Raw genomic sequence first — 288358 nt, forward strand, 5'->3', positions numbered from 1 at the left:
CCCTCGAGCATAGTCCACGTTTCATGCTCGTAGAGGATTACCGGTCTCTGGAGTGAAGAACTAGCCGTAACTTCGTATTTCACGGCTAACGTGGTTGTCCGCCGTCAGCAAGGATCCGAGGTAACTGCATTCATCTACCACTTCGAAGGTATCCCCGTGAATCGTAACACTGGTTCATAGGCGAGCCCTGTTACATTCGGCTCCACCCTCCAGCATGTACTTTGGTTTTCGATGCATTCACCTTCAGTCCTACTTTTGTTGCCTTACGTCCATGTCATCAGCGAAGTAAACAAATTGACCGAATCTAGTGAAAAACGTACCTCAGCTTTTACATCTGGCCCTTCGCATGACACTTTTCTACGCAGTTCTGCAAACCGTTCATCATGGCTCTAATCAGTTTTGTGAGCTTCCGGAGAAAGCTGTTCTCGTCCATGATCCTCTATAGCTCTATGCGATCGATACCGTCATATGCCGCTTTTAAATCGATGAACCGATGACGTGTAAGGATTTGACGCTCCAGGCTTTTTTGGAGGATTTGCCGTATTGTAAAGATCTGGTCCGTCGTCGAGCGGCCGTCTACGAAGCCGGCTTGATAACTTCCAGCGAACTCGATGGAAGGTGATCTGGGAAAATACCTTGTAGACGGCATAGTAAGAAATAGTGAGCACTCGATAGTTCTCACATTCCAGCTTGTCGTCTTTTTCGTAGATAGATCATAAAACTCCATGCATCCACTCCTCCCACATTTTGACTATTAGCCGATACAGACAAGCGATCAACTTCTCTGGACCCATCTTAATTTGCCTCTCCGATTTCACCCTTCTCAGCTGCCTCGTTAGGCACGAAATATCATCTGGAGTGTTCACCCGTGATCTTTACGCAGTTCTGCATATTGTTCATCGTCGCTTAAATGAGTCTTGTGAGCTTCCCTGTAAAGCCTGTCCACGTTAAATTTCGGACACCCAAAAAATGGCAGCAAAAAAAAGTTACTCATAATTCAACAAAAACAATTGTTTATTTCAGAATAAAAGAGTTATATCTACAAAATAAACAGTTGACAAGGATGTTAATCCTTCTTTCTGTAAAATTCTCGAACTTTCTGTGGTACACCCGCCATCCGTGTCCGAAATTTATCGTGGACAGGCTTTAAATCAGTTTTCCTCTTTGATTCTCCATTCTCTATGCGGTCGATACTGTCGTATGTCGCTTTAAAATCAGGGGAATGAACAGGGGATGCGTAAAAACCTTACATTGCCGGCATTTTTAGAAGCTTTGTATTTGAACGACATTTCTGTGCTTCTCTCAATCTGTCAACTGGTTGGTTCTATTGTCCAAAGTAGTTATTTCTCTCACATCTTTAAACCTCCATGTCTGTGCTATCAGCGCCATTCAAATGTTTGTTGTAGTGCTGATTCAACCTTTCGATCACCTCCGACAAAATTCAACCATCCCTGCACATTACGGGCTTGCGACACGAAACCTCTGCTGGATGCGTTGAGTTTTTAAACTTTCGCGTTTCTTGAATGCCGTATAGCCGCTCCGTTTCTTTACATTCCGTTTCCTTCAGGCAGCACTTTTACTTTTGGAACAAACGGGTCTGCTGCTTCCGCTTCTGTCTATAACGTTCCACATTATGCCAAATACCTTGCTGGGACATCACTGCCCACGCTGCGTCCTTCTCCTCCAGAATCATTCTACACTCCTCGGTGAATGAACCATTTAGTCAACAGACAATAGACTAATAGTGATGTGCAGTAGTTGAAATGGGGAATAATCATCGCCACGATGATGAATGACGGTGTACTACAGAATACATTCCGATTTTTCGGATAGGTTTCCTGATCGTTTTTTTTTTAGCTGGTTCAACGTTCCTCACAGCCACACCTGCATTGCGATGTTTCTCCAATTCACTCGTTTCAACAAGCCACCGGGGTGCATAATGCCGCACCATATCAATGTAAGAACATGTTTCATGTTGAGACCACAAACACTACATCATAATGGCAATACTACTCACCTGTGATAATTTCCATTCCTTCATTCATAAGTCAAATCTAAAAGCAAACAATAATAAGAATCAAAACTTAAAAAAAACTTCATATCAGCTCACCATTCGAACTTTCCAGATCGTCAACACCGATTGTTTATTAACAATCCTGTCTTTCAATTGTCTGACAGTTTCATAATATTCAATCCATCAATTGTATAACAGTTACCTTTCAACACAAGCTTGTTTGCAACAATACCGTGCCAGAACAATCCTTATTACATATATCGATAGAGTAGAGCGGAATACAAATAGGGGTGTAGTTTGTAGTAAACAATAGTTAGAAAACTGACTCTTCTCCCGTGATACTTGATTACTTACTTTCTTTTTGATGGTGTAACGTCCTTTCAGACATGATCAGCGCTACAATGTTACACCAACAAACTCTTAGAGTTGAATGAAGGAACAACCGGCTTAGTTGGTGGTCTAACGATAACCGACAATACATTTCAAATTAATTTATACACTAATTATTTCATGGCATGCTGAATATCGCACTTGCCCACTTCAAGGACGATGCTCAGCAGCCCGATCTTTCCCTCATCTTGAAAACAATTTACACCGTCTTCAGCACATTTGGCTGCACAGACTGAACAATCACTAACATTAAGTAACGGACAACACGAAACATCCAGTAGCCCAACGATGAATTTTTCGTTTGACGAAAAATGTCCACCGACTGGAGCGGGAATCGAACCCACACCTCGTGGCACAATACGCCTAGACGACTGACGCCGCTAACCGCAATAATCTGAATTTCCAAGCCAGGTCCTCGAATAAGCTTCATTAATCACAACAACACTTTTCTAGCTTCGAAGAGTGCGAAATATTTCGCTTCTGTGGATGACACACTCCTGCTTTCGCGCTGTCCAACTAATGGTTACTTCCCCAAGCTTCAACAAAAATCCGGAATTGGACTTCCGGTCGGCACGGTCGCCTGCCCAATTGGTGTCCGCATTCCCTCGAGATCACCGCTTCCTCCTAACTTCAACTTCTGTTTGGTAGTACCCAACCGCAACGCTCGCTTTTGCTTCCGTCCAATCGCTTTCCATCAGTTTGCTGGCTTCACGCCCAAGATTGGACACCGTTATTGTCAGATCAGGCCGCATGCAAACCCCAGGCTCTGGTACGTTTCGGTGGTGGTCATTATCTTCCCTACTTTTGCTTTGCGGTGACGTATCCTGTATCCATCGGAATCGGTGATGGCTTCACTGGCTCCATTTCGAATTTCGAAAGCATTTTTTCGATATAGCTTTCTTCTGAGAAGGAAACTTCCATCCTCTTACCGTTCGGTGTGGATGCCGAGGTAATTCTTCACATTACCCAGAAAACTAATTTTGAAAGTTCTTTCCATGTACTTCCTTACCCGCTTGTACTCCCTGTCGTCTTTGTTGACGATAAGCATGTCATTCACCTAGAGTAGGATGAACGATGATCCATCGGTCTTCGTGAAAAGGCAGTTGTCGGCTTCTGTGCTTCATATACCAACTCCTTCAAAAAGTCGGTGATAGTCCGGTTCCAGACTTTTCCGGCTTGCTTCAAGTAATACAAGCTCCTCCTGAAATGACATACCTCGTCGGGATTTCCGGATTCGTATCCGGGCGGTTGACACATGTAAACGGTCTCCGAAAGATTGCCATTCAAATATGCCGTCTTGATGTCGACATGCTTCACCTGCATCTTCTGGCACGCTGCTACCGTCCAAAGTGCCCGCAACGTGATGTGTTGGGCAACCGGCGCATAGACCTCGTCGTAGTCGGTTCCTTTTTTTTGGCTGCATCTTAGGGTAACTAATCGGATCTTGTATCTTGCTACATTCCCGTACTCGTCGGGCATCTTCTGAAACACCCACCGGCAGCCTATTGGTTTAGGGTTAGCAGGGAGACGAATAATATTCATTGTTTCCGCTCTGCGCCAGCGAAAACTTCTACTAACGCCCTCGGCTGTATCGTCTGCTGACTTGCTAGGCATCATAATATCATGCTTTACCAACTGCTCGGAAACGGAACAGTGATACTTCTTGATATGCACGGCTTGACACACTAATCGGCGTACTCGTAGACAAAGTTCCTCTCGGAGCGTTGAGAGGACGTTTATCGGCCTCGGTGAGTGTCGTGTCTTCATGCGAATCCATCGATGAATCATTTCGATCTCTGTCTCCGAAATACGTGGTTCGATCGTCGATCCGACGCAAGCAACTCCTTCTCCTCGTCATCTGCTGGAATAACCGACGGAAGTCATATTCTGCGCAGCGGCTTCCAACTTCGCTCAGTTTTGCTTCGGAATCCACAATCCGTCTTTTCTCTCCCACCACGCTTCGTTTGATGTGACATCCAGTGGTTAGAAGTACTTCGTCAGTAATCCTGCATCCAGAAGCATGCACCGCACCATTTCATTCAGCGTGCGGTTTTTGCGTTCTGCGATTCCATTTTGCTGAGGGGTGTGTGATGTAGTGAACTACTGTCTGATGCCTTCCTTCCGTAGTCGGAGCGAATGACCTTCGGAAGCCTGCCAAACGTGGCCTCCACCTCCGTCACAAAATGTTTCAGCTTCTCTACAACATCTGATTTTTCACGCAGGAAAAACACGATTGTGTAACGAGAGGTAGTCGTCGATGACTGTGAGGTAATACTGACATCCTCCTAACGTGACATTTTTCATCGGACCGGACACATCCACATGAAGTAGATCCAACGGTTGGTCGATCAGTTTCGTTTTTACTTGTTCAGCTCGTCGTCCGTTTTCGAAAGACTACTCAGCACCAGCACAACCAGTAGCTGCTCGTCAAGTGCCAGTCATACCGCGGAGAGACAGTCTAAGACTTTTTACATTTCGTTCACGAGCTTTTCCATGTCGTCGCCTTCACAGTACCGGTTGGCAATCAAATTCCGCAGATACGATACCTTGGATGTCAGCGTCGGCTTCTCGAAATGGTCCTTCAATCGATCCCATGCTTCACAAGGCAGTGCTGGTTGCTCTTCATCAAGAGACCGATCGTCGCTCGAGCACGTTGATCTCCGGAATCCCAAGCTTCGACAGCAGCAGCATTCTACGGAGCGTTTACGTCGCAGCTAGCTACTTCTTCCGGTCGGGGCTTGGTGACAAATTTCCAGAGGTCTTCCTGGATCAGCAGCAACTCGGTGCTGAACTTCCAGCTGCTATAATTCCGAATTTAGTACTATACCATTTAATTCCACTAGAGTTTGTATCCTTTGACAGATACGCGTATTTCGACCTCAACTGTAAGGCCGTCTAAATGGTATAGTACTAAATTCGGTTTTTTCATCTACTTATAGGTATTCTACTAAACAGCTCGAAGATTTATTATCATGCTATAATTCGATACAATGAGCTTCGGGACTTTGGATAACCGACAATATTGCTGTTTGCATTTGAGATGCAAATCTTGACTAATCGTCCTCCAAATGCGGTAACACAAAACAACCTAAGGACACCTACCAACGATTATAAAAATTACCGCCATCCTAGCAAGAAAAATCTATCTTTGACATCGCATTTCTTGTAAAAAATCTTACCGCATTTGGTGTTCCCGCATTTGATAATTGCATTTCAAACGCACACAGCAATATATTTCAATTTGACTTATACACTTATTTCATGACATGCTGAGGCTGTGAACCGTTTCACCTGTTCGTTTAACTATTAGTTAAAATTTGACACTTCGATAGTTATTTTCCCCTCAAATGGTTAAATTGAACTTCGCAGTCGACCCATTCGAGCTTTGAAAGTCGAGTAGTTATTTTAGAATAAAGTTGACAGATGGTTAGTTATTCTCAAATTCACGGGAGCAGAAAATAACTTTCGCAATGTCAAGTTTAACCATGCTCCAGAGCAGGGATATTTCTAACCGGAGGGGAAATAACTATCGAGCTGTCAAATTTTAACTAAAAGTTAAACGAACCGGTGAAACGGTTCACAGCCTTAATATCGCACTTACACATGCGCCTTGACATGCGCCTACTTCTACACAAAGTCGGTCCTTGGTTGCTTGCCTCCAGTCAAACAATCTAGCAATCGACGTGAATATCATTCTTGCGCGATTGTTGACCAGCAGTCTCACAACGTGTCCTGCCCATCGTACCCTTCCAGCTTTGGCGACTTTCTGGATACTGAGTTCACCGTTCAAAATTCTAGCACTAACAGGTTCTTTTCGAGCATTGTCCGTTCATGTCTCATGTCCATAGTGGACTACTGTTCTTATCAGCGTCTTATACATGATAGATTTAGTACGAAGGTGACGTTTATACCAGACCACAAGGTCTTGTGAAATCCGTGGTAAGCAAGACTTTTAACAATCACTTCTTCTTCTTCTTTCTGGCGTTACGTCCCAACTGGGACAAAGCCTGCTTCTCAGATTAGTGTTCTTATGAGCACTTCCACAGTTATTAACTGAGAGCTTTCTTTGCCGATTGACCATTTTTTTTGCATGTGTATATCGTGTGGCAGGTACGAAGATACTCTATGCCCTGGGAATCGAGAAAATTTCCTTTACGAAAAGATCCTCGACCAGCGGGATTCGAACCTACGACCCTCAGCATGGTCATGCTGAATAGCTGCGCGTTTACCGCTACGGCTATCTGGGCCCCTGACAATCACACGTCTTCGAATTTCTCTTCTGCAGTTCTTATCCGACGTTCCCAATGATCCGAGATACACAATATTTATCCACCAGCTCGAACTTATCTCTGTCAATGTAAGCTCTATCGCGATCGATTCCTCCTGCCAACCCAACCTTTTCTGCTTCACGTTTCAGGAATATCCTTCAAAGATTGTTCCAGGTTATTATATATTTATTTATTTGGTATTACATCAATCACGTTTCTCTATCCTTCGACCCACGCTCTCCAGGTCTTGGTGCACCTAATCAATACCCCTTAGCCTTCTTGTTTCGACCGGATTCGAAGCGAGCACCATCTTTACAGGGCTGTTGTACGACGTTCCTGCAACATGCTCTGCCAGCGTATCCTTTCAGCCTTGGCAACCTTCTGGATACTGGGTTCTTCATAGAGTTCGGCGAGCTCATGGTTCATACTTCGCCTCAACACACCGTTCTCCTGCACGCCGCTGAAAATCGTCCTAAGCACCCCAAGAGCTTGCAGGTCATCCTCGAGCATAGTCCACGTTTCATGTCAGTATAGGACTACTGCTCTTATGAGTGTTTCGTACATCGTGCACTTGGTGCGGGAGTGTAGACACGACTTCTATAGATAATACACCTTCGTATTTCACGATTAACGTTATTGTCGGCCTGTTAGCAATGATCCGAGGTAGACGAACTCGTCAACCACCTCGGAAAAATCCCCGTCCATCGTGACACCAAAGACGAAATATTCGAGATGTCTCTGGTAACACGCAATATTGAACAGCAGGCACGAAAGTCCATCACCTTGTCGTAGTCCCTGGCGGGATTCGAACGAACTGGAGTATTCGCCCGAGATCTTCACGCAGTTTTGCACACCATCAATCGTTGATTTAATCTATCTTGTGAGCTTCCCGAGAAAGCTGTTCTCGTCCATGATCTTCCATAGCTCTACACGACCAATACTGTCGTAAACCGCTTTGAAATCGATAAACAGATGGTGCATACTGACCAGGCACTCTCGGCATTTCTGGAGGATTTGCCGCACAGAAAAGATCTGGTCCGTTGTTGAATGACTCGACCGTCGATGAAACATTCTTTATAACTTCCCACGAACTCGTTTGCTATAGGTGATAGACGACGGAAGATAATCTGTGATAGCACTTTGTAGGTGTTTAGGACAGTGATTGCACGATAGTTTTCACACTCCAGCTTGTCGCTTTTTTGTAGATGGGGCATATAATGCTTTGCTTCCACTCCTCCGGTAGCTGTTCCCTCTCCCAGAATCTGACTATCAGCCGATGCGGACTAGCGGCCAACCTCTCCGGGCCCATCTTGATGAGTTCAGCTTCGATACCATCCTTGCCAGCGGCCTTGTTGTTCTTGAGCTGTTAAATGGCATCCTTAACTTCCCCCACCGTGGGAGTTGATTGGTTTCCACTGTTCGCTGTGCATCGAGTTTCTGATAGAAATTCCACGTTTCATAAGCACGGTACAACAGCTCCATATCTTGGCATTCCACCTCTTCCAGGCTGTACTTTTTATCCCGGAATAGGCGGGAATTGTTCCAGGTTATTCAACTCAACAAATTTTTCCACTATATTCTTCTATTGTTTTATAAATGTTTGTATAAATTTCCTCTATTTTTTTCAGAATGATTTCCAAGATTCCTGAAACTAAGGCAGCTAAAATTTATAAATCCTAAGAGATTCTTTCACGTTCTAAATACATTACCACTTCGTCTATTCTATCCCATGTAAAATTGGCCTAACATGATCACAACGGACGAGGCGGGTTCATGAATCACTCCACATTAGTTCTTCCGAAAAAGCTTGAAGTAACTCTTTTAAGTATTTCTCTAAAAGCTTTCGTAAATATTCCTTCAAGGATTCTTCGTATAGAAGTCTTGAATCCCGCCATCGATGTCTTCTGGAATTTCTCCAGAGATTCTTTCAAGAATCACTCTAGGAATTCCTAAAGTAGTAGCGTCATTTAGTGTCCTTAAAATAGAATCTTCTTACTCAACTAGGGTTGTCATGTCTATTACGGCTTAAACCAGCCAACGGTGTTTTAAAAATACCTGAAGGCCGTAGACACAAAAGTCAATTTGGACAAATTGAGATGTAAAATTGTGAAAAATAATAGAATCGTTCTGGTGGGCTTCGATCCCACGACTCCCAATACGCTAGACTGAGCGCGTTAACCAACTAACCATCTAACCATCTCGTTGAGCCAACGTTGGCTTATGAGTGGTGTGGTACAAAATAGGCAACAGTGCGACGCTAAAAATAAAATCTCTCACTGTTGTTCGTAGGCACGCTTAGGAGAGTCGAATTGGGCATCCCAGAGAGCCGAAGGAGGTGTAGGGTTGTGAAGGAGAATATGGGGTCGTGAAGGACTTTGGTTTCATGTTGGCCAATTGCGCTGCGAATCATTACCCGTTCTGTGGCGTAGTTGGTTAACGCGCCCAGTCTAGCCTATTGGAAGTCGTGGGATCGAAGCCCACCAGAACGATTCTATTATTTTTTACAATTTTACATCTCAATTTGTCCACCAGATTTGAGAAAAAAATGGCCAAAAAAATACTTCCGACTCTCGAAAAAGTGGCTAAAAGTGAATTGAAAATATAACCGTAATCACTTTTTTTTCTAATTCTAAATATCCAATATGATAGAGAACATTCAACATGATCTACTGAATGTAGTAAGTCAAGTTGAGCACCATATTTAAAAATTTTAATTGTACTTCCACATTTTTTTCAAACAGAAAAATCAATTTCAGTTTGCAAACAGAAAAATTATTATAATTTTACCAAACAGGAAATTTTTTAGCAGATTTTTAATCTTTTCAAAATTTTGTGGGTGATATAAAACCCAAGTATTTTATTTTTTAAATTTTAATAAGAATTTGGACCATTTGTGAAATCAAAACTAGATGAAGATTACGAAAAATGTAATACTTGGGCATTAATCACTATTTCGGAATAGAAATGATGATAGAAGATCAAATATAATTGAAATACTGCTTATTGGTTTTAAGCATAGACACGTCTTTCGAACGCCGACTAAGAGAGAACAAATTATTGACATAAGCCCTGAGTGACATTGAAATTTTCCATCAAGTTTAATGGGAGGTACGTTTAGCCGAATGGACATTTAGTATACAGACAATGATTCTATCCCATTACCCCGAATGCCATTTCCCCGATTGCCATCACCCCGAATTCCATTACCCCGAATGTACCATTACCCCGAATTCCATCACCCCGAATGCAATTTCCCCGAATTTACAATTATCATGACATGATGATATTGATGACATTTCCCCGCGATATTGGAATTCGGGGTAATGTCATTCGGGGTGATGGAACGTTCGGGGTTTTGGAATTCGGGGTAATGGCGTTCAGGTTAACGGCATTCGGGGTAATGGGATTCGGGGTAATGGGGTAGAATCACAGACAATAGGTTTAAAAGGTGTTCTTCTGAGATATGATTTCAAAGTAGCACTAAGCCTCTATTAATCAAAATTACTTGGACACTTTCATGATTCACTTGACATCGGAGGTTATAGTCGGTAAAATTGTAATAAACTATGCAATAAAATATACTTTAAAACAGCGTTTAGTGTAAAATACCTGTATTATAGATTTGGAAAAAAAATTAAAGCGCCTTTGTGCTTTATACCAGGATGGTTTGATTAATAAAACGAATTTCGGAAGACAAAGGGAATAATTATAATGCATATTTTAAAACGTAGTGTTCGACAATAGAGGATCTAATTATAACCCACAAGATATAAAAAATCTATTAAAAGAGAAAGCACGAGCTATTCAAAAAGAATACTAAAAATTTAAACTTTTAGTTTAAAACAATTAATTTACACCATACTAATAATACCTTAGATACTATTACAGACTACGTGGAACTCAATTAAAGATTAACTTTTTCCAAGCTTTTTTCACAAGAAAACCATGAACCAATATTTTGAGACTGATACGAAGTTGTTCTGGTGATGACCTAATTTTAAATTTAACCTAAATTAAATTTAGGCCGATTCATAATTTTCTCCCAAAAATTTTGCTCAAAATAGTTGAAAAAAGTGACTTTTTGACGAAAAAAGTGACTTTAGTTGAAATGGCTTCAAAAAAGAGACTTTAACTCGTATAGGCCTGAGTGAAAGCAAACATACTGAAACCCTCACCGCTCAGGGAATTCTTTACGGATTCAAATTATTTTTTGTCAGTTCACTGGCCCACATATCTAGTTTCTAGAAGTGGCCAGAGGAACTCGGAAATATTCCTGTGGCCGGAGTTATTCCGGTGGGTTACTGGGTCAAGTCGGGTAAAAAAGGGCTATTTTTTGGGACATGACAAGTTACCTTTATTTATTTGCAATGACAATCATTTTAATTTGCATAAATGATGACCGGGTCTACCACAAAAGGCCGAATCACAAAAGGCCGAATCACATAAGGCCGAATCACAAAAGGCCGAAAGCACAGAAGGCCGAAACATACAAAAGGCCGAATCACAAAAGGCCGAATCACAGAAGGCCGAATCACAAAAGGCCGAATCACAAAAGGCCGAATCACAAAAGGCCGAATCACAAAAGGCCGAATCACAAAAGGCCGAATCACAAAAGGCCGAATCACAAAAGGCCGAATCACAGAAGGCCGAATCACAGAAGGCCGAATCACAGAAGGCCGAATCACGGAAGGCCGAAATTTTAAAATAAATTTTAGTGAAAGCCACAAACATTCAGCACATTTTTCTACAATATTATGGACATTTTTACAGTAGGGTTAGCAGGACAAGACGCACAAGTAACATTACTAGCTGAATAAGAGTGTATGGTTAGTGTTTTTTGGGTGTGTCAACTGGTCTATTCTTAGCTGACACACCCAAAATAAATTCTATAATTGAAGCTTAAGTAGGCGCGCAACAATAAGTGTAAAAACCTCGCGAAAACTGGAAGGGTATACAGTGCCTGTTCGATTTTGGCAACATGTCAAAAATTTTCATGTTGCCAAAATTGAACCGTTCCAAAATTTAATAATTGTTTTTATTAAAACTTGTATCACCGTAATAATGATCACAAATTAAATTTCTTCTTCTTCTTCTTGGCATTACGTCCTCACAGGGACAAAGCCTGCTTCTCAGCTTAGTGTTCAATGAGCAATTCCACAGTTGTTAACTGAGAGCTTTCTTTGCCAAAGTTTCCATTTTCGCATTCGTATATCGTGTGGCAGGTACGATGATACTTTATGCCCAGGGAAGTCAAGGAAATTTCCATTACGAAAAGATCCTGGACCGACCGGGAATTGAACCCAGACACCTTCAGCATGGCTTTGCTTTGTAGCCGCGGACTCTAACCACTCGGCTAAGGAAGGCCCCACAAATTAAATTTACCTATTTTGAATATGGTAAGCCTTAAGAAGGCCCACAGAAACATTGAGATTGACATGATTTGTGACTGACCATGATCCATTTTTGTGTACATGGATTTCCGTGTTGCCAAATTCAAACCGAGTCAAAATCGAACGGCACTGTACGGTTAAAAGTATTCTTTGTAAACTTAGTATTCTTATGATCACTTAAACACTTGTTATACCCTATCTCAGCAATCATTCTCCTACTTGTTGCGTAAAAGACTATGTTGGCATTATACCGGGCAAACGCTTGCTGTCCGAACTCGCTGTCGCTCGTCGGACCTAAAAATGGAAAAACATCCTCTGTTTGCATTATACCGGGCAAACGCCTGGATTTGCTATTTGCATGACACCGAATAGATGCTATACACAACCATCGGATATCGGAGACTTCGGCGGCCTTCTGCCGCCTCAGTTCCTCTATCCTCAATGTGGCTTCGCCGCATGTAAGTTTTGCACTGTTTACTGACATGACTGCATTTAACAAAGCATGGATTTGTTCTTTTCATATCCAAGCTTTATTTTGTGATTTGGCTTTTTGTGATTCGGCCTTGTGTGATTCGGCCTTTTGTGATTCGGCCTTTTGTGATTCGGCCTTTTGTGATTCGGCCTTTTGTGATTCGGCCTTTTGTGATTCGGCCTTTTGTGATTCGGCCTTTTGTGATTCGGCCTTCTGTGATTCGGCCTTCTGTGATTCGGCCTTCTGTGATTCGGCCTTTTGTGATTCGGCCTTTTGTGATTCGGCCTTTTGTGATTCGGCCTTCTGTGCATTCGGCCTTTTGTGGTAGGCTAGAAGGTATTCGGCCTTTTGTGATTCGGCCTTCTGTGATTCGGCCTTCTGTGATAATCCCATGATGACCTGACATTCAACATTAAAAATGAAGAGTTTTGCACCATTTAAGATATACCGGATGTGGTCATTTGGACGTAATGCCCGGAAGAACCGGCTATAGATTTGTTGGATACTAATCCGTTTCAATTCTCGAAAAGTAGAAATCGAACATAATTGTGCACTAAAATGCCTTCCCATAAGCTTGGTACAGATGTTCAGATACAAATTGTCCACTTTATCGTAAGTTTGAGGGGTCCCGGGACCTGAAAATGTTCAATTGTAGGATTAATGAAATGCAATACTCATAGTTATCCAATTCAATCGTTTCTCAAAAGGTTTACACTTATGCAATTTTCTTAAAATTCCGTCATGTAGTGGCCACATTATAACCGATTCCAGAAATTATCTGTGACTTGAACTTTGCCTACCTCCAGGGGCACAAACGCACGGTACCCTTCTCACCCGACCTGACCCAGAGATCCACCGTAATAACTCCGACCACAGGAATATTTCCGCGTTCCTCTGTCCACTTCTAGAAACTAGATATGTGTGCCAGTATACTGACAAAAAATTATTTGAATCCATCAAGAATTCGCTGAGCGGTGAGGGTTTTAGAATGTTTGCATTCACTCAGGCCTATACGGGTTAAAGTGACTGGCTTAAAAAAAAAGTGACCAAGTCACTAAAAAGTGACTCGCTACCAGCCTTGCGCATGTGACTGTTGAAGTTCAGTCGATCGTCTAGCATTACGCTCAGGTGTTTCAGCTTTCGCTGTGATTCTATGGCATGCCCCCCGACAGTGATCTAACCGTGCATGAAGTAGCTCTTCGAAATCTGGCACAAATTGTCGGAAACCGCATTCTGTGCAGCGCTGTGACAATGGCCTGGAGCTGTGTATATGTATCGTGTGGCATGTACGAAGATACTGTATAACTTGGAAAGTCGAGAAAATTTCCAACTCGAAAAGAACTCGACGAGTGGGATTCGAACCCACGACTCTCAGTTTGGTCTTGCTCAATAGCTGCTCATATATGGACTCCTTTAAACAGAAGCTGAATGGTTCCAATCGTCCACTAAAATGAAAAAGACATTTTTCTTTCGCTGTATTGACCCTCACTGCCTGCGCTCTCAGTGACATTCAGGTGATCTTCGAAGGGCTACTTTCACCTTTCAATCGCATGTATCTCTGGAAACATTATTGACGTTTCATTTCTTGCCATTACTATTATTCTTGGACTTCGTAGAACCGCTGATTAGTAGACACCTAGTTCCGCATCTCGAAGTTAAACCTTCGATGGAACCGCATACCCCTTCATAGACGTCCACTTAAAGGAATTCGGACAAATGACGCTTCAATCCCCGAATGATTTCAATAGTTTGATATATTAAATATTGCATGCTCTTCAGATAACAACTAACAGAATGTATCATCCCTTATCAATATATCTTACTCGGCCTCAATCTTACCTTCAAGCGCCTCCTCCACAGATGCTTCCTCCGCACTTACCTCAACCGCCTCGGAACCTGCCTCGATTTGAACCACCGTATTGGCTCCACTATCGAAGCTTACCTTCTTCTCAATCGGCGGCTTGACCGAAGCACCTCCATTGCCTCCCATTGAGGAAGCACTGATCTTACGCTGAATTCCGCCGAAAGGCTCAGCCCCGACAGTGCCACTCAGATTGACGCTCGACAGCAGCACCGAAATCTGCTCCGCCGAGGGGCAACTGACGACCGTTAGATCATCTTTGCTGTACGAATTGGTGGTCAGCAGTTGTTCCAGCTTGACAAACGACCCGATAATGTTGTTCCGGATCGGGCGGAACAAAATGAATTCGGTGTCCTTGTTGGCCAGATAGAGTTGCATGGATCGCTGCAGTGCACCCAGTTTGGTTTTTATGTTGCGAATGCTTTCCTGAATGATGGAACTGATCTGCTGTGGGGCAGCAAACGCTGCCATTCGCAGAGCGAGGCCTTGCTGCTGTTGCTGCTTTGCACCGGGTTGGCTTGATCCGGATGCTGCACTTTGCTTCACGTGGTTCTGGGCGGTGTCGATAAAGTTCAGAATGGGTCCCACCAGTTGCCGGGTCGCGTCTTTGATGAACATCTCGCAAACCATTTTCAGCTGACGGTCGACGTCTTTGCGGGAATCCAACAGTTGCTCTTTGACCTGAATTGGTAAATTTAGAATTAGAATGTTGCACATTGCGCCAGGTTGTAGAATCATATTGACAGCTACTGGAAAAATCGGGGGAAAACAGGAATTGGTGGAATGATCTCTGAAAGATATCCTGGATATTTTGGAGATTGTTCAGAGTAATTCCTGTGGAAATTCGAGATACCATTTCAAAATCAAAGCAGAATTTACTGCAAGGAGAAATAAAATAGTGACTTTAGAGACCATTTTAGTTTGAAAGGAAGGTCTCTATTCCATAAAAAACACAAACTTTTTAGAGACACGCATTAAAATAGAGACCAAGTTCTGTATCTTTTAGTGAAAATATTTGTTGTGTCATAATTTTGCAGTCTGGAAGGCCCAATGAGTATTGGCGTTGAGCGATTTTCAAAAAAAGGATCCATACCTGAGGTGTTCCGTCCAGCAAAAACTCCAACAAAGCGTTATTGGACCCCAGCGCGAACAACTGCTTCCTCTTCTGCAGCAGCTCGAAGGCAGCCGTTTTCACCTTGCTGAAATCCAGACTGGTCTCCTTGACGGTGAAGTCGACTCGGAAGGGCGCAATTTGCTCCCGCAGAATCAGCAGATGCTTGATCTCGAACAGTTCTCCATCGATGCTGGTTTTCTTCTGGCTGATCTGCGCTGCTGCGTTTGAAACGCTTTGGATGCAATAGGCCAGCGCCTGTTGGGACAAGCTCTGGAAGATGGCCCGATCTATGCAACGGTAGAGCCTCGAAAGGCAGACCAATGTCCGACGCACCGTTGGGTACCACATGCCGTGCAGGTCGGCCGGCGAGTTGCTGGCTCGGGACTTCGAAGCCTGTTCGGCCTGCTGGTTGATGCTTTCCACTTCCTGCGATGCCAGCGAAGTCATGGACACGATGGAGCTGCGGGAATCCGCGCGGCGGAGATAGTTCTCCTGCAGGGACAGGGCTATGCTTTCCATCATTTCCAGCTTCTCCGGATAGGCAAGATCGCCGGCGGACGGGCGATAGTTAAGGATGTCTGATTCCAGGTAGTTCTGCGCTCGGAAACCGATCCGCTCCTGGACGTCCTGCAGCAGTTGGTAGACGATTTTGGCGAAAGCTTCCAGCGATTCGGCTGCGGAATAATTTAAAATCTTTATTAGTGTCATTCTAAATAAGAACTTCTCTAGGAATTCCTACAGGGGTTCTTCCTGGATTGTCTTCATAATTCCTCCAGGAATTTTTCTAGGGATTTCTCCAGAAATTTCTTCAGGGATTCCTCCAGGAATTCCTTCGGGGATTGCTCGAGCAATTCCTCCATGAATTCTTTCAGGAACTTTTCTAGAAATTTCACCAAGAATTCCTTCAGGGATTCTTCCTAGAATTTCTAAGGGATTTCTCCTGGAATTCTTTCAGGGATTCCTCCAGGATTGTCTTCAGGGATTCCTCCATGATTGCTCTGGAATTCCTCCAGAAATTCCTAAGGAGATTCCTCAAGGAATTCCTAAGGGGATTCCTCCAGGAGTTCCTCCAGGAATTCCATTAGGGATTCCTGCAGGAATTCCTCTAGGCATTACTCCAAGAACTCCCTCAGCAATTCCTGATGAAATTCCTTCAAGAATTCCACCAGGAATATGTAAAGGGATTCCTCTGCAAATACCTACTGATTTCCCAGGATTTCTTTCAGGGATTCCTCCAAGAATCCCGACAGAGATACCTCCAGCAATTCCTTCAGAGATTCCTCCAGAATTGTCTTCAGGGATTCCTCCATGATCGCTCTGGGATTCCTCCAGGAATTTCTAAGGGTATTCCTCCAGGAATTCCTAAGGAGATTTCTCCAGGAATTCCTAAGGGATTCCTCCAAGAATTCCTTTAGGGATTCCTCCAGGATTGACTACAGAGATTCCTCCAGGAATTCCTTCAAGGATGCCTCCAGGAATTCCTTCAGGGATTGCTCGAGGAATTCCTTCATGAATTCTTTCAGGAACTTCTCTAGAAATTTCTCCAAGAATTCCTTCAGGGATTCTTCCTAGAATTTCTAAGGGATTCCTCCTGGAATTCTTTCAGGGATTCCTCCAGTAATTCCTCCAGGATTGTCTTCAGGGATTCCTCCATGATTGCTCTGGAATTCCTCTAGGAATTCCTAAGGGGATTCCTCAAAGAATTCCTAAGGGGATTCCTCCAGGAATTCCTAAGGGGATTCCTCCAGGAATTCCATCAGGGATTCCTCCAGGAATTCTATCAGGGATTCCTGCAGGAATTCCTCTAGGAATTACTCCAAGAACTCCCTCAGCAATTCCTGATGAAATTCCTTCCAAGATTCCTCTGCAAATACCTACTGATTTTCCAGAATTTCTTTCAGGGATTCCTCCAAGAATCCCGACAGAGATACCTCCAGCAATTCCTTCAGAGATTCCTCCAGAATTGTCTTCAGGGATTCCTCCATGATCGCTCTGGGATTCCACCAGGAATTTCTAAGGGTATTCCTCCAGGAATTCCTAAGGAGATTTCTCCAGGAATTCCTCCAAGAATTCCTTTAGGGATTCCTCCAGGATTGACTACAGAGATTCCTCCAGGAATTCCTTCAAGGATGCCTCCAGGAATTCCTTCAGGGATTGCTCGAGGAATTCCTTCATGAATTCTTTCAGGAACTTCTCTAGAAATTTCTCCAAGAATTCCTTCAGGGATTCTTCCTAGAATTTCTAAGGGATTCCTCCTGGAATTCTTTCAGGGATTCCTCCAGTAATTCCTCCAGGATTGTCTTCAGGGATTCCTCCATGATTGCAGGACTCCAGGAATTCCATCAGGGATTCCTCCAGGAATTCTATCAGGGATTCCTGCAGGAATTCGTCTAGGAATTACTCCAAGAACTCCCTCAGCAATTCCTGATGAAATTCCTTCAAGAGTTCCACCAGGAATATGTAAAGGGATTCCTCTGCAAATACCTACTGATTTTCCAGAATTTCTTTCAGGGATTCCTCCAAGAATCCCGACAGAGATACCTCCAGCAATTCCTTCAGAGATTCCTCCAGAATTGTCTTCAGGGATTCCTCCATGATCGCTCTGGGATTGCTCCAGGAATTCCTAAGGGATTCCTCCAAGAATTCCTTTAGGGATTCCTCCAGGATTGACTATAGAGATTCCTCCAGGAATTCCTTCAAGGATGCCTCCAGGAATTCCTTCAGGGATTGCTCGAGGAATTCCTTCATGAATTCTTTCAGGAACTTCTCTAGAAATTTCTCCAAGAATTCCTTCAGGGATTCTTCCTAGAATTTCTAAGGGATTCCTCCTGGAATTCTTTCAGGGATTCCTCCAGGATTGTCTTCAGGGATTCCTCCATGATTGCTCTGGAATTCATCTAGGAATTCCTAAGGGGATTCCTCAAGGAATTCCTAAGGGGATTCCTCCAGGAATTCCTAAGGGGATTCCTCCAGGAATTCCTAAGGGGATTCCTCCAGGAATTCCTAAGGGGATTCCTCCAGGAATTCCTAAGGGGATTCCTCCAGGAATTCCTAAGGGGATTCCTCCAGGAATTCTATCAGGGATTCCTGCAGGAATTCCTCTAGGAATTACTCCAAGAACTCCCTCAGCAATTCCTGATGAAATTCCTTCAAGAGTTCCACCCGGAATATGTAAAGGGATTCCTCTGCAAATACCTACTGATTTTCCAGAATTTCTTTCAGGGATTCCTCCAAGAATCCCGACAGAGATACCTCCAGCAATTCCTTCAGAGATTCCTCCAGAATTGTCATCAGGGATTCCTCCATGATCGCTTTGAGATTCCTCCAGGAATTTCTAAGGGTATTCCTCCAGGAATTCCTAAGGAGATTTCTCCAGGAATTCCTAAGGGGATTCCTCCAGGAATTCTATCAGGGATTCCTGCAGGAATTCCTCTAGGAATTACTCCAAGAACTCCCTCAGCAATTCCTGATGAAATTCCTTCAAGAGTTCCACCCGGAATATGTAAAGGGATTCCTCTGCAAATACCTACTGATTTTCCAGAATTTCTTTCAGGGATTCCTCCAAGAATCCCGACAGAGATACCTCCAGCAATTCCTTCAGAGATTCCTCCAGAATTGTCTTCAGGGATTCCTCCATGATCGCTTTGAGATTCCTCCAGGAATTTCTAAGGGTATTCCTCCAGGAATTCCTAAGGAGATTTCTCCAGGAATTCCTAAGGGATTCCTCCAGGATTGACTATAGAGATTGCTCCAGGAATTCCTCCAGGAGATGATTCCTTCAGGGATTTCTCCAGAAATTCCTTCAGTATTATCTCCAGGATTGACTACAGAGATTCCACTAGGAATTCCTTCAAGGATTCCTTAAGAGATTTCTCCATGAATTCCTTCAGGGATTCCTTCAAGGATGCCTCCAGGAATTCCTTCAAGGATGCTAGTAATTTTTTCAGGGATTCTTCCAGGAGAGGATTCCTTCAGAAATTCCTTCAAGAATGCCTCCAGGAATTCCTCAAAGAATTCCTTCAGGGATTCTTTCAAGAGAGGATTCCTTCAGAGATTCCTCTAGGAATTCCTTCAGGGATATCTCCAGGATTTAGTACAGAGATTTCTCCATGAATTCCTCCAGGAATTCCTTCAATGATGCCTCCAGGAATTTAATTCCTTCAGGGATTCCTCCAGGATTGACTACAGAGATTCCTTCAGGGATTTCTCCAGGAATTCCTTCAAGAATGCCTCCAGGAATTCCGTCAGGGATTCCTCAAGGAATTCCTTCAGGGATTCTTTCAGGAGAGGATTCCTTCAGAGATTCCTTCAGGAATATCTCCAGGATTTAGTACAGAGATTACTCTAGCAATTCCTTCAGGGATTCCTCCAGGAATTCCTACAGTTTCCTCCAGGATTTACTTCAGGGATTCTTCCAGGAATTCCTACAAGGATTTCTCCAGGAATTTCTATAGGGATTTCTGCAGAAGTTTTTACATGGATCCTTCCAGGAATGCCTACAGTAATTCCTTCAGGATTATCTTCAGAGATAAATCCAGGATTGTCTCTAGGGGTTCCACCACGAATTCTTACAAGGGTTCTTCCAGGAATTCCTCCAGGGATTCTACCATGAATTTCTCCAGGAATGCCTACAGGGATTCCTCCAGGAATTTCTACAAGGATTCATCCAAAAATTCCTACAGTGATTCTTCCAGGATTGTCTTTAGGGATCCTCCAGGTTTGTTTCTAGGGATTCCTCCAGGAATTAATTCCTTCAGGGATTCCTCCAACAATTCTTTCAAGGACTAGTTTAGTAAGAGTATTACGGAAAAGGCATGCTTACGGTTATAGGTAACGTGTTCATCGAGCATTTCAACCCGAAGAATGCTGCAAATTTCGGCCAACGTCTCCAAATGATCGATCCTGATGATAAATGGCCTAAGCGTGTCATATAAAATAGTGCACAACCCTTCCATATATGCCCTAGAAATATTCCGAAAATGATGTTTTATATAATCAAATGGGAATTTTTAGAAAACTTACGTCAGTTGGGGACTTGAATTGGTGAAGAACTGGAAGAACAACCGGTGCTCATCCTGGCAGACATGCACCATGAAGGCACATGCCGATCGCACCAGTGCACAGTGGTCTCCCTTGTGCTTCTTACTGAGATCACGGATCGCTTGCTCCACTCCTGAGCTCATAATCTACAAATGATATCATGAATTCAGATTTTCAAATCAATCCCACATCCCAGCTTACCGTTGCCCTATTAGCCAGGAACTGCTGATGCAAGGCGGCCAGCAACTGTTCGTATTCCACGCTTCGATCCAGCCGTCCCTCAATCATCCCTGTAATTCTCTTTACCCTGGGTGCCGAAGCCTGGAACTTCCCGTAGTACAAAGCGAACGCCGCTTCCGATCCCTGCTCCATCCCTGTTTCACTTCGCTGTGGCCCCAGAATCTGTGCCGTGGCATTCGTCAGGATGTTGCTCACGTAGTTTCGCATCATCTGCGTTGCTTTGGACAAACAGTTCCGATACTTCACCCCGTAAGCGAAGGCCTCACTGAACCCGGGATTAACCCTCATGTATTCCAAGCATTCGTCGATCGTGTTCAGGATTTCCACAAACGTATCGTTCGAAACCGAAAACGTCGGATTCTGCAACCTCTGGTAGATGCTCTCCGCCTGGCTGAAGTACTTCAGACGTCTCCTAATCTCCTCACCGATTTCGTTCAACTTGGTCTGATCCTGAAGCAGATTCTCGCTCGCCTGATGCAACGAAGACGTCTTCTCCGACACGAACTTGTACTCATTTGTCAGCTTCTGCAGCGATTCCAGCGAAACGTCGATCTCCTCCAGCAGCTTGTCGCACTCGACCGACCGTTGCTTTAATTGGCCGTAGTAATCCAGATACACGTCGTCATAGTGCTCCAGGATTTCCGAATCGATCGAGTTGTACCAGGAAAGGAAGTCCTGCGTGGAATCGATTACGCTACCGGAGTTCTTGAAATCCACCAAAGTCGTTTTGCTTTCCAGGCTCAGCTCTTGACTTTCCATCAATGGATTCTAAAAAATTTCGAAAATAATAAAATTTATACAGTTATAATACAAGAAATTTGCACTGAGGAAAGGTATGGATTTTATCAGAGCTACGTAAACTGTAGTAATACTAGTAATAAAAATAATAATACTAAAAAGTGACTCATTACCAGCCCTGTTGTTTGGAATCTATCCAGTATAATTTAGAGGTGCTATTTTCGCAAATGAAGATTGCTGGACCGAAAATCAAACCCGGGCGCTCTTAACTCGTCCGCCGTGGGTATGCCACTGAAATGAAACCAAACTTACCGTGCCAGGGGAAGTCGCACCGGTCAAACTGTCGGCCAGCCGATTGATGAACTCATTCTGGGCACTGCTGAGCGGCGCCAGAGGATTGTCCTTCTGCTCCCACTGGAGCAGTCGCGATTGGATCTTCCGTAGGTTTGCGTTTTCACTTTTCATCGTTGCGACGTCGTCCATCGTTGTAGAACTAGAGTTGAACAAGCACTAACTAATTTGTTTGACGAAAAACACGAAATTTGGTGGAAAAATCACCGATCGCGACGAGAAAATCAAATTCGTGGCGATCCGCGGTGCAGCTTGTTTTGTTTATGCGAAGCAAGAAATCACCGAAATGCAGTGCATATGTGGATTCGTCCACCATGGTCGAATCTGAAAGTGGTTCGAAAAAATCAAGCAGTTGTGATACACTGAAGGCAAAAGCAATGATAGAGTAACTGGGGTAAGTGATCCATTAGTTGCGGGTGTTCCTATACACAGCAAAAAATAATGTAATATGCATCGACGTAACTCATGCCGATGTATTGAAAATCCGATGTAATCATTAATTTCAGGTGTATTATAACATATATTCGATGTTACATTACATCGCCCCAAAATTACACGGAAACATCATTACCAATTATCATCACATTGCTGTTGTGTAATATCCACATCTGAAAATGTTGAATATTACACAGAACCAGCTGCAACCAAGTCATTCCAACTTACATTAGTGATGTTACACAAATTCGATGTAATTTCACATTCGGCATCTAATATTATTCTCACAGTTGAAAACCGGGATTATCGACACTCGAAAAACGGATTTTCTGCAAGTCCATGCGTCGGAGCTACGTCGGACAAGGTGCGCTGTTTAGTACACCAGATCCGCTGTCCAGCGCACTATGCCCGACGTTAGGTTCGACGTACAGATTTAGAGAAAAATCGGTTTTCGCGTGTCGATGGTTCCGGATTTCAACTGGAGACGCGATACATCTCGCAACACTGCTCAGACTTTGTTTTGATCGGCGGTTGGTGGCCGCCATCAGTGCGCGATCGCGTTTCATTTTTTGGATTTGCGGAGTTTCCGACGTGAAAAACGTGAAAAACTCCTGAAATTAGTGAAATTAGAAAGAGGTGGCTAGAGAGCCAATCAACGAAGGAGGAAAAAAACGGCTCTGGAGGAACTGTTGCTCTCTTGTGATTCTTCCCGTCATAACCAGCGCAACCGGTAAGCAAAGTCGGGAGAATTCTACCGTTGTCGACGTTTGTTGTCCAGCATGGAACCATGGAACCAGCCACACCTAAAGATGTCTGGTGGCTCATTGCCCATGGTCATCCATGCCCATGGATAGACTTGGGAGTAAGCTGGATGCGGCATCCCGTTCATCTGCCATTTATTTTGATGTTCAGCAACTGGCGCGCGATATGATGATGATGAACCTTAATGGAGTCTCAGCTCCGGAACATCTACGGTAAAACAGGTAACTATATGTCAACGGCCACAAATAATTAATTATTGAATGTTGAAAATTGTTTTTGGCGGTTTTAGGGTTGATTAGGGTATTGGAGAATGATTGAGAATTATTGTTTAATTTCGTTGCAATTCACACAATTTTGAAGGCTTCGTGGCCGAGCGGCTAGTGTTGTCGATCAGTAAACTGCATCGTGTCACGGGGTGTTACCTGTAGGCGAATTCCGGCGCGTATTTTCTTCGAGAACAGAAAATTTTCTTGCTGGTGAGTAATGAAAGAAAATTTCTTCTCTCCGAAGAAATTGTTCGCCGGAATTCACCTACTGGTCCATTGAAACTTTTCATAAGGAATGTTTGTCGACTGTGTCATTGGAGCATGCATGTTCGTTGTGTTACACTTTTTCTTAAGGTTTGTTCACAAATTTCATAACGCTGAAAATGGCCATTTTCGATACCCACCCACCCCCTCGTAACGCATTTTGTATGAATATTGTGCAAATTTTGTACGAGCCGTAACAGCCTTACGACACCCACCCACCCCCTCTAGCGTTATGAAATTTGTGAATGGGCCCTTAATCGAGATTTCAACAATAAAACAATCAATTCTATCTCGAGAACTTTGACCTCTTGTCATGTAGTTTTTAATTCAATTAAAAATTAAACTTTACCTTTGGTCTTTAACGGCCTACAAATATAACTTATTTGATCTTATTATTTTTCTGTTCAATTTATCCCTCCCCTTTGGTTATGCGACCTTGCCGCGATGGGAGGGCATAATCCATTAGCCCATATGATGGAAACCAAAGGCGTAACCTGTAGTGGTGGTATCACATTTTGGCATTTTTTGCTTAAAGCCGCGTCATAATTTATATGGCATAGACGCAATAATATCTCGGATGTGATCCAACGGAAATTCTGCGTCATTGATAGAATTGATGCCCATTTCAAATAATTAATCTATTCGAAGTGGAAATTAATACTATTGGTGACGATCAGTTTGCCTTTTGCTAACCTGAATGATCCATAGCCACTCTTACTATTAGCTAGCTAGACACATCGTTATCATATTCGACGTAGGGAATATAACTCTGAGGAAAATGATTAGTAGATTCACTGAGTAGAAATAAGTGGCGACAATCTTATTTTAATATGGTTTTTACACTGCCATAATAAGAAATACCTCTTTTGTAACAACGCACATGGGCCGAATCGACAATTTAGCCGGAAAAAAGTGTTTTCTCTGTTCTCGTCGATTTTAGACGTTCGATGTCTTCAGAGAAGTTATTCGTAATTGAGTTTTGCATCTTTTGAGAAAAAAGTTGAATAGGGTGGCCCTTATGTAAGTTAAATTTTGACTCAAACTTTTTTGTTAGATGAAATTTGTGGCTGCGCTCTTCTGCAAACTTTTATAAAATGTTATTCTGAACAACTTTGTCGAAGACATTTTCGATCTAACTCTTCATTTGAGCTAAGTAAATTGATTTTGAAAATTTTAACTTAGGATGGACTCAAAAAATCAGTTATTTTGGTCTAACTTTTTTATTTTCAGTTTTACGTGAATGTGGTCTTCAGAAGAGTTGCAGAGGAAGTTAAGATACATATTTTTGCTGTGCATCGCAAGTTTGTAATTCTTGTGATTTTGAAGTTATAAGCAAATTTAAGTGAAAAACTATGAGATCTTTAGATGCCAATAACTTATGGAGTTGGTTCGATCAAATTTTTCTTTTAGTGACATTAGAAAGGGCATTCAATAGGCAACTTTTTCTGCAAAAACTGTGAGAACGTAGTTTTTGTAAATTGAGAAAATTGAATTCAAAATTACACTTAAAAAACTCAAAATTCACCTGTAACTCACAAGTTTTTAAAGCCTTCAGCAAAGTTGTAGGTTTTGACCAGATCTACATTTTTTTCATATCGAACCTTTTGGAGAATGTGAAACAAAAAAATATAGAACTTATAATACATTTTACTATTAATTAATACAAAATTATTCAAGTAGTAGCAATATAATTGTACTTTTAATCTACCAATAATTTTCCAAACCTGCACACTTTTTGATAACCTTGGCTTCTTCAATAATGTTAGATTATTCCACCATTTCCATAGTTCTGTACCCCAGGCCACTATTGTCCTGTCAGTCACAATAATAGCAGTCACAATAACGAGCCATTTAAAGTTTCTTAAGTTCCATTGGCACCATTTTACATTTTGAATTATTTGTGAATTATACCACTGAGTACTAATAAAATAATAATAAAATCATAATACCATACAAAATTTACAACAGCAAGTATATGAAAGCGACTAATTTAATGTTTTATAGTAATAAATATAAGGTGACCTACATCTGAATCGTATTATCATTTATTTATATTTTGTTTCACATTTCTCTAAAAAGTTGTGTATGGAAAAGTTGTAAATCTAGTTAAATTCTACAACTTCGCTGAAGACAGCTTGCCGTTAACTTCAAAATCTTGTGAGTTACATGCGAATTTCGAGTTTTTTAAGTGTATTTTTGAAGTGAATTTTCTCCATTTGTAAAAATTGCGTTCTCACAGTGTTTGCAGCAAAAGTTGCCTATTGAATGCCCTTTCTAATGTCACTAAAAGAAAAATTTTATCGAACCAACTCCATAAGTTATTGGCATCTAAAGATTTCATAGTTTTTCACTTAAATTTGCTTATAACTTCAAAATTACAAGAATTACAAACTTGCTATGTTTAGCAAAAATGTGTATCTTCACTTCCTCTGCAACTCTTCTGAAGACCACATTCACGTAGAACTGAAAATAAAAAAGTTAGACCAAAATAACTGATTTTTTGGGTCCACCCTAAGTTAAAACTTTTAAAGTCAATTTACTTAGCTCAAATGAAGAGTTAGATCAAAAGCGTCTTCAACAAAGTTGTTCAGAATAACATTTTATAAAAGTTTGCAGAAGAGCGCAGCCACAAATTTCATCAAACAAAAGAGATTGAGTCAAAATTTTAACTTAAATAAAGGCCCAAACGCAATGATAGCGGAACGGCAACGGAAAGCGGAACCGGTCCGCTAGGATGAACTATAACATGCTAGTCGACACAGTGTTGGTTCACTTTCATTCGTTGACAGCTCAGTCGAGATGATGTGATTCATGCTGGCGAACCGGTTCCGCATTCCGTTGCCGTTCCGCTATCATTGCGTTTGGGCCTTAAGGGCCACCCTATTCAACTTTTTTCTTAAAAGATGCAAAACTCAATTACGAATAACTTCTCTGAAGACATCGAACGTCTAAAATCGATGAGAAAAGAGAAAACACTTTTTTACGGCTAAATTGTCGATTCGGTCCATTGTGCATTGGAAGATATGTTGAAAACTGAACTCAACTCAATTTTTACGAAAATTCAGATGGCACTGACTTGCGATTCACGGCAGTTGAGAAACGGATGTTTTGCTATTTTCAAGGAATTTTGCCTACAGCAGCGATGGGCCCGAATATCACTGGCTTCGCTGACTGTGATTTGCTTTGCTTGGCTACTGTAGAGTGAATTTCAAGATTATTCTCAACCCTTATTGTTAGGTTGCCAAACCCAACTAACATTCACTCATTTAACAAACACCATTATGGCAGTTTTATCCAGCATCACGTTTTATAACATTTTAATAATTTCCATGGCCAACCTTTGTTCAACCATTGTTCACACAAATTTGGAGAAACTTTAAAGCATGTCGTTGAATACCAACTTTATTTTTCAGCTTTAAAAACGTTTTACAAGCATTTAGTTCAGCTTTTATACGGCTGGTCCAAAAATAATTAAAAACTAATAAAAACAAAATAAGATTTTTCTAGGCACTTTATAAATATAGTGTGCACAATTATTATGATAGTATAACAGTTTTATTTAAAAATCGCCTGGATACTGGATACGAACTCGAGGTCTTCCAATCGTCAGCGGTATGCCTTGCCATCTGCGCCATCCTAGAATTGATGATTGTACAGTCCAGTGCAAAATATAAACTTCTCATAGCTGAATATTGACCATGTTTGAGCTTCTATTCGACAACGTCTAATCAACACATGGCACGCTGATCTACAACTGAACAAGCATATTATTCAGCTGCTGTTTAGTGCTGATCCAAGCTGAGTTCATTCGGCTATTTTTAGCGCACAGTGAGAAAATTTATGTCGATGTTGGTCAAAATAATGTTTATTTACACAAAGTAAAATCAGTCTGAACTGATTAATCTAATTTCATCATAAGTTTTAGTTTGTTCAAAACTGATTCATTAACTTAAATAATTTTATGAATTATAGTTTGATAATTTTTTTATTTGTATTTTTCATAAACCTATTACATATGCATTGAAGAAAAAGTTCTCTGTATGAATATATTTGAATCATTTGAAGGGTTAGTCCTCAGAACCCACCTGAATAGAAAAATATTCGAATATCTTGATGCGCGGGATTTTTATTTTCAGAAATGGCCAAATAAATCGTTTTTCTTAGATCGCAGTATTTATTCAGTTGTGAAGAAATCTCATTTCAAATGTAGCTCGCTATAGAAATTTATTTAATTAATTCTGTCAAATAAATTTCCACTTTTCTTGTACGGAAAAACATCCCGAGCAGGCGAAAAAAGCTTAGCAATAGAAAATATAATATGGATAGCTAAAAGTGATATTAACTTGATAGATATATGATATAAAATAACTGGAAATGATATCTAAAATAAACTACTAGAACAAAATTGGCATGTCATATTTAGATTCTGCAAGATTTTACCAATAGCTGCGAGCTATTCATTAGATCTGCGTACATCAAATTTTTCATAGGTTTATAAGTTCCAGAAACAAAATTTTGATATTGTCTTCAGATATTCAATCAAGTCAAGATCACGCTTTGTTTGTCAGTACTTTGCTCCTACTCGGAACACTTAGCTTAAATGTTTATTTTTGTTTTTCACAATAATTCTGCATTTTTGGAGACTGACCATGTTTATTTTCTGAACAGCTATTTCAAAAGTTTTAAAAAAGCATAATTTATGAGCTTTGAAATGCATTCGGAACTCAACACGAATTTCGGATATTTTGTCCATTTTATGAAATTTAGCTATAGTGTGATCGCTTTTACAAGGCTTATTTATTGCTGAACAATGTGTTAGCTAATCGTCATTTTGGCCTCTATTGGATCAACTGTTCTTATAATATATTGAAGCTGAATTAGGATTGTAGAAGATACTCATTCAGCTCTTATTCATGCTTATGTTAAACATGTGGGATTAGCTGAAGTGCGACGCAAGTAAAACGTTAGTTCGTCTTCTGAATATCCTATTATACATATACATTTGTTTAGTGGAATATTGGCTTTTTAATTGGGGGAAACATGTCTTGTTCAGCTCATTTGAAGAACAATCTTGACTAGTCGAATGAGAATCTTTGGAAACGTTTAATAAGTGGCGATTCAACTTTTGTTCATTCTAATGCATAACGTTGAACATTGATCTAAGTTTGTGTTAAAAAAGCACCTTCTCAGCTCTTTATACAGCAATTTTTTTTATTCAGCTGCCATTACCATTATTGAACAATAATTAAACATGCATGCTTGTTTGTGGCTCTGAATTGTTAGTTGGGAAGGGCCCATTCACATATTTCATAACGCTGAAAGGGGTGGGAGGGTGTCATTAAGATGTTACAGCTCATACAAAATTTGTAGAACTCATATACAAAAAGTGTTACGAGGGGGTGGGTGGGTATCAAAAATTACCATTTTCGGCGTTATGAAATTTGTGAATAAACCCAAAGTTGAAAATCTTACTTACGCCGTTCCGTAAATCCTAAAAGTAAACGTACTAAAAGTGAACAAATGGGTTGGTTTAGAGCGGAAGGTGCATAGCCGTGTAGTTCCGGCGTATAGAATAGAACTACGGACGACCTGTTCCGGTGGTAAGAGTCCACCAAACGGGGTAACCCCAATTCAAGGTGTGATGCGAAAAACCGTGCTGAGGAATGAATGGTCGAAGGGGTGAAAAAGATGTTCGGCCGTTAACGGAGCCTGTGGGGCACCTGGGCACCCCTCACAGTATTTTGTCCCTTACCGCGTTAATGCAGGGCTCTGGCGTGGTGGACCTCTTTTCCCGTGCTACTCGTGGGATCCAATCATGAATACAAATTTAAACCAAAATCAAAATAATAGTAGTAGTGCAGGTAGTAGCAGTAGTAGGGAAGCGAACCCCTTCGCAAGAAGTGGGTTAGCTAGGTCTCCGTTGAGGAGAGCGGAAGCAGGAGGAGGCAGCAGTGCACGTAGTGCCAGTGCTGGAAACCATATTTCATCCCCGGCTAACGCATCGGGTGAGGTTATGGATGGAGCGTGGTTGATGAGGGCCATAAATAAAAGTAGAGATGGGCTCTCTGCGATGGAAGTGGCTGCACAGCAGCTCGACTCCATAATTGACTTTGCGTCCTCGAAGTCTAACATCAGCAAGGACCTCAAGCAGGCCCTGTTCAGACTTCGTAAGTCGATGTTCGCGGCCAAGCAGAACCATGCTGAACCCATGGCGACTGTGGCTGCGGCAGAACCCGTGAAATTGAAGGTGCCGAAGTCTACCCAGACGGAGCCCTTCGTCTTCGCGGGTAGCCCCAAAAGTGCGGAAGCGAATGCTTACAACAAGCAATCGCAGAAGCGCGCGAGGCAGCCGTCAGGGGAGGAGCTACCCGGCGGCGCTCGCAAGGCCAGGCGGATATTAACCCCGAAAACCGGCAGAAGTGCCGGAAAATCGGACCCCAGCCAGGCGTCCCGGAAAGCCGAGAAGGGTGGGCCCGAAAAGGCTGGCCCCTCACGGAGTGATGGGAACAGGGGGTTGCGACCTTTGAGAGGTCCTCAATCACCACAGGTTAGGGCGGATCAGGGGGGGGACGCCCCCTGGACAACCGTAGTGAGAAAGAAGAAGAAGGAGAAGCAGGAAGTTCAGGAGCGCAGGGATACCAGGCCTAAGAAAAGTAGGAGGGTAGGTGCCAAGCGCGAAAAGGGTGATGCGATCATCATCAAGACGGAAGAGTCCAAGTACTCGGAAGTCCTGAAGGCGATGCGCAGTGACGCGAAGCTCGCAGATCTTGGAGCCGACGTACGCAGTGTCAGACGCACTCGTACAGGTGAAATGATTCTCGAGCTTAAGCGCGACAAGGAGCGCAAGGGCGCCGCCTACAAAAGTTTGGCGGAAGAGGTCCTTGGCGAGGGTGTCGAAGTGAGGGCTCTGACGCAGTCAGTGACTCTGAAGGTGATGAACCTTGACGAGATCACCAACGCAGAAGAGCTCGTCACAGCACTGCGGCAACAGTGCGAGATTCAGGTGCCCACCGCTGCCGTTCAGCTACGGAAAGGTCCGGCAGGTACTCAGGTGGCCTTAGTACACCTACCTGTGGCGGACGCAAATAAGTCCGCTAAGGTAGGCAAGATCAAGGTTGGTTGGTCAGTATGCTCACTGAACATACATGAGCAACCGGTGATCTGCTTTAGGTGTAGGGAACCAGGACACAAGTCCTGGGGCTGTAAAGGCCCTGATAGGACCAAGTTGTGTAGGCGTTGTGGTGAGGAAGGTCATAAGGCACTAGGCTGCAAGAACCCTCCCAAGTGCTTGATTTGTTCCGGCAAGTCCGTGAACAACAATCATCCAACGGGAGGCTCAAGGTGCCCGACCTTCAAACGAGCCATTAACGAAAAGTCACAGTGCAGGTAACGCAGCTGAACCTGAACCACTGTGACGCAGCTCAGCAACTGCTGTACCAGGCAGTTGCTGAGTGGGGGACGGACATCGCCATCATATCGGACCCATACCGAGTACCCGCCGGCAACGGCAACTGGGTCGTGGATGGATCCGGAAAAATGGCGGCGATATGGACGACGGGTAAATACCCCGTCCAGGAGTTGGTGTCTACTACCTACGAGGGCTTCGTGATCGCCAAGGTAAACGGGGTCCTCTTTTGTAGCTGCTATGCGCCTCCGAGTTGGTCGACCGAGCGGTTCACGCAGATGCTGGACTGCATGACGACCGTGTTGACAGGGCGAAGGCCAGTAGTAATAGCGGGTGACTTCAATGCCTGGGCCGTGGAATGGGGAAGCCGCATCACGAACCAGCGAGGTCAAATCCTGCTAGAGGCACTGGCCATGCTAGATGTCGATCTGGCTAATGTTGGTACCAAAAGTACCTTCAGCCGAAACGGAGCGGAGTCGATTATCGACGTTACTTTTTGTAGTCCTGGCCTAACGAGTAGTTCGAACTGGAGGGTAGACAATGCCTACACTCACAGCGACCACCTGGCGGTTCGCTACAGTATCGACTACAACAACAGCAGGCAGCGCGTAGAGGAAGCGGCTAGGTCACGGCCAAGCCCTCGTAGGTGGAAGACATCGTACTTCAATGACGAAGTACTTAGGGAGGCGCTCCGTCGTGAGCGTAACCTACTCGGCCTAAGCGGGGACGAACTGGTAGCGGTGCTTTCGCGTGCGTGCGATGCGACCATGCCTAGGAAAGTCCACCCTAGAAATGGGAGACCACCGACGTACTGGTGGACTCAAGCAATTGCGAACCTGCGCCGTGCCTGCCTACGGGCCAGGAGGCGGATGCAGCGAGCACGTACCGAGCAGGAGCGTGAAGAACGACGGGCGGTGTTCACCGCTGCCAAAGTCGCGCTGAAGTCCGAGATAAGGGCAAGCAAAAAGGCCTGCTTTGAGAGACTCTGTCAGAGTGCCAACGTGAACCCGTGGGGTGATGCCTACAGGATCGTTATGGCGAAGACAAGAGGTGCAATTGCTCCTACGGAGCAATCTCCACAGATGCTGGAGGGGATCATCGAGGGGCTCTTTCCGCGCCACAACCCTAGCCCATGGCCTCCTTTTGTAGGACAGCCGGGGATTGGGGCTGGCGATGAGGATAGAGTAACCGATGAGGAACTTGTAGGGATTGCAAAATCCCTAAGCATGGGGAAGGCACCAGGTCCGGACGGAGTTCCAAACCTGGCCCTCAAAGTCGCAATCTTGGAGGCTCCCGGTATGTTCAGATCTGCTATGCAGATATGCCTGGACGAGGGAGTATTTCCAGATGCGTGGAAGAGGCAGAGCCTGGTACTATTGCCAAAGGCGGGGAAACCACCTGGTGACCCGTCGGCGTATAGACCAATATGCTTGATTGACACGGCGGGGAAGGTGCTCGAGAAGATCATCCTCAACAGACTGTTGAGGTACACTGAGAGTGTAAATGGTCTCTCAAGCAACCAGTTCGGCTTCCGGAAAGGGAAGTCCACCGTAGACGCTATTCTGACGGTTAAGAAAACCGCTGAGATAGCACTCCAGCGTAAGAGGAGGGGGATTCGCTACTGCGCAGTAGTGACTCTGGATGTAAGGAACGCATTTAATAGTGCCAGTTGGGCGGCTATTGCCGATGCGCTCCTGCGTCTGAGGATACCCGAGTACCTGTACAAGATTCTCGGAAGTTACTTCCAGAATCGGGTATTAGTCTATGACACAGAGGTGGGTCGGAAGTGCTTTCACATAACCTCAGGAGTCCCGCAAGGTTCCATCCTGGGCCCGGTGTTATGGAATGTCATGTACGACGAGGTGTTGAGATTAAAATTCCCGGCGGGTGTGGTCATCGTTGGCTTTGCCGACGATATTACGCTGGAGGTCTACGGTGAATCGATCGAAGAAGTGGAATTGACTGCAGCCCACTCGATCGCAATTGTGGAGGAGTGGATGAGCTCCAGGAAACTGGAATTGGCTCACCACAAAACTGAGGCGGTTGTTGTCAACAACCGAAAGTCGGTGCAGCAAGCGGTGATCAGTGTAGGCGACTGCACGATCACTTCGAAGCGCTCCGTCAAACACTTGGGGGTGATGATCGACGATAAGCTTACCTTCGGTAGCCACGTCGATTATGCCTGCAAGAGAGCCTCCACAGCTATTGTGGCACTGTCCCGGATGATGTCCAATAGCTCTGCGGTGTACGCCAGCAAGCGAAAGCTTCTGGCCAGTGTCGCCTCGTCCATACTGAGGTATGGTGGCCCGGCTTGGGGCACGGCCTTAAGTACCAAGAGCTACCGTAGCAAGCTAGAGAGTACTTATAGGCTAATGTGCTTGAGGGTTGCGAGCGCGTACCGTACCGTGTCACACGATGCACTCTGCGTCATCACCGGTATGGTGCCTATTGGTATCCTTATCATGGAAGACATAGAGTGCTTCGAAATGCGCGGCACAAGAGGCATACGCAGGACTGCCAGACTGGCCTCCATGGTCAAATGGCAGCGTGCGTGGGACAGTTCCACCAAGGGAGTGTGGACTCACAGGTTGATTCCGAGGTTAGATATCTGGGTCAATAGGCGCCATGGGGAACTAACATTCCACCTGACACAGGTCCTTTCGGGCCATGGTTGCTTTAGACAGTATCTACACCGTTTCGGTCATGCGGGTTCTCCCGAATGTCCAGTTTGTGCAGGTTTAGAGGAAACGGCGGAACACGTTTTGTTCGTGTGCCCGCGTTTCCGCACAATGCGTGACCGCATGTTAGCCACATGCGGTCGGGACACGACTCCGGACAATTTGGTCCAGAGGATGTGTGAAGACGAGTTTGGCTGGAATGCCGTTTCATCGGCTATCACCCACATCGTCTCGGAACTGCAAAGGAGGTGGCGAGTGGACTCGAGGAGTGGCTAGTGCAGACGCTAAACAACAGGTGGTCCAAGGGTTCGCAGTCGGCTACGTAGGTCATACCGGTGCCCTACGGTCGAAATCGACCCTTACAGCGATTAAGTGGCCGCGGGGAGAACATCCTGGTAGCGCTGCTGTCGTGGCGCCGGCCTACTGGGTGGATACGAGCCTCTGGTTGTTCGGGGCAGGTGGAGGCCCCTTCGTCAGCAATCCCAGCTGGTGCTAGCTGATAGGACCTGAGCCTTCAGTAGGTCAAATTGCGAAGCCCGCAGTATCAGTTCTTGATACCTGCGGTGCAGCTGGGCGCGGGCGTAGTGGTCGACCCTGCCCGCTTTCAGCGGACAACGGGAGGTGAGGACCACCTGGGAAGCTGGCAAAGCGCCAGCATGCTACCTTGGTGGACCCCCCTAAGCGTGTCATCGATGTTCGTTGCTGCATGGCTACGCAGCTAACCTGGAGGATGCGATGTGCAATAGCCCCTCTCCGAAGCAATGCCTTCTTGGTGGTCCCGGAGAGACGAAGGGTTTGGCGGCAATGGAAATGGTTTAGTGGGTCGGGGGTGTAGTCCTGTTTACTGCTTGCATGTAGTAAATGGTCCCTAACCCCACACGGCGTCTGTTGAGCAGATTATCCCCCCATTGCTTAGAAGAAAAAAAAAAAAAAAGAGCGGAAGGTGCAGAATTTCGTCTGCAAAACACGTAGGATTGAGAAAGTAAGTTTATTTACTTCTCTGCTTGAGTCTGTTTGAATGAGTTTTCGTGATTTATATTTTTACTGTGGTGTTTTGATTCAGTGCAGAGTGCTGGGTTTTTCTCGAAAGCAGTCGACCTTCACAGCCAACACCGGTCATCATTGGTTGTCAATTGACGGTTGAATAATTTTCGAGCACTCGTTTCCCGTTTTTGTTTTGCTTCTACTTTTCGTGACACGAATTTCACAACACCGGCCAATGCTCTAACGAAACCGGAAATTTTGTTTTGCTTCTTAGCTCGCGCGTGAAAACTTATCAATAGACGCAATAAACTCGTCGCCGTACCGTATTCTGGTTACATCACACGTTCGGAACGTTCGGTCGTGCATTTTTGTATCTAACTAAATCAATGCAATGAACGACATCCGCCGACTGAAGGAGCAACAGAAGGATAAACATCCCGCATTCGGTTCCTACCTGGAGTGTATGACCCGGGCCCTGTTCACCGGATTGGCCACCTTCACGCTTGGTAAGTTTCGTTTTTGTGGTAGAAGGGGCCTTCATTAGCCGAGTGGTTAGAGTCCGCGGCTACAAAGCAAAGTCGTGCTGAAGATGTGTGGGTTCGATTCCAGGTCGGTCTCGGTCCAGAATCTTTTCGTAATAGAAATTTCCTTGACTTCCCTGGGCATAAAGTATCATCGTATCTGCCACACGATATACGCTGCTTCGTACGCCGACTTTTTCAGTTATTTCTGCAGCCATTTTCATATGAATTTCTTCGTAAATTCTACGGTTTATCTAAACAAATGTTCTATCTAATCTAATCTAAACAATTATTCCAGGGACTTTTCCTGGCAATCAGTGAAGAACTCTTTTATGAATTCCTCACTAAATTCGACCAGTGATTCAGCATTAGGTTCCTTCATAAATTCGCCTACATTCATTTAATTGTTCTTGCAGATCTTCCAAACTATTAACGAGTAACTTTTCAAGAAAAATATATCTACGTTATATTTTTTCAGGATTTTCCTCGATATATTTTCTGCAGAAGCTGGTGGCGAAGCGCCTACCCTATCCGCAGAAATCGGCCATCCTGGTGTCGACGGTGATTGGGACAGTCGCTTCCTACAAGGTGACCGCAGACCGGACCAAATCCTGCCAGGCTGGTTGGATGGCAGCAGAGGACAAATTTACTGCCCTGTCGGATAACCAATTGTTGGAACCGGAGGAAGAGGGTGAACGTGTGCTGTAGGAGCAGGGTGGCAATGGCCACTAGCCTGATGAGGCGATGCTTCCGCGGGGCTTTGATCCGGGGAGCATTAATGGGCAGGACGACTGTTAAGTTAGGAAGCATTTCTGCTAGTTTTAGATGTAAATATACGGACGCGAATAAGTTTAAAGGTTTTAAGGGAAAGCACAAGCCGATGGTTTTCGTAGATGATGGGGAAGTGGACCGAGGCAACGGATCGGAACGATTCGACTTGGAGGACGCTGAGTACGATGCCGTGGTGAACAGTGCCATGCATGTCCAGAAAAGGCTGCAAAATGAGCAACACGTTTTGGTGATTCAACCCTATGTCAAATGGGGTCCAAAGAAGTCGGGAAGTCAGCCCGAGCATCAGCTGCAGGAAGCAGAAGCTTTGGTGAGGTCTCTACCCAAGTGGAGAGTTGAATATAGTCTGAAGGTTCCTTTGGAGTCTTTGGAAAAGAAGCAACTTTTTGGAGCAGGAAAACTGGAAGAGATCAAAGCGATTCTGAGCGATTTGCAGACATCGGGTAAGTTGATCACCTGTGTCTTCATCAGCAAAGGTACGTTAACCCTTGGACAGAAGCAGCTGTTGGAGCAACACTTCAAACTTCCCGTAATGGATCGTTACTCGGTGGTAATTCAGATCCTTCGTTTGCACGCCATCAGCACTGAAGCCAAGTTGCAGGTCGCGATGGCCGAGATTCCTTACATTTGGTCACAGATGAAAGACCAGGATGCTTCCAAAGGACGAGTCTATTTCACCGAATCCCAGAAGCAAATGTTACGTTTAAGAGAGCGCAAATTGAAGAACGAACTGGCCACCATTCGCTCGCACCGAGAGCTTCTACGGAACAAGCGGAAACAGAAAGCTTATCCCATCGTCGCAGTCGTTGGCTATACAAACGCTGGGAAGACCTCCTTGATCAAAGCCCTTACAGAGGAGAAATCCCTGGAACCGAAGGATCAGTTGTTTGCCACATTGGACGTCACGGCCCACGCGGGACTTTTGCCCTGCAAACTGGAGGTACTGTTCATGGATACCGTTGGCTTCATGGCGGACATTCCCACCGGATTGATTGAATGTTTCGTGGCTACCCTAGAAGACGCCATGCTGGCCGACGTGATCGTCCACGTCCAGGACGTTTCCCACGAGAACTTCCTGGAGCAGAAGAAACACGTCGAAACGACACTCAGCTCATTGCTCAAAACGACCGGAGTGGCCTCGAGTCATCCGAAGCTCGATAACGTTATAAACGTGGGAAACAAGGTCGATCTTCTCCCGACCACCGAAAAACCCACCGACATGCATCTGGTGTCTTCGAAGACGTTACATGGCATTAACGAACTGCTGCAGGAGATCGAGCGGCAAATTCTGCAAGTCACTGGCCGCCAGAAGATCATCATCCGGGTTCCGATGGGTGGCTCCGAAGTGGCTTGGCTGTACAAGAACGCGGCCGTTACGGAGACGGCAGCCGATCCGAAAGATAGCCAAAGAATGCTGGTTAGTGCGGTCATTACGGAGGCGAAGCTGCAACAATTTAGGCATCAGTTTGTTAGGAATGGGGCTAGGTGATCGATGAATAAACTAAGTTTATTTATTTATTTATTTAGGAGAAGGGAAAAGCCCGTTTGAGTAGAGCTATCATTTTAGCTCTCTCTCAAATGGGCGCAAAACCTTCTCATTTTTTCTCATCAACAGAATAATACAATCCAAATGATGAATTAAAACTAACATAAATTCTTAAATTAAGCTCACTCTACCTTAAATAAACCTACTATGTTCGAAAAATCTCACTAAAACTTCTCTTTACCGCTGAACGAGACAAATTAAAATCGAAAACATGGTAACATTTATTGAACAAACGAGACATATTGGCAATAGGTTCATTGTGTCCATAATTAGTACGTGAGGTTGGTAGACGAAGAAACTGATACGAACGTAGAGTACGACGGTGAATATCAATGTTCAATGAATTCAAGACACAAGGACAATCAATACGGGACTGTAACACATCAGCAATAAAACATGCTTTGGAGATGTTACGCCTGTTTTCCAATAAAGGAAGATCGATCAGTGAACACCGATCTTCATATCTAGGAAGATTGAATGGGTCATTCCAGGGTAAATGACGGAGTGCAAAACGAATGAATTTGTGTTGAATCCTTTCAATTCTTTGAACGCTGTTGTTATAATAAGGAGCCCATACTACGACTGCGTATTCGAGGGTGGAACGCACTAACGAGCAGTATAACGTTTTTAGACAGTGAACATCTGTAAAACGTTTGGCCGCACGAAAGATGAACCCTAGACTCTTTGATGCTTTAGCTGTTATATAGCTTATGTGATCCTTAAAGTTGAGGTTACTATCAAGAATAACACCCAGATCTTTGATCGAAGTTACTCTATTTAAAGTCTCCCCAGCAATAGAGTAATCAAAGCAGATTAGAGAGCGCTTTCTTCCAAAAGAGATGGCCGAGCATTTAGAAGGGTTCAGAGACATGCGATTCAAGGTGCACCAATAAGTGAAGATATCCAGATCGTTTTGTAAGAAAACGGCATCTTGATGACACACTACTTCATAAAACAGCTTGAAATCATCTGCATAGGACAATTTGAAACATTTGAGTAGTGAATTGACGTCGTTTAGATAGAGCAGGAATAAGAAGGGTCCGATGTGGCTACCCTGGGGTACACCGGAAGTGACACGGAATGCAGAAGACGTAGTATCGCCTATCTTAACGGACATAGTTCGATCGAGTAAATAAGATTGAAGCCAGGCTAGGAGACTTCCGCATATTCCCAGACGATTCAGTTTAGCTATCATGATCTGGTGGTTGATTTTATCAAATGCGGCCGAGAAGTCGGTGTATATGGAATCAACCTGTTTACGTGCTTCCATTGATTTTATAATAAAGGACGTGTAGGCTACAAGGTTAGTCGATGTCGAACGTTTTTCAATAAAACCGTGTTGGGTCTCCGAGACGAGTTTTAAGCAATTATGTTTGAGAAAGTCTAGAACAATTAACTCGAACAGTTTCGACGTAGCACACAAAGCAGCGATTCCGCGGTAGTTGATGACATCAGTCTTCTTACCTTTTTTATAAATAGGAAAAACAAATGATTTCTTCCAAGGAGTAGGGAAGCATCCGGAATTAACAGAGCGGTTGAAGATAACGGCCAATGGAAAGGCAAGCGATGTGCAACATTTCTTTAGGATAACGGCCGGTATTCCATCAGGACCCGGGTTTGAGGAAGACTTCAGTTGTTTACAAGCAGTTTCAATGGTTGTGACCGTAATTTCAGGATGGGGACCGATAGTTGGATAAAAAGGAACATTTGAGGCGGCTTCGGCGACTTGCTGTGGACTCAGGTTCTCGTTTACGAAGACAGCAGAGAATTGTTGACGGAAAATATCACAAATGTCGGGTATAGTAGACACCTGTCTCTCACCTAGGTTCATGGTTGATGGAAGACCACTTTCTTTCCGTTGGTCATCGATGTAGGACCAAAACTTTTTTTATTTTAAGTTGTTTCTATTTGAAGATACTGATTTTTTTCTGAACTGGATGTTGAGAAATTACCGTTAAGTGTAAATGCAAAAATGGACTCGAGGGGGCTGGTAGTAAAACACTGCATGCTGGGCTGATTGTTGAATTTCTAAAAAGAAGCTGGAGATCGTTGGTAAATGGTCCAACGTGCTGAAACTTTTTTCGCTGGATGTCTTCAACAATTCTGCAAGTATTTTTAGTGATTCTGACAAGATTTCTTTTAAAATATCTTCACATTGTACACTAAATGCCACACAATATAAGTAGAAATTAGATCTAATAATTTTCCAGGAATCAACCAAGGATCACTTTCAATTTCGAAGACAATTCAGCCCAAAACTACAAAGTGTCCTCGGCCATCGCCGACAGCACCACGCACGTGTTGCATATAACAAGCGAGCTTTGTTCAAGATGCGTATACTCAGTACACTTTGCGAACGATCTTGCCCATTAATCGATCTAACGATTCTTCAGAAATCTCCTAACAGTTTTCCTTCCATAGATATTTCAGATAGTCGTCAAGTTAAATTTCGAGGAAATTATTATTCAAGAATAGCTATACTGCCGTGAATCGCAAGTCAGTCCCATCTGTAAAAAGTAGGCATTGAGAAAATGGGCTGTGAAGTTTCTAAACTCGTTTTCCATACGAATATTCAAAAAATTCCAGAGAATTGGAACGTGTTCAAATCTTCATGAAATTTTCACAATTTGCTTTTCACTAGCATATCTTTGAGAAAAATATGAAGAAGATTAAAATACGGTTCAGTTTTTTGTTTGGTTACTTCCAGTGAATCAATTGTCACCCAACACGCGGCAACAAAGACATTGTCATCTCCTATTCCTGTTGCAACAATTTTATTCCGCAACATCAGTTTATCATCACTTGAACAGAATATGACAAAGATCGATCACCTCGTGCGCAGCGATTTTGTGGGCTTCGCATTGCAATTTTTGAGAACTTTCTTCATGTTGGTAAACATTGACACACTATCGAACAGCATCCATAAAAGAAATTTGGTTTTGTGTTTAAAACAACTGATTAATCGCGAGTTGAAAAGGTTGCAACAATGTTGCGCCCTGTGATTGTCATGACAATTTTGCTTTGGATTGTGCCCTTATCCGCAACAGTTGCAACAAACGGTTGTGTGCGAGCTTGCTTTGTTGTTTATTTTTCGTCTATTTTGATGACAATTTGATTCACTGGTTACTTCCCATTTTGACTTGCTGTTTTTTTCTTATTTTTTTCGAACAAACAATATTATCCCATTAGTGCAGCTGAAAGGGCTATGGAAGATATGTTGAAAACTGAACTCAACTCAATTTTGACGAAAATGCAGATGGGACTGAATTGCGATTCGCGGCAGTATAAAATTGGCTGGGGAAATTCTATAGGAATGATGTCACTTCTTGTCCTACGTAGGGGAAGGGGTGGTAAAATGAACACCTTAAGGAAATCATCTTGTTTCTAATAGAAAAACGAGGAATTTGTGTAGTTCTATCGCACAACATCAAAAATAGGGAAGTAATCTATAGCAGCGACATGGATTCAGACTAAAATAGCTAAATTTTCACCTATTTTCATAGCTATCAAAGAGCGATGCAAATGTTCATTTTACCTGCACTATGTGGGTAAAATGAACAGCGGTTGGTGGTAAAATGAACACCACGCCAAAAACGTGAGCAAAACAAATAATTCTGAAAATTTTCATTGCCCCACCGAAAATACATTCATTAATGGTTGTAACCCATTGAAAAAGAATTCTAAAGGTATCAGATTTGACATCATATCACAACGATATTCACCTCACTGAAATACCTCAAGTCTTCCGAGCTTAAAGTTACGTCAGTTCTAATTTTCAAATGAGGTTTTCGAAAATCTTAGTTTTCGTTGATATTTTCACTTCAGTTGTCCTCCGTATCAACTCGAACGCTTAGATTTATGCTCTAAATCGCCTGTGCGTGATAAGAATTCATCGAAATTTGTTTTTTCTCGGTAAAAGGAACGGTGTTCATTTTACCACCACTTCCCCTACTAGTCGCGTCACTAGAAATTCATGAACAAGGTTTCGTCCGTTTTTTCCTCTTCATACAACTGTTAGGACCGTACGAATTTGAGATTTATTCTAAAAAGATATTTCAATCCTTCAACTTGATGATAGCCGTACAACTTGATCTAGGGATGAAACGATACAAAAGATACACTACCCGTCATAAATACGGACTCACTCAAATAAGTATTGCAACACACAGCTGAATATTGAATCACCCTGAAAAGTTTAGCATCACCTCAAAACAGGTAATTTCACATTGCTATATCTCGAGATCCTTACGACTTACAAACAAGCGATCTTCAGCAAAGTTGTTCAGGGCGTTCAGGGGATCAAGGACATCCGGAAAGGGAACAGTTTAGTTCGCGATTTTGCCCCTAGGTGGCGCTAGTGAGCATGTAAAACTGAGCATTTCAAACTACTTCTAGCTTGTGATCCATAAGAGATAGAATGTTCGGGTCTTCGGCAAAGTTGCTCAGGGGTTCAAGGACATCCGGAAAGCGATCAGTTTAGTTCGCGATTTTGCCGCTAGGTGGCGCTAGTGAGTATTTCAAACTAGTTCTAGCTTGTGATCCATAAGAGATAGAAAGTTCGGGTCTTCGGCAACGTTGCTCAGGGGTTCAAGGACATCCGGAAAGCAAACAGTTTAATTCGCGATGATGCCGCTAGGTGGCGCAAGTGAGCATGTAAAATTGAGCATTTCAAACTAGGTACTTTCAGACCTGCAGCACTTGAATATAAAGCGAATCAAACCTGAATCTCTTGAATATGAAGCGAATCAAACATAAATCACTGGAAATAAATCCTAAATCTCTTGCATAAGAAATCAATCAGACCTGAATCACTTGTACATAAAGTGAATCAAACTTGAAACATTTGAAAATGAAGTGAATCACTTGAAATCATTTGAACAGCAATGAATTAAACCTAAACCAGTCGAATATGAGTGAATCAGATAAGAATCAGTAGGATATGGAACAAACTGAATCACTTGAAAATGAAATGAATCAATTCTGAATTACTTAATAATAAAATGAATCTGACGTGAAACACTTGCGGGTATGGAGAGAACTAAACTTGAATCTATTGAATATAAAATGAATCAATCCTGAGTCACTTGAACATGGAGTGAATTTGACATGATTTTTGTTTACTCCATATTCAAGTCAAACCAGAATTTCTTGAATTTACATTCGACTCTCCACAACTTGATATTCTATAACTCGATATACTCTATAACTCGATCGATTTTTCCGTCCCCTCAAATTTCCATATATCGTGCTCTCCATAAATCGATATTTCTATGACTAGATATCTCAATTAGTGGATGTCACGTGAGAGGAAAATTTCCCTCCATAAGTCGATATCCATTTTAAAATCCTTCTTATACTGGGAAACTTAAACTTATTCTGGAAGTGAATAAATACTTGCAAGTTGTAATAAATGTTTAAAACATTGAAATAAAAAAAAATAACGTAAGGAAAAAATGGGATATTTGTTTGTAAAATAATATCAACAAAATATTATTGCTTTCTTACAGAAGTAATCATATATGTATTGGAAATACTGAAATTTGTTTCTTCGATTTTGGGATTTTTTGCGTTGGTATATTCTATAACTCGATAATTCTTTAAGTCGATGGTCCCTTGAATATCGAGTTATGGAGAGTCGACTGTAGAGTGAATCAAACCCGAAAGACATAAATATAAAGAGAATAAGACATCAATCACTTGAATACGAAGTCAATCAAACTTGAACCATGAAGAGATTCTGACTTGAATAATTTGAATTTGATGAATAAAGCCTGTCCACGTTAAATTTCGGACACCCAAATAATGGCAGCAAAAAAAAGTTACTCATAATTCAACAAAAACAATTGTTTATTTCAGAATAAAAGAGTTATATCTACAAAATAAACAGTTGACAAGGATGTTAATCCTTCTTTCTGTAAAATTCTCGAACTTTCTGTGGTACATCCGCCATCCGTGTCCGAAATTTATCGTGGACAGGCTTTATGAATGAGTCCTGACTGAGTCACTCGCACATGGAGTAAGTCATACCAGAATCACTAGCATATGAATCAGATATGATACACTTGAATATACATTTGATCAGACCTGAATCACTTTAATTTAATATGATTCCATCCCTAATCACTTCAACTTCCAAATGTCAAAGAATATCTGAACAGCATTCAGGAAATTCTATCTTATCAAATTCATAATGTTGAGGTACAGTCATCCCTTCAAGAGTAAACTGTTTCCTGGATGCCCTTGACTTTCCGAACAACTTTGCCAAAGATTCAAACTTCCTATCTCATCTGGCTCGAAAAATCGAATTTGTTTCATATATTTAATTAAATATGCGTACTAGTGCAACCTAGTGGCAAAATGAGGAACCAAAAAATTTGATATTTGGATGTCCTTTACTTTATTTCTGTTCTTTACTTACCGAAGGCTCGAACTTTCTATCTCTTGTGGATCGCAAGCTAGAACTAGATCAAAATGCTCAATTTTAGATGCTCACTAGCGCCACCTAGCGGCAAAATCTCGAACCAAACTATCTGTCTTCCGGATGTCCTTGACTTTCTGAACAACTTTGCCGAAGACTCGAACTTTCTATCTCATGTGGATCACAAGCTAGAACTAGTTTGAAATGCTCAATTTTACATGCTCACTATCGCCACCTAGCGGCGAAATCTACAACCTAACTGTTTGTCTTCCGGATGTACTTGTCCTTCTTAACAACTTCGCCGAAGTCTCGAACTTTCTATCTCTTATGGATCACAAGCTAGAACTAGTTCAAAATGCTCAATTTTCCATGCTCACTAGCGCCACCTAACGGCAAAATCACAAACTAAACTGATTGCTTTCCGGATGTCCTTGACTTTCTGAGCAACTTTGCCAAAGACCCGAACTTTCTATCTCTTATGGATCACAAGCTAGAACTAATTTGAAATGCTCAATTTTACATGCTCACTAGCGCCACCTAGTGGCAAAATCGCGATCGCTTTCCGGATGTCCTTGAACCCCTGAGCAACTTTGCCGAAGACCCGAACATTCTATCTCTTATGGATCACAAGCTAGAAGTAGTTTGAAATGCTCAGTTTTACATGCTCACTTGTCCTTGATCCCCTGAACAACTTCGCTGAAGATCGCTTTTTTGCAAGTCGTAAGGATCTCGAGATATAGCAATGTGAATTAACCTGTTTTGAGGTGATGCTAAACTTTTCGGGGGTGATTTATTATTCAGCTGAGTGTTGCAATCAGGGAGTACGTTAATTAAGACAAAAAAAGAGTACCCCAGTATCCCCTAAATTTGATTGTAAAAATCCCCTAAAAATGTTTTGCTGTTGTTAATAGTCTTTTGGGTTGAATAGGCAAACATCCCAGAGGCTTAGGTTTATTTTTTGTTGATTTTCCTGATTTTATATATCAGAGTTATGAGAAAGTATAAACTCATAATTAAAAAAGTACCCCATTACCACCTAAATTTTATTTTTAAAATATCATAAAAAATGTTTTGCGGTAGTTAATAGTGTTTTGGATTGAATAGGCATACATCTCAGAGGATAAGATTTAATTTCAGTTGATTTTCCTGACTTTACATGTCAGAGTTATGAGAAAGTACAAACTAATCCCAAGAAACATTTGCCTATTTTATAATCATTTATTAAGCAATTTTTCACAACTACATACTGAATAGTTGCTTTATTATATTACTTTGCAGCTGCTACGCACACATTGTTCAACCAAATCTGGCGAAATTATTAAGCTTCTTATCATTTAGTGACTGTAATCATATATTGTAATGATGTTTATTCAGGTTTAACTTAGCTTAATAAGGATTGATGATTTAACAACGCTAGTTTAACAAACTACATTATTGCAGTTTAATTCAGCATCATGTTTAACAACATTTTAATTATTTCCAAGTGAAGCCTTTGTTCAGGCGTTGTTCACACAAATTTGGAGAAGTTATAAAGCGTGTCGTTGTATATTGACTTTATTCTACAACTTCAAAATCGCTTTATAAGCATTCATCTCAGCTTTTATTCAACTGCCACAAAATTGATTGAAAACAAATAAATGACTAAAAATAGCTAACACTGTATACATCAAATGCAGTGTATACCTTTACCATGAATCAATAACCACACTTTTAATAATTACCTGAATACTGGATTCAAACTCGAGACCTTCCCATGGTCAGCGGTATACCTTGCCATCTGCGCCATCCTTGAATTCATATATCAGCCTTCCAGTGCCCAATATAAACCTCTTGTTGCTTATTATTATTATATTATTGATCATGCTTGAGCTTCTATTCAACAATAACTAATCAACACGTGCTATGCTGATCAACAACTGAATAAGCGCATTACTTCTGCTGCTGTTCAGTACTGATGCGAGCTGAACTCAGAGGGCTATTTATAGCGCACAGTGAGAAAATTTGTTTCAATGCTGGTCAAAAATAAAGTTTATTCACAAAGTAAAAAGTCTGAAATAATTAATCGAATTTCATAATAAGTTTTAACTTGTTAAAATTGTTCATCTAACTATACTAAAATTCATTTATTAAATGTATAATATTTCTACTAGGTTAATATTTTAATTAATTGTCGCACTTTTTCCACCTCTCAACATTATACAAATATAAAATATATTTCAATCAATAATCCTATGTCAGAAGACTGATTTAAAATATTTTCTAAACATATTTGAATATTGTATTGAGAAAGCATCAGTTATTATTGTATCTAACATGTTTTTATATATTAGTAAGTTAGTGACGAATTCGCCAAAGGCGAAAAGCCACTCAAATAAAGATAAATAATAATAATATTTGTAAGTTGAACATTGCAATACATTAGGAATACAACGCAGTTTTTAGATATTTTGTCCATTTTTCAAAAATTTGGCTATGGTGTGAGCTATTTTGTAAGGCTTCTTTGTTGCTGAACAATGTGTTTAGTAATCGTTATTTTGGACTTCTTTGGATGACCTGCTCGGATGATATATGTTGTATTAGGATTTTATAAAATACCTATTCAGCTTTTAATCATGTTCATGTTAAACATGGAAACAGCTGAAGTGCGAAGCAACCAAAACGTTAGTTCGTCTCCTGTACATCTGTTTACACAATTATATTTGTTTGGTGGAATGTTGGCTCTTCAATAGAAGGAGAAATGACTTGTTCAACTCATTAGTAAAACAATCTTGACAAGTCGGCAGAGATTCTTTGGAGAAGTTTAATAAGTGTTGATTCTACTATTATTCATTCCAATGAAAAATGTTGAACATTGACTTAAATTTGGATCTAAATACCATCTTCTCAGCTCTTTGTAGGGCATTTTTTCAGCTGTCACCATTATTCAACAATAATTAACTATGTATATGTTTATTTGTGACACTGGACTGTAAGTTGGGTAACCACCTTCATGTAACTATTGTTAAATTATTATTTATACTTCGATTATCATTAAAAATGTTATGATTAGTAACTTTTTCCGATATCAATAACGTCGCAGATGATGGTCACTACATTTGGAAAAATTAAATTTTGATATTTTTAATCCAATGTGATTCGAACTTTACCCTCGTTGATCCATTACGTCGCCATTACGTCCATTACGTTTATCCATCCATCGCATACACGTCTTGGATTTGATTTGAAAAACATTTGAAACATTTGAAAATAACATGAAAAGACATAATACGTTTTGCTTGAATAACAGCATACACATATACTGTTATTCACATTGTTTATAAGTTTTACTAATCATGCTGGTCAACATTTTAAGTATTAGACACTGAAACTTTTGTACGATTTGTTGTTAATCAAATGTTCAATATTCTACTAAAATGATGGCTACAAGCTATAGAAGCTTTTAATCAGTCAATTGTTAAACTTCTTATGTGTCGTAGAACAAAAGTTACTAAATTTGCATTTTCGGAGGTTTATTCAGCTCTTATTCAAAACAAACTGCAAGTGGAATAACAGCTTTTTTATAAGCGGAAATTAATGTTATTCAATTAATGATTCAACTAAAAATTTGTTCAGCAATGGTTGCTGCTATGCAGCTTGTATTAAGCACGTAAGTATCTTAAAAGCTACCAATTGTTCCTTGGGATAATTAAAATAGTACCCCAGTATCCCCTAAATTTGATTGTAAAAATCTCATAAAAATGTTCTGCTGTAATTAATAGTGTTTTTGGTGAAATAGGCAAACATCCCAGCGGATTAGATTGAATTTCAGTTGATTTTCCTGACTACATATCGGAGTGATGAGAAAGTACAAACTAATAATTAAAAGCTAATTATTTTTATTAGAATAAGTATCCCCTAAATTTGATTTTAAAAATTCCCTAAAAATGATTTGCGGTGGTTAATAGTGTTTTTGGTTGAATAGGCAAACATTCCATAGGCTTAGTTTTATTTTTTGTTGATTTTGATGGTAGTGATAGTGACCATTGGCGAGCGGGACTGGTTTCACCACGGCACCGTTGGTCCCACATAGAGCTCCCTCCTCCAGTGCGAGTAGCGAGGTGGCGGTGGCAACTCGAGTGCGTAGTGGCAGGGTGGGTGATCAGTTTATGTTATTCAGGTTTGTACGAAGGATCTAATGGAATTGTTAACAGAACTCTTTTCTCCCAGTCGCTCACAGCCCTAAGAACTCCTAGAAGCGATTCTGGAGTTGAAAGGTGATTAATTTGGGCCATGTAATTTGATAAGTCTTGCTTTTCAGTCGCTTACAGCCCTAAGAACTCCTAGAAGCGATTCTGGAGTCGAAGGCTGACCAATTTGGTCTATGTGATTCAGGTTTGTACGAAGAAAACAATAATAATTTTATAACTAATATAATATATGATAATAATAACCTGAATTATTCAGGTTTGTACGAAGAAACTCGACAATTGTCGACTCACACGCCGCGCAGAATAAGCCTGAGTTATATTCGGCGGGATCCTACGAAACGCGGTAAGGCCTGAATTCGGAGGGAGTCGGCACTCTCCGCGTGCATGTGATTGTTCAGGATTCGAAGGTTTCGCTTGCCAATCGCGCCAAGAATTTGAATGTGGTTTCGAAGATCCAGACGGTGTTCTTCGCGGTGGCGGGAGTCCGCGAGCCTTCTCGGCAGGTTTCTGGTTCTCCAGGCCATTATGTCCACGGTCCACAAGGAATTCAGGCCTAGTGCAGCGACACGGAGCGTATCCTCGTACTCCGGAGGGTGCGGAATTATAATGTTAAATAAAATTTCAATTACAATCTGCTGCACGAACGGACATCATCGCAAAGGCAAACTGGAGGGGTCGAAATAAACAAACGGAATGACAGTTCTCTCTAAACACAGCTGTTAGTTTGCTGGCAGAATGTGCTGGCAAACTTGCTGTCGGTTGGTAAGTACTAGATATCTGTTCTAGTACTTGAGGTTTACACTTGACACTTGAAGTGTGAATGTACACTGTGAATTTTACTAGACTTATCAGAAGTTGTATGAGATGGAAAACACGAAAAAATTGCAGGTGCTCCCTCCTTAAGATTCCTCCATGCTTTTCACGGCATTCTAGATTACCTCATGAGCCATAAAATTTTGGGCAACTGCAAGGGACATGGGGGTCTTTAATTTGTCTTTGGTGGGAATGTTACTTAAATGAATGGATTTAACAAATTATGAACAGTTCGTCACTGTTAGTGTCGACATAGACTCCTGTACATAACTTCAAAAGCCCCATACATTTCCTTTTACCTGATTTTTTATCATTATAAAAAATAAACTTTGAATGGTTCGACGCTAAAAGTGTTGACTTACCGTATGTTCACGTTGTCTTTAGAGTACTGATAAATGATTTTTTGAACTGAGGTTGTATGAATTGCATCGCTTATTAAGGTGAATCCTGATCATGCAGCTATGATCCATCCCCACTAACAAAACTCCTTCCCGTGACAACCATGGAAATACAGAGGTGATCAAGGTCTCTAGGAACAATGGCTGTCACACCATCATTTCTTCCTTTTCCCTTACGGTCGGCCGGCGCCGTTATTGACTTTTCAATGTTTGCACTCAAAATAATCCAAATTTCGGTACTACGTGAAAAATCACGTAGATCCTAAATAGTGAACTTTTTCTGACTTTACCTGACTATGGTAACAGTGACCGAGCCATAGATAAACACAATGTGTTGCTCTGGTCATTTTAACAGTATCATCCTATCGCTCTTACGTGAAAACAGTTTCATTTCGACCGTGTTCACTTCATGATTCATTTTGTGTTGTGATCAATTCAAAGATGGCGTCGGTTGTAAATAAACTTTAAGAGTTGGTAGATTGATTTTGTTCGTTTATCTGCTAAATTCAAAAGTATATTTTTATTAGGTTTTTCTCATACTAATTTGAATTCTATTATCAAATCAATCATTGGACTATTTTTCTGGAAGGCGTCAAACGGGACATCACATAGAGTTTGCAATGTGAATCAGATTTGCGCACGGTTCCGGAAGAGACGGTGCTGTTCAAATTGTTCTTCTTTTAGTGAAAATTGAGCGTAAGTAAACTTGTTATATGGTGTAATGGTGAAAAAATAGTCATATTTGTGACATTCTCCCTCTGGTACAGGAGCATCGTCTGCGACCACTTGGCGGAAGATTCGAGCCCGAATTCTATTAGAACCATGCGATTTCATTAACAACTTAAATTAAACTGTGTCGGTATCTAATGTTGAATAAATACAATAAATACAGGTTGAACAAAAGTAATTATTTATTTTGTACCATTAAATTGATGTTTAAGAACACCAAAAGTAACAAGCAAAATTATTTGCAGCTACCGAATCCTAGTAAAATTCATTGGAAATGCACCTTGAGTTCCATCAAGCTATTTGATGAAATATACGAAAAAAACACTTAGTTGTTACACGGTTCTCCGATGACGTGAAACAAGTTCTTTGGTTCATTCATTCATTCACGATTCATTCATCGTCACCTACGATACCCTACCCGTAAAAGCTACGTGGAAAGTGCGATGGAAAAAAAACCACGTATGTTTCCCCTTAACAATGACGTTTGGATTATTTTGAGTGTGGAGTTCTCGAAAGTTTACAGTGGTCACACTATTATGGGTCTCCCACTATTATGGGTCATTTGCATTTGAATTGCATGTCTTGATCTTGTGCGTTAGAACTACACAGATTCCTAGTTTTTCTATCAGAAACAAAAAGATATCCTTAAGGTGTTCATTTTACCACCCCTTTCCCTATTGTTTTTACTTGCTAAGAAAAAATGAGTCTCATGCTGTTAAAATGCTGAACAACAATAATCTTTATTTAAACGTGTAATTAGTTTCGGCTTCAAGAGGTTGGAATTACTCATTCATTTTGCTATTCTATCACTTATTATTTAATTATTTACGACGTTTTTGTACCAGTTCAAGATTGACTTAAGTAGTGGTGTGGTTTGATTCGTGGTTAACTCACTTTGTCTCTCCATATAACAGAGCAGTGAAAGTAGTTGTTAGATCGCGAAATTTGTCAATCTTACTTACGTCGTTTTGTAATTTCGAAAATTAAATGCTATATGGCGAATACAGACAAACAGACGTCACACCCTCATCAATGTCCTTCGACCACATTTTCAACGATCGATTCAAATATGGGTAGATGGTCAATCCACCACCCGTAGCGCTCGCATCGTTTTTGTTCGTGTTTGACGTTTACACACTAACGCCTCCTGTAGGTCCATCGATCAAACAGAATGAATTTAGCATTGGGCGTACATGCTCTCGCGACTATTATTTTGATCCGGTAAGTACAAGAAGGTATCATCAAGGGTGGTACTGGCGGCTCTTTATTGCTACCCCAACGTGTCGCTGGTTCTAAAATGTAAACAACCATACAAAATACCGACCAAACAATGGTGAAGGCGTAATCAATTTTCTCGCAAACATGTATTTTGGGAATTTAGAAGAATTTTCTTATGAAGTTGCCAACAGCGCACTGCAAGAGCACGTAGCAAATAACTGCTTGCAAACACTTTCTTTCAAGCGCATTGATTACCTGTAATTTTGCGAAGAATGATTTTTACTTTTCCGCGTTAAGCCTTAAAACTGGTTCTGGACTTAGGTTGGCGGCTTTTCAATTTTACTCCCAGTTGACAGCCGCCCTCCACCCTTGGGTATCATTTTTTTACAAATATTGTCACGGTGCACGATTTAAACAAAAATCGGGCGCCATGTTACAATAAATCAGAGGCGACTAGTAACCTCACTTTTTACCTGTTCTACGCATCTAAAAATTCCTTTTTCGACAAATTGAGATCATAAAGCAAATAGCAAATAATTGTAAACTTCCTTTCTAGCAAATCTTCACTTGATAGATGCAAATTGGTTACATAAAATCAAAAATTTCTATTCGTGGAACAGGTAGATTTGAGGTTAGTGAATCGCCACTGCAATAAATGAATAAAAAAGATACACTGACACGTTAATGCTTCCAGTTGACGATTTGCCCTTTGAAGGAAGCACCACACTAGACGACGGACTAGCACCCAACGCCCAGTGGTACAGCCGGAGAACTTTCTGAACGAAAAGTTTTCCGGATTGAAGCGAGAATCGAACCCACATCCCTTGACTCGATGACTAAATGCTTGGTAGCACTCACCGCACGGCCTCGAAGCCCACGATAAATAAATCAACTAAGACAAATTTACAAGTTAACAATATACAAAACGTTCACTTTACCTCTTGATTAAGAAACCTAACCTAATTAAAATTCCTACGGGATGACGAAATTTAATATTAAATGTTTGGGTCCACAAGTCAATCTCGTAAATACTTGTATTTTAGCTTGATTTTAGTCGACAGCTCATTTTTTTTATAGCTAATGTTTGATTAAGGATTCCAACTCCTACAGGGCACCTTTATAATGAATCGATCCTTTCTAATTAAACATTTTGATGTCTGGGGTCAAAAAGCATTAAAACGCACGGAAATATATTGGCAGAATTTATTTGAATTGATTCCCTAATTTTACGCAACTACACCACGTGCTTAACTCTTTGGTTTATTGGACTGTGAAGTTTTTAAATTCGTTTTCCATACGAATATTTAAAAAATTCCAGAGGATTGGAAGATGTTCCAATCTTAATGAACCTTTCACAACTTGCTTTTCATTAATATATCTTTCCGAGAAAAATATAAAGATGATCAAAACAAGTTACATTTTTGTGTTCCACGGTACGAAAGTCTGTAGTGGGACTGATATGCGATTACTTTTCATTATGGGACAATTTGACTTGCTATTTTTTCCTAATGTTTCCAAACAAATTATATTATTTCATTAGTGTAGCTGAAAGAGCATAGGAAGAGATGTTGAAAACTGAACTCAACTCAATTTTGACGAAAATGCAGATGGGACTGACTTGCGATTCACGGCAGTATAGGACAGTTCATAAAAGAGAATTTTCAGGTTTCATATCATTGCCCTAAGGGAAATTAATGTATTATTTGGTCGGACCTGGTGTAGTGGTTAGAACACACGCCTCTCACGCCGAAGACCTGGGATCGAATCCCATCCCCGAGATAGTCATTAAAAATTTCAGTGACGACTTCCTTCGGAAGGGAAGTAAAAGCCGTTGGTCCCGAGATGAACTAGCCCAGGGCTAAAAATCTCGTTAATAAAGATAGAAAAAAAAAACTTATTTCACATATGTAAACACAATCAGTATGGAATGAATGGGTGGATAGTAGTCTACTACTCCGAGACACTGGTCAACGACGAAGACGAAACGACTGGTTCGATGAAGAGCTTCAGAGAGTGACGGACGTAACTCCTGGTGGCAAGTCGTATACTGTTGGCCGGTATCTGGCTGAACAATTCAACGAATTCAACACAGAAAGAAAAAAGCAGCACAAAGGAAGTGGAGTAGCTAAAGCACAAGATAGGATGAACTGCAATGAATGAAAAGCGGCGACTGCCAGGTGGATGGATTGGATGGCACTATCTGTAAGGCTGCTGGGAAGATCGAGATACCGGTCGAGATTCTCGGAACGGAAGTTATCAGCTTTATCTTCCTAGCATCGTCCTGATCTTGGCGAGAGTTAAACGATTAATGAACTGTCATGATTGGGCTGTAGTGTTCGCTAGGGTTACCGACCTACCAGACACCAGGGCTTTCTCAACCTTCTATTGACCAACACACTTCCGTCGATTGCTCAACCCATGTAAAATGCTGACTGAATTTATTCGACCTTGATTTCCACTTAACTTAACGGTCAGTCCATTCCACGAAGCTAGAATTGTCTAGGTATTCGAGCTACAAACCCATCCCAACGAGGAATCCCTGCTAATACTCAACTGGCGTGAAGCAAGCTTTAACATTTCATTCACACATAAATACTAAACACATCTCTTTGCGATGTTCGACAATGATTTTCCTAGATATATGTTGCATATACGCAAGATTTTTTTTTGGTTGCTAGTAGGATTACGGAATCCAAGTGCTATGGGCTTAGTAACGATTTGGTTTTGCAAATCCAAGATTCAAACTGTACGGAATGACTCGATTAGAACAACGCTTTGCCATTTTGCTATTATATCTGCCTTAAAGTATGAAACGTAAAATGGATAACCGTCACTGCTTACCCCTCCGATGTCCCAGCAGGAAGCTTCCTAATACGACCCCTGGAAGGCGGCTTTCACGGCTTCAAATACATCGTCCGGAGCGGGGGCAGCGTCGATGGGTTTCACCAGATCCTGCTTCCGGTAGTGCTCGATGATGGGCATCGTGTCGTTGATGTAGGTGTTGAAGCGCTTCTTCAGGCTCTCCAGGTTGTCGTCCGAGCGGCCACTGCTCTCGCCCCGCTTCAGGCACCGCTGCACGCACTGATCCTCGGAGCACTCGAAGAACAGCACGAACAGCAGCTGGACCTTGTCGGCCATCTTGCGGTTCCAGCCCTGCAGGTTGTCCTCGTTCCGGGGGAAACCGTCGATCAGGAACTTGTCGTTGCCGGTGGCCTGTGGAACGAAGAGAGTTCGTTAATAATGATTCATGTGATTGGGGTCTGTGAGCCTACAGAATATGATTGAGATATACATAGCATAGCATAGCATAGACTGACTGTACATGTCAATGGTTGCTACTCCGTGATTGATCGGAACTGGTAATAATTGCACTGCGATCCAAATGAATAAGGGATGGGAGTTTCCGCTTACTCTCGGAGTGCAATTTTAGCAGATCTAATATTATTGATCAATAACGGCGCCGGCCAAGTCCTTACAGTCAGTTGGGATAGGGAAGGAATGTTAGGGTGTAATGATTGTTGCTTCTAGAGACCGAGAATACCTCTGCATCTCCACAATCACCACGGGAAGGGTGTTTATTAGTGGAGAAGGAAAATATCTGGGAGTCACCTTTGGTCGGTGATGCGATCCATGTATAAGGAAGAAAAATACGATTTATACTTAAAGCTAGTTTTTAGATTTGTCTCAAAAAGTTTTTGGTAGAAGATTTAAAATAAACGTCAACATCTATAATGTCAAACCATTCAAAAGAAGTTTTTATTAATGGCGAAAAGAGAAAAATATATGCGTATATCTTAAATTATATGAAACTAAATAATGCCGACACTTATAGTGACGAACCATACAAAGTTTGATTGAATATTACAAAAAAAGTAACGCTTCCATGAAAAAATGTGTTATCATAAGCATGAAACGAGCTCAGCAGTTGGTAATCCATCCTCGACTGAACACGAATATCTTTTCGCACTCACACAGCGCAAAACTTCTCGACGCCGAAAACGAACTGTCTTGTTTGGACTTTCCAAAACACTGCCCAGCAAAACACGCGAATCGAAAACCAAACTCCCGGCGTCCCAAAAACGAAGCGTCTTGCTTGGGCTTTTCAAAACACTGCCCAGCAAAACACGCGAACCGAAAACCAAACTCCTGGCGTCCCAAAAACGAAGCGTCTTGCTTGGGCTTTCCAAAACACTGCCCAGCACAACACGCGAACTGAAAACCAAACTCCCGGCCATTCAAGAGGAATCCCAACGAGATGTGGCAAAGAAACTGAAGCTATCCAAAACTTTCGTGCAAGATGCGAAAAAAACGTGAAGGACTATATACGAACAAAGTTCAAGAGGCGCCTAATCGTGATGAACGGCAGAATACGGTCCCTACAGAACATGATTGAGATATACAGTTGAAAAAGTTGGTATTTCAGCAAGAGCAGGAGCATTGATGATCGTACAATTCGTAGTTGTTACTCCGTGATAAATTAGAATAATCAAAATTGCTCAAGGAACCAATAGACGGGGCTAGGGAGTGGCTTACTATCTTTAGTGTACAATTTCGGGAATTCCAAAAATTATATATATCCAGCTTTTTACGCTAGCTATAAAATAACAGAGGGTGATTCGATTTTGACATTTGTTGCCTATAGGTTTTATAGCTAAGTCTTAGTAGGCGCTGATTTGAATTTGTTGATTGAACTGTCAAAAATTTTCACCAGATTTGTTGTTCATTACGTAGTATTCATATTATTTTACATTTACCAAATTTATTTCATAAACTTTAATACTTTTCTACGATTCTAGGTGTTCGACTTGAAGTAAATTAAATAAGCATTTGTTTCGGAAATCCACGGAATAAAAAAAAACTGTTGTATGTAACCGATGAGCATCGATTTATATTCAAACCCTTCACTGTGTAGCCGTTGCTTCATGCCAGACCAATGGAGAAGATTCACTTGAGAATTGTTGTCTAAGCAGCGTTAGAAGAATATTTGCGTTCTGGTTTTACTTTTAGTCAATGTGCATTTAATTATGGATGTATTGATTAAGATAATGGCAGATTTGACACTATCCACCGATTGGAAAACATCCAAGGGACTGTCTATTTGACACTCATTATTCACCTTGTGTAGGGTAAGCTACGGGGTAAGCAGCATTTAATAAGACAAATTCCAAAGCCAATCAAGAGTTTGGCAAACCTTTTACCAATCCATGTGGAGTTATTACTTAGGTTTCAAACCAATTAGAATTGAACCGACATCAAAATATTACCGTAATAATGCCTGGAGAACCTGGGGTGTTTGACCTGTGATTACTTCAAATACAACAATAAACCAAAACCATATTTGAAATCGGATTTTGGGAACATTTTCTACAGAGGACACTTAATAAAAGATTTATAGACACCACATTTATAGTGAACCATTCACATTTTGAGTAGGATCATGAATTTGAAAATCACAATTTGGCATAACTATTTTCTGCAACAAGCATGAGTGTTGAGCGGTGTTTGACGTGCTACTTCCAAGTGGTAGTTTTTTGTTCAAAATTATTCCAGTCAAAAAGTATCTCAGAATGTTACTACTATAATTATCTATGAGCTCTTATGCAGCGCAGCTTGTTCACCTAAAAAGATAGAATAAGTATTAAAAAGATGAGAAATCGTATTGTAAATTTGATTCCCTGTGAACCAAGAGTGAAAAGTTGTGACACAACTTTGTCAACATTGAAAAATTGTTTCAACAAATAGCTTGCTTTGATTGAACTATAAACAATTATAGTATAGGCAAGAAATGTCAAAAAGGGGTGATTCAAAATTTATGGCAAGCTAGCGTAAAAAGCTGGATACAATAATGGCGACGGCCACGTGCCTACGATCATCTGGAAAGGATCTTATAGTGACATCCATCGTTACTAAAGACCGAGTATACCTCTGCATCTTCATGGCTGTGAGTGGGAAATATTCAAAAGCCATACAATCTGAATTCACCTTGGTAAGTGATGCGATCCGTGTAACCTCCACATAGTCTTCTTCTATTCAATTCTCCTGAACGAAAAATATGTCGACACCTCTGGTGACGAGCCATTCAAAGCCATTGCGTTTGGTAAGTGATACGATTCATTGAACATGAATCGAAATAGTCTTCTACCAGTCTATGAAAATAACGTCGATACTTCTTGAAAATAGATGCATGAAACGAGCTCACCATTTGATAATCCATCGTTGAAAGGGCAACTCCAAATTACTTCAATTTCAACGCGCTGGCGCCTAACGCAAATGGGCTAAATGACAAACGAGCCGGCTTGCTTTGGGCTTCACGAAGCACTCTGTTGGAATTGTTGCTTTTTTCAGATGTACAAACTTATGATAAGCATTCACTTATATCAATTTAATCTTATGTAAGATTATAAAATATATGATGGGAAAAACTGGAACGTTATATGTCATCCGAACTGTCCGGATTTTCCGAAGCTGTTTGAAAGACCTGTAACATTTCAAATATTTCGAACGCAGGCTATTCAAGAGTGAGAGTTCAACAGTTTTGTTTTTAACGTGTTAAATACAGGATTCAAATGAGATTTTTTTTCAAATTTCATAAAGATGATTCCTACTTGGGTTACCCTTTTGTCATGGCTTTGATCGACTCATTGCATCTCGTGATTCTGAAAATTCCTCTGAATGCATTACTCTGTAAGCTCTTAAACTTCAATATGCAAACTGATGTCATCCAAATTGACTACGTCCCACGAAGCACATGGAACCTACTACAGAATGACAGTGGCTTGTGGTTCTTCAAATTATTATAATTAATACAAAGGTTGTAACTAAGGTCATTCACATCTGAGGTTCTTCAAATGATCTCGAATGCATCACCTTCAAAAGTCTTGAAGTTTGATACCCATATTGATATGGGACATCTTGCAAATTGACCGAGGCATCTGGAACCTAAAAGAAAATGTGGGTGAGTGGGTGATGGGCGCATGCGTCGAATCTCATGCCGTTCGATAACACACTACGCGTGACACAAACTGTGGAAAAATTTGTTTCACAACAAAATTACCGATACATATTAGTTAGCTAAAAATAATTCAGAAAGCAAATCTAAGCTGATGCCCACATGCTCGAAAGCAGAGTAGAACTAGACTGGTGGAAACAAATCACCAGCAGAAAATCAGCTTCGGAAATGTCGAACTCAATTTTCGCTACCAATTAGAAAGCAGGCTTGCATTAATGTGCTTCTGATAGCTTATCATGAATGCCAAGGACAGGTAGCGTCCCAATCTGTCCGTCACCGTTTCCATTATGTAAGGAACGACAGACACCTTCTTTAGCGCCATTCGATTCAACGTGATTAAAGTGCAAAAACTCAGCAATTATCTCCCCACTCGCACAGTGGTTTGAAACGTAAAAAAACATTATCATCAGTTTTTCGTTGTCAAAGAGTGAAAATATTGATATACTATGTTCAGCAAAGTTACTGCATGTGTTAAGCGGCAACGTTTGACTCTCAGTAGTTTTTAATGAATTTACTAATTAGTGAGTTGTACATTTATCCAACGAGGCTCGCCGAGTTGGATAAATTCGACGAGTGCTGAAAAAATTGAGTTTTGCAACGAGTTGCATACAAAAATTTTTGCAATTACGAAAAAATACCGTTTCATTGATTGATTCTACGATCACAAACATGCTTCAAGAAAACCCACGTGGACTCAATATTTTCCAATCAGGTAGGCTGTGATTCATGCATTCTTCATGACTGTCACAAATTTTCCAAAAATGACCAACACTTATTGTTCGAGAGAAGCCAGGTAAGATACCGGATGAATTATGAAGTTATTCTTAATTTGTCAAATTGCATACACCTACCTATATCCTGAACCGTGTAGACCCACGCTTCCCAAACTCGGTTTTCGCGGCACGAAACAGCGATCCTGCGAACGGCTGGTGCGCCGCGAAAACCGTGTTTGGGAAGCCTTGGTGTAGACCTGGGAGGGAGAAACCGATATAAAATTTCTGTACGTCATGGTGAGCCCAAATTCTGCTGTCACGAACTGTCACTGTGAGCCGGGATCTTAAACAATGGACAAACATGATAAAAGCGCGTAATTGATCAAAACATGTTTTTTTCATTTTATCAAAAGTGACAAAAGTCGAATGAGAACCAATTCATGTACATTCAAAAGTATTGTCACGAAAGCGTTTTTAATTCTGTTTAAATAAAATGCAATGAAATACGCATCATTTCACTTTTTCAAATAAAAATGAAAATTGAATGCATAGAAAACTGTGGCCCTTTTAAAATGTTTGTCCAGAAACGTCGGAGCTGCACAACAAACGAAAAGTAGCGATTTTCACCAAGTTGGAGTTATCTTGCAGTTTGGATATAAGTTGTTCGATTTTTCGTGTGTAGTATTTGTGCCTCCCTCCCAGGTTTAGACGCATTAAGCGTCGGACTTTTTGGGGGTAAAATAGCTTAATTTATTGCTTCATCTTCTTTTGCTAGACGATCCTATTCCGAATCAGAAACGCTCACCTGAGTCGGGTTTGGATCGATCAACGAATGAAAAATAAAATGTCAATCATTGAAAAAACCAGAGCAATTCGATGAATGGTTTTCACTGACACTTTGATATTACTTAGTTGAGGATTACCAAATCAGTACTGAAAAGTGCTACTTTTCAGCATCGTTAACAGTGCTGAAAAGTAGCACTTTTCAGCACCTTTTCTTTGATTGAGAAAAGTAGGCTGTTATGTAGACTATCTTCTTGATGAAAAGTAGGCCAATATATAACGGAATTGCAAAATAGTAGTTTACGGAACAAGTTGCAGAATGATTGTTTTTACAGCACGAGTAGTAAATTTATCCTACGAGGCTTGCCGAGTAGGATAATTACGTCGAGTGCTGTAAAAATCGAGTTCTGCAACGAGCTCCGTACAACATTTTTTGCAATTTCGTAGAAGACCACTTGAGGGTATCAGACATTATATCAGAATGCATTCACCATCATTTTACAATTTCTGAAAAATGGTTATGTAATGATTCAGTACGCAACTCAAAACAGTTGCGTAATGAGAAAGCGTTGCGTAATGAATCATTATAGCACTGGTTTCAGGTGCGTAATGACTATTCCCGCACTGCATACTTCAGTGCAGGAAAGTAGGCCGTTTCATGACAGATTGGCGTGATGAAAATCAGCCCATTACGATGAGAAATTGCAAATCGCAGTACGCTTCAAAGGGGACCCTTTGTAGGAAATTTCTTGACCCATTCAGTCAAGGAATTTCTTTACTTTTCTTTAGCGAAACAGCATACTTAGCTCATATGATTAATCGATACGCAATACTATGAAAATGTTGTTCTTTTTATAATTTTGTTACAGATATTTCTATTTAATGCACTTGAGCGACAGTCGTTATTGAAGCAATAAGCAAATTGTTAAGTATTTTTTTTCATTCTGTTGACATTTTCTGATTTCCTACCATTATTGTTAGAAAAAAAGTATCTATCGCGACTGGATAAATCACTATGCTTTAAAAAATCAAATATTCAACTAGTCTTTACGGATAAAGCCTGATTTGCTGCTAAACAGGAATCGCTAAAGAAATTTCCCGCCGATTCCTTGCAGAAATTTTCTACAGCAACTCCCGTTTGAACTGACATTTCTTTTCAGCTGCGTACTGCGATCAGAAAAAAAAGATTTCTTCATCGATTCCTTGCAGAAATTTCCCATGCATCAAGATAGGCCGAGAAATTACTTGTCAGCAGCGAATTGGGCTTAAGGAGCAATTGCTTTCAGCAAAGCACATGAGCTCCACTATCTTGGTCATATAATAACTTCAAAGCTAAGTCTAAGTTACTTGCTTTATATTTAAATGTTACCGATATTGACAACAGTTTGGAAGAACTATGTATACTTCACTTAGACAACTTGCAGATGATGCTCTAGTATCTGTAAATAGAGATCGAAAATCCGGTATAAACCATAGCAAAATTACCTCGATAAATAATAAATTCTAAACTCTTAGTAGAAATTATAACATTCAAACAATTTATATAAATTTGGATCAACATTGTAGTAAATTCTAAGCTCTTAGTAAAATTTGCTTTATTACAACAAAACCATGAAAATTTAAGTATAAATTTATTTAAATCTGGCACAAGTGTGTTAGATAGAATAGTAGCTTCAGTATCGTGATAGTAAAATCAAGAAAATCTATTAGTATCTTCGTTTATTAAAGATTAGTCCAGGACAAAGAGCACTATAATTTTGGCAGTATCTTTCCAAAAAGTTGTGAAAATTTGCTATTATTGACCCGTGAAAAGTTTTAAATTTTTTGATATAAGCTTGATGATTTTCATTAGCGAATAGAAGGATTTTCAATGGAACTGGAAAATTGAGACAAACATTGTATTGAATTGGCTATTCACTCTAAAAAACCATAATCTCATGTCATAATATCTCTCTCTGGTTTTGCATTGAACAAAAAGGGTTATTAGTTATATGAGTTTCATCAGGAGTTTTTTTTTTCGTAAATTTCAATTTGATTTATTCAACCACCCCAAACATAGAGTGACCGCGAATAGTGAGTTACTATGTTCTTATTTTTTTATTATATACTCACAAAATTACAATCTGAACAATATATAGTGAAACCTCCATGAGTCGATATTGAAGGGACCATCGACTCATGGAAATATCGAGTCATGGAACAGCAATCCTTTGGAAAGCTGTTTGAAGGGACCATCATAGTAACCATGAAATTGTGTTTCCAGTATGGTTCCATGAGTCGATATCGAGTCATGGAACATCGACTCATGGAGGGATCACTGTAGTTTACAGCTTATGCTTATTTGTTTACGTACGTTGCTTTATAAAATTTATTCTCTTGTTTTTTAATTATTAAACCTATTTTTTATTTTCTTGTTTTTTTTCTTCTTTTGTTCCATCGCTTTGAATAACTATAGAATTATATTATATATTATATAAGTGAATAACTACGAAATTTGATGCTCGTATCCACTGCTGATGGCCGTGACCGATTCGATTTCGCACAATTCGGAAGCATTTTAAACAAAATCTTCTCTGTTGTACATATCGTCAGCTGAAAGTGGAGGATTTCCAGATGAACTTGACGAGTCTTTAGCAGTGATGTGCCTCAACTGAAGCTCAGGCGAGCTGCGCTCGAGAGTTTTCTCGTTTGTCTATTAGTATTTCAAGCTGCAGGTTGCTTAGGGGCTGTCCCTTAATGGACGGACCCTTACTTTCCACTGAATCCATGGAAAGCATCGATAAGTTCGGGAGATGTATCGATCTCGGGTGTTTATTTTTTTGAATTGCCGCCAGTACGGATATTCCATAATTGAACGCTTTTTGCTAGGCAACTGGAGCTTGAATCATTGTCCATCAACTGGGAAGCCAACCATTGCGTTATCAATTATCCAAGTTTACAGTAAAAGTCTCCTCCTGCGTCAATACAGTGAGTTTTCCGAGATTTTTCAATGCACACCTTGCCTTCAGCTTCATACAAAAGGTACTTTCAGGAATATTACATGTAGCCACTGCCTTATGGATTGAGTGACCATTCCTGATAAGATCGACAGCTTTTGTCATTTGCAAGGACGTACATGTATTTACATGCCATTCCAAATTGCTAGAAGTGCGCAAAAATTAAGACCCTCTTGTAAAAAATGGGTTCTAACATTGCGCATCGCTTTTTTCAACGACATATTAAATGGAAAATTAATAGAATTACTAGAATATTACCTTTTTTTTGCAAAAACACCGCAAATATACTTTTCACAACACAGTTTTGTTCAGAAAAATGTTCATTTTTGGCAGAGTTAGCGCTTGTGCTAAGACGGTGTAAAAGTTGACGTTTTATAAGGTTTTTTGTTTATTTACTAACATTAACGAGGGTTTTTTAGTAAACAAATGCAAATACTTATTTCACATAAACGAACATGTTGCTGAAACTGAATTGTTAAAAAAATCAATGATCCATTATCATTTTTTCATGCTTCTTAAAAATGCGCAAAGTTTGGAGCTGGGCAAAGTTAGGTGCGTACACGGTATCAGAATTGTATTTTAAATTTAAAATCATTATTGTAAAAATAATTCAATGAATAGTGAAAATTTTTTTCACTTCTCGGGGGGAGGGGTCCTTAATCGGGGGCCCGGGGCATTTGCCCCCTCGGCATCCCCCCAAATCCGGGCCTAAACACAGTAAAGGAACACGGCACTATGAAGGACCTTGTTGGCTCTTTGGAGTCGGAGTTAACAAGGAAGGATAAAGAAGTCGCTATCATCCGTGAAATTTATCTATGTCCCCAAAATGCTGGTAACATTGGAAACAAAATTACCAAGTCCGACGCTTCGAACGGGCTTGATACCGGACACGATGACTCCCATTCTCCAAACGCCAATCAGCCCGAATCTTCGCACGTCAAGAAAACAGGCACGAAGAAGAAAGCCATCAAACCAACAGTTATGAACGGCTCAACAAACGTACCAAAAACCGTCTTACACCAAATACGACTCCAGAATGTAACAGTCGCACCGGACACCTCACCTGCTGACATCGAAATTTCTTCAGGTGATGAACCAATGATGAATGCATCTGAGTACATATCCGACACCTAAACATCAGATCGCCTATCTAGTGTCCTCCTAGACCTACACTGCCCATAAACGCATGTCAGTCCCATGTTTGCTGGATTTCCTATTCACATGGGACAATTATGCGTTTATGGGCAGTACAGTTGTGTTCAGAATAATAGTAGCAGGGCTGTTAGAAAAATCTTAAAATCGTATCCGCGAAAATCGCGACTTCAGAAATTCGATCCGCGCCTAGGAACTCCAATCCGCGCCTAAAAAAATTTGTTTCATTAACATATTTACTACTCATTATAAAAAATGCGTAAAAGTGCTTGATCAAAAACTAGTTTTTAATGACACTAAGTGATTATTTTCGCCTCATCTTAAAGTATCTACAATTGAGGGAGCCGGATCCTATTTTTGGAACTTTTGATTCACTTTAACAGTGTTTTTTTTGAAAGCTACAGATCTCATATTTGACCACAATATGCGTCGCGAAGCCCTTCTTATTGCAAAGTTTCAGACAATTTGGCCGAGACAAAACCTCATGCCAAAGTGAATCCAAGTGTCCAAGTGGTTCTGTACCCTATACGGATTTCTGTCAACACTAAGGGTAGAGTTAAATTATGAATTGTATTTAATTTATTCCAGTTGCGCCACTAGGCAGATGGTTGTGATAACTTAATATTGTTAACAAATTTTTGTTTTTAAGAATGTAAAATTTTTTTTCAGTGCTATTCGTTAGTCATTGGTAGTACATTAGACTACGCATTCAAAACTCTCTCGTCGTTTGACAAAAAATGTCCAACTCAACAGGGCAGATCCGAGCCACCTATAAATCAATTTTGATGAAATTTTAATACAAAAATAAATTCAAAATTTTATGCGAAGCTTACCATTTACACAAAAGTATTGAAAATGTAATGTACATACAGTTGTGTTCAGAATAATAGTAGTGAAAGCCGATGTTCATACAAAATTCTTAACTTTGGTATGCTGTAACTTTGTTTTCCTATTGGCAAAACGCATGAAATTTCGTCAGAAAACTCTAAATATCTCTTCAATTTCATTATCATAAAATTCGTCATAGTACTGCACACTTAGAAACAACTAATATTACGTACGTAACGTAAATTTGATGAAATTAAAACTTAAAAATACGTCATTCTTGTAAAATTAATTTCAATGTGACGGAAAAAAATTTATGATTCGAATAATATTCAGTCCATTTTGACGGAAAATTACGTCATTTGTGACTTGGATTGACGTCCTTTTACTTGCTACATATGACGTAAATTTCAAAGATTTGTTCTAAGCGTTTAGTTGAAAAGGTGAAATCGCTCAAAATAATAGTAGTTTTGATATCAGCTGTATTTTGCGTTTTTTTTTTAACTTTTCTTCACTCATCGTTGTTCAATAGTTTTCTCCAAAGTTACAAATTTATAAATGATCCATTTTTTTATAACAAGCAAAACTACTATTATTTTGAGCGATTTCACTAGGTGCTAACTTTTTAACCGGTGTGTTGTGATGGTGATTCAATCGTTGCACTGGTTTTCAAAGCAACGCGTAAAACGGTTTTATGGTGATCTGCTTAAACTTTTAACTTTTTAGGTTTTATTTAATTATATTTACATTAAATATTGCATTAATTATGCATATATTTTTTAGTGCTGCTTTCCATTAACTTCAAGTAATTTATATCTTCTAGATTTACAACACTTATTCTTCACTGACAAAACTTTTAATTTGACTGCGGAGCTATCTATTATTTTGCCCTTTTCTATCGATCCCAAGATTTCATAGGGTAACCCACCATGACTATAGCGCCAACACTCAGCCATAGTGTCAGCATATTATCCGTACAAACTTTGAAGGCGTGCATTTATGTAATCAAGCTGAACAAATTGAGCAATCATACACGGTTTTGACATATTATATTCATGACCAGTATATTTGACACATATCTGATTTCAAATATTTTGAAGCCAAGCCAAATGTGCTGTGTGGTCTTAATGAGCACCATTTTCTAAGATTTTTAACGGAAGAGGAATGTCCGAGAGAAATCCGCGAGAATCGCGAAATTCGCGCCTGTTGTAACAGCCCTGTAGTAGTGAAAGCCGATTTTCATACAAAATGCTCAACTTTGGTGACAAGATGCGGATTTGTCATATTTTTTCACGACGCAGGACGCAGGACTACATCGCTGCCTAGCGTCCTGAAGTGAAAAAATGCTAACAAACCCGCTTCTTGTCATATTTATTAACAGAAGAGAAGATCGATGAAAATAAATCAATCATGCGACTTACGCCCTTATTCTAGCACATGCTTGATATTCACTCTAACATCTAGCTATAATTATCGCGTTTTGAACCACTGTGCACTCCACCGGTGGTCTTCGTGTCTTACCTCCTTGGTCTTGATCATGGCGTTCTCGAGCAGGGCACAGGTAATCTCCACCGGAACGATCCGCCCGTTCTTGATGTTGTCCTCGATGAGGGCCCCGTACTCGGACCCCTCCCGTTTCCGTTCCTCCCGCAGCAGATCCCCAGCGGACAGATGCGTGAAGCCGAACGTTTCCACGATCTTTTCGCACTGGGTTCCCTTGCCAGCGCCGGGTGCCCCCAGCACGAACACAATCTTTGGTTTGTCGGAACTCGTCATCGTTCGCTTGCCGATTATTGCCACCGGAAGTATTCGTCGATTGATTGAGGGCGCACTTGACCTGCTGCTGACCGAAGCCCAAGACGAAGATGTTCGCGCACCGAAAGCACTCCCGAAACTGCTGTCGACTTTGACGTTTGACGGAACGGCCTTCAAATGACGACGAGGGCAAAATTCGCGAATCAACGACACTGGCGACGATGACGATGATGATGACCTAGATATGCCGCCAATCGATGTCGTCAGTGTTCGGCGGAACAAATTGAGGGAATTCATAGACGCACCACCAAGTGGTGGCAAGTTTCACTCGCGGGTGGGAATTTGATTCGAAACGGTGACACACTTTGGGAAGGACAAACGAACGCGACGAAACGCCGTGCCGATTTACGTAAAATCGGAAACTGATGATGGAATCATCTGATTGAAGATGATAACGAGACGAGCATGCATGATGATTACCTATGTCAGTTGACGGGTTGCTTTTTCGACCGTCGAGAGAAATCCGTTTCTCGTGTTTGTTTTGATGCTCTTGGTTCGAAAAGCATCGAAGGAGTGTTGTTTTGTTCAAGATTAATTGAAGGGAGGTTCAGTGATCTAAGCAGTCAGTGGGTGCGCGGTGTGGTCAGCTGCGAGGGGGTGAAAAGTGACAGCTGGTGAGTCGGCGAGCTGGCCAATATGTTTATGTATTTTCTCCACCGATGGTTCCTAGCGTATCCATAGAGATGTTTGTGTTATTGAAAATTGTTGCGTGTGACTCAATAGTGAAGGTAAGTGGAATAAAGTTTAGTTATTTTGTAAAGGTAAAATTTATTTTGAATTTCAGATGCCATCATTTTGTGCAGTGAAACCATTTGACACGATATTGAAACAAATTAACTGTAGAACTCATACAAGTGTTTCAATTGAGGCTGCTTTGAAAGATTCAGTATACGCAACCTCATCACAATTTTGCAAATCCAACGCCTCGATATTCTGAGGTACGTTCGTTAGTCATATCTCGATTACTTTTTCAAATAGACGTAAGTAACTTTCATACAGTTTTGAGAAAATTAATTTAGAAGAATCACAACCTGTCTTCTAAATCTGTATTAAAATGAATCCACTTTTTAACTTTTTTTTTACCGTGTACATCGCCTAAATTTTGCATGCATTCAGCTCGCGTTGAAATACTAGATAGTTCCTATTGTTTACCACAAAAATTGTATGCCAAAATGATAAGTCGTTTCATTCAGTTACTTTCGACGTTTTTCTACCAGTGTAAAATCGACTCAAGTAGTGTTTTGTTTTGATTCGTGGTTAAGTCACTTTGTCTCTCTATACAGCGGGGTGACGAAAGTAGTGGTTAGGTTGCGAAAGTTGAAAATCTTACTTTCGTCGTTTTGTAAATCCGGAAATTAAACGTTCTAAGAGTGAAAAATGAGTTGGTTCAGAGCGAAACGTGTAGAATTTCGTCTGCGAAACACGTAGGATTGATAAAGTAAGTTTGTATACTCTTTTGACTTGAGTCTGTATGAATAATTTTTCGAGATATATCCAATTTCGTTGTCTTCTATTTTGTGGTCTTGATCTAAACATGCTTACGATTTGAGGCACCCCAGGTTCATTACTCATACATATTTAAGACCATAGAACCATTCAAACGAAATTTCTTTCCTTTTCCATGGTCCGCTATTAATGACATTTCAGTACACGTACGAAACAAAACAAAGTGGTCGGTGAAATAGTGAATTTCATTTCATGGCATGCTGGTTCATTTCGCGAAAACAAAGTGGCCAGGTGTCATATAAGCCATTTTACGAGACGTTTCGGAACAGCTGATCGCCAAAACGGCGTCAATTGACAGGAGACCTGGGATTAAATCCAGCGTGATTTTTAATAACGCCTCATCTTACCAAACGAAGAAATGAAGAAAATGACAAAAAAGAGATCCAAAAATGTTTGTTACTGCAACTTTACACATAGTTATTGTATCAGCTACCTCCTTTTCACCTATATTTCACATAAAAAGGCATTTCTGTGATCAGAAATATTTTAATATTTTTTCTCCATTTAAGTTTTCGCCTGTGTGAAAAGCTACGCTAGAAATGCGCACAGTCATCAACCATCATCATCGCCAAAACTGACGACGATGATTGAAAAATCCCAGGTCTCCTGTCATTTGACCTGCTTCGTAAAATGGCTCATTGTTTTCCAATATGGCGGATCAACCAATTTGACACACCGTATTACCTCCCTTTTAGATACCTTGGTTTTGTTCGTGTTTTTTCATGGCGCGCGCGATAATGAAGTGCAACTGTTGCAGTGGATAGTTTTTGTGATATAAAATCAAGAGTGCAAAAAGTGATTGGTGAAGTGGACAATGGCTACGGAACTAGAGCGGATGCTGTCCCTGCTGAAAGGGTGCATCGATTCTCAGCATGCCGCCAAAGCAAAGGAATGCATTTTGTCCATCGGCGAGTTGGTTCTCGCCGGGGAGGGACAAAGTTCTGCCGAAACAGGTAAGCATGATTGGTTTATTATCATTGTTCATATTAGACTGGTACAGGTTCAGATGCGTTCAATCAAGTTCAAATGTGAACAAAAAGTAGGGTGATATCTGATATCTGGGAGATATCTGTAACTCCCTAAATACGAATCAAATAGATCTTTTTTGTAATTTTGTAATTTTATAGTTAACATCACGGAAACTTATTCGTAACAACCATTATTCAGGGAGTCTAACGGCTTTCTATAGAAAATAAAACAATTTGGTAATACATGTACTTTGAAACTACGTATAAAACGAGAGTTGACCCATCTTGCCCAGTATCGATTTGCAGGGTCTGTTTTAACATACAGTGGCCCAATTTCATATTCGTACAGGATACTGTTCTCACATCAAGTTAGTAAAAAATTATCAAATGATGTATTGAGCTACAAATACTTTATCCACATTGAAGATAATAGGTGCCATCTATTGTTTGCCAATCACAAAATGTTTACATTTACATTCATCTTTGGATAATTGGAAAAGTATTGAATTTATGTTTAAAATTCACCCAATTGGCTTGTTTAGGGGTATCCTGTTTTTGACATATTCTGATTCTACGTTACAAACTGAGCCAGAATCCAAAGTTTCATAATTTTCCGTGCCCTGGAACAATTTTTAAAACACGTTTGAATTTAGTATGGAAATCGCGTTTGAATCACCCCTCGGCAAATTTTACTTCGGGACGAGCTGTCATTATGTAAATTGAAATGTCATTGAGTCGACGTAATGAAATCTTTTTCAATCATTTACTATATCAAAATTAAGATATTGAACGCAATAAAATCGTGTCACACTTAAAAAAATGTGCTCTTTCGATCAAGCTACAAAGAACTGTGAATTTTTCATCACTAAACAACCCAATTCCATATTCGTACACCTACCAAAATTCAAACGCACATCATTCAAAACTAAATTTAAAAGCTCTATGTGATTGCTGAAGTGCTTTATTATGATGTTCAGAAGTGGTGGAGTACATTTAGACAATTTATTAGCGGACATATATGAAATTTAGGTAAAATTATGAGAAATACAAGTTTTCCGATGATTTTTGCTATAAAATCCAATAATTCGAACAATAACGTTCATTTTTGTCATTGGATCCAATCTATTAATTATATTCGTAAGCTCTGTTAGAAATTTAGTTGAAATGTATACAGTTTACAGAAATCATACAGTTTTTATCCATTTTGAGTTCAGAAAATTGTTGTGCCATAACTTCAAAACTCTTCTCAAATGAAATTTTTAATTTATGTGAACCAAATTTTCGTTCTACACAACAGGTAAAGATTAAGTTTCAATTTGTCTGTGAAAATAATTTGAACTACTAACTTCGTTTTACAATAAAGTACCCTAAACTACGCTGTACATACCTCCTCATAATTCAAGCGTGTGCTAGAATAAGGGCGTAAGTCGCATGATCGATTTCTCTTCATCGATCCTCTCTTCTGTCAATAAAAGTGACAAGATGCGGGATTGTTGGGTTTTTACCCTTCTTACAACCATAAGAAGGGTATAAAGATCGCTTGAAAAACCGACTTTTGATCCGAGGCCCGGAGGGCCAAGTCTCATATACCAATCGATAGAGCTCGACGAACTGAGCACATGTCCGTGTGTGTGTATGTGTGTGTGTATGTGTGTGTGTATGTGTGTGTGTGTGTGTGTTACAAAAAATGTCACTCAATTATCTCAGCTGTTTGTCAACCGATTTAAACACTTTTAGCTCTAAATGAAAGCTACAACATTCCCATAGAACGCTATTGAATTTCATTGCGATCGGACATTTCGTTACAGAGTTATGATTCAAACAGTATCGTGAAGTACTAGAAAAAGCATATTTTATTACTTTCAACTGTTTGCATTTTGATCAATTTCTCAGCCATTTTTGAACCGATTCGAGTTCTTTTATCGACTTATGGAAGCTCTAACATTCATTCATAACCCTTCAAATTTTCATTGAAATCGGATTATTTGTTACAGAGATATCAATAGAAGAATTTTGTAAAGTACTGGAAATAAATAAGTTTATTTTAGAATATTCAATTTTTTACATTTTGATCAATTTCTCAGCTATTTTTGATCCGATTTGAGCTCTTTTTCCATCGATTGAAAGCTTTGACATCATTCATAAACATGCTGCAATCGAACGTAAAGTTACAGAGATAAAAATCGATTTTATCCAAAAAAATCTATAAAATTCCTCTTTTTACCCTTCTTACAACCATAAGAAGGGTATAAAGATCGCTTGAAAAACCGACTTTTGATCCGAGGCCCGGAGGGCCAAGTCTCATATACCAATCGATAGAGCTCGACGAACTGAGCACATGTCCGTGTGTGTGTATGTGTGTGTGTATGTGTGTGCGTATGTGTGTGTGTATGTGTGTGTGTGTGTGTTACAAAAAATGTCACTCAATTATCTCAGCCGTTTGTCAACCGATTTAAACACTTTTAGCTCTAAAAGAAAGCTACAACATTCCCATAGAACGCTATTGAATTTCATTGCGATCGGACATTTCGTTACAGAGTTATGATTCAAACAGTATCGTGAAGTACTAGAAAAAGCATATTCTAATATTTTCAACTGTCTGCATTTTGATCGATATCTCAGCCATTTTTGAACCGATTTAAGTTCTTTTATCGGCTAATGAAAGCTCTGACATTCAATCATAAGCCTTAAAATTTTTATTGAAATCGGATTACTAGTTTCAGAGATATCATTGGAAGAATTTTCTAAAGTACTGGAAAAAAAATTCTCTAAAATATTCATTTTTTTACATTTTGATCAATTTCTCAGCTATTTTTAATCCAATTTAAGCTCTTTTTTCGTCGATTGAAAGCTCGGATATCATTCACAACCATATTGCAATCGAATTATAAATTACAGAGATAAAAATCATTATTTTCAAAAATCTCTAAAATTCCCCTTTTTACCCTTCTTACAACCATAAGAAGGGTATAAAGATCGCTTGAAAAACCGACTTTTGATCCGAGGCCCGGAGGGCCAAGTCTCATATACCAATCGATAGAGCTCGACGAACTGAGCACATGTCCGTGTGTGTGTATGTGTGTGTGTATGTGTGTGCGTATGTGTGTGTGTGTGTTACAAAAAATGTCACTCAATTATCTCAGCCGTTTGTCAACCGATTTAAACACTTTTAGCTCTAAAAGAAAGCTACAACATTCCCATAGAACGCTATTGAATTTCATTGCGATCGGACATTTCGTTACAGAGTTATGATTCAAACAGTATCGTGAAGTACTAGAAAAAGCATATTCTAATATTTTCAACTGTCTGCATTTTGATCGATATCTCAGCCATTTTTGAACCGATTTAAGTTCTTTTATCGGCTAATGAAAGCTCTGACATTCAATCATAAGCCTTAAAATTTTTATTGAAATCGGATTACTAGTTTCAGAGATATCATTGGAAGAATTTTCTAAAGTACTGGAAAAAAAATTCTCTAAAATATTCATTTTTTTACATTTTGATCAATTTCTCAGCTATTTTTAATCCAATTTAAGCTCTTTTTTCGTCGATTGAAAGCTCGGATATCATTCACAACCATATTGCAATCGAATTATAAATTACAGAGATAAAAATCATTATTTTCAAAAATCTCTAAAATTCCCCTTTTTTCAATTTAAACTTGCACATAAATCTTAAAAAAAATCGCTGGCAAAATCATTTTAGGACATTAATTTTTTATTTTTCGATATTATTTTACAGGGTGGCAACATAGGTTTATAGACCCTCTTAAACTATGATAATAAGCGTATGAAAACTAATAAAGTTCGATATCCGCCTTTTGACGTGCAGTTTCCTGGACTTTTTCGCAAACCATTAAACTATTAGGGCAGATAGAACATAGTCACAACATCCTAAAGTTTAGTTATACACCGGGGATTCGCTGGGTGGAACACGACTGCCTTCCATCTAGCGAATCCGACCCGTTAGTAGGAAAGACTGACAGCTGGTGAAAATGCTCCACACGAACGCATCTGGACAGCAAATCGCCACAAAACGCACATATACATACGCATTTGTTCTATATATGGAGACTTCAAAGCGACGATACTCAGACGTCAAAGTTAGTTTGATATTTTATGTTGACATTTGAGTGCTTTTAGTTGGAATATTTTCCAACCAGCGAACATCCAACCATCGAGTCATTCCATGTAGCGGAACCCCAACGAGCGAATCCCCACTGTACTGGTACAAGGTTCCAAATGAATGATGAATAATAATTATCTCATACCTGTATGGAAATGTAAGAAGGGTTCAGTCTCACCATCGGTGGATTAAGTCAGGTTTTTTCACTTCAGGACGCTAGGCAGCGATACAATCTTGCGTCCTGAGGTGAAAAAATGCTGACAAACTTGCGTCTTGTCACTTTTATTGACAGAAGAGAGGATCGATGAAGAGAAATCGATCATGCGACTTACGCCCTTATTCTAGCACACGCTTGAATTGATGTCATCGCAAATTCAATTATCTCTGAATTATGTTCAAATTATATTCAAAACAGCACCCCATTTTGCAATCTATTGATTTTATAAGAAAAATACAAAATAACTTGAATGAGCAGAGAGCATTGATATAATTTTTACTAGAATATATCCTGTTGTTTTCATCATTTTAAGAAAACGTTTGTGTTGCGGTTTAGGCAATAATATTTATGCTATAAACCTCCATAATCATGTTTGGTAGTAAAATGTAAATTAAAAATAATAATTACGCAATGTTTTGGTAGGAACATTAACTATTGATTATGTATATCCATTTAGAAGCCAAACTTAAAGAAATTGACTAAAATTTTTGTTTTAATTATGAATCGTGGTTTACGGCCAACCAGCCGAGTGGAAGTTTAACAACTACCGAAAAGCTAAACATTACATATAATTTGCAATTGGATTAGATGGACAAATTGATGTGAAGATTTGCGAAAAAGTTACACGTCTTCTCAGTGAGAATCGAACTCACGACTCCCCGATCTCTAGTTGGGGCGCGTTAACCACTACGCCATGAGAGGACTCATGAACGCAGAAGTTAACCTGAATTCGATTTCAGCTCAATAATCACGTGGTCCTCTTTCGCAAAGTGCACCTCTTTCGGAAGAATTAGATGCCCATCCAAACACAACGCTTTCTATATATATCCAATGCCTAGCCCGAGAGCGCATTGTTTTTTAGGTATAGGAATAGCACACTACACTAGCCAGCAACTGCGCTGGCTGAGGTTTCTATTGTGTGGGCTTCCAATGGGTCGCGACGTTCTCAAACGACCGGTTACGGAACATGAGTCCGTTGCTCGATAAATACTTGTTTTAATTATGAATCGTGGTTTACGGCCAACCAGCCGAGTGGAAGTTTAACAACTACCGAAAAGCTAAACATTACATATAATTTGCAATTGGATTAGATGGACAAATTGATGTGAAGATTTGCGAAAAAGTTACACGTCTTCTCAGTGAGAATCGAACTCACGACTCCCCGATCTCTAGTTGGGGCGCGTTAACCACTACGCCATGAGAGGACTCATGAACGCAGAAGTTAACCTGAATTCGATTTCAGCTCAATAATCACGTGGTCCTCTTTCGCAAAGTGCACCTCTTTCGGAAGAATTAGATGCCCATCCAAACACAACGCTTTCTATATATATCCAATGCCTAGCCCGAGAGCGCATTGTTTTTTAGGTATAGGAATAGCACACTACACTAGCCAGCAACTGCGCTGGCTGAGGTTTCTATTGTGTGGGCTTCCAATGGGTCGCGACGTTCTCAAACGACCGGTTACGGAACATGAGTCCGTTGCTCGATAAATACTTGTTTTAATTATGAATCGTGGTTTACGGCCAACCAGCCGAGTGGAAGTTTAACAACTACCGAAAAGCTAAACATTACATATAATTTGCAATTGGATTAGATGGACAAATTGATGTGAAGATTTGCGAAAAAGTTACACGTCTTCTCAGTGAGAATCGAACTCACGACTCCCCGATCTCTAGTTGGGGCGCGTTAACCACTACGCCATGAGAGGACTCATGAACGCAGAAGTTAACCTGAATTCGATTTCAGCTCAATAATCACGTGGTCCTCTTTCGCAAAGTGCACCTCTTTCGGAAGAATTAGATGCCCATCCAAACACAACGCTTTCTATATATATCCAATGCCTAGCCCGAGAGCGCATTGTTTTTTAGGTATAGGAATAGCACACTACACTAGCCAGCAACTGCGCTGGCTGAGGTTTCTATTGTGTGGGCTTCCAATGGGTCGCGACGTTCTCAAACGACCGGTTACGGAACATGAGTCCGTTGCTCGATAAATACTTGTTTTAATTATGAATCGTGGTTTACGGCCAACCAGCCGAGTGGAAGTTTAACAACTACCGAAAAGCTAAACATTACATATAATTTGCAATTGGATTAGATGGACAAATTGATGTGAAGATTTGCGAAAAAGTTACACGTCTTCTCAGTGAGAATCGAACTCACGACTCCCCGATCTCTAGTTGGGGCGCGTTAACCACTACGCCATGAGAGGACTCATGAACGCAGAAGTTAACCTGAATTCGATTTCAGCTCAATAATCACGTGGTCCTCTTTCGCAAAGTGCACCTCTTTCGGAAGAATTAGATGCCCATCCAAACACAACGCTTTCTATATATATCCAATGCCTAGCCCGAGAGCGCATTGTTTTTTAGGTATAGGAATAGCACACTACACTAGCCAGCAACTGCGCTGGCTGAGGTTTCTATTGTGTGGGCTTCCAATGGGTCGCGACGTTCTCAAACGACCGGTTACGGAACATGAGTCCGTTGCTCGATAAATACTTGTTTTAATTATGAATCGTGGTTTACGGCCAACCAGCCGAGTGGAAGTTTAACAACTACCGAAAAGCTAAACATTACATATAATTTGCAATTGGATTAGATGGACAAATTGATGTGAAGATTTGCGAAAAAGTTACACGTCTTCTCAGTGAGAATCGAACTCACGACTCCCCGATCTCTAGTTGGGGCGCGTTAACCACTACGCCATGAGAGGACTCATGAACGCAGAAGTTAACCTGAATTCGATTTCAGCTCAATAATCACGTGGTCCTCTTTCGCAAAGTGCACCTCTTTCGGAAGAATTAGATGCCCATCCAAACACAACGCTTTCTATATATATCCAATGCCTAGCCCGAGAGCGCATTGTTTTTTAGGTATAGGAATAGCACACTACACTAGCCAGCAACTGCGCTGGCTGAGGTTTCTATTGTGTGGGCTTCCAATGGGTCGCGACGTTCTCAAACGACCGGTTACGGAACATGAGTCCGTTGCTCGATAAATACTTGTTTTAATTATGAATCGTGGTTTACGGCCAACCAGCCGAGTGGAAGTTTAACAACTACCGAAAAACTTCCACTCGGCTGGTTGGCCGTAAACCACGATTCATAATTAAAACAAGTATTTATCGAGCAACGGACTCATGTTCCGTAACCGGTCGTTTGAGAACGTCGCGACCCATTGGAAGCCCACACAATAGAAACCTCAGCCAGCGCAGTTGCTGGCTAGTGTAGTGTGCTATTCCTATACCTAAAAAACAATGCGCTCTCGGGCTAGGCATTGGATATATATAGAAAGCGTTGTGTTTGGATGGGCATCTAATTCTTCCGAAAGAGGTGCACTTTGCGAAAGAGGACCACGTGATTATTGAGCTGAAATCGAATTCAGGTTAACTTCTGCGTTCATGAGTCCTCTCATGGCGTAGTGGTTAACGCGCCCCAACTAGAGATCGGGGAGTCGTGAGTTCGATTCTCACTGAGAAGACGTGTAACTTTTTCGCAAATCTTCACATCAATTTGTCCATCTAATCCAATTGCAAATTATATGTAATGTTTAGCTTTTCGGTAGTTGTTAAACTTCCACTCGGCTGGTTGGCCGTAAACCACGATTCATAATTAAAACAAGTATTTATCGAGCAACGGACTCATGTTCCGTAACCGGTCGTTTGAGAACGTCGCGACCCATTGGAAGCCCACACAATAGAAACCTCAGCCAGCGCAGTTGCTGGCTAGTGTAGTGTGCTATTCCTATACCTAAAAAACAATGCGCTCTCGGGCTAGGCATTGGATATATATAGAAAGCGTTGTGTTTGGATGGGCATCTAATTCTTCCGAAAGAGGTGCACTTTGCGAAAGAGGACCACGTGATTATTGAGCTGAAATCGAATTCAGGTTAACTTCTGCGTTCATGAGTCCTCTCATGGCGTAGTGGTTAACGCGCCCCAACTAGAGATCGGGGAGTCGTGAGTTCGATTCTCACTGAGAAGACGTGTAACTTTTTCGCAAATCTTCACATCAATTTGTCCATCTAATCCAATTGCAAATTATATGTAATGTTTAGCTTTTCGGTAGTTGTTAAACTTCCACTCGGCTGGTTGGCCGTAAACCACGATTCATAATTAAAACAAGTATTTATCGAGCAACGGACTCATGTTCCGTAACCGGTCGTTTGAGAACGTCGCGACCCATTGGAAGCCCACACAATAGAAACCTCAGCCAGCGCAGTTGCTGGCTAGTGTAGTGTGCTATTCCTATACCTAAAAAACAATGCGCTCTCGGGCTAGGCATTGGATATATATAGAAAGCGTTGTGTTTGGATGGGCATCTAATTCTTCCGAAAGAGGTGCACTTTGCGAAAGAGGACCACGTGATTATTGAGCTGAAATCGAATTCAGGTTAACTTCTGCGTTCATGAGTCCTCTCATGGCGTAGTGGTTAACGCGCCCCAACTAGAGATCGGGGAGTCGTGAGTTCGATTCTCACTGAGAAGACGTGTAACTTTTTCGCAAATCTTCACATCAATTTGTCCATCTAATCCAATTGCAAATTATATGTAATGTTTAGCTTTTCGGTAGTTGTTAAACTTCCACTCGGCTGGTTGGCCGTAAACCACGATTCATAATTAAAACAAGTATTTATCGAGCAACGGACTCATGTTCCGTAACCGGTCGTTTGAGAACGTCGCGACCCATTGGAAGCCCACACAATAGAAACCTCAGCCAGCGCAGTTGCTGGCTAGTGTAGTGTGCTATTCCTATACCTAAAAAACAATGCGCTCTCGGGCTAGGCATTGGATATATATAGAAAGCGTTGTGTTTGGATGGGCATCTAATTCTTCCGAAAGAGGTGCACTTTGCGAAAGAGGACCACGTGATTATTGAGCTGAAATCGAATTCAGGTTAACTTCTGCGTTCATGAGTCCTCTCATGGCGTAGTGGTTAACGCGCCCCAACTAGAGATCGGGGAGTCGTGAGTTCGATTCTCACTGAGAAGACGTGTAACTTTTTCGCAAATCTTCACATCAATTTGTCCATCTAATCCAATTGCAAATTATATGTAATGTTTAGCTTTTCGGTAGTTGTTAAACTTCCACTCGGCTGGTTGGCCGTAAACCACGATTCATAATTAAAACAAGTATTTATCGAGCAACGGACTCATGTTCCGTAACCGGTCGTTTGAGAACGTCGCGACCCATTGGAAGCCCACACAATAGAAACCTCAGCCAGCGCAGTTGCTGGCTAGTGTAGTGTGCTATTCCTATACCTAAAAAACAATGCGCTCTCGGGCTAGGCATTGGATATATATAGAAAGCGTTGTGTTTGGATGGGCATCTAATTCTTCCGAAAGAGGTGCACTTTGCGAAAGAGGACCACGTGATTATTGAGCTGAAATCGAATTCAGGTTAACTTCTGCGTTCATGAGTCCTCTCATGGCGTAGTGGTTAACGCGCCCCAACTAGAGATCGGGGAGTCGTGAGTTCGATTCTCACTGAGAAGACGTGTAACTTTTTCGCAAATCTTCACATCAATTTGTCCATCTAATCCAATTGCAAATTATATGTAATGTTTAGCTTTTCGGTAGTTGTTAAACTTCCACTCGGCTGGTTGGCCGTAAACCACGATTCATAATTAAAACAAGTATTTATCGAGCAACGGACTCATGTTCCGTAACCGGTCGTTTGAGAACGTCGCGACCCATTGGAAGCCCACACAATAGAAACCTCAGCCAGCGCAGTTGCTGGCTAGTGTAGTGTGCTATTCCTATACCTAAAAAACAATGCGCTCTCGGGCTAGGCATTGGATATATATAGAAAGCGTTGTGTTTGGATGGGCATCTAATTCTTCCGAAAGAGGTGCACTTTGCGAAAGAGGACCACGTGATTATTGAGCTGAAATCGAATTCAGGTTAACTTCTGCGTTCATGAGTCCTCTCATGGCGTAGTGGTTAACGCGCCCCAACTAGAGATCGGGGAGTCGTGAGTTCGATTCTCACTGAGAAGACGTGTAACTTTTTCGCAAATCTTCACATCAATTTGTCCATCTAATCCAATTGCAAATTATATGTAATGTTTAGCTTTTCGGTAGTTGTTAAACTTCCACTCGGCTGGTTGGCCGTAAACCACGATTCATAATTAAAACAAGTATTTATCGAGCAACGGACTCATGTTCCGTAACCGGTCGTTTGAGAACGTCGCGACCCATTGGAAGCCCACACAATAGAAACCTCAGCCAGCGCAGTTGCTGGCTAGTGTAGTGTGCTATTCCTATACCTAAAAAACAATGCGCTCTCGGGCTAGGCATTGGATATATATAGAAAGCGTTGTGTTTGGATGGGCATCTAATTCTTCCGAAAGAGGTGCACTTTGCGAAAGAGGACCACGTGATTATTGAGCTGAAATCGAATTCAGGTTAACTTCTGCGTTCATGAGTCCTCTCATGGCGTAGTGGTTAACGCGCCCCAACTAGAGATCGGGGAGTCGTGAGTTCGATTCTCACTGAGAAGACGTGTAACTTTTTCGCAAATCTTCACATCAATTTGTCCATCTAATCCAATTGCAAATTATATGTAATGTTTAGCTTTTCGGTAGTTGTTAAAATTTTTGGTTTTGGATTTGTTATAAATGTTATATTACCTAAGATCCAAAAGTATAAGGTGTAGATATCCACTCCTAGCTACTCTAAAACTGATTATAATTTTTTGAAACTTGTGCGATATTCTCAGTAATCATTCTTAAGGAAGTTATGTTGAAAAAAAATGTAATTTATTGTTCGACTTACCGAATATTTAAGCAAAAACATGGGAAAGTGGTATATTTCCTAAATTTACTTTGATTTCAAATATGTCCGCTTATAAATTTTCCAAATGTACTCTACTGCATCTGAACAACACAACGAAGAGCTTACGTAATCATCTAGTCCATTAAAAATTAATTTTGAATGTTGTATATTTCTTTTTTGTTAGGTGTACGAATATGGAATTGGGTCAATTATAGACACAAACTCAATACTTTCCCATTATTCCAAAGATTTAAGCAAATGAATACAGTTTGTCATTGCCAAATAATAGATGACACCTATGACCTTCGTTATTGATAAAGTATACCGAAGTCCATGCACCATTCATTAGTTTTATACCAACTTGATATGAAAGCAGTGCCCCGTACGAAAATGAAATTGAGTCACTGCACAGTATGTAATGTAAACAGCATAATGGACAAAGTTAAACATCATTATTATTTTTCGACACGCAATAAATTTAAAAATTATAGTAATGTACAGCTAGATAAGAAATATTATAATAAACATTTATAGATAATAAATATTATAATAAATAGATAAATAAATAATACATATTTCAGTGAATCCAGGTGTAAATTCTTGTCTCTCCAGAGATTGCTACGCGGGTACTCCATATGTTCTCACGACAGATTTTTTTTTTTCTCAATTTGTCGCATGAAATACCTCTGCAGATCAACGTTGATATATCCATTAATTTTTTTTTTAATTTAATTATCAGTAATTTCTGTACTATTCCTCTTCCAAAGATATCCTAGAGTCCAGCAATTCTTCGAGAAAGAAAAAAATGCAATGTAAGTTACACACAATTGAGTAAGTTTCCTTAGCTTCTTTTAGCATGATTTCTTCTTCTCTTTTTAAAGTATATGACACATGAAAAGATCCGTAAGCATCCTTGTGCGTCGTGAAGTTTCTTTTAAACACGATTTTTTTTTTTTTCAGAATCATGTAATCGAGAAACGGCGACTTTTACAAAAAATGTGATGACTCATAGATACAGTCAATTCTTCATAACTTGATATCGAAGGGACTATAAAACTCCAGGGCTGTTACAACAGCCGCAAATTCAGCGATTCTCGCGGATTTCGCGGATTTGTAGCGGATTTATTCCGCCAAACGCGACAATCGCGAATATCTATCGCAAAAATCGCGGATTTGCCAAATCACACCACGAAAATCACATACAAATCGATTAAACAGACACATTCAATTGTGTAGTTTTTAATTACGCAATTGCGATTTTACATCAGTTACAAAGTTTCTATTTCGCAGTGTCTTACAAAGTTTCTATTTCGCAGTGTCTTTGCAGTATGGAAACACTAAGAGTTGGTTTCTATTGTGGTCACCAAATTTCTATTTTGTAAACAACTTTATACAGTAAAATTTGGAAGCCTAAAACTATGGATCGTGGGCTTCAAATCCGTGCGATTAGTGTCGTCAGGCACTTAGGCGCATCGTGTCATGGGGTGTGGGTTCGATACCCGATTCAGTCATTGAAACTTTTCGTCAGGAATGTTTCTCGGCAGTGCCACTGGAGCATGCTTGTCCGTTGTCTAGTGTTAAGTTACAATCTGTGCAGCTAAATGGCTGAAGACGGTGTCCGTGTCTTTTATATCTGCCCTATTATTAAGATTTAAAAGACGTGAACTATTGAATCCTGTTTCATTAAATTTACTAGTGACATTTAAAAATCGATGATGTGGAGGCAAGACTATTACGATTTATTGGGGGTTACACTAAATATTTTTAAATCCAAACATTTAATAAAAAATAAAAAATGGGGGGTAGCAATTGTGTTTTAGAATATTTTTAACAGACTGTTTAAAACTAATAGCATTTCTAAGGTATCAAATGAATGTTTGCCCTTCAGTTCAATACCAGTCAAACGGCTAACCTTGCAAGCTTTTGGCGATCTAATATGAAATTATAAGGCCGAAAATTTGAATTGAGATTCACTATTACTTATGCGTCTGTTTGACATCATTTGTTTAATAATTAGATACATACAAGTCGTCAACAGAAACCTTGTTTGAAATGTACAAAACTCTTTACTTTTTGGACTTGCCGATGGTCAAGATAGTATAGACAAATATCAACTTGTTACATATTGAATTTAAAAGTTTGTTTCTCGCTTCTTGTTGTTTTCCCGTTTCAATGCCCTACAGGCACTAATGGAAAGATTTATGATATTCTCATTTTATTGATATCAAAAGTTCTGTTTTTTTTTTACATATGTGACTTAGCCCTAGAGTAAATGTGAGAAAGTTGAATGGTACACTATTGGAAAAATTGCTTTTAAATTATTAATTAATTAACTGTGACAATTTTTATAATGCGTCCAGATGATGTTTGGTTCGACTAACTACATGAATTGGGTACATTTCCATGAATACCGGATATGGTCAATTGCTTTCTCGATCTTATCATAACCAACTGAAGTATTTTATTCACTATAAAATTGATTAAATGTTGTTGTGTAGCATGACTTCGATTTACCAAATGATTGAATTGATCACCTATCTGGGAGTCTCAAAATCTGGGGACCACTGTTACCTGAGATAATTGAAGTCGTTTCTGATTAGTTCTTTATAACGTTTTGCACCTTTTACTTCGCGTACCGTGGTCAACGTTTGATGTTATCCAATCATGAACAAAACTTTCAATTAGAGTTCCGCTACAAATAGTGGATAAGCCGAAAACAAAAAAATCACTACAAAATAATGAAAAGTCTCATGAAGAGTTAATCGTTTTATGTCAAACAAAAGATTTCAACATCAAAAAGGAAAACAGTATGAACAAAAAAGGATAATTATTTTCGTATGTGGCATTGTTTGAGCCACTATTTGTACTTGTGTTTCGAACAAAATATTGGATTTAGGTTTTAGGTCAGATGATAAGCTAAAATTTTGAATATTCTTTTGGACGGAGAATATTATATGTCATTTTTCATCGGAAATGTACGTTTTGACCTACTGTTTGAAGTTTAAACAGCTGGTACTTCCTTAACTATTGGTGCAGGTATCCTAGATTAATATCTTTGAGTATTTTTTTTGCCGCGGATTGGCGCCTCTAGCCGCGGATCAAGCTTTGGTAGTCGCGATTTTCGCGGATAAGATTTTGAACTTATTGTAACAGCCCTAAGGTTCCTCCAGTTCTAGTACACAAAACCAATGCAAATGCAATCCAAGGGACCAGTTACGCCATGAAAATCATCATCTACTATGGCTTTCTAACTTGATATCGAGATACGGTGTTCGCCCTCTCAGAAGCTCAGAAATAAGCGCAGCAATTCACGTTTGACAAATGTCTTCTTCTTCTTCTTCTTTTCTGGCGTTACGTACCCACTGGGACAGAGCCTGCTTCTCAGCTTAGTGTTCTTATGAGCACTTCCACAGTTATTAACTGAGAGCTTACTATGCCAATACCATTTTTGCATGCGTATATCGTGTGGCTGGTACGAAGATACTCTATGCCCTGGGAAGTCGAGAAAATTTCCAACCTGAAAAGATCCTCGACCGGTGGGATTCGAACCCACGACCCTCAGCTTCGTCTTGCTGAATTGCTGCGCGTTTACCGCTACGGCTATCTGGGCCCCTTGACAAATGTCATTTCGGAGAAATAAAATGAGTTTATCGATATCGCCCAAACAAATCAAGTACCGTCAAACGGGGTGACTTGCAACGGCGGGGTGACTTGCAACACTAGTACTGATACGCGCTTTTTGGATGTTTACTCTATAAATAAACAAAACTGTCAACTGTTGTCATAACTCATCCTTTGTTTACACAGTAATGCTTGTGTTTGCTAGTTGTCACAGCAAAATTATTAACATTTTATACTTTTCTCCCATTGATAGTGCACTTAGTCGTTTGAGTTAATATTTCATCGTCAATAATCGTAAGTTCGTGTGAGAAATTCATAAATAATTCAACACAAACGGTCTGTGATTGAGTTTCGGCATCTAATCAGAGAAACAATAGTAAAGAAATAATAAACAAAACAAATTGTTTCACTTTTGAAAAATCATTTTTTTCTGAAATGCCACCCTCCGCGGGGTGACTTGCAACAGTAGAAAAGAAACTCTTTTTTATTCATAAAGTTGTTAGATTGCTTTCTGTATTGAATTCATTCCCGTTTTAATATCACAGGAGGACCTCACCGACCGGAAAGATGCCGAGGACATACAAAAAGCCTTTCGGAAGTCGCCCGTATGCTAATTTTTCGAAGGAAACTCTGGAAAAAGCGGTGCTGGAAATCCAAAAGAACAATGTATCGATTCGTGATGCTGCCCAGAAATACAGCTTATGTCCATCTACCGTATCACGGCACTTAAAGAAGGAAGGTGGTGAAAAGCGAGTTTACGGTGGACAAACGGTGTTGTCTCGCCAAGACGAACAAACGCTGGTGGAAGGCCTATTATTAGCTGCGGAGTGGGGAATGCCTTTCCAGAGAAGTGATCTGAAATCCATCGTGAAGGGATTCCTGGATGACCAAGCTAGAAAAGAGAACCGTTTCAAAGACAACACTCCTGGCGACGATTGGTGCACGTTCTTCTTGAAGCGCCACACAAATCTGTCGAACAGATTGTCGGAAAATATCAAGAGATCCCGGGCCGCCGTTTCGAATGAAACCATTTGCAGCTATTTTGAGAATATGAAGAAATCCGTCAAGGATGTGAAACCTGAACTCATCATCAACTACGACGAAACTAACCTCACGGATGATCCGGGACGTACGAAGGTCATCGTTCGGCGCGGTGCAAAGCATGCGGAGCGTATTCTCGATTCCACTAAAACAAGCACCTCCGCGATGTTTGCTGGAACGGCGTCGGGAATTCTGCTGCCCCCGTTCGTAGTGTACAAAAGTCGTTTTCTGTATGACACTTGGACAACAGGAGGGCCTCAACACACTGTGTACGGATGCTCCAAAAGTGGTTGGTTCGACAATGATTTGTTTGAGAAGTGGTTTTTTAAGGTGGCATTGCCACACTTCAAAAAACACGATCCCGAGGATTGCCAAGCTCCAAAAATCCTTATCGGTGATAACCTGGCAAGTCATCTGTCTATGCGAGTAATACAAACATGCCAGGAATACATCATAAGATTTGTATTTCTTCCGCCGAATAGCACGCATCTTTGCCAACCACTTGACGTAGCGTTCTTCCGCCCTTTGAAAATCAAATGGAGGAAAGTTCTTCTGGAATATAAGGCGAAATTCTCTGGAACAGTACCGAAACATTTGTTTCCCGGACTTCTTAAGAAGACGGTCGAAAGATTGGACAATGCTGCTGGCAGTTTACGTTCTGGATTCCGTACAACCGGAATATATCCTTTGAATCCTCAACAGGTGCTCAGGAAGCTACCGGAAGCCAGGAAAGAAACAGAAACTGGAGCTGAAAAGTCCTGGTCCAATGCTTTCGTCAACGTTCTCAAGGATGCTCGATTCGGAAAATCTCCGGATGTAGCACCGGCTCGTAAAAAACGAATCCTCACTGAACCGGGTGGTGTTGTGACGACTGAAGATTTACCACAACAGATTCCAGTGAATCAACAGTTGCCAAGCGTACAAAAAAGTACAAAGATGACCCAATGAATGAGCCAGCCAAGAAAAAGAAACGTAATAAGGACCAACAAACTACCGTATCTAATGCAGGACCATCTAAGAATAACGAAAAGGTGATCAAAATGTTTTAAAAATGATTTTCTTTCAACTTACCTAAGCGTTGCAAGTCACCCCGCAGATGGGGTGACTTGCAACACCCTATATTTTGATGTTTTTCACTGAAGTATGAATTGCAATATTTTTTCGTATACTTATATTTGAGAGTACTAGTCCACATTAAAACTATGACGAAGAAAAATGAAAACAATATCGTTTATTTTCTAAGTTATTAAGAAAGATATCTGGAAAGTGTTGCAAGTCACCCCGTTTGACGGTACGTTTTTTTCTACCTTCTAATAAATGGATGAAATCTAAGAGTTATCCCGTTTTAAATTAAACTAACATTGGGCAGGGTCCAATAAGAAAAGCCGAATTTCCTACCGTCGTTTGCCATAATTTCGCATAAATATCGTCATTTATCGATCGTCGTCTCAACACCGAGTTGAGGTTATGTTCAAAAGATTCGAACATGTCCGCCACTGGAGTACACCGTCGCCGTCGCGAGCTCCTCCATCGCTGCCGAAAAAAACAGTATACCGTCGTTACTACACCGCCACCGTCGCACAGTGATTTTTTTTGCCGATTTTGTGATCGTAATGGAATAGCGTCTAAACCGTTGGTTTTAGCGAAAAAGTTTGTTCAGGGAAGTTTCTTGATTTGTAAAAGCGCTTCTTTTGGTACTAGCGGCCAGGTGATTAAATCACCTAAAAGTGAGATAAAAAAATATTTTTTTTATCTGTTAAAGATAGACGGTCGGTGTCTTCAACAAAGTTGTAGCACATGTTAATTCAAGACACTTTGTCGAAGACACCAATTTTCTATCTCTAATACATTACAAGATATGTCATTTTTTCTTAAAATTACCCTTGAAAATCAAAATTTTAGTATAACTTTTTTCAAACATTTTTGACATTTTTTGTGCCTTCTACAAAGTTGTTCATCTACCAAAACTACACGTTTTTGCTGAACATTGCAACCTGCTATCTCTTATGGTAAAATAGTTATTTCTAAATAATCGATTTTTATGGGGCATTTTTGGACTAATAGCATTAGTTTGGACGCAGATTGACGCACTTGGCGATTTGCGATTTTGAAAGGGCTATTTTATGACTTTCAATTGACACAAAGAACTTTTGGCCAGAAGCGGTCTATTGATTGCTATGTTTTAACTAGTTAAACCATAAAAATGCATTTAATTGCGGTTTCACGACATTTTATCGTTTTCATTACGTTATTTCATATGAAACATATTGCATTTGATACGTTATGGTAATTTTCAATATATTTTTATTTACTCCTTCACATACAGACATCATTTAGCATGGAAATGTTTTTCTTTTTTATTTTTGTTTGAGTCATAACGTTTCATCAAACTTATGACTCTTCATAGAGCGTTACGTAATTTGTGAACGATGCCATTTGTTTGTCACGCAACTATTATTTGTTAGTGACAGAGCGTAACATACTTGCTTATTTCAAAATCTCGCGGTACGCAACATGGCTAATAAACAATCCTCACTGCTTTCTTTTCCACGTTCCCTCCTACTTCAAGCTTCGGTCTGTTTTGCCGGTAAACAAATTAAACAAACAAATAAAAATGATTAATCATTGTAATAAGGAATGGTACAACTAAATTTTAATAAAATTTATAGTTGTATTTGTTAAACCAAACATTTTTCAACAGCTCTCACTGAATTCACGGAGTTTTTAATAGTTATAACAGAATTCAAAAACATGCACTGAAGTTGAAGTTCTGATTCATGTGCAGTTGGCGCTCACTGGTACAGTTTTATTTTAAATCAGCAAATACTTTGTCTGCATTAGTATTAGTGAAATATACATTCAGTATAGAAATGTCGGCACACATATTATTCACAATCAGTTTTGTTTGAATTTTGTCCCTACATCATAAAAGAATGTGTATAATACAAAAACGATTTTAATTAGCTATGTCGCGTGTCGTGAGATTTTGGAAGGAACAAGGACATTACATGGTAGCAACAAAAATAAAAATTGCGTGACAATCAAATGGCATCGTTCACAAATTACGTAACGCTCTATGGAGAGTAAAAAGTTGGGTCAAACGTTATGACTTCAACAAAAATAAAAAAGAAAAACATTTCCATGCTAAATGATGTCTGTAGGTGAGGGAATAAATTAAAAATAATGAAAATGCCCATAACGTATCATATGCAGCATGTGTCAAATGAAATAACGCAATGAAAATGAGAAAAAAGTCGTAAAACCGCAATTAAATGCATTTTTATGGTTTAACTAGTTAAAACAAAACAATCAATAGACCGCTTCTGGCCAAAAGTTCTTTATGTCATTTGAAAGTCATAAAGTAGCCCTTTCAAAATCAAAAATCGCTAAGTGCGTCAATCTGCGTCCAAACTAATGCTATTGGTCCAAAAAAGCCCCATAAAAATCGCTTGTTTAGAAATAACTGTTTTACCATAAGAGATAGCAAGTTGCAATGTTCAGCAAAAACATGTAGTTTTGGTAGATGAACAACTTTGTAGAAGGAACAGAAAATATCAAAAATGTTAGAAAAAAGTTATACTAAAATTTTGATTTTCAAGGGTAATTTTAAGAAAAAATGACATATCTTGTAATGTATTGGAGATAGAAATTTGGTATCTTCGACAAAGTGTCTTGAATTAACATGTGCTACAACTTTGCTGAAGACACCGACCGTCTATCTTCAACAGATAAAAAAAATATTTTTTTATCTCACTTTTAGGTGATTTAATCACCTGGCCGCTAGTACCAAAAGAAGCGCTTTTACAAATCAAGAAACTTCCCTGAACAAACTTTTTCGCTAAAAACAACGGTTTAGACGCTATTCCATTTCGATCACAAAATCGGCAAAAAAAATCACTGTGCGTCGCCGCCGCGTACGTGGGAGAAAAACAAGCAAAGGATTGAGATAGACACTCAGACAGCTGGAGTAGGCCCTAGTTCCGTCTACCCCTGGCGACATGTTAAAACTCGAGCATTGATCTTATCCAGTATGCAACGGATATACTCTTTTGTGAAAAAGTTCAATCCTGTAACAAAATCTTTATCGGAACTGGAGATAAGATTGGAGACCCTCGATAGCATCTACACAAAGTTCAACACCGTTCAAGATTCCATCATCACAGTTGCTGAAACAGAACAAATGCTGCAGGATGCTGAACAGATGTCTGAGCAATTTTGAAATCTTTGCATTATCTTTGCAGAGCAGAAGGAAATCAGTCGGTTCAGGGTACATTGCAGGTGGCAGATGAACGAACCGCCTTTAAACTTAAACTTCCGTTCAGCGATTCATTCACGGCTATAATACACGAAAATCGTGGCCTTTCAGAAATTCAAAAATTCCATTATCTGAAATCGTCTTTGAGAAGACTAGCGTTGGAGATAATCCATTAGACTGGCCCAGCTTAGTATGGGAGAAAAATAAAGTTGTATAATTCCACGGGACACCCACCAGGATTATTCTTCAGGGTTAGAAGAAGACTTCCTGAAAGTTTCAGCGCATTTGGTCGTTCCATGAGCTGGCGCAATTGAATTGAAGTTAATATGGGATTTTCAGCTCAAACATATAGGAAACAGCACATCATCTCCTGTTTGAATCAGGAAAATAGTTGATCGCGTTCAATTGAACCCAGAATGTCAAAAACACAACTTGATACCATAGCAAACAATATTGTAGAAGGTTGTATGATGATTAAAATTGATAAAGTTGGTGTTTTAACTATCTGAAGTAGATTTGCAATATTGCTTAGTATTCCTTTAACTAAGCTGAATAGTAGCCACTATGCGCATCATAGCCACCTATGACGCTGGGCGAGCTGCGGCACAAGGTGCATGCACATATGTAATTGTACAGGAGTGCTGATCTAAGCCTAACTTTCAACAACTGAAAGCTAAATGAAAATGAGCTTACATCTAGATACAATATCTAGCGTATCAACTAGTAAATTTGTCATTCTGGGCTCAATTGAACGCGATTAACTAGTGTACGAGACGAAACAGTGACATAGGCTCAATTTGCAATATATTTGAGACGAATATTCCATACAAACCTCGAATGGAATGCGCCAGCTGGGGGAGCAATCAAATGAGTTGAAATTTTGAGAGAGCTTTTTTCTTACCCTAAGGCACATGTTTAGGGGGTGCCCCGTTGAATTTTACAACTTTTTTGTTTAAGGGCCAGTCTAATAATCCATACACATGAGACTACCTCGGAAAACTACATTTTTCTAGGGGTTTACTGAAGAATCGGCGTCAGACAAAGACTTACGTAAGCTGCATACTGATTTTAATAAACATGTAGCTGTTATCAACCAATATGGGATTTCCACACAAGCTTGCGACAAGATAGTTGTAATTATGATGTCTTAAAAATTGGATCCATTAACGTATATGGAATGGAAAAAAACGACACAAGCCCAACAAATTTGCCATCGCTGGCCAGCTTCAATCGTTTTCTGGAGAGACGCTGTCAGACACTGGAGGCCCGTGAAGTTAGTCGATTCAGTCAACTTAACATCGGCTCGTATATCAAACCGAGCATTCGAACAGCAGCTCGACCAACGCTTCCCACCACAAATGTTATGTCTTGTTTGTTGGAATGCCCAACACCTCATCCACAAAACAGGACTATGTGAAAGCCAAGGAACAACTTGGCAAAGTAGAAGGCAAAAGAGACACTAAGTCGTGTCAGAATGAAGTGTTTTTTTACAGGCAACATGAATATATCTGATGATATTATTCGATACGCGATGGATTCCGAGGATGAATACGAGGCGAAAAGACGTATTGTTGCTAAGGGAAAAGTGACCTACGCAGCCGTCCTTCAGAGCGGAAAAGCTGACGCAAGAAAAGTTCCGCGATTAAGAGGACATTGCAGCAGTGGAGAGACCAACACCAAGCCTAAGGCCCAAGAAAGCCAAGAAAAAGGAGCCACGGGATAGAAACCAGGCAGTGCACCCACAGGAGTAACGAGAAAACCGAAAACAGCGAAACGTAGGAATTTAGACAAGGCTCTCGTTATCAAAACGGAGGAAGCAAAATACGCCGAGGTTCTGAAGACGATGCGAAGCACGGAGAAGTTATCGCCATTGGGCGTAGATGTGCGGAGCATAAGGTGGACTGGTGAAATTCTCCTAGTCATAAAGAAGGACGCCAAGCAAAAGTGAGCAGTCTATAAGCAACTGGCACAAGAAGTACTTGGCGACGAGGTTGATGTAAGATCTCTGACTGCAGAAGCAACTCTCCAGTGTCAAAATCTGGATGAGGTCACCGAAGAAGGTCTCGGCTGCCCTTAAATAGCAGTTTGACATCGACGTAGCTAGTAAGGCCATCCACCTTAGAAAGGGCCCGCAGGGCACCCAGGTGACGGCGATCAGGCTGCCGGCTGTAGAGACCACCAAAGCGAAGAACTTGGGCAAACTCAAGGTAGGCTAGTCGGTTTGCCAGTTGAGCATACAACAGCCTCATGAAGTTTACTTCAAGTGATTCGGGATTTGCCATAAGTCTTGGAAACGCAATGGTCTGACAGAAGTAAGCTCTGCAGAAAATGCGGCACCGAAGGCCATAGGACAAACGATTGTAAGCAAATCTTCTTCTTCTTCTTTCTGGCGTTACGTCCCCACTGGGACAGAGCCTGCTTCTCAGATTAGTGTTCTTATGAGCACTTCCACAGTTATTAACTGAGAGCTTTCTTTGCCAATTGACCATTTTTGCATGTGTATATCGTGTGGCAGGTACGAAGATACTCTATGCCCTGGGAATCGAGAAAATTTCCTTTACGAAAAGATCCTCGACCAGCGGGATTCGAACCCACGACCCTCAGCATGGTCTTGCTGAATAGCTGCGCGTTTACCGCTACGGCTATCTGTAAGCAAATCTCTAAGTGCTTAATATGTGTCGACAGAGCAGACATCGGACATTTAACGGGTGGACCCAAATGTCCGGGCACTAGCGGAGTATCGAATAAGTTAAAACGGAAGCAACATAGTTCAATTCAAACCACTGCACAATGGTCCAAGAATCAGTTTTACGCGGAAAGATGCTTTTTGAGCTTTAGAATGAAACATTAGACAAAAACGGTCTTCTACAAAGTTGTTTGTATTAGTTAAGCCCTTTGTTTGGTGCTATTGAAAATTAGGGTGGACCATATTTTCATAGAAATTGTGTAACTAACTTTCTTATGTGTAGAAACTATATTATACATGCTTCAGCAAAGTTATAGACCATTCAATTTCAAGCAACTTCGCCAAAAAAAGTTTTTTTGTATCTCTTAAATTGACCGATTTAGAGCTTTTTTCCTGCAGTGACATGGTCCGAACAAAACTGGTTTTCTGGCTCTAGAGTTTTCAATTCAAATTTCTCATCAAAGTAGGATATGAAACACTTTTAGAGCTTTAAAAAATGCGTAATTTGGTGAGTGAAGAAATTCGCTATCTCCTTCCGTTTAGGAGTTATTGTTGTTTTTCTCTCAAAAACATGCCTACTTTGATTGTGAATATATCTGATTGGGGCAAACATAAAAAAATCTTTTGACGGCATTCAAAAGACAAAATAAAATTGTATATTATATCAAAAAAAATACAGATGTGTTATTTTTGTAACTCTAATAAAATGCCTTGAAAAACAAAGGATTTTAAGCAGAAAAACTTCGATAACTTTTGTACTAAAATAGATATCATAAATATTTTTGCATGAAAATTTGCGTTTTGTTAAGTTCTTAAAGTCGTTCATAGACCGCTTTGACGAGAAATCTGAAATAAGAAAGATAGGTCTCTAAAACTATTTTGAAGATTTTCATAGTATGTATTTCTTTATTATTTTGCATTTTTGCATGAAAATGAAATTTTTAGACAATAATGATCTTCTACAAAATTGTTTCTAAATATGTAAGCTTTTATACTGTGTCATTTGAAACTAGGGTGGTCCACAATATCCCACATATCATATAATCAACTTTTTTATTTGCAAAAATACTGGTATATGCTCTTAGGCAAAGCGGTAGAATTTGAAATTTTGATCAACTTTGCCAAAAAAAGTTTTTCTGTAGCTCAAAATTTGACCAATCTATAGCATTTTTTCCTAATCATCGCAGGGTGGTCCAACAAAAAAAAAAGTTTTTCAACTCTAGTTTTTTTTTAAATATTATTTACTCGTCAAAGTCGTCTATGAACTAGAACTTAACAAAACGCAAATTTTCATGCAAAAAGATTGTTGATATCTATTTTAGTTCAAAAGTTATTAAAGTGATAAAAAATATTTGACTTTCAAGACGTTTTATTAGAGTTACAAAAATAACACATCTGTAATTTTTTGCTATAATATACAATTTTATTTTGTCTTTTGAACGCCGTCAAAAGATATTTTTATGTTTGCCCCAATCAGAGATATTCACAATCAAAGTAGGCATGTTTTTGAGAGAAAAACAACAATAACTCCTAAACGGAAGGAGTTAGCGAATTTCTTCACTCACCAAATTACGAATTTTTTAAAGCTCTAAAAGTGTTTCATATCCTACTTTGATGAGAAATTTGAATTGAAAACTCTAGAGCCAGAAATCCAGTTTTGTTCGGACCACCCTATGTCATCGTAGGATAAAATCTCTAAATCGGTCAATTTAAGAGATACAAAAAAACTTTTTTTTGGCAAAGTTGCTTGAAATTGAATGGTCTATCACTTTGCTGAAGCATGTATAATATAATTTCTACAAATAAGAAAGTTAGTTACACAATTTCTATGAAAATGTGGTCCACCCTAATTTTCAATAAAACCAAACAAAGGGCTCAACTAATACAAACAATTTTGTAGAAGACCGTTTTTGTCTAATGTTTCATTCTAAAGCTCAAAAAGCATCTTTCCGCGTAAATCTGATTCCTGGACCATTGTGCAGTGGTTTGAATTGAACTATGTTGCTTCCGTTTTAACTTATTCGATACTCCGCTAGTGCCCGGACATTTGGCTTTAAGCTAAGTATGCTGTTTCGCTCAAGAAAAGTAAAGAAATTCCTTGACTGAAAGGGTCAAGAAATTTCCTACAGAGAGCCCCACGCTATGTCTGAACCAGACGATTATAAAAATCGAATGTACATCGGATTTTTTCTCGCTGGAGATCAGTATTTGGTCTATATTTTCATAATCGGAAGGTTTTAAAATATTCTATCGGTGAAATTTTTCCATACATTTTGTATGGGCTGAAATGCGTCGAAAACGTGATTTTCATGGGATTTAGTATGAAAAAAGTGGAAAAAGTGGAAAAAATCAAAATTTCACCGATGGAATATTTTAAAACTTTCCGATTATTAAAATATAACCCTAATACTAAACTCTAGCGAGAAAAAATCCGTTGTACATTCGATTTTTATAATCGTCTGGTTCAGACATAGCGTGAGCCCCCTTTGAAGTGACATTTCATCTCAACTGCGTACTGCGATAAGAAAAAAGTGATTTTCTTGACCATTTCTTGGGAGAAATTTTCCACGCATCGAGATAGGCAATTCCTTTTCTTGTCAGTAGCAAACCGGCCTTAAAGCTAAGTATGCTGTTTCGCTCAAGAAAAGTAAAGAAATTCCTTGACTGAATGGGTCAAGAAATTTCCTACAGAGAGCCTCCTTTGAAGTGACATTTCTTCTCAACTGCGTACTGCGATCAGAAAAATGTGATTTTCTTGACCATTTCTTGGAAGAAATTTTCCACGCATCGAGATAGGCGATTCCTTTTCTTGTCAGTAGCAAACTAGCCTTAAAGCTAAGTATGCTGTTTCGCTCAAGAAAAGTAAAGAAATTCCTTGACTGAAAGGGTCAAGAAATTTCCTACAGAGAGCCCCCTTTGAAGTGACATTTCTTCTCAACTACGTACTGCGATCAGAAAAAAGTGATTTTCTTGACCATTTCTTGGGAGAAATTTTCCACGCATCGAGATAGGCGATTCCTTTTCTTGTCAGTAGCAAACCGGCCTTAAAGCTCAAAATGCATCTTTCCGCGTAAAACTGATTCCTGGACCATAGTGCACTGTGATGTGTCGTAAAGTATGAGAAAATTATGCAGAAATCAGCACAAAATCAGGTTTTCAGGATGTGTGAAAATACCACACATGGTGTGTTGGTCCAGAAGAGCCTGACTTTGTGTAACTTTATTTTGAAGAGTACACAATTTCACAAAAGTGGTATACTCAATACTCAAGTTCCGAACCGCAGCCTGACGCAATGTCGTGATGAGATGTTGGTTTTTAGCATTCGATATATCGAATGGAATAATAATCCAACCAAACTACTTATGCAAAAATAGCAACTTAGGTAGTAACTGTGAAAGTGCTCTTAGTACAATAAGCTGAGATGCAGACTCCGTCCCAGTGGTGACGTAATGTCATGAAGAAAATATCTAATAAAACACAAAAATAGGAATCCAATATCGTATACAAGCATGGTATAAAGATAATTTACTACAATTACCATTTACCCATATTTTCAAACAAATCTAGAAAAATACAGTCAGTGACATAAGTTAGTAACCAAATGCTGTTTTCCATACAAAATGCCCAAGTTTGGGGTGCTGTATCTCAGCTTGTGGTAGTCCGAATTGGCTGAAATTTGGATGACGAACTACAAATAATTTCAAGTTTTGCCTGTAAGGGAATTATTACATTGCAGTCATTTTACATAGAGTTTCAGAGGGTTGTTTAAAGACAAAAGTAAGTAACCGAGAGACTTTTTAATTTAATTTGAAAACGGTAAGTTGTGGGTTGTTGGTCTGTTCAATTTCAGAAGTCACACAAATTTGCAGAACACACCAACCTTCCACGACTTAGGGGTTCCTGGGGTAATATGCACTACTTAAGGAAAACGTGCCTAAATGAATACTAAACAACATGTATGTAGTGTTTAAATATACGAATTTAGTTGGTTTGGGTTCACCCTACATGATGTTGAGCGAATTTTCATCATAATTACATTAGATTGTTGGAAAATTGAACTTTTTTCAAACACTACTTTTGCGTGAATTAGGATTGATGCGGGGCACGATGCACCGCTTTTAGGGCACAACGCACCACAACATTGAGGCATGACGCACCTAAACAAAGGGGCAGGATGCACCACAACATTGGGGTAAGATGCACTATCGTGTTTCAAACGTTATTTTATTTATCCTAAAAACACGATTTTTGGATGATTTTCGTCTACAAGATGATACAATTTTACATATATACCATAGTAAAGGCTTCAAATGACCTAACTTTTACATTTGTAGGTAATTTTGAAATGGATCGTTCTGCCCCGACTAATGGAGTGCATGTTGCCCCAACCGGGTGCTTAACAGAAAAAGTTGTGGAAAATAGAAATCGTTGTGTTATTTCGCCAAACCATGTCATCAACAACTTACCCAGTCTCTCATCATCTGTTTTATGGTGAAAGGTTGTAAAAATTCTCAATTCATCTCTTTCAAAACAACAATTGAAATAATCGGGAAAGTTACATCAGAATCGTGCTTTTCAAATTTATTGTTCTAACTCCCTGTTAAGAGTTTCAAAATGTATCAAATTCTCAGTGTGTCAACAATTTCCAACGTTTCATCAATCCGCAGAGTGTTTTTCTCTCAAAACTCTTTTATTTCAGAGAAATTGACAAGGTGCGTTTCGCCCCGACAGTGCATATTACCCCAGGAGCCCTACCGTTTTCGAATTAAATTAAAAAGTCTCTTGATTACTTACTTTTGTCTATGAACAACCCTCTGAAACTCTTTGTAAAATGACTGCAATGTAATAATTCCCTTACAGGCAAAACTTCAAGTTATTTGTAGTTCGTCATCCAAATTTCAGCCAACTCGAACTACCAGAAGCTGAGATACAGAACCCTAAACTTGGGCATTTTGTATGGGAAAACAGCATTTGGTTACTAACTTATGTCACTGACTGTATCTATATTGTTTAAATTTTGTACTTCCCTAGTTCACTGAAAACCCCCATTTGGAATATAATTTTTCTGTTCTTCTATCCACAGAGTACTACCTGGACACCTTGATCAACTCCCCGAACGGCATATTGTCGTTTCTTCAGCGCTCGATCAAAGCGTCCGGACGCTTCCAGAAGGTCAACGAAGAGATATTCGATCTGTTGCGTCGGGTAATCCAAAACACAGCCAGTTGGTTCGTAAATCCGTCGAAAGTGTCGTCCGCGAATGTGTCCGGTTCGTGCAGTCATCGTCGGTTAGTGCCCGGGAACGGGAACTGGGTACGGCCGTCATTCAAGATTTGCTCGTGTACAAATGTCTTGATGAACAGTACGACATGAGTCAACTTTTGGGGGAACTACTGGTGGTGTTCGATCAGCGGAGCAAGCTTACGAATCGTTTCCAGCAGTGCTTATTCGAGTTGATAGGGTTGATGGCAAAGGATTTTCCGGAGTGCGTCTCGGAATCGCGTCAGCGCAAAATTCTGGACAATATGATGCGCGTGGCCGAGGGTCAACTGTTGGAGGAGAATTATCCTTCGTTGATTTCGCTGGCTGGGGCGTTGCAGGGTTTGACCTATTTTCTTGTGAATTTCGCACCCGACGATGCCGAAGAGGGGCAAGAGCAACAGTTGAATCTGAAGAGGCGAATCTACCTGATCGTTAAGAAGCTATCGGACTGGGATGAAGCGGTGAAGGAGCGGCAAGCATTCAGAAGTAAGTGGCATTTTGATTTATATTACAGATACTTCAAGCCTACTCAGAGCGTCGCATAAAACATGTTTCGATCATTTTTGTTGCAGTCAACGTTAACTGATAATATATGAAAATGTTACCCGTAACGCGGATGGATCACCATTTCGTGGTGCACTGCGGGTATCTACCAACCTGAACACTAGTTTCATCTTGTTTGTCGGGTTAGGGTAATATGTTCTGGTAGTCCAAGGATTCGCAGTACAAAGTCCATGTTAATGGCGATAGTTTCTTAGCGTTTATCTGTTTTAACTAGCAGATGGTTGAACACAAGGGGCCCAGATAGCCGTAGCGGTAAACGCGCAGCTATTCAGCATCACCAAGCTGAGGGTTGTGGGTTCGAATCCCACTGGTCGAGGATCTTTTTGGGTTGGAAATTTTCTCGACTTCCCAGGGCATAGAGTATCTTCGTACCTGCCACACGATATACACATGCAAAAATGGTCATTGACATAGAAAGCTCTCAGTGAATAACTGTGGAAGTGCTCATAAGAACACTAAGCTGAGAAGCTTTGCTTTGCCCCCTTTTATGTAGCTCTCTTGGACTAAACTCAACAGCGAATCAAGGGTGAGACTAGAGTTCGTTGCATCGTCAAATATAGTAGCGATTTGATTCCTCAGAAATCAAATCGATTAGCTATGTTTGATAAGGGGCACACCTTCGTTAAGATGTATGTTTCTATGGAGAATGTGAATAGCGGGACCGTTTCATCTTTTTCAATTTTTATCAATCATTGAGGAATTAAAACGAAAATTGTACAGAAATCGATACATCATTATCTTATTTTATCTTATCTTATCTATCAATGAAAATTGAGTAATGTGACATGCATAGTATACAGTAAGAGTGCAGTATACCGTGACCTGCTCTAATTTCGTGTGTTGCCTAATACCGTGTATTTGGGAGTTATGTGGATTAGCATATTATATTATTTATTTTTCTAAATGATTGTCACAAACGTTTGCACATTAAGTAGTATTTAGAAATCCATGATAAACTTGAACTAAAGTTGCACACACAAACAAACAAAAATAATGTTAGAATGTAATCGCCTGGTGCCAACACACGGGCACCATATATTAGGGCACGGTTGCTTATGTGTTCCAAATACCGTGTTTCAGTTATAATTCCAAAATGGCGAAGTGAAATATATATTTTATTTCCCGAATCAATCATGCAAAGTTCAATACGTTGTTTGATACAAAAGTTTTATTTTTGATGCGCTTTGCTCGTTCAATTGAAAGATGTTTCAAAATGTGACCCGGCAGTCGGGGTCAGATGCACGGTATTTGGAACACTGGTACCGTTTTGACTCATATTCCGAACACTTAAGGTCAACAGTGACTTCAAATGCATCTGATAAGCATAAATTAACTGATAATTGTGAAAATTGCAATTTCTTCGCGAAGCCTAACTGTTAGCTGTTGAGTGTGCCTATAAAAATGTTTATTTAAGCTTGTTTAATATTGTTTTTACATAAAAGTATGGAACAACAATTTGTTTCAAATGCCGAACACTGTATTCATTCTGTCTCATATTCCGAACATCTTGATTCAAATTCCGAACAGCACGAATAAATCGAGTTCAAATGAATAATTTCGAAACAAATTTATCTGAGCTAGTTCTAGTGGTCTCGAACTAGAGAATCGTCACTACTCCCGAGGTATAAAACATATTGGAAGATGTTAAAATTGATTTGCAATGGGCTGCCATTTCCTGGTAGTTTCATGACATATTTCAGCGAAATATTTCAACCTAGTCGCCATACAAAAACGGAGTGTTCGGAATATGAGTCTGTTCGGAATTTGAGACAAAACGGTATGTTTGACAACATCAACTGTAACTATGGTTAAAATTTTCAAAATGATTCAAATCATATTTTTTATGCAAAGTATATAAAACGGTCTACTATATAAAACATGAAAGACTTGAAAATAATCATACGTTATTTTTATCTGATCGATTGAAACTTGAGTTTTTTTAACCTCGCGGTAATAGAGCATGTCACGGTAAATCTAAAAAATGTTTGTAGTGGCTTATCAAAACGGAATAAAACACTAGTTTTACGAGATTCCGGAGGCCGCAAATTGAGAACCACTGCTATATGATATGTTTGGTAGCTGTTCTGATACAATTTTGCAGAACGAACGCTTGAAATTTAGAATTGAAATGAAATATGTTAGTAGAGATTTGTTGTAACGTATGCGGTCCACTTTATTTCGTAAAGTTGTGAAATAGAAATTATGTAATGTTTTACGTCATATCAATGACGAGGTATATTGATACGATATTTCACATTGTTATGAAATTTAGCTTGTACACGTGTACACTTGTATTTGGTAATCGTAAATTTCATAACATTGTGAAATACCATCCCGACCAGTGGATTACAACAGAATTATAACAGATTTTGTTACTCAGTTAGTGCGTTTTTTTCTAGCAAAATATGTTATAATGTTGACTGATTATTAGTTAAAATAACAAAAAATATAACACAATTTCCTTTACACCAAACAAAATTAAAACAAAATATATTAAAATTTTACAAAAATGTAACTCATGATTGAAATCGAACAAACATATAACTCACTTTGTTATTATCCATAACAGAATTATAACAACATTTGTTGTTATCAATTGCCCTCAATTGTTTTATAACAAATTGTGTTATAATTATGTTTTAAATTAAAACAAATTGGAAACACCCTTTGTTATTAGAACTGATTTTGTTTTAATTATGTTATAATTTCCTCCATCAACAAAGTGCTTCTAACAAAAATGAAACAAAATTTGTTATTTGTAACAAATCTTGATATAATTGTGCTACAATTTTGATGTAATCCACTGGGCAGGATATGTGTAATGAAGTTTGCATGTTACTACTATATCGGCTCAAACTTTCAGCAGAATTTCATAACGTTGTGAAATACCATATGTGTCAACATCTAGCAAACTATTGTCCATTTCAAAATATGAAATACAGTCGACTTTCCACATCTCGATATCGAAGAGTATGCCAGGTCAAAGTGCAACAGGGCACTTTTTTGCTATCCCGGCTGTGTTGCTACTTCCTTAATTAGAGTTTTTATCACAGCTTGGAAATTGTTCATGAAATCTTTTTGTTGCAAATCTATTTATATTTATATTTGATGTATTTTTAATCAAATTTTCAGGAATTAAATAACTATATAGTAGCTAAGTTTTGGCATAATTTATTTATTGAATTTTCCTCCTTCAAGCTGAATGCTCGTACATTTCTCCTAACACTGCTCATGAGATCGATTTTGAGCGAGGCTCTGCCCATCTTTTTTACACAATTTCTCCCAGTTTTTCTTCAAAGCTTCATCGGTTTTGAATGTTTTTCCGCCTTTCTTCAATTTCTTCTTCATTATCGCCCAAAACTTTTCGATCGAACAAAATTCTGGTGTATTTGACGCCTCCTTCGGGACTACATTAACGCCCTTCGCTTCGCACCAATCCATTCATGCGTAATGGCACGAAGCGAAAACCGGCCAGAACAGCGTGGGACCACGGTTAGAGCGGAGGAAGGGCAGCAAGCGCTTCTGCAAGCATGCCTCTCGATACATCTGCCCGTTTATTGTAACGTTGGTTGTAACGAACGGCTTGCTGTACCTTCCACACTCGCAAATCGCATGCCACAATAGGTACTTTGTCGTGCATTTGCCCATCTTTCTCTTCAGGAACTTCTTCAGAACCTCCATGCGGGACGTACCGACAAAAAAAAACTTGAGGCCGGGGATTTGTTTGGTGTCCGCCTTGATGTATGTGTCGACGTCCATGACGAGCCAGCCTGGCTTGACCAGCCACTCACGGTAGAGCTACCGCGCACTCAATTTGGGCACCGTGTTCTGCTTGTCTGTCCGATTTGGCGCCTTCCTAACCTTAAAAATACGTAGCCTTCATAGTCTACTGGGCGAACCACTTCGACGAATTGACCTTTTTGGTCACGTCTCAGGTGGAAAGGTTCAGGTTATTCTCAAAGTACTGTCTTATCTTCTTATCACCGCGCCCAAGATTTGCTGGCGTAGCTCTTTTTGTTTCGAATGCATCTTGAAAACTACTTGACAGATTATGATAAAATTTTACACAGATAAACAAAACACTTTAAACTAGTATTACTCAAAATTTCATTAATGTTTACCCACGCGATAAAAAGTTGCACCTAAAACGAAGTGTCGCATTTTTTCCGAGTCAAATCTTCAGAACAAATTTTTAATGCATACTTGATTGAATAGGATTGATTACCAGGAAAATTGAAACAGACGTCATTTGGTCTTCGTAAATTGTTTTGAACCCCTGAAATCCAGTCTAGTTACCTTTGATAATGGGCATATCGACATACGGAGAGAAAATCGGGAATTTACATCGAGATAGGAATGGAGATATCCATGAAGGATTTTCGCGATACTACTGACAGCTAAAAGTGTTCATGCAACCGAAACGAAAGGGTAAACAAAACATGCGAGTCTTATCAGAGCTTAAAATTTCCTTTGTGATGGAGTGGCAGCTCAATCGGGAAACGTCAAAACCGCATGGCAAATCATTCATGGATTGCCTTGTAGGGAAAGATATCGAGATGTGGAGAGTTGACTTTTTTCCTCATTAGTAACATGTGACTTATTTTTTCCTCTTTTCAAAAATTCTAATACAAGGTTTTATGATATCTTCTCTGTTGCAATTAAAAACATAACATGTTGAAAACAACATGGCTATCACCGAATTGAAGGCTTGAGTTGTATTTTTCAAATAGAACCTGTTGAGGTTTCGTTTAGATTAACTTAAGTAAGGACCTTGAGTCTTTTTCAACCTATTTCAAAATTCAAATCAATGTAACTTTTGATTGAATTATCCTAGCAATTTTAAATTTTCTGACAATTATTTTTTTGTGGGAAATTTTATTTTTGCGGAAACAAAAGTTTTGAATGACCCCTAGAGGAACTTCCATAAAAAAGCTCCCACAATACGGGTATCTCCGGTGGCTATTCCTGGGTTGTTTCGGTGGTAACAATAAGCCAGAGAAGTCATTCATCTAAAATTGTCACAGGGATTCAAAGTCATGAAGATTGAGCCGTCGCATGCCTACTTTTGGTGCTACAACTTAGTGGTTCCATATTACGGGTTTCCCTGTGGCCATTCCGGTGCTCCAAAAGGACCAGAATAGCCATCCATTCATCCTTTTGGCAAAATACATCCAAACATAAAAATCGTAGAGAATTGGACACAATTCACTTGATTTTAGGGCATACATCCGAGTAATTTCATCGAATTGTTCAGATTGGCCACCTTCCGGGAATCCAAGATCCGGTTCCACATGGACCATAATTGACCGAATTTTTCAGGGGATGTGCGCCGGCAATTGGTTCCTTATTACAGAGAAATTTTATGCCAAAATAGCCATCAACCGAATAGTATCGATGTGAATTACATATACAAAATTGCGATGAACTTACTTTTCGGATGTTCCGGATTTCCGGAACCGGGTATAAATACCTAAATGATTTGATAATCTCTAGTCACAGTCCACGTGAATGCCTATTCAACAAAATAAGGACGGTTCAGATCACTTGTTTAGTTACGAAACTAAAGGTTGTCAAAGCAAGCGTCTCTAAAAGGACTTTTCTTCAGATGTAGCAGGTTTTCGGTGACCACAGTGATCAAATCCGGATCTCCGGGAGAGTTTCTGAAACTGGTGAAATTTTGGTGAAATTAGTGTAATACAATTTTGCTGAATTGTCCTCACCTAAGAAACCGCCAAATTCGAGAACAAACCCGGCAATCTGAAATTTTGGGGAAACCTCATTGAACAATAGGGAAATCTATTAGGAATGTTAACAGGCAATTTTAAAAACTTCAATTTTCATGGTTTTGTCCAGCCATGAACAGCCATTCCTATAAAAATGTTGCTCAACTCATATTATTAAATTAGTTAAAGATATTATACACCATCCACATGATTTATGGAATCCCTTCACCGAGTCTTACGACACTCGTTTTGTACATTGCAAAACCCACCGAAAAATTTAGAATCACTACAGCAACTCATGCTTCTACTGGTGGCTCTAAGTAATTTGCAATTGCAATTTGCAACACTCGTTTTAAATATTGCAACATCCCAAGAAGTTTAGCACCACCAGTATAAGCATAAGTTGTTGCATTAGTTCTAAATTTTTCGGGGAGTTTTGCAATGTTCAAAACGAGTGTTCTCATACGCGGTGAAGCGATTCCATACTTCATGCGGGTAGGGTATACTGTCTTTAACTAATTTACTAACTTGATTTGAGCAGCGTTTTTATTGAAATATTTCAGATGTTATCAGTTTCTTTCTGGTGACGTATCTAGCGCCACGTCATCAAAAGTTTCAAAAAGTTATGTAATAGTAATTATATGACTAATGTTTTTTTTCGTTTTTCGGCTACTTATTTCGCAACTAAAAATATCTAGACGCAGATTCAGCATTCTTATGCAATGTTTCACAATGTTATAAAATTTCACTAAATCTGTAATCATGTTACTTTCATATGTTCAAAATACTATTTCAACATTAAAATTTCTTAAATAATCTATAGAATTGTTTGACACACCAATTCATTACATTTTGCAGTATTGATAGCATTATTGTGTCAAAGCCATACCGTATACTTAACACCCAACCCCGTTCTTCTTTCCTTCCCCATGGAGTGTACATGGTCAGCATAGACTATTCTGTCATTACTCCTCCAATCCTTGGCTTTGGACTGACTTGCGCTCTTATTGTCCCACTAAACGCAACAAAATTAAAATGAAATGAAATTTGGCTGCCATATTTTTAAAGTCAACTATATTCTTCATTCAGGATTGCAGATCGCTTAACTTAAACAAAATTAATACGATAACGGATAGGCATCTGTATATTGATATTAGAATAGGGAGTACTGGGTGACCGGACAGCACCCAACACCGAACACCGTCGAAAAATTGAGAAATCATGGTCCAATCAAGATGGTTTTTTTGTTTTGCTTGAGATGCCTCAAAAATTCAGCCTGGATTTTCTCAAAGAGTACTACAGAAATTGAATTTATCCAAAGATTATTTTCAGCATTCCTACAAAAATTCATTGAGGAATTTTTCAAGAAATTCCTTGTTCCTACAAGATTTTATCCAGTGATTCATGCTTAGATTTCCTTGGAACATCCCTGGTCAGAACATCTTCTAAAATTTAATCAATAATTTCTCCAGAAATGTCTCAAGGAAATTCTAGAGATTTCCTATGAAATTGTCTTTCAGGATTTATATAAGATTTCAATAAGCTATTTAACTGAAGATACCTTCAGCAATTGCTCTAGAGATTCTTTCTAAGATTTCTCCATTAATTGTATGAGATCTCTGAAGTAAGTTTTGATTATTTTTATGTTCAGGATCTCTTCCAGAAATGTCTCCAGGGGAAATTTCTGAAAATTTGTCCGAAAATAAATCCGTGAGGTATATCTGAATAAAATCCTAAAGTAACCTCTGATAAAACCTGTGTAAGTTTTGAAGTCACCCTTGGTGAACGAAGACTTCTGAAAGAACGCCTGGACTTACGAAGAATTTTGAGAAGATAACATAGATAATTTGTGAGATAAACGAATCGAATCAATCGAATCTCAAAATAATATTTCGCTGAATTGTCTAAAGGAAATTTTCAAAAAACATTGGAAAGAATGTCAAATGAAATTGGGCAGGTATGATTGGAGAAATTATTAAAAAAATGGATGTAGTATTAACTGGTGTAAAAACTTGAATGGACTTTTGAAGATTGAATGGAAATGTTTTGATTAACATTTTGAGAAATATTTGGAAAAACTGCAAAGGTAATATTTGGATTGAGTGCTGGAGAATACTTGGATGAAATGCTGAAAAAATCCTAGAAAAAAATAGATTTGTTCGAAGAACCCTTCAAGGAATTCCTGGGTCCCTGGGAGGAAACGTGGACGAATTCTTGAACAGGCGAAGAAATTCTTTCAAGGTTTCTTTAAAAAAAAAGAAAACCCTTAAGCTATTTATTCAAAAACTCTGGAGTAAACCTTTGTGGATCGGAAGAAATGTTGGAACCCTTTGTAAGATCTCCTACAGTAACAACTGGAGAATTCGGTTGAAGAATTAGTTAGAAATTATCTGGAGGAAATTCTAGGATAGTTTTGGGAAAATCAAAATAATACCCAAGGAAATGACTGGAAGCAGTAGTTTTGGGGTTCTCATGGATTTTCTGAAGCAAATTCTAGAGAAATTCTTCTAAGGATGCTTTGAAAAATCGCTGGGAGAATTGGCAGAGAAATCTCTATAAAAATTTCAGGAGAGATACATTTAGGAGACCCTGAAAGTATTCTAAATAAAATCACCATAATTTCTGAAACTTTTTATTGGGTAATCTGGAACGAAATTCTTGAAGAGCCTGTTGAGCCCGATATAGTATCTGAAAGTTTATCTGGAGCATGTACGATTTTGCATCAGGATTAAATGCAAGCAGAAGAAGGAAATAAGAGACTTAAGAGACCATTTTGATTAAAACAGAGACTTTAGAGACCTTCCATTATTATTATTATTGTCTTTATTAAAGAGACCTTCAGCCCTTGGCTGGTTCGTCTTTTCAGAGACCTTCCATTAAAGTAGAGACTTTTAGTGACTTGTATTAAAATGAGGACCGGAAAATATCAGTGGGATATTGATGAAATAATTTTTCAAGAATTAACATAGAACTAGTTCCATAAATTTCTACGGCAATTCTAAATCAACGAAGAATTTCTTGACACTCTGGGAGTTCTATAGGTAACCAATATTATTTGGACCCCCTGGGCCATTTTCCTGTTTAAATCGAAAGACCAACTCAATCCGCATGCCATGTTGAAGGATAGGACTATTCCGCACTTGCATCAACCGTTTGTACATAGTTGATGTGTTAATTTTATCTGAAATTAATTTAATTTAATCGGTTCATCCATGCAACCGTTACAACACGTTACACACAGAAATTAAAGCCGTCAGAAATTTCTCAAATTTATGAACTAAAAGCGTAGCATTTCTTCGGTTTTCCATTGTCAATCGATTGATTAGACTATGGGCAAGCATATTATACAACCAGTGTCGTGGACTTTGTCGCCAAACGATAACAAATGCCGGGGGTCCAAAATATATACTTTGAGGGTCGAAAATGTATTGGTGTGTCCGAAATAATGAAAAACAGTGCTTCACAATTCAAATATTTTCGATGTTTGTTGGATCCTACATGACCGTATGGGCATTTTTATCTCGTAGTGGAAGTTTTTCTCTACGTTTTGGCATGTTCTTTGACTTGGTTACGCTGTGCAATTAATTAATTGGAACAAAAAAATAAAATCTATAGGAAATTTTAACGGAATCATTGATATTTTTTAGTATGCTCCTATGGAATTTTTTAGTATGCTCCTATGGAATTTTTTAGTATGCTCCTATGGAATCTTAAGAATACTGAGCGGGTTCTGGGGGGTTCTCAGCAGACTCTTGGAGGTTCTTGCGAAATCCTTGATTCACCATCACAATCTGCTCTGATTCTAAACGATAGCTTGTGGTTTCCTCTTGGGATTCCTAACGAAGTCCTCAGTCCTAGCGAGATACTCCGGATTTCTTGCGGGTTTGTTCGGATTTTTAACAAGATCTTTAAGATTCCTCCAGAGACGAACCAGCCACGATCTGAGCTGAAAGTCTCTTTAATAAAGATAATAATAATAATAATTAAGATTCCTAACGGGTTTTAGGGATTAACAAACCATATGCATAATTGATTTGTATCAAATTGCTATAAATTCTGATTAGTAAAATAGTAATGCATAGTAACTTTTATCGTTGATTTAATATGAGCATGAGCTTGATATTGATGACCGTACAATTCATAGTTGCTACTCCGTCCTTGACCAGAATAATCGAAATTGTACAGGGAACCAACAGATGTAGCTTGGGAGTAGCATAACATCTTCAAAGGAAGGAATATTAGTGTGACATCCATTGTTACTAAAGACCGAGTATACCTCTGCATCTTCATGGTTGTCACAGGAAGGAGTTTTGTAAGTGGGAGGGCTTAAAAGCTACATGATCAGGATTCACTTTGGTAAGTTATGCGATTCATGTAACCTCTGTTTTAAAAGTTATTTATCAATGCGTCGACATCTTAAACATTGAACTATTCAAATGTTTGAATCTCGAAATTTTATAAAACATGAATATGTGCTTATGTCAACACTTAAAGTGGCAAACCATCCATAGTTTGTTTAACAAATACATAAAATAATATATGTCATGATACAAATGTGTTATTACACGCATGAAACGAGCTCACCAGTTGGTAATCCATCCTCGACTAAACAGTCACAATCTCAGCGTCAACACGCATAAGCAGGAATATAAGATCACTCCACTTTGATGGCGCGCGAATGAAGTGCTAACTGAAAAAAAAACCACTACGAGCGCGCGAAAAATGAGTCGCAAATCACTCTTTTATCTTTGATTTAATATGTTAGATTTATTAAGTTTTTTTCGTATATTTGAGGTCGTCCATAAGTAACGGAATGCTCTTAGGTGGTAGGGGTCAAAGAAACATGATGATCCATGTAAAATTTTCAAAAGTCTTCTTTCGAAAAATGTAACGTAGGGGAAGGGGGTTTTGAAAATGGCAATTTTTTGCGCAATGTATGGACGTTACAAAATATCTCAACGAAACACATTTCCAACTATTCAAGTGACACTCTAACTCGTCTTGCATGCTAATATAGGACTATTCGAAAACTGAATTGCCTTAAATTCGCCCTAATATAGCTCTGTAAGTCCAAAAAGACGAACTAGTGGGAATTACTTAGGCATATGTTTGGTAGATGTTTTGAGGTCCGGAGAATGAACAAATTTTTTTGTGACGTTTTGCAGTCAATTTTAGCAGAAATTCCATAACATTGTGAAATACCAATTACGTAATATTTTACGTCGCATTTTTTGGCGAACCGTTATACGCCATCAATACGGTATCTCACGATGTGACGAAATTTCACTCATTATTTGTACATGTGTACATAGATACATAGTTTTATTTAAATATTTTTTAAACAATATTTTCCAAACGAAAAAAATATTAATATATTGATCTCACCAAACTGCCAAACGACTGGGCTCGTTTTTCGGTTATTCAGTGTCTCTAGTTTCTTTTTGGTGACGTCTCTAACGTCACATCACCAAAAGTTTCAAAAAGTTATGTAATAGAAATTATGTTTGTCATGCCTTCTTGTATTTCGGCTATTTTATTCCCAATAACAACAAAACTAGACGCACGTTACTTATACAGTCAACTCTCCATAGCTCGATATTGAAGGGACCATTTAGTTAGGGAGGTATCGAGTTATAGAGCACAAAATCAGTGCAAATGCTATCTAAGGTCATGAAAACCAACTTCAACGATGTTTCTCTAACTCGCTATCGAGATAAGAAATATCGAGTAAGCGAGAGTTAACTATAATTCAATTTTCATCCGATTTGTAGCATTGTTGTCATCTCTACCAAGTATCTGTTTAGAGTTAGGTCGATAACGATAAGAAACATTCGTCGATGTAAAACTCCAATTTAGGACGTTTTTTATCTTTGAATGCCTTGAATTATCGGACGAGTCGTTCAAGTTTAGATTAGCCACACGACAGTGATGTAATTCATACAAGTACATGATTTATACGTATAGGAATCGTTAATATGTATAGAACAAAATGTGTATCCAAAAAAACAACATTTTTTCACATAAATTGCTTTCTGAAATCTGTTCTAGAAACAATGCCATATTGCCGTAGATTTAATATGAAACTTTTTAAAGAATTATGTATTATTATTATAGTGTATTTTGTATCCTGAAATTAAGTTATAAACCATGGTGAAAGTTAGTTTCCATGCCTAACGTTATGTTCGCTCAAACGTACATTCAACATGGAATCCATAAAAAAAAACATATCACACTGCACTATGGTTCAGAAAACAGTTTTACGCGGAAAGATGCATTTTGAGCGTTAGAATGAAACATTAGACGAAACCGGTTTTCTACAAAGTTGTTTGTATTAGTTAGGCCCTTTGTTTGGTGTTATTGAAAATTAGGGTGGTCCACGTTTTCATAGAAATTGTGTAACTAATTATTTGTAGAAATTATATCACATATGATTCAGCAAAGTTGTAGACCATTTAATTTCAAGCAACTTTGCCAAACAAAGATTTTTGGTATCTTAAATTGACCGATTAAGAGCTTTTTTCCTACGGTGACTTAAGGTGATCCGAACAGAACTGGTTTCCCGGCTCTAGCGTTTTCAATTCAAATATCTCATCACAGTCAACACTTTTAGAGCTTTAAAAAATGCGTAATTTGGTGAGTGGAGAAACTCGCTATTTCCTTCCGTTTGGGAGTTATTGTTGTTTTTCTCTGAAAAACATGCCTACTTTGATTGTGAATATCTCTGATTGGGGCAAACATAAAAAATATATTTTGACGGCATTCAAAATCTATATAAATAAAAATGGAGTGGTGTTTGTATGACACGAAATGGCTTGAGAACGGGTCAATGGAACGACGCAAGGTTTTCACTGTTGCAATCCACAAGGGATGCGACGTGTTTGTGCAAGGAAAAAGTTCAGGAAAGTCTCCGGAATAATCGGGAAAATGGGAGAAGACTAAAGTGTCATTTTGTATAGGGGATTTCTTGACGTTTTCCAACAGCCTACTTGATGGCAAGACGAAGTTTGCCGGGACCACTAGTACAAAATAAAATTGTATATTATATCAGAAAATTACAGATGTGTTATTTTTGTAACTCTGATAAAATGCCCTGAAAAACAAAAGATTTTTAGCAGAAAAACTTCAATAACTTTTGAACTAAAATAAATATCATCAATATTTTTGTATGAAAATTTGAATTTTGTTCAGTTCTAAAAGTCGTTCATTTCAAAAGTCGAGAAATTTGTAAAGTTTGCAAAAATAATGGTCTATACTTTTAGGCAAAGTAGTAAAATGTCAAATTTTGATCAACTTTACCAAAAAAGTTTTTCTGTAGCTCAAAATTTGACCAATCTAGAGCATTTTCCCCCAGTCATCGTAAAGTAGTCCAACAAAAATAAGTTTTTCAATTCTAGTATTTTTAAATAATAACTTCTCGTCAAAGTCATCTATGAACGACTTTTAGAACCTAACTAAACGCAAATTTACATGCAAAAATATTGTTGATATCTATTTTAGTTAAAAAGCTATCGAAGTTTTTGTGATAAAAATATTTGTTTTTGAAGACATTTTATTAGAGCTACAAAAATAATACAGTCAACCCTCCATGAGTCGATGTTTCATTACTCGATATCGACTCATGGAACCATACTAAAAACAGAAAATCATGGTTACTATGATGGTCCCTTCAAACAGCTTCTTAAAGGAAAGCTGTTCCATGACTCGATATTTCCATGAGTCGATGGTCCCTTCAATATCGACTCATGGAGGTTTGACTGTACATCTGTAGTTTTTTTTGATATAATATACAATTTTATTTTGTCTTTTGAATGCCGTCAGAAGATATTTTTTATGTTTGCCCCAATCAGAGATATTCACAACCAAAGTAGGCATGTTTTTGTAAATAAAACAACAATAACTCCCGAACGGAAGGAGATTTCGAGTTTTAGTCTAATGTTTCATTCGAAAGCTCAAAATCAGTGTCGTAAAAATTCAGCCGAAATGATACCCGATCAGTGCGAAAACGAACAAAAACAAACTCCGCTAGCAAGAAGCCAACCTGACTTCGAGTGCGAATGCGACGAGAAAGAGAGTGGGTGCAACACACGCACACATTCAGTTTCACCCACTGTTGGTGTCATTTCAAAATTCAATTTCACCTAGAGGCACTGAAATTGAAAATTGAATATAAAAAAATACAAATGAATTTTATATTACTGGTTCAAGAAAACGGCAATGTGATGCCTCCAGTTGATGAATCATGATTGTCTTTTAATAAAAAATACAACTTTTGCAATTTGCGAATGTTTTTGTGGGGTATTCTGAAGGAAATGATTTTTTTCACTAGCGGAATTGAATTTGCTGTCAGTAGGTGGATGAGAATCAGTGGGGAAAAAGTAATTGAAAAACTGAATGCACGTTCTACCAGATTCGTGCATGTATTGTCAAAAAAACATTCACACAAAGAAGAATTCAACGATGACGGATCCTACTGAGGATCGGCGTTGTTGAATGTATAGGCCTTTTCATGTGACAGATCCGTCTATGCATTTGTTTACATCGGTGGAGGACCGGTGCTAACACGGGCCTGTCATTTTCATAGAAGAACTGTCAAAGTGCTTCTCGATCAGCTGATTTGAGACGTCATGTGAATAGGCCTATATTGAAATATGCAGACACTGCTCAAAATGCATCTTTCCGCGTAAAACTGGTTCCTGGACCACTGTGCACTGTGGCAGCACAGCAATTTACCTGCATAAATCGGACCGCACTAAAATTCAGTTCAGTTCAGATAGGAGCGTGGTACGATGCAGAGGTGAATCGATAACAGAGGCGTCCCTAAACGTGTGTGTGTTCATAGTTATATCGTGGCAATAGCTTGTTGCTGGAAGTTGAATTATGTTTTCTTCGTTGCAGTTCAATGGCCAGTGCAGGAAAGATAAGGCAAATGGTGTCGATGAACCTTCAGGAGGGAGTGTATGGAGTGTGTGATTCTCACAAGCAGCGGTTTTGGGCACATTAAAAATGCTAAAATGAAAATAGACAAGCTGAGTACAGTACTTTCGGATGAAACTGGCACTCATCATTTTCACTCTACATTGTTCTAACATAACAAATCAGTTAGTACTGGGGGATCTCCCTACTGCTTTATATGTCTCATTAAAGCAGTATTAAAGTGGAAAAGGGCGCTATTACAGTTTAAGGCCGTTTTCATCGGTGCTCCATTTTGTTGGTCCATTTGTTTAAGGTGAAACAATGCTTTCTGCTAGTGCACAAAGCCAAAATAAAAAGTTCACTGTTGTTGGATGCTCTCTTCGCGAGATTTGTGCCTTGGAAGTTTTAGTGCAATCTTAAAAGTTGATTCCAAACTGTTTCACTTTAACAGCTCTAAAAAAATAAGCCACGAAAAAAAGAACAAATTTCATCCGCTCCCTCCGCAGTTTGGTGTGAATTCAGTTTGAAATAAATTTGTCATTAATATAACATCAGCTCTCCTGTCTGATGGTGAAGCAAGTCAAAAATATTTTTGCGGCAATCTGTGATGGTGGATACGGCGATTACTGCTTATTATCAACCAAGAATGGATTTTCTCGAAGTCTGCGATGTATCCAACTTCGGAAGCGACGTGTTTTTTTCGTATTCTGATGTGCATTCATAATCTCAACTCCCAAAGTTGAACATCTTGCATATTCTATATGAAAATTATTTGGGCGAATGTTTTGTTTTTCTATCATATCAACAATAACTGGAAAAGGTGAATATAAACCATATCAGAGTAAAAACGCATTACTCAAAGGTTTTGTTAGGGAATTCCTCAAGTGGCAATAGTTCAGAATTTTTTTTTCGAAAGCTCGTCCAGAGAATGCTGTAATTCCTTCAAAAATTTGACCATGAAATATGTCAGATATTTTAATTTTCAGAAATGACATCTCCAGAGACTTCTCTTCCACAGATTCCTCGAGAGATTCTCATAAAAATTCTCAAAGGGACTCCTCCAGGGTTCCACCAGGGATTCCTCCTGCAGTTTCTCCAAAGAATGCCTATTTTTCCACAGAAACTCTTTCAAGTATTTCTTCATGGCTATTTCTCAAAGTATTTATGTTGTAAAATTCCACCACGAAATAATTCAAAGCCTTTTTTTTCAAAAACTTCCAAGGATTCCAAAAGTTCCTTCAAACATTTCACTTAGACATAGTTCAGACATTTTCCTGAAATTTACCTATGGAATCCCCCAGAACTCCTCATGAGAATCCTGCTTAGATTTTTTAAAGTAATTGTTCCATCGATTACCTCAGGGATTCCTCTAGAAGTTTCTTGAGGAATTTCTCAAGGATTTTCTATAGATACAAATGGCCGGGAATAATTCAGAGACATTTTTGAAAACTTCTTCAGGCAGTCCAGTGTTTCCTTGAAGGATTTCTTCAAACATTCAGATATTTACCGCAAATTCCTCCAAGAATACATGTAGAAACTACTCCAGAAATTTTTCCACAGATTCAACCTGGAATTCTTTCGAGGATTCCTACAGAGATTCCTCCAGGGTTCTACCAAGGATTCTTCTCTAGGGTTCTACCAAGGATTGCTCGAGGAATTTCTCCTGCAATTTCTCAAAGATTTGCTCTACAAAATCCTTCAGGGACTTTCCAAAGAATTTCTCTAGGGAATTTTGCCGCCAAATAATTTAGAGATTCTTTTGAAAACTCCTCCAAGGATTGCAGTATTTGTTGCAAAGATTTTACCTTCACATAATTCAGATACTTTCCAGAAATTTCTCCAAGGATTCCTCCAGAGACTCCTTGAATTCTTCCACAGATTTCTGCAGAAATTCTTCCAAAAAATCAAAAAAAAAAACTTCTCCAGGGTTCCATCAGGGAGTCCTGTAATTTCTGGAGTGAATTCTCCACAGATTTCGTTCAAAAATTCGTCTAGAAACTCCTTCAGCGATTTTTAAAGGAATTAATCTGGTCAAATTTCACTGCTTCATCCTCCAAGAATTTCAGTAATTACGTCATAGATTTCATCCTGACATAATGCATATATTTTCCCGATTTTTTTCAAGCATTCTTCCCCATGGAATTCCTCTATAATTGCACCAGAGATTATTCCAAGATTTACTCTTTAAATTTGTCCAAGGATTCCTTAAGAGATTCTTCCAGGGATTCTCACTGGAAAAATTTTCCAGTGATACCATCAGGAATTTCTCTAAAATCCATTTCAAAGATATCTCGAGGAATTTTCCTAAGATCATTTTGCCAGAAAATAAGAGATAATATCGAGAACTTCTAGAGAATGGTTTTTCTAAGGATTCCTCCAGGAATTCTGTTAGGAATTTGTCCTAGGATTTAGCTCACGAATCACTATAACAACTCATTGAGGGAGTTCTCAACGAATTTATTTATGGACATGTCAACAGGGGTTTTTTAAAGACATAACGTCGAAAGACAAAACGTCGAAGCGACAAAACGGTGAATTATCAACATTGTTTGTTTTTTCACATAGGGTTCGATTTTATATTGTATGAATAACGTTTGGCGTATAATGAATTATTTATTTTTTCGGAAGAGAATCATTCTACAGGGATTCCATTATTTCTTTAATGAATTTCTTCAAAGATCACGCCAAGAAAGAAATTCAGATAGTTTCCAAAAATTTTCCTCCAGAATACCTCCGGAGACTCCTCCGAGAATTACCCGTGAAATTTGTCTCAAAGTTTCACCAGTAATTCCGCCAAGGATTCCCTCAGTAAACACTCCACAATTTGTGCAAAACATTCCTTTGATGATTCTTTCTCGAGAGTTTCTCAAGGGATTTTTCCAGGAATTTTTTGCCAAAAATTCCTCTAGAAATATCGGCAAAATCCCTCGAGAAATTTCGTCAGTAATTCCTTCAAATTTTTTTCCAGGAAAACTGCCAGAGATTTCTCAAGGAATTCCACAAGGTATTCACTCAACAAACGCTTTTCAACAAAACCGCAAATACAATGCAGCATACGATTCCGTCCACAACATCAATTCTGGAATCAAAACCAGAATCACATCTTCAACACAAACGACACCAAACAGAGAAATTTCAATTTGCTTTTGTAGTGTTCACAAAAATTCTGAACGGGCTGGTTGCCGTTCAAAATGTTGCGCAGAATGAAACAAAACCGTATGACAGTTTTATTTATTTAAACCAGAACTGCTCGAAAATCAAATTTAAAACGCCCCGGTGGAGATGTAAAATTTTGGTTTGGTCTATTTAGCTGTCAATATTTAGAATAGACCACGACCGCTGAAACCGGCCTAAATACGGCTACATTTCCTAGTTCTTTGTTGGCTATTACTAAAGTATAGTTACTGTCGGGTCTGGGTCATTTGGCATCTGATCTGATCTGATGATAACGAAATTTCAGGGGGGCTTGGCTTTTCAGAAACAAACAGTAAGAAATAGATATTTGTATTTATAAAGACAACTATAGTGTGACTTGGAAATCAAAGTGTCAAGATTCTTTACTCAAGAAGAATAGGGACTCCCGGATAACTTTAAGTTTTGGAGAATATTTTGGAAAAACTTGGAAAGCTTATTTGAGATGGATTTTTTGACCGAAATCTATATAAATAAAAATGGAATGGTGTTTGTATGTCACGAAATGGCTTACGAACGGGTCAACGAATTTGAATGACGCTTTCTCAGTTTTGTTCGTCAAGGGTTCCGACGTGTTTGTGTGTAAAAAAGTCCCAGAATATTCACCGGGAAAGTTGAAAAAACGAGCGCGAACGAAACTGTCATTTTAAATGGGACGATCAAAAACGTTTTTCAAAAGCTTACTTGATGGCAAGACGAAGTTTGCTGGGACCACCAGTATTCTAATAAATTTGATGAAAACCAAGACCAATATCTGACAATCCCGCTGAATAAATCATAAGTGAACTTTCTGCAGTAATCTATGGCCATAGAACCCGAACCTGCCTCATGAAAAAACATCATCAAAACTCTTCCGGAAGATAAGCCAGAGATGGTTAGGAATAACAACCAAAAACATTCAAGGAGTTTGTCAGAAACTCGTCCAGCAACAAGTACTAATTTTGTTAGAAATCATTTTTTATGTCTTATTCCAAAGGTAGGGAAGGAGTTGAGGGAAGCGTCACAAGCCTTGCAAAAATGACAAGGGGAGAGTTGGTCAAATATGTCAAAATTTCGCGTTAAATAATTTGTTGATAATCCAATTACTCAACAGAAAGTTTGAAAGAAGAGAAAATTTCTTATGTTTAATATTAGCAGCCTTTTCGCCGAAATTTATTTCCCTCGGTATAGTACGGAAGCATGACCAATGTTCAAAAGAAGGGTGTTTCTCTCAGTGCGAATCGTACTTTCGTGCTGTGCGTACGAATTCTCTCTGCTTTTGAAAGTTAGTTTTTTAAATTACCGAAAGCAATAGAACAGTACTTCTCAGTGCCAAAAACGTTACTTTTCAGTGCTAAAATAAAAAACGGTACTTTTCAGTGCTACTAAAATAGTCCTTTTCAGTACTATTTTTTCTACTATTGATCCCTTTACGATCCTTGTTTGGACCCGTGCCTACAATTTTTCGTTGGAGCCGTTAGCGAGAGCTAGCGGTGGTAATCGTTCTTGGACATCGTCTTAGGAAAAAAAAACCTCTTAGAAGGTCACTTCTTCATTCGTTTATTCACTAAACATGGTTGCAACTACTAACAAAAGGAGGGGTGAATCTCTGAATTCATAACATCCTTCCAAAAAAGTGAGGTTTAAAACTGTCACTAAACGTGGCAAGAATGGAAGAAAGGACGTTTCCCCTGTAATGGCAATTCGATGGCTTCTAAGAACGATGAGTCAAAACCAACATCATGTTTACTTGGCTATGTCGGGTGCAGTCCGAATATGTCTATCGTTTAAAGTTCTGTACCTAAAGATAAAGTTCAGGTAGCCTTCGTTGTCTGTGGGTTTAAGTTAGGATTTTGCCACGGTCGCCATATACTCACGACCAAAAATCAAGCACAGTAATACTGTTCGATATTAGTATTAGTTATCTGATTACTCATAACTGTAATCACTGTGATTTCTATTAACATAGTATTCTCCTTCGAAGATTGCAAAATGGAGAGGTGTCCACCCGTATTATCATCTTCTCACGGTATCGTGAGGCTTATTATGCAAACAAAGTCTTACAGTTTCAACTTCAACTTCAACTGATTTGCAGAATAACCTTCTATAACCGTAGCCTATGAAGTTTATTCGCACAGTTCGAAGTTAATTTTCCTATGAGCTATGTTCACGTTCTGTGGTATACGATGGATTGAAACCTACATTTTGATTGCGTGGATCCTTCAGGTGCAGTCACGGTCGCCATATACTATCAACCTAGAATCGGGAACAACAAATCTGCACGTTCCTAGGTATCTGATTTCCATTAACATAGTACTCTTCTTCAAAGATTGCAAGATGGGAAGCTGTCCTCCAGTTTTTACACACTTAAATCAGTTTACAGGAATCTGTGAATTACACCGTAATCTCAACAGCGGAAAAGTTCGGTGAAATAAATTAACGGACTACGGTAAATTTTTGCAGTTTTTGGTAAAATTTTGACGGAAATATTCTACCGAACTGTTCAGCAGTTACGGTTACGAGGAAATTTACGGATTCCGGTAATAGTAGTTTACGGAACAAGTTGCAGAATAATGATGTTTACAGCACGAGTCGTAAATTACGAGTGATAATTACGACGAGTGCTGTAAAAATCGAGGTCTGCAACGAGTTACGTACAATATTTTTTGCAATTTCGTAAAAGACCACTTGAGGATATCAAAAATTATATCGGAATGCATTCACCATAATTTTACAATTTCTGAAAAATAGTTGTGTTATGATTCATTACGCAACTCAAAACAGTTGCGTAATGAGAAAGCGTTGCGTAATGAATCATTACAGCACTGGTTTCAGTTCGGTAATGACTATTCCCGCACTGCATACTTCAGTGCAGGAAAGTAGGCCGTTTCATGACAGATTAGCGTGATGAAAAACAGCCTATTACGATGAGAAATTGCAAAAAATAATTTAAGTGTTCACCTATTTTTGTTGTAAAAAAACGAAAAGCTCAGTTTAACATCTTATATTTCCTGATTTGAAACTCATTTTACCTATACTAAGACAGACCCCATCCATTCTAGGGTAGCGAAATCTTCTGAACTCTTAAATGTAACATGCATTTTGCCTGAATATAGCCGTGTAATGTCTGTGATTCCAACAACTAGTTACATGAATAGCCAAATGTCTTCTGTTTGGCCCTGGACTAGATCGAGTAGCCTTCCAGGATTTAGTGATTGGTTTTATCTTCCAAACTTGTGAATTTATTTTTGTTAATTTATACTGGTTTTGGAACCCGATAGTGGTTGGGTGTTTGTCTAAAACTTTTCGCGAGTTTCAGCTGTTATATTTAAGACATTTAGACCACTTTGAGCAGCCTTGAGCGCAAATCCCAAGATTAGTCAAATCACTATTTTTTCTATTACCATGTTCTTCTGAAAAAAAAACTGCAATATGGAGAGATGTCAATCCGTTATTAGGTGAATTTGGGTTTATTATGCAAATAAGAAAGTGCAATTTCAACTATTGCCAATCGTTATGGCTGAAATGTTCAACTCGATTTGCACAATAAACTCAGCAAATATTTTTCTGTGCAATATGATTGTGTGCAAGGTTTTTAAAATGACAGGTTTTCTGATCTAAGCAGTCAGTGGGTGCGTGGTGTGGTTAGCTGCGGGGAAGGTGGAAGTGACAGCTGGCGAGTTGGCTAGCTGGCGGGTTTGTGTACACTGTATTTCACTCTACCGTTTCTATGGGGTTGTTAGGGAATGTTTACACCAACAGACATAAATACAGTGGAGTGAAAATTTTCTCCAGCATTGATGTTTTATTGCGAATCAAATTTTCGTCGTTAACACTTCAGTCGTCGCGCTGTTGTATTTTGTACAACAGTGGTGAAAAAACCCCGCTTATCGTACACGGCATCAGCGTGGTGGGTCTGACGGTGGCAAACCGCGCGACGACCGAAGGGTTAATGGAATTCCGGTGTTTTGAGTCGCTGAAAAAATGATCACAAACTTGAAAAGTTTATTAACAATTGCATGTAATGAATGTAAACGTGGAAATTTCGAATAGTTCTGCGGGGAAGAGCCACCCACCATCGACGGTCCACCGATGACAGAGAGGATGTACCACGGTGTTGCCATCTGATGGTGACGGTTGTATTCTTGTAACTTTAACTAGTAAGTTCATAGTAGTTCTACTGTCAATTACACAGTAAAGGAAATTCAGATACTTTACCGCGTATACCACAGAAAAAAATGTATACCTACTTTGTCACGTCATGTACCTGATATCCAAGCAACCAAAACAAACTCGCCAGCTGTCACTTGGCATTTCAAAATGGCGGAATTGGAAATCTGACACATTGGACTACCTCCCTTCTAGATACCTTGATTGTATGTTCTTTGTTCTACAAGAGATATGGGTCAATTTCTGTCACGGTCGTCATGTTTGAACGTGAGACATAGTGATGCGATATCTTTTCTAATGTCCATCAGAATCGGTTTCATCGGAAATAATTTAAAGATTTCAAAATTTTGCTCTATTTGACTGGCAAATTAAGCTCTTTTTGCTAATCTCTCGTCTTCTAGCGGAGTGTTCGGAATTAGGCGTGAATCTAAGGCTCATAATCTCGGTAGTTTGTAATATCAATTGCCTGTATGGATCTGTCGAGTATAGTCACGGTTGCCATATGCTCAAATCCAACAATTTGCAAAATCACTGTATTTTCTATTACCAAATTATTTTCAGGAAAACCATGTTGAAAAGAGAGATTCAGGTACAGTGGATGCCTGACCGTCCAACCAATTTGATTGGAAACCAATACTGTGGAAATCTCCACCAGATGTACTGGTTTACCAACTGCCCTTCTAGGCAACCCAAGGTGGACTTATTCTGCCAATTGGAAAATGAATGAAACAAGTATTGTGGAAATCTCCACCAGGAAACACTTGTTTCAGGAACCTTTATTAGAGAAGAGAGTTCTTTCTTAAATAGAATAAACTCTCATTAAAAATCAATGAGTAAATTTATTACCTTACGCTGGCATGATACAAGCGATAATGAAAAAGAAAAATAAAAACTTGGCCGTAACTGCACTCGAACTACCTTCTACTCGGCCAAATATCGCCACGTGCTTTTTGTGCGCACTCTAAAAAATGTTCTCTGAAATTATGAAATTTATAATTCAACAAACCAAAACTGCTATATGGAGAGATGTCAATCCGTCATTCGGTGAGTTTGGGTTTATTACGCAAATCATAAGGTACAATTTCATCTATTGCCGATTGTTATGGCCGAAATGTTCAACTCAATTTGCACAATAAACCCAGCAAATATTTTTCTGTGCAATTTGTTTGTGTTTTCTCTGTTCCTTGGTTCTACAAGAAATATGGGTCAATTTCTGTCACGGTCGTCATGTTTGAACGTGAGACATCGTGAGGCGATATCTTTTCTAATGTCCATCAGAATCGGTTTCATCGGAAATAGGTTTATCGGTTTCAAAATTTTGCTCTATTTGAATGGCAAATTAAGCTATTTTTGCTAGACTTTCGTCGTCTAGCGGACTGTTCGGTATAAGGCATGAATCTCAGACTCATAATCTCGGTGGTTTGTAATATAAATTGCTTTTATGGATCTGTCGAGTATAGTCACGGTCACCATATGCTCAAATCCAAAAATTTGCAAAATCACTGTATTTTCTATTACCATGTTCTTCTGAAAACAGAACTGCCATATGGAGAGATGTCCATCCGTCATTCAGGAATTTGGGTTTATTATGCAAATCAGAAGGTACAATTTCAACTATTGTCGATCGTTATGGCCGAAATGTTCAACTCGATTTGCACAATACAACCAGCAAATATATTTCTGTGCAATCTGATTGTGCGTTCTCTGTTCCTTGGTCATACAATAGATATGGGTCTATTTCTTTCGCGGTCGTCATAATTGAACGTGAGACATAGTGAGGTGATATCTTTTCTATTGCCCATCAGAATCAGTTTCGTCGAAAAAGTTGTATCGGTTTAAAAATTTTGCTCTATTTGATTGTCAACTTTTGCTTGTTGTGCTATTTTGCTGATACAATCATACATAATTCGACTTCTAGCGGACTGTTCGGAATTCGGCGTGAATCTAAGACTCATAATCTCGGTGATTTGTAATATCAATTGCCTTTATGGATTTGTCGAGTATAGTCACGGTTGCCATATGCTCAAATCCAAGAATTACCAAAATCTCTGTATTTTCTATTACCATGTTCTTCTGAAAACAGAACTGCCATATGGAGAGATGTCCATCCGTCATTCGTTGAATTTGGGTTTATTATGCATATCAGAAGGTACAATTTCAACTATTGCCGATCGTTATGGCCGAAATTTTCTACTCGATTTGTATAATAAACCCAGCAAATATTTTTCTGTGAACGTGACGTGACGTGAAAGAAGCTTTATCGGCTTCAAAATTATACCATTCAAAATAAAACCATGTATTATTGGTCTTCTAGCGGACGGTTCGGAATTAGGCGTGAATCTAAGACTCATGATCTGGGTGGTTTGACATATCAATTGCCTGTATGGTTCTGTCGAGTATGGTCATGGTCGCCTTATGCTCAAATCCAAGAATTTGCAAAGTCACTGTATTTTCTATTACCATGTTCTTCTAAAAACAAAACTGCCATATGGATAGATGTCAATCCTTCATTCGGTAAATTTGGGTTTATTATGCAAATCAGTAGGTACAATTTCAACTATTGCCGATCGTTATGGCCGAAATGTTCTACTCGATTTGCATAATAAACCCAGCAAATATTTTTCTGTGCAATTTGATTCTGTGTTCCCTGTCCCTTGGTTCTACAAGAGATATGGGTCAACTTCTGAACGTAAGACGTGAAAAAAGTTTTATCGGTTTCAAAATTATACCATTCAAAATAAAACCATGTATTACTCGTCTTCTAGCGGACTGTTCGGAATTAGGCGTGAATCTAAGACTCATAGTCTCGGTGGTTTGTGATATCAATTGCCTGTATGGATCTATCGTCGAGTATAGTCACGGTCGCCATATGCTCAAATCCAAGAGAATTAGCGAAATCACTGTATTTTCTATTACCAGTTTTTTTCTGTTAAAAAAAAACTGCCATATGGAGAGATGTTCATCCTTTTTCGGTTACATGGGGTTTATTATGCAAATCAGATGGTACAACTTTAACTATTGCCACTCGTTATGGCCGAAATGTTCTGCATGATTTGCGTAATAAACATCCCAATAATCGTAGTCGTTTCAGCAAATCTCGGTGATTTGTAATATCAATTGCCTTTATGGATTTGTCGAGTATAGTCACGGTTGCCATATGCTCAAATCCAAGAATTACCAAAATCTTTGTATTTTCTATTACCATGTTCTTCTGAAAACAGAACTGCCATATGGAGAGATGTCCATCCGTCATTCGGTGAATTTGGGTTTATTATGCAAATCAGAAGGTGCAATTTCAACTATTGCCAATCGTTATGGCCGAAATGTTCTACTCGATTTGTATAATAAACCCAGCAAATATTTTTCTGTGCGTACTCTGTTCATTGGTTCTACAGGAGATATGGGTCAATTTGTTTCATGGTCGTTTTTATGTCAAAACTTGTTTCCGGCATTTTGAAGAAGAAAATTTTTAGTTTATTGGTCAGAATGGTTGAAGTTTCGTAATGCAGTTGTCTTGATAACTTAATAATATGGTTTAACTCCCTATTTTCGAGCAATGTTGTTTCATCTATTTTTTGTTCTATTTGCGAATGCAATCCATTGATTTCTTCTAATTGCCTGACCAATGTTTCTTTTGTGTTTTTATTGTAAATGGATTTCTTAACGTTATTGGCCAAAAGTTGTAACTTTCTGAATGCATCAGTTATACTTAAATTACTCATTTATTGTTACACTTGAAATTTTACTTGCCATTCTGTGTGGCATACCAGTAGTAATTTCGTTTTCACTCGTTGAAATCTCCTTCTAGGGTGTTCAGATTACTGCACTACCTGGATGATTACCTTTCTGCATTCGATGGATGAGGCTGTTGATACCATGTCCTACCGGGGCAATCGTTGCTATTAGCGTAGACACAATCACATACGAGGGTTTCACTTTTGTCCGTCATCTCGTTCCGCACGACACAAATTTTCTATTGGCGCTTTATTGTGCACTTCTTTTTTTTTTCACGGTTCATTTCAGTGGAATACGTGGATTCCAGATAGCTCTTCTTGGATGAAAGCACACACGAAGTATACAGTTAGTGCTAATAATGCAAGGCTTGTAATGAAAATCGCATTTGTTTCACGCATTTTGCTAATGCGGGCGGTGATGCCAGTCCCAATGTTCACAGTTTCACGCGCACCTTTTTGTTTTTCGTTTTGTTCCGCGGGTCTCGTTCAAATTACATGCGGCACTATATCTGGTTTACTGCTATCCACCGCTGTGCGCATTCGTTCGTACTTTGTCACTACCTTGTACAATTTGTAAATAAACAGCGCTCCAATCACAGCTATGTATGCCAACACTGTCAGTGCGTTTGCGATTTGAATAGAGTTTTTAGCTGACTCGCCGGCGTGCTGAGCTAGTTTATTATTTGCATTAAGAATATTAATGACATGACTGTCGTCCACTATGGGCTTTTCCTTTGAATCACTAGAACCCATTTTTCGTTTCGTTGCTCGCACTTTTGATTTATCACTTTAGGTACGATCACTTATTTTGGACTAACCATGGATAACCATGTATTATTCGTCTTCTAGTGGATTGTTCGGAATTAGGCGTGAATCTAAGACTCATAATCTGGGTGGTTTGACATATCAATTGCTTATATGGATTTGTCGAGTATAGTCACGGTTGCCATATGCTCAAATCCAAGAATTACCAAAATCACTGTATTTTCTATTACCATGTTCTTCTGAAAACAGAACTGCCATATGGAGAGATGTCCATCCGTCATTCGGTGAATTTGGGTTTATTATGCAAATCAGAAGGTGCAATTTCAACTATTGCCAATCGTTATGGCCGAAATTTTCTACTCGATTTGTATAATAAACCCAGCAAATATTTTTCTGTGAACGTGACGTGACGTGAAAGAAGCTTTATCGGTTTCAAAATTATACCATTCAAAATAAAACCATGTATTATTCGTCTTCTAGTGGATTGTTCGGAATTAGGCGTGAATCTAAGACTCATAATCTCGGTGATTTGTAATATCAATTGCCTTTATGGATTTGTCGAGTATAGTCACGGTTGCCATATGCTCAAATCCAAGAATTACCAAAATCTCTGTATTTTCTATTACCATGTTCTTCTGAAAACAGAACTGCCATATGGAGAGATGTCCATCCGTCATTTGGTGAATTTGGGTTTATTATGCAAATCAGAAGGTGCAATTTCAACTATTGCCAATCGTTATGGCCGAAATGTTCTACTCGATTTGTATAATAAACCCAGCAAATATTTTTCTGTGCGTACTCTGTTCCTTGGTTCTACAGGAGATATGAGTCAATTTGTTTCACGGTCGTCATGTTTTAACGTAAGACATAATGAGGCGATACCTTTTCTAATGTCCATCAGAAGAGCATTTTTCGAGGCTTCGACATAACGGATTTTCCATCCGGCAATACCAAATGAATTGTTCCAAGTTTAATGGGCTTTCATTGCATATATTTTCTATTTGTGTAATAAGCCTCACGGGAATCCTCACGTAATTCTGTACCCAGTCACGGTCGCCATATGTCAATCGCTGCAATTTCTCAATATTTTCTATTTCCTATTCGTTCCTAAGTTAAGATGTACTCGGACAGTCAATAGACGCAGAAATACATAGGCTCCAAGTTCAGGGAGTGCGAGCTTGTTATCAAAATGATTTGAATGATTTTGAGATGTTTTGTCTGTTTAGTCGTTTAGTGTTTGTTTTTGCGTTCAATTCTTGTGATTTTTTGTTTGTTTTAGTATTGTTGTATTGTAATTGTCTTTAAAGGATCGTCCCTATAATCTTCATTGATGTTTGATGATTTCTTGTGATATCTCGCCCCAAACCAAAACAATATAAAATTTTCTTACAAAATTCAAAATAATTGGACCCCTTAACATATGGCAGTATAAATTGTATTTCTATTAAAGACCTAACGATTATATATATGCAAGAAAAAAAACCCTAAGATAAATTACGATTCAAATATCGCCATCAAATTTTATCCGTGTCTTGAAATCAAATTCTAGTTCTGTTCTTTACGCAATCTTTCAACGTGCAAATCAACAGTTCGTTGATTTATTCAAATTGGTGCTTTTGAAATCGCGAGTTGGGGCACTACCCAACCATGAATCATCCATCTTTTGATGATCCTAGTATTGATTAAGTCGACAAAACATGCTGCCATCTAAAAGTATCACTTCGCTTAGTAAATTCAAAGATAAGAAAATGATAAAGAATCAAATATTTGGATGTTACTGTACATTGAACACTAATTTTGCAAGTATGTATTAAATTTGTATAGGACTAATTTCAGGGTTGTAAACCATGATACAATAGTTAACCAATGGTATAAATACCGGTGGCCAATCGATCCAGTTTTCTTCATAAAAAAATATTTGGCTCTTCAGATTTATACTCTTGAAAAATTGTGGTTTAGGTTCACCTTTTACTTGAGATCCTTAACAATTATTATAGTTTAGTGTAGGTTCAACTTTTGGATTTTTATCAGGAAATAAATATATTCTGTCAGCTGCACAACTAGTACGAATTGTTGTTTGTTAAAACTGATTCAATGATAAACATTGACCTCCAACCACAATGAATCATTAATGTAACTAGGGTTGTTCTTTGCCATCAAAATAATTGTTTTAGATACCACTTTACTAGTTTATAGGTAGAATAAATAATGATTACTATTAATATACTTTTCCAATTATTATAAATATAACACTTTAGGCCCTGTTTTCATGTACAACATAAAAACAATTATATCTAGTATAAATTGAAAAAAAGCTGAAAGTAATTGTTAGTCAATTCCAATGAGTTTGTCAAAGTATTTTTTTACTACAGAAAAATAGACGTAACACTTACCTATAAACAGTATACGATAGAAACGATCGTACAATCAACATATTTTTCTCTCTAGTATCTAAGTTAATTAGTATCCTTCGCCAAAAAAGTATACTACAGAAAGTAAGTTAATCTTCTTGAATGTTTTTCTGTGATTTTACGTTGAATAACATTAAGTTAGAATGGAGAAATATGCAAAATTTGCAAACAACGCTTAATAAGATCGAAGAAACCAAGCAACAATTAACTGTTTACTACATCGGATAATAATGTATACATAGATTAATCAACAAAAACCGTTTTCATTCTAAATGTATGATTTTAAACAGACAAGTTTGATGAAAAATATCAGGTTTGTGGATTTTTTTGGCGATAAAGCGTTCACGTTTAACTTGAGTTCGAGTATTCGTTTCGAAAAAAATACCGTTTTTAGATAATCTTTTCCCATAGTGGATGTCAAAATTGGAACAGCGGCGAACCGTCATTTCCATACAAATCCGCGTTCCAATCGAGCATGAGATCTGTCAAAACTGGAACAGGCACTCTACCCTTTCATATTGCCAGAAATTTATTCTAAAAATCATAGTTCGAATATTATGTAACAAAACAGCTGAGTGCACTAGAACAGTCCAGCTTATTATTTTTGCATTAATTATATGACGATATGGTTATACAATAATTGTTATAAAATGGTCAATTTATGTTTCCAAAATAATATAAAAATATAAATGGCATTAGTTTTAATCAATGATGCTGTGCTGAGTAACATCCCCGCAACTTCTCACATCTCTACAAGGAAGCAGTACTCTCGAAGAAGAACAGCGAAGTGAAGCAGAAGGAGCTTGGCGAGAAATCAAGTTACAGTGACCATGCAGAAACTTGTTACGGTGGAAGATTAGTAATGAGCCTAACCTTCGTGTCACATTATATGACTACGATCATGGAGATCATAAACTACAGCAACATTCAATTTGGACAAATCGACGAGATATCAGAAATCAACGCCACATTCAGAAAGCCCAGTCAGATAATTCGGGAAAGCAGGGATTGCAGAAATCGTTGTCATTCGATATCGAAGAAGGATCAAATCAGGTGGATAAACAGAACCCTTTACCTTTGAGCATCGATTAATCAAAATGGTCACTATGGATAGCACCACTTTGGGCTTGTATGTTTTACAGAAAACAGTTATACTTACAGTTACAACATTGTTGCAACCCATGCACGGTAGCGCTGCTTGTTGGTTGCGGTGAGTGCCAAATGAGTTTCTTACAAAGATTCATAGTCCTGCCAGTCCAAAAAGACCACAGAGAGCGAAAACCTGAACAGAGTTGTAAAAAATTCCTGAAACAGGATTAAAAGACTTCTCCCACGTAAGGGGCCTGAGAGAATAATGGAAGCTAGAAAATAGCTCAAGTTCATCTGGCGAAGATGAATATGCACTCACTCAAATAGGTAACTTATTTGAATATGTCGTCATCATGAAATTTAACATACTTGGCATATGACTGAACATAGGCGCCAGTACCGTACTTCCGCTTATCAACGTATGATGCTACTGCTCACTTGTCCAATACGGTGATTGTACAATAGTGCGAATGGAAAAGATAACAATTCCTTATCGATGTCCTTACAATACTTACGGCTGCTTTGTCCTTACGCTGCTTTCAGGCTGCTGAAGCCTTAATTTGCCAGGAACTGATTCATCCTAATTATAAGCTCGTTATGCCAAACCACGGAGGAAAACCTGCAAAGGTCATCTGCACACGTTTCTGTAGTTCAAATTTGCCAAATAAAACTGAATTATTCGATTTCTGGCGCCGTTACGCATCTGCTCCGATTGCTACTCCCGATCCTGATCCCTTCAACCGTTCCGGGCGACATCGTGTTTCTCTTTTGGATTTTGAGAAGCTAAATTAGTTCAATAAATATATTTTGCGCAAGTTTGTTGTACATGTTTTCTTTTTATTGTGTTTGGCTCTGTGGTGACAAAACCTTTACAGTAGACTTTCGATTAGTGCATGTTCGTAAATTCACCTATACGGAACTTATAAAATAGAATTGTTCACTAAGTCAATACATGGCTAACCAAAGACAATTAAATACAAATATGGACAGGCTATCTAATTAGGGACCGTCCATAAATGACGTAGCATTTTTTCACTGATTTTTTATACCCCCCTCCCCCCTCGTAGCATTTAGTCACAAATGCTGATACCCCCCCTTGGAAAATACGTAGCATATCAAGCACCCCCCCCCCCCTTAATTTTTTTTTGTTTTCCACAACAATTGAGCTAAAACGAAACATTAAAATCCAGAAATTAAAAACAAAGTTTTATTTTATAGTTAACTGACAAACAACAGTTTGGAATACTGTAGCGCTCAAAAAACATTTGGGAAACAGTTTTAACTAACTTATTTCTTTGTTGATGTTACAGAATGTTGTTTCCCAGTTTATATTTATTTTGTTACATTTAGGTTAAATTTAAATTGTAGTACTTTTACTATGGGTAAAACCTAAAAGAAGTTTACAGCTAAATATGTACAAAAGAAAATTCTTGTTTGGAGTGATGAAACGAACAGCAATAAGTTAGTTTTTTAAATTATTCGTGGTTAAGGAACAGATTTCAGTGAATATGAATATATGATATATATATATATGAAATATATAATATATATAATATATATAATATATATATATATATATATATATATATATATATATATATATATATATATATATATATATATATATATATATATATATATATATATATATATATATATATATATATATATATATATATATATATATATAGATATATATATATATATATATATATATATATATATATATATATATATATATATATATATATATATATATATATATAAAAATACATAATATGAAATCAACAATCAACAAAATACCTCAATTTAGAATGGTTCTCCGTCATTATTTTCTTAATTCAAATCCATTCAGCAAATAGTGGCCAGATAGAGAAAAAATAAAAATTGTAATATTTGGAATGTTTCAAAAATAAGCAATTTCAGGGCTGTTCCATCAAGACTGTGTAGAGATATCATGCAACATTGAACGCACTGAATAAATATCTTGTTTTACTAAAATAACGTTAACATTCATCTAAATGAGCATATTATGAAATAATATATTTGAGGAAATAAATTTCTAACAGAAAATTATTATTAAACTTAAACGGTTGATTGTATATCTTGTTAACAAATGGAAAAATAATACTTTTAAAGTCGATAACGCATTGATTTTTACTTAACTTGTTGAGCTTTTAATTTAATTATTCATAAATAAATAGTTTGGACACGAATATAATATAAAATTCACATAACTATTTAAACCTTCATAAAATCTGTTTAGTTGTCAGGAATAAAATGATTAAGGGATTAATGATTCGGAGCTGAATCATTTTTTTATAACTTAAGTTTAATAGTCCAGCCAAAGAAGTTTGATAACAACTGTTTTACATTTTTTTCCAGCGCCACTTTTTTTACCGAAATTATTTAAAATGCTACGTCCACAAGCTGGGACCCCTCCCTCCCCCTCGTCACACATCGTCACAAATTCGTGAAGACCCCCCTCCCCCCTAAAATGCTACGTCATTTATGGACGACCCCTTAGGCGGCGGAGGCGTTACTTTGACAACCATTCTCCATACAGTCTTCTGATTGGTTCATCGGTGTTCGGTTTGGATTAATTAGACAAGCAAAATAGGACTAACCATCGCGTCGTTCTATTCTATTGAGTGAGGGAAAGTATTTGGAGTGAGAGCGAAGCATGTTAAAGAGATTGTGGTGAGACTAAGTCAATCTGAACGTGAGAGTAAATAATTGAATATTGATTAGGGCGTCACTGGGTATGTCGTTGCTCGCTTATATGTGAGAGCTAGAACGGAAAGTAAAATAATTGCAGTGTAATATCAATCGCGATGACGTTGTGGGTTGACTCGAGTGGTGTCGAAAGAAATAGAATGCATGTTCATAGCACTGCTGTGGGAAGTGGTTTGGATGATGAGAAATAAATTATGCACTCTTTGGGTAGGTATGTTTGTACTTGAAGGGTTTCGAAATATTACCATGAAGGTTTGGAAATCGTCGTATGTCATCTAAGTCAAGTGTGTCATGTAGAATCTGGAGTAATTCAAAAGCAACGTGTCAGTTGCGTATAGCACACGCTCGCTGAGGTCATAAGTTTGAGAAAAGCAGTTCGATAAATGCAATATTGTTTCGATTAATGAACTTACAGTTATATATCAGAATATATGAAGAAAATAAGAATAAATCTACGAGCGATTTTACAGCATGCATAAAAATTGTGCAAAATTATATGTTGGTCCAGAGAGTCCAATTTTGTGTTAGTCGTGAACAATTATGTGTCTGTTTGTTTAAGCATGTTCATTTGTTCTGCGCTAAATAAGAAAATTTAAAACCTTATTATCAAATGTTCAGTCATCGCCCAAACAAAGTGCCAGCGTGCTAGTAATCACGCAAATTGGTGAACATCGTGAGTCAAAACAGGATTTTCTTTCCTTGAAATATATATATATATATATACTTCATAATCAACATATAGGGTCGGTGTTCCCTTAGTGGACAGTCGCCTATAGTCGCACTAGTGACTTTTCACAGCCGTTTTGCTATAAATCTTTTCAAATCATTTTTTGACATGAAGGTCAGGACCTATTTATCTAAGTACCATTGATTTACATCTTGATTTGGCTCAAAAAATGATCGAAAAAAATATTTTTGCTTAAAATTTGAGCTCCCTTGCGCCTATAGTAAACCTATTGTTCCTATAGTAGCACTACTGAGAGAAACTTTTTTTTATTATACGAAATAATTGATGAATTAATAACTTTTTTTACATCAAACGAAAGCTTAAGATCCACACTTTGTAGGAAAAATATAAAAGTTTTGTAAAAATACGGTTTTGATAAGTATTTTGCCGACGCCGTGATGCTAGTGCTACTATAGGAACAGAAATTAGAAATAGTGCTACTATAGGCACAAGTGTTCCTATAGTGGCACACGCGATAATAAATACAAACATTTGAGTTTTCGTAGATTTTATATTTTTCCCACAAAACCAAGATAAAAAGCTATCAGATGATGTAAAAATAATGACGCTAGCATTATTTTTTGATTTTATACGAATTTTTGTTCTTAGCTATGCGGCTATTGGTACATCGACCCTAATCTTTGTGATACATAACCAAAAAGTTTATTTTGTGATGGAGTTGATAGTCTAATGACTATTGCTTCTGTTTCACAAGCAGGAGGTCGTGGGTTCATATTCAGGCTCGTCCCTTTTTAATATTTTCAACGTTTATCCTAATAGCTCTCTTTCATTATCTCTCGAAGATTTATGATAAAATCCCTGCTCTCCCCCAATGGACATATGGACATGTCCGGCCCGTTTATTAATCTAGAAATACATGGATAAGTGTGATTGCACATTGAAGATGGTAAGAAAGCTAAAGCCCAAGCTTAATCTTCTTCTTCTTCTGTCGGGTGTCGGATCACTGCGTCCATTTTTTAGGACAATTGTGATATACCCTATTACTCTATGTACACAGAGGCGTCGCGTCCACATGTGCAACATGTGCACTGCACAGGTGGCAAATCGTTCATCATAACAACCTACAATTTCTACTATTATTGAAGTACGGTTCTTCAATTCTCTCAATAAAATTTAGCCTATTTCAATTATCTTTATCATTGATCATCGCAATTTACACCTTTCAAAATATTTGTTGTTATATTTTTGGTATTCAAATTAAATGCAAAAGCTGTTTGGTGCGGCGCGAGATCTGTGCCCTAATTTTCCCTACGCGCTCAGTGCGATGCATGCTACGCAACACTTTGTTCCACGCTACACGTTGCTGCTGTGACGATGAAACCCAACGTGTGCACTCTCATCGGGAGACGCGTTGCCTTTCGTCGTACACACAATTCTGTATATGTGGTAGAATGTTTTTTGCACTACAAATGCCAGTGTGTAAGTAGCCAAAGCGTCGACTCTGGCCGGTGCACAGTCTTGCCACATCAATCTGTGCGAGCGTGCGGTGGGAAGACAAGAGACAAATCAATCCACGAGAGAGATCCATTTTGCTTGCTCTCTTTTTTCCTTCGCTCTTTCAACATCACCACGCTTGTGGTGTGGAGTACTGGCGTGATTTTTTAGACGGCTGACGGTAAGAAGTTTCTGTAAGTTTGAGACCCAGGGCCCGCGCGTATTTTTGTACAATACTGGTTAAGAACCTCGCTTCCAGCATACAGTATTAGCGCGGTGGTACTTGTGATGGTCAATCGGAAGACAATCAGAAAATGAATTCAAAAGCGGTCGTGCCCTCCGTACCGTTGGGGTTGAAACTGTGGTTCAGAACAGGTTGCGTCAGTTCCAACCTAGGTTAAAAAACGAATTCAACATAAATTAGAAGTGCACAGGTTGATAATAAGGCCACGCGACGCCTCTGAGTACACAATGTTTTGACTGAACTTTGAACCATCTGCCATTGATGAGCAGAAGTCCTAGGTTGCAGTGTTGTAGTTCCCCCAATCTGGCGTGATCAGCCTAATAAAGCTAACCACCTCCTTGGGGGATGCGTTCCAAATATCAGCTGGCTGTAAGTAGTGCTTGGGTACGTCAGTTAATCATCAATATTAACCTCCTTTTCCCGAGCAGCCTAGATAGCCGCGTAGTGTCGGTAGCGGTTGTTTCAACTGGCTAAGAATCAACACTACAGACTGCCTGTTCCGGTGGTAAAAGTCCACCTCACAGGTGACCCCAAATATATGGTGTGATGCGTACCGTGCCTAAGAATGAATGGTTAGGGGGGTCTAAATAAAACCTAGCCGCAAACGAAGCCTGTGGGGTACCAGGGCGCCCTCCACAGTATTGAGTTCTTCCTGTGCTACCCGGAGCAATGGTGCAGATGACCTTGTATTTCTCCTAGATAATCGGCTGCCCTTCTTTAGTCTCTATCCTGAGGCTTAATAAGGGTGGGATTATGAATATGTTGACATTTAAATTAAATTATCAACTATATGGATTCGCATTATGCGTTTTACACAGTGTATTCTGTGCTTTCTCACCTTTGGCACTTTAAATAGATACCGATCTGGTTTTTTCGTTGCTGGTCTTTTTCATGCTGAGATTTCAAAAAGCTTAATCCTGCCAATCTTCAGCATAAAAGAACAGCAACGATCAATATTTGCAGACTCATGCAAAATGGTGCAGCCCAAGTGGCGCTAGTTCAAGAACCCTACTTTCGTAGAGGTAACCTTGTGGACCCAGTTTTTGCTACTTTCAGCAAACTTGAAATGGCAAAATCGCGCGCCATGCATCGCGCATCCGTGCTCGTTAATAAAACAATCGTTGCTACACTTATTTCTGAGTTAACTACCAGAGATGCATGTGCTGTCACAATCGATGTTTCTGTTGGTGACCTCACCAGGAAATACGTCTATTGTTCGGTATATTTACCACATGATGAACCATCCCCAACGGATGACTTCAAACGAGTTGTCGTACACTGCGTAACAAAAGGCCTTCCGCTGATTGTGGGCAGTGATGCCAATGCTCATCACATTATCTGGGGCAGCTCATATATCAATTTGAGAGGCTCCAGTCTGATGGAATACTTAAGTAGTACAGACCTTGGATTACTTAACATAGGCAATCGCCCAACCTTCATGGTTTCTAATAGAGAAGAAGTGTTAGACATAACGCTCTGCTCGAATAGAATCAGTCACGAGTTGACGAATTGGCATGTATCAGATGAGGAATCATTATCTGATCATCGCTACTTCTTCTTTGAACATTTAAATGTAACTGCGCAGACTTTGCGTTTTAGGAATCCCCGGTCAACAAACTGGGAACTCTATATTGAATTGGTTGCGACCAAATTTCATGGATATTCTCCGTCCATTGAAAATCCAAGTGATCTGGATGCTGCCGTTGATACTACAACAGGCCTGCCCAACCTTTTTGAACCGCGGGCCAAATCGCAGAAAAAAAATTGTATGGCGGGCCAAATTTTTGGATGCTCAAATATATGCATGAAGTCTGACAAAACCAAACCTTCAAAAGCACAAATCTAGAGAACTAGATAATCGTTCGCGCTGAAAATTTGATCGACTGGTCATCACCAGCGCATGACCATTCGACCAAATTTTCAGCTCAAATTGTTGTTTAGTTCCCTTTACTTGTGCTGCTGAAAATTCGAGGTTTGGCTTCGATGTATTCTTATCTTTAGTTCAGAAATTATTTATCACTTGTCATGTTCCCATAAAATAGACGCAGTTTTAGCAAAAAAAAAGTCTATGGTGAGGATCTCAAAAATAAATCTTAAAAGTGTGGCAAAAGCCAATTCACGAAGTTCAAGAAATATGACAAAAATCAGGGAATGAAGCAATTTGCATTTGTAGAAATCGCAAAAACAGATGAAGCGTCCTGCTAGATAGCTAGATATTTTGAAAGTCTCTTTCAAAATTATGAAAATATATATTCCAGCATATTTTGAAGAATCTTCTCCAGAAACATAAAACCCTGTGAGAATAATGCCCAAGATTTTATAAAATCATACTCCGAATTCTGCCAGAACTCGACTACGTATTGACAGAATGGCCCAGAATGTTTTAAAACCCTAAACAAGCTTTTACGAAAATCTTGGTTGGAATTTTCAGGATTTTACAAGAATCGTGTCTAGGATTTCTTTGCTTACCAGGATTTAAAAAAAAAAACAGCTCAAAACTCTATTTTTCTGTTCGCTTAGGATTCTGTCAAAATCTTTCATAATGTTATATGGTAACCTTTCCGAGGATTTTAGAAAATTGCTCATTGAATCATGCCAAGGTGTTGGTAAAATTTACTTCCAAAGTTCTGTGAAAATTTGAGCCTTTGATTAAGTGAAATTTTGTTTGAAAAATTGGTCTTTTGACAATGAGTTATGTTCAGGTTTCATTCATTGAATTTTGAAAGAAGGCACGGTAGAAACATTTTTGTTGTAATCCCAATATTAATAATCTGATGTTTGCGTTTGTTTTTCTCATAATGAACCTCAAATCATTATCTCAAGTCATATTCATACGTAGAAGAATTTTAACATCTATAAAAACTGCAATCGACAATGCTTGAATCTTGTAGTTGCTAAATGCCCAGACTCTAAAATTTAAAACTCAAATCATTCATAGAACCTGGTATTTAAAACATTTAAAACAATATAAACAATTACCTAGCTAAAATGTTAGCTTGAAAATAAATTGTAAATTGAAACGGTTAGTCTTGGTATGTTCTAACTACGGGTTAGTAGAATAACCAAAGGGCCAAATATGAGAAGAGTCTTCGAACTCTCTGCGGGCCGCACAAACGGCCTGTACTACAACATCCTACATTATGGAAGCTTTTGAAGAAGCATGTCCTCTGCGGTCTGTAAAGACTACAAGAGGGACCCCATGTTGGAATTCCGATCTGACTAGACTCAGGAAACAATGTAGAAGGAGTTGGAACAGACGCCGTTCAGCTGGATCAGAGTCGTTCAAGTCGGCTCGCAAGGCTTACAAGAAGACTCTTCGTTGTGCTGAACGATCCGGCTGGAAAAACCTTTGTACAAATGTTTCCAGTTTGAGTGAAGTCAGTCGGCTGAACAAAATCCTTGCAAAGTCTAAGGATTTCCAAGTGAACGAAATTCGCTTACCTTATGGTGACTTTACTTCTTCCGATGAAGAAGTTTTAGAATGTTTATTCAATACACACTTCCCCGGATGTGTGGACATAGCATCTACGGATGAACCAAATGTCTTTTCATGTAGTTACGAGTCTCTGGCCTCGGCTCGCAGTATCGTAACTACTGAATCGATTAAATGGGCACTTAATAGTTTTGCTCCTTTCAAATCTCCAGGAGCGGATGGGATTTATCCTGTTCTGCTCCAAAAGGGATTTGAGTTTATCAAACATGTTTTGAAAAAGCTACTTGTAAGCAGTTTTGCTAGCGGGTACATTCCCAGATCCTGGCGTGATATTACTGTAAAATTTATCCCGAAAGGAGGACGTGCGTAGTATGAAGAAGCGAAGAGCTTTAGACCAGCAGTCTGACCTCATTTCTTCTGAAATGTCTGGAACGCATTATCGATCATCACATCCGTGATGTTTATTTGGCAAACATGCCTCTTCATGTGAATCAACATGCTTACCTATCTGGAAAGTCCACGGTGACTCTTTTACACAAAGTTGTATACGATATCGAGAAAGCATTCGCTCAGAAGCAATCCTCCTTGGGTGTTTTCTTGGATATTGAGGGTGCCTTTGATAACGTGTCTTTCGATGCCATATTGGAAGCCGCACGAAACCATGGACTACCTACAATTATTACCAATTGGATTCATCGAATGCTCAAAAACCGACATCTCTTCTCGACATTGCGTCAAGCAGCGATTCGAAAATTGAGTGTTTGCGGATGCCCCCAAGGGGGAGTCTTGTCACCACTTTTGTGGAATCTCGTAGCAGATACGCTATTGAGGTAACTCAATAATTGCGGTTTTCCAACTTATGGATTTACCGACGACTATCTAGTTCTGATAGTTGGTATGTGCATAAGCACCTTATTCGACCTGATGCAAAGTGCTCTTCAGGTAGTCGAGAGTTGGTGTCGCCAATATGGCCTTTCGGTTAACCCGAATAAAACATCTATTGTTCTTTTTACGGAGAGACGAAACCGCGATGGAATTCGACCTTTACGTCTTTTTGGCACTGAGATTAATGTGACTGATCAAGTAAAGTATGTCGGAGTCATTCTAGATTCCAAACTTTCATGGACACCTCACATTGATTTCAGAGTCACAAAAGCTTGCATGGCCTTCGGTCAATGCCGGCGAACCTTTGGTAAAACTTGGGGCCTCAAACCCAAATATATCAAATGGATTTACACAACAGTTGTTCGACCAATATTGGCATATGGATGTCTTGTGTGGTGGCAAAAGGGCGAAGTGAGAACAATCCAATCAAAATTGGGCCATCTCCAAAGGATGTGCTTGATGGCGATGTCTGGTGCGTTCTCTACAATTCCCACAGCAGCGCTTGAGGCCATTTTCGACGTTGCGCCACTACACATATATCTTAAACAAGAAGCACTTTCTTGCTCTTACCGTTTATGGGTACTGGATCTACTGGAGAAAAATCCAGTGAATCGTAGATCTACACACACTTCGTTGTTTCCACTTTTGGTGAATTAGGACAAAATTTTCCTTGCTCCAAGTGATCTCACAATTGCTTGTCACTTTCCTTACAGGACATTTACCACACAATTCCTTTCACGGGAAGAGTGGACGTCTGGCTATTTGGAAAGAAGTATATCAAACAATATAGTATGTTATACTGATGGCTCCCTTCTTGAAGGTAGAGCTGGTGCAGGAGTATATTCTCGTGAGCTAAGGCTGAATCAGTTTTACTCACTTGGTAGAAACTGCACCGTTTTTCAGGCGGAAATATTTGCTCTTATGTGTGGAGTGCAATCAGCACTTCAACAGCGCGTAATGGGTAAAGTCATATACTTCTGTTCAGATTGTCAGGCTGCTATAAAAGCTCTCGCTTCGGCCAACTCAAGGTCGAAGCTTGTTATCGCATGTCGAACTCAAATTGAGGAACTGAATTCAGTCAACTCTGTAAACCTTGTATGGGTACCTGGCCATTCTTCCATCGTTGGAAATGAATTGGCTGATGGGCTAGCTCGCGATGGAGCATTGCATGACTTCATTGGCCCTGAGCCGGCTATTCCAATTTCGAAGTGCTGGGTGAAGCTTCAGATAAACTCTTGAGCGGCAACTCAGCACAAGCAATATTGGAATAGTTTGGAGTCATGTCGTCAAACAAAATTTTACATTACTGAGCCATCTCCAAGGGTGGCGAAGTATTTAACAAATCTGTCAAAGCAAGAATTGCAGTCTTTTGGTCAGAGCGTTGACAGGCCACTGCCGACTCAACTATCACATGGCAAATATTCAGCGTGCTGACTCATTTGTGTGTGATAGTTGTGACTCCGATTATGGAACTTCGTATCACCTGATATGTAACTGTCCAGTTTTTTCGCAAATGCGATTCCAATTACTTGGTAAACACTTATTAAGTGAAACTGAATTCAGAAGCCTGAATCTTCAGGCCATTCTGTTATTCTTAACCCGCTGTGGTAATGAGCTATAGGGATTCTATAACATTCCCCAGAAAACCATTCCCCCGAAAACCATTCCCCAGAATTCCGTTCCCCAGAATGAACCATTCCCCAGAAAATCGTTCCCCAGAATGTAACATTCCCCAGAATTCCATTCCCCAGAATGCACCATTCCCCAGAAAGCTATATGAATATCCATTTTTTTCTTTTTTTAATTATTGCTTTGCGTGAGTCACTTATGTGGGGGCGCAGATTGCCGTAGCGGTAAACGCGCAGCTATTCAGCAAGACCAAGATGAGGGTCGTGGGTTCGAATCCCACCGGTCGAGGATCTTTTCGGGTTGGAAATTTTCTCTACTTCCCAGGGCATAGAGTATCTTCGTACCTGCCACACGATATACGCATGCAAAAATGGTCATTGGCATAGTAAGCTCTCAGTTAATAATTGTGGAAGTGCTCATAAGAACACTAAGCTGAGAAGCAGGCTCTGTCCCAGTAGGGACGTAACGCCAGAAAAGAGGAAGAAGCGTCACTTATGTAACAGGCTAAGGTCTGATGTGACAAAACAAATATGTAGGTAGGAGGGTTAGGGACATAATGAACACACGGGGCGAAATGGACACCCCCTTACTCTCTGGGAATATGCATATTTCAGCAAAACTTTATAAACTGTAAGAAATCTGTATTGTATATGAACGTTTTGACGGTATAAAAGTTTACGCTTTGCTTCATTTGTCCTCTGAAATTCTACTATATTTTTTTTCTCAGCTTCAAATTAGTTTATAAGCAAAGCAGAGGAAGCGGTGGATTTATTTTAGAGCAAAGAAACATATTTCCATTCTATGTAAAATAAGCATTTACCTAATGTGTCCAATATGCCCCTAATCCCCCTATTCATGAGTATTTTGCATATTATTATAATACACTCTTCTTTTAATACATTCCCATAAAATATACAGACTATATGTTTATTCTTGCATATATAGTGATGCACCCTTCTTTCAGTATTATCTCATTAATGATATAGGCAAAATATATCGATGGAGAGCCCATATAGCAAAAGGTCACTTGGCATAAAATAATTTGGTATAAAGCCATTTGCCATCCAGCCATACTTATGCTCCTTCTTTTTAAAAAGGATGTTCTTCATGTCATGCCAAATGGTCATTGGTCAAATGACCATTATATCAAATGGTCCTTGATCATTTAATCAATCATGCCAAATGCCTTCTTTCCATTTGGTATCCTTACGGAAAATTTTGTCTATATCGTCAACAGGATAAAACTGAAAGAAGGGTGTATCACTATTTTGTGCAAAATTAAACAAGTCATTTGTAATTTAGACTTGACGCAAAGAAGGGCGTATCATTTTAATGTGCAGAATAGTAAGTTTTTATTCTGTCGAGTTTACGTAATCATTATATCGGAAACGTATAATATGATACTACGAACGTCTTTATTCTAATCGGTGTAGCCCTAAAAAGTAAGAGATGATGCACCTTCTTAAAACATTGATGAAAAGCTGCATACATCACTACATTTGATAAAAATTGGACATACATGTGAAATTATACATTTGGAATCTACTATACCGAAAGAAGGGTGTAGCTCTATTTTGTGCAGAGTAGTGATGAGTTGTATATTCTTTTAAATAAATATTGGATATTGTGTTTCCCCATAGACTGATCTATCAGTTTTCATAAGTGCTAATAAAAGTGAAACTACTGTGATAGTTCATTTACAAATGAAATTTGAATTATGCGTAAAGTGTTCATAATTAGCAGCACCAATGCTAATCTTCTCATGTACTTGTAAACAACTTTGTATGGAGTTTAATTTTCAAGTTTTTTAAATAGATTATTTCAAAACTTTAAAGTAGGTATATAATTTTCTGGGGAATGGTCCATTCTGGGGATTGGTTTTCTGGGGAATGGTCCATTCTGGGGATTGGTTTTCTGGGGAATGGTTCATTCTGGGGAGTGAAATTCTGGGGAATGGTACATTCTGGGGAATGAGATTCTGGGGAATGGAATTCTGGGGAATGGGTTTCGGGGGAATGGTTTTCTGGGGAATGTTATAGAATCAGCTATAGGCTCTCTTTGCGCTCATGAGTTTTGCAGTGCCCTTTTTAGGGCGCTGTTCGAACCCATTGTGGTATGGAGCTACATGCTCTCATTTCGCTTATGCGATCTTCCCTCTTCAAGGGACCCCACTCCTATTTCCTCCCATCTTTCCCTTCCCCTTCCTCTCCCATCGGGTAGATGATGAAATAGCCTCAAATATGGCGATGGCACAAATCTCCCAACTGGTGGGGAACGTGCCTTTGGAGCCGGCCTTCTGATACCTGATACCCCAATCTGGCGGGATCAGCCTAATAAAGCTGATTCTGCGTTCCGTTTCAAAAAGTTCCTTTTATAAGCTAAATGAAGTTTTAATAACTTTTAATTAGATTAGAATGATGCAATTTTAAAAGTGTTTAGATTTAATGTAGTCAATCCAACGCGGCATATTTATTTAGAAACCGTTTTTGGCCTATGGACGATAATGCGCGATCCAACTAAAACCCACTGTCCGGCAGTGATATTATGGAAAAAATCTTTCTGCAATCTTTTTGCAAAAAGCTTCAGTCCAGGTTGTTAGCTCTATTGCAGATCCAGTGATCCATTTCAGAATGGCTGGAGAGACACGTCCGTTCAGAAGTGACCTTCACTAACAATAAGCCCCGCATGTTTGCATTACCATTATCAAATGTATAATAATTATTCAAACACACTTCCAGTTCCAGTTCAAAAGATGTTTTCTTCAAAACTGGCACGTATTTAGTTTATTTATTTAGTAAGAATCATAATCAGGTCAATCTCACCGAAAACCATCTAAGGCGCCATGGAAACCTTCGACTCAACAAGCCTTGGGATCGACTTTGCTTCCCCTTTCGCCTTTACCGCGCATTCGTTCGTCATTTATCCACACACAAAAAAAATTTAAATGTCTTGAATTTCACGACGTTTTTTATTCACATTCAAGTACTTTTCTCTAACAAATCGAATTCTGGTAGGCGGTATTTGTTGCTTATAATTTATTCCTTTTGCCATTTGAATGAGGCCTTTTGTGATCAATTACCGATTATTTTCAACACGAATCAACACAGGATGGCGAAGTACTGGCGGTCGTAGAACCTGAATCAAAATTTCAGAGACAAATTTTATCAAGAATAAACTCCGGGGGCTTTCGGTGATTCACTTTCATACTAGAATCCGGATGCCGTAGCACCAGCCAATATCAGCGGAATCGCGAAAAACGGGAATACGAAGAAAAGCAAGAGTCCGCGGCATAGCCTGCTGCGTTCTTCCATCTTTAAATTTAGCGAAAAATGACTCATGGTGCGAAAAACGTCACCAAAATTTCACGTTTTACCATACACTGAGGAAAGCAAACGTAAGACTGTCATAAGATTTGCTTATGGAATTACGACACAAGAAAAATCTTTGAAATTCATAAGACCATCGTATGGTTTTCGGCAGATGTTGTTTCCATAATATACCTCGAAGGAATTTTGTAAGATGATCTTATGAACCAGCATTGACTTGATAACAAAATCCATAGATAGTTTTATGAATTACGTTCTGACCCATTCTTGGTTCCATAAGACTGTCTTGTGTAATTTGAGCTTTAGATTATAAATTTCAATGAGTGAATAATACTAATCCACGTTGAAAAATTGGTTAACCAGCTTGGGAAAATCAAATTTTCATCCATTTTGTCATGTCGCAATTCGATTAAAGCACTTTACTGTAAGCATTAGAATCGATTTGCGATACGACAAAATGGATGAAAATTCGATTTTCTCTAGTTGTCTAACCTATTTTGAACGCGAAGAAGTATATTATAGCAGCGAAACATTATTGAGAAAAGTTGTGAAGAACGTCTGAATTGGTGCAGGTTTACGTTAGGGGCGGATTAATGGATTAGGGGGGTTTGTGATTTCTTACGCGTCATACAAATTGTTTTGAATTTTCATTCAAAAATCTTATTCTTTGGATCCAATTCCTTAATCTGATCGAAAGAATGTGTTAGTTACAGCGGAATTGATGATAAATAGAAAATATTTACCCTTTGATGCATTAGAAACGGAGTCAGCCAGCGACAAATCAGCAAACACGTCCATTTCGGAAGCCATATTGAATACATATCTGATAGTGAAATAGCTGTACCGAGAAAATTTGCCTCACGTGGTTCTTCACAATGATGAGCAATGGTGGTTCATAAGCGTTCTTATGACATTGACAATTGATTGTTATGAAAAAATTACACTTGTCTTATGAATCTCAATCTCGTCGAATGAAATACGCAAGTGTCTTATCATGCGAGATTTTTGCCTCAGTATAGTTTTGCGAAACAAATGTTTTTTTTGGGTGTGTTGCAAATAACCCTATTTTGGGCATATTTCTTATCAAAATTGAGTGTGTATTTTTCTACATGCATCAGTTTACGGCTAGTAAAAGATATTCCTGCCATTTAAGTATTGATGTTTTGTCAAACTTTGCCAATCATTGATTCGTAATTTATGCCCCACCCCACAGTTTGTTTAATACATTTTCAAACTGTTATAACTAATATAAGTAAAAATTTTGACAAAAATTTGTTTATAAAAATTGTAGCCAGAAAATTTTAACCGCAGCCGCTTTTTTGTGAGCAGATCAGAGAGGGCTCCAGGAAATCCTCCAGTGATTTCTTCAGGAAAAGCTCTAAACATTCTTTTAAAGATACCTACTGGGATGTTTTCTGGAATTCTTCTTGAAATTCATTTGAAAATTCCTCCAGCGATTCTTTTTTAAATTCCTCCAGGGATTTCTCCTGAAATGCTTCCGGTAATTTATTGAAAAATTCTTCCACAGATTCCTTAAGTATTTTCTCTAAGAATTATCTACAATAATTCTTTCAGAAATTCATCCAGGAATTCTACCAAGAGTTTCTCTAGGGTTTGCTTCAAGAATTCCTTCGGAGATTCCTCTAGAGATTCTACAAAAAATCCTCCAAAGAGGGTTTTTGGTCGCAACCGGATTTTTTAGGTTAGTTCTGAAAGAGCTACACTCTATTTTTCCAAGAATGCTACCTAAGAGTCATCCAGGAAAATCTATACAGGGCTTCTTTCAGAGATTTCTCCAGGGATTATTCCAAGAAAATCTCCTGATGGATTCCTCCAGGGATTCCTCCAGAAAAATCTCTGTAGTGATTTCTCCAAGGATTATTCCATTAATTTCTCCAGGGATATTATCAGACATTCCTCTAGGGATTTCTTCAGCAATTTACTCAGCTAATCCTTCAGATATTCCTGCAAGAATTTTTTTCCTCTTCAGCAAAATCTTTACAGGAATGCTACTACATTTTACGAGACGTTCGAATGACGTTTTCTGGCGGGCCGCTCATTGTTGTTGTTCAAAAAACTAGCATGATATCTGAATGGCGCTGGACACATTTTGGTTGCCGATGACTTCCCCGTCTCTTTCAGCGCATGTTTCTACCCGGTTTACATGTATCACAGGTAACGTAAATGAAAAATATCTTCCCCGCCTACTGATTTAAATTTTACATGCGAACATTAAAAACTTTGTTGCATTGCCACCAGCGCCATTGTTGAATATGCTCCTTCCAAATGTGGCGCTAGAAGAAACGCTAAACAAACGGAAACCATATGATTCTAAACGTCTCATAAAATGGCTTATGGGGCTCTGCACAAAAAGCTGTCTCTCTCTTTTCCTCCTTCATGAAATTAGTAAACAACAAGGCCAGTAAACGTCAAAATCTCATGCAAAATCAAAACAGTGCAGAGCCCCATAGATTTTTTAGGGATTTCTTCAAGAATTTCTCCAGGGATTACTCTAGGACATGGATGGATGTTTCTAGAAATAGCCTCATATATTTCTCCAGGAAATCTTCTAGAGACTCCACAGAGGATTTTTTAGAGAAATTCATAGTTACCTAGAACGAATCTCTGGAGAAATCTCTGTTGAGATTTTGGAATGAAGGAATATCCAGGGGTCATGCACAAATTCCGTCACGCTCTAAGGGGGGGGGGTCAAGCCAAGCGTGACAAGCCTTAAAAAATTTTAGAAGCACCCATACAAAAAACGTGACAAAGGGGGGGGGGGATGAGGTCGAAAAAGTCGAAATTTAGCGTGACCTAATATGTTTACCATCCCCTAGAGGAATTTAATCAAGCAGTCATTCATGAGGAATTTAAAGTTAATGGACAAAACTTTCATTAGACCCATTACCTAGTCGAGAAATTGAATTCTTTCGCATGTTCCAAAATGAGAAGGGCGGATGTCTTCATAGTCTTACACAAAAGAGTAACCAAACCAAGAGGTCGTTTTTGCATAAAATATCAAGCGTGTGCTAGAATAAGGGCGTAAGTCGCATGATCGATTTCTCTTCATCGATCTTCACTTCTGTTAATAAAGGTGACAGGATGCAGATGTGTTGGCATTTTTTCACTCCAGACCGCTTGGCAACGATGCAATCTTGCGTCCTGAGGTGAAAAAATGCCGACAAACTTGCGTCTTGTCACCTTTATTCACAGAAGAGAGTATCGATGAAGAGAAATCGATCATGCGACTTACGCCCTTATTCTAGCACACGCTTGATATGTGAATTACCTTTGAAGGTTGTTCGCCCCTCGCTGATGGAAATCCTACGCTCTAAAACTCAACTCTTCTTCTTCCTCTCTGCTTTGCATTGACTCGCCATCTTATTGCACAACCAAGGGCAATGAAATTAACGTGATTCGAAACCTTCTCTCCCTCGTTTCAGACGCCTTGATCCTCCTGGAACGTCACAGTGCCCTATTCTCACCGTTTCTCTACGTCGACTACGTACACTGGCAGAACATTCTGACAACCAAATGGCTGCGATCGTCCGTGGAAGACCGCAAAGTGGCGATCTACGCATTGCATTCCTTCCACCGTGAAATAGCGCGCCAACTGTTGGCTCGTGAAGATCTTGAAGAATCAACGTCCACCGCGGAGGGCGCAGCACGTGAAGCGCGTATAACTGTGCTGAACTTCTTCATGAAGTACTTCAAGACCGTCCTGATGGCGCCCGGTTCTAAGTCCTTCGAGATACGAGTGGCCATTCGGGGATTCGGCTCGATGGCCGAAGCCTGCAGCTGCCTTATGACGGAGGAATACATGAACGAATTGCTGCTTCTGGTGATGCAGCGGACCGAGTTCGTGTACTTGGTGGAGGAAAAATCCAATGAACTGTTGGAACATTTGCCGGACTTCGTACAGGCTCTCTCGGACATCATGAGTCACGTGCGCGAGCTGACTGGAGTGCAGATCATAGCGCTCCAAAACATCATCATCGGATTGGTGAAGGATTTCCACTATCTGAGTAGTTCGTACCATGAGCTGATTGTGAGTTCTCTCATGAAAACCTTCGATAATTTGGGTAAGCTTGGCGGCGGAGTTTTGGACAATTTACTTGAGAAGATTGTGCTGAGAGGAATCATCTGGAGTTGCTCGCACATGCTAGTTGTCGACGTGAATCAGGGTAGAGGTCCTGAAGAAAATTCAAACTGGAAAGATTACATTACCTACAGGAATTATCTTCCGTTGTGGAGGGGTTTGCTCACGCCTGGGTCGAATCTGAGCTTGGACAGAGGACCGCTGATAAAGGTCATCTACGCTCAGTTGATGAAGACGTTGCTCCTGATTTTGGACAAACTGGATTTGAGCACTCGTAAACGAACGGTCAAGGACGACACCGGGGAAGATCAGGACGTGTTCTTCTGCGATCCTAACATTGATCTGGTCCCAGTGAAACCGAAAGATTTCCATATTTTCTTCAACTTGGTGGACTTGTATCAGGACTTGCTGAAGTACAACGACCACGTGCGGGACAATTTCGAAGAATGGATTCCCATCTATTTCGACTATATGGTTAGGAAGTCTGTGAAACATCCGCTGGTCAGCGGATTTGTAAAGCTGATTGATCTGGGACTGTTCACAGCCAACCAACTGCGGTACTTTCAGGTAATAGTTCAATTTGTTGTAAAATCAGACTTGGGATGGACAAGATGGGTCACCTAAGGGTAGGATCCCCAAAACATTCCATAAACTAATAGAATTGTTGACCATTTATTTTATTTTTATACTCTTTCACACGCTAATTAAATATGATGATTTCTCAACAAATATGTAACATTAACTTATATTTTCTTCTCACAAAAAAAAGGAATACTCACAAAAATATAGGATTATTACATATACCTACTTGAAAAGTAATGCTCTAATAAACACAATATGGATACTTGTTTTTTTTTGTAAAAATATAAATAAAAATATAGCACCTCAAACCGACACTGACCTATCTTGCCCCCTGCCTCATCTTGCCCCTTCTTACCCTACAGATTAATTTCATATCATTACAGAGACAGCAGAACTTTTCGACGATGTCCACGACCAACCTGCTGGTCTACTATTTGGAGTTGCAAATTGCCAAATCACGTAATTCCACCGGAGAACTGCAGCTCACCTGTTTGCGATTTGTCTTGGGTGCTCCCGTGACATTGCTGGACAGTTTTCTGGATGATTCTAAGGACTTGATAGAAATATTATGCTCTGCATTTCAACTAGGGAAAGGAATGCTATCCTTGGCGAATGCAGCGCTTTCCTGCGTAAGGCGTCTAGTCGCCGAAGGCTCCCCAACTTCCTCAGAAAATCGCGATCGCGTTCTTGTTCACGTTCTTCCGTTGCTGGACAGCTATCTGCAAACCCGTGACGTTGCTCTGCCGCCTCCGATTAGTTCTCGCTTGGTCAAATTCCAGCGCAAACGAAGCGTCCACCTGACGAGCAGTAAGATCGAAAAGATCAAACTTCAGCACGCTTTGGAAGCTTCCGAGAGCGATTTGGTCAAGCTCCAGTTGAGGATTCTGGTTTTTCTGGGCGATCTCGATCCGAACGTTTGCACCAAAATGATACTTCGGTCCGAAACGGACGATGCGGCCCAGCAAACGGCGGACCTGGAAAAACCGTTGGTCCTATGGGATTTGGACTCGAATCGGAACATTTCGCTGCAGTTGTTGAATGTGACCGGAATCAGACCTATCATCAAACTGGACACGATCATAGCACGAGTATGCGCGCTAGCCGTGGGTTCTAGCGATCGCAAAACCAAGGTTGCCGCTTGCGAACTGTTGCACGCGTTGATTCTGTACGTCATCGGGATACAGTACCAGGACAAGATGACCAAGCTGTGGTAAGTAATTTTGATATGTTTATGCAAATGCAATTCAAAGTCACAAAAGTTTCTTAATCAGACTGAACATAGGTATTTACGTTACAATTCTAAAATGAATTCCTTGTAAAATGCCTGACAACATATCAGAAAACACTTTTAGCGTGATTTTCGGAAAATAGGATATGATAATATTGAACAATTTGTACCAAATCCTTGGAGAATTACTAGGTTCAGTTGATAAGGAATTTTTGTAATATTTTTGACGATGTTTCCAGCAGAAATTATAGCAACGTATCTTGGGAAAATTCTGGCAGCTTTTTTTGTGCAGGGTGGTAAAACGTCCCATTTTAAAGATTTGGTCATGAATCATATGCAAATTTTTTAAAAGTTTCTCTACTTAATGAAAGATCTCTAAAGTCAATTGCGAAGTGGTCTCTAAAGTTATTTTTTGCCTTTTTGTATGCTGTGAATTATGGTGGCTTCTTCATAGACCGTGCTATGGGATTCTGCCGAAGGTTGTTCTGGAATTCATTCAGAGATTCTACCAGAGATCCATCCAGAAATTTGTCTAAAGATTCTTCCAGCAATTATCCCTGGAATTCGCCCTGAAATTCCTCCAGTGATTTCTTAAGGAATGCTTACATGAGTTCCTTCAGAAATCGCTCCAGAAAATCTTTCAGCCATCTAACACTGATATCATTAGTAAATTCGACATGAATGACACCAACAGTTCTTACAAAAATTCTCCTGGGATTTTCTCCATAGTTTCTTACAATTGGGCTTATTCTAGGAGTGGCGTAAGGTGATAATTGTCGGTCTTCTTTAGCGAAGTGACAATTGTCGCCTAGAGTGAAGTGACTCGCCGTGTAAACCAAATGGAGAGTCATTTCACTCGAGTCGAGTATTGTCACCTTGCTATAAGAGGCCAACAATTCTCCCCTCACGTCACTCGTTGAATAAACCCAAATAATTCTACCAAATTTTAAGTTGTGTCGCTAGCCTGTGGTTTCTGGGACATATATTTCAAACGCTGTTACGGAGACGGCAAAGTCGTTCGGACCTCTCAAAGTCAAATTTAAGCTATAAATTTTATTATTCGTTTATAGGGGCAATGGGGGCAATATGAACATACGGGGCAATATGAACAACCTCGGATTTGACCTCAAAAACTGTGTTTCAATGTCTAGTGTCATTATGATCTGCTAGAGAGTTCCTTCAAAGAATCCTTTACTAATTATTCAGGATTTCCTCCACTGATTCAAAAAACAAAATAATCCTCAAGTGATTTCTTCAGTAATTTTTCAGAGATGGCTGACTCCAAGAATTCTTCCATAGATTGCTATAACAATTTTTCAAAGGTTCATTGAGGAATTTTTCTAAAAGTTATATCCAAGGATTCCATCATTATTCAGGAATCACATAATGAGTTATTTTAAATACTTCTCAATAAATATATCACAAGAAATTCCCATAAGGATTTCACCTGACCTTTTTTAGGACTTCTCCACCAAAAGGAATTTCTTCAGCGATTCTTTCTTGTATTTTTTTTCTACAAAGTCCATCAGAGATTTATCCAAAAACTTCCCAAGGGATTTATTTATCCAGTGCTTCCTTCAAGAATTCCACTAAAATATTCTCCAAAGATTTATTTAGGAATTCCTCCAGCGAAATTTCAAGCAATTTTACACAGATTGTATAAGGGTTTTTTTTCCTGCGCTTCCACCAGGAATTCCCCTAGAAATTTTTAGAGAGATTACTCAATGAATAACCAAACACCCCCCCCCCCCCTCTTCAATAAATTATTACAGGAATTCCATCACAAATTCCACCCATCAATTTTTTTCCTAGGAATACCTCCAAAAAATCCTTCAGTGATTAATCCAAACATTCTTCTAGAGATTCCTACACGATTTTTGCTAGAAATTCCTTCAAAAATTCATACAGAAATACATGCAGAGATTCCTTCAGGAGCTCTTACAGTGATTCTACTCAAAATTTCTCCAAAGATTCATTAAGGAATTCCTCTAGGAACCTTCGGGAATTCAGCAAGAAATTCGCAGTATTTCCTAATTAAAAAACAATTCATACACGGGATTTTACCAGGTAGTCCTTTAGAAATTCCGCTTGCAATTTTTCGAGAGGTTCCCCCAGGTTACTTTCAGGGGATTCTTCTAGGGAATTTTCAATAAATTATTTTATGAATTCTTCCAGTGTTTCTTCAAAGATTCTTCCTTGTCTCCCTTAAGGAAACCTACGAGGCATTTGACCTGGATTTTTTGAAGGGATTACTTCAAGAATCTACCAGATATTTCTCCGAGGATTCCTTTCAGTATTTCATGGAGGATTTTTTTGGAGGAATCCACCAGGAATTGCCTTAGAGAATCCTGTAGGAACTCCTTCAGGGATTGCTTTAAAAGTTATTCCAGAGATGTGTTAGGGACTCCCCGAGGGAATTCTCCAGTGTTTTCTTTGGTGATTCCTCCAAGAATTTCACAATAAATTATTCCATGATTTTTCCCAGAAATTTGCCAAATAATTATCCAAGGGATTCAACATGAAAGCATTCAGAGGAATGCATTAGGAGCAATGGGGGCAATATGAACATACGGGGCAATATGAGCCATCCCGGTTTTGACCTCAAAAACAGTGTTTTAATGTCTAGTGTCATTATGATCTGCTAGAGGATGCCTCAAATAGCCACCACAATAAAAACCGTAAGAATATTCGTTTGAACACTCAAGATATTTACAAAAATGTACAAATTTGTCCTTCGTCATGAAAAGCTTATAATTTTGGCAGTTTTTAATTAGGCCTTTAAGACAATTATATTTATAATTCTGGTAAATTTCAGCAATCCATTGAAACTTCTGATCATAATGAACAGTTCATGAGCGAAATTAGATTTGTTCGTAAACAAAATTATTGAAAAACAATATATTAATTTCAAGATGAAGAGGCGGGGCAAAATGAGCCACCTAGATTTAAGCAAAACAAACGTTGTTTTGAACATAAAAATGCATTGTCTAAATAAACCAGATTAGTTTTTTACTGCATAGTCATCTTTATGCACCATTACAAGTGGAATACTTTGCTAGAAAATACGTTGAACCAAGTATCGCAATTTAGTACCAGTATAACATGGTCTGTTTACTATGTATTATGTATCTTTAAAAAATAAGCCACTAAAATCAATAATTTCAAGCAAAGCTAATACAATTTCCTTTCCAATAATGTACTCTTCACCACTAAGTCTTCTCTATACTGTTTTAAGGTGAAACATCTCGGAATCCAAAGATGGCCGGCACAATGGCCGACTTCTCCCCCTACTTACGTTTTCAAAGGCACAGATTTGTGCCTTTGAAGTTTTAGTGCAATCTTAAAAGTTGATTCCAAACTGTTTCACCTTAAATAAAAATCATTCGATTGAATGAGGTGGCTCATACTGCCCCGTAGGGTGGCTCATAATGCCCCATATGGTTGGTGACCACGTAAAAAAACATGGTTTTCCAAAAAGTTCCTGAAATAATTTGCAAGTTGATGTTAACATTAATTATCGACGTAACATGGAAGATAACATTTTATAGTACAAGTCACTTGCATTTAAACCATATTTTTTGCTGTTTTTCTATGCATTCCACGAAAAGTAAATATCAGTAGAATCCATGGAGGAATATTTTTTTGAATTTTGTAGATGTCTTCTTGGGCTTGGGATTATATTTTCCAGGGAGCGATGAATTTTGATAATTGATCGCTGTTGTTAGTAGTTTTGATTAGATGTTGGGTAAATTTCAAAGCAATGGCAACCTTTTTATTACAAAATTTAGATTTTATCTTCTGACCTAAAGATTCTGGTTAAACTACTGTACTATGCAGTTGGGCTGCACTACGCTATCACTCATCAAAATTACTTTCACTTCGGGAAAATATAATTTCAAACTGGCGAGAAGATTACAGACTGAGGGTGGGTTAGGAGCACAATCAGACCCTTGAATGTGCAATGTGGGGTAGTAATTGGGAATGCCATTGACGGTTTGTAATCTTCTACGAGGTTTTCGAAAACCAACAGGGCGCGTGCACCGGGTTGCGGATAGGAGCAAAGGGAGATCAATAGCATCTACCTAAAATAATAGAGCAAAAAGCCGTTCCATGATTAGGTAATGTTAAGCGATCTTCTATGGTGTTCTAGTACTATAAAATTCTTCACTCACTGGGAATTCTGGCCTTGATAATATCAATAGTGTTAAAAACATAAAATAATACCTAATACTTAATAAGTACAATGTAGCTTTAATGTAGTAATAAATGAAATAAAATCAATTTTCTATACTTGACAAGGTTTTGAAGACAATCAATGAGTGAAAGAACTACCTATTAGAAAAGCCACATCAGCTAAGTCTATACATATACAAATGTTGGTCATAGGGTCATGGCGAGCATTCGATATGTATGTCTATGACTGATTCTGATCTAATAGGGGCACTAGAAGACCACGCGGACAATTTCGAAACAAATTATTTTTATACATCGGTCTTACGTTCCGAAAGGCTCAGCTATGCTGCAAAGTAATTTTATAAGTTATTCATTACTGCTGTTTAATTGTTTATAATTCTAACAAAACTACATAATTAACTCATTACTAATCACTGTTCCTATATTCTCTTTTTCTCTCCTTCTTATCTGTTGCATGATTATGAGCATCACTAATATAATGCATGAGCATGCACAATAAGAATAATTTCAGGATTGAAAGCAGTACATGGATACCTGGATAGAATAGCTTCGAAAAGGGCGCTCAAAATATAATATTTCTGGTCAGGGAAGTATTTCATCAAGGGTATGTAAAATTTTTCCATTATTAACACCTAGATCACATAAACAAATGAACTAATATCAAATATTTTTTAAATATTTTTATATAAATCAGCATCGTCAATCAGTGTAAAAACAGATAAAGTTTGTAAAGCTATCACCATCGATTAAATTGCGCTCTGTATAGTAATGTTCATTCAGTATCAAAATCTCCTAAAGCGTCGCATTGTGCCATCAGCAGCCCTTAGCATCACTCTCATATTGTTATTATTTTGTTGTTTATAAAATTTCTAGAAAGCGATCAGCATATTCTTTCTTACTTGTACAATGGCCGATCTATTTGGAATTTTAATAAGTCAAATCAAACTTCAAAACTCAAATTAAATTGCTTTCAGCACATTTACATTTTGCAGCATTAATCGCATTACTGTGTCAAGTCTTCTCCATTCCCTATACCCTACCCCAACCCTTCTTATCCTTTCCGATGGTGTTCAAGTGGTCCGCATAGACTATTACGGCCATTACCTATCCCTTACCCCGGCTTTGGACTGACTTGCGCTCTCATTGCCCCACCAAACGCTGCAAAATGAAAATGAAATTTTGTAGATGTCTTCTTTATGGAATACCTAGAGTATAGAAAGAAATAATTTCTGGTTCAATCCTTTGTGGGATTCCTGGTCGATTCTATCGTGGCTTTCCTGAAAAAAAAAATCATATGAATTGGTGGATTTTTTTGATTAATACCCTGGAGGAATTTCTGATAATCCTGAGAAATTCTAAGAAAGGGAATCCTAGTCAAAGCATTGAAGTATTTTCTGGTAGAACTTCTAACGAAGCTGTACACTTAAATTATTTTACGGATTCCTGTGAAATCTCAACATCTGAACAGTTCGGTGAAATAAATTAACGGAGTACGGTAAATTTTCACCGGAATCCACAAAATTCCGATGAAATTACGGTGTTTTATTTCACCGAACTGTTCAGCTGTTGAGATTGCGGTGAAATTCACCGATTTCCGGTAAAATGAGCTTAGTGTGTGTGGTAGATTTTTCTGGTAAAAAATTTCTAGCGAAACTCTATTGATATTCCCAGTGTTAACCCCGGAAGAACTCCTGGCAAAATTCCTTAAAAAACTTTACTCTCGAAAAATTCCGGAAGAAATAGTTAGAGAAAACACTAGTGAACTCTCTGAAGGAACTGAAAGATTTTTTTTCAGAATGTTTTGGAAGAATTTCTAAAAGATTTTTTTGAATTCCCGGTGAAATAATCGGAAAAAATATTGGTGAAGTTTCTGGAATTTCAGCTGAAATCCTTGAAGACTTTTCTGATGGAAATCATGGAGAATTACCTGGGCGAATTTCAGATCCAATCCATGGATGAACATCTGGTGGAATCCTTAGAGAAATCCCTGGAGGATTTTTAGTTGGAATCCCTAGAAGAAATTCTAGCGAAATTCTCGAAGGAATTCCTGGTGGATTCACTGAAAGAATTCTCAGAGGATTCCCTGAAAGAATACCTTTTTTGAATACTAAGAGCAACTCCTCATAGAATCACTTGAGGATATACTGGTGGATTTCCAAATTACACTAAAGTCTTTTTTTACACGGTTTTTTTTTGCACGCTCTATTTTTACACGGCTTTTTTTACACGCCTTTCGGAATTAACACGGTACTTTTTTTGCGCAAAATTCGGAAATAACACGGTTTTTTTACTTATTTACACGGATTTCGGAATTAACACGGCTTTTTTTCCTATTCACACGGATTTCAGAATTAACACGGTACTTTTTCCACGGATTCTAGAATTACCACGGTTTATTTTAACACAAATTCCAGAATTAGCACGGTTTTTTTTTTGCACGGAATTTTTTTGCACGGCACGGGGGACCGTGTAAAAAAAAACCTTAGTGTACTTGTGAAATCTTTATAAGAAATTTTTGGTAAAATTGCTGAATAAATTCCAGAAAACCCCCAAGAATCTCTGGAAATATTCCGTGAGAAATTCCTTGAGAAATCCCCGAAGGAATCTCTAGAGTAATTCCGGTGATAAAAACCTTATGAAAAATTTCCGGTAAAATCTTAGGAAGAATTCCTGATAACCCTTGAGGATCATTGGAGATAATTATTCCTTGAAGAATTTCACGAGGCATCATTTGCTTAGTTCCGGGAGGCCTCTTTTGAAGAATTCCTGAAGGAATTCCTTGAAGAATTCTCTAGAAAAACCCCTGGAAGAAAATTCTGGTAGAGTTCATTCATGATTTCCGGAAGTAGTAAATAGCCTGATGGAACCTAGAATAACCCTAGGGGAATTTCTGAAGGAATCTTTAGCAGAATTCCTGATAGAATTTCAAACTGAACTTCTGATGGAAACCCAAAAGGTGTTCATGATTGAGTCCCAGGAGGATTTTATAGTGAAATCTAAGAAGTATTTCAAAAATAATCCATGGAAGGACTTCTGATGGAATCCCTGTGAAACTCCTAATGTAATCTATTGAAGGATTCCTGATGAAATCCCAAGAGAAACTTCTGATGGAATCCTTGGAAGAACTTCTGATGTAATCCCTGGTGGAATTTATGTAATCCCGTAGGAATTACAGATAGAATCTTCTTGAAGGAACTTTTGATGAAATCCCCAGAGGAACTTATGATGTAGGAACTCCTAATAGAGTCTCTGAAAGAACTCCGGACGGGATCCATATGGGATCTCCTGGTGGAATCTCTGAAGAAACTTCTGATGTAATCTCTAGAGCAACTCCTGAAGGAATCTCTAATGGAACTCCTGATGAATCCCTGGAGGTATTCCTGATGAGATTACTGATGGAACTCCTGATAGAATCCCTAGAGGAACTCTTTATGATATCCCTAGAAGAAATCCTGATGAAATTTCTCGAGGAACCCTTGATAGAATTTCTGGAAGAATTCCAGATGGAATGTCAGAAGGAGCTATTAATGAAATCCCCAGAAGAACTCTGATGAAATTCTTCAAATTTTTGATGGAATTCCTATAGGAACTCCTGATGGAATCCGTAGAAGTACCCCTTATGGAATTCCTGGAGAAAATTCTGATGGAGTTCCTGGTGGAATCTCTGATGGAATTATTTGTTTAAACTTTTCAATAACTTTTGATAGAAACTCTCCTGATGAAATCTCTGAAAGATCTTTAAAAGGAATCCCATTACGTGGATGAATTCCTGGTAAAATTCCTGATGGATTCCTTGTCGTCGACGCTGTTTAAATTCACGCATTTTGACTTGTCACTCATCTACATTCAATTTGACATGCTGTTGACGATGTTCGTGCAACATCCCTACAGACGGTACGATCAGTACGTCAAACATTTGGCTCCGCCCACCGGTGGTTTGAGCAAAATCAACCTCGTTTGATTTTGGCCGACCGATTCGCCAATCGTCAAATCGGTTTCACATACTGCCAAATTGGTTCGTCAAGCAGCATCACACACGGTCAAACATAGCGCCAATATGAGCATCAACCTGGGGGCGGAGTCAATGTTGGTCAAACCGTCTGAGCGTCTGTGGGCTGCATAAAAAGCACTCGTATGTCAAGAGTAGATGTCAAACTGACTTTAAAGGCCCAAACGCAATGATAGCGGAACGGCAACGGAAAGCGGAACCGTTTCGCCAGCATGAAATATAACATGCTTGTCGATTCAGTATCGGTTCACTTTCGTTCGTTGACAGCTCAGTCGAGATGGTGTGATTCATGCTGGCGAACCGGTTCCGCTTTCTGTTGCCGTTCCGCTATCATTGCGTTTGGGCCTTAAGGCTTCCCCAAACCAACGCGATATATTTCCAGCGAAAGCGACGAAAAATCGCCGCGATTTCGGCGTTGTGTCGCTGCAAGCACTCTTATTTGAAACCATCTAGACCAACTCGATGGAAATCGCTGCGAAATGGCGTCGCCGAGGCTTAGGCACGCCCATAAAATTGTGCATGCAGCGAAACAACAACGAATTCACGGCGATGTTTCGTCGCTGTCACTGTCGCTGCACCGTCGCATTGAAGTTTCCATAAATAGAACAAATGTGCATGTATATGTGCGTTTCGTGACGTTTTGCTCTCCATATGCGTGAGTCTGGAACATTTTCACCAGTAATCAGTAACAACTGTTGTTAGTTGTCCCAACTAACGGATCGGATTCGCTAGTTGGAAAGCAGTTGTGTTCCAATCAGCAAATCTACGCTGTATTGATCAATTTTCATTTTTGATTTATTCGTTAATCTTCAGAAAATCACACTTCAATTCAAATGGAAATATCTTAATAAATTATCCGGACAGCCCTCTGATACTCCTAAAAATACCACTGACATTCTAGCGGAAATCTTACTAATACTCTTATAAAAGTTACTCTGGAAATTCCGTTTGAAATTCTTCTGGAGTTCTTCCGGACTCGCTCTGGCATTATTCCGGAAAATTTTCAGAAACTCTTACGGATTCCTAGTGAATTCTTTCGTGCGGAATTTCCATTTGTAATTCTTCCATAAATCCTCATGGGACTCTTTAAGATTTTTACGGAAATCCGTAAGTAATTCTTCCAGAAATCCCCCCGAAATTCATTCAATAATCTCTCTGTGATTCTTTCGCAAGATTCTCCCTGAAATCCTTCTACAATCCCAAAGAAATTCCCAGAAAATTTTTCGGAAGAATTCCAGAAAGATATTCGGAAAAGTCTTGGAATTATTGTCTGAGGAATCCCAATGGTATTTCCGGAAGAATACCAGAATAATTCACGGTAGAATCCCATGAAAACTGCCGTTAGCATCCTTGAATGATATCTGGATGATATGGTATTTCCGGATGAATCTCAGAAGCTTTACGGAAGAGCAGGAATAATTCCCGAAAAAATCCGGAAGAATCTTTGAAAGATATTGTGAAATCTTCCAGCAAAATTTCCGGAAGAAATCCGGGAGTATTCCAGAAGAATTTCCGAAATAATCCTAGGAAGATACTTTATAGAATAATCACATGGAGATCTAGGAGGAATGCCCAGAGAAGTAATTGTGGAAGAACTTTTGAAATAATATTCGAAAAAAAAAATCAGAGGATCCTCCGAAAGAATCCCAAAAGGTTTTCCGAAAGATTCATCCCAAGATATCCGGAAGAACTCCAACAGTATTTCCGGAAGAGTCCCAGAAGTATTATAAGGATATTGGCGAAAATAATACAGAGGTATTTCAGAAGAATTCCAGAAGGATTTTCGAAAGTATCCTTGAAAGATGTCCGAAAGTATTCTAAAAGGATTTCCGAAACGTCCCAGATGATTTTCGTTAGAATCCGGAGGCATTCTCGCAAGAATGCCAGAAGTATTAGCGGAAGAATCTTAGAAACCTAGGACATTTTTAGAAGAATCCTTCAAAATATCCGGTAGAATTGCATCAGGATTTTCGGTAAAAACTTCCGTAATATTTCCGAAACAAAAATTCTCAGAATTTAATTTCACAGAGGGATTTCTGCAAGGGTCCCTAAAATATGTTCAGAAGAACCATAGAGGGATATCTAGAAGAATCCTAGAAGTAATACCAGAAAGGTTCTATAAAATTAGTTGGAAGAATCTCATAGCGTTTCCAGAATAACTTAGAGAGATATCAGTAATTTAATAGTATGTCATAAGTTATATTTTATTGTAACATATATGTTTCCGCAATTCCCCCACAATTCCTCCAGGACCAAACTCTGTGACCATTTGCTGCAGCTAGCCACCGACACGGACATTGCCGTGTGTCAAATGTTCGAACCGCTACTGTTCCAGATCATACACTACCTAACGCAACCGTCCAAAATCGGCCTCAAGGGTACGGAAGTGCTCGTCAACTGTCTGATGGAGTCCATATCGCACCAGACGGATACCGGCGTGCGAGATCTGGCTGCACGCTGCATACGGGAATTTCTCCTGTGGACTATTCGACAAACGCCTGCCGACCAGCGTAGTGCGCTGTCGTCTTCGTCGAGTGCCAACCTCTCGGTCATGCTCGAGAAGTTGCGTACGTTTAGCTTGGATTCGAATCCGAACCGCCGTCTTGGGGCAGCTTTGGCATTCAACAACATCTACCGCATACTGCGCGAAGAAGATGCTCAGATAGAGCGCTGCTGGTTCGATCTGTTCTACGTGTTCTGTATGAACTTCGTCATGACGGAGGACTTTGATGGTTCGACGACTAATTTGGAGCAAGTGTCGGCCACCATCGATCATCTGGTGCGGGTTTTGGTGGTGAGGAAGGTCGTGTTCAACCGTGAAAGCAGCGTAAGAATTGTTCCTAGGGTGTTTGGGGGCAGCTTGCTGAAGGATCTGGTACTGTGGTTGTTCAGACAGTGTAGTAGCAGGGAGTCGAGTTACCGGCACAAGTGTATGGAGGTGTTTCCAAAATTGACGAGTTCGGTGGATGGCTGTCGTTCTGCAGCGGAGTTTGTTGGGAAATATCTAAGCGACCAGGAGATACTGGATATATGCGATCACGTGGATACAATGCATGGAATTCGCAGTGCACCTAATTTGCAATTCATTGCCGAGAAGAAGCTTCCTATCATCATGAATGTCTATCTTTGGTTGGAGTATCTTGCATCGAGCTTGGATATGTACTACTGGTTGATTAAAAATTCCCTGCTGCGGAACGCTGAAGAGTTCCTGAGTGCCTCCAACCTGTTCGCTCCAGTGGCATACTTTCTGGAAAGCGTATCGAACGCATCGATGTTCGAGCTCATGACAGTGATCCGACCAAGTATCGTAGAAGATAGCTACGCTAGCATCGAATTTCGTGTGTGCACCGACAAGATTATCAAGTTCAACCTGCTGAAATGTACGATCATTGTGCGAATAGTAGACTTGCTAAGTCTCGTGCTTCCGCTGAGGTGTTGCCGAAGTGTGCCGGACGCCTTCTGGGATTCTGCAGCGGTGTCTCAGTTCGTAGTCGATCTCGTATACCAACCACAAAAGCTGGGCTTCGACTTCAAATCGTGTCGTGAAACTATGGAACAGGTTCCCAAGCGAGTGATGCAGCTCCTGGACAAAATTGAGGGGTTTGAAAATCTACACTTCAAGGAAACGGTGTATCAAAAACTGTCTGAAAAGCTCAGCTCTTCTATGGAGGACTTTGCGGATCGAATTGAGGATTTAATGAGCTCGGAAACAATAGGATTGGAAGACGGCAACTGTGCAAAGGGAAAATTGATGGTGGCACAGCGGTACACAACCTTCAAACGGTACTTCAGCTCAGGAACAATTGATTTTTTGGAAACGATATCGAACAAATTGCTGCACAATATTTTCAACGGTTTGAAAAGGGAACGTCTGGATGAACTGTTTGTTGTCGACTTGACACCAAGCGTGAAGAGATTCTTCTCTTGTCTGTTACATATAGTGCTACTGTTCAAGTCCACTGGAACCATGGAGCTGTTGGTGGAATTTATGCTCAACGAGCAGAAGTTACGATTGTATCAGCAGACTGTCAATTCGACTATTTTGCATGGAGAGCACTTTGTCAATACGTTCGATCAGGTCATTTTCGAGTATGTTATCCAGCGTCTCCCTGAGAGCTTGAACTTGATCCTAGATAGATTGTCTGCTAACAATTTTATTGCAATCGTAAAGTGGATGTGTAACTTTTTGGAGTTCTTATACCAGAGAAAACGTGCGGAAGTCCCCGCATTGAAATCGGTTAGTGAATTCCTGCTCGCTAAATGGGCTCCTATCTGTGACCGAGCTTCAGAAATCGATAATAAGTTTGGATCAACAGATCTTCGTCTCGTTGAGTTTATGTCCAACCTTGCAATGGCTAGTCCATTTGCACTCAGTGAAATTGGGCGTAAAGCAGCTGGTTTCGAACGTTGGCTGCTGACCTTGATCGCCAATGCTCAGAATTCGTTGGATTTGAAAGCGAAGGCCATGTTCTTACTTCCGGCTTTGGTGGGAGATTCAGACTTTGAGAAAGCATCCGTGGCGGAAGCTTTGCAAAAGCTGCAGAATCAGCACTTCCCGTTACGTTCCTCAGAGTTCATCGCAAACAGCGCCGAGAGAGTTAGCTTTGAAAATTGTCTTACGGCTCTGTTAGACGCTATGGTAGTTTCCAGGTCTCCGGTTCTATTGAAGGCCGTCATCGATGCAACGGCTGCTGATCCGGAGCACATAGCTGAGCATAAAATACGAATCGCTCTGGAGAAGTACATGAGCAGTCAGAACAGCAATCAACAATGTTTTAATTTGAAGCAAATATTCACCAAATTTCGAGAAGAATCTCTGGAACCAAATATCCGTCTGACAATGCTCAAAAGATACTTAGTCACCTCACTGCGAGTTTGCAATGTTGAAACGATCTACACGTTCTACAAGCTTTACATCAAGAACATCAACGACATGATCCGCAGTAACTACGGTCAGTTTGGATCCGGTTGGGAGGCTGAACACGCACTCGTTAACCGCCTTGGAGGCTACCAGTTGATAGAACTATACGTTGCCATTCTCCAGCGGGACTACCTGCTGACCGATGACTGCATTGTTGCCAAAGCTTTATACGGCGAGAGTGGAAAAATTCCGGGAAACCGATTGATTACTGATTTGACAAAGAAAGCTTATGCCGCAAGATCAGAAGTGTTCCTCACACCAGATTCCCCAACAGCGGAGTTATTTAGGAAGTATCAGTGCGCAGCCTACCGGGCTCTAGCTGCCATCATTAGCAACACCAAAGAAGATCTTCAACTCTACAACGTGTTACTGTTCAGAGAAAACGCAGACAAAAACGAATATATTTGGAGGAAACTTGTTAACTGCACCGAGGACCATTTGTACGACAGCTTCAGTCAAGAACTGGAAGATTATCCCAAGATCAAGGACAAAATCGTTTCAATTCAGCGGTTGAGTTCCGATTCGGGCAAGTCCCACAGTAATCGCTTCAAGTACATTCAAATGACAAGCGTATTCGAGTCTTCACTTAGTCAGGATGTCACCAAGTTGGATCTGAATTATTCTGTCGTGCGAACTACGCAAGAGATGGCCACCAGAGAAGCTGAAGAATTTGCTGCCTTAAAGCAACATCGAGCGACAGTGTCGCTGGAACGATCCAAGATCAACGATCATGAGGTTATGGCAACGATCTGCGCCGTCATCCAGCATATGCACGAGAACAAAATCACACCAGTGGTTGAGGGGGCGCGTGCTACGCCACCTCCTTGGGTGAAATTCCTAGCGGCGTCCTTACGGGATCAACAGCAGCACAAGAACGTCCGACTCTTCTTAGCCAAGGTCATTGATAACTGTCGGACATGGTTGAAACCGTACGCAGCTACGCTCATCCCGCCGTTGATGCAAGTGATCGTCGACGAGTGTGTCGCTTCGCAGTTGAACACTTTCGTTACGGACTTGATCGCACTGATCTTGGAATGGGGCGATCAATCATATCAACCGGCAAGCGTCGATGAAATCAGTTTGGCATCCGGTTTGGTGAAGTTTGTGATGAGAAACTGTTACCATGCGAGAAGGGAAGTTTTTCGTTTGAATTTGGAGCTGGTTAAACGCTTGATCGAACAATGGAAGGCGGTGATCAGCGTGCCGGTACAGCTACTGTATGACATGATAGGCCCGACGCAGGACCCCGAATCAATGCAGAACATCGGTGGCTTGCAGTTGAATGCTATCGTCATGGCCAATGGGCTAGTTCCGTGGACGGAGACCTCAAAATTTGACTTCATTCGGGCAATCTTCAGGTGTTTGGACTCCGAAAAGGCGGCTGTATATCGACCTGCTTCAGAGCTGCTTGGAATGTGTTTGAATAATTTATACCCTGGTGGTGAGGAGCAAGAAGATGAGAGATATCAAAACGAGTTTGTGGCTAAATTGGTAACAATGCGAAAACGTCAAGAAAAAAAGTTCATGGATATCATCTACGGGATACATAAAGCGTTCCCGATAATTGTCGACTCATTTCTGGCCGTTATTACCAACGCCGTTCCCAATACGAATGGAGCTCCCAAGAGAATCCTTTTGGAGATGTTACTTTCGCGAATTGAAGTTTTCAAGGAACAAGTTCACCGGGAGCTGGTGTCACTGGATTTGAAAGGAATGCTAAAGGATCATCAATATCAGCTGCTAGCGTTACATTTGATCAACAAATCTTTGTCCCTTATGTCCGGGGAAAATCTAGAGAATCTACTGGAAAATATCGTCTCCATGACAGGAAACGACCGGGCGGAAGTGCGTGATATTGTATACGAAATTCTAATCTTTCTTCAAGAGAACTCTTCACCTGTACTATCATCTGAGAGCCAGCAAAAACTTAAACGTGCCTTGCTTGCTGGCCTAAGCGATCCCGAACAGTCCATTCAGAATCGCATGTTCGATTTTTGGACAAACGAATCTCGTTTCCCTACCGACATCGACAATCGCTTCCGTCGCGTCCTGTCGGACCTCTACGAACCATCCAAAGAGGCAGATTATCTCGGATATGCCACTCAAATACTACTCGATTCAGCCGTGAAGAACCCAGAATCCAAGCGTAGAATTTTCCAACACGAGTACGAAGTGGATGTCAAACTGAGAGAGTACTCTATCGATACACGCTGGAGGCAACGGAATTCCTTCGCTTCGGCGCCATTGTTTGTCGAATCCCAGCAGCGACTTTTCACGGGTGGTGATGGCTCCCAAATGGAACGACTGATCAAGGCGACTCAGTTCGGCGACGAAGGTGGCTTGTTCGAACCCACGCTTGACCCAAGCATCATTACACAACCGGCTACCAGCTTTGCCCTTCCCACACAGCACTCACTTATGTTCGAAATCAATCCACCAATTTTGGATCGTCGATCACGGCGGACACCCCAAATTATGACACCCACTACCAGAAGTGCACAGTCTTACGATAGTCTTCGAAAGCGAATTCTCAAGGACAAAGATAGATCAGCGCGGGATCAAGCTCTGAAAGCTATCGATCGGTACAGCTACGAAACCGTTCGAAAAGCGGAGAGCCACAAGATGAGGCAAGGAGAGGTGGTTCTGTACCGCCGGTATCGAATCGGAGATTTCCCAGATTTACTCATCAACAGTTTGGCGTTGTTGATGCCTTTACAGGCACTTTGCAGGCGAGATCCACCGTTGGCCCGTCAGGTGTTCGTCGCCATATTCTCCGGCATACTGGACGAATGGGATCAAAACGAGGTGGATTCACGGGAAGCCATTGGCGCTATTGACGGTTCCATTCAAACAATCTTTACCGAAACCAAGAATTGCGATCCCAACCTTTTCGGAGCCTTGATTGAGGTGGCCATGATGCGTCCCAAGCTGTTCAACCTCCCGGCTGAAGGCGTGACAACGGTAGCCAGCGGAGCCAACATGATGACCATGGGAGTATTGTATTTGGAAAGTAAACTGCACGAGTACGACTTTCCGGAACAGTCGATCAGCTCTCGATCGTCGTCAGTAACGCTGGAAGCGCTTCATTGGATCAAACTTGCCGAACTGAACCATGCGTTGAACGAGTACGATATTCTAGGCGATATTTTCTCGGACAAGATGGATAGCGACCCGCGGCTGAGGGAAGCAATCGAACTGGAGAGCGGTGGAAACTTCTACAAGGCACGCGAAATCTACCTTCAGATGATACGGGACAACCAGGCTCGAGTTGCCGAACAGAATTTCTGCTTCCAGTCTTATTTCAACTGCTACGCTCAGATGGGAATGTGGGAAGACCTGGTTCCGATTTTGGAACGGCAGGTCGATGGAAACATGGAGGAATTCTGGACAGACGAGTGGAACTTGGAGAACATTCTGCCCAAATATGTTCATTCCAATACGCGGTTGAATTTGGCAGGCGATGAACGAGGCCGACGTTTCATTGGTTTGTTGGAAACTTGGATGCATGTTCCCGATCGGATGGATTACATCAAATCGAACTTTGGCGAAGAGATAGCCATGTTGCAGATTGCCAGCGGTGAATACTCCAGAGCAAAGATGTACTCGAATCAAGTCATGCGCCAGTTTTTGGAAGAATGGAGCTACCTGGATGTGCTCTCGGACAAGTTGAGGGTATCAAAACTGCTGGATATTCGCAAGGTATCGGAAATCTATTCGTTCAGCAGTCTTCTGAGTAACCGGATGGAGGAAGATCAATTGAAGAAACTGGTATTCAAATGGAGTAGTTCATTCCCGACGGCGTCCGATTCGCCGACAGTTTGGGACACATTGCTAGTCTATCGCAAATTCGTGTTGAACAAGTTGGAGACCCTGCTAGAGGCTTCGGCCGACGATCGTCTGCACCAGATAGACTTTGTGAAGCAACTGACGGATGCAGTTTTCGAGACGGAGCTGCGGCTGTTGGATGCTTCGTTTGTACAGAATAACTACCAATTCGCGAGAAAGATCATCAAACGGCTGGATGTGGTGGCCGAAGAGCAAAGCGAACGGGGCTACCGTTGGCGAATCGCTCATCTTAAGTTGCGACGGCTTGGTGAGTTGAAGAGTGCCGGTGAACCGGCAGTGAGTTACCAGAAATTGGATCGCATCTGGCAGCGATTGAAGGCGGTCGTTGAGGAGGCTGGTTCGGAGAATTACAAGGCTGTGAAGGTGGCCGGATTGCACGAGCTGTTCCAAATGACCGAAATGCTGAGGGAAATTGTTCAGAGCAATCCTCAGTTGGGTCAAGGTAAGTGATTTGAAATTCGTATTTAAGGATATGTATAACGGAAGATATTGTCTTTTGCAGATTCTATGGAGGCTCAACTGGTTGGGCACTCTCGCCAAAGCTTGCAAAAATCCATTGAGGTGTTGAGCGAAAATATGTTCGATGATAGTACCGCGCGATCAAATGATGTTGCACTACTGGCAGACTGCCATTTCAAGATGGCGCAGTTTTGCTACGATCAACTGGAAGTTGAAGTTCTTGGAGAGGTAAGTTTTGGTACAAACTTGTACGCTGGCTGCGCAGCTTTACCCACGCTTCTGACTCAATATTTCATCGCAGTTCTAATTTTGTTTGAATGTACACTAGGTGTCTTGTCTATTACAGTCTACCGTTTTCCTTGTTTAGGGGAGCATGCCATTCGGCATAAGGTCATGCATAATTACTATTTGGCAGAACAATCATTTGGAATAATGGCCTATTGGCATAACCAGAATTATATGAGTGCCAAACTAAAGTGTTTTAAATCCATAATGCGAATATATCAGATGATATTATTCGATACGCGATGCGAAAGAGAGAGCCTTCCGAGGATGAATACGTGGCGAAAAGACGCATGGTTGCTAAGGGAACAGTGAGCTACGCGGCCGTCCTCCAGAGTGGAAAAGCTGGCACGAGCCGAGCTCCACGATGAAGAGAACAGGGCAACAGTGGAGAGGCCAACACCACGTCTAAGGCCAAGAAAGGCAAGAAAAAGAGCCACGGAATAGCCCGAACAGGCCCGAACCAGGCAGTGCTTCCACAGGAACCTCGGGCGCAAAGCAATAGCAACCCGTGGACTCGAGCTGGAAAGAAGATTACAAGGAAAAACCCGGGATCGGCGACCAAGGAGAATAAACCGAAAACAGCGAAACATAGGAACATATGCGAGGCCCTCGTTATTAAAACGGAGGAGGCGAAATACATCGAGGTTCTGAAGGCGATGCGAAGCATGGAGAAGTTATCGCCATTGAACTCTCGCCGAGCGGTGTCACGAACCCATGCACAAATTTGCTGGTTGAAAATACTGCCATTTGATTTTGCTGGGAACAGCTGATCTTTGTTTATATTTTCCACCAGCAATTTTTAAGTAGTGTTGGTGAAATGTACCGTGTATGTACACGAGCGCAGAAACCACTATTGGGCGCAGATGTGCGGAGCACAAGGCGGAATAGGATAGATGAAATCATCCTAGTCTTAAAGAAAGACGCCAAGCGAAAGGGTGCAGCTTATGCTGCCCATATTCGCATAGTAGACGTAAGCGCCATGGTACCAAAGTGCTTTTTTTCGTTGATATAGTTATATGCATTTCAATAATATACAATATTATCGTATTTCGAACAGTATTATAATTTTGATACTTTGTATCAAACATTATAACTTGGTTTGATATGTTTTTGATAGAATTAAAACACATTTTGTTATGTTTATGTTACTACTCAAACACTTTTTGTTATAATTTTAGTTATTTTAACAACATCCTGCATCAAAATTGTAACAACCTATGTTCAAAAATACCTTATAACATAATAACATATGCTGATATGATTTTGTTATGTACCCTTAGTCGGGTATGCATTCTTTACCTGATAATACATTCGTTGGACATGTGAACTGCACTTATTTGTTCTGAAATATTTGTATTATAAAAGGAAACGGATTGACATGAGCACATTCACCAACTTATCCGAACAAACACTCGCGTTGCCTAGTGTTTATTCGGACAGTTTAGCGTATAAACCAGGTTGCAATGACAGTGACCTGGTGTTCACGTCAATTCATCCATATAATCGTTCATCAAAGTCACTGATTGGACGGATAAAATGACGTAAGCGTTTTCAATTGACAAAAGCAAGAAATTAGTCAAAAAGTGTGCTTCAGTCAACTTTTGAATTTCAATATTATTTAGCAAATGTAAAGATTATTTGACCGAATTGTTGAGAGATTGAAGAATGCAACTGGGAACACAAAAACGCATTTTCCAAGCAGTGTGAGTGGTTACGTCGACATTGCAAACATTTGCAGTATGAGCAACTAGCACTTGGCGACGAGGTTGATGTGTGTTGAAGATCGAACTAATCAACCTTTTGTGTTTACGCTAGTTACCTGATCAACACATCTTCTCAGTTACCTTATTTTTAGATAGATCAACAAGAGAGTATTAAGTTCATTCCCAATTCAACCTTCGTCATGTAAAGACCAAAATTAAAGAGGTTCTTCAGTGCGCATCGTACCTTCGTGCTGTGCGTACACGAATTCTCTCTGCTCTTGGAAGTTTTCTTAAAAACTACCTAAAGCAATAAAACAGTACTTTTCAGTGCTAAAATTAAAAACGGTACTTTTCAGTGCTACTAAAACAGTACTTTTCAGTACTATTTTTTCTACTATTGATCCCTTTACGATCCTTGTTTGGACCCGTGCCTTCGATTTTTCGTTGGACCCGTTGGCGAAAGCTATCGGTGGTAATCCTTCTTGGACACCGTCTTGGGAAAAAACCTTTCGAAGGTCACGTCTTCTTTCGTTTATTAATTAAACATGGTATCAACAACAAACAAAAGGAAGGGTGAATCTCTGAATTCACTACTTCCTTCCAAAAAAGTGGGTTTTAAAACTGTCACTACACGTGGCAAGAATGGAAGAAAGGACGTTTCCCCGGAATGCGCACTTTCTTCCAAGGGTGAAATGAATAATTGTATCGAAATGAGCAATCAGTTTGATGCTCTAGACAAATTTTCCGAACACCAAATCGAAGCAGCCTCTAGCCCAGGCTCTTTGATTCAAGTGAGGAAGCAAAGAGTGCCGCCTATCGTGGTCAGTTGTTCCGAATTTGGGGGATTTAGGCAGGAGATCTTGAACTCCATTAGGGGAATCAAGGTTTCCTTCCAAATCGCAAAGAAAGGAGACTGTCGCGTTTTGTCGGAAACTCTTAAAGATCGTGAGCTTCTTCTCAAACATCTTGAAGAGAAGAAGCACAAATTTTTTACTTATGACGACAAAACTGAACGTTTGTTCAAAGTTGTCTTGAAAGGTCTCTCAAGTGACTATAAATCACCTGAAGAGATCAAAAATGGAATAAATGATTTACTTGGATTTTCCCCAGTCCAAGTAATCATTATGAAAAAGAGAACCCAATCTGGCATTGTTCGGAAAGGGCTTTCTCAAGAATTTTATTTAGTTCACTTTAACAAAAAAGAACTAAATAATATTAAAGCTTTAGAAAAAGCAAAACTTTTGTTTGATGTCCGTGTGACATGGGAACATTTCCAGAAACCTGGAGGAAATTACCAGAACCCCACTCAGTGCCGTCGGTGCCAAAAGTGGGGTCATGGTACAAAAAATTGTCGCATGGATGCTAAATGCATGATTTGCGGAGGTTCTTCTCACGCCAAAGACGTCTGTCCAGTGAAGGAAGATACCACCAAATTCATATGTTGTAATTGCGGGGCTAACCATAAGTCCAATTTTTGGAATTGTCCTTCACGCAAAAAGGTCATTGAGGCTCGTGCCAGGCAGATGAAAGATAATATCCGTTACGATAACGGTCGTTTCCGGAATTTGCCTGGTAGAGTATCGAACAATGCTCATTTTTCAGTTAACGATCGCTTGATCATGAATCATATCCATCAGGAAGATCATAATCATGCTCATTCACAAACTAATTTTAATCCGTCGGGTAGCCGTTCGAATCTTTCTATTTCGAATGTATCTACCCACGGTAAATCCTTTGCCGATAACGTAGCAGGAAATTCGAACTCCTCCCCTGTTCGATCCATGGGTACCCATTCTACTTGTTTCAAATCAAATGGAAAAAAACCCTACCGCCACAGGTAATTCCGCTTCTTCGTCTACCGGAAATTCCAATGGGAAATCACATGACATGTCTGCCTCTGATTTTAATTTTCTAACTGAACAATTGAATCTAATGATTGATGCAATGTTCAAAACCACCACTATGACTGAAGCAGTCCAAGTAGGTGTAAAATTTACAAATCAAATTGTTATTGGATTACGTTTTTCTAATGGATCCAAATAATAATTTAAATATTTTAAATTGGAATGCTCGTTCTCTGAATGGTAAAGAGGACGAGCTGTTTAATTTTCTTACGGTTAATAACGTGCATATAGCAGTTATTACCGAAACGTATTTAAAACCTGGATCTAAACTCAAAAGAGATCCTAACTTTTTTGTTTATCGTAATGATCGACTTGATGGGGCATGTGGGGGAGTTGCAATCATCATTCATAGGCGTATAAAACATCAATTGTTTTCATCATTTGAAACTAAAGTTTTTGAAACTTTAGGTGTTTCTGTTGAAACACAGTTTGGTAAATATACTTTCATAGCTGCCTATTTGCCTTTTCAATGCTCTGGACAGCAAGTTAATTTGCTCCAAACTGACTTGCGTAAATTGACTCGCAATAAGTCAAAATTTTTTGTCATTGGTGACTTTAATGCCAAACATCGGTCATGGAATAATTCTCAAAGTAATTCCAACGGCAGAATTTGATTTGATGAGTGCTCTTCAGGATATTTCTCAATTCAATACCCTCATAGCCCTACATGTTTTTCCTCTTCTAGAAATCCATCTACGATTGACTTGGTCTTAACCGACGCTAGTCATCTTTGTAGCCTATAAGTTACTCATGCTGATTTTGATTCTGATCATGTCCCTGTTACATTTCAAATATCCCAAGAAGCGATTCTCAATCCTATCAGCTCCACTTTCAATTATTTACGAGCCGACTGGAATATATATGAAACGTATGTTGACTCTAATCTTGATGTTAACATTTCTTTAGAAACTAAACTTGATATTGACAATGCTCTTGAAACTTTAACTAATTCCATTGTTGAAGCCCGGAGCATTGCAATTCCAAAATGTGAAGTAAAATTTGAATCCGTGATTATAGACGATGATCTTAAACTCTTTATCCGTCTTAAAAACTTGAGAAGAAGGCAATTTCAACGCACTCGCGATACTGCTATGAAAATTATATGGCAGGATTTGCAGAAAGAAATCAAGAAACGTTTTGCTCAATTAAGAAACAAAAATTTTGAAAATAAAATTTCTCAATTGGACCCTGGCTCTAAGCCCTTTTGGAAATTATCGAAAATCTTGAAAAAACCTCAGAAGCCAATACCGGCATTGAAAGAGGAATACGAATTATTGCTAACTAATTGCGAAAAAGCTCAAAAACTTGCTATGCAGTTTGAAAGTGCGCACAATTTTAATTTAGGACTTACTAGTCCAATCGAAAATGAAGTTACTCAGGAGTTCGAAAATATTCTCAATCAAGAGAACGTTTTCGAAAATGCCTGGGAGACTGATTTGGAAGAAGTGAGATCTATTATTAAAAAAATCAAAAACATGAAAGCTCCTGGCGATGATGGAATTTTCTACATCCTCATCAAGAAACTTCCAGAAAGTAGCTTATCATTTTTAGTTGATATATTTAACAAATGTTTTCAATTAGCATATTTTCCTGACAAATGGAAAAATGCTAAGGTTGTTCCAATTTTAAAACCAGACAAAAATCCTGCAGAAGCTTCTAGCTATCGTCCAATCAGTTTGCTTTCCTCCATCAGTAAACTTTTTGAAAAGGTTATTTTGAACAGAATGATGGCCCACATCAACGAAAATTCAATTTTTGCCAATGAACAGTTCGGATTCCGCCATGGACATTCGACCACTCATCAACTTTTACGTGTAACAAATTTGATCCGTTCCAACAAATCTGAAGGCTATTCTACTGGTCTTGCTCTTCTAGACATAGAAAAAGCATTCGACAGTGTTTGGCATGAAGGTTTGATTGTAAAATTAAAAAACTTTAATTTTCCAACATACATTGTTAGAATAATTCAAAGTTCTGTCAAATCGTACACTTCAGGTTAATTATCAGAACTCCAGATCTGAAAGACTTCCTGTAAGAGCTGGTGTTCCTCAAGGCAGCATTTTGGGACCAATATTATACAATATTTTCACATCTGACTTAGCTGAGCTACCTCAGGGATGTCAAAAATCTTTGTTTGCGGATGACACAGGCCTCTCCGCCAAAGGACGAAGCCTGCGTGTCATCTGTAGTCGATTGCAAAAAAGTTTGGATATTTTTTCTTCATACTTGCAAAAATGGAAGATTTCTCCTAATGCTTCCAAAACTCAACTAATAATATTCCCACATAAACCAAAAGCTCTTTATTTGAAACCTTCAAGTAGACATGTTGTCACGATGAGAGGGGTTCCAATAAATTGGTCAGATGAAGTTAAGTATCTAGGGCTCATGCTAGATAAGAATTTAACTTTCAAAAATCACATTGAGGGCATTCAAGCCAAATGTAATAAATATGTAAAATGTCTCTATCCCCTTATTAATAGAAAATCAAAACTTTGTCTTAAGAACAAGCTGTTGATATTCAAACAAATTTTCAGGCCAGCCATGTTGTATGCTGTACCAATATGGACTAGCTGTTGTAATACCAGGAAGAAAGCTCTGCAGAGAATTCAAAATAAAATTTTGAAAATGATTCTGAGGCTTCCTCCCTGGTATAGTACCAATGAGTTACATAGAATATCCAATGTTGAAACATTGGAACAAATGTCAAATACAATCATTAATAATTTCAGGCATAAATCGTTACAATCTTCTATTGCCACGATTAATGCGTTATATGTTTAGGTTAAGTTAGGTTAAGTATATTAAAAACATTTTTTTTTTCTCTTATAAGCAGGTGAAATCAACTCCTGTAAAAAAAAAACTGAACTGCTACGGCAAATGAAATGTAATATGTTGTTAACAAAATGTTAATTAAATCTTAAATTTGTTTTACCAAATTAGGATGATAGTGTTGACAAATAACACAGAACACCTAGATATAAGAAATGAATGCAATGTTTAAAATGATACTAATAAAAAAAAAAAAAAAAAAAAAAAAAAAAAAAAAAAAAAAAAAAAAAAAAAAAAAAAAAAAAAGAGGTTCTTCGCTTGACCCTGCCTTTCAATCACCAGATTCACCACTATAAGAGGTTATGGACCCTCCGCGTAGAGAATTGGTACACGAGATTCCGCAGTTCACCGGTACTGGATTTGAGAGCTCGAAATTTAGAGTCGGGAAGTTAGTGAAGTCGGTCGGATTGCTGGACGCGGTGAAGGAGGATGCACACCCCGTCGAAGCCGAGCCTTCAAGAAATGGACGGGAAGGCTGTGAATCTGATAATTTCATTTATCCACGACGGTTTGTTGGATGTTATCCAGGAGAAGCAAACAGCGAAGGACATCTGGACCTCTTTGAGGGAATCTACACCAAGAAGTCGGTTTCCTCGCAGACTCTGATACACAAGCAACTCGCATAGCTCAAGATGGCAGCAGATGCATCGACCAAGGACCATTTGAAGATTTGTGACGAGCTGATTCGGAAACTCAAATCGGCAGGAGATCTGGTGTCGCAGCTTCTCGTTACCCTTCCAGAGAGCTACGACCCTTTGGTAACAGTGTTGGGAAACTTGGGCGAAGAAAACCTGACCCTGGATGTCGTCAGAGAGAGATTGCTAGCGGAACATATGAAGAAATCCGATCGAATAACCGAGGTATATGAGAAGGAGCCGTTCGAGTTCGTTGAAAGAAGTCAGCAGAAGGCATGGTATGAAGAACGAAGCGATAAGTTCCTGGGCGTTGTCATCGATGTAACAAAAAGGGCCATAATGTGAAGGACTGCAGAACTACCAGCGAAAGCGAATGTGGCGGCCAACAGAAAAGCAGTTGCGCAGAAATTTTTACTTTTCTTGAGCTGAACAGCATACCTAGCTTTAGGAGTAACGTGCACAATCAACAACGTATTGTATGTTCCGGAAGTATAATGAAGATGCTCATAAAAGCAGGAATGAAGGTAACGTTTTAAGCATCACCTGATAAGAGAATGAATGTAGTTTATGCTGGAAGCAATGTTGCTGAACAACGTTCGGAAACGCGAGGGACGATGAATTTTCGTAGGTATCAAAACAGAATCTGCGAATAAACACGAACAGTAGGGGTCCGTAGCCGTGAGGTTACGCATTTCACTTCATAAGCGAAAGGTCATGGTTTCGATTTCCAGCTCCTCCACAAAAAAAAAAACCGTCCAGCCACCAGAAGACGCCGCACGGAGGGCCGTGCTTTGGGGAGCACATCCATCCTCCGTCAGTATCAGATGGTGACTGAGACAAACTGACCCTCTTCGAAGGCGGCTACCCTCAAACGACTCAGGAACACGGAAAAATGAACCACCGCAAGAAGGACTTTGGATTATATGGAAATTGATTGGACCAACAGCTCTCCTACCTGGTCAGTGTGAGAGTAAAAGAGTAGAAGAGAGTGATGTAAATATAAAATAGTTAAAAATAGAATCTGTATCGATAAAAAGAACTATGATGAGATTTTGTATAGATTTCTGCAGATTTATAGCGAATGCTTCCAATCATTCCAAACAAATTACTTGTAATATTGTTTATGAATTCATGACAAGACCTTTGATGGACAAATAAAGAATGAGATTCTTTAGATATTCCCGACTAAGGGTACATAACAAAATCATATCAGCATATGTTATTATGTTATAAGGTATTTTTGAACATAGGTTGTTACAATTTTGATGCAGGATGTTGTTAAAATAACTAAAATTATAACAAAAAGTGTTTGAGTAGTAACATAAACATAACAAAATGTGTTTTAATTCTATCAAAAACATATCAAACCAAGTTATAATGTTTGATACAAAGTATCAAAATTATAATACTGTTCGAAATACGATAATATTGTATATTATTGAAATGCATATAACTATCTATTTATTTTGTTATAAAGTTGTTAAAAATGAACAAAAAAATATCTTAAAGGGAAATAAAACACATTATGTTATATTTCTGTTTTATTATGTTCTATGGATAACGGAGCCTAACAAAATTATATCATAATATGATATGCATATAATATTCTGATAAAATTTTATTATATTTTTGTTACAAGCCTCTAGTCGGGTTATTAGCCAGATTTTCGTTAGGTTCTTCATTATATTATTGGCCAAATCATTGATAGAAGGCTTGGGAGATGCAATTTTGGATTTATGTCAAAAATTTTAGCCAGCTTCATAAGAGAACAAATAATATGTTTTTTGACGTATTGTTCTAGTTCAATAGATCTCTCTTTGGGTCTAACATGAGTTTCACGAGATCGAGGGTTTCTCTAGGAATCACCCATAGACCATACTGCCCATGTTAGCATAGTGAGCGCCAATACGATCAAAACGCTTTTTTGCTTCTAGGCATTCTTTATCTCATCATGCACTCGTTGGCCACGGAAACAGTACTTTTTTGTTTATTAAAGTTTGGAAAACGGATTGTCATGAATACATATCCAATTTATCCGAACAAACACAAGTTTTGTCTAGTGCTTATTTGGATGGTTTAGCGTATAGGGGCCTTCCTTAGCCGAGTGGTTAGAGTCCGCGGCTACAAAGCAAAGCCATGCTGAAGGTGTCTGGGTTCGAATCCCGGTCGGTCCAGGATCTTTTCGTAATGGAAATTTCCTTGACTTCCCTGGGCATAGAGTATCATCGTACCTGCCACACGAGATACGAATGCGAAAATGGCAACTTTGGCAAAGAAAGCTCTCAGTTAACAACTGTGGAAGTGCTCATAAGAACACTACGCCGAGAAGCAGGCTCTGTCCCAGTAAGAACGTAATACCAAAAAGAAGAAGAAGAAGCGTATAACCCAGGTTGCTAGGACAGATGCCTGGTGTTTACGTCGATTAATGCATATGGACCTATGCACGGGTTCACTATTTGACGTTTTAGCGGTGCCGTGTTATTTATGTGACCATGGAAACTAGTGAATTCGGCACCGTTCAAACGTCAAATTAATGAACTCATGCATCGGTCCATAATCGTTTCTCAAACTTGCTGTTTGGTCAGATAATATGATGTATGCGTTTTTAGATGACAAGAGTATACTCCTATAGGAAACTAATTATTAATTCTCCCCCAGTCAGCTTTTAAATAGCAATTCTTAGCAAATGAACAGAAATTTAGACTGAAATTGTTCACAGTTGCAAAAATGCAGCAGGAAACACAAAAATGTATTTTCCAGCAATAATAGTGCTGGTGATTACGGCGACCATATTTGCAGTATTTTATAATTTAAATAGAACATAATACATAAATAAATTACAGTCGACTCTCCATAACTCGATATTCAAGGGACCATCGACTTATGGACCGATGCACGAGTTCACTAATTTGACGTTTGACCGGTGCTAAATTCACTCGTTACCATGGTCACATTATTAACACGGCACCGCTCAAACGTCAGATAGTGAACTCGTGCATCGGTCCATAGAATTATCGACTTATAGAACATACCGATAACAAAAATTTTAAAATCAAAGACTCAAATTTGTATATTTCCTATACTTTTATGATCACTTCTACAAGCAGACAATATCATTTTGTTGATAGCATTTTGAAAAAATATCTTTGGACAATTTTTTCAAAATATTCGAAACATCCCTTATTTTTACTCATTATTGTATTTTTATTTTTATGTTTTTAAACTTTTATTACAACTTGCAAGTCCTTTATTCACTGCCAAACCAGAAATGGTTCATGTCTCCCTGTATAAAAATGGGTTTTTAGATGGATATCGAGTTATGGAGGGAAATTTTCCTCATACGTGGCATCGACTAGTAGAGACATCGAGTTATAGAAACATCGACTTATGGAGAGCATGATGTATGGGAATTTGAAGGGACCGCAAAATCCATCGAGTTATAGAATATATCGAGTTATAGAACATCGAGTTGTGGAGAGTCGACTGTAGATCAAGTTCTCAAAATTTGACCATTTTATTAAAAAAAATCGAAAATATCAAGTCGCAAATCATCCGTTTTTTAATCTTTGTTTGCACCGGGAAAATCTGGGTATCGAAAAACTGATTTAGAATGGACACCCTGCATTATGAAATGGTCGTCCAACGAATCGCTATCAGCAGACAGGTATAATCTTTTCACTTGATCACCGGATGACTAGAAGCCAAAATGGATATGTCGAACCGGAAATCGTTTTTGTATCCCAGCTTATAAACTCAGTTGAAGAGATCGTCGTCAACAATGTTGTTACCATGTCCCTTGCAGTTGCCCAAAATTTTATGGCACATAAAGTAATAGGCCTTTTCATGTGACAGATCCGTCTATGCATTTGTTTACATTGGTGGAGGACCGGTGCTAACACGGGCCTGTCATTTTCATAGAAGAAATGTCAAAGTGTTTCCCGATCAGCTGATTAGAGACGTCATTTGAATAGGCCTATAGAGCAAAATCTAGAATGTCGTGAAAAGTGTACTGTGATCTGTCAAACTTGGATACCTTTTGCAGTACCAAGGGATCAAATGCAGTACTAGTAGTAGTAACCAATCTGAATCCGAGTGGGACAGACCTGCAACCGAGTGGGACGGACCAACAACGGAAACTGGGTGGCGGATAGGTCTAAACAGCTAGCAGCTATAGGGACGACATGACGAACCCAATCCAAGAAGTACCCAAGTAACCACAAGCATTATAACATTGCACGTATTCTACTGCATATCAACACCATTGATGCAACATTGCTTTTATTCAACAAATTTCAAGAGCTGTCAAGCAATAAAGCATTAACCCTACATTACAAATGTATCAATGCACTAACATCACTTTATAAATTGTACTGGTGCATTAATATTACTTTATAAGTTGCTTCATTGCTTTATCGTCCTTTTTGCATTAATTTAACTGTAAAAGTGCCCTTTTCCACTTTTAAACTACTTTAATGGTAGGCTTACGGCAATGCAGCTGCATTATATATGCAATTATATAATGCTCCATGGTTACTTGGGTAGTCTCTATCTCCATTGACGGTTTTGCGATAGCATAAATGAACGGCGTGTTCTATTGCAGCTGTTACGCGCCCCCTAGGTGGTCGATTGATAAATTTTCCCATATGATCGACAGGGTGATAGTCGAACTGGCTAATCGGCAGCCAGTAGTAATAGCTGATGACTTTAATGCATGGCAGTGGAGACGGGTAGCCGCTGCACCAACTAAAGAGGACAACTATTGTTGGAATCCCTGGTCGCATTATATCTAGAGCTGGAAAATATGGATACAGTTACGTATTGCAGAGCGTCATAGCGATCATCAATCGATTCGCTATAGTATAATACCAGGCGGGCGGATGGAATGCTGTGGACCTGAATGGTGAAGAGCTAGTTGCTGTGATATCACGGGGAGAACATGCCGCCGGTGTACTGGTGGTGCGAATCAATTGCAAATCTTCGAGCAATCTGCCTTCGGGCTAGACGAAGAATGCAACGCGCACGCACAGAAGTACAAAGAGAAGAACGCGGTGCACCATTCAAGGAGGCAAAGTTAGCTCTCAAAAAGGAAATCAAAAATCGAAAACGGGCATGCTTTGATAGTCTATGCCAGAGTGCCAATTCGAGTCCGAGGGGTGACGCCTACAGAGTGGTAATGGATAAGACCTAAGATGCCATGGCGTCCCAAGAGAAGTTGTCCGAGTTGCTGCGTTCGATGTACTCTTCCTGTATCACTTCACAAGCCCATGGCCTCCAGCGCCGTATGTGGCAGATGAAGGAGAAAAAGTGGTGAGGGTGACGAACGAAGAGCTGGCAGAAGTCTGGAAATCATTCGCTTCAAACAAGGCAACCGGGACCCGATGGTATCCCGAATGTTGCCCTAAAAGCAGCAGTCAATGAGGATCCGGACATGTTCAGAACCGCGATGCAACGCTGCATAAACCACAAAATGGTGCTACTACCAAAGGCGGGGAAACCTCCAGGTGACCTGTCTACTAGGTACGACAGGCAACAACTTTGGAGAGGTTGATCCTCAACAGGCTAATACCGTATACGGAAGGTGCGGATGGCCTGTCCAACAATCAGTTTGGATTCAGGAAAGGTAAATCTACTCAGGACCCTATCCAGTCGGACATTCAGCCAGCTGAGGTGGCACGTGATAGTCCACGCACTTCACCGTTTCAAAGTACCGGTGTAGTTGTGAAAGCTTCTAGAAAACTATTTTGATGGTATGACACAGTGGAGGGGCAGAAAAGCGTTCGAATTACCGCGGGAGTACCAACCAATCCTGGGCCCGATATTATGGAATGCGATATACGATGACGTACTGAGGCTGCCCCTTCCGACGGGTGTTCAAAATTGTGGGCTTCGCCGACGATAGCACTCTAGTGGTCTATGGCGAATCGGTGGAGGAAGTGAGTTGACAGCGGCGCAATCTGTATACATTATTGAGGAATGGACGAAGTCTAGGAAACTAGAACTGGCCCGTCACAAGACTAAGGTGGTGGTGCCCAATAAGTCCGAGCAACGGGCGCTTATCTCAGAAGGTGATTGCACCATAGAAACCAAGCGATCCCTTAGGTATCTTGGGGTAATGGTCGATGACGAGCTCAGCTTCTATGTGCCGTATCAGTCAGTATTGCTTCTAATTAAATCAAGCTCTTAACTTTCGGTTTCATTTATTCAGTTTTGTTGATCTCACTTTTTGAAATATCATGCTTTCCTATATATTTCTTGTTACAGACCTTGGACCTAGAACGCCAACTGGTTACCGCCCTACTAGCCGCGATGCAATATGGCTCGAAATCCGCCCGACAACTGTTCCCCTGCCTGCTTCAGCTGCCCTTCCTGCAAGATGGCACCCTTCATGGTTGTTTCAACGAAGCCAGCCACCCCGTCCCTGAGTGGATGTTCCTGAGATGGATACCGCAAATTCTATCGTTCGTTGACTTCTCCCAGCAGTCGTTCCTGGAAGCCTTACTGACCCGTATAGCCACCAGCTATCCGATGGCATTGTACTATCCCGCCAAAATGAGCCTCCAGCGTCATCAGTTGCGGCCTGACAACGTATCCAGCCCCTTTGCAAACAGACTCATGCAGTTGTTGGACATACCGAAGCTAGATCGTTTCGTAAGCGAGCTAAGCCAAGTTGTGATTCCTTCGATGAAGATTTCAAAAATTATAACGGATCTACGGATGGCCCGATGCGACTCCAATGAAGAGTATCGTAAACTCGTACAAGATCTGGCGAACGAAGCTTTCCCGGAGATTTCTCCTGATTTGGGTAGAGAACATCAGAAGTTGATTCCTTTGAAACCCGAGTGGCTAAAATTGCTGGACTTCGACTTTAATCAAACTGAAGAAATTCACCAACATTTGAATAATTTGAAAGAGAAAGTGACTCGTTTAGTCCCGCGCCAAACAACTCTTGAGTTGAACAAGTACTCCCCCTGGTTAGCTGGATATCACTTCAGTGAACGTGAAGAGATGTTGGAGCTACCTGGACAGTATAACATCGACCACAAACCGAACGTATGCAACCACGTTAAGATTGTAAAAGTATGCACCGAACTTGAGCTGTTCAAAACGCTGCGGAACCCTATTCGAATTCGAATAAACGGAAGCGACGGTAAATCGTACGATTTCCTGGTCAAATATGGGGAAGATTTGCGCCAGGATCAGCGTATTCAGCAACTGTTGGGAACCATTTCGAATCAACTAGCGCTGGACCGTTACTGCAAAGAACACCAGCTGTCGGTGCGAACCTATGAAGTGATCCCAATTAGGGTCGACTTCGGTATCATCGGGTGGCTGTCGAATACCTCGTCGATTAAAAACATAGCCGTGCGGTCGATGGTTCGATTCAACCCGGACGGAGACGTTACCGGGGCGATCAACGCCGAGTACATCCAGTTTCTGCACGAGGCAAGCGGGATGACCCGGAGTCCGTCCACTCCGCTGTCCAAATTGTACGGGAAAGTCGCTGCTGCTTGCACTCCGGAACGGGTAGGTCTATTTTAACTACTGTGTTGGACAATAAATTTGCAACTTTTTCGATGTTCCATACAAAATTCTCATCTTTATAGGGTTAGATCTGAGTTGTTAACCTAGCCTACAAAAGTTGATCATTTTGTATGGAAAATCGAAAAAGTTGACAATACTGTGCAAGTATTCAAACTCTTACCTAATTCAAAATTATTTCCACAGATTACTCTCAAATTCAACGAGCTGCGGTACAAAATCAAAGAAGACACCTTCAAGCGTGCTCTGTTCGAAATGGCCGTTTCGGCGGAATCGTTCTACAGCTTGCGCGGAAACTTCGCCAAAAGTTTGATGGCGATGAACGTGTCCTGTTGGATTTTGGGAATCGGTGACCGACACACGTCCAACGTGCTGATCGATCGAAGCAATGGCAAACTTGCGGGGGTCGACTTCGGGATCGCATTCGGCGCTGGAACCCGGGATCAGGGCATCCCGGAGATGGTTCCCTTCCGGTTGACACCGCAGTTCGTGAACGTCATGGAACCGATGCGAACCTCCGGGATGATGAGCAAGTGTATGGTTTACACGTTGCGGTGTCTGCGGGATTCGCGTAAGTTGTTGAGATCCTGCTTGCAAGTGTTTGTGCGGGAGCCTACGGTAGATTGGTTAGAAGCGGCACAGCGGAGGTTTGTGCAGGAGGAGAACAAACCGGAACTGAGATGGGATCCTCAGGCCCGGATCAACATGGCCGTGCGGAAGTTGAACGGTGCCAATCCGAAGGTATTGATTGCCGAAGAGTTACGCCTTGGACAGGTAGGTTGTAATCGGGAGATATTGGAGGGATATCTGAAACTACTGCAAGTGAGCGATCCTCTGCTGGAGTCAGGGAATCTGACTGTAGAACAGCAGGTTCAATGTTTGCTGAAAACGGCCACTAGTGGCGCTGTGTTGGGTATAACATATGCCGGTTGGTTTCCATGGTTTTAAGTATTATTGAAAAATATTGTTATATGTTGAAACTTACATCTAATACAAACAACTTAATCAAACAGAGCGTAAATTGGGTTTGTATGGAAAGAAGTCCTGAATAACTGTCTTTTGCATGTAGATAGATGCACATATTCGAATTTTTTTTTGTAGAGGGCAGAAGTTCGCAGTGATGCGGCGTTGACATTTAAAATCGAGGGTTTTTTTACAAGGGGAAATTCTGCCAACAGACGCCTGATAAGGTTACTCATTGAGTGTGGGGATGTGGCACCTACGACGACACATGTAGCAGAAGTAGCCTAGGCAAACTTCTTCTCGTAGCCGACTTAAATAATGTTACAAGGGACCAGTCTCGGCAGGGCTAATTTTCTGCAGCCAACTCTTAGTCGGCGCGCCATAGGCGTTGCAATTCTAACATATTGTGAGTGACATCCGTAGTCACTGCAATCCAACCACCGGAATCCGCACACATTCTATTATATTGTTGGGGGACGTGTCCCCTCCGCATGTAGTGAGCATGCGACCTCTCACAATAATGAAACGGGGGCAACCGAACACTATATGCTCCGCTGTTTCCTCCACACCAGCCCAATTGAGGCACGCAGGAGATTCTGAGTGCCCGAACATATGCAGGTACTGCCTATGTAGCAACCATGTCCTGACAGAAACTGCGTCAGGTGTATGTTTACTTCCCCATGGTTTCTTTCATACCATTCTGACACATTTGGTATTAGCCGATGGGTCCATCTACATTTAGTGGAGTTATCCCATTCCTGCTGCCAACCTCTGAGTGTTGCCTCTTTACACGTATTGCGGACCCCTCCGGTACCTCTTTGGTTGAAGCATTGAAAATCTTCCATGATGATGAGCCCGATGCGCGTCATATCAGCTATGATGCACACAGCCTCTCTAGATACCGTTCGGTATGCACTTGCTACTCCTAAGCATATGATCATGTACGTGCTTTCTTATGTTGTAGTATTGCCCAGGAAAAAATACGAATTGGATTCGTTGAAAATCCTGGTAAAAAGTCTGTGAGAATCTTGCGAATGTTAAGGCTGCTGCTGATTTGCTGCTGGCAAGAATAGTAATCACCAATCAAGATGGGAAATTACTTGCATGAAATGGTCAATAAAATCACATTTCTTTGATCGCAATACGCAGTTGAGAAGAAATGTCATTTTAAATGAGGCTCTGCCCCATTTAGTCAAGGATTTTCATGTCCAGAATTCTGTTCTGAAAGTCGTATCCAGAATTCTTTAAAAATCCTGTTCAAGATTTTGTTAAAAGCCTGCCTTCCTTATAATCCTGTCAAGGATGAATGTCGAAGGAAGTCATGGTAGAAACATGTAGAAAAACCCAGAATTTGAGATTTAGATTTTGAATCATTCATAAAATAAAATATCTAAGTAACTCTCTAAACTAAACAATTTAAAGATTTACTAAGCTAGAATATTAGGTTGAAACTAACTTCGAGATTCTAACTTCGGGTTGGTAGAATATTCAACGGGCAAAATATGAGAAGAGTCTTCGAACCCTCCGCGGGCCGCACAAAATGAAGTTGCGGGCCGGATGCGGCCCGCGGGCCGTGCGTTGGGCAGCCCTGGTCTACACTCACAGTTTCGGTACAAATTTTGTTGTGATAATGAGGTGGTTTCAATCGGTGGCATGCGACGGATGCGTTGCACTGCCGGCGACAAGATGATTGGCTACGGTGTCACAGGCGACTGGTACGCAACAAGGGGATGTTGCACAGTGCACATTGCACAATCAAAGTTGTTTTCTCCAAACGGTAATATTTTTCCCGGCTTCTTTAACATATTGGTGGCTTAAATCCAAAGTTTAAAGCAGATTCATTGAATTTTGAATTTTATACAACTGTTTGAGTGGACCGTGGACATGGTTTTTCAAGAAAATTTAAAATAGCGATCCATAATTCACCAGCTTTTTATCAATTTAAAGAGTGCTCAAACCGCAATGGTATCTTTAGAGAAGATGTTTAGAGATACATGAAGTACACCTGAGTTGACTAAAATGTTTCATAAAATTTATACAAAGTGATTCAAAGCATAAAATTTATCAAAAAACATAATGTTTTCTATGAAAGTACCCTACGACATAAGTGGCCTCGAATGCCCGCGATGAGAATAAGTTCATTCGAAAGCTAAAAACTAGAGCTTTCAAGTACCGTGACATGCCCTATTACCGTTACGTTATAAAATCTCAAGTTTCAATAAATCAGAAAAAAATAATGCAAGATTAATTTCATGTTTTTTTTTAAGTTTTATATAGTAGACCGTTTTATATATTTTGCACAAAAAATATGATTTGTACTATTTTGAAAATATTAACCATAGTTTCAATTGCTGTTGTTAAACATACCATTGTTTCAAATACCGTGCATCTGACCCCGACTACCGGGTGACATTTTGAAACATCTCTCAATTAAACGAACAAAGCGCATCATAATTAAAATTTTGTGTCAAACAACGTCCTGATTAAATTGAGGAATAAAATATATCATTTACTCCGCCATTTTGGAATTATTGGCAACCGTGCCCTAATACCGTGTGTTGGCACCAGGCGATTGAATTCTAACATTATTTTTGTTCCTTTGTATGTGCAACTTTAGTTAGAATTTGACATGGCTTCCTAAAGACTAGTTAATATGGCAACGTTAGTGTAAATCATTTAGAAAAATAAATAATATAATAGGTATGCTAAAAATCCACATAATTCCCAAATACACGGTATTAGGCAACACACGGAATTAGAGCAGGTCACGGTAGGGTACAAATTGTTTTGCGAAAACTTGCGATAGACCACTTTTAACGCGTTTGAAGATGTACGGAGTGCAATTCTAATTGAGGTACCGCGGGGCAAGTGGGTAAATGGGGCAATTGATATATTTTACTGAATATGTGAATTAACGTTTTAAACTCATGCGTAAACCTTTGAGGCCATTGAGAACATTACGATAGGTAAGAGATTTCTGAGATGTTTCAGTCATTATTGCATAATAGAGCGAAAAATTGTTAACCTGTCAACCGTTACTCCGTAACAAGTTGGCGGCGTACAATCTTATTTTAATACCGTCAACGTACCAGTATCCGCTCATGTTCCAGTAGCCCGCTCACGAACTTAAAAAGTAAGGTAATTTGAGTAAATATACAAAAAAATGTCCACAGTATGATTCAATTTGACGATTTGAACCGTATAGCGGCTATAGTTTTCAAATTTACTTTGAGTAAACTTATCTTTTTTCAGTGTGAGCGGGCTACTGGAGCATGAGCGGATACTGGTGCACTGATGGTATTTTCAGTGGAAAAAAGTTGCGGAAAATAATTTCCTGTACCACTTTTTAGTTGTCCTCTGTGACAGTTTCAAACTGCAATAAAAAAAAGTTTTAGAATTAATTCGACGTAGACCTAAAAATAAGTAAATTTAAACACCGTCAATTTTCTTATCAGGTGGGGCTAGTGAAAAGTTTATCATTAGAGATTGAATTTGTGTTTTCTCTTTAAGTAGCCATAAGTAAGCATGGTTCGCACACAGACAAAGTTCGCAATTATCATAGAAAAACATAACGTGCTGATAATTCAAGAAACTCTATACTCAAGCGTTAAAAGCTATTAGAAATCATTAGAACTTCTCTAAGAGATGTTGTCGAACATTACAATATTAATATGTCTACTTAGAGCATCTTTAACGGAAGCGACTATTCGAGTGAGTAAAATGATCACCCCCTGAGTTGTCATTTTAGTTTAGTCACTCATTCTCACACCGGTGGCTACCATATTTAGTAACTCGTTTCCGTACCGGTCATTGCTTTTTGGGTTAACATATGGGTTGTGAAATTAATGGTGATCATTTCAGGTTGGGAATTTTGGAACTCTGCTGGAATATGTATTATATTCTGGTGCGAAATTATTAGAATTCCATCAGAAATTTTTGAGATTCTTTATGAATCCGACTGGATGCTAATTTGATTGGAATCCTTGCCAATTCTACTGGCATCCATGCAAATCATACAAGAAATATTGCAAATTTGACCGTAATTATTGTGAATCCGACTGGAATCCTTCGGATTCAGATTGGAATCCTTGGGATTCCCACTGGAATCCTTGGGATTCCAGTGGGAATCCCAAGGACTCCAGTGGGAATCCCAAGGATTCCAGTGGGAATCCCAAGGATTCCAGTAGGAATCCCAAGGATTCCAGTGGGAATCCCAAGGATTCCAGTGGGAATCCCAAGGATTCCAGTGGGAATCCCAAGGATTCCAGTGGGAATCCCAAGGATTCCAGTGGGAATCCCAAGGATTCCAGTGGGAATCCCAAGGATTCCTTTGGGAATCCCAAAGATTCCAGTCGGAATCCCAAGGATTCCAGTCGGAATCCCGAGGATTCCAGTCGGAATCCCAAGGATTCCAGTCGGAATCCCAAAATCCCAGAATTCTTCGAAATCGATAAATTCTTACGAGGAATCGAATATTTCATAAACTTCTATCGGATTTCCAATAATTGCATCAGATTCCTAGTAATCTTATCAAAATATTGAAGTTTTACCTGAATTCCCAAAATTTTGTAATTTCTACTTCATGCGCATCAGATTTCCTAAACTCCCACCAGAATTTCATATCTCACACCGTATGCTTGAATTTAAATCGAACTATCGCGCTGTTAAATTTGCTCACCCGATGCTTTCCGAAAGCAGCACTGTTTTTTTGCTACCCCGGTTAGCAGCGCTCGGTACGGATCAGCGTAATGATACTGCGCTATGTAATTTATGTCGAATTCGTTTTTGAACCTAGGTTGGAACTGGCGCAACCCGTTCTGAATCACAGTTTCAACCCCAACCCGATTCAGGTTCGACCGAACTACAATTTGCTTGACGTTTGTTTGTTTATGTGTTGATCACCGACCCAGTTCCTAAAAACGAAAACGACATTAGTTTAGTCGCGCACCGTTACGGTTGCTCTTAGGGCACACGGAAAATTCAGTTTACCTAATTTTTGAGTTGACTTTACCCAAAATTAAGTATATCGATTATTCTCTCAACCCAAAATCTCTCGGTATTCTCTCTCTTCCCTACCAATGTTGTCAAAAACAGAGAGAGCTGCATCTACTCAATGGGGGTAGTTTGGCCCAATAAGCCAAATTTGGGTAAAATGCATTATTCTCAAGCTTGGGTTGAATGAACTTAATTTTGCGTTGAATCAAACCAAATTCAAGTAAATTTTTCTTATGGCTTTAAAGGCAAAGTACCTAATGGAGGCCTTGGAAATTTAGCCAAATTTGGGTTATTGGGCTCAACTACGGTTTTGCGTTGAAACAACTCAGATTTGAGTAGATCCGCGTTGCCGTGCAGCCAATTATACACGCTAACTTTGAAGTACCCACACGCTAATTTTGAAGTACCCATTAAATGGGTTTCTTGTACCCATTTTTATTGCTTGTACTGAGTTGTCAAAAAAAAAGGGTATTATTTTTTGACATTAAAAAGGGTACATTTTACTCTTCTTGAGGAATGACTTCAGTCAGCAATAATGGGTAAAAACAGCCCCTTGTCGTTATGTTGAGCAGAAAGATTGAAATTATTACCACGAAATATATTTCATTAATTAACTGAAAGAATCATGGTAAGTAGCTATTTCTTGAAGAAACTATTTACATCGAAGACTAAATTGACTATTCCTTATAACAGGACCCTCGAAGAAGCACAAAAAGCGGCAATTTAGGAGCGATTTTTCATCCGGGATCTGGAACAGGAAGATACGGAGCAAGAGCTACGGATACAGATAGACCAACCCAAGAAACATTTTCTGCTGTATAACAGTTTATTCAGCTAAAGTATACTCATTTTAGCTGATTAAGCTGTTACTCAGCTACTAATGTTACTTGGGAATGTTATTAATACTCCAATTGGCACTTTATTTAAAAGTAATAATCTAATAAAATTATTTTCATTAGATTCTTATATGTTGTGTCGCCGGATATGTTTAAAAAATTTCTTTAGAATCCTTGTTTTCCGTATGTGCCGGCAGGAGGGGGGTATTTTTTACCCATTTTTGTAAAATCAATGAGGGGTAAATAATACCCATTTTATGAAGTTCGAGGCAAATACCGAACCTTTCGCAAGTCTACACTCGTAGTGTCGAACTATTCAAAGTTTTTTTTTCAATTACAAAAATAAAGGTAAAAGAAAAAAAGGTGTTTTGAAAAAATAGGTAAAAATAAATAATTTATGAATCCGAGTTTATGTCGACACTCACAGTGACGAACCTTTCATAGTTTGTTGAAATAATCATATTTACGTCTCACCGTTGTAACGATTAAAGGTGCAGTCATACATATTTTATAGATTAGAAATAGTAGCACGAAACGAGCTCACCAATTGATCCGTCATCCTTGAGCAGCAACAATCCACTTTCAGCTTCACTCGTTTGCTCAGCTATATAAAAGCAGAGAAAATAGACGCGCGACCCGAGAGGGAAAACAACTGACGACTGCTCGGGATTTCTTGACGCACTGCCCAGGAGCAAGCGTCAACGTCGAAAGATCAAAAAGAACTAATCGAACGCGGCACTTTTTCACTTTCACTCGACCGACGCGCGACATGTTTGATCCTGCCCTCATCGCCGGCCCTCGCAGGAGCAAGCGTCAAGGTCGAAGGATCAAACACAACTCAGAATGATGATAACGCTCTTCTTACGAAAAACTTAGCATGAAATGACTAAAAAAAAAGAGATAAAGTTAAGTAAGCGGTGCACAGGTGGATAATTAGGTCACGCGACGCCTCTGCGCTTACCTATGTTTTTTTAATGTAATCTATTACTCCGTAGATTCAAAACTAGCACTATAAAAATATCTTGACTAACAAGTCTCGCCTCACAGTTTCCAATTATTAGGCACCAAAGAGATTTCAAAGCTGGTCGCTTTCAAATATTGTTTGCCTCATCTACACGGAACAAAATTCTGTGGTAAAAATAACTATTTTAGCTGGCTACGCCCATTCTTGAAACTACCATGGAAATTCAGACCAATTTACTATGTTTGCGGTACACCTCACCGCATTACTGGTACATTTGACAGAAATAATTTACAACAATCTGATTCCGACTACAGACATGGTAAAATCAAGCGCATTTCTGATCTGCTGGAAATTGCCGGTGCGAGCGCTTAAGTTAACCCCCTAAAATGGTAGTTTTTACCGAACATTTTTTTTGCGTGTAGGCAAAACGAGCAAAACGAATTGGAGGTTTTCGATAAACACCTATTGTTCGCATTTAGGTAGCAGTATCTGCAATGCAGATAAAAACTGGCCAATCAGGTGCCGCGTAGCCCGATCCAGGGATGCTTCTTCTCGCATTTCCTTTTGGCTTAAGCCGCGAACCCAATCGTGATCCACATCACTCGGGAGTGAGCCATCTCACTTCGCTGACACTAATGCTCTTGATCCGTTTCGCAACCTGACTTGGAACTGTGGAAGAACTTTGAGTGGTGCCAAGTTTTTAGTAACGCGAGTGTGGAAGTTCTCCCTTTTTCTTGAAAGATGGCACCGCCACATGCTGTCAGTTGCATTTTACGTGGAATTGCTAAGGAATTTCATGTATATTGGACAAAAAGTCGTTACAAATGTTGACAACATTTTGACACAATTCGTGAGTAAATTTTAGAACATTCAGAATCCAAAAGCAAACATAAATAGAAACTCAGGCTAAAATTGTTTTGTGGCAAAACGATTCCACACTGAATGTTCCAATTAATGAATTATTGGAAACTATCATATCACTCAGTGGCGACTCGTAACCTCACGTTTTATATGATCTACGACCCTGAAAATGATCTAAAACCCTGAAAATCATGAACATGTGGTTTTGACGTTAGGGAATAGTTACAGGTATCAGTATCAATCTGAAATGATGTCTAGCAAAATTAGTACTCGCTTTTAAAAGACGAGTTTCTGACAAACTCATATTTTTTTTTTTTAATATTATTCCTAACCGTCTCTAGTATGTCTTCCGGGAAGTTTCGATGAGATTCTTTCTTTAGCAGCAGATTACTTTAGAAAGTTTAGTAATATATTTAGCAGGTCTGTCAGATAATGGTTTCTTGATTTACAAATTACACTTTACTTGTCTGTATAATAAGAAATAACTGTTTGTGTTTGAAAAGCTAACTCACCCATAATTTCATTATTGTCAGATCACGAAAAAAGTGACTTTAGTGACTATTTTTCTGAAAAAAATTACTTTTTGTTGAAAATAGTGACTTTTTAATGACCAGGCCGAAAAAAGTGATCAAGTCACACAGTCCTGTGTTATAGAATACGATGAACGATGTCGTACTGAGGCTGCCCCTTCCGACGGATGTTAAAATTGTTGGCTTCGTCGATGACATCACCCTAGTGATCTATGAAGAATCGATGGAGGGAGTAGAGTTGACAGCAGCGCACTCTATTTCCATAGTTGATGAATGGATGAAGTATAGGAAATTAGCGCTGGCCCGTCACAAGACTGAGGTGGTGGTGGCCAACAACCGTAAGTCCGAGCAACGGGTGCTTATCTCGGTAGGTGATTGCACCATAGAGTCCAAGCGATCTTTTAGGCATCTTGGGATAATGATCGATGACAAGCTCAGCTTCGCAAGCCACTTTGAATATGCCTGTAAAAGGGCATCTACGGCTATAGTGGCGCTTTCGAGGATGATGTCTAACAGCTTGGCTTGATTACCAGAAAACGCAACTACTGATAGGCGTGGCGCTATCCTTACTGATGTATGGAGAACCACTGTGGTCATAAGTCTTTAGAACGAACAGAAACCTAAAGCGGTTGGAAAGCACGTATAGAATCATGTGCTTAAGAGCAAGGCGGGTTCAGCCTGGCTACAGAGTACAATAAACCAGCCTTGCTTAGGAGTAGCAAGTGCATACCGTTCGATTCCCTGAGTTCAAAGCCATCCCGTTTAACGGTACGTAATAGAATTGTAGAAAATCTCAAATTTTTATAATTTTAGACTTTTCAAATAAGAAATATAAAGAATTATAATAAGATTTATTAGGCAAAGATTTCATGTTTGAAAACGTTTTTATTTAAATTAAAACCAAAAAAAAACGATAGCCTTTACCAAACCTACAACTACCGCGCAAACAACGGTGGCAACTCGGCGACCGTCAGGTATCCCGTATGTCCGGCCATGGAATTCGGTGCACTAGAGGTGATATATTTCTTGGTTTCCTTTGGCGTTTTGGCATCCTTCGAGTCCACGTCGGTTTTCTTGTGTTTCAGAAACTCCAAATCCATCACGGGGACGTTCCGTGTTCGAACGATGTCTTCCACTTGAAGCACTTCCAGATTGACGACATCTACGAACCCGTGCTGCTCCAGGGCCTCGCAGACCCGCAACGATTGCTCGATGCACGGTGAGAACGAGCAAAGTCTGCCACCTTCGAAGAATTCCAATTAATTATAATCAAGGATTTTAAAATGATGCCATACGAACCTGATTCCTTCATCGCCTTGACTGCATGCGGAATCGCCAACTGAGGAGCCGGCAGATCCAAGAACACGGCATCCGCCTTTCCGTCAACCTCCTCACCGAAACCCTTCTCGCAAACGTCCCTCTGGGTCACCTTAACGAAGTCGCCCAAACCGTGGCTTTTGAACTCGTCGTGTGCTTTTTGAACCCGTTCCTCGTGGAAGTCGAACGTGTACAGGAATCCACTTGGTCGGATGGCTCGTAGGAAGTAATGTGACAACGATCCGGAACCGGTTCCCGATTCAATCACCACGCTGCCGGGTTTGACTTCCAGTTGATACAGGATCATACTGATGTCCGGGGTGTACAGAATCTGGGTACGGTGCGGGAGGGTTTGTGTCCACAGTTCCGGATTCGGCTGCAAAACGTGGGCCCAGCCTTTGGATAGTTCTACCTGTATAATGGGTTCGTATTTATAATTAATGTTTAACAAAATTGTGAAACCTGGGCTGATAGCGACTAAGTGTTATAAAAATATGAACTATATAGAGTGCTCAAGGATTTCGTGGATACAAATTCGAAGCATCCTCAGAAAAAAAATCTAAGAGAATTGGTAGAGGTATTTCTAGAAGAATTCCTGGAGAGCTCCATGTAGGAGTCCTTGAAAATAACTATTCCAGATGAAATCATTAGGAGAATTTTTGAAGCTTTTCCTCGAGCACTTTTTGAAGAATCAGTTGAATAGCCGCGTAATAAATAATATGTAAAGGATTGTATGTAGCTTGTAGAGTTCGGTACTGCAACCTTAGACTTAAAAGGCCTTTCATTAAAAATACAAGACCGTCTATAAAAGAGATCTGCTACCAGCCCTGTAGACTTGAGTCCTTCCGTTAGACTTTTTAAAGACCTGCATTGGAATAGGGACTAAGAGACCTGCTACCAGCCTTGACTGAACCTGTAACAAACCTTCGATCCATACTGGACCCCGATAATGTCCTTGACCTTCAGGGCGCCAAAGTTGGTCTGGAACACGTACTCCACAAATTCTCCCTTCTTGTTTTTGATCTGCGGAACGGCTTCTATGGCGTACACGTTCGTCACGGTGAGGTACAGAATGACCGTGTCTCCCTCCTCGATCACGGCTTTGGGTCCGGCGAAACTCATGTCGGGATTTGCGGGAAAATCTAATTAAAATTTGAACAGTAAATCGAGCACCAAAATCTACCGGTTAAATTTGTTTTGTTTTGATCGCGCACGTTTTATGAGAATGACAGCTTTTTAGCAAATTTTGTTTTCGTTATGTGAGGTAAGAACAAAATTTGTTTGCTGTAACAGTTGCACGCTTAAAACAATCACAAAATGTTTGAGCAAGTTTTACCCACACGGTAAAAGAATTATAATCCAAAATTGTATTGTGGATTTATTTGGAAGATATTTTAAATACAGCGGGGATTCGCTGGTTGGAACGCGACTGCCTTCCAGCTAGCGAATCCGACTCGTTAGTTGGAATGGCTGACAGCTGGTGAAAATGCTGCATACTCACGCATCGGAAGAGCAAAACGTCACGATTCGCACATATACCGTTTTGCTTCATATTACGGACACTTAAGGCCTCAGTGAAGTATAACCCAGCTTGGACCATACAAAATAAATCATTCTGTATAATTTTTTAACGTTATCGAGCGTCGGAAGCCCTTAACTTTCGGATGGTGGGTAAAGAATACGCGTCCGCAACTTGAATAATTTTAAATAAATCAAAACGTGTGGCCTTTTCATGATTCTTATTCCGGACGCTCCCTCACTTTTGCCTCATATTCCGGACGCTTTGATTCGAAATACGGACAGCTCATGATAATCATTAATGGAACAGTCAAATCATCAATTGAAATCGTTCAACCACTTAAGAGACGTCTAAGGTAGTTGGGCTTTATAAATTTGCAATGATATTTATGGAAAACACCTAATAAAACGAGCCTCGAAAATGAGATCTTTTGGACGGCGAAAATTGAAACATTTCGTGTGAAATGTTTCCCATACAAACGAGAGTGTCCGGAATTTGAAGCTGTCCGTAATATGAATCAAAACGGTACCTACACATTTGTTCTATATATGGAGACTTCAATGCAACGGTGCTCAGACGTCAAAGTCAGTTTGACGTCTACTCTTGACATTCGAAAGCTTTTTAGTTGGAATATTTGCCAACCAGCGAACATCCAGCCATCGAGTCATTCCATGTAGCGGACCCCCAACGAGCGAATCTCCACTGTAGTAAGGGTTCATTCACATATTTCATAACGCCGAAAATGGTCATTTTCGACACCCACCCACCCCCTCGTAACGCTTTTTGTACGAATATTTTACAAATTTTGTATGAGCCGTAACATCAAGACGACATCGACCCACCCCCTTTAGCGTTATGAAATTTGTGAATGAGCCCTTAATACTTCGATATAACGTAACCTCGATATAACGTAACTCGATATAACGTAATTTTTACCTCGATATAACGTAACTTTTTTTAGCTCCCATTTATTTTTGCAATTTTCATTAAAAACATGATTTATGAACTACAATAAATATTCTTCAAGATTCGAACTACAACAAATACTAAATCAAAGCAATGCAAGGGTTTAATATAACTGAATACAGTCATAAATCGATATCGAGTGAGTAATAGGCTCAATGTTAAAACCTACATTTTGTCATTGCTGTACATTTGTATACATCATTATTTTTTATTTTTGTTACATTTACGCTACCACTAATCACTTCATTTGTTTATGAAAACTTTAATTATTGTTGATCTAGACTTAGCGTTCAAAAAGACACGATCAAACTCAAATTAGTAAATATAGTTATTGCTTTAGAAATTCTCACAGATATTCTTCAAATGATTTCTCCAAGAATTCGTTATTTCTCCTGGAATTTTTCCATGGATTCTAATTGAAGAATCGTTCGGAGGATGCTTCCAGAGACTCCTCCAATAATTTCTTCACGGACTCATATTAAACTCTTCTAATATTAATGCGTAAAACTTAAAATATATCCTTAAAATAATTCCAACAGGCATCTCTCAGGAATTCCACTAGTTAATATCAGGGAGGTATTCATGATTTAAAATTTTTGAGATTTTCTTCTGAAATGAAACCAGCTTTTATTTTCAGATCAATTTCAGAGATTCGTCCAAGAGATTCTAGGAACATTTGAGCAGTATTGTCTTAACGAATACCTGTGTAAATTATTCCTTGAGAAATTTCATCAAAAATTTCACATTGAATTCCACCAAGAAACGGTTCAAATATTTTTTTATGAATTTCTACAGAATATGTCCAAGAACTGTTTCCACAGAATTCCAGATTCTAGGATTAATTTTGATGTTATCGTCTATAAATTTGCATATGTTTTTTTTTATTATAAAAATATATTCAGGGATTCGTTCAAAAACTGAGCAAGTTCCCCAGATCCCCTATAGAACTCTCCTAGAATACTGCCGATAATCCCACCACGTATTCGTTCAAAAACTTTTCCATCGAAAATTCCTCAAGGATAGTTTTAGTTTTTAAAGGAGTTTTCTAATGATTTCTTCATGAATTCTGAATAAAAAATTTTCAAGAATTCTTGAGATATTCATTCTATAATTCTGTCAATAAATTACAAAATGATTTGTTTTAAGAGATTTACCATGAGCTTAAACAAACAAAATGGAACAAAATTTTTGAAGTTCCATAATTGCCTGCTAGAATTGTTCATAACTTTTAACTTTAACAATAACTTTTTAAACGATTTTTGAAAAATCTCGTTTATTAAATTGTTTTAGAATTGCAGAAGTGAACCTGCCTCTATAATAAAGAAAATTAATTCTTTTAGAATTTCTCCAAGTGTTCAAAGATTCCTCCAAAGATTTTTCCATTTCTTAAGGATTACTGCAATAGAGACGTAAAAATAAAAAAATGAAAACAAGAAGAAAAATATAAAAAATAAACATGAAAAAAATGTATAGAAAAAATTGAAAATAACTGCTAGGTAAATAATATAAATTTATGACCCATTTTCTCATCAAACAATACATGTTGAAAGAAATTTGGAAAACAAAATATTTTGCTTCGATATAACGTAACCTGGATATAACGTAACGAAAATAAAAATCGAGTTACGTTATATCGAGGTATAACTGTAATTTCAACCATGGTATCTCTTGTCAGTATGACTTTTGTCGGCAGCCTCATTCGCTTCGGCAACTTTCCCATAAGAGCTGCAGGCGAATCTGTTCGGCAGCCCCAAATCAGTTGCATTTTGAGGCGTGTTCATTTGAATTGATGCCATCTCTGGCGAAACTGTTTGACCCGTATTGGAAATCTTGTCAGCAGGTAGCTGACAGAACGAAGAATCATCTGAATGTTTTCATTTGTGTGTTTTGATAGAAAAATACTGTGTATTTGGCGTTTGAAATTTGGTTGCCGATAATAGCCGAATGGTGCCGAAGCCGAAGTCTCCCTACTATATTTTAATTTTGAGTTCGTTGATTTATTTTAAATGAGAAAAACCAACAGTATGGTATAGGGTAAAATTACAATAAAGCACCTTAAAAACCAGGGCTGGAAAGCGTCAATGTAAGTAGAGGGTGTCGCGCGACTTTTACATAAATACTTCCCTCACTGTTATCAAACGGCGAGACAATCACAAAGAGTTTCTTCAAATTTTCTTTTATTTTTCCGTCGCTACGGCCTGCGACTGAATCGCAGAATCGACTATTTTTAGTTTCAAACTGTCAAACTGTCTATCCGTGTTCGTTTTCAGTGATGGTTTTCAATGAAATTCGCTTGAATTCAATTTATTGCAATAGGGAAATGGATTCAACAATCGATCAAATAATAGCAAAAATCTTCAAATACACTGTAACATTTTTTTTGTTTACAATATTTTAGAAGTATTTTTGGAGAAAGTTGGAGGCGGTGTACGGTACGATTGACAAGCATTTGAAAAACATTTTGGTACTTCAAAATTTGTGCAACCAATCTCTTGCCCATCTGACTCCGAAGGGAATCGAAAATATTGCGGTGAATATGCGAGAAGTAGCCCCATTCCTAAAAGAAGAGTCGTTGTCGGTTGGTACTCCGCTCATTTATATATATGGAAAGTTTTATGCGAGGACCCCCGAAGCATTCAAGTTTTTTGAGGGAGAAATCATGTGTCTTTTGGATCTATCAAAAATCGTCGGATCACAAGGTATCAATCCATTCATTCGGCAGCAAAAGGCGACTGTGAGGAATTCTGGACGCCAACATCACACCTTAATCAACAGCGAAGATTCAGATATGTATGTCAGTGCATTGCAGGAAAAAATATTGCTGTTTTTTGCAACCTTGTAAGTCAAGTACATTCATATTAGGGAACGTCTATAAATATGCCATGCAAAATCCATCAATAATTGTAAATAGATTTCATCATTTTTGTAAATACATTTCAAATTATTTCTATTCGCAGAGATTTACTAAATACTGATCACGATAATATTATAAAAGCGCTGTACAATCTTCTTGTAAAAGTAAAATATTGGAGACAGATGGATCGCCCGTCTTACATGCCCATTTTGTGAAGCGAATAAAAAATCATCAATAATTTCGTTAAAAATGGACAAGACGGGAAATTGGCATATATACAGTTTTACACGCCACTGTAATACCTAGTATGCATTTCAAGCTACTAGTACGTCGAAATAAAAGTTGCCGTTAGGGATGTACCTACACACTTAGAATCACGTAGTTTATGGACGGGCGCTAATTAAAATTGAGAAATCTCTAAAATTATTTGATTTAAGATCCTATAACTTTGGATGAGGACCCTCTGGAAACAATAAACAATCAATCAAATACATCGACCATTTCGAATATTGAGTAAGGGCAACTTCACCGGTGGTCTATTTTTTGGTCCAAATTGATTCCAAAAATGGAACTGTCAAAATTTATTAGACCAGTAAAAATAGACCAAACTTTACGTGCATGCACCGGTTGTTTTAATTTTCTGCTCCATTTCGGACGTGATAAACAAAACAAATCGAAATTGTAGAAATTCACGTCGGAGCCATTTTATTTTCGTAGCTGTTCGCGTTAGAGTTATCAATTTAGAGTTTTTTTTCGCGAATATATTGGAACACATTTCGAAAAATTAGTGCTTTAATATTTACGTCCATTTATATTTCACTCCCAGTGGCATTTACTACATCAAATCATTACTCCCAAGTTAACGCAACGATGTCGGGAAATCTAGCCATTCTTGCTCCAAAGGATGACAACGTCACCAAGATGATGGCCGTGACTACTCACTTCGGATGGAGTCGTACGTTTACAAGCGCCGCCCGGACGGAATACACATCATCAACCTGGGTCGCACCTGGGAAAAGCTGCTGCTTGCTGCCCGTTGCATGGTCAGCATCGAGTACCCCGGAGAGGTCTTCGTCATCTCGTCCCGTCCCTATGGACAGACGGCTTTCCGTGAACTGCGTCTGCTGATCATGACCGATCACCAGCCTGTCACCGAATCTTCCTAAGTCAACATTCCGGTCATTGGCTTCTGCAACACCGATTCGCCGCTGAAGTTTGTCGACATTGCCATCCCGTGCAACAACAAGTCGCCGCATTCTATTATTCTGATGTGGTGGCTGTTGGCCCACTGCGACTGCGTGGCAAGATCACCCACGACAAGACTTGTGTCCCACTTAGTGGGATCGACGACTATTCTTCTACCGCGATCCGGAGGAGGCTGAGAAGGAACAGGCTGCCCTGGAGGCCGTACCTGCTACCAAGGATCTGTACCCGGAGGAACCGATCGTGGTCGATGAGACCAACTGGGCCAGCGTGGACGCCGCTGCCACAGTGCAGGCTGATGACGAACGAAGACAAGACCCAGACTGCTGGATTGTGGGGAGGCGGCGGTGGCTTCTAAGTCAGCGGATTGGGAAGGACACTACGTGTATTTTATATAGGTGGTTCAGGTGGAGATTCGAATACAACAAAAGGGATTATGTGGTAAGTATCGGAGACGGCGCAAAAAACGATAATTATTTTGAGATATACCATCAGTGCACCAGTATCCGCTCATGCCCCTATTTCCGCTCACTAGTGTAAAAATTGATTTTTCGTGTCAAAAATCAACATTTTTCGCACGAATATATTCTAGCAATATTAACAACTTTCAAATGAAGTCGTCTGACATTATTTTCATTTGATAAAATAATTCTTTATATTGAAAACATAAGACCTCGTGAGCGGTTAGGACTCATTCATTTATTTCATAACGCTGAAATAGGTATTTTTGGACACCCACCCACCCCCTTGTAACGCTTTTTGTACGAATATTATTCAATTTTTGTATGGGCCGTAACATCGTTGGGACACCCACCCACCTCCTCTAGCGTTATGAAATTTATGAATGGGCCCTTATTGGGCCACTAGGAATTTGTGTGTGTTCCAATAACCGCTCATACGAAAAACTGAACAAAATTTTAAAGAAATGTCGATTTTAGTATAGGGGGAGATCCCCCAGTACCGGACACTTAAGCCACTAAATTCATAATTCGCAAAATATTGATTTGATGGGCTCGTGTTACCCATTTATGATAAATATTATCATTGTTATAGTGTACAAAAATAAATTTGAAAATATAAATATGAATTTTGACATTGAGTTTGGATGATGTATTTTAGTACCAAATTGATCGATCTTGAAAGGTGGCACCCAATACCGGACACGATCCGGAAATGCCTCGAATTCTGTAAATTTGAACATCATTGAATGTCTACACTATATAAATAGTTTCAATTCAATGCATTTGCAACATTTACAAACATAATTTGAGTTTTTCTTAGTTTGCAAGATGCCTATCAAAAACCTCTTTCATATATGATGAAAAATAGCACATTTTACGATGTTGTTATGAATGTTCATTCTTCTTAATTTTATTGCATGTTTGATACCATGGTCGACGGAACCCATGAAAAATGAAAGTATTTTGAGACACTGATGCGATAATTACAAAGATATCATATAACAAATCAAGCTGTCCGAAACTGAGGGACAGGAGGTACTTAACCAAAATTGTAATTTGTCCATATTTACTTCAATTGTGGTACAAAATACATTCATACTATCAAATTAGGATTGTGTTCGATCAAGCTTGCGGGATCCAAAGTATTTTTTCGTATTCAAAATAATTACTAAATAGGCTCAAAATTAAGAAGATACGTCAATTTTTTAAAGATTTTCAAACTTTTCTACTTTTTTAAAAAGGGATACATATTTCAAGGATGTGTTATTGACTGTTTAACGATAAACTTGCGACGATCGACGCGCCACCATATTTCATATAACGGAGGGTATTAGAACTAACTTGGAGGTGATGATTTGGAGGTTATTTGGCAATTTAGAGGTTAAAATCCCCTCCAAACACTAGCGATTTTACGGTGGGATGTTGACGTTTGATGACGAATTCTACGCAAACATTAGTCTACATAATAGCTTTCTTTTCTACTAATACACCATCCTGATTGGACCATGATTTCTCAATGTTTCGACTTTGTCCGGTATTGGGTGCTGTCCGGCACTGGGGGATCTCCCCCTACAACCTTCTTTATTGCAGTAGTATATATGGTTTGACCACAGAAAATAACAGGATAAATAACGAAATTCGAAATTATGCCTTTTTTAGCGTTCGTCACAAAATCTGTTTACCGTGAGCGGAATTAGGAACACTTAGATGCAGTAACAAATGCAATTAAATATTTTTTTATAAAAATTTTTCAAATTATTTTTATTTTGCCGCTGATTACCTATATTTGGAGCTACAATGTGACATAAAAATAGTATTGATCGGAACAATAGTTATTTTATAATAAATATTTGAACACATAACTTCCCTTAAATGAGCGGAATCTGGTGCACTGATGGTATTCAAAAATTACTACTGAATGTTTGGGACTTCTAGGTGAATATTTGAGCTTACTATGAATGAATGAAACCCCTTGATTAGCACGGGGGGACGCCATTTGGCATAAAATAATTTGTCATAACGGTCGTTTGGCATAATAGTCATTTGGCATAATGGACGTTTGGCATAATCATTGAAAATTGAGTTGCTATGGTTTTGGCATTACCATTGCAAACATTCTCATATGTGATTTTCCCTTCTTTTGGTCATAGGCTGTTCTTTCTCATTACGTTGTTAAACTAGTGGTTTGCATTGTGACTACTAACATTTTCATTGACAATTTTGCCTTCTCTCCTACGTTGGCATTATAACTACTAACATTTTCATCGACGATTTTCCCTTCTTTTGATCACCAGATCTTCTTTTAAGTAGCACTATTGAAATTTCTGATTTCCTTTCTTTTATGCCAAATGACCATTATGCGAAATGACCGTTATACCAAACGACTTTATGCCAAATGGCTTTATGCCAAACGACTTTATGCCAAACGACTTTATGCCAAACGGGGTAGCCTCGAAGTCGAGTCTAGTATACTACACTGAAGACGGCCTTACAGTTGAGGTCGAAATACGCGTATCTGTCAAAGGATACTAACTCTAGTGGAATTAAATGGTATAGTACTAAATTTGGTTTTTTCATCTACTTATAGGTATTCTACTAAACAGCTCGAAGATTTATTATAACTATAATGTTTGTAAATTAAAAAAAAACTGAAAATATTTCCTTGTAACTAATGAGAACTTAAAGCTTTTGGAAAAATACTCGCAAACATCAGCAAACGTTGAATGTTTTTTCGGATATTTGAAATTCTGTGAATATTTCTAAACAGTTAGCGAGAAGAAAGAGAGAGAGAAAAAGAATCCGTTAATATAAATTTCAAATCAACTTCGTTCAATCTAAAATGTTTGCGAAGCATTTGAATACGTTTACATGTTTGGTGAGTGCTTCTCCGGTAGAATATTTGAGCTAACACAAATATTATTTGTTGACTTGTGTGTGAATTAAATGCTGGTTCATTTATGAGTCCGAGGATTATTTGAAAAACATTTTAGCAAAATGCGAATGTACAAATATTCAGAATATAAATACATGTTCTTAAAATGGATCTAGGAAGAATATTTGCGCAAAGTAAGGGCCCATTCACAAATTTCATAACGCTAGAAGGGGTGGGTGGGTATCCTAACGATGTTACGGCCCATACAAAAATTGAATAACATTCATACAAAAAGCGTTACAAGGGGGTGGGTGCGTGCCCAAAATGGCCAATTTCAGCGTTATGAAATAAATGAATAAACCCTAAGACTGATTGTGAACTATTTCAAACTAACAATATTTTTCTAAATCATCTAAAGCATCTACCATGGATGCTTAGGACTTAGGGAGAATATCTGGATTTTCGATTTTGCAACATTCATGTTATGATATACATACATTGCTAGAGAATATTCGAGAAAAATATGGAGTTAATGTATTAAAAAAATAAAGGCATAACAGTCTCTACTTATGTGAACATTGAATCCCAGTAGCGGCTGCAAAGCTTGAATTTTGTTCAAATTTATATTTTTTATCGATCAATTGAAGCAAAATGAATATTCTGTGCGGTTGTGCTAAATAAATATGGTATTTATGCAGCAGTGATCAAAATAAAAAAAGCATATGTGAGCGTTATATTCTCAATGCCTACTATTTCTATATTGGACAGTCTGCCTTTATGGGCAGTGATAATGTTTATGAATAATTTGAAATCCAGACAATATTTTATTATTTCAAAAGGAAGCTTTTTAGAGAATATTTCTAATTTTTAAATATTTTCAAGTTAATGCAGTTGTGTCATCAAATTAAAAAAAGGAAATTACTCTTATAATCTATATGCAGATATATTTGAGGAAAATTTCTAAAAATATGTATGTTGTTTTTTTTCAGAAAATTCTTCATGATTTCTTTCCAAAGAATAAACTAGGAATTCCTCCTGGAATCCATCGATAAATTACTCAAGAAATATCTTCAGTCACATTCCGAGGAAAATGCTCTTATTATCCAAGAAAATTATGTTGAATTGATTCCTGATGAAATCCATTCAAGTATTGCTCCAGAAATTCTTCAAGAGTTTATTTGAGGTGTATTTTTGGATTCATTTAGATTTATTACTTGAGGGGCCCAAACGCAAAAGGGTGTAAGTGACATGTCGGTTTCAATTTGAGTATATTCAATGTATGTATATATGTAAGTGTCGATTTTAAGTTAAGTATATTCAAAAATTGTACTGTTTCGTTTCCAAGCTTTCCAACAGTATTTGAGGTGATTTTTACTTCCAATAAACAAATAACACAAATCAAAGAAAGCTTGTTTTGCCGAAAAAAAATTCAAAGCAAATTTTCTCAAAACTAATTTTTTATCACTTACCAGGGTATGGATAGAACTATGTATTACAATTACAATTACTGGGTTTTTCTCACTTACACTTCTTTTCTTCCAACTCACTTCAAATATTTTAATTTTACCAAAGATTTATGCAAGAATTTCTTTAATGATAAAAAAATATTGTGCCAAGAATTTCTTTTCTTATTCCTTACAATAACAGAAGTAACATTTTAAGGAATCTATGAAGGAACATTGGATTCAATAAACATAACATGCACTTCTTCCATTTCCGATTCCGTTAAATTTATTCCTAGAGTATTTTCTGCATAAAATGTTGGAAGAAATTCATCAAGACAAAATACTTCGAAAAACATGCGAAAAGAAACTTTTACACAAACCACTTATAGTTTCTAAGAGTTGGAAAAAGCTTGCAAAAAAACAGGATAAATATCTGAAACCCCTGTTATTACTGAGCACTATGTCGATTGATTATTTTTGCTTTTGTATCGTGTGCTAGGTGCGAAGATACTGAATGCCTTGGGAAGTCAAAAAATGTCCTTTACATCTATTCGTACTTCATCTAGCGGGAATCGAACCCACGACCCTCAGCTTCGTCTTGCCGAGAAATTAATGGAAAATTTTCTTAAAGAATTTTCAAAGGAGTTCTTGAGTAAATACTAAAAGAAGTCAACAAATATTTTCAAAAGAAATTTAAAAAAGTGGGTAAACTGTGGAATATCTACACTAGAAGAACCTCTTTAAAGATAATATTTGACGAATCAATCGCCCTATAAATGGTTTTGTATTGAGTAACTTAAACTTCTACAGGAAACATTTTGAACAGTTGCATAATAATTAATATTTGTAGAAGTCCTGTGCAGGTTCGATGTGTATTCTTGACGAAATCTTCTAATTAATTCTAGTATGATCTTTACAAAAAGCCTGGTTTTAAATTGGGGAATTCTCAAGGAGTTTTATAATGACGCAATTTTTTTTTAAATGTGAGTGCTGAAGACAGTATCTGAATATTTTAAACAAAATGTTAACTTTTGTATCAAATCAGATTTTATTTTCATTGATCAGGAGAAGAACAAGTCTTTATTTTTAATGTATTTTAGCGACTTTTAACTTTTTTTGTTTCTTTTTTCTCCTTGTATTTTTTTACCAGTGATTTATTTATTAGGCTCATTTGTTTAATAAAAAACTTTACGGAGCCGAGATCTTAATTAACAAATAGTTACATAAACATTTCAATACTCTCAATTATATTCAATAAAAAGTTTTACGCGCGCACTTTTTCTTTGGGCGTGATCCTGGTCCGGAACCAGAGCTAGATTGGGAAGCCGCAGATTGAGCTCGTCGCGGGTTGGCCTGTGGGTTTCCCATCAACTGTTGGATCGCCTTGGCCGCCAGTTCCACCTTTTCTGCCGTCAACTTGTAGCATCTCCTGTCCGATACAACGGGTTCCTGTTCCGTATCAGAAGCACTCGAAGCCTGATCGAAAACCTCCTCTTCCAAAACTTCAATAATTTCGTCTTCCGCTACATCCGATGACGCCTCACAAACTGGTACAGTGACCTTTCCTGCCACAACACCAGCGTAAGAGCATTCTTCCAACTTTTCCTGACTTTGTTCCTTCCTCTGTTCCTTCTTCCGAGCTTGACGCTGAGGGCAAGAGTTTTTCCGATGACCTTGTGCTTGACACAAGAAACAAGTGTCCTTGAGCTCCTCGTAAAAAACTCTTCCTTTCATTCCAACAACGTCAATTGTTGGCGGAATACTACTTTCAACCTCCATGTACACGCCACGTACTCCAGTATACATGTGATCTAGTCCAAGTTCCATGGGAAACTTTTCTCGGATCACACGATCAACCTTCCCGAATTCTCTCAGTTTCGTGGTTAAACAATCATCCTTCAGCTCCGGTGGTAGGTCAAAGATACGAACGTATCGCATGTTCGTACCCGCTATTGACATCCGGACATCTACCGATTTACCACTTAAATAGGTAAATTTTCGTGGTTCAGTATTTTTGCCCAGCGATTCCTCCATTGCCTCCAGTGAAACAAATTTCACGAACAGCGACCGGTCGTGGGCTGTTTTGTAAGCCGTCTCCATCACCAAGAGATCGGTGTCCAACTGCTTTAAAAAGTTAGCAATCTCCACCCAGGAGGGTCTTGGACTACCCACTGGGAAACGAAATTGGACCGTATTAACAAACATCTCACTTGCATTCATAGTGGATGTTATGTTCGCGAAACACAACGATCGACAGCTTGCTCGTGCAGAAACACAGCAAAATCAAGGGCGCTTGATTTTCACTACCTACGCGGTACAAGCTGAAGGCAAACAAAACTATCAAAGGAGCGAGCACATTTACTCGTCTGCACCGAATGACTGTTGCGACAGAACTGATTTTTTTTTCTCCTTGTAGTGAATCCTAGATCAATTTTTTGGAAGCTTTTGAGAATCCTAAAAATAATCTTTACGCAATTATTCCACAGGAATTTCTTCTCTTTTTTTTCAAGAAAAGCTCCGGAAACTCTTTTGGTGTTTTTTTTTCCAGAGATTTCTCCTGAAAAACTGCTTTGGACTCCTCCAGGGATCCCTCTGAAAATTCTTCCAGAAATTCATCCATAAATAATTCCAATATTTTCTACAGAAAATTTCCAAGAGATTCTTTGAATTCTATAGTGATTACTTTAGCAAATATTCCAGAGAATTTTGAAGAGTTCTTCTAAGAAATTCCTCAAAGGTTAAGTCCACAGTTCTTTAAGAAATTCTTGTTGGAGGTTTTCCACAAAGAATACCTCTAGAAGTTCCGAAGACGTTTTTCTTAGTTATTATTTCAGTCATTTTCATATTGATTCCTTGCAGAATTTATCCACAGTTTCTCCCAGGAAGTGCTCTGCAAAAATGTCAGGATGAATTCAGACTATTTCCTCGAGACATTTTTTACAGAGTTTGTCGAGGACTTCCTGAAGGGATCTGTTAAAAGGGCTGTTAAAAGGTTTTTTTTTATAGATTTGATTAATATTTTGAAGAACATCTCTGGAAAGTTTTCACAGTTTTTACTACTCGATAAGTTCTTTTTAAAAGTTTCTTAAATTCTTTCATCGATGCTTAGAAGAATTTCTCCAGAATTTGCTCCTGGAAATCATTGGTGCACAACAAAATTATCACAGGTATTACCCTGATTTTTCCAAAGGCAATTCCAAGATAACCTCCAAATATTTTTACACTTATTCTTCCACCAATTCCTCCAGTTTTTACTCTAGAAGATCCTAAGGTTTTTTTTTCTGGTATTTCTTTAAAAGTTTCCAGAAATTTTGCATAGAGTTCCCCTCAAGTTCCTCTTCACGATCCTATCGAAGGTTTCTACCAAGAGTTCTAGAACTTTTTCAGTTAGTTCTCCGAAGAGTTCCTTTAGGAATTTCCCCAGGAATTCTTTCAAGAATTTTCATTGGAGTTCTTTAATAATTCTACAATGAGTTTCTCTAGGAACTTCTGGAGAAAAGAAAAAAAATCAGCATTTTTTCAAGGATGTTTCCAGGATTTGCTCTATGGAATTTCTTCAGGTATTCACCCATAATTTCTTTTAGGAATTCTTCCAAGAGTATCTTCAATTTCTCAAAGAGTTCTTTTAAGAATTGATTTAGAAGTTCCTCCAGGAATTTCCATACATTCTTAAAATAAATTGTCCAAGAATTTCCCATTGAGCTTCCATAAATTAACCCAGGATTTCCCCGCATGAAGTTCTTCAAGTATGTTAGCCTGAAATGTGCTGAAATTTTATCAAGATTTCATGGATGATTACTTTCGAGAAGTACTGGAACTCATGGTGAAATTTCTGAAAGAAAATCTGGTAAAATTGGTAGAGGAGATTATGGGGAAATTCCGAAAGAAACTCTTGAGAAAGTCTTGGAATAACTTCTGGTAACATCGTTACAAATCAATGTGGGAATTCCTAGGGATATTTCTGGAGGAACTCTTGGTGGAATTTCTAGAGGAGTAATTGGGATTATTCTTGAAAGATTTTTTGAGTGAATTCCTAGAACAATTTATTAGATAATCTCTTAAGGATCTCTTCAAAGTATTACTGGAGAAACTTCTTGAGAAACTCATGAGGGAAGGAACTCTTAATGAATTCCTGGAGGCACTACCGGATAAATTTCTGGAGGAAATCCTGGAAGAACTCCTTTGAAAGTTTTGACAGGAACTCGTGAGAGAGAGTCTTGAATGAAGTCTGGGTAGTATTCCTCGAAAAGATCTTGAAGGGATTCTTTAGAGGGAACTCCTGGAATAATTTCTGAAAACTCTTCCAAGAATTTGTGGAAGACGAACTGGAGAAACTACTATGGAAATTACTGAGGGGAAATCTTGGAGACATTACTCAAGGAACTTTTCGAAAAATGCTGAAGGAACTCTTGGAAGTATTTCTTTCAAAGCTTGTGGTAGAAATCCTGGAAGAATTCCTTGAAAACTCTCTAAGGAACTTGAAGAATTCATAAAGAATGCAAGATCTTTCAGAGGAATCCCTAGGAACTCCTGTAGAAATTCCTGTAGAAACTCTTAAAGAAATTTTATCTTTGCTATTGGGGTAATATCTGGAGGAACTCCTGGGGCAATTCCTAGAGGAGCTATTAGGAAAATTCTTGAAGGGACTCCTGGGAGAATCCTTTCAAGGGGAACTCGCCGGGAAATTTATGGCAACTCATGAGGAAAATCATGGAAAAATATTGAATAGAAACATCTGGGAAAAATGCCTAAAGTAATTCTTGGAGGACTTTCTTGAAGAAAATTTGAATTGCGCAGTGCAAGACAAAAGGGTTAATTTATTATTATTATTATTATTATCTTCTGAACGACACTGAAGACCGCCTCACAGTTGAGGTCGAAATACACGTATCTGTTAAAGGATACAAACGAAGAACTCTTGGAGGATAGATTTTCTGGAAGCTCTGAGAGAATTCCTGGAACAACATCTGGGGAAACTGCTGGGAAAATACTGGAGCATTTCCTTATGAAACTCCAGGTAGAATCCCTGATAAAATTATAGGGAAAACTCTTGAGATAATTTTTTAAAGTTTTCCTGTGAAAATTCCTAGAATAAATCATTGCATTCCTCCAAAACCTTTCCATCGATAAATTCCCTCAGGTACTCAGGAAATATGAGAAGAAATTCGCCCAGCGATTTCTTCTGAAATTTCTCGTGATATTCCTAAATAGACAAAAAATCTTCACTATTACTTTTGACCAAAGTCAGATGGTTATTTTGGAGAATTATTGTTAACAATGTATTTCTGAGAGAGCGTTACGTCCAAATTACTTTGAACACCCTACCTGGGATAATTTCCAGATTGGAGGCAGACATGACGGCATTATCTTAAAAAATCCATGTAAACTTCCAAACTAAACTGCTGGAAATTGTTCCAATTTAAAAAATAAACGTATATTATTTTATAAAATCTTAGCAATCACACTCAAAGTTTTGAATCAGAGTTTCAAAACATCTTGCAGAAAGTTTAACTACTCAAACATATTGGATTCATAATTTTCTTTAGTTGATCAATAATAATTCAATAAATCCGAATACTCTTGCCAACAATGCTTCAATTTAGAACCTCTAATGTATCATTACTTATCAATTCGACTAAAACAATAATAAGTAAGGTAATAAACACGCTTCAACATGTGCGGCTTTGATTCATACTTACGTTAAACTTGTTTGCTTTAATGAACTATTCATTTTCATGAAGAAAAAAAAATCGAAAGATTAGCAATTGAAATACTTTTAAATAGGGTAGTATGATGCACAAAAGGGGTATATCTATATAAATGAAAATGCAATAGTGTTTGTATGTCACGAGTTGGCTTGAGAACGGGACGATCGATTTGAACAATTCTTTCACTTTTGTTTTTCTGAAGAGCTCCGACGTGTTGTGTGGAATAATATTTTTGAAAATCTTCCGAGAATGTTGTGAAAACGGAAAATGCAAATTTGACATAAATCCGGGATTTTTTTTTTTCAAAGCCTCTGCGGCTGGACAACAAAACGTATGCCGGGACAGCTAGTTGTTGATAAATTTGGGCTTGGTAACTTTTAAAACAAACATCCGTCGAAGTGAATCAAAACTGTCATTATTACGAATGAATACAAACCGTCCTATAGACATAATTGAGGGGGTGTAAGTGACAGAAACCCTCTCAGAAACCTAGTTTTTTTTCATTCCATGCTTATTGTATGCAAGCCATTTCTATTGGACGGAGAATGACCTATAAATAGGTACTGTTAAAAAGAGAAGAAATATAAATACCGAGCTCGCCCAACTCTACGGCGAACCCAGTATCTAGAAGGTGGTCAAAGCTGGAAGGATACGATGGGCAGGGCATGTTGCAAGAATGCCGGACAGCAACCCTACTTCGGATCCGGTTGGTACAAGAAGGCGTGGAACGCAGCGAGCTAGGTGGGCGGATCAAGTGCGTATCGATTTGGCAAGCGTGGAGCAGAACCGAGGATAGAGAGATGCGGTCACGAACCGAGTATTGTGGCGTGAAATTGTTGAATCAGTGTTATCTGTTTAGATGTTAACTAAATAAATAAATAAATAATATATTTTCAGTACATTCAATAAGAACGGCCAAAGGGTCACTTTTTTGTTTTAAATGGCGGGAAAATTTTGAAAATTATACCAGAAAAACCGGGAAAAACGCGGGAATTTCAAAATGGATATTTTCTGGCCACCCTGTCATTTTATTCGTAATGTCACGAATGTCTTGAAATATCTACCGTATACGGTATATAATCTTTATTATGAAATTCCTCCAAAAATAAAAAAAAGGTTCTACTGTACTACTACTAATATTTTTTCATATTCTTTTCATTTTCCAGATGAGGCAAACGGCTTTGGCTTTGAATCGATGCATCATCACGGGTACACTTTTGCGACTACGTTGTATGTGTTCTGATAGTCATTGCTTCATTATATAAAAGACTGGATAAATTAATAAAAAGAATGTATTTTTGTTGAAAACTCCCTTTATTTTTTTCAAGTGAATTCGTGGAAGAACGTTTAAATGAACACCGGAGGAATTCCTGGAAAAACTCAAAAATTATTCCTGGAGAAACTCCGAAGGAAGTCTTGGAGAAACTCCGAAGTTAATCTTGAAGGAATTCCGAAGAAATTCTTGGGGATATGCTCGGAGTGACTCTGGAGGAATTCCCGACAGATCTCTTGAGGATTTTTCAGAGGAAGTCTGGAAAAATTCCTGCAGGAATTCCGTGGGAATTGCTGCAGGAACTCTGAAAATATTCTTGGAGAAATTCCCAGAGGAACTCTTAAAGAATTCCTGGAGGAACGTTTAACCCTCTAATACCCAAATTTTTATTTTCGATTTAAATATTATTTTTCGTTATCTAAAATCGTTCTAAGCACGTTCTGGGCAATTATTTATTTTTATTCGCGAATTTTTGAATTTTGGTTTTTGATTTTTAAAATTTTTATTTCTGAACATCCCTAGCTTTTTTCATTTTTTCTTGAAGCCTTTTCTGGTTGTTGATTTTTGGCAATAATAAAAATTTCAATTTTTGCGGTACTTTTAAAAATATTTAATTTTTAATTTTTTTTCGGAGCGTATTTTATTTTCCGTGTAATTAACGGAAAAACAGATTTGAAATTATTTTGATACCACCAGGCTCTTCTTTTGTGATAGGTCGATCGTAGAAAAATATAAAAGATACGATTTTTTATATTACACGTTAAATTAACCCCGGGTATTTATAGGTTATATAAGAATACAAATTTTCAAACAATTTTCAAAAATACAAAAAAGTTTCAAAAGTCATAAAAAACTATTCTTATATGCGTGTTATGAGTCAAGGTTTAAGCCAAAAATAAAATAATTTTGATTTCCGAGCTACGAAAAAATACACAAAATTCCAAAGTGTACCCCGTCTAAAGGCGGGGTTGGGTATTAGAGGGTTAAAGGAATACCGAAGGAATTCCTGGAAAAACTCAAAAATTATGCCTGGAGAAACTCCGAACGAAGTCCTGGAGAAACTCCGAAGTAAATCTTGAAGGAATTCCGAAGAAATTGTTGGGGGTATGCTCGGAGTAACTCTGGAGGAATTCCCGGCAGAACTCTTGAGGATTTTTCAGAAGAAGTCTGGAAAAATTCCTGCAGGAACTCCGTAGGAATTGCTGCAGGAACTCTGAAAATATTCTTGGAGAAATTCCCAGAGGAACTCCTAAGGAATTCCTGTAGGAACGTTTAAAGGAACACCGAAGGAATTCCTGGAAAAACTCAAAAATTATTCCTTAAGAATTCCCGGCAGAACTCTTGAGGATTTTTCAGAGGAAGTCTGGAAGAATTCCTGCAGGAACTCTGAAAATATTCTTGGAGAAATTCCCAGAGGAACTCTTAAGGAATTCCTGGAGGAACTTTTAAAGGAACACCGAAGGAATTCTTCGAAAAACTCAAAAATTATTCCTGGAGAAACTCCGAAAGAAGTCCTGAAGAAACTCCGAAGTAAATCTTGAAAGAATTCTGAAGAAATTCTTAGGGGTATGCTCGGAGTAACTCTGGAGGAATTCCCGGCAGAACTCTTGAGGATTTTCCAGAGGAACTCTTAAGGAATTCGTGGAAGAACGTTTAAAGGAACACCGGAGGAATTCCTGGAAAAACTCAAAAATTATTCCTGGAGAAACTCCGAAAGAAGTCCTGAAGAAACTCCGAAGTAAATCTTGAAAGAATTCTGAAGAAATTCTTAGGGGTATGCTCGGAGTAACTCTGGAGGAATTTCCGGCAGAACTCTTGAGGATTTTTCAGAGGAAGTCCGGAAAAATTCCTGCAGGAACTCCGTAGGAACTGCTGCAGGAATTCTGAAAATATTTTTGGAGAAATTCCCAGAGGAACTCTTAAGGAATTCGTGGAAGAACGTTTAAAGGAACACCGGAGGAATTCCTGGAAAAACTCAAAAATTATTTTTGGAGAAACTCCGAAGGAAGTCCTGGAGAAACTCCGAAGTAAATCTTGAAGGAATTCCGAAGAAATTCTTGGGGGTATGCTCGGAGTGAGTCTGGAGGAATTCCCGGCAGATCTCTTGAGGATTTTTCAGAGAAAGTCTGGAAAAATTCCTGCAGGAACTCTGAAAATATTCTTGGAGAAATTCCCAGAGGAACTCTTAAGGAATTCCTGGAGGAACGTTTAAAGGAATACCGAAGGAATTCCTGGAAAAACTCAAAAATTATTCCTGGAGAAACTCCGAACGAAGTCCTGGAGAAACTCCGAAGTAAATCTTGAAGGAATTCCGAAGAAATTCTTGGGGGTATGCTCGGAGTAACTCTGGAGGAATTCCCGGCAGAACTCTTGAGGATTTTTCAGAAGAAGTCTGGAAAAATTTCTGCAGGAACTCCGTAGGGATTGCTGCAGGAACTCTGAAAATATTCTTGGAGAAATTCCCAGAGGAACTCTTAAGGAATTCGTGGAAGAACGTTTAAAGGAACACCGGAGGAATTCCTGGAAAAACTCAAAAATTATTCCTGGAGAAACTCCGAAGGAAGTCCAGGAGAAAATCCGAAGTTAATCTTGAAGGAATTCCGAAGAAATTCTTGGGGATATGCTCGGAGTGACTCTGGAGGAATTTCCGGCAGAACTCTTGAGGATTTTTCAGAGGAAGTCTGGAAGAATTCCTGCAGGAACTCTGAAAATATTCTTGGAGAAATTCCCAGAGGACTCTTTAGGAATTCCTGGAGGAACTTTTAAAGGAACACCGAAGGAATTCCTGGAAAAACTCAAAAATTATTCCTGGAGGAACTCCGAAGGAAGTACTGGAGAAACTCCGAAGTTAATCTTGAAGGAATTCCAAAGAAATTCTTGGGGGTATGCTCGAAGTAACTCTGGAGGAATTTCCGGCAGAACTCTTGAGGATTTTTCAGAGGAAGTTTGGATGAATTCCTGCAGGAACTCTGAAAATATTCTTGGAGAAATTCCCAGAGGACTCTTTAGGAATTCCTGGAGGAACTTTCAAAGGAACACCGAAGGAATTCCTGGAAAAACTCAAAAATTATTCCTGGAGGAACTCCGAAGGAAGTCCTGGAGAAACTCCGAAGTTAATCTTGAAGGAATTCCAAAGAAATTCTTGGGGGTATGCTCGAAGTAACTCTGGAGGAATTTCCGGCAGAACTCTTGAGGATTTTCCAGAGGAAGTCTGGAAGAATTCCTAGAGGAGCTTTTAAAGGAACACCGAAGGAATTCCTGAAAAACTCAAAAATTATTCCTGGAGAAACTCCGAAGGAAGTCCTGGAGAAACTCCGAAGTTAATCTTGAAGGAATTCCGAAGAAATTCTTGGGGATATGCTCGGAGTGACTCTGGAGGAATTCCCGGCAGAACTCTTGAGGATTTTTCAGAGGAAGTTTGGATGAATTCCTGCAGGAACTCTGAAAATATTCTTGGAGAAATTCCCAGAGGACTCTTTAGGAATTCCTGGAGGAACTTTCAAAGGAACACCGAAGGAATTCCTGGAAAAACTCAAAAATTATTCCTGGAGAAACTCCGAAGGAAGTCCTGGAGAAACTCCGAAGTTAATCTTGAAGGAATTCCAAAGAAATTCTTGGGGGTATGCTCGAAGTAACTCTGGAGGAATTTCCGGCAGAACTCTTGAGGATTTTCCAGAGGAAGTCTGGAAGAATTCCTGGAGGAGCTTTTAAAGGAACACCGAAGGAATTCCTGAAAAACTCAAAAATTATTCCTGGAGAAACTCCGAAGGAAGTCCTGGAGAAACTCCGAAGTAAATCTTGAAGAAATTCCGAAGAAATTCTTGGGGGTATGCTCCGAGTAACTCTGGAGGAATTCCCGGCAGAACTCTTGAGGATTTTCCAGAGCAAGTCTGGAAGAATTCCTGCAGGAACTCCGTAGGAATTGAGAAGAAAATCCGGGAGGATCTCTAAAGAAATTCCTGAAGGATCTTGGAGGAATTCCTGGAAAATCTTAAAGGAATTGCTGTAATAAACCCCTGCGAAAATAGCTGGAGGCAATCCGTGGTGGAAATCCCATGAGAAAATGCTGGAGAAATATCTGTAAAAATTCCTGGTGGAAATCTTTAGAGGAATTCCTAAAGAATATCCCCGGATGAATTCATGGAGCAATTCCTCGGTGGAATTCCTGGAGGGAATCCCGGAGATTTTTTGTAAGAAAACCTCGCAGGAATTCCTGGTTGAAATCCCATGTAAAATTCCAGGAGGAAATCCCCGGAAGATTTTCTGGAGAAATTCCTGGTGAAAATTTCAAGAGGAAATTCTGCGTGAAATCGCCGGTAGAATTTTTGGGGCAAATCCCCAGAGGAACTCTTAGAGGGAATCCCGAAGGAATTCCTGTAAGAAAACCCCGCATAAATTTCTGGAGGAAATCCACGGAGTAAATTCTAGTCAAAATCTCATTAGGAATTCCTGGATGAATTTCTGGAGAAAATCCTAATGCAAATCTTAATCTTAACCAGGAGGAAATCCCCGGAGGAACTCTTGGAAAATATCTTCGGAAGAATTTCTGAAGAAAATCCGCGGAGAAATTCGGAGATTTCATCCACGGGTGAATTTGCTGAAGAAATCCCCGAAGGATTTCCTGGAGAAAATGGCTGCAGGAATTGCATAATGAAATCCCCGAAGGAATTCAGAGACATTTCTGCAAAAAATCTCCAGATAAATTCTTTGAAAAAGTCCCTGGAGTAATTTCTGTAGAAAATCCTCGGAGGAATTCCCTAATGAATTTACAGACGAAATCCCCAGAAGAATTCTTGGACGAAATCCTCCGAGGAAATGCTATTGGAAATCCACATGGAGAAAATAACCAGAAGAGTTCTTGGAAGAATCTCCGGAGAAAATCCCCTGAGCAAATTTCCGGAGGAATTCCTGGACGACATTCCGTGGAGAAATAACTGGTGGAAGGCTCCAAATAAAATCTCTGAATAAATCCCCGAAGGAATTTCAGAATAAAATGTCTGGAGGAATTTCATAATGAAATCGCCGAAGGAATTTCTAGACAAAATCCCCGAAAACATTTATGCTGCAAATCCCTACACGGCAACGCGGATCTACTCAAATCTGAGTTGTTTCAACGCAAAACCGTAGTTGAGCCCAATAACCCAAATTTGGCTAAATTTCCAAGGCCTCCATTAGGTACTTTGCCTTTAAAGCCATAAGAAAAATTTACTTGAATTTGGTTTGATTCAACGCAAAATTAAGTTCATTCAACCCAAGCTTGAGAATAATGCATTTTACCCAAATTTGGCTTATTGGGCCAAACTACCCCCATTGAGTAGATGCAGCTCTCTCTGTTTTTGACAACATTGGTAGGGAAGAGAGAGAATACCGAGAGATTTTGGGTTGAGAGAATAATCGATATACTTAATTTTGGGTAAAGTCAACTCAAAAATTAGGTAAACTGAATTTTCCGTGTAGAAACATTCTCGGATGAATTCTCTGAAACAGCCCCAATTTCCGGAAAAATGCCTGAAATTTCCGAAAGAATTCCTGTATAAATCCCCAGAGGAATTCCTGGAAAAAAATCCCCGGAGAAATTCCTGAATGAAATGAATGAACCAAAGCGGTTACCACCACCATTATCCAAACGAGGGAACTTATTCGCGTTCGATCGAGCCTGGTCCAAAGGTGTCAAACCGGTTTCTCGCTGAATTCCCTCATCGCCTGCACTGAACACGCACAGATCTTTAACCACATCGATTAGGTTTTGATAGCATTCTTCCAGCGCGTTGGCTTCTTCGGGATTTTCGGACACCCGGATCAAAAGATCCTGCAGCACTGCACGCAGGTTGACAATCAGCGCAGCCTGGTGGGGATCCATTTCAAAGTTCATCCAATCATTGATGCGAACCATGTTGTCGACACATTCCACCTTCTTGCTACCGAACAGCAGGATATGGATCGTGGAAACCATGGGCATCTGCTTACAGGACACGACTCTGGTACGAATCTTTTCCCGGAACACGAACATCGGATACGGTAAAGTCACCTACAGGTTGCTGCAGTTGACCGAAGTCTTGTGGATCAGGGCGGCCTTCGATTCCGTGGTCAGCACCTTACGTTTCTCCTTGTGAACACACACGTTCGGATACAGACCAACGCAAAGCAGCGATAGGGCCATATCTAGGCGGGGATCGTCATCGTTTTGATCGAAGCCCATCTCAACCATGGTCTCTTCGGGGAACCCAGCCTGCGATAGTAGTTCCAACAGTTGGCGCTTGGCTTCCGACATGACTCGGAGCGTCGATAGCTGCAGTCCCTTCCATTCGCAGTATTGGATTTCCGCTTCCTCGCCCCACATCCGGTAAGCAGTCAACATGGCAACGTAGTCGGAATTCCTCTTTCCGCTTAGCGCCTTCTGGTGTATCATCAAACGGCGTTGTCCAACGTCCAGTTGGACGTTCCCGACGGAATCCTTGAAGGAAATCCACGGAAGGATTCCTGGTGAAAATCCTAAAAGGAATTTTTTGGGGGAAATCCTGAGAATTCGTGGTGCAAATCGACGGAGGAATTTGGAAGAAATTCACGGATAAATTTCTGAATAAAGTACATACCCGAAGGGATTCCTGGAGCAAATCCCTGGCGTAATTCTTGCAGCAAATCCCGGACGAATGTGTGGAAGAAAATCGCAGAGGAATTCCTTCTTGAATCACTTTTTTCCACTTCGTATACTATTCGCGACGATGAAGGAACAAAAGATTTCACATGTGCTTTGCAAAGTACACGCACCAACGGAAAACCTCGTAAGGAACTGTCATCGAGTGGGTAAAAAAAGCAAAAATATCTCTCTCCTTGTTTTTCTGTGTCAAATCAGATTTGGAACAGCTCAAATCTTGTTCCAAATCCGACCAAAAATGGACCAGGCAGTTAGCCTGTTCCAAAAAAATAGACCAGAAAACTGGTATAAAATAAAATTGGAACATAATTTGCAACACCGGTGCAAGCTCCAATTTTGAAAATGGTCCAAAAATTTGGAACCAACCGGTGATTTGGACCACCGGTGAAGTTGCCCTAATGAACCTTGACACTTTTGATCATGTTTGACGTTCGCTTAATCGACAAAAACACCACAGGGCTTTTAGTTTTAATACTGGGGTTGTTCCTATCTGACATTTCGGAAGGGACACGGAAAGCAAAATACACCCCAAATTTGAGTTTAAGCCAAGAAGTGTGGCAAAATCTAAAAAAATGTTTTTTGGACTTAAACAAAAGAAAAACATTTAAAAATTGAGTAAACATGTGTTTTTGGCCTAAACTTAAGCGTTTGGCATTAAAATTGGTACAGGCCTTTATGACCCTATTGAGCTGTTTGGTAATCCAATCCGCCTGGTTATTAAATTAATTAACTCATTATGCATGGTAAAGATGGACAAATTATGGGTGAAATTTTGAAAAAAAATCCACGTGCTTGGCTGGGATTTGATACAAGAGTCCTGGGTTCAAATCCCAGCCGAGCACGGGAACAGAAATGCTTTGGAAAGTTGTAAGGAGGGACCACCATAGTAACCATGAAATTTTGTTTCTAGTATGGTTCCATGAGATTATTTCAAGTAATGTAACATAGACTCATGGAGGTTTCACTGTATAACATTGTTAAGGAAAATATTTCGACACTTACACTTTGCAGAAACACATAACATAAATGTACTCGAGAACGTTATCATTCAATCAGAGGAACCTAATTCTAAATACTCAGAACACAGCTATGACGTCAGCTATAAATGATAAGCACGAAGATGTAAGAAGAATTGAAGTACCATATGTTGAGTTGCTTAATATCAGTCATATCAGCTGATGGGTGATGCTCTAAAACTATCAATGTTACTTGCGAGCTATCAATATCACTTTGATTTGACAACCAACAGCAGTGATGCGACAGCGCACTCTAGATCATAATCACTGCGGAATGAGTGATCACGTGGTGATTATCCATGCTTTTATTGTTTTTCAGTGACCAACATATAGTTTCAATCTATCTGCAGCACTGTCAAAAATATCGCACTGATAAATTGCCATTTTATTTGCTTCATTTAAGGCTAAGCTTAACCCATCAGTGATATCCATAGTCTATCGCCATCAATGCACTGGTGATGAAGTAGACAGCATGATGTTGATGTGATATAGATTGATCCGAATTGTATCGCAGTCGGCCTGTACAAATCAGCAAATTTTAAGCGTTGATAGCGACAGCGAGCATCTCTGATGTTAATATGAATAATGACAAGGAAACTAATGAAACTACGAATACGGCAGATATGCCTATGGACCTATGCACGGGTTCACTATTTGACGTTTTAGCGGTGCCGTGTTATTTATGGGACCATGGCAACCCGTGAATTCGGCACCGCTCAAACGTCAAATTAGTGAACTCGTGCATCGGTCCATTCTGTTTGACATTGAGTACTTGGACGGAACTGAAGGTAATGGATTGTAATCTTGTGAATTTATGTTTTATGCGGGATCCCTTTTTCCAGAATATGTCACGTCTGTAAACGAAAGTCAGCAATACAAGCATAGTGCATTGGTTGAACTGGAAAGTAAAAACTTATGAAAATAAAAACTTGATGAAAATAAAAACTTACATTAGTATCTACACAGTTAAAAATAATGAAGATTACACGTCATGTAAACTTCATTTATCCGATGTAAACATGATGTCATGTAAATTTCAGTTTGAAATCATGTAAAAATGTGTTATATGTCATGTAATCACTCAGGATCCTGCTAGATTACATGACATATAATTGAAGTTTACATGACATATCATGTAAATATCCATGATATTCCACGCTCCAATTATGTGCATTATATGTCTCAGAAATTTACACGTTTCGTTCGAACTGTGTATTATAGGCTGTGGTCCGAAAGAAACTTTATCGGAAAACTAATAAGTTGGGGTGAACCGGCCGACCATCTCAACCAAAATCTAAAAAAGGTCGATGAGAGTACACAGCTCTTTTTCACTTATACAAAACGTAACGATAAATCGAAATTATTCAAGTCACGTGGTATGCGTTATATCGAACTTGAATTGGATGCTGCAGCCTATGAGTATATGACAGCCGGGAATAGCAACTATCTATACAAAAAAGCTAATATGGTGCTCCCTAGGAGATAGGAGATTACTTTTCTTGTGAATAGCGAATCAGCCTTAAACCATGATTTTTTTTAACAAGGATCATATGTTATACAAATTACAAATAGTGCTATTGCTGTAAAATGTATGGTTTTCTACGTTTTCTTGGATGGAGGTATAAAAGCCTAATAGCTTTTAGAAAGCAACCATGACAAAGTGAATCTATATAATACCAGGAAATGGAAAAGTGAGAAATGAAAGAAGTTGCCGGTGCTCAAAATTATACCAACATTGACCTGCAAATCGATACTAAAGCAAAGCTTTCCACCAAATACACAAGTAGACCCAAACAGACACCCGCCCGGAACGTGAGAAATTCTCAACGTAATTACACCAGTTTCAACTGATAAGGCCGTAAATTTTCCTCCCATTGTAGCCGCTTCGCTACACTACTTACAGTGCTTGGAGTGTGAGGCTTTCAGTACACCAATCTACCTGACCATGCTGGAAATGCTCCGGTGGCTCAAGGTGAGATTGAAAGATCCTGACACCGTTGTTGAGCACTGCCTCGCTCTTCAGCGATTCTATGAAACTCAGCCGCAATGGAAAACAAACACAATTTTTCGCTCCTCGCCCCACGCGGCATAAATCGTTTATGGATGGTGCACTACATTAAACTGCTATCAAAATTTCACGCCAATTCATCATGTTTGTAATAAGAAAATTACAATGATTAACGGCCTGCACCGGTTTGCAACAGCATTCTTGCGGCAATGTGCAGTAGGGTGCAACCACGTGTGACTAAATTTTCGAATGTTCTCAAAGCCAACATTTAGTATGCCCTTCTAGAAGGTTTGAGCCAAAAGAAGTGGCGTAAAATGTTTGAAAATAAACTTTCAATTTTAAAATATGACTTTCAGTGAAATTTATATGTATAACATTGCTGTGTTGGAACCAATTTTGTACCACCGTTCTTTTCAAAATTTTATTTATTAAAAGTTTATGGAACATCGCATTTGTTTAAAACTGTAATTAGTATTGATTAACATTGGTTTTCGCCAAATTACTCCTCATTTTACTGAAAAAATGATACTGAAGAAATGATGAAAAATTTATAAATATTCAACCGTTTACCTTTGATTGTTTTGAAATATTGTGAATAAAATATTTACTTTCAAAATCGTTTTGCCTTTTGAGTTATTTAACAAAAACTGCAGAAATTCAGAAATCTTTAACGAAAAACTGTCATCCTTTTGCTAGCTAAAAAATAATATAAAAAATGAAAATAATTATACTAATCACTAATAATACTAAGATACCTTATAAACTTATGTATAGTTTTGTTTTTTTAATTCATATTTTCAGAAAGTTATTGTTACATAACCTTGTCAAAGAGATTGTTTTAATCATTTTCATGTTTTAATGAATTATGGTCCAAAAAAGTTATTTTTGAATCTTCGAACTGTTTAGTGGACTATCTGTAAGTAAATAAAAAAATGGTTTTAGTACTACATATGCTATTTAATTTTAACTAGAAATAATGGAAAGAGGTTCAAAATTAATAGAAAATTGATAAAATTATCTTAACCTTGTTGCAAGTCATATTTTGTTCAAACACTTTTTCTGGTGATTTGAATTCAGAATAGCACACGAAGTTTAGGCGGCAATGAATCAGCCGCACCCTAATGCAGAGAACAAGCAAAACAAAGCAAGTAAGAAAACGATTTCGAATGTCGTTAATTTTTACCTGAGATTTGTTTCATAGAAGGAAAAGGTCAATTCATCCCAAATCCAATTCAAATCCAATCTAAATCCAATCCAAATCCAATCCAAATCCAATCCAAATCCAATCCAAATCCAATCCAAATCCAATCCAAATCCAATCCAAATCCAATCCAAATCCAATCCAATCCAAATCCAATCCAAATCCAATCCAATCCAATCCAAACCCAATCCAAATCCAATCCAAATCCAATCCAAATCCAATCCAAATCCAATCCAAATCCAATCCAAATCCAATCCAATCCAATCCAAATCCAATCCAAATCCAATCCAATCCATATCCAATCCAAATCCAATCCAAATCCAATCCAAATCCAATCCAAATCAAATCCAATCCAAATCCCAATCCAAATCCAATCCAATCCAATCCAAATCCATCCAAATCCAATCCAAATCCAATCCAAATCCAATCCAAATCATCCAATCCAAATCCAATCCAAATCCAATTCATCAAATCCAAATCCAAATCCATCAATCCAATCCAAATCCAATCCAAATCCGATCCAAATCCAATCCAATCCAATCCCAAATCCATCCCAAATCCAACCAAATCCAACAATCCAAATCCAATCCAAATCCAAACCAATCCAATCCAAATCCAATCCAAATCCAATCCAAATCCAATCCAAATCCAATCCAAATCCAATCCAAATCCAATCCAAATCCAATCCAAATCCAATCCAAATCCAATCCAAATCCAATCCAAATCCAATCCAAATCCAATCCAAATCCAATCCAAATCCAATCCAAATCCAATCCAAATCCAATCCAAATCCAATCCAAATCCAATCCAAATCCAATCCAAATCCAATCCAAATCCAATCCAAATCCAATCCAAATCCAATCCAAATCCAATCCAAATCCAATCCAAATCCAATCCAAATCCAATCCAAATCCAATCCAAATCCAATCCAAATCCAATCCAAATCCAATCCAAATCCAATCCAAATCCAATCCAAATCCAATCCAAATCCAATCCAAATCCAATCCAAATCCAATCCAAATCCAATCCAAATCCAATCCAAATCCAATCCAAATCCAATCCAAATCCAATCCAAATCCAATCCAAATCCAATCCAAATCCAATCCAAATCCAATCCAAATCCAATCCAAATCCAATCCAATCCAAATCCAATCCAAATCCAATCCAAATCCAATCCAAATCCAATCCAAATCCAATCCAAATCCAATCCAAATCCAATCCAAATCCAATCCAAATCCAATCCAAATCCAATCCAAATCCAATCCAAATCCAATCCAAATCCAATCCAAATCCAATCCAAATCCAATCCAAATCCAATCCAAATCCAATCCAAATCCAATCCAAATCCAATCCAAATCCAATCCAAATCCAATCCAAATCCAATCCAAATCCAATCCAAATCCAATCCAAATCCAATCCAAATCCAATCCAAATCCAATCAAAATCCAATCCAATCCAAATCCAATCCAAATCCAATCCAAATCCAATCCAAATCCAATCCAAATCCAAATCCAATCTAAATCCAATCCAAATCCAATCCAAATCCAATCCAAATCCAATCTAAATCCAATCCAAATCCAATCCAAATCCAATCCAAATCTAATCCAAAATTAATTCAAAGATGATCCTGGTTCATTTGAGACGTTCAGTATTGTTAGCTATGGATGAGTACCATTGCAGTATATCTCGTCAAACATTTCATACATCCTTTCAGCGCCTCCTCCAGCAATCATCAGCTTTGACTGGACTCAGTACAAAATCAATTAGTTATATTCGTAAGTATATTTGCAGAACCCGTAGGGTGAAATTTTGAAGAGCGATGACGAGCTCCGATCCTCCCCCGAAAGTCATCCGGACATTTGTAGATTCTCGCAGCAAATGAGTATCCATTTGTAACGCGAGACTCGAGTGTAATTAGCAGACCATTTGCAGCGTACCCCCGCTTCTTCAGTGCTAATTCATTAGTCAGACGACGCCGCATCAATTCTCACTCACAGTCTTGCACGAGCTTTTGTTTTCTGGTACCGTAAAACGGGGTGACATAGATCGGTATGATCCATTGTCTCGTAAAATGGCGAAATATACATTTTTGATGCTTCTCAACCCGATATTGTTGAAGCATATAATACTAAAACTATACGAAAAGTGTTGTTCTTAACGCATAACAATGAGATTAACGATTTTGATTGACCTTATCGAAGACTCATGACTCAGAAAAGTTTCGATAATATAAGAAAGTATAGTTTTACTAAAAGTGAAATATCTGAAAACGACGCTGTTGCCAAAATCAATAAAAGTATTTTCAATTTTACATGAAAAGCGAAATTTTGTGAAGAAGGCAGATTTTCCGTGAGAAATGCATACCTTCAGGCGTAATACACAATTCAAAATGATTTAAGAACAACTCAAAAAGTGAATAACTCTCAAGAGATTGACTTTAATATTTGACTGACTGCAAATAATTTAGTTTTTTTTTATGGTATATTAAAAACAATTGATTTGTTTTAAATGCTTCAAGTTTCAGGATACAAAATTGAATATTTCCATTTTCAAATGAAATTTCAAAGAAATATAAAAAAACTTATTAAAATCACCCGTGATTACGGTGCTCGCTAAGACATGCCTTGTTCTGTTGTGTACTCGAGCAGATATTTAATATTAAACTTGGCCCTTAGTGGCCACTTTCTCGTACCCATCGAGAGTCAAGCTTTTCGGCGCTCGAAGAAGTCAACGCCATTTTCACGCTTGTCCCCAACTGGCTTGGCACCGTGGGATGAAAAGTGATACAAATTAAGCCGGGTCGCTTGATACTGATACGACTTAACGCCGGGCAGCCAGCCAAACCAAAACCACGGTCCAGTTTTCCAGCTTATTAATAACACTGGACTGGAGGGAACGATCCTATCTTGATGCTACTTGAGCGAGTTCCCACGCGACCGCAACTCGATACCGAACCGAGCCGAGAGCGTCCGGTGAATTGCAGTCGAAAGTTTCCCACATGGATTAAGCAATATTGCTCAATCATAAAATGAGAGCCCGTTCGATGCTAAATCAATAGTTTTCCGTCGATTACTCTAACATTATTGGCAGCAGTTTTTGCCTACAATCTACGACTAGGTCTGGAATTCGCGGTAAGCACCCATAAAGCAAGGATTCCGGACGGAACGAATTTGATGGCCAATCAGAAGCTGCACAGTGGCTGCACTCTATACAAATGTTGGCCAAACGCACACTAAGAAAAATGATTTTAACTTTAAATTTAATCGAACACTATTCGAAACATCCTCAAAAAAAATGACTGGTTGAGTTAAATTTGGTTAAGATTTAGTACAGGAAAAACAATTTCGAAGGAACAACTTCCACAAAATTGGAAAAAATCAAAAGAATTAATATCCAGGACTCTAATTTAATACAAGTCTCTAGAGAGTTTCTATTTTTATTGGAACGCGTCCGAAATCTCTTTTCAAGCAAAATGAGCATGAGCTAGGATTGAATTCTGAGAAAATTGAGAATATCTCACACTTATTGCTCTTTGCAACAATCATGATCCGCAACACATCATGACGGCCTGTTTACCATCTTCTGCTACAGCTCTGATTGAGGGGAGTAATAATGCATGATAAAACTCATCTCTTCAGCTGAGTGGTTAGAGTCCGCGGCTACAAAGCAAAGCCATGCTGAAGATGTCTGGGTTCGATTCCCGGTCGGTCCTATTATCTTTTCGCTTAGCTTAGCTTAGCTTAGACTGACTACACATATCAATGGTTGCTATTCCGTGATTGACCGAAGTCAGTGAAAATGCACAAAGAATCAACTGAAAGTTTGGCTGGGATTGGCCATAATCTTCTTCAATGTGCATAATTCAGTGACTGTTATGCGAGTATGGGCAGTGTTGTTATTTATCAACCTTGTTACAAGTATGATATGAAATATCGCATGGTACACTAGCTTATTTAGGTATACATGAGAAATACGATACTCTGGTAAGTTACAACCTAGGACAGGACGTGACAGCTCAACTAAGACTGCCCCGTTGTTTTTCAGTCGATAACCTTGACGATACAAAAGCCAGTGTTACCAGTATGCTTTTTAAGCAAATTTTGTTAACAAATTCAAAAATCAAGGCTCATAATTTGATTGTTTTGTTCATGCTTCATGCATTTAGTGCAATAGAGGATGCTTTAGTTTATAAAGCTCAAGTTAAAATTTAAAACCAGCGACATTTCCTACAAGAAATCTCCTTGGAAAATGTACAAAAGTTTGCTCTAGGGTTTGAAAATTCTTGTTATTTGTAGTACTTCTTGTTGGAAGGTCCATTGGATTGAACTTTTGTGGCATATCCCTTTTTACTATTCGCATCACTGAAGGAACTCAACTCAGCCATGAATCAAGTGCACAGCATTGCTTTTCGAGTTCCTCCAGAGGTTATGTCACGAAATCTATTAGACATCTTGTATGAAATCCCAAATTTTTTACCATGTGTTCCTTATTAATATCTTGAAGGATTTTCTCCAGAGATTTCTCGGAAAATAATACTGCAGTCTCACTCAAACACTTCCCGAAAACATTCTCAATTATAGGTCTATAGGTTCTTTAAAAGTTTCTTTAAGGTTTCCTGAAAATATTCCTATGATTTCTACAAGATTCTATCCAAGATTTTTAAGGGAGTCCTCTATAGAATCCTCCAGAATAATTTCCCATGTTTCGCTTGGTACTTTCTTCAATTATAAATCTAGATTTTTTTCTGAAGAAACATTCAAGGCTTTCTCAAAGGCCAGGTAGCCTTCTCAAAGATCCTTGCACGAGTTCTCTCCTACAACAGTTACTAGGGGATTTTCTTCAGAAAAAACTCGTAACTGCATACCGGACCTCCAATACTTTTGCATAAAAATCATTGACAATATCAGAAATATTCTTTGAATAATACACTTGGGAGCTTCTTTGAGAAATTTCTGGAAGAATCGGTTGAGAAATTGTTGAAGGAAATTCTGGTATTTTGACTCTGGCCCGACTTCCACTGATGATGCGCCTCCGTATTTCACGGCTAACGTTATTGTCAGCCGTCAGCAAGGATCCAAGGTAGACGAACTCGTCGACCACCTCGAACGTATCCCCGTCTATCGTAACACTGCTACCTAGCATGTACCACCAGCAAGCATGTACTTTGTCTTGGCCGCATTCACCACCAGTCCAACTTTTGCTGCCTCGCGTTTCAGGCGGGTGTACAGGTCTGCCACCTTTTCAAATGTTCGGCCGACGATGTCCATATCATCCGCGAAGCAAACAAATTGACTGGATTTCGTAAAAATCGTACCCCGGCTGTTAAGCCCGGCTCTCCGCATAACACCTTCTAGCGCAATATTGAACAACAGGCACGAAAGTCCATCATCTTGTCGTAGTCCCCGGTGGGATCCAAACGAACTGGAGTGTTCGCCTGAAACCTTCACACAATTTTGCACACCTTCCATCGTCGCTCTTATCAGTCTCGTGAGCTTCCCGGGAAAGTTGTTCTCGTCCATGATTTTCCATAGCTCTACGCGATCGATACTGTCGTATGCCGCCTTGAAATCGATGAAAAGGTGATGCGTTGGGACCTGGTATTCACGACATTTTTGGAGGATTTGCCGTACAGTAAAGATCTGGTCCGTTGTCGATCGGCCGTCAACGAAGCCGGCTTGATAACTTCCCACGAACTCGTTTACTACGGGTGACAGACGACGGAAGATGATCTGGGATAATACTTTGTAGGCCGCATTTAGAATGGTGATCGCTCGAAAGTTCTCACAATCTAACTTGTTGCCTTTCTTGTAGATGGGGCAGATTACCCCTTCCTTCCACTCCTCCGGTAGCTGTTCTGTTTCCCAGATTGTGCCTATCAGCCGGTGCAGACAAAAGGCCAGCCATTCCGGACCCATCTTTATAAGTTCAGCTCCGATACCATCCTTACCAGCAGCTTTATTGTTCTTGAGCTGGTGAATGGCATCCTTAACCTCCCTCAAAGTGGGGGCTGGTTGGTTTCCATCTTCCGCAGTACTGACGAAGGCATTTCCTCCGTTGTCCCGTCCTTCATTGCCTGTGCTCTCAGCACCATTCAGGTGCTCGTCGAAGTGTTGCTTCCACCTTTCGATCACCTCACGCTCGTCCGTCAGAATGCTCCCATCCTTATCCCTGCACATCTCGGCTCGCGGCACGAAGCCGTTGCGGGATGCGTTGAGCTTCTGATAGAACCTACGCGTTTCCTGAGACCGGCACAGCTGATGGAACACTCCGCACTCGCACTCCGTCTCCTCCAGGCAGCGTTTTTTCTCCCGAAAGAGGCGGGTCTGCTGTTGCCGTTTCCGTTTATAGCGTTCCACGTTCTGCCGGGTCCCTTGCTACAGCATGACCGCCCGCGCTGCATTCTTCTCCTTCAAAATCTCCTGACACTCCTCGTCGAACCAATCGTTCCGTCGACTCCGTCCTACGTACCCGACGTTGCTCTCAGCTGCATCGTTGATGGCTGCTTTTACTGTTCTCCAGCAGTCCTCAAGAGGGGCTTCGTCCAGCTCACCCTCTTCCGGTAATGCAGCCTCGAGTTGCTGCGCGTATGCCGCTGCGACATCCGGTTGCTTGAGCCGCTCTAGGTCATACCGGGGCGGCCGTCGGTACCGTACGTTGTTAACGACGGAGAGTTTTGGGCGCCGTTTGACCATCACTAGATAGTGGTCAGAGTCGATGTTAGCGCCACGATAGGTCCTGATGTCGATAATATCGGAGAAGTGCCGACCTGAGACGAGACTCGCGAATACGGTCTTCTTTTTCTGTGATTGCTGAGTTTTTTCTTATTCCACTTTGTGTTTATACCAATTATGCGCAAGCCGTTCAAATCCTCACATGAACCTCTCAGCAAAAAATGATTGAGTTTGCATCACATCGAATCATAAATAGCCGTTTGAGTGAAATTTCATGCCAGCAAACGTACCAGACATTAGAAATAATTAATCTTCTACTTAGATTTATCAGAAAATTTGGAAAAAACTGCTCCGCTGACTGAGGGTTTCAATAACAATTTACTTTGAACACAATACTTTTCACTTTTTCAGCCACAAAAACGGTGGGCTGCATTTGACGTTTCGTGAGAGGGGAATCTGGGCTGCATATGACGTTGAAATTTTTCCTCTTCGCGAGTCTCTCTCAGGTGCCAACCATCAATCAGAACGTGGTCGATTTGCGATTCTGTCTACTGTGGTGATCTCTAGGTGTATCGGTACGGAAGGCTGTGCTGGAAGTAGGTGCTACGAATGGCCATATTTTTGGAGGCGGCAAAATAAATTAATCGTAGGCCGTTTTCGTTCGTCAGCCGGTGGGCGCTGAACTTTCCAATCGTCGGTCTGAATTCCTCCTCCTGGCCAACCTGAGCGTTTAGATCTCCTATGATGATTTTGACGTCGTGGCTTGGGCAGCTGTCGTACTCGCGTTCAAGCTGCGCGTAAAAAGCGTCTTTATCATCATCAGTGCTTCCGGAGTGAGGGCTGTGCACGTTTATTATGCTGAAGTTGAAGAATCGGCCTTTGATCCTCAACTTGCACATTCTCTCATTGATCGGCCACCACCCGATCACGCGCCTCTGCATATCACCCATCACTATAAAAGCTGTTCCCAGCTCATGTGTATTGCCGCAGCTCTGGTAGATGGTATGGTTACCTCTAAACGTTCGCACCATTGATCCCTTCCAACACACTTCCTGGAACGCTACGATGCCGAATCCACGGTCCTTCAGCACTTCGGCGAGTATGCGTGTGCTCCCGATGAAGTTGAGAGACTCACAGTTCCACGTACCGAGCTTCCAATCGCTAGTCCCTTTACGTCGCTGTGGTCTTCGCCGATTGTCCCAGTTCGTATTCTCTCGTTGATTATTCGTTGCTTGATTTTTTTACGGCTGGCTTGCAGGGCCTGACACCAACCCCCTAGATTTCCGGAGGACCATTCCCCCTAAATGTTCGGAGGGCCATAGTGCGCAGTTTAGCTTAGAGTCCTTCTCTGGCACTCGGACGATGATCAGCCGCCCCTGACATGGGGAACAGATGCTGTTGTGAGCCGCTCCTAACATGGAGTACAAACGCTCAAGGTTTGCAGAAGCAAAAGCAAAAGCAAAGCCGCCCTTCCCTGTCAGCATACGACCAAAGTTCCCACCGGGGGTTGGTTACCCGATCTTCCATAAGGTTACTCGTACCCCGGCCAGTACCGCGAGGAGGTAGGGATAGGAGTTGCTGGGCAAGAGGCTAAGGACCGCACAAAGGGGTCTATTTTATTCCTTCAGGTACGCGAGGTACCAATGGTACGCCATGCCCAGCCATTTACCAACCATCAAACATGCATATAGACATTGAAATAGTACTAAAAATGCATACACGCAAAATGATAGAATTTTTAGCGCTTAGCAACTATCATTGCTCATTCAAGCCTGATGCGTATAGACATTAAATAAGCACTATACTACCCAGAACTGCATAACAGTCACATTCGACATTTTTGACGAATTGGAGTTAATGCCATGGAGAGTCATCAAATGATAAATGGGGGTGGGTGGTTGTTCTTGCGATGTTACGGTTCGTACAAAAACAAAAAAATATCAATATAAAAAGCGTCACAAGAGGGTGGATGGGTGTCCTTAATGGACAATTTTAGCGTTATGAAATATAAAAACAATCCCTATAACCGCCTAACAGTCACATTGAGATTATAAATGAGCCTCGTAATGTAATAGCATTGAAATTTCTATCAGAATCATTTTCTGACAATTCACGTAGTATGCGATATGAGTTGTACAAAATATCAGCCTAAAATAAGCAGGGTTCCTGGTAATTTTTAGATATTTCAGTTTCTTCCCATACCGCCATAAAATGCACACTTGGTATTGCATTTACTCAATGCATACTTTTGTCAAATGTTACAAATATGTAGTTATGGTCATTATATTGTCTTTATATTCCAATGTATGACATCGTTCAATGCTGTCTAGCGTTTTGACAGATAGTGGTTAGATGCAAACATGTAGTGGTAAGATGGAGTTAGAACTTACTATCTCTTTCGCTTATGATATGACGGGGAGAAATGATGGTGTATGTTGGTGTCTTTTCTCTACAACAATATTCATTTTCTTTGGCCGAAGGAGTAAAGGAGCAGGACTTCAACAATTCAACATCCATTGTTTTGTTTTTATTTTCACCTAGTATGATTTTGGTATTAGTGGTGCAGAAAAGCACGGTTTTATCTTGGCATTGTAACGGCACGCTATTTTGTATTTTCATGCATTATGGCATTATACGCATTTCTATATAAAGTCAACATGTATTAAGGCGAAGTAGGGCGTCATTAAAATTTGTACGCGTCGTTGATGATTGTTGCTAATTCATCTCACGATTTGAAATCAAAGAAAATCAGTTGGTTTTGCACTGATACAGCTGAAAAAGTATCAGCATACTTTATGCAAGTTAGCACATACAGTGATACTTTTTTCAAGTCAATACAAACTATCAAGTCTGAGTTTTATCACTTTGAAATGCAAGCTGAAAAGTAATCATTGTTGCCAAAACGAATGACGGGCTACTTAGCCTTAAGGTGAAGATGAATCGAAGCCAAAACTCAATTTTTCAAGAGCACAAATCTGGAGAGCCAAACATCCGTTTAAGCTGTAAACTTCATTGATTGGTGTTTGGGCAGGTCGTGGCTCACTTAGGTCGGGAAACATGCATAAATCGGCGATACGTGGTCAGCGAATGGTGGTGGTTCACTTTAGTTCATCGGGAGCACAGCACATCAGCACTTGTACTTATAGTAACGTGATACATTCTTCACTAAGGAACACCTTCATTATGTCCATTAAAAACGACAGTTTATTGGATCACTATATCGGAATTACGTGCTTTATTGACCGACGTATGCCTTCACCGGTGGCTAGCGAAAAAAACTAACGACTTAGTGGACATCGGGGTGCTGACCACCCGATCTACTATCGTGTGCTGAGAGAGAGAGTTTGAGAAACTCTCCACTCGATAAGAGGTATCGGTCCCTAATCTATAAAGCTAATTTAGGTGAAACCGAACAATTGGTTACTAGCTAGTGGTGACCAATCGAGTAAGTTTTCTGCTCAAACGGGTGTTCGGTTCTCTAGATTTGTGCTCTTGAAATTTTGAGGTTTGACTTCGATTCATCTTCACCTCAATCATGCTATATGCGCATATAAAGCTGTTATTATGCCGTATTATCGTGCTTACTGGTTATTTCGAATACTTGGCGTAATGTCAAGAATCCTCAATAGAAATTTTGATTTTTGTGTAATACTGAAAAGCCAACATTAACAAAATCAATACTACAGAAAACAAATCAAAATATTACAGCTTTAGACCACTGTGAACCGGGACGATGGGGATTAACAACCCGTCATCAAGTGCGACGAATCACGATCGGATTCGCGCTGGCTGATAGCTTGGATAACAAAACCCGTAAAGTAGAAGCAGAAGCCCTTGGAATGGGGAACAACGGCCCGTTGTTGCTCCGAAGGTCTTGGCGAGGTCTCTGGCAGGGGGTTGAGCTGATCCCGGGCATATCAGTTGCGATTACAACGTCATCATTATCGGTCATTATCAGTAACGATCTAGCTTCCAGTGTTTCGCGTAATTTCGCCCGTTCGTTCTCATGATATGGGTGTGCACCGCCGACTGTGGACCTAACCTCGACCGCGGCAAAAGTGGGTCTCGCGGACCTTTGCGGGTTGATCAACTTGGTTCAGTCCGGAGAGAAAAAAGGGGGAATGGGTTAAAGCGTTGAAATGTAGAAAGATTTTTGTGCGAATTCAAAAAAAGAGATATAAGAAAAAATACTTTTCAGATTGGTTCAAGGACTCTCCTTTTTCTTGGCATTATGTCTCCACTGGAAATAAGCCCACTCCTCAGCTCAGTCTTCTAGGACACTTCCACACAGGCAGAAGCCATTGCTTCCCCTGGCCGACGGATAATAAATTCTTAATAAACGGGTTTGTTACGACGGTTAATATTTGTTTGGAATTTTGCAAAGATTGTCTCCAGCATTCTTATGTACAAAAATACGCTAGGGGCCCAGATTGCGTTAGCGGTGATCAACATGAAGGTCGTGGGTTCGAATCACACCGGTCGTAAAGGAAATTTTCTCGACTTCCCAGGACATTGAGTATCTTCGTACCTGCCATACGAAAAACACATGCAAAAATGGTCAATTGACTAAGAAAGCTTTAAGTTAATAACTATGGGAGTGACCATAACAATATCAAGCTGAGAAGCAGGCTCTGTGCCAGTTGGGATGTAATGACAGAAAGAATAGAACATCTGGAGTCCAACTACAAATAAGGTCCATGCAAATGACCATTCAAAATATTTCAAAATACATTCATTCAGGAAGGTTTAACTATGGGTCCGCCATGGAATATTTCATAAGATTACTTTAGATATTTCTGATTTTTACAGGAATTCTTCAAAAAATACTCCAGCAATTTTTCTTAAACAAATGAGAGCGGAATTAAAAGGTTCAATACTTAAAATAATTGACTATTTTTTGACATTTTAGGCTGGACCATTAATCCTATTGCAATCAGAGACGCACCAATTTAATTTAAACTATCAGTTCAAGCCATCAACTGGAAATCACCATTGCCAATTCTTCAAGCAACACTTTTTCAAAATGAGCTTAAACGCAAATGGATAAATTATTTTACCCACAAGAACTGAGGAAATAAGAAAAATAACAAAATCCTCTCCGATAATGTCCACTTTCAGAACAGAGCAAAACTGAACATGGCACGCGATCGTTATGCTCGACAGCCTCACCGCTCCACCGTAAGAATCTCCCGACTTGTTCAAACTCATTTGTACGTTTTGTGACCTCTCTCTCTCGTCGTCGTTGTCGCTGGGGAGGGACACAGTTTACCTGCTTGGACATTGAGACGCCTTGCCCACACTCGTCCCGGTAAAAGTAAGATTCCTGAGTGGGTACAGGGAATAGTGGCAGTGATCCTTGGCGCGCCTGGCTGGGCTGGGGCGAAAATTGTGCTGCATTAACCGAAATCTCATAATTTTCATCTACTCCGCTCTCTGCGTTTGCCGAACAAATTTCGCAATCCTGCAGCTCATCGACCACAGAGCGACCAAGACACGAGGGCGATCGACAGCAGCCAGCGAACAGACGCCAAGGTACACACGGCTTATTGGCCCTTGTCCTCATGTCCTGGCTGTGTGGCTGGTGCTGCCGTTGTTGGCTACCTCGCTCTGGCTGCCACATTTATTGGACGGACACTCCGAAGGGCTGCTGCACCAGCAGCAAAGAAAGGGGGAAAATGCAGAGCATAAGCGCATAATAATGTTTATCTCTAAACCACAAACCGAAATTAAGCTTCGGAGAGCGTTGGGGCTCTTGGAACCAGACTAATCCCTCTAGCAGAATCAAATGGAGCCATATGGTAATGTAATAGACTGGCCTTTAAACAATAAAGTTGTTAAACTCAACGGGGAACCACCTAGATATGTGCCTTAGGGGTAAGAAAAAAGCTCTCTCAAAGTTTCAACTCATTTGGTTGCTGCCCCAGCTGGCGCATTCAATTCGAAGTTTGTTTGGGATATTCGTTTCAAATATATTGACCCTTTGTCACTGTTTCGTTCCGTATACTAGTTAATCGCGTTCAATTGAGCCCAGCATGACAAATCCACTAGTTGATACCCTAATGAACATAGTTGCAGAAGGTTGTATCTGCATTTAAGCTCATTTTCATTAAACTTTCAGTTGTTGAAAGTTAGGCTTAGTTCACCACTCCCGTACAATCAAATATATGCATTAGAGTGGTTCAAAAAATCGGTTTTTGCTCCACACCGCTCATTCGATTCTAGATCAAATTCTGAGTGTCCTCCCAAAGTTTGAGCTCATTTGGATGGAAACTGAGACTGCACAAGCCCCTTAAAGTTTATATGGGAATTACTTTGAGAAAAGCAACCAATTCATTCAACCGGTCGTAGAGTTTGCCCATGTGCTCTTGGGGATTAGAGCTACGTTGATACTGTGAGATACATTTATCAGCTACAACTTTGCCGAAGACCGTCTTCAAATCGGACGCCTCAGTAATTAGTTATTGATTTATATCCAGTCACAAATTCTTCAGCAGTGCTCATTTAACTTCTGAACAGGCAGCATTGCTGCACAAGATAGCACGCACAAATCATGGCTACTATGTTTTACTGCATACACTCCCGTGCATAAGTTTGGGTTCACCCCCTTAAAAACATGCAAAAGTGTTTAGTCCATATATCTGTGATTACACGTCCAATTGAAACTCTCGAAGCCGCATTCGAAAGGCAAAGAGTTATTCTTACTTCGTATGTATTTTTCCAAAAACATTCTTTGAACTTTGTATGCTAAATTTTTACTTAAAGTTGTGACATTAAAAAAAAAACACACTGAAAAATCATACCTAATTTCCTCAGCATTGGATCAACCAAAATTTTAAATCAAGGTGTCATTAGAATCGTAATCTAATATTCTTTGAAGAGACCCCACGAAATTTTGGCGGAAAAATCTGGAAAGTATTCAAAATCAATGAAACAGTCAGTCAAGTCATCGTGCAAAAGTTTGGGTTCACCCCTCAGTATGGTGTATCGTGCAAAAGTTTGGGTACACCTGAACTTACTTAAATCTGTGAAATCTAAAACCAATCATGTACGCGCCATTATTTGCGCTCAAAAAAGCTTTAAACTATTAAAATCGGTTGAAAAATGGCAGAGATATTGACAAAAATGATGTGCGCGAACCCAAACTTTTGCACGAAGGATATATCCTGTGATGCCTGCAGAACAGCCCATTAATTATAGCCAAAGTTTTACAACTCATTCAAAAATCAATAACTAATTACTGGGGCGTCCGATTCAAAAACGGTCTTCGGCAAAGTTGTAGCTGATTATTGTATCTCACAGTATCAACATTGTTCTAATCCTCAAGAGCACATGGGGAAACGCTATGACCGATTGAATGAATTGCTTACTTTTCCAATAGTATTTCCCATATAAACTTTAAAGGGCTTGTGCAGTCTCAGTTTTCATCCAAATTTTGGGAGGACACTCAGAATTTGATCTAGAATCGAATGAGCGGTGTGGAGCAAAAACGATTTTTTGAACCACTCTAATATGCAGCTCGCCCAGCGTCATAGGTGGCTATGATGCGCTTATTGGGTACCACCCAGCTATGTTGAAGAAATACTAAGCAGTATTGCAAATCTACTTCAGATAGTACACCAACTTTTTAATTTTAATCGTCATACAACCTTCTACAATATTGTTCACTATGGTATCAAGTAGTTATTTTGACATTCTGGGTTCAATTGCGATCAACAATTTTCCTGACTCAAACAGGAGATGATGTGCTGTTTCCCATAACTGTGAGCTGAAAATCCTATGTCAATTACAATTCAATTGCGCCAGCTAATTGAACGTTTGGTCGTTCGAGCTGAAATTTTCAGGAAGTCTTCCTCTAACCCTAAAGAATCATCCTGAGGGGTGCCCCGTGGGATAATACAACTTTTTTTTCTCTCATACTGAGCTGGGCCAGTCTAGTAATGTAAGTATAGTGATGCAGAAATAGTAGTTTTTGCAATTTGTCATCGAAGTAGGCTGTTTTTCATCACGTCAATCTGTCTAGTACGGTGTACTATAATGCACTGCAAAATTCGCTTTTACAGCACTTATATCATACTTTATCGTACTTGGCAAGCAGCGTTGGATAAATATACTACTCGTGCTATAAACATGGGGCCCAGATAGCCGTAGCGGTAAACGCGCAGCTATTCAGCATGACCATGCTGAGGGTCGTTGGTTCGAATCCCACTGGTCGAGGATCTTTTCGTAAAGGAAATTTTCTCGATTCCTGCCACACGATATACACATGCAAAAATGGTCAATCTGCAAAGAAAGCTCTCAGTTAATAACTGTGGAAGTGCTTATAAGAACACTAATCTGAGAAGCAGGCTTGGTCCCAGTTGGGACGTAACGCCAGAAAGAAAGAAGAAGAAGAAGCTATAAACATCGTCATGAGCCTATGCGTGCTATAAAACGTTGTGGAATTGCAAAACATGTTGTACGTAACTCGTTGCAGAACTCGATTTTTACAGCACTCGTCGTAATTATCCTACTCGGCAAGCCTCGGAGGATAAATTTACGACTCGTGCTGTAAAAATCATCATTCTGCAACTTGTTCCGTAAACTACTATTACGTCACTGCTTTTCCATTACGAAATGGTTTTGAGTTGCGTTACGACTCATTACACAACAATTTTCCGAAATTGCACAATAATAATGACGAATGCATACCGAAAGGTTTTTTGATAACTTCAAGTGGTTTTCTAAAAAATTGAAAACTCAATGCAGAACTAAATTCTCACATCACTCATCATAAATATGTACGACTATACTGTAAAAATCATCATTCTGCAACTTGTTACGTTAATTACAATTTTGAAATTTCTGGAAAACGTTGTGTAATGAGCCATTGCGCAACTTAAAAGTGTAACGTAATGAGCAAGCAATCGATAATGAATCATAACGTTATTCAAATCTTACTAGACTGAACTCTTACGAGACTGAACTCTTACGATACACATAATTTGGTGCAGGAAAATATGTCGTTTCAATGCGAGTTGGCGTGATAAAAAACAGTGATGATGAGGAATTGCGAAATCTCGTTTTTAAACAAGTTTCAAAGAAACTACGATATTAGCCTTCCTAAAGCCTGATTTGCTGCTGAAAAGTAATTTATTAAATCTTAATACATGTGAAATTTTGGCAAAGAATCACTCAAGAAAGTGCTTTCTTCTGATCGCGGTACGCAGTTGAAAAGAAATGTCAATTCAAACGGGAGTTGCTGTAGACCATTTCTAAGCAGTCAGTGAGAAATTTCTTGAGCGATTCCTTATCACCAGCAAATAAGGCTTAATGCATTAATGAGCATGACTATGATTGAGAGCCCGCAGTTGCTACTCCGTTAGTGCAAGAACAGTTGTACTTACACAGGGAATCAACAGACGCTATTCAGGATCATTAGCATCCTCAATGTGTAAATATTGGTGCTCTCATTATTATAACAATCAATACCAGCGCCGGCTACGTCCGAATGCAGGTCAATTTTAAGATGGGAGAGAAATGTTGAGTTTGGATATGGGAAAGGATTCGTTTTGGTAAACGATAATTTATTATAATTTGAAAAGAATACGTGAGCATACACACGGACGTGCAATACCGATAATGCAATTGCTAAGCGAACAAGACACAATTGACCCGGATCAGTGTCGTAAAAATTCACCCGAATGATTCCCGATCAATGCAATCTGACTATGAGAGCGATTGCGACGAGAAAGAGAGTGGGTGCAACACGCGCACGCTTTCAGTTTCACCCACTGTTGGTGTCATTTCAAAATTCGATTTCACCTAGAGGCACTGAAATTGAAAATTGAATATAGGGGGACATGGGGCAAGAAGGATACCCGGGGCAAAAGTTCCACCTTTAATTTCACGTAGTTCAATTCATTTTTTTGATGTTTAACGCAGAATAAGAATAAATTGAGTACTAATTGAGGGTTGTGTAAATATTACAGTTAACCCTCTAATACCCAACCCCGCCTTTAGACGGGGTACACTTTGGAATTTTATGTATTTTTTCGTAGCTCGGAAATCAAAATGATTTTATTTTTGGCTTATACCTTGACTCATAACACGCATATAAGAAAAGTTTTTTATGACTTTTGAAACTTTTTTGTATTTTTAGAAATTGTTTGAAAAATTGCATTCTTATATAACCTACAAATGCCTGGGCTTCATTTAACGTGTTATATAAAAAATCGTACCTTTTATATTTTTCTACGATTAACCTATCACAAACGAGGAGCCTGGTGGTATTAAAATCATTTCAAATCTGTTTTTCCGTTAGTTACACGGAAAATAAAATACGCTCCGAAAAAAAATTAAAAATTTAATATTTTTCAAAATACCGTAACAATTAAAATTTGTATTATTGCCAAAAATCAACAACTAGAAAAGGCTTCAAGAAAAAATGAAAAAAGCTAGGGATGTTCAAAAATAAAAATTATAAAAATCAAAAAATAAAATTTAAAAATTTGCGAATAAAAATAAATAAATGCCCAAAACGTGTTTAGAACGATTTTAGATAACGAAAAATAATACTTAAATCGAAAATAAAAATTTGGGTATTAGAGGGTTAAAAATGTTTAGTATTGCTGTTTGCGTTTGACGTGCAAATCCAGTCTAACTGAGCTCCAAATGCGGTAACACAAAGTAACCAAAGGATACTTAGCAACCATGATGCATATCACCGCCAACCTAGCAAAGAAAATCAAATTTTGACTTCGCCTTCCTTGTTGAAAATCTTACCGCATTTGGTGTTCCCGCATTTGATATTTGCATTTCAAACGCACACAGCAGTACAAAAAATAAAAAAAAATGTATTTAACTCACCAACGCAAAAAATGCGAAATATTATAAGAATGTAAGACTGAAAAACAAGGTTTGACTCCCAGTTAATACAAAACATATTTATTTTTCCGCACAGTATTGATGATTTTCAATTGTTTAATATAGCTGTGAGGAATTTTTTTCGAAAAAGTTCTTTTGACATTAATTTTTACATATATAAAAACAGTATGTCTTATGGGGCAAGAAGGACACCGCAATTTTCTCATATAAAATCAAATGAACTTTTATTTTTCTTGTTTAATATTACATTGAATCAATGCTTCCTACTAAATAAAATCAAAATAAACCATCTTGGACATTCAAAATGGTTTCGGAAATATTTCACTATTATTGTTACAGTCAAATAAGATGAGAACTAAATTTATTTCGTTAAATTTAACTTTTTAACTATAAGTCAACTTTTATCCCTCAGTTTATATTTTTACTTACTCTAGAATTTATCGTTTAGGTGGGGAAATAATAATACACAAAATTTGTGGCATTTTTCTCTGGTGGTCTTCTTGCCCCATACGAGTGGCACTTTTGCCCCGTGCCTCGTTGAAAATTCTCATAAGAAGGGACATTTTCAAAAATCTCAAATCATCATGTAATTATTATATTTTTGAAATCTATCGATAACATCATTTAGAACAAGAGATGAGCTTGCCCCTACAGTGGAATAATCTTCAAAAATTGTGCTTATCAACCATGATTTGAACCTATATATCTTAAGGTGTCCTTCTTGCCCCCAGCCCCCCTACATAATCTTCTATATAAATAAAAATGGAATGATGTTTGTATGTCACGAAATGGCTCACGAACGGGGCAACGGATTTGAATGATTCTTTCTCCATTTTGTTCGTCAAGGGTTCCGACGTGTTTGTGTGTATAAAAGTTCTAGGTTGTTCACCGGGAAAGTAGGAAAAACGGTACTGAACGGAACTGTCATTTTGTATGGGACGATTCATAGCGGTTTTCAACAGCCTACTTGATGGCGAGACGAAGTTTGCCGGGACCACTAGTTACAAATGAATTTTATATTACTGCTGTAAGAAAACGGCAATGTGATGCCTTCAGTTGATGAATCATGATTGTATTTCAGGAAAAAATTAAAACTTTTGCATTTTGCGGATGTTTTTGTGGGTCATTTTGATAGATATGATTTTTTTCACAAGCGAAATTGAATTTACTGCCACCGAATTTCAGTAGGTGGATGAGAATCAGTGTAGAAAAAGTAATTGAAAAACTGAATGCACGTTCTGTATTGTCAAAAAAACTTTCACACAAAGAAGAAATCAACGATGACGGATGCTACTGAGCGTCTGCGTTGTTGACTGTATATTGAAATATGCAGACACTGATCCGTATTCCATCGCTCGCTCACAAAGAAGCATGCAACAGATTCAACGGATCAAACACTACTTCTTAATGCATTAGTACAAAGTAGCCAAACACACTATTCTTAGCATTGGGTCTTATTTTGACGTGAATATGTTTGAGCAATAGAGATAGAAAACTATAGAGGACGAATGTCGCTGGTGTTCCCTTTGTTCTCGCTCGAAAACATGTCAAACTGCATACATTTTCGGATTGACATTTATAGCGCCGCCTATCTCCGCCAGCAAAAAATGTCCGACAGCGACATTCTTCCTCTATAGTTTATTACCTCTATTGTTTTAGTTGATACATGTTCTAGCTGTTACGTCTGTTTGTCTGTGCACATATAATTATGCTTTTCCGAATCAATGTTAATCATGGCTCAATTACCAATCTCGAAGAATTCCTTCAGAGATTATCAAGGAATCCTCCAGAGATTTTTCAAGGAATCATGCAAGCATTCTTCCAGAATGTCTTCCAGGGTTTTCTCCAACAATTGCTCAAGAGATTCTTAAAGAAATTCATCCTGGAATTGCTCTAAAACTACCTCATGTTAATCACTAAGAACAATTCTTCCGAGAATCTTTCGGGAATGTTTCCAGAAGTTTTTCTAATTACTTTCTAAGGAACAGGGATCTCTCTACGAAATTCTCCAGTAACTTTGGTTACTTCTTTTGGAATCCCTCTAGAATTACCTCCACGAATTCCTTATGGGATTTTTGCACGAAATCCTTCAATCCCTACTCCAGGGTTACAGGATCTTCTTAAGGTCTAGATGTTCCTCCACATGTTTGTGTAGAAATTTCTGCAGGAATGCTGTTGAGAATTCCACAAGGATTTTTCTAAATTTTACCTTAGACTGCTTCAGATTTTTTTTTCCATAATCCAGATTTCTTTTCTAGAAATCCCTACTGAGACTCCTTAAGAAATTTATCTACAGATTGCAGAAATACCTCTATTAGTTTCACAGAGAATCCTAGAGGATTTTCTACTGTGAGTTTTTTCAAAGATGTCTCCAGGAAACCCTCCAAGATTTTTTCTAGAAATTGCAAGAGAATTGGTTCAGGTATGTCTTTAGGAATTCCTGAAAGAATCTCCCGGAATTTTTTTTGGGGTTTTCTCTAGGTGTTATTTCGGATATTCACCGTGGCTGTGCGTCACCGCAGTCGAGCCCTTCCCGCCATCGGCCAGCAGCCGTCCCGGTCCTGCGTGTGAGCTGGAATACAATGTTTTCCGAACTCCAACATCAGGCAAGTATACTCATCACTCAAGAACTTCGTACGCTGTATCACCCGATGCTTTCAGTGCAACTTCAACAACTCAAACGTGTTGTTCATATCTGGACCGGATACCGGGACGCAAATTTCCCGTAAGACTCAACCTATTTCACTCACCGCAGACGAGCCAGCAGCCGTTTCGGTCCTGCGTGCGAGTTGGAAGATGGGGTCTTTCAAAATCGTATCTCAGGCAAGTACGACATCAGTACGAGCAATTCGCTTCTTGAAGTTTTTGTTGTTTCCAGCGTACTCGAAGAACTATCAGGCTCAGTTTCAAACTCCGAATTTCCAGGACCGTCGGCAGTATCTGTCGGACACAATCATAGAAGCCGCATTCCAAAGTATGCTCTTATTGATTCACGGATGGACGACCTCTGGAGTTCCGCAAACGGTTATGCTCAGATGTTTGTAGCCCTCTTCCATGTTTTCTGTCGATGGAGCTCTTTTGGAGTTTGCTCGTCGCTTTGACATCCTAGTCTTCAGCTCAATTCCATCCGAAGTTTGCTGGATTGGCGTGATAGAAGAGACTTCAAGTAGTCGTTCGGGGTAACTGAAGAAGCTTCGCCCAAGACCGACGAAGATGGTGCTCTACAATACGCCCGGCAATGGCGTGACGCTACGCTGTAGCCATCAAGGTATCAAGGTAGGATTATCTGTCTTTTCAAATTTTTGGGACATTTTTCTTAAAATTTCTTGAAGAATTATCTTTTGGGATTTCTCTAGGAAATCCAGTCATTCAAGAATAGCCTCAGTGATCCGTTCCTGGATAATTTCCTGCATGAATATCTCCAAAATTGCTCCGAAGATTCCACCAAAAATTTACCAGCTGTACCTCTGAGACAGTGATGCTAAGGCTCATTTTTCAATCGCCTGTATTTTTGATCGAAGATCGTTATCCGAATAGATCAGTATGCCATGCATGATAACTTTAGGGATAGTTCAGCTTCCTGACAATTTTTTTTACGAAATTTGTCACATTCAGTAGATTTAGATGAAACGTGCGGCCCGTGGGCCGTGATATCTTCAAGAATGCTGTAGAAATTTCCTCAGGATGTGTCGATTTCTTCTGTGAATTCCTCTTGAGTTTCGATATATTATTCCTCATGTGATTTTCAAAAAACTCCGCTAGTGGTTCCACTGAAAACTTTTGGAAATCTTTCAAAAATTTCTAGAAGGATTCCTCCAGAGATTACACCACAAGTCCTTCATGCATTTCCCTAGTTGTTCTTTTTATGATTTCGAAAATTGATCCATAGATTCTTCCAATACTTCGTCTAAGAATTCTTCCAGGGAAAACTACTAGATTAGAAATTAATGTATGTAATGAATTTCATTATTTCTTCTGGGTTCACTCCAGAAATTTGTCTCAGGGTTCCTCAGAGTATTTATTCACATTTTTCTAAAGAAATTGACCCAGCATTTGTACTGACATCATTTTACGGTTTTGCTAGGCACCTCTATAGGTGTTTTGATCTGGAATTTCTTCAGAAATATCTTCAATAATTTATCTACAGTCGCCCCTCCACATCTCGATATCGAAGGGATCATCGAGATAGGGAGAGATCGAGACAAAGAACATTTTTTTAATGAAAACTAGATAGAAAAACACTCCGTTGCCAAGAAAGTAATACACAAACAAATGTCGTTTTGCACTCCTAATGTGTTTTGAATCCCAAAACTTTGGTCTAGTAACCTTCGATATTGGTCATATCGACAAACAATTTAGACCGAAAAATCAACAGAAGCACATCGAGATATGGAGATATCGAGATAAGGAGGATATCGAGATCTGGGGAGTGAAAATGTATGCAGACTGAAGGGACAATTATGAACTCATCGACATAGGGAGAGATTTCGAGATGTAGAACATCGAGATGTGGAGAGTCGACTGTATGTATTCTTTGAAAACTTCCTTCAGGGATATCTTAAAGAATCCATCTAGGTATTCGATCATGACTTCTACAGGGCATTCGTCCAGGATCAAAATAATTTTTTTAATGCCTTTTTTATAAAGTACCATACGATGGTATCTGCCTCCGTGATAGAGCATCAGTTTCTTGGGGTGAAATATCAAAAATACCCTAATAACCAACTTTACTGATTTTTTTTACTAGGACACTCCTATCATAAGATAAAATTAATCTCAATCAATAACAACTTATCTAGATTGAAACCACAGGGATCAAATTGCAGTAAACATTGTTCCAAAATACTTTGTCGGAGAAACCAAACATATACTAGAGGTTTTGTTTGTGGGGCTAGTTTCGGAATGGTCAAACCAAATTATTGGATCCATAACTTCCGGTTGCTTCTAAAATAGGCTCCATATATCCTTGTGTTCAGGGTTCCACATCTTTTGTTAGAGCTTAAAAAACAACAAGAAACGGTTCGAAAATAGATTTTTGAGAGAAAGTCATTAGTCATTTGTTTTTACCTTTCCATACTGTTTCACTTTCTGATAGCACACTGCTTTCGGTTTTCTGTCACGTTTTTGCTCGATTTCGCGTAATTTACGTTTCGGATGCTTAAAACTCAGTTTTTGCTAATTTGTTTTTCTAACCGTTAATGGTGATCTACAATTTTTTTACGGCAGTAGTGGTGAACCGTAAAGATTGCATGTTTTAATTCCTTTCCGAAATAATACTGTGATGGATTTTTGGCCGGAATACAATATCAGGTGGTAGGCATCTGGTGAGTTTGTTCCTTTTTAACAGTATGTATTTAACCGGAATCAGATTTATGTGCTCGGAGTGCGTGTAGGGTTTTGCATGGCCGTCGGAAATTACCGAGCAAACGGTGTTTTGTGAGCTTATTTTTCTCGATTATTCGTAGTGCTGGTTGTTCGAAATCTGTTTAAACCGCAGACGGACAAGTGCAACTGATGGAGATCCGTGTTTTATTTCATAGTCTAAGGCTTTTTAAGTGTTCTGTTGGTGAAATTGTTTTAACAATTAAATATAAGCTGAAATGTGTCGCGGTCGTTAATCGTAAGCTCATGTTTTTGCGGAAAAAACTGCTTGAAGTGAATGAAAAATATTATTTCATCGGTGAAGAGCTACCGATTATGGTGGGTGTGGCGCGGATGCTGGTCTTCGGCAAGAGAAGGAATGCAATGAGCTCGCGTTATTATTTTTATTGTAAAACTAATTCATTTTTAGAAGTACGCTGTTTGAAACATATAGGGTGAGGGCCTTGTTTTTCTCGGCTGATTGGATAGTTTGGAGAACAAGGTTTCTAAGTTATGTTGTCTGCTCCCTAAAAATTTCTTTCCCGTTATCGATGCCTGCAAAGACATGAGCTGGGAGTTCACCATCTGGAAGGAGCATCCGAAGATTGTAACGAATTAATTGGGAAAAAATATAGTGGAACGTTCAGCATATTTTTGCATGCTCATCCTATTGAACCATTTTTGAATTTATCCAAAAGCTGTGAATAGTTCATCATTATAAATGACGGCGTTGCACTATTGCTTTTTTATATTTTTATACTTACATAAACTATTGTATAATTCTCCATCAAAGATGACGGCACGTATTTAATTCGAGTAATTTTATAACGCTGTACAGGTACAGGTTGCATGGATCACATTACTTACCATGGTAAATGCTGAGCATGTAACTTTTTATCCCTTCCCACTGGGGATTCTTGTGACAATCATGGAGATGCAGAGGTGATCTCGGTCTCTAGTAACAATGGTTGTCACACCAACATTCCTTCCCTTTCCCGATGACCGTAAGGACGTGGCTGGCGTCGTTATTGACTTTTTGAAAATTGAACTCTCGAATTGTGCACATTGATAATGGTTTGCTAGTCCCAAGCCCCTTTCATTGGTTCTCTGTGCAATTTCGATTGGTCTGGTCAATCACGGAGTAGCAACTACGAATTGTACGATCATCTATGCTCATGAGTATGCTATGCTTATTTTGCTGTACAATGAAAATAATCTGAGTGTTACATCTGTTTTTATGTGCCTAAAGTTTGCGTACAAATATGTTTATTTCCAAAAATAAGGTAAAAGTCCGGAAATTTTAGAGATCTACCTATTTCCTCTATAAAGTTATAGCTTTAAAGTTTAAAAGCTTTAGTTTTAAAAGTGTCGATTGGCTAAAAAGATAAAATATTACGAGTATCTAACTTTTAAGATCAGCAAACCTTTTAAGCAAACATTGCCTTAACTTCCAATTCCGATACCTTTCCATCCGTGTGCCATCGAAGTACCACTCTCGGCAGTACGTACCTCACATTATGCTGGTTATGTGCCTTAGTTCTATCACTTCTTAACTTTACGTCGACGGCAACGACGACGACCCCGAAAGCTACAATAAGGGCCCACAATGAGAGCGCGCGCAATGATGCCTCCTTCGCCATCACGTGTCTCCTGAGGTCGGTTGGCGTGCGCGGCCAGAAGGAAGACAGTGTAGTGTTAGGCTCCAAGTTCAGTTCGGTCCAAATTCGCTCTGTTCCCACGATGCTGGTAGATAAATGACGGAGTAAACGTTATACATGGGGCTGGTTGGGTGTTTTATAAGTTATTCTTTTTTTTCTGCTCCAGAGCAGTTAGACCGAGGTGATGTTTTTCACTTTTTGCTTCTCTTTCTCTCTTTCTGCGGAGGCCAATGCAATAATACGCTAAATAATCACGGCTGGGGTAAGTGTTGTTTGGGCATCGGGCTTCAGTTGGCGCTCTATATTTTTCCTCATTTTGTCAATAGGATTTCCCCCTTTGCTCGTCTACAGCTGCTCGCAGCCCATTACTGATCTAAGTCGATTCGTTTTGCCAGGGAAGTTCAATGTTCAAACAATAATTAATTATGAACGCTGGCAATGAGGTAAACGCAAATGCGATCATAGCGTTAAGCATACATTTTTATAGAATATATTTGTACTATGCTGAACTTCCATCTTCTCCCTAGTCTTATACACCCAATTCAGTTTTTGCACGGATTTTTTTTTTACACGGCCGTGCAAAATACGTTTCCATACATTTTTTCCGTCAAAACCTTATTTTTGCTGAAACGTCGAGAAATGGTGTTACTTTTTTGCATGGTTTATGAAATTTTGAATTGAAAACTAAATTGAGTAATTAGGTTCCACTATGGAATTACGTTGAATCAACTCAAAATTTGGTTGAAACGCATCTCCATGCATGTTCTATGCAATTTTTAAACAAACTGTGTACGATTAAACCCACTTAAAGTTTTGGTAAAAAGTGATCAGTCTTTCACATATTGCTGCATGATCCCCAAAACTATTTCTTTAATTATTTATCCACGGAACTCTGCAGTCATGCTTCATGAAATTTATCTTCAATAACATCGAGGAATTCTTCCAAGATATTACGAATTTATTCGACTAAGCATTCCAAAATGGGTAAATTTACACAATACAAATTTATCAGAGTACCTATTTGGAATTTTTTTTAGGTTCCTTCAATTTTTTTCTAGGAATCTCTTTGAAATTCTTCCAATGATTTTTTTTGGAAATTTCTTCAAAAGTTCTAACAGGGAATTACGCAAAAATTTATCCCAGAATTCCCAGAAAAGGTTTTTTTTAAAGAAGTAGCCCATGAATTCCTCCATGAATTCTTAAACAAATAATTCTACAATTTCTTTCAGTAATATTTAGAAACTATGTATTCTTACTACTTAAGGAATGTCCCTGAATTTCTTACCACAGATTTCACCAGGAATTTTATTCTCCATTGATTTCTCTGAAGGATCCTGAGAAAATGAAATAAGGGATTTGTCCACAGATGATATTTAAAACATCTCCAAAAAACTCTTTTAGGGTTTTTACAATTTCTTAGCCAATCCATTTGAAAATTTTATATTTTTTAAATATTAAGCTCCACCGAGCAATTCCGAAAATAATGCCGCTACTGTTTCCTGAGCAATTTAATTGTACCTGAATTACTCTTGGACAGGAGTTTTCAGCTTTTTTGGCTCGCGGACCACCTATTCTTCGTCATAACTCCGTTCAAAATCTGGATTATCAGACGCTTAAATCGTACAGGAATGAAAAGCGTGAAGTAAGATTTATGTTGATCAATCTTTCATATTTTTTTATTCTTTTATGCTTAAATTAAAAGGTTTGTTTTGTTTGATTGAGTAAACTTTTATTTTTCAATCCTAATTTTTGACAATTAGGTTATAAGTTCTACATGATTATCATTAAACTTCCACATGGGAGGACGGCTTTCTGGTGCATACCCGAAGTGTCAAACGAGTGCAAATCCGCAAAATATCGTAAATTTCGGTAGAAAACTATGCCAAAATCGTGCAAAAAGTGTTGTAAAACCTGAATGTTGTGTCGGGGCAAGTGGAATTCCCCATGAAGAAGTGAAATTCACGTCGGGAAACACATTTTTCATCTGCGCCATCGGCGGTGCTTTCGGCCGGGAGTGCTAGCGCTACTGCTCGGTGGTTTTATCGATTTTCATGCGGATCGGTTGTTCATCGATTGTCGATTGTTTTTATCTGGCTGTTCATTGCGAAGCGCTGGTTTGTTTACTAAACAGAACAGATTGGTCGCTTCGTGAGTTCAAAAGTAATTTCGGCAGCATTTTTCGTTGTCGCGAGTGTTTTTTTTGTTCTTAAGTAAACGTCGAATCGCAGAGAGGTTTCAAATGCAGAATCCGATGGACTTTGTACCAATATGAACCAATGCCAAAATATTATTCATAGGTGCGAGAACGTCTGCCAAACGTATTATATGGCCTTTCCCATCCCATTAACATTCCACAACATCCCGTAACACCTATGAGAGGTCGTAGAGTTCTCTGCATCTTTCTTAAGTAGGTGTTCAATTAATCATTCCTTCCCATTCCTCAGCATTCGCAAGGCCGTGGCCAGGACAGCTCTCAATTGTTGGAGGATGCGTCAATCTTGTCTAAGAGTTAAGGATTAGTCCCAAATCTTTGACTTTGGTAACGGACGGGAAGGAGGCAACCCTCATACAACGGTTTAGCACTGTACCACCTACGAATTTGTGCGAATTGCTTAATGCTAATGCTAATGCTAATTAGGTTATAAGTTCTACATTTTTTGTTTCACATTTCTCCAAGATTTGATATGAAAAAGTTGTAGATCTGGCTAAAACCTACAACTTTGCTGAAGGCAGCACGCCGTTAACTTTAAAATCTTGTGAGTTACAGGCAAATTTTGAGTTTTTAAGTGTAGTTTTGAAGTGAATTTTCTCAATTTACAAAAATTATGTTCTCACAGTTTTGCAGCAAGAGTTATCTATTGTATAAAGTCCTAGGCAATAATCCTGAAACATTTCTTAGAGGTATTGTGGAAGATATTCTAGAATGGAATGCTAGAAGGAATTTATTTCTTTAAGAATCTTTAGAGAAATTATCAAAGTGGTGATTATTGAAATTCTAAAATTATTGTTATTTTTAAACTCTTAAAGAAGACCTTGAAATAATTTTCAGTAATATTTTTTTTTCATAAATATCTTTGGAACATGACTTAATGCATTAGGTGAATTTCAAGAAATCGCTTAGAAGTTCTTTCTAACGTAATTGAAGAAAATGTTCAAAAAATTATTGATTAATTGATTAACATAGTTCATTTTTTACATTGCCTATGATTCGTGAAACGAAATTTGAACTTATTTTTTCACCCAAACTTTAGTTAGATTCGGGATTTTTTTATGTTTTAATATTGTTCCCAAGCTTTTCTAAAAGCAAATCTGTGACAAATTCTTTGAATTTTTTTGTAGATTTCGTTTGACTTTGAAGGAATTCTGGAGGAGTTTCAGGAGGACCCATTGGGAAAAGTCTTGAGAAACTTCAAAAAAATACCCAGGAGAAATTGAGGAAAAAGTCTTCTGTATGATAACTGTAAATTGTAATTGTGTTTTTGTGTAAACTGTAAAAAAAAGTGTACGATAACTGAATTTGACCTCTCTGGGATAGTTGCAGAAGCAACGTTTGTAGGAAATAAACAGGAAAATAAATCTACCCGTTTCAGTGTATTTTAGTACAAATCTTTGTGGGAAGCCCTGAATTCCTTTAATGAATATCTGGATAAATTTTTCAAGGTATAACTAGAAGTACTCCAGTGCAAATCTCTGCAAGATAAATCCTTGACAGAATTTTCAGATGAATAGAGTAAGTTGGGGCAAAAGTTCGACCTTAGAGGTATAGTCAAAGTTTCCAGAAAAACAACCGTAGTTGAAAAAAAAAAATAAATACCATACAGTGAACCTTCAATATGTTGGCTATAATTTTGCTAAACATAGTTGTGTCAAAATATTTACCCATTTTTAGTTATAACAGTTTCAAAATTGATTTTCTTAAACGAACTTTTGCCCCACCGGTGGGGCAAGAGTTCAAATCTAGTGTGGGCAAAAGTTCGCTGGCCAAAACACAAAATATTGATACTTTTATGACAGGCATACTTTATACCAGCCGTAAACTTATGTTTGCCGGAAAATACACACTAAATTTTCATCAAAAATTGCCCAAAACTGGGTTAATTTTAATATTTCTAAAAATAGTTTAGAAATATTAAATATTAGTTTTTCGCAAAACTAAGAGAAAATGTTTAATTTTCGTGACATTTTTTGCACGATCAGGCAAATTTCGCTTAATTTGAAGATAATATGTGGATTTTGAGCAATTCGCATTTTTTCCCATGATTTTATACATGGGTCGAACTTTTGGCCTGCTGATTCGAACTTTTGCCCCACTATGGGCCGAAAATTGTTTCCAAGGATTTATGCAAAAACCAATACACCTCAAAGCATCCTTATGATAGGCCTAGAAACGCCCTTACATAAAATATTGAAAAAGATTTTATCTTTGTTTGGATCCGTAAAACGGAACTTTGACCAAAAATTTCAACATTCACGTCAAAAAACAACAAATAGCAGTAACTTTTAAAAATCTCAACCGATTTTTATGAAATTTGGAGTGAAAGTCTCCTAGGGTAGAAGCACCGGTTTTGGCCAAACGCCAGTTGTAGCCATAGGGGATTATACACCGTTTTACATAGCCAATCAGCATGAAACCTTTTGTGTTCAGTTAATCACGTTCACATAATAGAGTTACATTCATTTAATCGACAACATTGATTCAAAACATAAGAAAAACAATTTATTTTCCTTATAATTTTAACTCCCATACACCTAATTTGGCCAGGGCACTCTCATGAGAAATCAATGCGATTGGCCAATTTAGGAACCGAAGATAAATCTCTGGCCGAAACTGGTTCCGTTGGCCTATATTGAGGCTGGCCAAAACCGGTGCTTTCACCCTAATTAAATAGCATTCGAACCACCATGACATTAAAATGTTTTGTTTTGAATTGAGTTTGAAATCTTAAAAAGAAACTCTTACCCCACTTGAACTTTTACCCCACTTGAACTATTACCCCACTTTACTCTATATGAAGGAATCCATGGAGTATTTCTGATGGAATCCGGAGAGGGATTGCTATAAATTGGTTAAGCACAGCAGACATCTTCTGCAGAAAATGCCAAAAATTCAAAATATCCTTCCAAATCTCTTCACAAATTCTGAAATGTCTTCCAAACATCTTCCATTCTACTGAAATGTTTTCCGATGGAAGACATGTCTTCCAACCTGGCATCCCTGACTCACAATGTTCCAAGATAAACAGCTACAAAAACATCCTCATTAAACACTACTTTAGCACCGCTAGGCCTACCTTTATCACTATCTTCAACAATGTTCCTTTTTTGAATAGAATTTATGCTATCTTATTTATTATAGGCCTTCTCCACTGACCTGCGTTCGATTTTTTATGAAGTCGATATCGCCCGCAAAAATTAGGAACATATGTGACCAGATATCCTAATAGCACCCTCGAGTGCAATATTAAAAAGTAAATTCGAAAGTGTGTCTCCTTGTTTCAATCCTTCTAACTTCACAAACGAAGTTGACATCTCGTCTGCAATCCAAATACTTTAATTGATGAACCATCAAGTGCTGCTTGAGTCAGCCCTATTAGTTTCGCCGGAAAGCCATGTTCAAACATTATCTGCCACAGCTCTTATTATGTTTACCATACGCTGCCGTGAAATCAACAAACACGTAAATAGGCTGTCCCTTATTTTTCGAAAATCCTAAATGCTATAAGTTCGTCATTGTGTAAAGTGCTCGTTTTGTTAAGTTAAAAATCAGATAAAAATTTGAAGTCCGTGCGTAGACGCTAAGTGGTCCCCCAACGACCCTAAAGGTATCAGGTGTAGATGACCCCCGTGCGTCAAAAGTTCTCCGAAGTTTTGCCTACACGGAAATTCAAATCGTCTTTGAAACAATCATGAGGAGTCAAACTTGCTTCGCCATAGAATCCGGTTTTTTTTTATGAAAAATTTGTATTGCCATTTTTAGGAAATCAATCAATCACAGTTGAAAAGTCCCTCTCCCTTCTGATTGCAATGAACCAGGGATAAACGCACAACCGATTGAGCAGCAATTATTCTGCCCTACTCACTAGCAAACTATGCACCCTCATTCAGTAACGCTAATACATATAGGACCAAACAGTATAATCTAAGCGCTACGCCGCAGACCTCTGATTAGACTATTGCGCGCAGTATTGAAATAAATCATCTCACAAACCACAACGCGAGAGGGAGAGAGCAATAGAGCAAACCGGCCATTTGGAAGCGATAATTCCATATAATTAATTTTGTGTATGATAACTAAATTTGAACCCGCACATTGCGCCAGAAGAGCACCCACCCATTAGCGGCGATAGAGCCATAGCTAGCGAGAGAGAGCCCAAATGGTTTGATATCGAGGGTCGGGAGCTCTAATCGCGTCGATTTATTTAGATGATACAGCCCTCCCCCCGTGACTTGCTCATCAGCTGCAGAAGAAGACGGAATTCCGTCATGGTAATGATTCATTGTGCACCGCCCTCTCATCGCACCAATGCGGTGGTAAATTCTTCGTCTCCGTCGTCGTCGACGGTTGTTTGTTCGCACGTCTATTGCATCGCATACCCGGTAGTTTTGTCGTTGAAATCAAGAAAAAAGAAAACTGTGTGGTATATAACCTTCTTCTTTCCGGCGATACGTCCAAAGTGAGACAGAGCCTGCCTCTCAGCTTAGTGGTTTTATGAGCACTTCCACAAATAATAGATGAGAGCTTTCCTTGCCAATTGACTTTTTTTGCATGTATCGTGTGGCAAGTACGAATATAATCTATGGCCTGGGAAGTCGAGAAAGTTTCCTTTACCAATAGATTTCGATATATGGGATTCAAACACACGACCTGTATCTTGGTCTTGCTGAATAGTTACGCGTTTACCGCTACGGCTAAGGGGGTCCAAAATATATAGGGGTCCAAAATATATTGGTTACCCTATCTGTTGGTTTACTTTATAATCATAGTATTTAATTTGTGTAGATCAGCGTGTTTCAAACCAGTGCCCATCCTTCTCTTGTGCTGTGCGTACACACATTGTTCCTACATGCGTAAATTTTGATACTAATGGTACACAATTTCCTTCCAAAAAACGTGGCAAAAGGCCGTCCAGAATATTCGCTTTGAAAATTGTATCGATATGAGAAACCAATTCTATGCTTTGTACAATTTTTACAAGCGGAAAATCGAAGCAGCTTCTAACCCAGGCTCATCGATTCAAGTGAGGAAGAAAAGGGTGCCGCTGATTGTGTATTGTGTTCTAGCCAAGATCTATTCATAGCGCCTGTTACTCATTCGCCATGTCCCACGAAGATGTGAAGATCGTTCTGCGCCCATGACCATGCAAAAAGCGTTGCTGGGAATCGAACCCATGACCATCCGCAAGCATTGTAGAATCGTTCTCATTTGATTTCTTGCTATCTGCTATCTGTATCGGTCCGTGATCGGCAAGGTATCGTAAGTTGTTACAAGTTTGATGAACAAGAGCAGCGAACGAGAGCCTCAAGGAGAGATCGAAGAGAAAAGCCATTTTTTCTCGCTTGTCTACCATTGGGGGTAGGTGTTGTATTTTGCTGGCACGATAATCAATTCTCGATCATTTGATAGCAATAGTGTTGGAGCTTGTTTAAAGGGGTTTTATCGTGCACTGCTATCCCCACGATCTAATCAGAGCTGTAGCAGCATACTATGAAGAGGTTCTCACTTAGTGCTGCAAGTTATGATTGTTACAGAGAGCGATAAGTCAGAGATTCTCTCAATTTTCTAAGAATTTAATCCCTGACCATCCGCTTATAACGTGGATGGCTACCACGTTGACTTCCCCTAACTGAAAGTTTATTTGATTGAAATTTGATGTTGACAATGCTCGCGAAACTTAAACAATCGTTATTATTGAAGCGATGGGCATTGCAATACCGAAATGTTAAGCAAAATTTGTATTTGTTTTTATAGACATTTGTTTTATAAGGCTTGTTGTAATAGTTGGTGTTCCTCAAGGCAGTACTCTGTGAAAAATGTTGAATAATATTTTCATATTTGACGAAGTTATATTACCTCAGGGACGACAAAAATCGTTGTTTTCCGATCGCATAGACCTCTACGACAAAGAGTCTACGTGTTTTAAAGGAGTATTTTTTCCTTATGTTTCGAAAACTCAACTTATATTATTCCCACATTATACCTGTCATATTTTCACGATGAGAGGGATTTAATAAATTGAACAGATGAAGTTAAGTATCCAGGGCACATGCTAGATAAAAAAAAATCAAAAGTACACTTATGGACCTTCAAGTAATCTTCTTGTTTTTTTTTATCGGCATTACGTATCCACTGGAACAAAATATCCTTTATTGCATCATTTACTATTTATGCTTTCGTATATTGAGTGGTAAAAATAAAAAGCGCTTAACTTCACTTCTTGTAGCACCTACTCAAATCTACAGATTTGACTGCACTTTTGGTATGAATAAAAACACTTTCGGACATGTATACACAGTTAAAAATAATGAAGATTACACGTCATGTAAACTTCATTTATGCGATGTAAACATGACGTCATGTAAATTTCAGTTTGAAATCATGTAAAAATGTGTTATATGTCATGTAACCACTCAGGATCCTGCTAGATTACATGACATATAATTGAAGTTTACATGACATATCATGTAAACATCCATGATATTCCACGCTCCAATTATGTGCATTATATGTCTCAGAAATTTACAAGTTTCGTTCGAACTGTGTAGTAATCAATATAATTTGGACCTCTATATATTTAGACCATTTTCCAACAATTTCGCCAGTTTGAATCAAAAGACCAACTCAGTTCGCATCAACCGTTTGTGCATGGAAAGTAATTTCAGTTTGACTAAAATTAATTTGATTCAATCGGTTCATACATTAACCGTTACAACACGTCACACACAGAAGTTGAAGCTGTCAGAAAATTTTCGATTATAAACAAAAACTTCTTTCAAATTTCTTAACTAAACGCGGCTTTCCATTGTTAATCGATTGAATGGAATATGCGCAAGCATATTAAGGCCGCACGGGACGTCATTATAATCATCCTATCCATTTGAAGAAGCAGATCTCAAGTACCACTCCATATATGGATGTGAAAAATTTATCACTATATTCTATATATGTGGTGCACAATCGATTAAATTTTCAGCTTCATCGGTTCACTAAAACTCGAGATTTGCTTCGGCAAAGTTTTGATGATAATTGTTAGAGTGAGACAAAAGATAGGGAAAATAACACGGTCTCCCGTGTCCCCTTAAACCAACAGTATCTAAGAATTTGTCTCCAATTGGGGTGTCCAAAATAATGAAAAACAGTGCTTCACAATTGCATTATTTTCAACGTATTTAAGACTACACTACTATGTGAGAATTTTTATCTCATAGGGGAAGTATTTCTCTACCTTTCGGGCATTTTCGTGGACTGAGTAACGCTGTACAATTAATAAACTGGAACGAAAACTCAAAATCACTTCCTTAAAGGGGCTAAAACTCGACGCCTAGTATGTACTACTTTCGAACATGAGCGTTTGCTACACTCAAAATAATCCAAACGTCATTGCTACGTAAAAACTCACGTACCGTTTTGACTCATATTCCGAACCCTTAAGGCCAACAGTGACTTCAAATGCATCTGATTGGCATAAATTGACTGATATTTGTGTAAATTTTAATTTCTTCGCAAAGTCTAACTGTTAGCTGTTGAGTGTACCAATAATAATGTTGATTTAATTAGTTTTAGTATTGTTTTTACGTAAAAGTATGGAACAACATTTTGATTCAAATGCCGAACACTGTGCTTATTCTGTCTCATATTCCGAACACCTTGATTCATATTCCGAACAGCACGAATAAATCGTATTCAAATGAATAATTTTGCAAATAAATTTATCTGAGCTTGTTCTACTGGTCTCAAACTCGAGAGTCATCACTAGTCCTGCGGTAAAAAATATATTGGAAAGGTTAAAATTGAATTGCAATTGACTGCCATTTCCTTGTTATTTGGAGACATATTTCAGCGAAACATTTCAACCAAATCGCCATACAAAAACCGAGTGTTCGGAATATGAGTCTGTTCGGAATTGGAGACAAAACGGTAGATCGATTAAACATCAAATGCGGGCTGACTGATTTTTACTGTGGTTATCCTATCGCACTTACCCAGTTTTTGTTTATTTTGGCGACTGCGTTCATTCTGTGTTGTCTCAAATGTGACGGTGATCTCGACTGTGCAGTATCTGTATTGTGTTCCCTGGAGATTATTTTTACATTTTAGACCGATTATTTGGTCAATTTGAACAAAAAAAATATAACAACAAACTATATTATTTGAATGTATTAGATATTCCGTAAATTCCGGAGAGTGCTTTAGCCGAACTATCTGGTGTTGGAGTAACCTGGTTGGCATGTTCAGCGACCGGCAAACACAAACTGAATATTTTAGTATGGACCGATGCATGAGTTCACTATTTGACGTTTGAGCGGTGCCGTATTATTTACGTGACCATGGCAACGAGTGAATTCGGCACCGCTCAAACGTCAAATTAATGAACTCGTGCATTGATCCATTGCTCAGCCGGATGACATGTTTTGGGTTGTCTGGTACAAGCAATACATACTATGATCTCTTTATTTCGTTGCATTTTTTAGTTTAATTGGAATTATGTTGTTACAGAATTCAGTGCAACAATGGATTGGCTTCATTCAAATATGTAGTTAATCCTTATTGGAACATTGAAACGCTTCGTAAATGGTACGGGAAAATCCACGTAGCAGTTACGTGAATGTACGGTGGATCAGCCGTAGCCAGAAGTACATGCGTTCATTCTGTGCTACTCATGATACACGTAAATGCTACATGAAAAGTAAGATGGAAAAAAATACGTATATTTTCACGTAACAATGATATTTGGATTATTTTGAGTGTACATACGGGTCGCAGTGGGCTGTCAATGGGTGTTACATTGTAGGAGATTTAAGTAGGCAATGAGGTATTAGATAATTGAAGCAGGCTATGATTAGCAGAATAGGGACATTTGATGTTTTGTTATTCATTAATCCTCGAGACGCCAAATATACAAGACGAATCACTCAAAGCTCTCCACTGTGTTTCAATACTTCAACATAGAAAGAAAAGTTCATGTAAATTGCATTGAAATCATGCAATAAAGGGAATGTCAGATCGATCGGATATTTACACTACAAATCCTGTCAAATTAAGTATGTGGAAATGTAGGAATGTAGGAACGTTTACATTTCCGCTATGGACTCTTACCAGTTACGCGATAATTTGCACAAACTGATGTAGGTTATGTAATATTTCTCAATTTGTAGTGTAAATTTGCGATCATGCAATCATGATCGATAAATGATTTTATGATGATTTGATCTTGAAAAAATCTTTTCTGTGCGGCTTTCCGTCTTCGCTAACTCTTGTGTTCAAACCTTGTATATCCCTGGAATTCCTAGAATTAAAAATCAATTCTCACAATAGTGCTTGGATTGAGGAAAAGTTTTCTTTCTGGTAAAAATGTCTAGAAATTCCATTGAAAATTCTTATGAGTCCAGAAAGATTGATGAGTTTTTTATGAGTCGTCTATATACCACGTGGTCATTTATGATGGTGGAGGTGGTGCTTGGTCTGGCCAAAGACCACGGTTCATACAAATTTTAAAATATTTGTATGGACAAATGACCACGATGTGGGAGGGGGTTGGTCTGGAATCACAAAAAATGACCATGTGGTTAATGGACAGCCCCTTATTAAACTCTTGTATTTCATTCGATTCGTTGAAATCTTGTATTCAATTTGCTTTGCTTGGAATGTGAGATTTTTGTGGGAATTGTAGTAAACTATTAGAATTCGAAGGGAATTCCCCCTGAAACACCAGGGTCCCCATCAAAATTATAAAGAACAGTATCACAAAAAATCCCACCGGAATCCACTAGATATTCACCGACATTCAAAAGGTTTATACCAGAACTAAAGATTTCCACTGAAATCCAAACGAAAATCAACGGAATTTCAAAAGATTACATCCCAAAAATAAACTCATAGATTCTTACAAAAATACCGTCCCAAAGATACCTAAAAATTCCAAAATATGTATAATCATAAATAAAATAACTTAAATATATATTTCCACAAGAATCACAGAATGGCTTCCAGAATTACATAATTATTATAACAAATCCATAATGCCTTCCGGAGCTACAGAATCCCTACAGGGGTTCCGGAAACTCGGTATGTCCGAATTCTCACGTGAAATTCAGAATTATTTAATAAACATTCTCCCCGACATGCAATCGTAATCTTACCGGAATCTCAGAATTGTTTTTGAAATCTCAGAATTGTTTTTGAAATCTCAGAATTGTTTTTGAAATCTCAGAATTTCTATGGAAATCTCAAAATAACTTTCGAAATATCAAAGGTCCCATGGTTTTACCCAAATTTTAAATTTTCCATTTACTTCAACAATCTCAAAGCATGAGTAGCAATATATGAATCTATCTACCATCAGCTTTGTAGTAAATGCTACCTTAATTCATATCAACGCGGTGTTTGTAGTGTGGGCTTTAGTACATTTCGTCGAAAGGTATTTGGTCGAATGAAGTTTGCTCGAATGACATTTGGTCGAAAGTACGTTTGGTCGAAGGGATATTTGATCTTATGGACATTTGCCCAACGGATGAACATTGGATCTAACGTTTATTTTGGACACACAGACTGTTTGAGACGTGGAGGGTTCTGAGAGATTAAATCACTTCCTTTTAGCAGTACTAGTGGTAAACAGCTTTGAAGCTGGAATGTATTAGAAATCATTAGACGATAGTGGGGGACGGACCTGGTGTAGTGGTTAGAACACTCGCCTCGCACGCCGAGGACCTGGGATCGAATCCCATCCCCGACATAGTCACTTATGACGTAAAAAGTTATAGTGACGACTTCCTTCGGAAGGGAAGTAAAGCCGTTGGTCCCGAGATGAACTAGCCCAGGGCTAAAAATCTCGTTAATAAAGTCAAACCAACCAACCAATTAGACGATAGTTCACAATGTTTTAACTGAAAATGCTTACATTCAGTATTATCTCAACCAGCATCCGTGAATGAACAAATTCAGATGATAATTAATCAAACAACCCAGTGAACCACGTATCGTATAAGAATGTGCATCTAAAATCACATATTCATGCGTCCAAAATCAGAATTGCACAAGATGCCATATTAAGCGTTCTCAATGTCAATACTAGTTGTATATAAATCCCCAATACGATTCATAAACGACAATCTGTGTTGACAACAAAACATGTCGTAAATAGTGCAACATAGAATCACGTTATGTTATACAAACTGACAGATCATATATCAATCCAGTAAGCATCGTATGAAATCGCAATAACTTAGCAAAAATTGCTCCCCAAACTTTGTCTATCTGCTGACGTATGTGTCGCTTTACATGAAACATGGCAACATTGGCAAATAATCACTCATCAGATAAGTAACCCTTGGTAGTGCAGTGGTAAGGTGCCCGATTCCTGATCCAGAGGTTCCGTGTTCGAGACTCGCAAGAAACTTTTTTTTTTAATTTTCATCCAAATTTTGTGGCATCGTATATCTGATCGCAGAAAGTCCGAATAAGTCGTGCCAAGTACGCATATAGCCTCCACTTTGGTAGGTATATAGCCTTTTCGTGCATTCTATACGATTGAATTGATTCATATAGAATGATGTATAACAAAAGTTATACCAACCAAAATGTTGACTGGGAACGAAGCTCTAGCGTATATGTGTAACGAAAAGTTCAAATTACAAAATTCATTCAAAGTTACTTTATGACTACAGTATAAATTTCAGGTTTTTAATCCAACGGTTTTTGCCTGATATCTACCGGTCTTAAGGTGAAGATGAATCGAAGCCAAACTTCAAATTTTCAAGAGCACGGATCTGAAGAACCAAACATCCGTTTAAGCTGAAAACATAATCGATTGATCACTAGCTGGTTACCTTAAGGTTACCAAAATTTCTTCCTCGATCCTAATTAGACTTATTCCTTTTCGACAGATCCGATGCACGTCGATCAAAGTCCTGTTGGCTAACGTGCGTATTTGTTGACTGCTACGAAGGGTTTAGGTTATAATTATGGATGAAACTAAAGGCTGTTTCGACCACGTTGTTAGATGCCGTTTTTCATACAGTAATGTAAGAATCACAAATAGTGTGCTCACTTAGTAGCAGAATACTTTCTTGAAGTTTTGGATACATAAACTGGCCAATAAGATTGTTTGCGATCTCGATTCACGCTTTGTAGTCGTTTCACCATATCTTTCTTTTTTCTGTCTTTCCTTTGATTACGGCCTTTTGACAGTTCTCATTTAGGGAGCGTTCGGAACTCACAGTACGGATTTTTTATTACAGTAGTTTTCAACACAAACTTTTTATCAGAAGTCATCAACGAATCTATCTACATGATGATTATAACCTGCGCTTTACATCGTGGTCAGTAAGTGTACTTGTGTCTATATAGGATAAACGATAATTGTAAAAAAAAAATTGTCAATGTTTCTATCTTTCAGCCGTTTTTGGATTGGAAGACGGGACGTTTTATTTCAGCCAATATTTAATTATGCCAAATGCTTTTGAATTATTTTGTCTACGTTTGGCGTTTATATTTGAGTGTTTTGAGTGTTCTGTAAAACATTACTCTATTCAGTGATGCATTTTAAACTGAACGCGAGCCAAAAGTGAACTGAACGCGTTCAAATTTTGCACGAGAACCTAGTAGTCATTGAACTCTCGTGCATGATTCTGCACCTGCTCATGAATGGCCCGTTCACATCAAAATGCACATTGAAGTAAAAAACACAAAAAACGCTACATCATAACATATTGAATTCCAATCGTTACAAATACATATATGGCACCTAAAATGTTTCCTAACATCTTTGCAAAACTTTGCAACATTGAAATAAGTCGTGTGTCTGCCATGACGACAGTTTTCATTCCGCGTTCAATTTTCAGCTCGCACGGGTTCAAATTTTTGAACTGCTCAATGTTCAAGCCTACTTGATCCCTCGTTCAAAGGTTTGAACTGGAACGCAAACTGAACGCGTTCAAATGCAACATTTATTGCTCAACGTTGGAAACATGATGATCTGTTGAATTTATTATTCTTTCAAAATGTCATCGTTCGTTATATATAACTGCTGATCATAATCAAATGACAACTTTCAGTGTGAGTGTTCGAAACCTTTATCAAGTTTCACAACGTAAAACTAAGAATCAAGTGCTTGTAATGCAAGGAGTGGGCTACGATTACGCTGATACAATTGGGCATAAAACAACTTGGTCACCTCATATAGTGCACTTTTATACGTAGAATATATGGGTCAAGGCCCTAGCTTTTAGGGAACGCTTTGGATGAAGTGCATCAGAAAATCAGTTTATTGTGACTTCCAGCTGAATTACATACATGTGGCTTTGATGACGGTGTCGATGACTTCGATTGGTAATAAGTTGACAATCAATTCAATCGAGAATAAAGTTGTGTTTATCTTGTGTGTCGCGTAAAATAAGAAGAGTCGACTTAGGTGACAAACGTTGACTTGCTTCATCTGTCTTGCAAAACAAGCCTTAATAAGAAAAATGGCATCAAGTAATACCAACAATGCAAAGGGTCAATTGATTTTGTGTGGTAGTCTGGATGATCAACTGGAATCTCAAAATTTCGCTCGTTGTACATACCTACATTGAAGGACTGAAGTTTGTTTAAGAAATACCAGTACATCAATTTCTTGCACTCTATCATCTTGTTCTAGCATATGGGGATTTTTTTTAAATTTCCGTACGGGTTTGGGCCGAAAGGTCTCAGATTTTCATGAAACTTTTTCCACAGGTAGGGCTCATCAATATATGAATAAAAAAAAAATGAGAAAAATTCAGGGTCGCCTATTTTCCCGGAAAACTCAGCTGGAAATTTTTTGTTTTCCCCTGACACTAACTTACTTTGAAAAATCATAACTCATGAACGAAGCATCATAGAAACAAAGTATTTTTTATGAAAATGAAAGCAAATTTTCTCAGGAATAAAACAAAAATATTCACTGGAAAAAGTTTTCCACAAAATTTTCCACCGTTGAGAAATTTTGTAAAGAAAAGCCGAAAAAACTATGCTCCAACTCGTGAAAAATTTAAAAAAAAATATTTTGAGAAGATAATTTCATAAGCTTTAATCGCAGAAATTTTTGAAATGTACTTTTTTTTTCGTTTTTGAGTTGTGGCCAATTTTGTAAAAAATGTGCAAATGTGCCATTTTGAGCCTTTTCTTTGAAAAATCATAACTCAAGAAAGAAGCATCGTAGAAACAAAGTTTTTTTTTTATGAAAATAAAAGCAAATTTTCTCATGAATAAAAAAAAAATAATTGGAAACAGTTTTCCACAAAATTTTCCGACGTTGAGAAAATTCGTAAAGAAAAGCCGTAAAAACTATGTTCCAATTAGTGGAAATCTTTCAAAAATATTTTTTTGAGAAGGTAATTTCATAAGCTTTAATCGCTGAAATTTTTGAAATGTACTTTTTTTTCGTTTTTGAGTTATGGCCAATTTTGTGGAAAATTACCATATAAGCCTTTTCTTTGAAAACCCATATTTCAATCGAAGCATCGGAAAAACAAAGATTTTTTATCAAAGCAATTGCAAATTTTCTAAAACATCTGAAAAAAAAGATATGGGATTGGTTTTAATGAAGTATAAGTCGGAATGGATGATATTTTTCATGAAAAATTACACCGCTAAGAAAAACTGAAAAAAACTGTGGAAAATTTTGTGGAAAACTTTTTCCAGTGAATATTTTTTTTATTCATGAGAAAATTTGCTTTTATTTTCATAAAAAAAACTTTGTTTCTACGATGTTTCGTTCGTAGGGTAAGTGTTCCCTTAGTTGTGGGTGTTCCTATAGTTGCGGTAGTGCCTTTTTCAATGATTTTATTACATTATCCACAAAACCGACACTGCCAATCGACGTATTGGCTTGTTGATGCACGAAATAGTTGAAAACAGCGTTCAAATTGCTTCAAAACTGATGAAATATCACTAAAATTGCTAAAACTTTTCTTACTTGTACCAATAGTTGCGGTAAAGTGTTCCTATAGTGGAGGATCCCATAAGAAAACAACGGATACCGCAACTATAGGAACACAAATTAAAAATATACCGCAACTAAAAGAACAGTGTACCAATAGTGGAGGTATTATTTTTCACTGACATGCCGTGGATTACTGCGATGAAATCATTTTTCTCATTAAGTCAATAGTCGTCAATTCCCGTTACAACATCAACATGTACATTAATTGCGTTTCTTGAAATTAGGCGGTTAAATGAAATTCAATCGTGCTTAGTACCTCCACTATTGGTACATCTACCCTAGTGTCAGAGGAAAACAAAAAAATTCCAACTTTTCCGGGAAAATAAGCGACCCTGAATTTTTATTCATATATTGATGAGCCCTGCCAGTTCGGATTGAAACGCGGGCGCGATCGGAAGTGTTTTGCGGAGGTGAATAATGGAAGAGCCTTTTCCATTATTATTCGATCAATTCGTCGCGGCAGTTTGTGTTATGTTTATGAAGGAGTTTCAGTTGCATATCGGTGATTGTGAAAATTAGTGTAATCGGCATAAATTCATTGTTTAATCAATAATTAATCAGAATTTTTGAGCCGAAAAGTGAAGAAAACGTGCTGGTGGATGTATTAGTGTGTGCTTTTTTTTCGCATGCAACATGAAACCGAAGGGAATATATAAAAAGTGAGCTCGACGAGTGGCGGCGATGATGATACGTGAGAAAGGCGAAACATGGGTGAGAGAGTTCTTATTATCAATTATCCATTGCACGGTGACGTCATCAGAAAATCCGCTCTCTTTCTCTCCTCCGGGGAATCTGAGGGCAGCGGTGACGGTACCGTCAAAGTTGACAGGTACTGGCATTGTTGTTTTCAGATTTTGTTGGGGAGCGAAAGAGAGAGAATTCCGCCGATTGGCCGTGAAATGCCTTGCACATGTATCAATGTCTTTGTTAGCTTCAAATAAATTTTATTGCATGTGTGTTTAGATTCAATACCGTACTGCATCGAAGTGGCGGATGCTTCGAAAGTCGGAAACTTGTTTGGAACAAATTCCGATATTTTCGCCTAGAATCCATAATTAACATGTCTTCTGCATTCTCCATGCATAAAAGTCGTCGAAAAAAGAATAATTGGATGATTTAACGCCGGTGCCCGGGTTCGAGGCAACTTCGAATCAACGCGGTAGTGGGACTGTGGGAAGATTAAAATATATAAAGTCCATTGCTTTTCGGGATTTTAAAACCCACCTCCTGCCCCCCCCCTTGTCATGCTTTTGCAATACCTAATACACGTAGTGTCACACTTTTATACAAACTCCCCTCCCTCCCCCTTATGATAAAAACCTGAGAGAGACTCGCGAAGAGGAAAAATATCAACGTCATATGCAGCCCAGATTCCCCTCTCACGAAACGTCAAATGCAGCCCACCGTTTTTATGGCTGAAAAAGTGAAAAGTATTGTGTTCAAAGTAAATTGTTATTAAAAACCTCAGTCAGCGGAGCAGTTTTTTCCAAAGTTGCTGATAAATCTAAGCAGAAGATTAATTATTTTTAATGTCTGCTACGTTTGCTGGCATGAAATTTCACTCAAAAGGCTATTTATGATTCGATGTGATGCAAACTCAATCATTTTTTGCTGAGAGGTTCATGTGAGAGTTTGAACGGCTTGCGCATAATTGGCATAAACACAAAGTGGAATAAGAAAAAAACTCAGCAATCACAGAAAAAGAAGACCGTCTTCGCGAGTCTCGTCTCAGATAAAAACCATTTTTGTAATGTTCCCTGCTTGACCAGAAGAATTCCAACATCGTTTTGTGAAGGCTCGCTCTGTGATGTTTAGTACAGTCACTTTATTTAAAGTCTGGCCCAAGAATAGGCAACGGAAATTTAACAGAGAGTTCAAGCCTTCGAGTGCCGTGCTTATTCGCTTTGCAAAATATTTTAAGTTTCTTTGATCAATCTGAAATTCATGAGGTGCAAAAAACAGATGAGTTTTCAATTACTGTTTATTAATAGAATCAATAGAGTTTTGTCGATTCTTCCTGTAATGCAATTTATTTCATTTTGTTTATTGATATAAATATATTTACAGTCCCAGCACTGCCAAACGATTTAATATCTCTCAATCTGGTATGTTCAAATTATTCCGATAGCCCGTTCCGCCAGACTTTGAATGAAGTGACTTTAATGTTGAGCTATAAATAATGTGATCTTGTTATACTTGAATTTCAGTGAAGCTGGTAGAGCAACAGATATCTCGTACGTGGCGTAATGAAGGATTAACATTTTTTTAAAGGGCTAAAATTCATGGTACTCTATTTATTAATTAATGAACATGTTGTGAAATTTTGGTTTTCCAATTTATTTTCCTTTTTAATGGGTTTAGATTGTCTGACATTATATTATATTGTATATTATTATATTATAGTATATTATAGTATATTATAGTATGTTATATTATTTTATATTATATAATATTGTATTATATTTTATCATACTAGTGATCCCAGCAAATTTCTTCTTGCCATCAAGTAGGCTGCTTTAAAAAGTCATATAATCTCCCATACAAAATGACACATAAGTCCTCTTCCATTTTTCTGATTATTACGGAGACTTTCCCAAACCATTTCAGGCAGTTCTCAGGCCTTTTCGTGACATACAAACACCACTCAGTTTTTATTTATATAGATTATATTATATTATATTGTTTTGTATTGTATTATATTATATTATATTATATTATATTATATTATATTATATTATATTATATTATATTATATTATATTATATTATATTATATTATATTATATTATATTATATTATATTATATTATATTATATTATATTATATTATATTATATTATATTATATTATATTATATTATATTATATTATATTATATTATATTATATTATATTATATTATATTATATTATATTATATTATATTATATTATATTATTATTATATTATATTATATTATATTATATTATATTATATTATATTATATTATATTATATTTATATTATATTATATTATATTATATTATATTATATTATATTATATTATATTATATTATATTATATTATATTATATTTTATTATATTATATTATATTATATTATATTATATTTATATTATATTATATTATATTATATTATATTATATTATATTATATTGTATTATATTATATTATATTGTATAATATTATACTATTTTCTCTTATATGGTATAAAATGATATTGTAATGTTTTATACTATATTATATTACATTACATTGTATAGTTATTTCAGAACGTATTAGTCCATATCTATATTTTTATTCTATTACCGTTGTCAAGGAAACCTACCTAGGTGCATATGTGAGAGTTTTCACAAATTTCGAAATAGTATTCCCTGATTTTTAGCTCTTCCAGTGAATATTTATACATTTTTTTTCTCAAGGTAAACGTCGGAATCCTAGAGAATGGATATAACGAGGGAATCTTTCAAATCTGTTAGCCATTAAAATTTATTATTTGTACATTACATACTAGTGGTAGCTATCCCAAGGAGAATTTATCTTCCTACTACGTTGTTTGTGTTGGAGTGCCACATGTTTCATGGAGGGAATCCAAACATAATAAAATTGGGAAATTCGATTTTATTACTAGTGCGGCATTTACCTTATATTTAAATTTTTTTTCAGACACTTATTTCAGAATCCTATACGAAATCATCAAAGAGGCTGGATAGTGACATACAAACATTATTCCATTTCATTAATACAGATAATATTGTGCTCATTTATAGTATATGGTGTAGTATTCACTTTTTTTAATACATTATTGCTAGTTTGTTGTATGTCTATCTTATATTGTTATTTTTGATGTTTATATTGTATTACATAATATACTGTTTTATATATCATTTTTTGCATTGCGTTATATTTCATCATAATTGTTGCAGGGATCCTATTATATTAAATGATCAACTTCTTTAATCATTTTGAAGTCTACATATAGATACCAACTTAATGATTACTTTGCATCTTTCAGCTCTTTGTTCATCTGTATTACCTACTTATTTTGGAGTGTGCTCAATAAAGTTGAAATCATCATATTCATTGGATTAAATCATCTGTATCATCCATATATACATCATATATGAACAAAATTTACATTCTTATGTATATCTCATTATATTTATTCCATTTCATCATATGTTGGGATTTGGGAGGGTGCATCAGGGCACCATTGAAGTTGCAGCAGGACTATCCTCTTTTCCCCGCAGGTTTCGCGTAAGTGTCTCTGCTTACCGGTTCACTACAGTTCCTTTGGCCCTTCATACAATGGTATTATGAATTCAATTTAATAATGAAAATTAACTCTGCTAACCAGTGAAACCGCATGCAGAGCAAGACCCAAGCTAGGATGGTGACTATCTACATATACATTGTTATTGTATTTTTTTCAGGCTTGTTGGAACAATCGGTTATTATGTATTTAATATTAATCAACTTTCATTCATCGATTCTAGGTCAAACCATCGAGTTATAGCACAATTTCCTATTTTTTATATTTTAAATTATTGTATTTAATTTTATTACATAACAATCATTTAATTTATGATTCAATTAAATGATTGTTATGTAATAAAATTGGTTTATTATGTAATAAAATTCAATTAAATGATTGTTATGTAATAAACATGCGATATTGGGAGGGTGCATCAGGGCATCATTGAAGTTACAGCTGGACAATGGAGTGGAGTACCAGCTGGAGTCAAGGGTAGAAGTAACCGTAACATCCTTGTAGATGGGTTCTTCTATCCCAACAGTTGTAATGGATTTGACGCGCCCTTCTTATAACAAACCATCCCGTAGACAACTTGACAGATATTGCAAATTTCGTTATACTTTCCGTTGGATCATTTTCATATTTGGAAGGAGATTCTTTTTTTCCCGCGGGTTTCGCGTAAGTGCCTCTGCTTACGGGTCCGCCACACCCCATTTTGGCCCTTCATACAATGGTATGTTGAATTCAGATTGATAATGAAAATTGACTGTACTGATACTGTGGAACCGCATGCAGAGCAAGACTCAAGCTAGGATGGTGGCTACCTACATACATACACATTGTGTAACGTTGTACTATATCTACTGTTCATCTATCTATCTATATAAATAAAAATGGAGTGGTGTTTGTGTGTCACTAAATGGCTTGAGAACGGGACAACCGATTTACACAATTCTTTCACTGTTATTTTCTTGAAGGGTTCCGACATGTTTGTGTGTATAAAACTCCCAGGAAAATTACCGGGAAAGTTGGAAAAACGAGAGTGCACCGAATTGTCATTTTGTATGGGACGATCCATAGCGTTTTCCAACAGCCTACTTGATGGCAAGACGAAGTTTGCCGGGACCACTAGTAGGTAATAAATAGGTATAAAAATAATTCCATTGGCTAATAAAATAACAGATAATTTTCATTCCTTATAGCTACTAGTCCAGTGGGGGTGCACGAATTACTTATTTATAATTGGTTGTTATACTAATTCATTGGCATAATTTCCAGAAGCATAATGGAGTCATCGGAGATACTAACATAATCACTGCCATTAATATTTCAGCATGTCGTTCTGTTCCGGAAATTGTAATTCGTCCTTATTTTGGAGACTACCTAATGAGGTTCAATTCATCACATTTAAAGAATGGAAATTCTGAAACATCTATATTCATATCATATACAATTTCCATTTTATATATTTTATTATAATTATTTCATTTGTTATATGCTAGGTATTGAGAGGGTGAATTAAGGCACCAGAGAAGTCAAAGATGGACGATGTAGTAGGGTGTCAGCTGGAGTCTAGGGGAATGTGCCATAACATCCTTGCACTACATGCTGCTACAATGACCTTAATGTAATTGTTCTTGTTTACTACAGTAGGATACAGCGAATGAAACGAAGCGTCTGATGTAATATTATTTTGTTTGTCCTCCCTAAACATATGGAAGCTGGAATTTTGTTTTTGATATATCAGGAAACTTTATTAACAAATCACTGATTTTTTATTTTTATTCAAATTATTTGTTTAGTTGTATCATTCTTCCCTCGACCAGCCTAATTTCATCAGTAGGACAAATAATCCAAAGAAAAATATATGTCGACCGATATAATACTGCATGCATTCATATGCTGTTTCACTGCGTCATATTTTATTGTGACTACCATTTTATTTTCATATTTTATTATCATATTATTATATATTATAATCTGTTCTACTATATAACATATCTCTATAATTGAATTTATCATGTTTTGGGAAGGGAGGGAGCATCAGGGCATCATTGAATTTACAACTGGACAATGAAGTGGAGTGCTAATCGGAGTCAGGAGGAAAAGTGTTAGTCGTTCGCGTCTAGTACTTTTCTCTCCAACAGTTGTAAAAGATTTGACGCGCCCTTCTTATAACAAACCTTTCCGTGGAAAGCTGGACAAGTATTACAAATTCTAATACTCAATCTGTTGGATCATATGGCTGGAAGGAGATTCTCTATTTCCCGCGGGTTTCGCGTAAGTGTTTCTACTTACGGGTCCGCCACCCCCCTTTTGGCCCTTCATACAGCGATATGTTGAATGCAGATTGGTAATAAAATTTGACCTTACTGTTGAGTGGAGCCGCATGCAGAGCAAGACTCAAGCAAGGATTGGTGGCTACCTACATACCAGAGCGTTAATGATTAACGGGTCGCAATGATTGATTAAGTGATTAATTATTACATTCAATTTTATCATGATTAATGATTATGATCATTGATCAAAATTTCTTAAGTCATGATTAATGATTGTGATTGATTTTTAAGCCAGAGTATGATTAATGATTATGATTGATGATTAAATTACAATTTTAGATGATTAATGATTATGATTAATGATTAAACTCAGTATGATTAGTGATTATGATTAATGATTATGATTAACCCTTACATGCCTAATGTAAAATTTGATTAAAATTTTCAAATTCAAAACAATAGTTTTTTTAATTATCATTTATCGTATTTATATTGTGAACGTCGCGACTCATTGTGAGCTTGCACTATACAAATCTCATCCAACAAGTCGTTTGCGAGTAGTGTGTGATTATTGAGATGAAATCGAATTCAGGTTAACTTCTGCATCCGTGAGTCCTCTCGTGGTGTATGGATAACGCACCCTATCTAGTGAACAGGGAGTCGTGAGTTCGATTCTCACCGAGAAGACGTGTAATTTTATCGCAAATTTCACATCATTTTTTACATTTAATCCATATGTAATGTTTTTTTTGTCGTCGTCTTCTTACGAAATTCCGTAAATATTAGGATTGCAGTTTGTCTTTGAAACTGCGGTTATCGATTCGTAAATTACGATAGTCCCGAATTCATGATGAGAGCTATTTGATTCAGTTTTTTTAATCATAAGTGTATTGATAAATTTTAAAGAGTGTGATGCATTCGTTGCATACTTAAAGGTGTTTTGGGGATCTCATGTCATTTAATTATTGTTTTTATGATTAATCTTTGATTAATTATTCAATAACGAATGATTAAATACCCGAAAATATGCGCTAAACGACTTGAAGTATGCAACCAGTGGGTTATATACTAACACTAGAAAACAATGAATATTATTCATGATTAACAAACAATCCTATATACAAATCTTTTGAATTTCGTTATGGCAAATTAATCACAGTTTTCAATCACAAATCATGATTAATTGCTCTGATTCAAGAGCCAGTATCCTGGAGGTAGTGGTCAATATATCGGCTCTGTGGAGCGTAGCTTACTACATATCCGACTTCATGAATTATTAAGCTTTGAGCGGAAGTTTCAGGCGTTAATGATACTCTTGAATATGTGCCGGGTTGTTAAGGTGAAGTTGCATCGAAGCCAAACCTCAAATTTTCAAGAACACAAATCTAGAGAACCGGACAGCTGTTTGAACTGAAAACTCAATCGGTTGATCACTCGCTGGTGGTGACCCATCAATTAAATTTTCCGCTGTAAAGGCTGCTTAGTTCTCTAGATTTAAGCTTTTGAAAATTTGAGGTTTGGCTTCGATGCATCTTCACGTTAAGGATTGTCGATTTCCCGGGAAAAGTATTCAAAATATTGGTGTTAAAAAAATCATTAGTAAGGCGAGCAAACCCCGGTATACTCTAAAATAGGTGAAGATCCCCCAGTACCGGACACTTAAGCCACTAAATTCATAATTCGAAAAATATTAGTTTTATGTGCTCGTGTTACCCATTTATGATAAATATTATCATTTTTATAATGTACAAAAATAAATGTCAAAGCATAAATATTAATTTTGACATTGAATTTTGACGATGTATTTTAGAACAAAATTGATCGATCTTGAAAGGTGGCACCCAATACCGGACACGATCTGGAAATGCCTCGAATTATGTAAATTTGAACATTAATAAATATGTTTATTATATAAATAGTATATAATGGCCAATTCAATGCATTTGCAACATTTACTAGAACAATTTGAGTTTTTCTTAGTTTGCAAGATGTCCACCAAAAACTTCTGTCATATATGATGAAAAATAACACATTTTACGATGTTGTTCTGAATGTTCATTCTTCTTAATTTTATTGCATCTTTGATACCATAATCGACGGAATCCATGAAAAATGGATGTATTTTGAGACACTGGTGCAATAATTACAAAGATATCATGTAATAAATTAAGCTGTCCGAAACTGGGGGACAGGAGGTGCTTAGCCAAAATTGTAATTTGTCCATATTTATTTCAATTATGATACAAAATACATTCATACTAGAGATGGGCAAAATGGTCGAATTATGGGAGCGATTCGTAAACGACTCACTCACAAAAGTGAATCGACTCTTTTGATCGACTCAGTGACTCGTTTTATAAAATCAAAAATGAATCATGTATTTCGCACAATAAGCGAAAAATATTAAAAATTTTGAGTCAGTACATTTTTTATGCAGCTACTTGAACTATTCATGTATTCCCGATTTTTTGTCTATGATAAGTTCAAATCAAAAATATTATCCCAAGTAATTTTTAGGGCTTTTTTCAAAAATGTCAGTGCAAGTGAATCGTGACTCTTTTGAAAAGAACCGTGATTCGTTCACTCATTTTCGAGAGTCGACTCTTTTGAATGATTCGTGAGTGAGTCGCCCATCTCTAATTCATACTATCAAATTAGGATTATATTCGATCATGCTTGCGTAATCCAAAGCATATTCAAAATAATTACAAAATAGGTTCAAAATTAATGCCATTCGTCAATTTTTTAAAGATTGTCAAACTTTTCTATAATAAATCTTCGAGCTGTTTAGTAGAATACCTATAAGTAGATGAAAAACCCGAATTTAGTATATTTCAAGGAAGTGTTATTCTATGCAAACATTAATCTCCATAATAGCTTTCTTTTCTACTAATACACCATCTTGATTGGATCATGATTTCTCCATTTTTCGACTTTGTCCGGTATTGGGTACTGTCCGGTGCTGGGGGATCTCCCCCTACTGCTAATCATGTGATTATATTATAATTATACATTCGCCTTTCTAGTGATTTTCAGTATTCTTTTTGTAAAGCGAAATGTTAAAATTCAATAAGTAGTTTATTCATACTCCTAAAATTCCTCCAAAATGAAAAGGAAGCACTATATTGGTAGTTCTGGAATCTAGCTTTCCATATAATAGACTTCATGAATTTTGCAAACCAAGCCATTGAATTAATTCTCAAGGGAATTATTGAAATATTTGATATTAGACTTTTGGAAAGAATTGGCTTGTTTAGGAGTATCCAGTTTTTTTTTGTATTTGCTTAATCTACATTAAAGTTTGAACCAGAACCCAAAATTTCAAAATTGTTCGTGCCCTGAAACTATTTTAATAACGCGTGCCCTGAAACTGTTTTAATAACGTTTGATTTATTGCTAATCAAGGAAAAAAATCATCATTATATAATGTATACCTTGTCTGTTGCATACTTCAAGGCGTTTAGAGCATACTTTTGAGCATTTAATCATTAGCTTTTGAATGACTAATCAATGATTATTAATAAAAGTAATAATTAAATGGCATCTTCCTAAGGCACCGTCCACAAATCACGTAATGCTCGAAGGGAGATGGGGAGGCTCATACGGTGCGACTCAAACAAAATTTTGAAAATGTTCATATAAAAAGCATTTTCCCAGGGTTCAAAAACTCAATTTTTAGCGCTACTTAATGAATGCATGCTACTTACACGCCTTGAAGTGTGTAACAAATGAGCCATAAACATGAAAATGAATGGCTTTACTCATTATTGAAGTAATCTGCTACATTCAGTGAATTTTTGCAGGCGATGTTAGATTACAAACATCAAACGTGAACAAAAACAACGAGGAAGTATTGACCGAAATACCACCTACTAGGGGAATAGAACTAATTTTTGATCTTGAAAATGTTATGCCAATTTTCGGATTTTCATACAAAGTATACAACAATCTTATGAACGGCCAAAAAACTAGTGCTAGGTCAAAATGTTGTGATCTGCCCCTATAAACAGCAACTCACAAGCTTCCAACCGCGTCTTCGGATTCGGATCATATACAACTAAGAAATGCACCGTCTTACATGGAGGAAATATTTAAGGGTCTTCGGATACAAAGCAAAGCCATGCTCTACCTGGTTGGATTTCGACGTTCCTTGGGCATAAACTCTCATTGTTCGTGCCACAAGATAAAAGAAATGTAAAATTTATTTATACATTAGAAGGCAATGTTGTAAAATTTGTTAAATTTTGTTCAATGATTGATTGATGATTGATTAAATGTTTGACTTATGATTAAGATAATGATTACTGAATAAAATTAACGATCTTTATGATTATGATTAATGATTAATGATTAAAACATAAAATTGCAATGATTATGATTAGTGATTAATGATTAACTTTTGATTTTTTGTGATTAATGATTAACATTTTTGATTAATCATAATCATTAATCATTAATCATGATTAAATTTATGATTAATCATTAACGCTCTGCTACATACATACATACATACATATTGATGAGCCCTGCCTGTGGAAAAAGTTTCATGAAAATCTGAGACCCTTCGGCCCACTTTGTACGGAAATAAAAAAAATCCCCATATGGTACCTCCAATTATAGCACGTACCATATATTCTTTCCCCTCTTCCAATTACCCAATCACTGTGTAAAAACGTCAAAATGTCACTCTGTAAAATCATCAGAAAAATTCCTATTCGACAATTTTTTTTGAATAAATTTCGTTGCGACCAAATGTCATATGCTGCTTAAAGCAATTTCATTCTTCTCGTCCATTCTATGAAATGTCTATTCGACTAAATGTCATTCGACCAAATGTCATAGATTAAGTACGATGAGACTTTATGCACTATGAAATAAAAGAAACTTCCATTAGGAAGGACTGACCGGGAATTGAACCCACACACCTTTATCATTGGTTTGTTTTATACCTGCGGACTCTAACCACTTGGCTAAGGAAGGCCCCATGTAAGAAATATATAAAATGTCTCCATCTGCTTAGAGTTAGATGGGGCTAAAGTCCGAGTAGGACAAATTTGTCTCATTATGATTTCTAGCTCAAAATAAAACAATTGTTCTGATAGCCATGAAAATTCAAAAGCTATAGTAAGCCATTGAGATTTGAAAAATAAGGATATGTATGTAATTTTCCACCCAACTTTCATCTCATGGAGCAAAATAAAAAAGCTTTGTGTTAAGATGTAAAGCTAAAGTCTGTTTCACTTAGAATTTGGCCGCATAAAATGAGTGATTTCTCCAAGAGGAAAAAACGCACATAAAGTCTTAGCACATCATTTTGAAGCTTTTTTTATCGAGCTTCAAGCGAATTCAATGTGCTCTCAAACGTACTCAACTCTTGATACGGTCAACCCTATAATGTTGGATTCGATCATCCCATCCCCTCCCTGAAAAGAAAACCCCAAGATCCCCGATGACGGTGTGGTGTGAAGGTCAAGGATTGCGGGCTGTCCTCCAAAGGTGAAGCGCAAAGAGATCCCGCAGCGAAACGGTTCAACCTGAAACCCACTCCGGTCCGTGTATAGTCCAAACCGAAATCAGTCCAGTGAACTTGTGGCCAGATGGTGCATCAAATTTATGAGCTGCGCACAATATTTAAACAATCTGATTATAAACCAATAAATAAAGCGTTATTAAATATAAATATATTTCGCCTGTTGCCCTCCCCCATTTCGGACGGCGGCGGCGATGGAGGGATCCGGTTCCTTTTTAGTAATATTACATCCATTACCAGGACAGAGGTACCTGTAGAATCTTGCCAATAAAATATAGTGATTACCGATATAGCTGTTAAAAACGCGAGGAGGAATTCACCGGCTTTTGAGACCCGGCGCGGCGTGGAGCGAACTTGTTTACAAGAGACCTTGACGAGAGGCACCGGGAGGGAAGCCGCGAAAGGCGCGAATCGTTTACGGTGGAAATTTATAATCTTTTCCCCTATACAGTCTAGGGGAGAAGCACACGTTTTGGTCAGCCTAAGAGAAAATCTTTAATAAAAATAATATGAAATGCCTTGCATGTACTGCAAATACACTAAATGAAACGTTGTTGGAACGAATCAAATTCATTACTGGTAAAAGTTGATGAGTGGTCGAATTTTCATGTCTGAATCCAAACTGTTCATTGTCAAAAATTGAATTTTCGTTGATGTGCACCATCATTCCGTTCAAAATTACCTCTTCAAAATGTTTATTGATTAATGAAACAAGCTGATTGGACGATAGCTGAAAGCTTCGGCATAATGTTTGTCCTGTTTCAAAATTGGTACAACCTTGACATCTTCCATTTGTCAGGAAAATATATCAACTGAAAACATTTGTTAAATTTATCAACCAAGAATGACAAGCTACTTTCTGGAAGTTTCTTGATGAGGATGTAAAACAATCCAGCCTTACCATAAGCTTCCATATTTTTGATTTTTTCAATATTTGATCCAAATCAGTCCCCCAGGAATTTTCAAAAACGTTCCCTGAATAGCAAGTTTTTGAGCTTTTTATTGATTGGTTAGTAACAATTTGTTTTTCCTTTTCAATGCCGGAACTGACTTCTGAGATTTTACCTTATAAAATGTTGTTTAACTCACAATGGTTGCAATTGGCGATGTGACTAAAACCGGTGCTCGTACCCTTCTTAAAGTGTGCATTTCATTCGCGTTGTTAACACTGCGAATGCAAACTTTCCCTGTAGGAACGGCCGCTGTGCGCAGATCTCGTCTTAAAAGTGAAATGAGTCGATGAAGCAGCACCGGCCGGTTGGTGGTGCAAGGTGTTGCCTTATCAAACATCTTTAATAATTTTTCATTTTGTTCGATGCTCACAGAACAAATGAAGTCTGAGGTGCACTTTTATTGTAGCTGGGTGTATTTTGTGCCGTAAATCGGTGAACTTTCAGACGGTCGTCATCAAGCCAAAGCATTGAAAAATTCATGAGAATGTGATAATATTGCTAACAGGATAGCCTCGAGGCTTGTCATTGAAACCTTGTTTTATTGTCAGAACAATAATTCAAATCAAATTGCAAGAAGTTTCATACGAAGCTAATTGAACTTCTTTAAAAGAGGAAAAAGTTACAACCCGCCAAAGTATGAAATCGCTCATGAATACTGCAGCACCCATTTTCTATATTACAACTCCCCAAAAAGTTAAGAATCATCAGTTGTTGCTGTAGTAATTCTTTCCAAGGGTGTTGCAACATTGAAAGTAACTACAGTCCACTCTCCATAACTCGATATTGAAGGGAGAGTTAGGGTAATATCGAGTTCCTCTTCTTATTACTTCTTGTTGGCATTAAGTCCTCAATTGGACTACTCAGCTTAGTGTTCCAAGAGCAATTCCACAGATATTAACTGAGGAGCTTTCTTTGTCAAAGTTGCCATTTTCGTATTCGCATATCGTGAGACAGGTATGATTATACTCTATGCCCAGGGAAGTCGCTTCAACATGGCTTAGCTTTAGCTAAGGAAGGCCCCAGAGGTGCTCACAAAGTTCTTTCTCCTACCAAGGAAAAAACTTATTCGCCTGGCTCTATATCCGAATCACAACTTTGACGCAAATCTATCAAAACAAGATACATGATTTGTCTAATCATATAATACACAGCTTAACCAACTGTAAAGATAAACGATGCAACTGGGTCCGCTGCAACAGAGTATCCGTGCAGAATCATTTGTCAAATTGAATAATCTATCAAGACCAACGGTGGGGTGTCCACACTCGCCATTGGGCACTCTTCGGCTGTCCAGACTCGATCTAGAATCCTGTGATTTGCGCGCAAGCACAGCGCTCTTGTAAGCAGCGTGTAACGCGTGGGATGCAACAACTTACTCTTTATTCCTTGCGCGAAGCCTATAGGCTGTTTAAGCTCCCCGTACCAATCTGCCCTACGCCTATATAAGCCAGGTAGGCAGTACACGCGCAATGAGCTTATGATACCTAGCTGTTGTACTGCGCGACAGACAACTCGATATGGTGGGCAGCCGGTAAAAAATGATCGTCCGAAGCGGTCGGACATTAGTGTCATTTACATACGCGATAATAATTAGATTATCTGACATTGCAATTGACTCAAATGGAGATTTAAAAGCGGTTGTTGTGAATGGGAAGTGTTGCAGGGATTACCAGTTGCGAAGCTAGGGTGTTCGGGGCCCGATGCGGAGCTACATTTGGGGGCCCCAACATGTAATAAACATGTGACTGTTCAAAATAATCGAAATCTTAAACCCTAACAGAAGCCTTCCTTAGCCGAGTGGTTAGAGTCCGCGGCTACAAAGCAAAGCCATGCTGAAGGTGTCTGGGTTCGATTTCCGGTCAGTCCAGGATCTTTTCGTAATGGAAATTTCCTTTGATTTCCCTAGGCATAGAGTATTATCGTACTTGCCACTTGAGGGGTGCGGTCTTCAACATTTGGTCATTCAATTTGAACACATTTTTTTCTACCAGTGCTAATTGTTGTTAATGCACCTAAAATACTTCACACAAAGCTTCGGCAGTTTGATGCAGGCAATAAATCCAATAAATCAGCTGAATCAGATAGTTTTTGACTTCTGTTAGTAACAAATATAATTCACATAAGTTCTGAAAAACTTACGCATCAATGAGACCAAGTAAACGTAATTTTCAACAGTTGATAGTTTTTGTGTCACATAATATGTATAGCATTTTTTAGCGTAACGAAGTACAGTCATACCTCGATATAACGTAACCTCGATATAACGTAACCTCTTTATAACGTAACTCGATATAACGTAATTTTTACCTCGATATAACGTAACTTTTTTTGGCTCTCATTTATTTTTCCATTTTTTAATAAAAACATGATGTATGAACTACAATAAACATTCTTTAAGTTTAAAACACCAACCAATACTGAATCAAAGCAATGCAAGCGTTTACTTTCACTAAATACAATCATAAATCAATATCGAGTGAGCAATAAGCTCAATGTTAATACCAACATTTTGTCATTGCTGTACATTTGTTTACATCATTCTTCATTGTTTTTGTTGTATTTACGCTCTCGCTGGAACCAAGCCTGCTACTCACTTCAATTATCTATGAAAAAATTAATAATCATTCATTTAGACTTTGCATTCAAAAAGACTAGATCAAACTCAGATTAGACTTATGTGTCGCCGAGCCACGCTGCCACGTGGCAATATACGTTAACGTACACTCAGGCAAATGGACAATCGATAAACATAGGAACCCCTTATGAAAATTTGCCACAAGAAATCGGATTGAAATTCATAAATTTGTCTTATGAAACCAGAATTTGAAAACAAAAAACGTTTTCGCTGTAGCCTGGAATCGAACCAAAAAACTTGCGATCGATAGGCCTGAGCGTACACCACGCGCCTATCGACGCCTTGATGTGGAGTGATGCTGATGATATATATTATTTCAATGCTGAAGGAAATATTTAGCTATTGCTTTAGAAATTCTTACAGCTATTCTTCAAATGATGTCTCCAAGAATTAGATGTTTCTCCTGGAATTTATCCACGGATCATCAACTAGAATCATTCTGAGGATGCTTCCAGAGATTCCTTTATAGAATCATCTTAAACTTTCATGATATTCATGTATAAAACTTGAAACAAATTCTTAAAATAATACCAACAGGCATTTCCCAGAAATTCTACTAGTTAACCCTTCTGATATTTATGCTTAAAAACTTATGAGATTTTTCTCAGATATGGTACCAGGGATTACAACAAGATTTTTCTTTTTTCAAAGCCAGTTCAAAGTTTCCTCCAAAAGTTTCTAGGAACATTTGGTCAGTATAGACTTAATGGATTCCCGTCTCAAGAATTCCTTATCACAAAGTTCTCATTGAATTCCAACAAGATATGGTTCAAACATTCCTCTAGGAATTTCTCCAGAAGGAATTCCGGATTCTAGGAATTTTAAATTTAACGATTTTGTCAGTCAGCTTTCATTCGTTGCACTGAACCGGTAGCCCACCTAGTGAAAGACTTTCACTAATCGAGCTGAGTTTTCAGCAGTCACAATTGAGAATACAATAAAAATTCAGGGTTACCAACATTGATAAATCGAGATTTATGTAAAAAATGGACGGTTGTTTTCGTTTTAAGTGGGCTATAGCCCACCTAACGGGAGCCCAATTGAAACGAAGCCTACCTAAAGATAGTGCAATGAACGAAATTTTACTGTAGTGTTTTTTTAATATATCTTTGAATTCTAATGTGCCTTTGATAAAAAAAATCAATAAGTATTTCTCCAGGATATAAAGCGGATTCAACTATGAATTCTTCAAACCACGATACCTTAATTTATTTCGGAGTCTAGAGATTCATAAACTATTCCAGGAATTTTTCATGAATTCTTCCAGCAACCTGAAAACCTGAAAAACATTTTTCTCGGAATTTATTCAGCGATTTCATTATGAATTTCTGCAGAACTTTCTCCAAATATTTATGCAAGAACCATTCTATGTACTACTTATGTTTCTTCAAGGATTCTATGTGGAACGAAATTTTTCATTGATTCCATCAGGAATTTCAATGATTCTTTTTTCATTGGGTTCTTCACGTAATTCTAAAACTGAGCAAGTTCCCCAGATCTTCCAGAGAACTGTCCTAGAATTCTGCCGATAATCCCACCACATATTCGTTCAGAAACTTTTCCATTGAAAATCCCTCAAGGATAGTTCTTGTTATTAATGAAGTTTTATAGTGATTCCTTCACAAATTCTGAAAAAAAAAAAACATTTTAAAGAGTTCGTTAATTCCAAAATTCCGTCAAGAATTCATCAAAGGATTTATTTCAAGAGTTGTATCCCGAGCTTCTCATAGCAAAATCCTGAAGTTTCATAACAGCCTGCCTCAAATGTTCATGAACTGCTCAACATAAACTTTTTTTTAACACTTCAGTCGTCGCGCTGTTGTATTTTGTACAACATTGTTGAAAAATCTCGCTTTTCGTCCACAACAGCAGCGAGGTGGTTCTGACGGTGGCAAACCGTGCGACGACTTGAAGTTTAAAGGTTTCTAAAAGATCTCATTTATGAATTTCTTTTAGAGTTTCTCCGAGTATGCAAGGATTCCTTCAAATATTTTTCCTGATTACATTTCTTTAAGGATTACTGCAATAAAATGTGAAAAAATACAAACAATTAAACACGATAAAATATCGAAATATATGTAGGAAAGACTAGAAATGCCTGCTAGGTCAATAACATCAATTTAAGACTTATTTTCTCATCGAACAATACATGTTGAACGAAATTGAGAAAAAAAAAATATTTAGCTTCGATATAACGTAACCTCGATATAACGTAATGAAAATAAAAATCAAGTTACGTTATATCGAGGTATTACTGTAATGGCTGCACACTCCTAGGCATACTCGGATCATTTTTTTTAGAAAATTTTAGCTTGACAGCAGCTTAGCTTATTGATATCCAGTTCGCACCCCCTATCTTGCCACACGATATACGAATGCGAAAATGGCAACTTTGGCAAAGAAAGCTCTCGGTTAATAACTGCTGAGTAGCAGGCTCTGTCCCAGTGAGGACGTAATGACAAGAAGCAGAAGAAGAGGAAACTTTAAAAATCCACAAATAGAGTAAACATTCAATTAATTTTCATAATATTTTATATGGACGGTGTTAAGTCAGAGTGGACCAAGTGACATTTTTCATATTTTAAGAAAAATGGGCTTAGAGAGTAACACTTTGTAATTTTTAAACTCGTTAAAATTTTGGTTCAACATTGGTACACATATTTGAATTACTTTCAAACAGTATAATGTGTTTGATGTATTATAATCATGAAAAAACATAATCCAAATCTATAATAGAACGATTTTTCGATGGACTATGTGCACTTGGTCCACTCTGACTGAACTAAAGACCACCGTTTAGAGACTTGATTCATTCTGACTGAACAGTTTCTAGGAAAATAACAATCATTTAATGCTTGCATGGTCAAACTGGGTGCATATCTCTAAGATAAACAGATTTTCAAAGTCCTTCGACATCAGTATCGTAAATTCTTCAATAATCCATATACGCAACCCCATAATCAGTCTCGTTACGATAGCTTGAAAATTACAGTTTCACAGGGTCAGGGCATTGAAGACTACACGGGTAAAAATGCGGCACTCAAAACAAGCAGAAAAGGTCATGATTTTGGGAGGAAGGTGTATTTTTATGTTATGAAAATACACCATGACCAAAAGTCATGAAATCATGAATCTTTTTACCGTAACGCCAGCTGTACGTTACGTTTCCAAAGTGTAAATTCAAATCATCAAATCATAAACTATATGTGCTGGAACCATGAATAAAATTCATGAAAACATGAACACTATTCATGGATTTAGATACCTGTCATTTATGATTCCAGTTTTGGCAATGAAAAGTGGAAATTTGAGTCATGAAATCATGAAGCAGGATCATGAAATCATGAACTAATTTCATGAAAACATACAAATGTCAATTATGATCCCAGTATATTTGTCATAGGTAAACAAATAACATCAAGATGTATTTTGTGCCAGTAGTTTCGGAATAAACTGTGAGAAGAGTCAACAAGTGCCACATCTTGGGCAGGAACGCGAACATCCGGTGGTTAGGTTTGCACGAAAAATGTCAGTTCGAACATCAAAGAATTGGCACATCGTCCCTGGGCTGCAAAATGCTGCTGGATTGTATTGGCGATGGAAAAATCCTAAACGACTCTGCAGGCGTGTAGAGTAGTAAAGATCAGTCAGCTGCCGAAGTTTTGTGTGAGCTGCTCTATTGTAAGATGTGGAGAATGCATCACATCCGAACATTGAAAATCGCCGACGAATTTGTCAAGCAAAACCTTCGTCAATCATTGCCCGGTATGGAATAATCCGTGTGAAAGCTGGTAAGTACATTTTCGCACATCTAATAGCACCGGCAGTTTGATTGGGTTATCGGTAATGTCATCGATAAGATGGCAAAGTTCCGACGAGCATGGTATTCAAATTAACTTCTTCCGTAAACAAAACTTATTCATAATTTCACTTAAAAAATACTACCGATCGCAAAATACGTGTTGACTTAAATGAAAAAAGTGACAGTTGGATTTATGTAACGCCCTGAGCACACAAATTCTTGATTAATAGCCATGGTTTCATGACTTGTAGTCATGATATCATGAAACATAAAATTTTATGATTTCATGACTTTTTGTTCATGATTCCGGCAACGGATTTTTTTCCGTGTATAAATATTCAAATATGCGTTCAATCAGACTGGACCGAGTAAAAATCTTGAGTACCGGCCAAAGTATACTGGTCCAATAAGCGGTTTCTAGGACACTCCATACATACACCATAGAACTACTAAAAACTTATTTCGAACTCTTAAGCGACTCCAAAAATGCAATAATCAATCAGTTTATTGCTTTTTGACACTTGATCCGCTCTGCCTGCACAGAAATTGTTGCAATTTCTGACCATCCAAACATGATAAATGGTCAAAATTCAAAATTAAATGCATCGAATTATGCAATACCGTGCACCCCCGCTGATTTGAACGGTACCTCATGCAAACCATCGGGGTTCATTTTTAATTTGAACATCTAGTCACCCTAGTAACGTGTTTCTGGTTACCTCTTTTACTGTTTTGTTTTGATTCTGCGTTCCGTTCCACAGCGTTCCATCTCACTTCACTTCGTTCCATGAGCTAAATGACGTTTGAACCATTTTTAATCTGAACGATGTGCAAATTAGCGGGGTACAGATTAAAAAGTGTTCAGATTAAATGTGGTCAAACCAACGGGGGTACCCGGTATTGATGAATTCCTACTAATTGATGAGAAGATTAATCATTCCGTGTGAAAAAATTTGCTAAATCACTTGAAATGTCACACCATCATGTATGGTATATAGGAGTACAAAGGTGAAGGCGACAAACGTACAACTTGCATGTAGCCTCATGGCGTATGTACGTATATCGCCTCCATTTTTGTACTCGTATACGAGGTTGTGTTCACAGGGCATATATTATGACAAATATGGTTTAATATTTGTGCTACTTTTCCGACAATGTAGTTTATCCGAATTCCTTCCATCCCCATCCCTTTTTCCAAATGAAAGGTCCCCGAATGACCCGTTTCCCCAAAAAGTTGTGCAATTCGAAAATGCACAAGAATAGTCTTTAGTGGTGAACTAGAAAGACCGGAAAGCAATTAAACGCTACTAAACGTGCCTTATAACGATCGATGTTTCCAGTCTCGTAACGCTCGGTATACCCAATGTTCATATTATTCGGTCGTCGGACCAGTTCCCGTGTTTCAGACTTCAGTATTGATTCCATTTCATTCCATTTCAACGTTTTTCGGTAGATCTTCTACAAAAGCTTCAGCTTTCAAAGCTATCTCTGCTTCAGCTTGCAACGACATTTGATAATCATTATGCCAAGAGGGTACTGAAACAGCACACTTTGGTCAACCTTGCGGCTCAGAAATATCATCGGGTTGTTCTTCAATTAATGGTGTTTCGAGTTCATCTTTAAACGCCACTTGTTCAATTATATTTACTGGTTTGGGTGCAGTTATCAATACATCATCTCTTGTTTCATAATCAGGTATTCGTTTTTTATTATTATCAACACAATTGTCATCTCCAGTGCAGAGGTACATTGCGCCTTTGTATTGAAAATACAATCCTCTCGTCAAAAACTACGTTTCGAGATATGAACAGTTTTTTCTTGTCAGCATTCCAAATACAATAGCCGTTAGTCTCATATCCAACCATCACATTCTTTCAAGATCTTTCACTCAATGTTGCTTAGGTATGAGGGCAAGAGCAGTTGTGCCAAAAACACGTGGGTTGTCGACGTCCGGATTTCGATGATACCACATTCCATAAGGAGTTCTAAATTTTTGTAATGAAACTCTTGGGCTACTATTTCTAAGATACACTTCTGTGAGCACAGCTTCAATCCACATTATTTTTGGTAGAACAGCATCCAGGGTTAGGGAACTTGATAAGTCCAACAACATCCTGTTCATTCTTTCGGCGACTCCATTTAGTTGTGGTATGGACTGATGCATGAGTTCGCTATTTTGACGTTTGAGCGGTGCCGAATTCACTCGTTGCCATGGTCACGTAAATAACACGGCACCGCTCAAACGTCAAAATAGTGAACTCGTGCATCGGTTCATACTCCAATAAATTCCATTCTTGCGACAAAATTCTTGAAAATCAGAATGTGTAGTCATCTGTAAAGGTTACAAAGAATCGTTTCTTATTCCATGTATGCGAAACAAATGGTCTATACACATCCGTATGAATCAGCTCAAAAGACCCTGGGACATTGGTTCTTGCATTTGTTCAAAAACTTTCTTCGTTTGTTTTCCCGCAATGCAAACTTCTCAGATTTTATTCTCTGTACGACCTAGTTGGCTTACCTTAGTCTTCACCATGCCATGGGCACGGACAATCAATTATCCATGACTGCTTTCAATCGCTTCCCGTTCACCAACATTTCGACTCTCACAGGCCCAGCTAGATTCGTTTCCATCGATTCAGCACTTTTAGCTACAGCAATACGAACAGTTTCCAGTAGTTTATGCAACCTCTCAAAGTAGTCTTCCGAATTCAGCATATGATTCGACGCACCTGAGTCTACGTATCATTCAATTGGTTTTACGTCTTCAGAACTTCCGACAGTAATGCTTCTTCTTCACATATGGCTAAAAACGCAATGTCTGCTTCCACGTCTATATTTGCTTTGCCTCTGGATTCAAATTTGTATAGATTGTTCGGTTTGCTCACTTGATTACGATTCTTCTTTTCCATCGGTTTCTCCTTACATTCTGATCGATTATAATTTATTTTTCCGCAATTATAGCACTTGAAGCTCCTCTTCTTGCTCACGAAGGCCGACTCCGATTTTCCCGATCGAACAAGACTGTGGGTGAAGTACATTCTTGTTCGATCTTCTAGTTTCATCATCCAGTAGTCGAGTTCGCACAAATTCCAGAGTAATCGGTTCTACAGTATCCAGTGCCGTCACTAGCGCATGATAGGATGTAGGTAACGTCAACAGCAGGTAACAAATTCCAAGTTAGTGTCTGGGCCACATAACCTGATAAACTTAGAGTTGCAATGAAATACGTCTTTGTGGTTGGAGATTCATTAACGAATGGACCAATGCACAAGTTCACTAATTTGACGTTTGAGCGGTGCCAAATTCACTGGACCGATGCACGAGTTCATTATCTGACATTTGAGCGGTGCCGTGTTATGTACGTGACCATAGTGGTTTCTGCGCTAGTGTACATATACGATACATGTCATCAACATTACTTAAAAATTGCTGGTTGAAAATATAAACAAAGATCAGCTGTTCCCAGCAAAATCAAATGGCAGTATTTTCAACCAGCAAATTTGCGCATGTGTTCGTGACACAGCCGTGCATGGACCGATGCACGAGTTCACTAATTTGACGTTTGAGCGGTGCCGAATTCACTGGTTTCCATGGTCACATAAATAACACGGCACCGCTAAAACGTCAAAAAGTGGACCCGTGCATAGGTCCATGGACCAATGCATGAGTTCACTTTTTGAAGTTTGAGCGGTGCCGTGTTACTTATGTGACCATGGTAACGAGTAAAAATGGCACCGCTAAAACGTCAAATAGTGAATCCGTGCATAGAGAAATTTAATCAATGGGTTATGGACCAATGCATGAATTTATTGATGTTTGAGCGGTGTGTCATGGTCACATAAGTAACAAGGTAACGTTAAAACGTCAAATAGTAAACTAGATCCATACTTCAAAACGTCCAATGCATGCTACGATTGTTGATTGCCTCAATAAGAACGTCATGTCGAAAAGAAGAAGAGATGATATTAATTAAAACACTATTACAGCATAGATTTCATGCTGATAATGACTCGCTCCAAAGGTGAGGAAGAAGTTGAGGGAAGCGCCATAAGCCTTATAACGGGCCAGCCTGCCGAGCTAAAGTTTGAGATTGGATCGCTTATGGGCCACTCCGTAAGGAGACCATCCAACAAAGAGTGCGTTGCCCGGCTTGAGACCTTCTTGTGGGAAGGGTCACATATTTTTGAAAGTAAGCTGACTGGCTGACTCAAATATTCCGTTGTACTTCACGATTCCGAGCGGACACATCAACTCCAGAAAAGCTTACGAATAAATTCCTCCAATAAACGGCTGAGGACAAGGTTTTTCCTCAAAGGCTCAGTCCAAAAAGTTCACCCGTTTCAATCCGCAGAAAACTCAAGACTAGCATAGCGCCAGATTCGGGCTGACCTCACTGAAAATAACACAAAATCACTACAAAAAAACTATATAAGAACGCAAAGCATCATAGAGACCTTAAAAGACGCTAACTAAAAACATTCAAAATACAATATTTTAAGAATAATAATAATGATAACACAAAATTGGTTCCGTAATGCCTTATAGCGCTTGAGTCAAATAAAAATCAGTTAATTGCGAAAGAGTTTAGCGGCATGTAAGCATAATATGCAATTGGAAATATTTGAACATGCTCAATGGGATTATCATGCTCAATTATTCTATATGAAATTAGTTTTTTTGATGGTTGAGGCGTAACTTCAAATTTTGTCTATTTACTCATTCAAACTCAGCCCAGAAGTTACAAATAACTATATAAAGCAACTATGAATCAAATTTTGATAGTATAATTCTATTGATAATCACGGCCAATGAAAACCCGTTAAATATCTCAGATTTCCTTTGAATTTGTGGACTAATACAATCAACAGGGCGTTATCTAAGTTTTTTTTTTAATTTTGCCCAGACACGCAGCTTAGTTTAGGAAACGACTGGTGAGCATAGATTTGATGGAGATTTTTAACGGTCAGGGGATCACCGTAATGTAGTTTCTGTAGTTTTCTAGGGATGGCTACACCCACTGCACCCCCTTTTATACGTTGCTGTCAATTACTCACAGAATGTAGAGAGATGAGGCTCCGATTGTGGTACTCTCGTCCTGCGGAGTGTTGACAGGGCGTTGCGAATTGATTGCCGCTTAGCACCGGACCGACGATAGATCGTCTTCCAGATCGCGGCGGGGTTCTAATTAGAATGGAAGATTAATGCTCTGTTGAAGGTGCGGAGATACAGATCAGAAAAATTAAGAATGCATCTATTTGACACAACAAAATCGTTAGGGATCGTAACAGCTGGTCATTGAATTCACACGCACGCAAACAGTCACCTCTCGCCGTTTAACGATCGCATCTTTCACATGAGAAGGTGTTTTATGTGACCCAGTTTCAGTTTTTCGCTCGGCCATGTTCGCTACATTTTATAGGTGCAGGAGATTTATTAGTTCGATATGTACGGACGAGCGTCAGAGGAATCAAAAGTATCATTTGATGGCTAAACTTGAAATCCGACCATTAATCTCACGTGCGACGGTGGAGGAAGATTTGACAAAACCTCTTGCTCTCAGGCACTCTTCTAATGACTTAAGACAACCGGTTGGAGTTTGCAAATTCGTCTGAGAAGTTCATTTTCGTCCGTTCGTTGCCGGTTGTCCCAATAGTAAATCACTGCCCCAGTAGGGTGGGGCTTATTTCCAAAAATCTTCCGTAGTCAGGATTTACAAAGTGGGAAATGATCATCGGTCCCAAAATAACATCCTGTGAAAAAATGAGAATTTTCGGTGAAGGTTTAGAGGTGGCGCAAAGGGCGTAAGTGCAATTTTCCCATTTTAGTGAACTCTGAAAAAAATTGGTATGCTTTTCAGCTTGTTTTGGTGATTTTAGGACCCTTAAGGGCGAAAAATCACCTCGAAATTGCGATATCTCTACTCCTTTAGATGATATTTGACGAAATATATTTATGCATGCGATTTTTGGCCCTTGTATAGGTTACGCTGGCTGATTACTATGAACCCGAATAAGGGGAGAATTCCTATGCTAGTAAAATGGAGCGAAGAGCAAAGAAGAATGAGAGAAAGAACAAAGAACAAAGAATGTAAGGTGGGGTGGGTTAAACAGTTGGGAGGGTGAAACTAGTGATGTGTTGAGTGTAGCTGAGGAATCTTGTAAAATCTCGATTTTACGCAATGGAGAAAAGTTCCAGTAGAAAACGATGATTATATTGACTTCTATTTAATATTACCTACTTCAGAAATATTTCGAGCAATGTTTCTTCAAGTAGAGGAAGAGCACCAATTTTTGACCCATCTCTAGTTTTCGACCCATGCATACCATTTTAGATTACTCTTAATAGAAAAATTGCAGTAACGGCTAAAATGTCCTCAACTCCATGCGAAGTTTCATCATTATTCTCCTGGTAGCTATAGATAAATGCATGTCCACTTCACTGCTTTAGTTCAATAATCGTTCGGTTTTTTTTCCTGGATGTTGATAGTAATTTAACGAAATGGACCGTTGCAAAATATACATCCTGGAAATTCAGCCTCACACAGTATTAATTAAATTCATAACAAATTTATATAAGCATTTATATATACATAGGACATCCTGTGAAAATTCCTTCATGTAGCTCTGTCGCAATTCCTAAAAAAATATGTTTCAGAACTGTGAAGCTTGAATTTTGTTTTAATTCGAGAGGTTTTCAACCTGAAGTGCTTTATCTCTTAAGCTCGTGTAGTAATTTAAATTTTGACTACCGATTTTTTCCTTCTGTTGTTGTTTATATACATCGATTTCATATACAGATGTAGAACGCTCTGCTAGAAAGCAGAAATCGATTATGAATTTACCTAATAAGGATATATCGTGCGGGATCAAAATCCGAACACCTGTGAAATGAATCTAAACCATTCCACTTCATATAAAACTCCTTCTATTTGTATGAAGCGTACGGATTTTGAGCCTGTATTGGTTTAGGCCCCTCTGTATTTTTTTTCAGATTATAAAAGCAATTGCTGGAGTTATATAAAACGGGCATTCTAAAATACAAAATTAGTGTTGAGCTTGCATATAAGCACATCTCATACATCCAACCGAGATATTTTCATGGTTCCGTAGTTCATTCTAATATAATATCATCAGTTACACCTTCCCTTGTTTAACTCACCCCACCTTACATTCTTCTGTGTCCTTTGTTCTTTCTCTCATCCTTCTTTGCTCTTTGTTCCATTCTACTTGCATAGGAATCCTCCCCAGCTATTCATATGCTTATTCGGGTTCATAGTAATCAGT

The 288358-nt window shown here is 38.8% G+C and overlaps 6 protein-coding genes, 3 long non-coding RNA genes and 1 pseudogene across 9 annotated transcripts; 7 read left to right on the forward strand and 3 right to left on the reverse strand.

Annotated features, from left to right (window-relative positions):
* Positions 1-14268: 14268 nt before the first annotated feature.
* LOC5570156 (conserved oligomeric Golgi complex subunit 3) lies at positions 14269-22160 on the reverse strand. Its single transcript, XM_001658908.2, has 6 exons — positions 21840-22160; positions 20751-21557; positions 20532-20695; positions 20332-20471; positions 15489-16183; positions 14269-15076 (listed from the first exon to the last, which is right to left on the reverse strand). The coding sequence occupies exons 1-6, from the start codon at positions 22008-22010 to the stop codon at positions 14354-14356; spliced, it is 2700 nt and encodes an 899-aa protein (XP_001658958.2). The 5' UTR covers positions 22011-22160; the 3' UTR covers positions 14269-14353.
* Positions 22161-34893: 12733 nt separating this feature from the next.
* On the forward strand, positions 34894-37500 carry LOC5570158 (putative GTP-binding protein 6). The gene is made up of 2 exons (XM_021853738.1): positions 34894-35178; positions 35672-37500. The coding sequence occupies exon 2, from the start codon at positions 35915-35917 to the stop codon at positions 37469-37471; it is 1557 nt and encodes a 518-aa protein (XP_021709430.1). The 5' UTR covers positions 34894-35178; positions 35672-35914; the 3' UTR covers positions 37472-37500.
* On the forward strand, positions 35024-36057 carry LOC5570157 (transmembrane protein 141). The gene is made up of 2 exons (XM_001658909.2): positions 35024-35178; positions 35672-36057. The coding sequence occupies exons 1-2, from the start codon at positions 35064-35066 to the stop codon at positions 35899-35901; spliced, it is 345 nt and encodes a 114-aa protein (XP_001658959.1). The 5' UTR covers positions 35024-35063; the 3' UTR covers positions 35902-36057.
* Positions 37501-49700: 12200 nt separating the features above from the next.
* Positions 49701-50272, forward strand: LOC110679343. The gene is made up of 3 exons (XR_002502410.1): positions 49701-49814; positions 49872-50040; positions 50112-50272. It is a non-coding gene; the product is annotated as an uncharacterized LOC110679343 (long non-coding RNA).
* Positions 50273-53694: 3422 nt separating this feature from the next.
* On the reverse strand, positions 53695-66973 carry LOC5570159 (UMP-CMP kinase). The gene is made up of 2 exons (XM_001658911.2): positions 66291-66973; positions 53695-54504 (listed from the first exon to the last, which is right to left on the reverse strand). Exons 1-2 carry the CDS (start codon positions 66819-66821, stop codon positions 54160-54162), a joined length of 876 nt encoding a protein of 291 aa, XP_001658961.1. The 5' UTR covers positions 66822-66973; the 3' UTR covers positions 53695-54159.
* Positions 66974-68770: 1797 nt separating this feature from the next.
* Positions 68771-181260, forward strand: LOC5570160 (DNA-dependent protein kinase catalytic subunit). The gene is made up of 8 exons (XM_021849074.1): positions 68771-69043; positions 96860-97524; positions 145457-146679; positions 147078-147904; positions 158376-165334; positions 165395-165579; positions 178969-180231; positions 180433-181260. Exons 1-8 carry the CDS (start codon positions 68982-68984, stop codon positions 181192-181194), a joined length of 11946 nt encoding a protein of 3981 aa, XP_021704766.1. The 5' UTR covers positions 68771-68981; the 3' UTR covers positions 181195-181260.
* LOC110677756 lies at positions 112019-112444 on the forward strand. Its single transcript, XR_002501171.1, has 2 exons — positions 112019-112150; positions 112221-112444. It is a non-coding gene; the product is annotated as an uncharacterized LOC110677756 (long non-coding RNA).
* LOC110677755 lies at positions 119291-128403 on the forward strand. Its single transcript, XR_002501170.1, has 2 exons — positions 119291-123359; positions 123508-128403. It is a non-coding gene; the product is annotated as an uncharacterized LOC110677755 (long non-coding RNA).
* A 9000-nt stretch (positions 181261-190260) lies between the features above and the next one.
* Positions 190261-191946, reverse strand: LOC5570161 (tRNA (adenine(58)-N(1))-methyltransferase catalytic subunit TRMT61A). The gene is made up of 3 exons (XM_001658913.2): positions 191637-191946; positions 190695-191124; positions 190261-190638 (listed from the first exon to the last, which is right to left on the reverse strand). Exons 1-3 carry the CDS (start codon positions 191832-191834, stop codon positions 190331-190333), a joined length of 936 nt encoding a protein of 311 aa, XP_001658963.1. The 5' UTR covers positions 191835-191946; the 3' UTR covers positions 190261-190330.
* Positions 191947-196622: 4676 nt separating this feature from the next.
* On the forward strand, positions 196623-209048 carry LOC110679004 (annotated as a pseudogene).
* The last annotated feature ends 79310 nt before the right edge of the window (positions 209049-288358 follow it).

This window comes from Aedes aegypti, chromosome 3, assembly GCF_002204515.2.
Source record: "Aedes aegypti strain LVP_AGWG chromosome 3, AaegL5.0 Primary Assembly, whole genome shotgun sequence".
Taxonomy (NCBI): Eukaryota; Metazoa; Arthropoda; class Insecta; order Diptera; family Culicidae; genus Aedes; species Aedes aegypti.

Excerpts from the sequence above, each read along its gene's own strand:
- LOC5570157 (XM_001658909.2), top strand. The coding sequence starts at position 35,064 with ATGAACGACATCCGCCGACTGAAGGAGCAACAGAAGGATAAACATCCC. Across the intron at positions 35,179-35,671 it reads ATTGGCCACCTTCACGCTTG|GATTTTCCTCGATATATTTT; the intron begins GTAAGTTTCGTT and ends ATATTTTTTCAG.
- LOC5570160 (XM_021849074.1), top strand. The coding sequence starts at position 68,982 with ATGCATTTTGTCCATCGGCGAGTTGGTTCTCGCCGGGGAGGGACAAAG. Across the intron at positions 97,525-145,456 it reads GGAGCGGCAAGCATTCAGAA|ACGCCTTGATCCTCCTGGAA; the intron begins GTAAGTGGCATT and ends CCCTCGTTTCAG. Across the intron at positions 165,580-178,968 it reads AAGTTGAAGTTCTTGGAGAG|ACCTTGGACCTAGAACGCCA; the intron begins GTAAGTTTTGGT and ends TTCTTGTTACAG.
- LOC5570159 (XM_001658911.2), bottom strand. The coding sequence starts at position 66,821 with ATGAATTCCCTCAATTTGTTCCGCCGAACACTGACGACATCGATTGGC. Across the intron at positions 54,505-66,290 it reads CCATGATCAAGACCAAGGAG|GCCACCGGCAACGACAAGTT; the intron begins GTAAGACACGAA and ends TTCGTTCCACAG.
- LOC5570158 (XM_021853738.1), top strand. The coding sequence starts at position 35,915 with ATGGCCACTAGCCTGATGAGGCGATGCTTCCGCGGGGCTTTGATCCGG.
- LOC5570161 (XM_001658913.2), bottom strand. The coding sequence starts at position 191,834 with ATGAGTTTCGCCGGACCCAAAGCCGTGATCGAGGAGGGAGACACGGTC. Across the intron at positions 191,125-191,636 it reads GGGTCCAGTATGGATCGAAG|GTAGAACTATCCAAAGGCTG; the intron begins GTTTGTTACAGG and ends CCCATTATACAG. Across the intron at positions 190,639-190,694 it reads CAAGGCGATGAAGGAATCAG|GTGGCAGACTTTGCTCGTTC; the intron begins GTTCGTATGGCA and ends AATTCTTCGAAG.
- LOC5570156 (XM_001658908.2), bottom strand. The coding sequence starts at position 22,010 with ATGGACGACGTCGCAACGATGAAAAGTGAAAACGCAAACCTACGGAAG. Across the intron at positions 20,472-20,531 it reads AATTCAAGTCCCCAACTGAC|GGCATATATGGAAGGGTTGT; the intron begins GTAAGTTTTCTA and ends GAATATTTCTAG. Across the intron at positions 16,184-20,331 it reads TGAACACGTTACCTATAACC|CCGAATCGCTGGAAGCTTTC; the intron begins GTAAGCATGCCT and ends ATTATTCCGCAG.